Source organism: Moschus berezovskii, chromosome 11, assembly GCF_049115385.1.
Source record: "Moschus berezovskii isolate FMDL1 chromosome 11, NW_MosBer_1.0, whole genome shotgun sequence".
NCBI classification, from domain to species: Eukaryota; Metazoa; Chordata; class Mammalia; order Artiodactyla; family Moschidae; genus Moschus; species Moschus berezovskii.
In genome coordinates, this window is record NC_142470.1 from 4,065 (window position 1) to 248,502 (window position 244,438).

Sequence of the window (244,438 nt, forward strand, 5' to 3'; positions counted from 1 at the left end):
TACAAAGCTCCCTGCCCTCACGGTGCGTCTCATATCCCACCCAACATGGTCTTTCTGAAGCCTGAACAGGACCATGCCCGGCTCCTCCCTGTGATTCCCCTCACCTGATGAAGCCAGGCCTTGATCCGTTCCAGGTGACTCCAGCATCCTCATTCTCTCCAGACTCCACGTGTGTGGCTGCTGTCTGTGCCCATCTATATGGGCCTGTGGTGATATCCTAAAATAAGTGTTATTTTATACACAGATAATGGGGTGAATGGTGGCCCCAAGAGATGGTCCCCGCAGTACACGGGAACAGGGCTGTATCTGGGAAAAGGGTCTTTGTAGATGGTAGTTAAGGATATCAAGCTAAGGTCATCTAGGGTTAGGCTGACCTTCAATCCAACTGACAGAGTCCTTATAAGAGATGAAAGCGTATACAGACGAGAAGCCTCGTGAAGATGGAGGCAGAGATGGGAGGGAGGGGGCCACAGGCCCGGGACCCCTGGAGCCCCAAAGCTGGAGAAGGCAGGAAGGACCCTATCCTGGAGCCTCTAGAGAGACCTCAGCCCTGCGCCATCTTGATCTCAGGTGTCTGGTCTCCACGACTGGGGGAGGATGAACTCCTGTTGCTTTAAATCACCCAACATGTGGTCGTTTGTTAGAGAAGCCACAGAGAACTCACACAGGCCCTGCTCTGTAGGATCCTAGAAGTGTGGGTCTCACTAAAGAAAGATGAAGGCTGGATTACAGAACACTTAGAGTCAGCACTGGGCCCTCAGAAATGCTAAAGCAGTGGCTGGAACCCAAACTGTTGAGGGGTCAACTCTGAACCCTGTCCCGAGGGGTACTGGCTGCACATGCCTCCCCAGGTTCTTTGTGGCATAGTAAGTATCTAGTCCTGACTGAGGACATTCAATGTCACTGTTCACATTGCTCATTAAGAACCCACCAGTTACACAGGTGAAAACCCAATTAGGATGCTTGCTACACCAATGAACAATTCTGAAGATGGTGGGGGTGGGGACTTACGTGCAGACAGCAGCCCTTCCATACCCTGACACTGACCCTGACCCTGACACTGACCCTGACCCCTGACCCCTGACCCTAACCGCTAACCCCAACCCTAATGCTAACCCTAAGCCCTAACCCTAAAACCTAACCCTAACCCCTAACCCTAACCCATCTAACCCTAACCCTAACCCCTCACCCTTACCCTAACCCTACTGTAATCAGTCAACTTTGTATGTTTTCTTTTCAACTAACTTTCATATTTGTCCTACTCTAACCTCTTCTGTGTTCACTTTATGCTATACTTATTGCTAACAGTATAATTACCATAGGAGCTCTAATTAATTTTTTTTTTTACTTACAACACTAGTGATAGGACCAAAGGCCGATATCTACATCAAACAGGAGAAACGTAATGGAAACTAAACAATTTTATGTAATAACATTGCCGTGCTCCTATACAGTTAAATGGACATTGAAAAAGACATGATTTTTCTGAATGTTTATTTCAGAAAGTTAGAATTGGATGGCTGCAAACAATAAAACTAATAATATATTAATACATAATGTTAATAATATACAGTTGGTCATTCTTTTTCCTATTCTACCACATCTAACTGACTGGAAGTCAGTTTTAGTAACTACTACTAACATAAGACCCTCACCAATAAGTGAAGATATATAGGAAAATCCATAAGACATCTAAAAACCATCAAAGATAAAATGATGATAAAAAAAAATGCAGTGACAGTTGGTATAAGAAATAGGATGATTATGAAAGCAAAGCCCACGATCATGTACAGGCCATGGAAGCCTGTGGCTGTCATGACTGTTGACTTTTATCCTTCATCTGAGGTCGTAAAAAGTGCTTTGTAAAATCCTGAGGTTTGCAGCAGTTGTAACCTCCTGAAGAGACTGCAATAAAAAGGGTTTCCAGAATATCCTGACGATTTCCATCTACTAGGCTGTGGTGAGCTCAAGCAATACATATTCCAGAGGACAGAAGACAGACAGGTTGGGAAGACTTCTACTGCACTTAGGAAGACAGGGCATGTTGCTACACAGCTTAGTACAAGTGGAGAAGCAACACCTCAGTGATTAAGCCTTTAAAGACTCGATAAATATGAGAACAACTGGTATGGATAAACCTTCAGTAGTGCCTTCTCAGACCTCCCGTCATAAGCACAAGCATAATAAAAACATTGAGTTTTCATGGTCTCACACAAACTTAGACTCACTTATGACTTTGCTTTGAGAGGAGTGAACTACTCATTGTTAAAGAGAAATGATCCTTTCTTCTCTGAAGATTTGTTAATCATTCAGTTGGGTGAGGTGAATAAAATACTTAAGGATCTAATACATAAAAATGCAATAGGCAAAGCACATAGATATTTTGCTCCCTTTCTCAAAGGATGGAATATTTTGTAATTGCACTGATTTCATATCTTGACTTCATGTACAATTATATATTGATATTTTTAGTTGAAATACAATAGGACTAAAAATATTGATATAATACTAATAAATCATGTTGGTATGTGTGGTTGTCACATAGGATTCACAGAAGATTTAAATTCACAGTCGTCAACGTAAAGGATTAATGCTATTTAGCTTCTTCATGAATCGATACCATGAATGAAGAGCTTTTCTCAACATATTTCACTGAGGGAACTACAAGGATGATAGGTATAGTTCAGTTCAGTTGGGTTCAGTTCATTTCAGTTGCTCAGTCGTGTCGGACTCTTTGCGACCCCATGAATCACAGCACACCAGGCCTCCCTGTCCATCACCAACTCCCGGAGTTCACTCAGACTCATGTCCATCGAGTCGGTGATGCCATCCAGCCATCTCATTCTCTGTCGTCCCCTTCTCCTCCTGCCTCCAATCCCTCCCAGTATCAGAGTCTTTTCCAGTGAGTCAACTCTTCGCATGAGGTGGCCAAAGTATTGGAGTTTCAGCTTTAGCATCAGTCCTTCCAATGCGGATAGGCATAGTACTATGTTTCAACTCATGGATTTCTAAGCATTGCTCACAATACAGATTTCATTTTCATCATTAGGGTTCTTTCAGTGTCCTTGACCAGCATTTGTTTTTCTGTATACAGAAGAAAAAAACTCATGAGTATCAAACTTGTTCACATAAAACGAGTGTATGAATTGTTATCTTCATGACCCAGGGATCAAATCCACATCACTTCCATCTCCTGCACTGGTAGGCAGATTATTTACCGACTGTGCCACCTAGGAATCAATATACATTTCAAGAACCACTGCCATCAGCTTCTACTGTTCATGACCAAAGTAGGAGAAAGAACACTGGAAGAAGTACTCATAAGTGTACTCATAAGAAGTACTCATAAGTCAAGGAACTGTTATACTGGGTACTTCAGTTATTACTGGGACAAGTCAGTTCCTCCAATGATGATGGGTATAACTGAAAAATTATTACAAATGCATGGGATGCGATGTCTACATGATAAATGTGTTCCTCTTATGCTACTGCTTCAGGTATGCTTACTTCAGCATGAAGGACTGCACTTCAAGGGATGCCTGCTATTCCAGCTCAAGCAACAGATAGTGAAGTGCAGATCATTGTCCTTTGTTGAAAATGATCAGCAGTTTGTCAACATATGTAACATGCCAGAGCAACCCTTGGAATGGAACTCTAAAAACAGATTAGGCCCTCTTTTTGCCAAGCCCTGCGATAAAATACAAATCAAAAAAAGAAAAATAGCATCGATTCTGTCAGGACTTCCTCACCTTTTCTTTCTGCATGGCAGGAAGCAGACACTGAGACCAGATGACTGCAGGATTTAATTGTGAGCTAACATTGGGTGGGGTGGAAGCTCATCACTCTAGTAAGAATGTGGCTCAGTTAAACTGTTTGACTTTCATTCACTTCATGTACATAAAGTTCTATAATCCTTCGTTAAGGATTTAAATAAGTTATATTTCTTTACACACTCATAATCTCTTGGCTTACACTAATGTAAATTCCTGGTCCAGCACTTACACAATGAGTGTTACAGGTAGTAATAGTGCATGAATGATGATGAGCAATGATAGGAAGTTTATTTATTCTTGTTCGAATTCTCGATATTTTACAATTTTTTTATAATATACTTACAGATGTGAATATTTTAGTGGCATGTATAAATACATGTTGAGTAGTTTCACACATTGGAGAAGGAAATGGCAACCCACTCCAGTGTTCTTGCCTGGAGAATCCCAGGGACAGGGGAGCCTGGTGGGCTTCCATCTATGGGGTCACACAGAGTCGGACACGACTGAAGTGACTTAGCAGCAGCAGCAGTGCTATGATAACTCACAGTGTTGGCACAATAATTATCATGGCCATTACCTTTTTCATATATTCCTTTTGAGATTCTGTTCCATTATACATTATCATAAGATATTCAATACAGATTCCTAAAATGTATAGTAGGTCCTTGTGGTTTCTTTCATATATCATACTATGTATTTGTTAATAATTCAAACAAAATCTGGTACACAAATATTCATAGCGACATTATTCACAATAGTCCAAAGATAGAACCCATTCAAGTGTCCATCGGTGGGTGAAAGAACATGCAACACGGTATATTCTACAGCTTGAACAGTATTCTACCATACAAAAAAAAAAAAAATTAAAATGGTGCTGCCACTGTGCAAGACATTACAGAAATTACTCCAAAACTAACACATGGAATAAATATATATTTCAATTCTAATTCATGCCATGTACCCAAAAGGTTTGGGAAAAGGGGCTGAAAAAATGCATATTTTTGCAGTCATACTCACAACAGCATGATTCACACTGCCCAACAAACAGCACTCTAAGTGTCCATGGCAGCCAATTCTATAAACAAACTGTGGTATACACACAATGGAATATGATTCGGCCCTTCAAACTCCGTAATTCTGACAATGCTACAATGTGGACAAACCTTATGGTCATTATATTAAGTGAAATAAACCAGACCAAAAAAGGACAAAAGTTCTGTGATTCCACTAATATGAGATATCCAAACAAGTCAAATTCAAAGCCAGAAAAAGCAGAAAGTGATTCCCAGGGATCGAAGAGTTCATGTTTCATGGACCCCAGTTTCCCTTGGGGAAACTAACTTCCCATATCTCCAAAACCAATGATACAAATAATTGGAAGCCATATCCAAACAAATGAATGTAGACATAATTTTACAATTTACACCAACCTCACGCAAACTTCTCAACAGACAAAAGGCAAAACTGTATCTATGTTACCACAGCTTTGCTTAAAACTGTATCTACAGTGCCTCTGTTTTGCTTATGAAATTTAACAACAACAACAAAAAAGAAACACTAAAGTATATCCAAAAAAGGATATAAAACATATATAACATGAACTTTAAAAAATTAGAAACTTAAACTGTGAAAAACCCTATCCGCAAAACTTAAACACAAGCCACAGAAAAATATATTTACAAAATACATATCTGATAAAGGATTGTACTCCAACTATACCCAAAAATGTGGAACAAACAACCTCATTAAAAATGTATAAATCTGAACACCTGGCCAAAGAAAATATACAGATAATAAATAAGCATATTAAAAACAATCAAAATCATATATAATTAGGAAATTACAAACGAAAACAACAGTGAGGTAGCACTGCACACCTATTAGATCCAGTAAACTCAAAAAAGTGGGGGGACAGGGCTTCTCTGGTGGCTCATTGTAAAGAATCTGCCTTACATTGCAAGGCACCCAAGTTCAATCACTTACCCAGGAAGATCCCACATTCCAGAGAAACTTAGCTGGATTTTTCCACAGCTAAACAAGGCTAACCTGTGACCTGAACACTACACGTCTAGCACTTAGTAATCAGCTTTGAAAAAGTGTCCAGACAAAAACTATCACAATTATACACAGCAGCTCTACTTGGAACAGCTAAGAACTTTCAAATAGCAGGATGTCTTCAGTAGATGACTGTATAAACACATTGGGATACATCCAAAGTGAAGGGGAGCAAATGCTACCCCAAAATATACCTCTTCAGCATGATAATTAGTTGGACCTAATTAACTTTTTTATTTTAAGAGGACACATGATCATCTCTGAAACCCAAGTTCAAGACGGTTCTTCTGTGAGTCACATTTACCAGAGAAATCTCATTTCAAAGGAATCCTCTGTATATACCAGATAGAAGGATGACAGTCTTGTGAAACTCTTTCTTTTTATCAATAGGGAAAGCTAAGACGTAAATCTGTACAACAACCATACCCTTCCTTTGGTTTAAATTTTTTTAATATTTATTTGTTTTTTTGTTTTTTTTATTTGGCTGCGCCAGGTCTACCTTCATTGAGGCAAGTCAGATATTTAGCTACAGCATGCAAACTCTTCGTTGTGGCATGGGAGATCTAGTTCTCTGATCAGGGATTAAACCTGGGTCTCCTTCTTTGGCAGTGTCCAGTCTTAGCCACTGGAGAAGGAAATGGCAACCCACTCCAGTGTTCTTGCCTGGAGAATCCCAGGGATGGTGGAGCCTGATGGGCTGCTGTCTATGGGGTCGCACAGAGTCGGACACGACTGAAGCGACTTAGCAGCAGCAGCAGTCTTAGCCACTGGACCACTAGGAAGCCCCTGTTTTGTTTTCAGATGAAGATGGTATCTAAGGTGATGTCCTGGGCCATTTCAGTCACTGACGCAGTTTCCTGAGTTTCTCCAAAGCACGCACGAGGTGCACATTATTGAACTGGTTTGCAAAACAAGTAAAGGTTGTTTGCTACAACACTGTATGCTTACATATATCTAAATGGTAAATGGCATGCTATTTATTTTTAATTACTATGGGGAAAAAAGAATGCAGGATTCGTACATGTTACAACATGAATAAACATTAAAACCATCTTTAGGGGAAAATATCCATATAGAAAAGGCCACCCAGATCCCATAGTCACCATGTCTGCTTTAAATCCATCAAGTTTGCCCAAATAACTGAAAATCTCAGTAACACCCTAAAAAAAGAAAAAAGGATGAGGAAAAGGATGGGAAGAAAAGATATATTCATACAATTGAACAATTGCTGAAAGTGGAAGTGGGACTGTGGATTACATTATAAAGTAGAAACCATATGATTTCCTGATTTTGGAGGTTATGTGCTGGTTCTGCAGGAGAAACCACCCATTTGGATAAAACACATAGAGTATTTTAGATGATGTGGCAAATGTGAGTACTTTTGCCCATTGCTAGGAGTTTTCTGTACATTTTAAATTACTGGAAAGTAAATTATGTTTCAAAACAACCATGTCAATACCACAAAAGAAATTCAGATTAGACAGGCATGAAACTTTCTTATACAGGCCAAGACTTACCCAGACGAAGTTCAAGGGAAGCTGTGATGCTCACTGCCGTTGTAGGAGTCCACATGGAATGAAGAAGTACTGTGGGAAGTCTATTAGGAACCACCAGGCCTTGGGTCCTCTGGATGACCTATTGCAGGAGAAACAGATTTTACAAATAAAATTTTCCACATAACTTCACAAAAAGTTGTTAGACTACATTCAGTAAAGCTGAATCATTTCGGATCAATTTGCAATCATATAAAATATTACAATTTACAATCCCAATCCGTATACAAAAATCACTTGTGTTTCTATACACTAATAACAATCAGAAAAAAAATTAAGAAAATCTCACTTACAATTGCATCAAAAAGAATAAAACATCTAGCAACAAACTTAATCAAGGACATAAAAGACCAGTAGTCAGAAAACTAGAAAGCACTGATAAAGAAACCAAAGAAAACACAAATGAACGGAAAACTATTCCACGCTCATGCACTGGAACAATCACGAAATAAAATGCCCATTCCAACCAAAGCCATCAACAAACACACTGACTGCAGTTACAAAATAATATTCAATGGCATTATTCACAGAAATATTCCTAATATTAGGCTGCTAATATTGGACAGGACCTTAAACAGCCAAAAGGACTCTGAGAAAGAAGAACACAGCTGGAGGCGTCTTCCTCTCCGACTTCAAAGGATATCGCGGAGCTGGAGTAACCCCAGCAGTGAGGAATGGCACGAACACAGACACACGGACTCGAGGAAAGAACAGAGACCCCAGGAACGAACCCACAGGAACGTGGTCAGTTCATGAAAGTCAAACCAGGAATGAGCGAAGAGGAAAGGACAGGTCTCTCAGGAAACAGTGGCAGGAAAACTGGCCACCTACACTGAAGAACATCACTCAAGGTCAGCCTCTAGATCATCCAACGGAAATCGAACTGAAAACCCGCCACTTTGCACAGGAAGCTCTCCCCCACCCCCCCAGTCCTCCAAGATGGACCTCAGGGCAGCGCTTGGCTGGACACAGGAAACTCCGACTTCGTCCTCATTTCTCCCTCTTGCAGCGCCTCCCTGCTGGCGGGCACTGAGGCAAGCCCGCTCCTCTCAGCCTGGACGCAGCCCCGTTTTCCAGAAGCCCGAGCCCTGACGCCCTGAGGAGACAAAGCTCCCCCAGCGGGTCCCGGAGCCCAGTGTGAAGCAAAGCATCCTGCGCCCGCGGGTCAGAGCGGGGTGTGGCGCCCCCTGCCGGCCGCCAGAGAAGAGCGGGCAGCTCCGCGCTCAGAGCCCAGAGGGCTCACCCAGAAGCAGCTCTGCTGGGAGCACTCAGACTGCGAGCCCACACTGAAATGGAGCAGAATAGCTCCACGACCCTCCTCAAAACATGGCTAAGGAACAATCAGCCTGTATGGAATGCAGCCATAAAAAGGAACACATTTGAGTCAGTTCTAATGAAGTGGATGACCCTAGAGCGTATTAAACAGGGAAGTCAGTCAGAAAGAGAAAAACGTGGAATCTGGGAGGATGGTACTGACGAATCTGTTCACACAGCAGCGATGGAGATGCAGACGTAGAGAAGAGACTCACGGACAAGGTGGGGAACAAGAGGCAGCGGGGGAGATGACTGCAGAGGGCAGCCTGGACGCATGCGCACCAACATCTGTAAAGAGACAACCAGAGGGAACCTGCTGTGTGACTCAGGGACTCAAACCAGGGCTCTGTAACAACCTAGAGAGGTGGGATGGGTGGGACGTGGGAGGGAGATTCGAGAGCGAGGGGACACACGTACACCCATGGCTAATTCATGTTGATGTATGACAAATCAAACCAATATTGTAAAGCGATGATCAAAAATAAAATAAATGTTAAAAATAACATATGGAATGAAGTGAACATAAACACAAACTTTGCAACACCTTAATTCCATTTAAAAAACTATAAAAATTTTAGAAAACAACAAAAGATCTACATGACCTTGGTCTGGTGATTAGTTCTAACACACAACCAAAAAGCCAACTTACTGAATTATTAATATAAATTATTTAAAACACTGACTTTTATAATTTTATACATTTACTCTGTGGAGGACCTTACTCGAGAGAACCAAAAGCAAACTGTTAAATGAACCACTGACCACCCACCCTTGCCAGGCAACAGAGAAGAGAAAACCCTTGCAGAAGTTATCTTACAACAGGAGGTCCTGGTAAGGAACAAGGAACTCACAAGCTACCACCAACCAGGATTCTGGAGAGGTCAAAAGGAGATGGGAGACTCCAGTCCAGAGGTCCTACCAACCTCCCAGGATCCTCCTCGCTGGACTCCATCTCGCCTGAGTGATGCGTGTGCCCCCAGGAAGGATCCCAACTCAGAATGACTGGCAAGAGACAAACCAGAAACTAACCCAATGACCATAAAACCTGAGACTGTGAGCCACGTGGCAGAGCAGTTCTCTCCGTTTCCCTCACCTTCCTGCCCTCCGCCCCGGCAGCCCTTCCCAAAAAAGCCTCTTGCTTGGACAGCACTCCTCTCCTCGGACAACTCATTTCCAAGTGTCAGACAAGAACCCACTCTCAAGCCCTGGAAGGGATCCCCCTTCCTCCATCAAAACCAATATCCAGGAGAAAATATCTTCAAAATGCTATCTTGTAGAGAAGGAAATCGGAGAAGGCAATGGCAACCCACTCCAGTACTATTGCCTGGAGAATCCCATGGACAGAGGAGCCTGGTAGGCTGCAGTCCCTGGGGTCGCTAAGAGTCGGACACAACTTCACTGAACGACTTCACTTTCGTGCATTGGAGAAGGACATGGCAACCCGCTTCAGTGTTCTTGCCTGGAGAATCCCAGGGACAGAGGAGCCTGGTAGGCCGCCGCCTATGGGGTCGCACAGAGTCAGACACAACTGAAGTGACTTAGCGGCAGCAGCAGAGAAGGAAATGGCACCTCCTCCAGTATTCTGGCCTCAGAAATCCCAGGGACAGAGGAGCTTGGTGGGCTACAATCCAACAGCAGGGCATTTCTGAGGGGAGGAAACAGTTCCCAGGAAAGTTGAGGCGCTCGCCAAAAGCCCCAGAGCTTTTGATAGCACAGCGAGAACTGTGTCTGAGGATTCCCAGCTGTCAGGCCTCTTGATCCTGGCCTTTTTCACCAGATACATGTGTGGAAAACTAGAATCAAAAATATGTCCTGGTGGCTCCGTGGTAAAGAATCCACCTGCCAGTGCTGGAGATGCAGGTGTGATCCCCAGTATGGGAAGATCCCACATGCTGTGGAGCAACTAAACCCGTGTGCCACAGCTGAGCCTGGAAGCCACAATGCCAAGCTCACATACTGCGACTATGGAAGCCTGTGAGCCTGTGCCCCACAACAAGAGGAGCCACTGCAATGAGAAGACTGCACACCACTAGTTATGGCCCATGCTCACCAGAACTAGAGAAAAGCCCACACACGAAGACCCACACAGTCAAAAATAAATAGTTTTTCTTAAAAATGCATATCTGACAAAGAATCTGTACTCAAATTGTCCAAGAACGCTAGAGCAAACAAGCCCACTCATAATTGGTAATGACTGAAATAGACACCTGGCCACTGAGGGTATACAGATAGTAAACTATCATACAGAAACATCCTCAAGATGCTGGTAGAATGCATGCAGAGCCCCCTTCGGAAGACAGTCTGACAGTTTTTTCAGTAACCACATGGGACAAGCACTGAATTCTATACATGATTAGTGGTGGTAGCCAGGTATCTTACTGAACAGGAAGTTACAGATAAACAAAAGGAAAGGTTATAATATCCATGTCATGGTGGATCAGGTTGGAGACATCATCACAAATTACCTTTAACTGAATATGTTCAAAGTTAAGCTGGAATACATGTATATATTTCCATGTATTGTCAGCTGAGCATATTTAGCTCCTACATGTATGTTTTAAATATCATTCTCTAATAAAAGGGAACAGGAAACGTCCCTGATGGCCCGGTGGTAAAGAATCTGCCTACCAACGCAGGGAACAGGGGTTCAATCCTTGGTCCTAGAAGATTCCATATGCCCAGGGACAACTAAGCCCCCGAACAACTATTGAAGCTTGCATGCTCCAGAGCCCAAGTTCTGCAACCAGAGAAAGCGCTGCAATGAGAAGCCATGGCACAGTAACTAGAGGGTAGCCTCTGCTCACTAAAACCGGACATCTAGCAACAAAGACCCAGCATAGTCAAAAATAATTTAATGTTTAAAAAAAAAGGACAGGGGTTCTTTGAAGAAATGACTGAGACTAGGGGTGAGACTACGCATAGGAGCCGGGGTGACCTTAGAGTGTGAGAGAGTAGAGACGACTGTCAATATATGAGCCGGGGTGACCTTAGAGTATGAGAGAGTAGAGACGACTGTCAAGCTGTCCAAGCTGATAGAAATGATGCTTACACAGTTTTATCTGTATACACTAGCAAATAACAATCTGAAAAGGAATTTAAAAAAACAATTCCCTTTCAATAATGTCAGCATTAATAAAATACTTTGCCATGGATGTAATGAGGGTGACAAGACTGGCATACTGGAAATTACACACGATTGCTGAAAAATATCCTGACTACATGTACAGATACTCCATAGTGATGGAAAGACTTCAGATGGGAATACCACGGAACGCATCCTCAATCTGAAACGAAGATTCAATATGAATTACAAAAGGCTGAAAGGTTGTTGCTAAACCACAAAAGATGCCAGGATTCTTAGCCTCCAGAGGAGAAGAATTCAATCCAGGGCCAGTGACGAAGCTTGATCACTCAGTGGTTTTGTGTCATAAAGTTTTATTAAAGTACAAATGTGATAGAGAAAGCTGCTGACATAGACATCAGAAGGGGGCAGAAAGAGTACGCCCTGCTAATCTTTAGCCAGATGTTATACAGCCACTGCTGCTGCTGCTGCTGCGAAGTCGCTTCAGTCGTGTCTGACTCTGTGCGACCCCATAGACGGCAGCCCACCAGGCTCCTCCATCCCTGGGATTCTCCAGGCAAGAACACTGGAGTGGGTTGCCATTTCCTTCTCCAATGCGTGAAAGTGAAAAGTGAAAGTGAGGTCGCTCAGTCGTGTCCGACTTAATGACCCCACGGACTGCAGCCCACCAGGCTCCTCCATCCATGGGATTTTCTAGGCAAGAGTACTGGAGTGGCTTGCCATTGCCTTCTCCGTATACAGCCACTAGCAGTCTGCTAATGAAAGAAAGGCAACGTCTCAGAGAATGGCACCAGGCCCCTCACCCACAACATGCATTGAGATAACATTGGCAGCAGCTGAGTCAGCCCGGGTCATAAAGTGATTGACATGAATCCTGAAGAAAGGCAGATTTCCAAGCAAATGTATAGTTTCATTAACATAGATTAGGAGAACAAGGTATGAGGAAAACATACTGGTTTGTCTAGTCGGTTCTGAGCCTTAAGGGGGAACCGACCTGAAGACAGAGTCTGGGGTAAATACATAGTACATTAACATAGCTTGAGACAAATATTTCCATAAGAAAAATGCATTGCTTAGCTCAAGGTTTAAGAAAAGTTAAATTCAAGTGGAGCCAGGAGTCGTCATGGCAACACAGAATTTTAAGAGAAGCTTCCTTTTAAATTTGTATCGAGAATGGGAGAAAATGTAACACTAGTTTGTTTCCTCCTGCCTCTTAAGAGAGAGAGATTAAAAAAAAAAAGTCCGACACTTGCAGCCTATTTTCTCTGTCCAGAAACCCCTGGCCCTCCTGCCTGTTACCCTCTCCAGGCCTTTAGGAAGCAATACACAAGCTGACCCTAACATACACGTGGAATGACAATGGACTCCAAGGAGCCAAAACAATCCCGTGAGTCTGCACTTCAAAGGTCCTCTGGTATGCTGTGCTAAGTCGCCTCAGTCACGTCTGACTGTCAGGGCCCGCCAGGCTCCTCTGTTCATGGAAATTTTCCAGGCAAGAATACTGGAGTGGGTTGCCCTGCCCTCCTCCAGGGGATCTTCCCAATCCAGGGATCGAATTCCTGCATTGGCAGGTAGGTTCTCTTGTGGCTCAGCTGGTAAAGAATCTGCCTGCAATGTGGGAGACCTGGGTTCGATCCCTGGGTTGGAAAGATCCCCTGGAGAAGGGAAAGGCTACCCACTCCAGTATTCTAGCCTGGAGAATTCCATGGACTGTACAGTCCATGGGGTTGCAAAGAGTCAGACACAACTGAGCAACCTTCACTTTCACTCACTCTTTACCACTAGCACCACCTGGGGCAAAAGTGCCTCAGTGGAGATCAGGGAAACCCAGTTAAGAGGAGGGACTCAGAGACAAGGACGTTAGGGAAGGAGACTCTTAGCCACACTCAGAGAAGCCCGGCAGGTAGTTCTGCAAGTGGAAGAAGAGGAAGCAGGCTGGAGCTGTGCAGAAGATGAAAGAGGGAACTAAAGCAGGGGCCCCCAACCTCTAGGATCGAATGCCTGATGATCTGAGGTGCAGCTGATGAGATAAGAATAGAAATAAGTGTTCGGTCACTCAGCCATGTCGAACCCTTTGTGACCCTATGGACTGTAGGCCACAAGACTCCTCAGTCCATTGAATTCTTCAGGCAAGAATACTGGAGTAGGCTCTCATTTCCTTCTCCAGGAGATCTTCCCAACCCCAGGATTGAACCCGGGTCTTCCGCATTGCAGGCAGACTCTTTACCAACGGAGCCTCCAGGGAACAGAAATAGAAAGAGTGCACAATAAACGGACTGCACTTGAAACATCCCAAAACCTTCCCCCACCCCTGTCTGTCAAAAAATTTTCTTCCAAAAAAACTCCCGAGGTCAAGGAAGGAACTTCAAGTGTACCCAGCTGTCCCAGGTTGCTGGGTTAGGGAAATGCTGAAGCAGGGGTGTCCCTCCCTTGTGTGGGGTCCTTAACAGACCTCAAATAGCCTTCGTGATGATCAGAGAGATTTGTTTCTCTTTTTTTTTTTAGTATCCTTGTGGGATAAATTTAAAACTTAGCAATTCTGTTATAGTCTTCCTAAGAAAAAGTTTTCTTTCTTTAATGATGCGTGAAGTACCAACTGTGATGATCACTGTTCTAACATACCTCATAGTGTTGCTGACACTATGGATATAATTGTGTGAAATTGAACTTATTCAATCAAAATGATGAAGCATCTGCCTTGTGCCCAGCACTTTCCAAGGGTTGGAGAGTACAATGAAAATACTCCATAAGATGCACAGCTGGTAGGCACATTCTTTAAAAAAGCCTTTTACACTTCCACCAATAGTTTATTCTCAATGTCAACACTTGCCAATGAATGACCATGCTGGGTAGGAAGCTCACTAAAAACCCAGGAGCCAGAGTTCCTGGAACGATATCCCATTCTCCCTTGGACAGTCCTTCACCCTCTCTGGTTCTCTGTTTCCTCATCTGTAAAATCATGGACAACTGACTACAATTCATCCCTGGAACCCAAGCCTATTGAGGGGTAGGGGAAATATTACTCCAAGGCCTGGATGAGAGACCAAATTGAAAGAAAAATATGTCATTGCTGCTTTTCAAACAGACAAATACAACGAAGGAAGGAGCCCCTGGCCCTGCAGGATTTGCCTAGGGGTCTAGTCTGGGAAGTTCTTACACATCAGGAGATGGTGCCGAGCTGGATTTCCACAAACAAGAACATCCATGCAAAGGACAAGCCTGAAGAGCTCTGTGCCCATCAGCCACAGAAAGAGACTGCCTCCCAGAGCCAGCAGCATTTACAAGTGACCTTCGCCAAGTCACTGGGGCACCTCTGGGTTTTCTGTTTCCCTCACTTTTCTGACTCTTTTATTTAAAAAATGCATATTTTTTTCATAGAATGCCACAGTGGAAGGAAAATAGACCTCAATTTGCAAAAAAAAATTGGAGCTTTTTTTTTTTAAATTAAAGCACCACATAATTTAAAAATTTTACATGTTCTAATTATTCAGTTCCAAAACACCACACTTACTGCACAGGGTCCCCATGGAAAGCCCCTGTCTCAGCAGGACAGCCACAGATTCCACCATGAAAGGGCAGCAAGGCGTCCTCCTCCCTTCTTTTCTGCCTGGGTGGCCACCAGGTTTTTAAATTCATGCACCCTACTAAGTTTCTAGGGAGCAATTCGTGGACAGAGTAAGGGTTGTGGAGTCGCATCAGGTGAAATCACCAGGCAGGATAAATCCCCTGGACTTCCGGCAGGCACTAGGCTGCTTGGGAAAACCGCGCGAGAGCTTTATGCGAAGGGGTAAAGTGGTAAAGGCCTTGATCCCAAAGGCAAGGCCTTTCGGCGACCGCCAGGTTAGGGGGCTCCGAGACTGTGCCAACAGAGAGGGCGGGATACGCGTGGTCCCCTGCTCCACCCTGCACCACAGAGCCCCAGTTCCCTTACCTGTGGTCCGCACCCCTCTGCTCCGCTCACTGGATGCCAATCGGTGGGGACACAGGAACCCACGAAATGAGCGTTCCCAGCAGCAATGGAGACCCCTGAGGCCTGGGACCCACTGCCTAGGAGCTCAGAGGAGGCGCGCTCCGCCCCCGATGCGGGCCAGGTGTGCTCCGCCCATACGCCCTCTTCCAGGAGAGGCCCGCAGGCCTCGCTACTGCCGCCAGGTGAAATCCATCCAGGAGCAAATCTACCCCACGGAGACAACCCAAGCTTTTTATCAGCTGTGAAGTGAAGTTGCTCAGTGGTGTCCGACTTTTTGTGACCCTATGGACTGTAGCCTACCAAGCTCCTCCGTCCATGGAATTTTCCAGGCAAGAGTCCTGGAGTGGGTTACCATTTCCTTCTCCAGGGGAATCTTCCCAACCCAGGGATCGAACCCAGGTCTCCCTCACTTCAGGCAGACGCTTTACCATCTGAGCCACCAGGGAAGCCCCATGCGCCGCCACCGCCACCGCCGCCGCTGCTGCTAAGTCGCTTCAGTCGTGTCCGACTCTGTGCGACCCCATAGACGGCAGTCCACCAGGCTCCCCCATCCCTGGGACTCTCCAGGCAAGAACACTGGAGTGGGTTGCCATATCCTTCTCCAACGCGTGAAAGTGAAAAGTGAAGTCACTCAGTCGTGTCTGACTCTTAGCGACCCCATGGACTGCAGCCTACCAGGCTAGTCCATCCATGGGATTTTCCAGACAAGAGTACTGGAGTGGGTTGGCATTGCCTCCTCCGAAAAGACGCTTACGACTTGGAAAGAAAGTGATGACCAAACTAGACAGCATATTAAAAAGCAGAGACGTTACTTTGCCAACAAAGATCCATCTAGTCAAGGCTATGGTTTATCCATGTGTCGTGTATGGATGTGAAAGTTGGACTATATAGAAAGTTGACAGCCGAAGATTTGATGCTTTTGAACTGTGGTGTTGGAGAACATGCTCAAAGGTCACTTAGACTACAAGGAGATCCAACCACTCCATCCTGAAGGAAATCAGGCCTGAATATACATTGGAAGGACTAATGTGAACCTGAAACTCCAATAGTTTGGCCACTTGATCTAAAGAGCTGACTCATTTGGAGGTCACTTTGATTTGCCTGTGAGTGTGGGAGCCCGACCTAGGCACAGGGCCTCAGTGGCAATTGCCACTGAATAATGATATTAAAGCAAGCACATTCCAGCCCTGTGTGACTCTCAGCACGCAACAGACTGGGAAAGCTATCTTGGAGGAAGGAAAGGCAGGAGAGAGAATGTGTTTTTAGGGCTCTCCTCACAGCAGGGATTTGGCTCCTCAGAGGTCAGACCTCCAAGCCTGCTCCGATGGCATCAATTCCCAAGTCAGGGCCGTGTGTCACCCTGCACTTTCCGAGCCTTGCAAACACATTTCTAGGTCAACGCAGTACTGCCCATGGGGAAGGAGGCTGCGGGAGTATGTCTGAGGGGGCCAGGTACCATGCTGGGGTCACCTAGTCAATGGCACCTGGCACCTCCCATGGGCCCCCGGTGAAGAGTGGCAGGCCGGCCCCTGGCTTGCAAAAAAACAGAGTGGGGAGCACAGCGAGCTCTGGCAGAAGGAAGCAAACAGCCACGGGAGGCCTTTGCAAGCAGTTGCTGGGTCACCCCGCGTTAGGGCTCCCTGGGTGAAAAATGACAGTTGGGGCCCCAGGCACGGGCTCCAGGTGGGTGCCAAGGGTGTTCTGGCTGCAGGAGCCGAGCACAATGCAGACAGGCCTAGGCTCACGAGCTCTCTCCTGCAGAGCAAACGTGATGGAACAGCCATGTGGAGGTTGCCTCGATGTGCCCTGGGAGTGTGGGAGCCCTTCCTGGGCTTGGGGCCCCAGGGGCCATTGCTTCTGCAAAATGACCTCGCAGCCAGCGCTTCCCAGGCGGAGGTGGCTCTCAGCTCGCAGGCAGCTGGGGACACTGTCATCCTTGGAGGCAGGAAAGGCAGCCCCAGAGAGTGGGTTTTCAGGCCGCTATGCGCAACCAATGTGTGGCTCCTCAGACGCCAGACCTCCGGGCCTGCTCTCAGGGCCTCAACTCCCGAGTCAGGGCTGGGTGTCAGCCTGCACTCTGCGAGCCCTGCAAACACATTCCTAGGTCAGTGCGGTCCTGACCATGGGTGAGGAGGCTGCGGGAGTGCATCTGAGGGGGCAGGGTGCCATGCCGGGGTCACCTGGCCAAGGGCACCTTGCACCTCCCATGGGACCCCAGTGAGGGGTGGTGGGCCGGACCCTGGCATGCCCGATGCCGGGGCGGGGAGCAAAGCTAGCTCTGGCAGAAGGAAACAAACAGTCAGGGGAAGCCTTTGCAAGCAGTTGCTGGGCTGCCCCGCGTTGGGGCTCCCTGGGTGAAAAATGCGAGTTGGGTCCCCTAGACCCAGGCTCCAGGTGGGCACTCAGAGTGTTCTGCCCACAGGAGCCAAGCATGGGGCAGACAGACCTAGGCTCGCGAGCTCTCTCTTCCACAGCCGTGTGGAAGTTGCCTGGATGTTCCCTGATAGTGTGGGAGCCCTGCATGGGCACAGGGCCCTGGGGGCCATTGCCACTGCCAAATAACCTAGCAGCCAGCGCTCTCAGCCTGGGGTGACACTCGTCCTAGTGTGAGGCTCCTCAGCCACCATACCGCAGAGGCCTGTTCCAAGGACCTCATTTCCCGAGACAGAGCTGGGTGTCAGACTGCACTCCATGAGCCTTGAAACACATTTCTAGGTCAATGCAGTGCTGCGCAAGGGTGAGGAGGCTGCGGGAGTGCGTCTGAGGGGGCCGGGTGCCATCTCGGAAACCCTGACCCTAACCCTAACCCATCTCGGAAACCCTGACCCTAACCCTAACCCTAACCCCTAAATCATAACCCTAAACCTAACCTCTCACCCTAACCTAACCCTAACCAGAAACCCTGACCCTAACCCCCTAACCCTAACTGTTTCCACCCAAACCGGTGTACAGAGTGAATGCAATGTGTTCCTGCCTCTCATGGTATTTTTCACAGAAACAGACCGAACCCTCCTAACACTTGCATGGAGACACAAAGGACCCCAAATTAACAAGCTGACCCTGAGAAAGAATAGGCTGGAGGTATCTCCCTCCCTGAGTTTGCACCGCCTTTGGTGACACTACAATTTCCAAAACAGTCTGTAATTGGCACAGAAACAGGTTCAGGAACCACAGGAACCGGACAGAAAGCCCAGAATCCAATCCACGCGGATGCGGTCCGTCAGTACACGAAAGGGTGCCAAGGGGAGCGCAGCCCCAAAGAAACAGTGCCGGGAAAACGACACCACACGCCAAAGACGGGCCCTGACCATCTACCCCGCACACGACTCACTGAAACAGCTTTCCACACCAAGCCCTTCTGCGTCGCCTGAAGAGGGAGCCCCACCCCCAGCTGTGGGTTGCACACAGGAAGCTTCCACTCACTTCTCCGCTTTTCCTCCCCTTCTCCTTTCATCAGGAAACCCAGTCCCCACTAGTGTGGACGCTACCCCGCGTTACCCTGAGGCCAAAACCCCAGCGAGTCTTAAGAAGCCCGAGCTCCTGTCAGCGGAGACGTTGACCCGGCGTTCCAACGGAGGAGACCCAGCTCCCCGCAGCTGCGCGCCCACTACGGCCACAGGGAACACGCATGCGCCGTGGGTCAGCGATGCGGGCTCAGCGCCACCCCGTGATCAGGATGAGAAGTGCAGGCCCTGCCTACCTCCCAGTTCACGGGACACAGCGCTTTCCTGCTGGCAGAATTGCTGAATCCATGGTGCTTAGTCCCTCAGTCGTGCCCGACTCTTTGCGACCCCATGGACTGTAGCCCGCCAGGCTCCTCTGTCCATGGGGATTCTCCAGGCAAGAATACTGGAGTGGGTTGCCATGTCCTCCCCCAGGGGATCTTCCTGACCCAGGGACTGAACCCAAGTCTCCCACATTGCAGGAGGATTCTTTACAGCCTGAGCCACCAGGGAAGGCCAAGAATACTGGAGTGGGTAGCCATTTCCCTTCTCCAGGGGATCTTCCCGACATGGGGATGGAACCGGGGTTTCCTGCATTGCAGGCAGATTCTTTACCAGCTGAGCTACCAGGGAAGCTGGCAGAATTGCTGAATCCATTAACCTGTGGAAACTCAAATATCCCATAACTTTTCCAAACTAACTAAAGAGTCTTGCTTGGAGTCGCCATTACCAGGTGAAATATCAATAACCTCAGATATGCAAATGATACCACCCTAATAGCAGACAGCGTAGAAGAACTGAAGAGCCTCTTGATGAAGGTGAAAGGGGAGAGTGAAAAAGCTGACTTAAAGCTCAACATTCCAAAAACTAAGATCATGGCATCTGGTCCCATCACTTCATGGCATATAGATGGGGAAAAAAATGGGAACAGTGACAGACTTTTTTTATTGAGCTCCAAAATCACTGCAGATGGTGACTGAGCCATGAAATTAAAAGACACTTGCTCCTTGAAGAAAAGCTATGACAAACAGACAGTATATTTTTTAAAAAGAGACAACACTTGGTCAACAAAAGTCCATATAGTCAAAGCTATGGTTTTTCCAGTAGTCATGTATGTGAGTTTCCAGATGTGCGTTAGACCATAAAGAATGCTGAAGAGAAAGGTGCAACAGAGGATGAGATGGTTGGATGGCAACATTGACTCAACGGACATGAGTCTGAGCAAATTCCGTGAGACTCTGAAAGACAGGGCAGCCTGGCATGCTGCAGTCCATGGAGTCGCAAAGAGTTGGCCATGAATGAGCAACTGAACAACAACAACACTTAGTTGGAAAGTGTATAGAATGAAGTGAATGTAGATGCAAACTTTAAAACTTAATCAACCTACTCAGAAATTTTATAGACAAATTTTAAATGCAAAACTATTCAAAATTATAGATTTTGTCATACAGATCATGAGCTTTGAGTTTTAACACAACACAAAAAGACAATCCACAAAAAAAGAGCAAGGAATTTCATGGACTTTATAAAATTTAAGATTTCTACTCTGTGAAAAGCCGTATTCAGAAAATCAAAATACAAGCCACAAACTGGAAGAAAAATTTTTGCAAACACACATCTAATAAAGACTCTGCCTCAAATATGCAAAGAACTCTAACACAAACAACCCCATTAAAAATAGGCAGAGATATGAACAAACACCTGGCCAAAGAAGACACACAGGTAGTATACAAAGATATACTCAACACATACACCATTGCTGCTGCTAAGTCGCTTCAGTCGTGTCCGACTCTGTGCTACCCCATAGACGGCAGCTGACCAGGCTCCCCCGTCCCTGGGATTCTCCAGGCAAGACTGGATACACCATTAGGGAACTACAAATTAATACAACAAGAAGATAGCCCTGTATACCTATTAGGACTCTTGAGTTTTGTCCCTCTTGAAACCTTGTGGCTGGGCCAATAATAAAGTTGACACAAGACAGATCAAAAGAGGAAAAAGAAACGTAATTCCTGCACACAGAGGTCTCATAGAAATGAAACCTAATTAGTCAAAACAGGCAGGAAAAAACACTCACCTATGGAATGATGTCAAAGGAAACAGAAGCCAAAGGAAAAGAAATATCAACAGCCAAAACAGAGTAAACTGAGCAACCAAATACTATAGTGCTGGATTATAACTAAAAGCTTAACCTAACTATCCAAATATCCACACTAGTAAAATTAATGGTTGCACAGGTATTTTATCAATGGGATTGGATAGAAATCTTCTATGCAGGAAAATTCCATAGAGTTGATGGGGTTAACTTGAAATCTCAGGAGATGAGACAAGAGGCCAAGTCAGGGATCTGATTAAATGCCTGAGCTGTCCTGCAGGATTATCAGGTATCCCAGCGTTTGCTGGCAGACATGAGAGCAATGCCCATTATTTTCATGTGGTCATTGCTGACCCCCAGGAATCCCCCTGAGGAAGGGGGTTTTAAAGTTGAATTCTTCCTTACAGAAAAATACCCAATGGCAGCCCCTAAAGTACATTCCATGACCAAAATTATCATCCTAATGTAAAGTTGGGAAGAATATGTTTAGATATTTTGAAAGATAAGTGGCCGCCAACACTGCAGATCCACACAGTTCTGCTATCACTCCAGGCTTTGTTAAGAAATCCAAATCCAGATGATCCATTAGTAAATGATGTAGCAGAGCAATGGAAGACCAATGAAGCCCAAGCCATAAAGACAGCTAGAGCATAGACCAGACTACATGCCATGAATAACATTTAAATTGACCCCATCATCAAGTGCATCCCTTCTCCTGTTATACCAAGATTTCTTCCCCCCCCCCCTTTTTTTTTTGGCATTTAATGAACACAGAAACATTACAGACTAAAAACCCAGACATCTTCAGTCCTTTGGTGATTAAATGTACATTAGCAAATCTATGTCTTGTCCTGATTCACTGTTGTAAAGCATGAACAGAGCCTAGAAGTATCATCTGGATTGTTGCAAAACATTTAAAAGCAGTGGCCCCTCTCTGCTTTTATTCTTTCCCCCGTCATAGTCTCAGAATACAACACTGGAAATGAATCAGGCTTCCCAGCTGGTGCTGGTGGTAAAGAACCCACCTGCCAATGCAGGAGGCTGAAGAGACTGGGGTTTGATTCCTGGGTTTGGAAGACCCCTGGAGGAGGGCATGGCAACCCACTCCAATTTTCTTGCCTGGAGAATCCCATAGACAGCGGAACTTGGTGGGCTATAGTGCATAGGGTTGCAAAGAGTTGGACACAACTGAAGCGACTTCACACGCACGCACTGCAAAAGAAGGTAGTTGTCAGGGTTAGCTGCAGCAGTGTGGGTATTTTCCTTTACTTTATTATTATTTTTTTTTTTTTGTCAAGTGGAAGGTCATTTTAATTTTATGGGCTCCTTTCCTCATCTTTATGGTGCTCTAATTGCATTTGTTAAAAGCAGCTAACCAGTTCTTTAGAATACGCTCTCTAGCTTCATTTAGATGCCGTAGGCAGACAAGTTTGATTGTTTGAACCAAATGGGAACAGTAAACATCACAGCCCTCACTAACAACATTGTGACCCTGCTGTCAAGTGTAGAATTGTCCCTTCAAGAAAAAGCTCGTGACCATTTTGTATGGCCTATTTGGAAACTTCTGTAAAACTTATGTTTTAGTAAAATATTTTTGGTTATTCTATTCCTAAAATAAATAAATAGAAATCTCTTATGCAGGAGAATTTTAAATAAATGATAGACACATTCAGCCATCCATCAAGGGGGTGGAGCTACAATCCCTCTCCGGAAGTGTGGGCTCCACACAGTGACTTTCTCCTGTCAAGGTCACTGAAAAAAGAAAAGTCTAAGAAACGAGGACAAGGAAAGTTTAAGAGTCCCGACGACTACATATGTGGTACCACGGATGGAAGCCTGGAACAGGAAAAGTTTGAACGAAAGTGGTAGTCACAGTCGTGTTCAACTCTTTGCAACCCCCAGCAGGCTCCTCTGTCCATGGAATTGTCCAGGCAAGAATACTGGAGTGGGTTGCCATTCCCTTCTCCACATCTTCCCTACCCAAGGATCAAACCCACATCTGCACAGCAGGTGGATTCTTTACCGTCTGAGCCACTAGGGATGCCCACAGTAAGGTATCAGTATTTGTTCATTAGTTGTAAGAATTACATAGAAAAACTAAACAGAGGAGAAAATAAAAATCAGATAGGAGACACCCTATTGCGTCACACTGGCAACCAAGAGGAAATGAGTGGCTGACCAGTAAAAACACACACTAAAAAGATGGGCTCTAAAGTACAGAAGAAACAAGCCAGCCACCTCTTTCCCCACGGGCCCTCTCACTGTTCTGGGGTTTTCTGTTCCTGGGACAGGGAAGGAACAGCACAGCTCCAAACAGGAGACGCTTGGCAGGCCCCCTAAGGCCTCAGCCCGCCCAGTGTGTCCCCCTCCCCCAGATGTGCCCTGCCCAATTTGGACACCATGCAGAGGGAGACTCAGAGAGTATTGATTATTGTGAGTCAGCAAGGACTTTTCTGATCCCTAGGGACTGGACATACTTCTGAAGTAAAATCATTAAGTATATTTTAAATGGTGTAAATAAAGTTGTGTTTTTAAGTGGCATGTTTAAGAGCGGGCTCAGACCTGGCAGGTCAGGGCACTCACACTCAGTGTGACCTGGCCCCTCGCCCCCCCTCTGTCCTGCTATATGACTTTGGGGGCCCCATTCACGGGCACGGCTTCACTCACTGTCTCTGGGGCCTACAGCAACTCCAGGCTGACACCACTCACCGCCCATGCTACTAGAAAAGGTTTCTCCTTCCCTTGTGTTCCATGGAAAGCCATGGCTTTAAATGCCACTCATCTAAGTTAGGTCATATTATCATCCTTGAACCCATCAGAGCACCCAGAGGACAGAACATAGGATGTCTAAATGTGGATTATATGCCCATCTTCAAGGTGGGTGGAACATGGGGTCAGCTCTCTGAAAACATTCATATTAGAAGCAGTTAAGAAGTTCCCTCAGAGAAGGCGATGGCACCCCACTCCAGTACTCTTGCCGGGAAAATCCCATGAACGGAGGAGCCTGGTGGGCTGCAGTCCATGGGGTCGCTAAGAGTCAGACACGATTGAGCGACTTCACTTTTCACTTTCACGCATTGGAGAAGGAAATGGCAACCCACTCCAATGTTCTTGCCTGGAGAATCCCAGGGACAGCGGAGCCTGGTGGGCTGCCATCTATGGGGTCACACAGAGTCGGACACGACTGAAGCAACTTAGCAGCAGCAGCAAGAAGTTCCCTAAGGAAAGCTGAGGTTCCAGGCTTTGACTCAAGAACATGCTGGCTCGAGGAAAGCAGAAGACTCCAAATCACTGACAGCACATGGAACATCTGTGGGACATGAAGGCCAAGGAAGGATTGACTGAGGGTCAGGAGCTGCAGTCACCCGTCCAGTGCCCTTGTGGTTAGTCCTCCCATAACAGCAAGAAGCCCTTCCACTTGCAAAAGGCACAGACTTCACTCATGTCCCTTTTGGTGGGAGCCCAGGAGTCACACCTGCCCCCAGCCGCATTACCTACCCAGCCCCCATGAGCAATACTGCTCATTTATCCAGTCTCCTCCCTCTCTTAAAAAGAGCAGAGACTACTTGCTCAGTGAAGCAGTTGGAGGCTCAAGGGTTGCTCCATATCAGGGAATCCAGGACTGGCAGCTCTCAGAGCCCACATGGGTGCACGTGGCTCCCAAGACCAGGCAGCCTCAGCGAGAACCTCCCCTGAGGAGGCACAGCTGCCCCATATCTTTGAGTCATGATGAGTATGACACCTGGCAGGCTAAGGATTGCAGGGCCGTGGTCTGCTGGACAGTTGTTGTGAACGAGGACACACAAATGTTTAGAGTGCTGTTGCCTCTCTTGGCAGCTGCAAGGTCATGAGAGGGAGACCCTTTTCTCAGTCACATGGATGTTGGTAACTGAAACATCCCAAGGGGGTTTCTACACTGCCCAGGTAGCTGTTCAAAGGCCCAGAAGCACGGTCAGCTTGGTAACTGGCTACAGGGGCTTGACAGGAACCAGGGTCGCCTGAGCTGGTGGAACACAGATGACTGCCTGAACGGCCAGGGGTCAAGGGCTGTCCTGAAACTTGATGTCTATTGATGCCCACTCTAATGGGAAAGGGGATGCCTGTGGTCCCAGAAGGGCCCCACAAGCACTCAGGCAGTCGCTGCACCAAGTTCTGGATAAATTCACACATGACCATTGAGTGCCCTCAGTCAGGCCTGTGCTGGGCCTGCTGCTGTCCAGCCAGGGTGGGGCAGGCACTGCCCTCCCCAGGTCACAAGGTGGGAGGAAGCCCTGTGGACAACAGCGACCTGCTGAGGCCCTACCAACCGCTGACCGAGGTGGAGTTGGGTTTGACACCGTCGTTGACCAGAACAGATATTTCATTCTTCTGCCCCAGATTTCAGGACTCAGAAGTAGACGACCAGCACTCCAGGTCAACCCCACCCCCACAAGCAACGCAGGGAAAGTCCTGTTCATCCCAGAGGCCTCAGAGTTACAGAGAAGAGGGAAGGAGGCATGGACCAGTGATGCTTGACCCCAACACTGTTACACTAACTCAAACATCCAAATCTCCACCATCAACTCTAACCCTCTAAACCTACCCTCCTACCTCTAAATCTAAACCCTAATACTCCTTAATCCTTTTTAACCCCTAAACTCCCAACCCTGACCCTGACTCAGACCCTCTAACCTAACCCGACCCTCTAACCTGCCTCCTTTGACTCTGGTTCCTCAAAACCTCATCCTCTTACTGTTCCCTCAAATTCTGTCCCTGACCTTCCAACCCTGACCCTGACCCTACCTTCTAACCTTGAGCACTGAGCCCGAATTTCTATCCTTAATCCTGATCCTCTAACTCTGAACCTTACACTACTCCCTAACCCTAACCTCTGACCTGAGCACCGTCCTACACCACCCTTGACTCTAAACATAGGCCCATATCAGAACAGGCTAAAAATCTGAACCCTACTCCAATCCCTTTTTCCAGTATAATCAGAACCATAATGTTTACTTTTGTGTGAACCTAACACTGCTCACTTATGTCTTTTTCTCAGTGAACTCTAAACGGAACAAAATCTTAATTTTTACACCCACATAACCCTATATTGTTAGTGGTTATATGGACAAACCCTTTGCCTATACCTAATCCTAAGCCCTAATTCTTAACCCTTACTCTAACTTACACTGACCTCAACCCCAAACCTAACTCAAATCTAACACTGTCACTCTGACCTCCAACCACTAATGTAGCTAATAGTCACCCCAAACCTCAGCCAATGCCTGCTCATCCCCAACCTTAACCTACCCACTACTATATTCCTAACCTTAAAAGAAAACCACATCCCCTATAAGGACTTATCCTGACTCTTCCAGCCCACAGGTCTACCTTGATCCTCACCCCGAAGCTGAGGTAATCCTTGCATCTTAACCAGGCCCAGAGCAAGTTGAAGAGGTTTTCAGCCTCTTCTGAGCTCTGCTCGCTGGGCACTCGGCCACATGCCCACAGAGACAGCTCATGCGCTGCCTCCACACCCCGTATACATCACCCAGCAGCATGGTGGGGTTTCGTTTTTGATTTTTTGCTAAGTTTTATTTTAATCCAAGGACTTTGCTTCATACAAAATGTCATTGTAGAAACAACAGCAGAATCCAAAGTCTGGCTGATAAATGTGACTCAGGCAGCAAACTAGTCGATCACAGAAGGTTTAAAAGTGAGTCCCAGTTATGTTGCATGGGTGGGACTGCTCTTTTAACACTGTTCTTAAATATAAAGTTTTGCAACAAACCTTTGATTTATATCAAATATAATTAAAAATTAACAAATGAATACATTGTATCAAAAAGTACGAAGATATACATTTCATGCACATACTTGAATATGTGTATATATGTATATATGTTACATGCACACATAACTTGTTCAAACTACAGCCACTGCTTGACTGGTTCCAGATGCAGACAACTGGTTGATGCATTTCAAATTTGGCAACTCACTATGAGATTTTGAGGGAAATGTGATAGTTGAGAAGAGACAGCACAGAAACAAAACACAGAGTTAGGAAAACAAGACACAGTCTCTCGCTCACTCTCTGTAATTTTTCACCAATTCCAGTGTCTGGAAGGGTCCAGACAAACCAGCGAGGCTCTGTGGGTCTAGCAAAGTGGATTCTCTAACCAGTATGGCCTGGGGAAGCAGCTATGGTTCAGCACAGAATGAATACATTCAAAATAACATGGGCTGGGGGGACCAGAGACAAAACATCGGTACCAAGGTACACATCCTTCTGCTTCGCAACCGGAGCCAGTGATCACATGCACAGTCGGAGGTTCTGATTTTCGTTGTATCCTATTCGAGTAAAATACTCTGTTATCTTAAAGTTTCAGAGTGTTGTGCCTTCGAGTAAGGAAATTCTATAAAATGGTTTGGTCACAATCATGCTGAAACCCTAGAACAGGTGGCGGTCTTGTGTGTTTTATTTCTGTTTAACGTGTGTCTTTAGTTGCATAGCCCTATGGGTTAATGGCATCCACTCACTGGGACACACAGACACGCACACACACATCACACACCAAGTTTCTTAAGGAGAATCATGGGGTAAAAGCCAATGGGAACACTCAAATGATCCAGCAAAGAGATCATCTTACACTTCAAACTATGGAGCACACACCAGAATCGGCTCATCTCATTGTTCCTCTCATTCACAAAACAAAGGGTCTCCCAGTGTTTTATGTACCACGTCCTAACTGTGGTCTGTTTTGAACGTGGCCCTGAAGCTGGACTTCCTTTTGCTGCCTGCTTTCCCACGTCTTATGCCAGAGCCAGTGTGGGCTCAGAAGCCCAGCACAGCAGCCACAGGAGAGCTGCTCCTGCATCCAATTTCCAGCCTCGGTTCAGTGTCGTTCCCAACTGCCCTTATCTGCTCAGACCTGGGCACTTCTGCCCCCACCATGCCATCTCCCCCTCTGCACCAGCCTCTCCCCAATGAGCCTTCTGTGGAAAGAAACTTGCACGACTACAGAGATTGCACCCTGCATCCCTGAGAATCGAGTGGAGAACAGACTGGTCGCCCCCGCGGGCCTCTCTCCACACGCCCTGCAGCCTCTCTACTGGTTTGAGAAAAGGGGCAACAGCTGCTTCGTCCCAGCTACAACCAATCTACTGGGTGTTTTCTGCACGTTCTCCAGTACATCTGCCTTCTACTCAGTTGCTGTTTGGAATAGTCTCCACAAAGCCCGCTTGCGGTGATGGGCCCCTGGGAGCCTGTGTGAGGGGCTCGGAGGTCAGGCACTTGGTCGAGAGCAGCGGGAGCTGGGTGGTCCTGTTGGCCGCTTGTACTGGACACAAAGCATCTCCTCGAGCAAGCCAGGAACACACATCCTGAAAGGCTGAGATCCTCCTACAGGTTGGATGTTTTACTGTTATGTTACTGTTCCCTTCCCCAGCGTTCTGGTTGTTTATTTCTTGATTGAGTACATCGAGTCGACAAAAGAGTGAAGGGTGTTGTGACTAAAAACCGAAACCAACATTAAGAATGTGGTCCAGGTTTGGTCCCTGTAAGGGCTGGCTGTCGGGAGAGGACCGTGTCTGCGTGGGTTTCTAGTGTTTGCCATTTCAGGTACGAAGGGCGCCCGGACTGTTGTGAGGGTGCCGACGAGACCTGCTCCGTTTACCACTGACTCTGTCCTGAGGTCTCACCTGCTCCTTTGTACCATACATTTGGATAAAAGATGATCCCTACAAGATTCTGACTTCCTACGGAACGTTCCCAGCACACACCCTGGATGCTGGGTCCCCCTCAGCACACACAGCCGCATCCTGTGTGGGGTCTGTGCCGAGACCCAGGGAGGAGGCGTGGGAGGGGTGCAGAGGGAGCAACCTCCCTCTGCAAACCGCTCGTCCTGCTGAAGGAGAGACGGGGCAGGCCCTCCTCCCAGGGCTGCTGCCCACCTCGGTGCCCCGAGCGCCCCCGGGGCCCAGCGCGGATGATAAAACTCGTCACCTGGACGCGCCCGCCGGGCGGTGCGGCTAGCACCAGTGGTCTTGGTCAGGGCGGTGGTAGCTGTGCCGCCCCCGGCCGCCCCCGCCCGAGCTGAGCCCCAGAGTGCAGTGGTAGCCGTTGGGCACCCGGCGGAGGGGGTGGGACTGGGAGGTCAGGGAGGACACGTAGGAAGTCCGGGAGGAGCGGCCCGAGTTGGTGGCCACGGCCTCCTCGAAGGTGAGCGTGTCCTCAGGCTGGGAGCGGGCCACAGCCTCGCTGTCCAGACGCTGCCCCAGGTAAGGGTCGGAGCCAATCCGAGAGCTGGGGGCCAGGGGCTGGCTGAGGGGGTCTCTCTGGAGCAGGGCGTTGTGTTCTGAAAGGCCACGGCTAAGCCGGCCGGGGGAGAAGGCAGGGGGGCCGGTCTGCGCCCCAGCAAAGTGGACAGGCGAGGAGCTGGCCGTTTTATAGGCGACGCTGGGTCGGGGGGTCAGCGGGGTCTGGGGGAGCTGCCGCCGCCCGCCGCGGCCAGGGGTGCTAGCACCAGATGTTGACAGCAGGGGGCTCCCATTCACGGAGCCACTGCCCTGCAAGAAAACAGAACAGAGCAAACCCCAATCAAAGGACAGGGTGCACAGAGGGAAGCCAGGGAGCGCAGGTAGGTGAGATGGACGCGGGCGGCCCCAGGAGGGTGGGAGGGCAGTGCCAGAAGGGACTGGACACAGGGCCAGGGAAGAGGAGAGCACAGTCCAGCCCATCTCAGGCGGGAAGGAGAGAAAGAAGGCACTGGGGAGCAGGAGGGCCAAGGCCCCAGCAGGCAGGATGGACAGGCCAGGAAGCCTGGAGCAGGCTTTGGCCTGGGAACCAGGACAGGAGAGGGCTCCCTCCCGGGGTCCAAGGGAATGGGGTGCGGGTAGGAGCACGGGGGGTTCCCGGGGCCCACGTACCTGTCTCGGGGGTCCTGGCTCCTGCCCAGCTGTGGGCGACGTGGGATGGCTGCTGAGAGAGGGCTTGGGCTGTGGGGGCTCACGGCCCCCAAAGCGGTCGCAGGAGTAGAAGCGCTGCTTCTCAGAGGAGGAAGAGGAGGGCTGCCTTCGCTCCTGGGACCGGCCCCGCTCCTGCCTGCGCTCCCGCCGGCAGCCTGCTGCCCCATCTTCTGGGGGCGGCGGGGGGCCTGGCCCCGCGGTGCTGTAGGGTGCTGGTCAGGGGAGAATGGAAGTCAGCCGGGTGGCTGCAGTGGGGGGGACACAGACCTCACCCAGGCCTGGTCCCTCAGGGCCAGCAGGGACCCCAGGGAAAGATGGGAGGCAGCCCTGTCTCCACACTCAGGGTTGCCCAGGGGGTCATGAGTTACAGAAGGGAAGAAGGTCTCACAGGGATTCTTGGACCCCAACTGGAGCCACCACCCCTCGAGAGCCCCCTTGCACGCACCACCATCTGTGTCTGCAGACAGGCTGGGTCCCTTCTCCAGGGACTTCTGCTTCCGGTCCCTGCGGCGATGGCAGCGGTGGTGGTGGTGGGGGGCAGCCTGGCTGGCTGGAGCACGGTCCAGGGCCGCATTGCAGAGATGAGCCACGTGAGGCCTTTGGGGTGCCAGTGTGGAGATGGAGCGCTTCATGGGGCTGGCATCTGGGGGTGGCTGTGGGCGGGGATACGGGTGGGCTCACAGCCTGAGAGTGGGGTCCAGCCTCCAGGCAACAGCCATGCCGTGAGGGCTGGCAGACCACAGGACACATCCCATTGGGAGGAATGGGCCTGGGGCTCCATCCCCAAAGCTGGGGTATCTCCCCAGACAGGGTAGGCTGAGCCCCCAGGAGGGTGGGGACAGAGGGAAGGATGGTGCCTAGGAGGGCCTGGCCTGGGGAGGACCACTGGGGGGCTGGGGTTCAGGGACCATGAGGCCTTTCCCTCTTCCTGGAATACTCTTCTCCACCTGAGATCCACCCTTTCTTCAAAAGCACCTTTTGCACAAGTTGCCATTTATGTGTCTGTCTCTCCCAGGCCAGGTGAGGCCCAGGTGGCCTCTGGGCCTCAAAGTCCCTACAGGACAGGGAAGGTGCTGGGAAGAGGGGCTGTTGGCCTGGCTGGAAGAGTCCCAAATGGGACCCAGAGCTGCCTTGGCAGCCGTGGTCGACCAGTCTGCCAGCCCTCTGTCCATCCAGGACTATGAAGCTACTGCTCCTCCAGGGCTGAAATCAAGATCTGTGGAAACGCACTCACCTGCAGCCACCGTCAAGGTCAAGCACCATGGAGGGAGAAGAGGTGCCTGCATGGCACCAAGGGGAGGTGGCCGGGCCAGGAGGGCACTGAGTACAGTGGGCAGAGGCGGGGCAGGGAGGGACTGGAAAAGGAGTGCTCTGCCTAGGGACTCGGCCCAGAAACACACAGTGCACAGCCCCAACCCAGGGCTTCCCGCCAGGCTGTCAAGTGTCCCAGAGAAAGAACAGGGTGACCCCCGACCCTGGCCTCTGAGAGGACATGAAAGGGGACAGGGTGGCTGGAGGGGCATTGAGCTCTGGGGGAGAGGCAGGGCTCGGGTGGAGAGGCGTGTCCTGGAGAGAGGGAAGGGCTCGGTCGGGGCCACAGGGCCACCTGTGGGCTGCAGGCCTTGGTGCCCAGACAGGAGCTGAGCACAGTGGGCAGTGAGGACTCTCGACGGCCTGACAACACCTCCAGAGGGTTTCCAACGGGGCTGAGGGTGCCCTGGACACAGTACATTTGGGAAGCTTCACCCCAGCAACGCCCACCCATGGGATGCAAGCTCCTCCATACTAGGTCTCCTCACCTCCAACCCCCTCCCATGACCCAACCCTCCCAGACCACCCACCTGAGTCTCTGCTGCCAGACGGGGCATGGAGGCTGCTCGGCCCTGGCTCTCCAGCCCGGGTTGAGGCTCCCCGTCAGGGCCTCTCAGGGCCATACTCTGCATCTGGACGTCCAGAGCCTGGGGGTACAGCAGCCCCCAGTCACAGCCACCCCACCCCACCCTCTCTCTCCCCACATCCCCCCCAGGCTGCTCTCACCCTCCCCCACCCACCCTCACCCGACCCCCAACTCGGCCCCCAGCCCTAGGAGCCCTCACCGGTTTTCCTGTCTGCACCACCGGGATCTCTGTGGAGTGGCCACGCTCCAGGGGTGTCCTCACCTCGCAGGGTACCTCCTGGGTCCTCTGAGTGCCCCAGGAGACAGACTCCTTGATGCCGCCCTCTTGGGTTTGTCTATGGAGGACAGAGGATCATCCTGTTGGCCTGGAGGCCCACAGGCCATAGAACCTGGTTCCCACCCAGAACCAGGCTCCACCCTGCCAGGAACCTCCACCTTGACCCTGTTCTGGGCTAGAAGGAGCCCAGGGGGATGAGACCCCTTGAGTGTGGCCACTCCCAAGTGGAGGTACAGTAATAGCCTCACCAGGAGGTACAGGTACAGTGGACCCCCTGCCATGGCTCAGAGTGGACAGGCAGAGAGGAGACCCTAAGGTGGGGGCGGCTGGCCTACACAGTTGCTCACATGTGTTGCGGACGCAGAGATCGTCCACACGTACACACGCAGAGGCACCCAGCCTGTGCTGCAGCTCATCAGCCCTGACAACCAGGGCTCGTCCCTACTCCCCTGACCTGAGCCTTTCTGCCCTGAGGCCACCTTTGGAGAGACCACTTTTGGAGGCCCTCCCAGCACACGCAACCCACCTGCCTGCCCTCACCCTCTCGGAGTGTTTTAGTATGTCTCCCATGTGGCCCACCATTTGCCTGGGTTTCTGCTTGCTCTCGCATTCAACGAAGCATCACATACATTCTCCATCACCCAGGCTGAGTGGTTAACAATCACATTCTGAGCTTGGAGGTGAAGCCTGGTGACCCCAGCCGGCCACGCGAATGACCTGACCCACCATCGCTGGGGTCTCTGAGAAGAACACCCTGTCCTGCGTCTGGAGCTGCTGCAGCCTCAGGAGAGGCTGACCCTGAGGGGAAGCAGAGCCAGGACAGACACTGGCCCCCAGGCCTGGTCACCCCCGAGGTCACCCCATGCTGAGGCCAGGCAGGCACTGATACCACCCGTCAGAGGGCTCAATAAACGCCCCCACTGCCTGGCCCCAGTAGACTGGGCCCTCTCTCACATGCAACAAAAAGTGGTGGTAACTGATTTGTGCAGACATTATAACCATGGGAAAAAGTGACACTCATTCTCCTGAACCAAAAGCTCAGCTCAGATCAATCCACAAGGACGCTTCCCTACCCCATCCCCTCCAACACACACATGTACACTCAGAATCCACTGTTAAAGTGCGCAAACAGAATCTTAACCAATATGGAGAAAGGCCACTGTCCCCGGGGCCCACAGGCACTCTTCCGGAGCATGCTTTTCCTGCGGGAGTGTTCCCGCTTGTGCTCAGGTTCTCCTGGTGTCCTGTGGCATCTCCACCTCTGGACTTGGGTCTTGCAGTGCCACCTCCCGGCCCCAACCCCACCAGCTTGGGCCTGGGAAGTGACTTGTTTTGGCCAACAGGGCACAGGGAGAGGCCTGAACCCCCGCAGCCTGCACTTCCCCTCGGGTTGCTCTCTGGCCTCACAATACAGATGCACCCAGGACCCGAGCCGTCCTGACCCGGGACCAGGTCTGGAGCACTGCCAGGTGAGCTCCCTAAATACGGCAGTTTGTTGCTCAGCAAAAGCTGCGTGGCTAGCAGCCCGTGAACCCAGACTCGGCTTTCAAACATGTGTCCAAAGCACACACAGGACAGGGTGACAGTGGGAGCCCCAGCCGTGCCTGCAGCTGACCGTGCCCGCCAGGACAGCAGACGGGCATGAGGCCCACCCTCGGCCCCTGCCAGTGAGGCGAGTGCATGCTATTTGGGCTCAACAAATGAGCTGCTTTGGCCAACGGGACATTAGCAGATGTAGGACCCCTTGCCTGGAAGGCAGCTGAGAGAGTCCTGTCCTCTAGTGCAGTTCAGCCTGGCACCACTTCTGCCCCTCAGCCACAGTCCCATGGTGATTGCTATTCTACATCACTTGGTTTTGGGGTCATTACCAAGAATTACTGAGGGTCAGTACCACGAGTTACAAGGTATGGCAGGATCTTACCAATCTGGCTACAAAATGCAGACATCAAGTGGAGGGACTCCCCTGGTGGTCCAGTGGCTGAGACTCTGAGGTCCCAATGCAGAGGGCCCAAGTTCAATCCCTGGGTGGGGAGCTAGATCCCCCATGACACAACGAAGAGTCCGTGCTGCGACTGAGACCCAGCGCGAGTGCATGCTCCGCTGCTCAGCTGTGTTTGACTCTTCGCAGCCCTATGGGCCTGGGGATCTTCCCAACCCAGGGATGGAACCCGTGCACTAGCAGGACTCCTCACCACAACTCAACATGGGATGCCCAAGACCTCACACAACCAACTAAATATATACACATATATATAGCCAAAATGGAGGTCTGAAGGGGAAAGTCTCTTAAAGGAAGATGAAAACACTAAATGGCCATTACCAAACAGTGCTGAGAAGCTGAGGTGGCAACAAAAGCTTCTTAATGGTCTGCAGGCAACAAAGGCCAATGAGGAAGCAGAGGGGAGCCTTCACCTGACAGAGAAACAGGAGCACACGGTGGGAGGCAAGGCTGGAATAACAGGCTGGCTAACTCAGGTGCCCCCAGTGCTATCAGAGCACCTGTCTACCAAGATCAACCACAGAACCAGCTCTGCTGGCCGCCTGGGCCAGCTGGACCCACAGTCAAGCCCCCTGGTGGCAGTGGGTTCAGGTGGGTGGCGATGAGACCCCCAGGGCTCCCCGTCCTGGAGCGCTGCCGGAAGGAGCCCCGGGCGCCCCCGGGTGAACACCGAAGCCGCAGGGGTGAGAGCAGGTGGAGCCCGGGGAGCCCAGCCCTCCGCCCATCCCTGCCCCGTGCCCGCCGGTGGTACTCACACTGCCCCACCGTTGCTGAGGGAGGCCGAGCTCTTCTGCCGAAGGAAAACGCGGGCTCCTCGGAGCACAGCCGGCTGAGTCTGCTCCAGCGTGGCCTTCAGGGGGTGGAACAGGGACACGGGGCCCATCTGCAGAAGGATGCGGGAAGGGGTCTCTGAGGACTGGGAGGCACCGTGGACAAGGGTGCCGCCGTGTTAGGCCACCTGCCCGGACCCCCCAGCATGGGAAGGGGATCCCTGGGCCTGCCCTGTGCCCATCAGGAGCCCCGTCCCAACTGGTCCTGTAAGTGACTTCAGGAGAGTCCTTTCATTCCTTGGAGCCTCAGCTTCCCTTCTTGCACAATTTGGGGACTGGACCTCATCATCAACTGGGACTGCCTGGCAGACACCACTAGAGTTGAAGGTTGAGAAGAATTCGGAGATTTCAGGGCTGGGGTGTGGGCACCAGACACTTCACATGCCAGGGGTGAGTGTCCTGTAAGCTCTGGACACCAGACAGCTTTAGAGATGAGAGTCTACACACACTCGCTCAAGGTCTGGGCTGCGATGAAGTTGTCATCTTTGGAGGATAACCTCTGGAAGACAAGCCCCAAACCACCCCACTCAGAGGCATGAGTGGGACCCTCCTGACACTGCCCTGCCTGTGTGCCCCTCCCAGATGACCTCAAGCACTCTTCAAAGCAGCAGCAGTGCCTGAGGCCTCCGTTCTCAGCCCCCATCTCTGCCCTGGACACGACCAGCTCTCCACACGAAGGGCTCCCTAACAATCACAGGCAGGCAGGCAACGGGAGCACAGACTGAGTGGGCTTTCTGACTCTGGGGGCTGGCGCGGCAGCCACAAGAACCTCCCATCTTCCTTCTCCTCCTGCATTTTCTACAGGAAGGGGCTGGGTCCCCTCTGCTGCCAAACAAGAGAAGGTGCCAGAGTCTCCTGGAACTGGTACCTGGGCCAGGCCTCCAGGAGCTTGGTGAATCTGGTCTCTGGTTGTTTTGTTCTGTTTGTAGAAGTCGAATATCATCAGAGCTGCATACACCTTCCCCACCGTCATCTCGTCAGCTGGAGAGCACAGCAGGCCAGGGAGGGAACAGTGAAAGGGGACAGGCGGGGAGGCTGCGTAAAGACCCCTGGACCCAAGGACGGGAGCCACACTGACCCTCCCCAGGCCCCGCCGCACTCCACCCTGCAAAGCGCAGCTCAGTTTAACCCCAGACGTCATCCTGGCTGCTCCAACTGTAGGGGTCTCCTTACCATTTCCCTGGAGTTTCTGCAGGGAAGTCCCCACACGAAGAGTGGGGTAACTCTGCTCAGTGGAATACGGCCTCGGTGTCTCCTCCCACAGCCCCTGCGCACCCACCGTGGAGACCAGAGTTTTGGGCTATCACGGAGGCTGAGCCCTCCTCTCCAAGGTGACTCAACAGCTGCCCTTGCCTAGGGCTCTTGGCTCTGCCCCTGAGTGGGACATGAAAGGGGGCAGGCAGGGTGAGCTTCTCACCCTACTTACGTTTATGGGGTGGCACCAGTAAGTCCAGGGTCTTCTGGGGCAGATTGGCCCACACGGAGGAAATCTCCTTCCTCAGCTCTGCGTCGCACTGGTGCTGCTTCGTGCCAGCTGGGGCAGGACAAGGGTGGGGAGGGCGGAGGGCTGTTAGGAGCCATCCCTTGGCCCCGCAGGGGAACAGGCAGAGCTGGGTGGGGAGAGACCTGATCCTGGGGGAAGTTGCTGAGTAAAAAGCACCGTGAGGGCTGGTCAGAGAGCTCCCAGTCACAATGAGTCTAAAGAGGTGTGGTGCTGAGCAAGGCGGGGCGGGCACGCAGGAGTGCCGGGCAGAGCAGGGAAGGGAAGGGATGCCTTAGCGTTCCAGCCATTTGTTCGTCATTCCATTAAATTTCCTGAGCACCGACCAAGTGACAGGTGCTGTTCTGGGTGATGGAACAATATCAAAAGAAATTGCCCCGAGGAATCACGTGATTTTAATCTACAATCCAGTAGCAATAAGTTAAAAATCCAGTAAGTTGGATATAGGGAAAATCAGGAGGGAGGGATGGGGACTGTCAGGAGGGCTGCAGAGTGGACAGACAGTTGGGAACGTGTTCACAGGACCCTGGAGACACAGGAGGCCAGGGAGTCAGTAGGGCAAGGCCGCAGCAGCAGGAGCAGAAGTGCAGGTGGGGGCTGCTGAAAGGGAGCTTCAGAGGGATGATGTGCTCTGATCAAACTCTCTTCAATATCATGGTTATTAAGACATGATCATCTAGAGGAATGATCATCATGATCATTCTCCTCGTTAGCTCCTCCACTGTGTGAAGTGCATCCAACTGTGGATTCACCACAATTCAGGCAGGAGCGTGGCACCGCTGCCCAACTCCCTCTGCACCTTTTGTGTTCCACCCCTTCAACCCCTTCCAGGGCCCTGGCATCACCAATGTGTTTTCTGTCTCTACAATTTCAGCTTCTCAGAACGTCACACAGATGGCATCACGTAATAGGCTGGCTGTCGAGTCTGACCTCCCACCCAGCACGACGTGTCTGAGGCCCGCCCATGCCAGCACATCAGTGGCCTCTTTCTCAGTTGCTGAGCGAGAACTGTCTCATCACAAAGACACAACAGTGTGCTTATCTATCACCACCTGGTTGACACCTGAGTCGTTTACAGTTTGGGGGGATTATGAATAAAGCTGCAAACATCAGCGTAGAGGTTTCTGTGTGTGTATTTTCATGTCATCCCCCTTAGGCGTGGGATGGCTGGGCCCCATGATAAAGAATTGCCAAACTTTTCCAAAGCGGCTACACCACTCTGTCCACACTAGGAACACAAGAATCTGAGTTTTCTGCATTCTCCTCAGTACTGAATATTGTCATTCTTTTTTTTAAAACTGTTTTTGTCATTCAAGTTTGTTTGCTTTCTACATATATTTTAGGGTCAGTTTATAAATCTCATCTCAAAAAGCCTGCTGGGATTTTGATTGGGATGATATTGACTCTACACAGTCATTGGGATGACTGATCAACAGAAGAACTGACAATACTGAGTCTGCCAAGGCATGAATATGGCTTATTTATTAAAGAAGACTCTTTTGGTCAATATTCTGAAATGTGCAGCATGCATGCTGGCATATATATTTTTAGAGTTAGCCAGCAATATAGAAATATCCCATGATTTTGGTGGAACATTTTTCAATTTCAATAGCTAATCTATAGAAATATACTTTTTATATACTGACCTTGCTATACTCACGTTTCAGTTTTAGTAATCTCTTTTTACAGCTTTAAACAACAGAAATATAGTCTCCGTTCTGGAGGCCAGAGAATCAGGGTTAGCGAGGCCGTGATCACCCTCAAGGCTCTAACGAAGCGCCTTGTCTCTTTCTAGATTTCAGTGGTTCTAGCAATGCTTCATGCTCCCAGGCATGTAGACACTTCGGTTTTGTTAACTTTTTATTCTATTCTTAAGAGATTTTCTACATAGATAATCATGTCAATCATGAACAGAGGCAGTTTTCGTTCATCCTTTCCAATTAGTACACTTCTTGTCTCTTTTTCTTGACTTGTCACAATGGCTAGAACCTCAAGTATGATATTTCACAAAAATGGTGACAGCAGACACCCTTGCCTTGTTACTCATCTTAGGGGAAAAGGAGCCAGGCTTCTTTGTTAAGCATGTCATTAGCTGTAGGTTTGTCATAGATACCCTTGATCAGACTGTAGAAGTTTGCTTTAATTTCTAGTTTACAATAGAATTTGTGTATCATAAGTGGACGCTGAATTTTGTCAAAGCTTTTTCTGCATCTACTTAGATAATCATATAGTTTTTCTTCTTTGATATATTAAGTTGTATTGATTGAGCTCAAATTTGCATTTTTCATTCATGGGATAAATCCTACTTTAGTCATCATATTCAGTTTGCTAACACTCACTGAAAATTTTATTGTCTTCATGAGGAATGTCTATCATTTTTTCTTGTAATGTCTTTGTCTAATTTTGGTATCAGAGTAATGCTGGCCTCATAAAATAAATTGGGAACTATATTCTCTTTTTCTACTGTCTAGAGGAGTTTGTATAGAATTCAGTTCAGTTCAGTCGCTCAGTAGTGTCTGACTCTCCACAACCACATGAATCACAGTACGCCAGGCCTCCCTGTCCATCACCAACTCCTGGAGTTCACTCAAACTCATGTCCACAGAGTCGGTGATGCCATCCAGCCACCTCATTCTCTGTCGTCCCCTTCTCCTCCCGCCCCCAACCCTTCCCAGCATCAGAGTCTTTTCCAGTGAGTCAACTCGTCGCATGAGGTGGCCAAAGTATTGCAGTTTCAGCTTTAGCATCAGTCCTTCCAATGAACACCCAGGATTTATCTCCTTTAGAATGGACTGGTTGGATCTCCTTGCAGTACAAGGGACTCTCAAGAGTCTTCTCCAACACCACAGTTCAAAAGCATCAATTCTTCGGCGATCAGCTTTCTTCACAGTCCAACTCTCACATCCATACATGACCACGGGAAAAACCATAGCCTTGACTAGACGGACCTTGGTTGGCAAAGTAATGTCTCTGCTTTTCAATATACTATTTAGGTTGGTCATAACTTTCCTTCCAAGGAGTAAGCGACTTTTAATTTCATGGCTGCAATCAGCATCTGCAGTGATTTTGGAGCCCAAAAAAATAAAGTCTGACACTGTTTCCACTGTTTTTCCATCTATTTCCCATGAAGTGATGGGACCAGATGCCATGATCTTTGTTTTCTGAATGTTGAGCTTCAAGCCAACTTTTTCACTCTCTTCCTTCACTTTCTTCAAGAGGCTCTTTAGTTCTTCTTCACTTTCTGCCATAAGGGTGGTGTCATCTGCATATCTGAGGTTATTGAGATTTCTCCCGGCAATTTTGATTCCTGCTTGTGCTTCTTCCAGCCCAGCGTTCCTCATGATGTACTCTGCATATAAGTTAAATAAGCAAGGTGACAATATACAGCCTTGACGTACTCCTTTTCCTATTTGGAACCAGTCTGTTGTTTCATGTCCAGTTCTGACTGTTGCTTCCTGACCTGCATACAGGTTTCTCAAGAGGCAGGTCAGGTGGTCTGGTATTCCCATCTCTTTCAGAATGTTCCACAGTTTATTGTGATCCACACAGTCAAAGGCTTTGGCATAGTCAATGAAGCAGAAATAGATGTTTTTCTGGAACTCTCTTGCTTTTCCTTAAATGTTTGGTTGACTTCATCAATGGAACCAACTGGACCCATGATTTTCTTTCTTAGAAGATCTTTAACTATGAATTTAACTTATTTAATATATACAGTATTACTCAGGTTATCTATTTCCTTTTTTCAGATTACCTATTTTTGAAAGAGCCTCATAAGTTTGTGTCAAGGAATTTTTGCATTTAAGTTACTGAAGTTATACACATAGGGCTGTTCATAAAATTTCCTTGTTATCCATTTAATGTTAGCAGGATATATAGCAATGCTCCTTCTTTCGTTCCTTATATTCACTATTTTTATCTTCTATTTTTTGTGATCAGGCTAGCTGGAGGTTTGTTGATGCTACTGGTCTGATTTTTAGCAACCGTCTGGCTGCTGCGTTGGAGGGGGACTGAAACAGGCAAGGGCAGAAGCAGACCAGTGAGAGGCCACTGAGACGGTCCCGGCCGCGGCCTGACAGAGCGCGACGGGCCCGGAGGTGGCAGGGGAGAGGGCAGACACTGCAACAGTCCTGGCCGCGGCCTGACAGAGGGCGACGGGCCCGGAGGTGGCAGGGGAGAGGGCAGACACTGCGAAGGTCCCGGCCATGGCCTGACAGAGCGCGACGGGCCCGGAGGTGGCAGGGGAGAGGAAGGCCACTGTGACGGTCCCGGCTGCGGCCTGACAGAGCACGACGGGCCCGGAGGTGGCAGGGGAGAGGGCAGACACTGCGACAGTCCCGGCCGCGGCCTGACAGAGCGCGATGGGCCCGGAGGTGGCAGGGGAGAGGGCAGACACTGCGACAGTCCCGGCCGTGGCCTGACAGAGCGCGACGGGCCCAGAGGTGGTAGGGGAGAGGGCAGACACTGCGACAGTCCCGGCCGCGGCCTGACAGAGCGCGACGGGCCCGGAGGTGGCACGGGGAGAGGGCAGACACTGGTCATATTCTGGGTGCGTTCTGAAGGTGGAGTCAGAAGATGTTGCAAGGGTTCAGAAATATGGATCAGAAATAGGATAAGAAAAAAGTAGGAGAGAAAAATGATGCCCAAAGTGCTGGCCTGAGTAACCCTAAGAGTGTTTCCACTGATGGAGACAGTGAGGAATCTGGGGAGCATCTGGAGCTCGAGGGTCAGCACGTGGATTCTAGATGCTTATTGGGCCTCCAAGCAGGTGAATGACGTGTGGGCTATATAAGCCTGGGGTTTAGGAGCAGGCCTGAACTAAAAATACAAAACTGGAATTCACAACATGTAAAGCCATGGGAAAAGGTGAGAATGTGTGTCTGAAGCACACAATGACCTTCAGAGGTTGGGAAAAAAACAGAAGAAAAAGGCACAACGGGTTCTACACGAAAGGGAGGGGCTGCTATGCACAGGCTGTGAACAGGCCCACAAGGCAAGGGGAGGCTCCTGCAGAACTTGACAAGAGCGGCGCCAGCGAGGCTTTGTGTCGTGAAAGAAGGACTGCAGACTAGGAAAGGAGAAATCAGAGACAATGCAGACCCATCTCTCCTGTTGCTAGGAAGGAAAGAAGAAAAACAGAGAAGCTGATGCGGGGGTAGGGGAAGAGAAGCACTTTTTAAAAATAAGAAAAATAACAGCACGTTTATACACTGATAGAAATAACCCCGAATAGAAGTAGGGCAAGAAACAGAATACAGGATTTTGGGCATGCCCTCCTAGGGTGGATGATGACAGTAGTACAGAATCTGCAAAGAGGGGAGACCGGCCCCAGCTCACCCGCTCACACCAGAGAGGGCCAAGCTCAAGGGCACGGGCGCAGGGGGGAAGCGATGGAGGGGAGGGCCCTTCATCTTCTCTGCGAAGGGGAAGCAGCCACCACGTGAGGGGGCCAGGACAGGAGGACAAGCAGGAGGTCCATTTCCTCCCTGATCTGCTGGGGTCTTCGCGGTCCTGTCAGGAACCCAGGAGAGGTCCTGAGGGGGGACTAGGCTCACAGTGGGGAAGGGGCACTCTTCACCTTGTAAGGGGCACTGGCTCATGTGGTGCAGGCTCCAGCACTGCATGACTATGGGTAACCTGGGGTCATTCAATTTCACTCCACCTCAGCTTCCTTACATGAAAATGGGGTCACTGTAGCGCTGACGTGCAGGATGGTTTCAGGAGGCTAGGTCATTGTCTGACAAGGGGCTGTCCAGACAGGCCCCTTTCCCCGCCCTGCACAGCTGCCTGGGGTGGCTCTCGGTGGGGGCGGGCCGCGGTCACATGGCCCTGCTTTGTGCCCTCCCCTCCAGGCTGCCTCTCTCACCTGGAGCCAGCTTGATCTCCAGTGCAGTCCGGATGAGGGCCATCAGCGTCGATGTGAAGTGGACAGTCATGTCGTCATTGGAGATGGGCATGTTCATACGAACCAGGCGCTGGGGATAAGGGGGCAAATCAGGCCGGGCCTCCCAGGGTTCCAGGACCAGGAGACGTTGGGTGGATGGGAGTTTTGCCAGCATTCACACTATCCCTGGACCCCTACCCTCATCTGAGCTGAGGATTTCCTTGGCTACAGAAAGACAACAGTCCAGGCAAATACTGTCCAATGGGGCCAGGTCAGAAGCCTGGATTCCTCTGAGAGAACAGGCATGTCTCAGCCAGAGGGACCCCAGCCCACTGCCCATGATAGAACAAGTGTGTGGCCTAGGCTGAAGAGGGGCCTGGGCAGCAGGACCCCTGGGCTAGCCCACAGACAGGAGCATCAGGCAGGTGATGGGGCAGCCAGGACCGCAAGCTCGGAGGTCAGTTCCCAGTGCGGACACACAAGCCCCGGGACGGCCTCGTGCCTCACCACCTAGCTAGGGGCTAGGGAAGGACGCTCAGTGGCGCCAGCCCAAGGCAACAAGCAAAGTCTTAGAGACCAGCTCCTTACAGGGGAAGGACCCGACAGACGTGACTGCAAGGGCCTCAGGCTCAGCCAGCTGCACAGGGGCCCAGGGCCATCCCACAGGGACACAAGCGCTCAACCAGACTGGAGGCCGTGCACGCTTTCTCCCTATTTCACCATTAGGTGAACAGCCCCTTCCCTCTCTTCCATTTTCTAGGACAGAAGAGCTGGAAATGGGAGTGTGTCTGGACCAAAATCCTCTGGTAATAACCAGCAGCTGCCCAGAGCCTGAGGCTTTAAGAACTTAGGTGATCTCCAGGAGGAAAATGGTCTCAGATGTGTCTGGAATGTTCTGATCATGGGGTGGCCACCTTGCTGGCCAAGTGGAGCCCTTGGGGGCACTGTGGCCCCCTGTCCTCTCCCAGCAGCCTCTCTATTCCTTACCAGGATGGGAGCTAGAGGTGGGGGTACAGGGCCCCTCCATGGGATGTGCTGTCCTCTGCCAAGCCAAAACCCTGTGATAGGGCAGCCTCCCGGTCCCTTCTCTGGTAGGGCCACTCTACCCCCAGCATTCTGGAGCCAATCCAGGCTTCAGCCTGAAGGAGGGCAGGTGGCTGGAGACGACGCCCACACTCCGCCCCTAATGCTGGCAAAGCCCCACTTGGCACCTCAAGTCGCGGTCCTCGGACCTGGGGACACACGCGGCTCCCAGAGCACAGTGTCCCACAGACCAGTGCCGACAGCAGTGGGAAAGGCAGAGGGGTCCCTCTCGAGGGGAGTCAGGGAGTCAGGGGCCAGCATGAAGGAGGGACAAGCAGGCATCTTCCCAGAAAGGAGAGCTCCGTCCAGGGCACCTTTACCAGAGCCCCTCCAGAGCCCCATCTGCCTGCCCAGGCCCCAGAGGGCCAGGAGTTTGGGAGCAGCAGAGGAGCGGGACCAGGGCAAACAGACAGGCATCTCTGCCTGGGGCTAGACCCTCTGGCCCTGGCACTCTGTGCATCTCCTGGGCCCTCCTCAACTCACAAAGTCCATCTACTCTCACTAAACTCGAGGCCTCCCCCGGTCTCTTCACGCCCAGAACCTTGGAGTTGGCCAGCACACCCAGGAAGGAACTCCAAAGGCGATCCCATCATGGCCTTCCCTGCCTACCCTGGCCCCAGGTGTCGGTGTGGACGGAGCTCTCCTTCTTGAGGACAGTGTTACAGCCTTGCATGCAGGGCCTCTAGGGAGACTCGACATGCATGCCGGGCAGGGGAGGACCAAGGAGGACACCAGAGGCACCACGTACGGCCCAGAGGAGCCGCTTAGCTCCCAGAGGTTATGCTGAGCCAGGAGACAGATGCAAGCCCGAAATCAGAGCACAGAAAGAGACAATGTGGACGGAACCAGAGACGAAGCTCTGTGGGAAGCCTGCTCAGAGGCACAGAGATGGCAGCTCGGCTCCAGATTGGTGCGGCTGAGCCATGTAACCACTCGGGCTGCCGGAGGGCTCTCAGGCTAGGAGTGCTAGGGGGACGGAAAGTGCTTACTCACCAAGGGGGTGACCGGGGACGCAGGGGCAGGTAGGAGCAGACTGGGGAATGGGGCCACGTGCCTTGCTCAGGTACCCGGGGGAGGCCTGGTGTCCTCAGTTACCCCCTCATTGCAGCTCAGCCCACTGGGCCCTCGGCAACAGAGGGGAGGGACACGGGACCACCCAGGCCTCAGAGTTTGTTCTCACCCCCCACAGGACCCTCTGGAGGCCCAGGAATGAGGACAGGCTGCCTCTCTCCAGCACCCTTCCTTCTTAAGGCTCCACGGACTTATGAAGCTCTAGACAATACTCCCTCCACAGCCTGGAAGTTCAGCACATGCAGAGCTGGGCGTGGGTTCCACAGGTGCACCCTGCAGAGGCCTTGCAGGGCCAGACACTGAGGGCTGGACAACTCTGCCCACATCAGAGGCTTGGGGGACAGAGGAGCCGAGTGTGGTCCTGAGCTCAGAACAAAAACGGCCTCCGTCAAAAAAGCTAGTTTGTCCCCTCCTTCCTGAGAAAGCAAAGGGAAGGAAAAAAGGCAGATGTTGGGCTCTGGCTCCATCTTCCTGAGCCTCTTGGGGGGCTCTCAGAGGGGGCAGCCCTATGGGACAAGGGGCCAGTGCAGAGACACTTCACAGTGTCTGTTTCCCTCTGGGAGGGAAGCAGAGAAGGTTGGGACAGAGAAAAGAAAGAAACAGAGAGATGGTAGAGCAGCAGACAGACAGACAGACAAGCCCCGGAAGAGAGGGGAGCCCAGCACAGACAGCCTGTGGGATGCAGGGGTGGGGTCTACCTTGTACGCAACGCGAGCAGGGCATTTCTTCCCCAGCCCCAGGGGCGGGGACATGTGTTTCAGCATCTCAAACATGTCATTGTAACTGATGCGCCCACTGGAGACCCGGCCCATAGGATAGAGGCAGAGTGGGGTCCACAGGAGGGGTCCACGGGAGGGGCACGGCAGGAGGGTAGGGGAGGAAGCAGACAAGAAAACAGAGCCAGTTAACCAGTGTTGGATTAAATGCCAGAAGTCAAAACAAGCAAAATGAAGGCTTTCTGTGGGGGGCTCAACCCCCTCCTAGCCCCCAGCCTTACCTCCACACTCTGGCCCCACGCAGGGAGTGACAGGGAGCACCTGAGCTAATGACCAAGCAGAGATGGCAGAGGCTGCATCAGGGAGGCTTCTGGTCGTCAGCTCTGAGTCTATACTTTCAGAAGCCATGGGTAACGCCAAACTGGAAAGGAGCTGTTTTACCAGCTGGGGGACAGCTGACCGGGGACCGAAGAAGCTGGCTGGAGAGCCGCGGCAGAAACGTCAGCGTTCCTTCAGGCCTGACTTGCTTCCAAGTGAGCCAAGAGGCTTATAAATTAGAGAACACTCTAAAGCAGGCCAGAAAACTAGTGTGGGAGCCACGCTGTTCTGCAGGGGGCCCCAAGGCTCTAGAGGCAAAGCCCTGCTACAAGCCCAGAGACACCCAAGCCCTGTCCGGAGCAGGGCTGCTGCTGGATCAGTGCTGGGCAGGCAACGGCGGGGCTGGGGTCGCTGGGGTGGGATGCGGCTGAAGCCACTCTTGCAGCCTCCTGACAGCACACCAGGACGGGCCGGGACCGACACATGGAATAAGGCTCTAGACAAGGCAGCTGTTCAGGGTTGATGACTGCCACCTCCTCAGGCAGACTGGCCACCTCCACCCCTGGGACAGCTGCCTATGGGACCTGCTTGGGTGGTCAGGTTCAGGCCACCCAGGAGAGAGGAGCGACAGCCTTCTCCAGGCGGGTGGATCCACCCAGGGGTTCTGGGTCCGGTCCTCCTCCCAAGACTCCTGGGCTCAGCCGAGCAGACCAGTCCAGAGGTGGAGCAGGAGGACGGGCTCTGGGCCCCACCGCCGCTGCCCTCTCCTCTGCAGGAACCTGAAACCCTGGGTTGCTGGGGCCACTGTTCCTGGCCTACCTGTGCCCAGACCCCCTTCTCTGGGGCCCTTGGCCTCTGTGACCATCAGTCCACGCTCAGGAGTCCAGAGGCAACTCTGGGTGAGACGGCTGCTTCCTTGGCACGGGTGGGACCTGGCCCCCGACTCCCACCAGTGGCTGGTCCTTGCCTTCAGGGCCCAGAGAAAGCTCTGTGTGCAGTTTCACAGGGCTGCCTGTCCCCTGCCAGCTGAAGGGGTCAGGACTTAGACGGGAAACCAAACCGTCCAGGGGGCTGGAGTGTGGGCAGGACAGGCCAGGAGGAGCAAGAGGTGTGGTCACTCCTACACCAGGCAGGGAGAGTGTGCTGGGTCTGCATTTGGGGCAGGGAGCGTGTGCTGGGTCTGCATTTGGGGCAGGGAGCGTGTGCTGGGTCTGCATTTGGGGCAGGGAGCGTGTGCTGGGTCTGCATTTGGGGCAGGCAAGAGTGTGCTGGATGGAGGCTCTGAAGCAGCAGACCTTGTAGGCCAGAGTACGAGGAGTGTTCTTCCCTAAGCCAACGGGTGGCGCAATACAATGCAACAAACTGCACATATCCTTATAATGAATCCGGCATCGGGAAAGGAAATGTCAGAGGTTATGGCAACGGAGGCATGAGGAGCCCATCCCACCCGCCCAGCCTTGCGCTGCCTGGAGGTGGAGCCAGGGGAGGCTGCACAGGCAGCGCCCAGCTGGGGGCCGAGGGGTGGACAGACGGAGTACCCAGGAGACATGGCAACCCAACAATCTCCAGAGCCCCCAGCAGGCAGGAGACACTCCATGCAGACGGTGTCGGGCCAGAGCGTCTGCTTCACACACAGCACTGCTGCTGGTCTGCCTACACCTGGGTCTCCTTCGTCAGCTCTGACAGCCCCTTCCCTCGCCCCCTCGGCACCTGAGACCCCGGGGCCTCCTTGGCGAAGCTTCTCTCCACACCTGGCTCTCCAGACTATCCCCACCTCCCTGAACACCCCATGTCCTCCCCTGGAAACTAGAGGTCCAGCTAAGGACCCCTTTGTCCCAGGGTGGGCACCCCAGCCAATGCCGTTGCTTCCCTTTCCTGCACCATGGCCCCGTCAGTCCAGCTAACTCCAAACTGTGTTGCATTTACTTCTGGAAAAGAGGGAATACAGGGGAAGCCCCACTCTGGCCTCACCCAAGTGCTTGCTAACCTCATGGACCCAAAGGATGCCCACAAAGAGGCTGGAAGCCTGGCAAAGCCCTAGTTCCTCCCAGGACCCCATTCCTCTCCTTTCTTCTGCTGTCAAACCCCTCAGATGCCACCAAAGGAAAAGTGCAGGCCTGATACTGTCACTCTGATTCAAAACTGTTCCTGCTGTCCATGAAACAAAGCCAAAGGCCACCGTTTGACCCCAGCGCCAAGGCCTTTCTCAGCCCCTTGCAGCCATCCTTCTAGCACCGTTACAGTGTGTGCTCCCCTCCAGCCAGGCAGCGAGCTCCCCCTTCCCTCTGCCCCCACCCCTCCTCCACAGCTCCATCCATCCTGCCCCTGCAGTTCAGCTCAGCTGCCACCTCCTCTAACTCACCAGCCTCTCCCGGCTCAGAGAGGCCCTGGCCTCACACTGCAGCTCCTCTGCCCATGGCTGGCTGGGCTGAGCAGAGCTGAGGGTGAAGGCCCCATCGCATGGCCCAGGCTCAGGATGCTTACTGGGCAGATGGATGAGTGTGAGGAGAGCACACTCACCACTCAGGGGGGTGGTCCTGACTCTCCGTCAGAGTCTCCGCACTTCACCACGAAGGGAGGGTGGGGGAGGGGCTCCAGAAGGCAATAACTCCATGCGGTCCTCACCTTCCCATAGCGTGTGTGCACACGCACGCACGTACACGTCCATGTACACACTATGGAAGAGTAGGGAACATGGGCACGTACGTGCCCATGCCCTGCATTCACACACACATGTGCACACACACACGTATGAAGCTGCACTGCACTCACGTGCACGCAGAAACATGTACACACAGGTATGCGCCTGCCTGCACATAAACACGCTCACACACACTCGGGGGTACACAGATCTGTGCACAGAGAACACACATGCACACGCTTGTGCGCACACACATAGTATACACACATACACACAAAAGCTTGAGAAATTCTCATTAAGTTCGCTTTTGTTTCCGGCTCCCCAAGAATAAGGAGACAGCAGGTGGTCCCTGGGAAATAAAGATGGTCAGGGCCCTGCATCGGTCAGAGAGGCTAATGGAAGCCTCACAGTATGCTCCGGCCGGCCCAGAGGAGGGGTCCGAGACTGGTCTGCCCAGCCATCTCCACCCAGCCTGCGGCTGCCCGAGCCGCTCACCAGAGCAGCAGGTGTGAGTGTCAGCTGCAGGCCATGTTTGTGCTTCTTCCGGACCACCGACTGTGTGTTATCTTGCATGGTGCTGTACTCTGTGGTGAGGTTTACATGTTGTTCCCTACTCCTCCATAAGCTCTTCACCATGTTCCTGAATGCCCATGTCTTCCCAAGGCCCCAGGTCTAGAACTCTGGGTTTGGGAAACAGTCAGCATCTCTGTGCATAATCACAAGGCTGCAGCCTGGCCCAGGTCCACTTCTTGTATGTCTTGGATCAGTTTTGGGCTGTTGGGGAGGTGCTGGGTCTACAGTCCACAGAGATCTGGGGGACGTCACTCCCCTCTGGCAGACCTGCACTGATCTTCCTTTGCCTGTTAGTCCAAGTTACATTCTACACAATCTCTCCGCTTTCTACAACACAAACCTCCTAGAGAAAACATGCCCAGAAACAGCAGCGTCTCTTTAGACCACAGTCAGGAGGATCCTCCTGGAATGAGCCTCAGTCCTGCCTTAGCTGGACTCTCTCCTGCCCTCTGCCTGACGAGGACCAGGTCTCAGGTGTGACCAGTCTCCCCTCCAATCTGACTGGGCCTTCCTGACCAGACAGCCCAGGAATACGCCTGAGCCTGTGAACTCCAGCACGTGCTATGGGCAACTGTGCTAAAAACGACAGGACTCTCTAAGACCATGAAAAGTCATTTACAGCATGAGACATAAACAACAGGCAGGCTTGTTCTGCACCGTGTGAAAGCCGTAAATGCTTCATTGCAGGGACAAACGCTCAGAGATGCTCTAGGCCTAGAAGAGCCCCAGGGCCCTGGTGCTGCCCAGGTTGGAAAGGGCCTCACAAAGCACTTTCTGTGATGGGGTGGGAAGTCTAAGAAGACTGGATCAGAAGCAGGTACAGGAGCCCAGCCAAGGTCCCAGCCCTTTGCGGGTCTGGGGGATCAGAAAGCTCTCCCCTTGTTGAGCTTGGATTCGGAGTCCCAGGGTCCTCCCAGGAGGACACTGGCCATCTCCTCCAGGCCTACCACACAAGGGGTGACCGAACGCAGAGTCATGTAACAAGGATGCAGGCAGGCCGGGGCGCCTGTGAGGAAGAAGGGGGAAGCACCCCAGTTCCACGCTCTTCTTGTCTCCCTGGAGCCCCCGCTTCCTGGTACATATTCAATCCTGGGCTCACTGTGAGCAAGGCACTGAGCAGGCCTGGGTCTCACCCAGCAGCCATGTCTCTCAGGCCTCCCTCCACATCCCGTGTTTTGCTGCAGAGGGCTCTGGAGGGCGCCTGAATGAATGAGCAAGGGAATGAGCACTCGACAAAGGACAGAAAACGGGCAAGGGGATGAACTCAACAAAGGGACAGACAAATGGGCAGACAGAGGACCCACGCTACTGTGCTGGGCCCGAGGACAAAACGTCACAGGTGTGCAGCCTCCCACTGTCTTCTGACCCAGTCACTCTCTTCAGGAGACCCTCGCTTCATCTAGAAGCACCTGGCCCTCACTTATGAAACAGCAACACATTAACAGTTGTGCGCCATGACCGAAGGGCCTCAAACACACTAGACCTTTTCTGGAAGTTCATCTGATTTCAATAAAAGTTTACCGAAAACCCTCTATTCACAGCCTGGGCTGCTGACAGAGAGGCGCACTGGCTCTTGTCCTCCAGAAGGCAGCAGGCAGATGGGCCCTGAGCCCATGGAGGGAAAGAACTAAGGCCTCACGTTGTTTCTGGCCACAGAGGCCTCGGAGCTGTGAGAGGGTGACGCCCTGTGACCTCTCACAACCCAGATGTGACATGCCTCATGAGAAGCCAGTGAGCTCCTGCCCAATAGGAACCTGAGTGTCACGACCCCCTGAAGACCTTCCATGACCCCAGGCAACCTCCTAAGGGCTGGACTGCAGGCCTGAGAAGAGGATTTCTCAGCCCAGGGAGTGGTACACAAGGGCACAGGGAGCTAGCGTGAGGGTACCTCCCAGGAGGAAGCTCAGCAGCACCCCATGTGGATCAGGATGGAACCCCGACGCCCAACCAAACATGCCTGTAGCCACCCGGCCCTGTGCTGAGACCTGCGGGTGGTGTGTATCGACCCTGAGGACACGCAGCACAGGGGCTCACTCACCACGCAGCCGGGTCGTACTCAGCCCAGACCCGGATGAATTCGTCCAGGTGGTGAGGCCCTAGGATGGAAGAGTCCCGCGTAAGGTACTCAAAATTGTCCATGATCACAGCCACAAAGAGGTTCAACATCTGCAGGACAGGAAGGAAAAGAGCTGGCATCCATAAGCCTCAGCCTGCCCCCTGCCCGCCCCGCCCCGCGGCAGAAGTCTCTGTGTGAGGCAGCCAGGGCAACAGAGGCCACCGACTCGGGCAGCGCCCGCCCCACCAGCTCCCCCCATGACCTCTCAGAGGGCTCCCCAGGCCCCCTGCACATCGCCACCACCGACAGCAGCCTCCTTCCCTGGTTCCGGGTCCCACAGGCCAGCCCTAGCCCAGGGTCTGGAGGCTTCGGTCCCTATATCGCCTGCACCATCCTCACTCAGGCCCATCAACTGCCCACCATCTGTTCTGCCATCTGAGTTAATCTTCCCCACTGTGAGGTCCCCAGCTTTCCCCTTCTCACCGAAGCCTTCAAGGAAAGTGGCAACTTTGGACTTAGTAACTTGAGCTCTAGAGACCTAAAACTCAGGCGTTTTGTTTTGTTTTTTTAAACTGAGTTGAAATTCACTTAACATACAAGTAAGTCTACAGTTCAGTGGCATTTAGTGTATGCACAATACTGTGAACCACCACTTCCCTAGTTTCAAATTTCTTTCATACTCCTGAAGAATACATGATACTAAGTAATCATTCCTAAACCTCTGTCCTCCCATTCCCTGGAAACCACCAATTTCCTTTCTGTATTTAGAAAGTTATCAATTTTGGGCATTTCAAACAAAAGGAGCCATACAACGTATGACCTTTGTGTCAGGTTTTTTTTCACTTAGTGTGATGTTTTTGAAGTTCATCCATATTGCAGCATTTGTCAGAACTTCATTCTTGTCTATGACTGAATAATACTCCTGTGCAGGTCTGTACCACAACTTGTTTATATGACAAATGTGGCAGATGATACCACTCTTATGGCAGAAAGTGAAGAACTAAAGAGCCTCTTCATGAAATGAAAGAGGAGACTGAAAAAGCTGGCTTAAAACTCAGCATTCACAAAACGAAGATCACGGCATCTGGTCCCATCGCTTCATGGCAAATAGATGGCGAAACAGTGGAAACAATGAGAGACTTTATTTTTCTGGGCTCCAAAGCCACTGCAGATGGTGACTGCAGCCATGAAATTAAGACACATGTTCCTTAGAAGAAAAGCTATGACCAGCCTAGACAGCTTATTAAAAAGCAGAGACATTATTTTGCCAACAAAGTTCCATCTAGTCAAAGCTATGGTTTTTCCAGTAGTCATGCCTGGATGTGAGAGTTGGACCATAAAGAAAGCTGAGCGCCAAAGAATTGATGCTTTTGAACTACAATGTTGGAGAAGAGGCTGGAGAGTCCTTCGGACTGCAAGGAGATTCAACCAGTCAGTGGTAAAGGAGATCAACCCTGAATATTCATTAGAAGGACTGATGCTGAAGCTGAAACTCCAATACTTTGGCCCCCTGATGCGAAGAACTGACTCACTAGAAAAGTCCCTGATGCTGGGAAAGATTGAAGGCAGGAGGAGAAGGGGACGACAGAGGATGAGATAGTCAGATGGCATCACCGACTCAATGGACATGAGTTTGAACAAGCTCCAGGAGTTGGTGATGGACAGGAAGGCCTGGCATGCTGTAGTCCATGGGGTCACAAAGAGTCGGACGTGACTGAGCAACTCAACTGAACCACAATTTGTTTATTCATTCATCTACTGATGGACATTTGGGCTGTGCCCAGAAGTAGAACTGTTGAATCATACTATAATTCTACATTTACTATTTTAAGGAATCACCATACTGTTTTCCATGGTGGCTATACCATTTTACATTTCCATGTGCAGTGCAAAAGGGTGTCAATTTCTCCATATCCTCACAAAACTTGTTATTTTGTTTTTTCAAATAGCAATACTAAAGGTATGAAGTGGTATCTCATGGGTTCTGATTTGCTTTTCCCTAATGATTACTGATGTTGAGAATATTTCTATGTTCTTCTTGGCACTTTGTACATTTCTTTTTTTAGAGAAGTGTCTCTTTAAGTACTTTGTCCATTTTTATATGGTTATCTTTTGTTGTTGAGATGCAGGAGCTCTTTATATATTTTAGACATTAACCCATTATCATATACACGATTTGCAAAACTTTTCTCCCATTCCTTGGGTTGCCTTTTCACTTTATATAACAGTGTCCTCTGATGCACAAGAGTTTCAAATTTTGAATAGTCCATTTTTTCCTTTTCTTACTCAGGATTATGGTGTCAAATCTAAGAATCCTTTGCCAAATCTGAGGTTATGAATCTGAGACTACAATGTTTTCTTCTAAGAGTTTTATAGTTCAAGCTCTTGTATTCAGGTCTTTATCAATTTTGAGGTAATTTCTTTCCTTTTCTTTTTTCTTTTTTTGGCCATGCCCCATAGCATATGGAACCTATTTCCCCAACTGGGGATCAAACGCGTGCCCCCTGCAGTGCAAGTGCGGAGTCTTAAACACTGGACCACCAGGGAAGTTCCAAGCTAGTTTTTACATACGGTGTAAAGTCAACTTCATTTTTCTTTGCATGTGGGTATCAGCACCATTTGTTGAAAAGTTTATCTTTCCTAACTAAATGGTTTCAACAGCCTTCTTAGAAATCTTTTGACCATGCATATGAGGATTTATTTCTAGCCTCAACTCTATTCCTTCGGTGTATATGTTTGGATTTATGCCAGTATAATACTGTTTTGATTACTGAAGTTTTGGTGTCAATTTTTAAATCACAAAGCATGAGGCCTCCTATCTTGTCATTGGGGTTTTTTTGTATTTAATTTTAAAAAGTTTTTCTTAAAGTATAGTTGATTTACACTAAGTGTACAGCAAAGTATATGTATGGGAGGGAGTAGAGGCACCTGGGAGATCGTTAGAACTCAGACTCTTGGGTCCCTCTCCCAAAGATTCCAGTACGGTAAGTCTTAGAAGGGACCCGGGAATCTGAATTTCTAACAAGTGCTCAGGTGATGCCTAAGTCTCGGGTCTCTGGACCACACAGGGACCTAGAGGGTATCATCCAGCCTGATTGATACACCAAACACTAATGACAACGAATTTACATCTCCAGGCAGAGGCCCCCACATGCCTCTACTCCCTCCCTCCCTCCCTTTCCCCACAGCTGCAGCTCCCCAACCTTTCCACTGGGGGAAATTTCATTCACTGCATCACCCCAGCAAACCCCAGAACACAGCTTTCTTTCCCCTCTTTCTCCCATGCCCATGTTCAATCACCAATCATGTAAGCTCTGCCTGGACAGGGCGGCCCCCGGCCACACAGCTTCCTTCACACCCTCCCTCTTCCAACCGTCACTTCCAACCAGCTCCTGGCCGCAGAAGCCAGAGTGAGGTGTTAAGAAGTCAAGCAGATGATGTCACTGTGCACAGTCTCCCAGAGGCTTCTGCTGACTTGTAATAAAATCTACTCACTGCGACGTGGCCCGCTGACACCTCCAGCCTAACCCCATGAGCTTCCTGAACCTCATCATACACAGGCAGGTGGGCTGGAGAGCTGGTGCTTGTATCTTGTCACCACGGTGCAAGTCCTCCTAGCTGAGAACTGCGGGGTAGTGCCCCACAGAAATGTACAGCCCTTTCCATGGAAGTCAAGGCAGGCCCACAGGAGCTCATTACTCAGTGGGCCCTTTCAGGATTAACGTGATCCTCATCTCCAGGGAGACAAGAACCATCAACATGGAATCAGCCTTCATGCATCATGGGTCAAAACCGGATGCCAGCAAGAGAGCAGGGGGCACTCAAGTTGGTCTGAGACAGGCAGATGTGGCAATGGAGTGGGCACAGGGCCCAGCACTCACCAGGAAGGAGCAAAGGAAGATGAAGGAGACAAAGTAGAAGTAGGCGAAGTCACTCCCACACTCCGTGGCGTTGGCGAGCTCGTCGCAGGCCCGGCCGCTGAGGCAGGACAGCATGATCTCATGCCAGGCCTCCCCGGTGGCACTCCTGAGAGCAGGGCAGAGCGTGAGGCCAGGAGGGAGGCCCTGCGTTCCCTCCCATAGGGATCCTGCACAGGGGTCAGGTCTGGGTAACAGATGCTGATTCTTAAAAAGAAACCTCTGGCATTAGATTTTCGAGCTGATCCTAAGTGGGAAAGCACGTGTTACAGGAGAGAAATCACAGCACCGAGGTCAGCAACATGGCGAGCTCCCTCCGTGGCCTCTGATCTCCTCCCCAGTGTGGCCACCGAGTCCCCCTGGACTCAGGACACGGTGACCCCACCCTTCCCAGTGCTCAGGTCAGACACGGGGTCACCCTTGCCTCCTCTCTCCATATCTTGATCTGCCTTCAAAAACAGCCAGGCTCTTCCTACACCTACCTCCCTGGGCTGAGCAACAACCACTTCTGAGCTGCAGCAGCAGCTCCTTAACCGGATGCTCCCCTGCCAGTAGCCCAGCAGATCAGATCAAAGACCTCCCCAGTGACCCCTACATGACTGCCCAGAGCTCTGTGGATCTGCAGCTGCCCTCTCCCTGACCTCATCCCCCACCACGGTCCCCACTCACTCCCCTGCAGCCACCCCAGCCTCTACTGATTCTACATCAAGAACCCTCGACCCTGAGCAGCTACTACAGAAGCCCACCGGTGTGGCCTTTCCCTCCTGTGCTTGAAGCCAGCACAGGGGCCAGATGCGCATCAGACTTGTGGGTGGCCCAGCGTGCCGCTGTGTGGTCCTGGGCAGTAGCTGGGTCCACTCCCCACTGACAACGGCCGGTTCAGCCTGTGCCAGGCCTGAATGATGAGGGTGCCCATGTGATGAGGGAGGAACAGAGATCTTTGAGATCAAAGGTTTAAAAATCACGGCTGGCTTCATATCTTTTGTGACACAAAGCAGGATATTAATAAACAAAGAAATAAACTGGATATAAGAGCTGAAGTCCAGAGAACTGACACTACCTGGGGAAGCCTGAGGATGCTGTTTATCTGATGCAAAAGTGAGTCAAAAACTCTCTCCAGGAAGCTCAGTGCAGCAGGCCTGGGCTGAGCTCACCCTCCAAAAATGAGCTCCCACATCCCCCAAATGCATCTGCACAGGGTCAGCTGAGCTGGGTGTCCCCAAAAGTGGACACAGCAGGGAAACCTCGGGAAGGGGCCCAAGGTGGGGTCTGCTGTTTATTTATTAATTAAATATTAATTTATTACGAGGCCCCTCATCATAAATTACTAGAGAGAGCACATTTCCCCCCCGCCCCCCCCGAGGATCACAGTGAATGAGTGCCTTCTGACATCAGGGTGGTGGACAGCCCCAGTCCACATGTGTCCATGCCTGAGAGCAATGGCTGGGGAGCCATCCCCCATGCACCTTTGCAGGGAGGCCTCTGAGCTGACACAAGTCTGTGCTCCTCAAGGCCCTGCCCTGGTACTCCCCTTGACTGCACCCCAGAGCCGTGGGGACTGCAGCTCCTGTGAGCAACAGCGGCAGATGGAGCTGCCCTCGGACCCACATGTCTGGCCAGTTTGGTTCCTTGGGTCACTGAGCGGGTACACCCTGTTGATAGCAGCTCCCCACTGCCCGCTTTTCCTGATCCCAGAGATGCCCGAAATCACTAAGGCAAGCTAATGGGAAGCTTGGGGCTGGCACACCAAGAAAGGCTCTTTCGACACCTCTCCTTCAAGACCTCGCTGGGCAGCAGAGACAAGGCAGGCGAGCCAGCCCGGCCCAGGGGTCTCAGGCGCTTCCCTTCAGGCCCAGGAGCCACTAAGGAAGAACAAGCAGAAAGGAGAAGCTGGAAAGGTCCACCACAGAGAAGCCAGTACGGCGAGGAGTGGAGGGCTGGGTCCATCTTGAATGAAGGGGTCCCTGAGCCTGGACCCACCTCCGCCTCCCACAACACACCTGAAGAGCAGCATCAAGGCCTGGAGAAATGTCCGAAAGTTATTGTGACGGTTGATGCTGGTGTCGTCATCTAGAGCAATGTTTCCAAACACCTGAAACGGAGCAGAAGGCAGACAGCACTGCAGACCAGTGCCGCTGGGCCTGCAGGAGCCGTGGCCAGGCGGGAGGCTGTGGGTGTGCATGTGGGGACCACACAGGCCAGGACCGCCCTCGCCCGGAGACCCCGACCAGTGCTGCCACTGCTGCTGCTGGGCTGGCGGGTCAGGGTGTCTGGCTCCAGTGGCATCTGTGCATTTATTTCCAGGGAAGAGAAAACCTCTGGAAAGCCTAACATGTCACTGTCCCACAGCCCAGTTTGCGCAGGCTCTGGCTCCGAACCTGTCCAGGATCAGATAGCATAACCAGTAAAAAGTGGGGCCCAGAGCTAAGTTTAGGTGGGCTCTGCTAGACAAAAGGAGGGAATCATTTAAAAATTCACTCTCTCATCAATGACCCCAAAACAGTAATTATACTGATATTCTGATAGATCACTTGAATGTTTTTTTAAATATTTTTGTGCAAACGTCACAATGGGCTCTCTACCCACTTTAATTTCTTTCTTTCAGGGTTAGAAATGCAAATAAATCCCTCACTCTAAGTAGCTTAAAATCTAGAATCCAGCTGAAAATTTATGAATTATCATATATCCATCAAAACCAAAGATCACTGGGCTATGTTTTTGTATGTCCATAGACCAAAGCAAGAAAAACATGTATTTGTTTTAAATAACATCAGATCTCAGTAAATTTCAAGCAAGAGAAATTTCAATCCCTGAAAATAGAGTTTAAAAATCAGTTTTCAGCTAAGCTTTAAGACACTGTCTCCTCACACCAGAAATTAACATTTGAGACCACCTCCCATCCCTACATCCTTCAGACGTGCTCCTAGGCTAAAGGCACGACCAGCGGCTGCGGCGCAGGCCACCTGGGCCATGCGGATGTGCTCAAACACTCCACACTGTGCGGGCCCAGCACCCAAGCAATCGTGCCCACCGGTGCCCTGACACAGACCAGCAGGATTCCACACAAGAGCAGGGCCGCGCACCTGCCCACAAAGGCTGGCAATGCCTGGCCTCAGCTACAGAACAGTCTTTCTACGAAGTACGTTCGTGAAGTGCTTAGACTGGCACCTGGCTCACAGAACTGCCAAGTGCCAACCAGTCCCCGTTGTCATGCGATGGCCCTGCACCCACCTGCATGCCGATGATGGCGTAGATGAAGAACAGCATGGCGATGAGCAGGCACACGTAGGGCAGGGCCTGCAGAGGCACAGGGAGGGCGGCTCAGCGCCACAGGAGCCACCCGCCCCCTTGCCTGCACCACGTCTGCACAGCAGACGCCGGCTGGCTCTCTGGGCCGCACCAGCCGTGGCTGACTACAGACCCAGCCCCACTGACCACCAAGCCCCTTCACCAAGTGCCCATCATCTTCATTTACAAACCAAGTCATAAAAGCCACCTCAGCCCTTTGTGAGCATAAACAAGATACTCTCTGTAAAACTGAAAGTGTCCTTACAAGCTATCACAGGAACAACAGGGGCCATGGGAGGGGTGTGCCCACCCTGATCTTCCCAAGGAGAGCGCTTGGGCGGTGGGGCAGAAGCTCCCCTGCTGGTACAGGCCCCACCTGGCCACGCCCAGCCTCACCTTGAAGGACTGGACGAAGGTCCAGAGCAGGATGCGGATCGTGTAGCCTTGGCGGAGCAGCTTGATGAGTCGGGCAGCACGGAAGAGGCGGAGGAAGCTGAGGTTGATAAAGTTGTTCTGCAGGGAAAAGAGGTTGTGCTCTGACCTTCAGAAACCAGCCTCCCACAGGCACAGGGAGGCTGCTCCCCACCCACCTCCCCGAGTCACTGTGTCCTGAAGAAAAGCAGGTGAAGAGAGAGACTGGAACAAAAAGTCACTGCTTCACAGTCTAAGCAGCGATCAGCCACCAGAAAATCTCCCAAAAGTAAAGCCTGTCATTGCAAACAGCTTCTCATGCAGCAAGTCAGAAACACTCCCTCCACAGGGAAGGACAGAGAAGCCTTGTGAAGCAGCTCCCTGCTGCCGGGCGGAACGGGAGGCCACCCGCGGCCAGGCCTCCAACACTGACCGCCTCTCGCAGGACATGGCTGAGCAGCCCAGGGACTGGGCGGGGCTGCCTCTCCTCAGACTCGGTGGCCATGCCCTCGTCTCCCACACGCCAGCAAGGCCCTGCCACCGGGGCCCAGCAGAGGGGCAGACACCTCCTCTAGGGCCAGGCAGCGGCCTCCTGGCAGGAGCTGTAGGTGGTGGCAGCCCTGCTGCTGCCACCCGAGAAGCTCCCTCCATAGCCCCCAGACTGGTCTCTGCTCCAGAGAACCCAAGATGTCTCACAGCATGCCCTCATCCAGAGGGTCTGAAGTCAAGCCCAGAGCAAACTGATAATCTCTAGACTCCACAGATGACCCAGGAGTAATGCTTCCACCCTGGCCCCAGGGCACCTGAATCCCTGGCACATCCCTTTCAGGGGACCCGGCTCTGGGCAGTGTCCCTGAGTAGAAAGGGGTGCTCACGGGCACAGGGGGCTTCCTGCCCTGCCTGCTTAGAGACCAGGTGCCCTCTTCTGCCCACCCACAAGCAGCCTGAGAGCAGCTTCCTCACACTTTGCTGTTTTAAAATATGCAAGCAGCTCAGGCTAGACACATTGTGTTGCCAGATTCAGTGGTCAGACACAGAGAAGAGAGAGCAGGTGTTGAAGGAGGCGGCAGCGGCGGCGAGCGCGTGCGGGAGGTGGCAGGGCCTGGGAGGAGCAGGGTCCCCACTCCAGGGCTGCCCGTCTGATCTTGGCTGGGACGAGGCGTCCGTCGGGGGACAGGCCTCACTCCACCCCTTGCTTGCCTCATTTCAGGGGCTGGCTTCTTTACTTCCCACCCGGGACTCTGGACTGTCTGCTGGTGAGGGACATAAGCTACCCTGGGGTGGGGGGGGGCGTTGCTAAGTTTTAGACAATGCCACAGGGGGACAGGGCAGTTCGCAGGCACAGAAGGGCTGACTGTGGTCCAGATCAGCAAGAAGGCAGAGTGGACCTCGGGACGTGATCCTGGAGGGTGTTCTCATTTGCCTGCAGCTCCCTCACTAGCTCGTGCTGGGGAAAGAGACCCTCAGGGAAGACAGGGTAGATAAGATACATCCACACTCTCTGAGTCCCCCAGGCCCCAGGGGGACTGTTTATGGCGTCAGGGAGCCCTTTGCACAAGACAATGAAGCACAGCAAGCGCAAGGGGCTGCCTCCTCGGGCTTCTTCACTTTGAAACCACCTGTGCATGTGGATCTGCAGGGGCCAGGACAAAAGCAATTTGCTCAGGCAGCTGGCACAGACGATTTCCTGAGGATACAGGAGGAAATAGTCTTCTGGGCAATAAAGAAGGGGTGGGTACAAGAGCAGACGGAGGAAGGTGCTGTCCGTTCAAGTCCCTGGACACAGAGCTCAGCCACGTAACACTTCCCATTGACACCCAGGCCCCACCCATCCTCCCAGACTTCCTCCTCGGGGCTCCAGTGGGCATCGAGGAGAGGGTGGGGGTGCCAACAGACAGACAGCCCTAGAGAGTCATGAAGGACGATGGTGAGGCAGCTACAGATGCCACAAGCAGTGTGATGACCTGAGCGCATCATGGCTGCACCCAGGGCATGAGCCGCCAGACACCACCATGCGGGCTGCATGCTGGACAGTGGGGGCAGCAAGCACGTGGCGGCCTCCCCGCGGCTGAGCACGGGGACCCCTGGCCTCAGACAATCCCCTGGAGGTGGACACAGCCTCCCATCCCCCAGAGTCCACGGTTTCTGCTGTACAGACACACCTGCTTTCAAGTCAGGTTCCCTCGTCACCCCTGCCTCTGAGTCGGAAAGGTCAACGCTGCACCCTCCACGCGGCAGCTGCTTCATGCTGAGGGGACACCGGTCCCCAGCTGCACTGAGTGCCCTTCCTCATCCCCGTGACGGCGGTGCTAACGCCATGCCTGGGGTGTGGAATCACCGAGGAGCGGGGCCTACAGCGCGCCCAGCACTGCGATGGGGGCCACAAAGGCGAGTGGACCCCAGGCCAAGGCCCTCCTCTCCTGTGTCCAAGCCCATCACTGCGTCTGGGCAGACTCGCGGCAGAACGAGGGGCTCCCTCTCAGACTGTGCGCACGTGCCAGGGGCCCCACACGTGCCGGGGAGGAGGTGCAGCCACACGGGGAACAAGCTGCTCTCCTACTAAGCTTCATTCTCAAGGGGACAGATGGTGGGGGAGACAGGAGAGACAGCCCGAGGGGCCTGTTCGGGGGCGGCAGGAAGGGCTGAGCGGAGGCCCGACGACACCAGCGGGGCCTGTGCTAAAGATGCAGTCTGGTACTTCTGTGGCTTGAACGTCTTTTTCTCAAAACTGAAGCTTTTCTGCTCTGATTGTGAAACACTTTACCACATTCACTTTCTGTTCAGGAATCTGACATATTTGCTCTTTGCATGAACTTCCAGCCGAGGCCTCGGCTCAGTCTGCTCCAGCATCCCCACTCTCCCTCAGATTTTCCTGAGACCCGGAGGGAGGCCCTGTCCACACCACTTGCATGGCTCCACACAAGCTCCTGACCAGGTCACATGGGAATCCACAGTGCTGGATGGAGGCCCAGCTCTCTGCTGCCTCCTGGGGCAAAGGCCCTCTTCCTACCCAGTCAGGACAATCCCCCAAGGCTCGTGCCCCCCAGCCAGGCCTCCACGGAAAGTCTGTCCAGGAAGGACCCGACAGGAGACTTCGTCAAAGGTGGACCCAAGCCCACTTGGTCTGCTGGCCAACAGAGGCAGAGCAGAAGGGAGATGACTATGCAGCAGAAACCGTGGACTTTATGGGGAGCAGGTCCAACCTCACATCCAGCAACCCCCCCAGTTCTGACCCAGTCTCGACACTTACCTGCCTCTCACTCAGAAGCCCCCATCTCCTCTCTTGGCCCAAGGCCAGTTCCTGTGATCAAGTGGTCCCTGAGGGCCCTCAGAAGGCCCTGCTGGACCCAGGAGCCAGGGAGAGCGCACTAGAGGCCAGAGGGGACAGGTGCAGCCGGGCTCTGAGCACAGCAGGGCGGCGGGGAGGGTGACGGGCAGCAGAGGCCAAGGGGAGCGGAGCAAGCAACACAAAGAGCCTCAAGAACCGGATAAGTCGTGAAACCAACCGTCTCCTGTATGTGATGTTTTCATGGATGGACATTTGCGTGTTATTTACAAATTGGGATGTTTGAGCAGCAGGCGCGCAACATACAGACGGAGATATGGTTTTCGCATTGCATGTTGGTTGGGTGGCGTGAGTCAGCAGGCAGGTTAAGGCAAATCAAGAACAAAGACAGAAAACAAAAGAGAAAATGAGTCATCAACACAAGCAAAACTCAAACTCTGAGTACTTCCCTGGAGATTTTTAGGACTTTGGTAAACTGCATGTTTTGCTTAAAATGAATCAAAACGCATTTTTGAAATCTGTAGGTTACGCAGACAGAGGCGTTATTTGCATTTCTGTTTGTAATGCAAATCCAAAGATGACTCACAGACACTTATTTTTTTATTCCAGGCAAAGAAATCAATGTCAGTTTCATGCTTGTTTGGAGCACTTTCTCCATGTGACCCTGGTTATTAAGACTGTTGCTGTATGTGACTTTTAAGTTGGGAGTGGGAACTGACACTCATATGTTTGCCTCAGGAAAAAAAAAGTGCGTCCACAAAGTAACAAATGAAGTGACTACAAATGGAGAAAGAAAAGCAACATGGAAACCCACAGGGTGACTTGCTTTCATCTTTCCTCCTCCAGGCAGGACAGCAAGAAGACTGCCCTTGGAGATCATTAGCAGCTGGGCAGCTAAGTTTGAGACCAAGCGGATTCTGAAGCCTCCCACCAGACCTGCTGGGTGTGCACGATTGAGGGAGGCAGCCGTGGAGGGTCTCAAACATCTGCAAGCTGCCTCTCAAGTGTCCAGCAGCTGAGGGGCATCTCTCTGGAGAGGCATCCCTGGGAGACAGCACGTCTGTGACATAAGCCACCTGAGTCACCACCCACTGCTGACGAGGCACACACGTGCCCAAACCCCGGGACTGTGAGCTTGCAGTTGGAAGCCCAGTGTGTGGATCCTTTTTTCCAGGGGAATAAAAATTCCTGTGTCCAGGGAAGCAGAGCACCTGTCAAAAACCACACAGGGGAACCATTTCTGAGTGGGAAGGCCACAGTGAATGGGTAGCACCCAGAACGTACTGCAAGGCCAACGGCTGGTGCAGCAAACAACCTTGTTTTTTTTTTGTTAAAATGGCAGCTTTCCACTTTCAGCCTGGATTATTCAGACCATTAACTTCTCAAAACCATGAAACATCTCATGTAAACAAAAGAATATGTGTAATTATATACACACACATATATTTTAAATAAAGGTAATAAATCACCCGTATATTCATCATCCAGCTTAAAAAACAGAATGTCACCATTACTCTGAAAGCCCTTCCTGTCTGTCTTCCCCAGATGTAGTTGTGCTTGGTCGCTCAATCATGTCTGACTCTTCGCGACCCCCATGGATGGTAACCCACCAGGCTCCTCTGTCCCTGGGGATTCTCCAGGCAGGAACAGTGGAGTAGGTTGCCATGCCCTCCTCCACCAGATGTAGTAACTACACTTAATTATTGTTAATAATTGCTTTCCTTCACTGTTTTAGCTCAAACTCTTAAAAGGTGCTATACTTGTCTTTTCTTAACTCTGTGATGGGATCAGGCTGTATGGAGCCCTCTTGGGCTCAGGCAAACTTGTGCTCTGACTCTGAGCAAACACTGATTTGAGAGGCATCCTCTTGATGAGGATGTCATTCACTGTGTCAACAAACCACTTCTGCTGCTACTGCTGCTGCAGACACTGCCATGAACATCAGAGTAAAAAAAGTCTCCAGGCTCATCTGCTCAGGCACCCTGCACACCTGTACCTCAGAGGCTGTAGCTACAGACACGCCCGACCTTCCCAGACACCCAGCAGCAGTGTCCACATCCTCACCCACTGGTGGCAACATCAGGATTTCTGTTTGACAAACCAGCAGGTGTGATATGGCATCTCGGTGCCATTTCACTCTGTATTTCTTTGATTACAAATAAGGTTGAGCATCTTTCCGTGGCCATTTATGTCTTCTATTCTGTAAGATGCCCAACCATGCCTTTGGCTCACAGAAGAGCCTTGCACACTCTGGACACTAACCTCCACTGGAGTCTGGAAGGCCTCTGCCCTCCAGCCCTGGTCACTACGTGTTGGCCTCACACTTTTTGCTCCCGTGGATCTCATACCATCTCATCTTACAGGCTCACAATTCTCAGCCTTACATTATTGGCCTGAGTCTCCTCTGGCTGCCCATGGATGACTCCAGGGAGGGCAGCTGGACTGAAATCTAACGTAGATAAAGTGCAGCCAGACCGTCCTCAGAAAACCTGTTCCTCACAATTTTCTCCCTTTTCAATGAAAGACCAACCACTTCTCCAAGCGCTCAAATAAAAATCCTGATGCCATCCTTGCTTCATCTCTCACACTCCCATCTGATTCACCGACAGCTCTACCTTGAAATTACACCCAGACCTTGACCATGTCTCACTGCACCCCAGCTCCCCAGCTCCAATCCTGGCTCACGGCAGTAATGCTGGGCCACGTGTGCATCTTCTGTGGCCCAGTATCCAGTTGTCAGAGCTTGTATCTTTGCTCCTGAAAGCTTTCCCAGGCCAGGACACAAGGCCTACAGCCTAACGTCCATGAACGGTGAGTTGTTATTCAATCACTAAGTCATATCCAACTCTTTGCCACCCCATGGACAGCACCCTGCCAGGCTCCTCTGTCCATGGGACTTTCCAGGCAAGAATACTAGAGTTGGTTGCCATTTTCTTCTCCAGAGAATCTTCCTGGGATTGAACCCGGGTCTCCTTCATTGGCAGGTAGATTCTTTACCACTGAGCCACCAGGGAAGCCCAATAAAGGGTGATTCTTTGGCCCTCTCTACCTGTGGCAGACAACACCTGGTGGGGATGCCCAGGGATATAACTGCAGCTGACCTGCCAGCACCTTCCACAAGCTGCCCACCTTCCTTCCCACTCGCTTCCAGATAACAACTTGAACCACCATCCTTGTCTCAGGTCTGTTTCTAGGACAAACCAGCTAAAACAGCCTCTGCTTGCACCTGCACACGCTTCTCGACAGAGCCACCAGGGCTGTGGTCTGAAAAGCCAGATCGTGTCACTCCTCCTCACAAAACCCTCCAAGTCCTCCCATCTCACTCAAAAGAAAAACCAAGCTCTACTGACTGCAAAGCTTCCCTGTGCAGCCACCATGCCCACCCCCTCAGCCCTGAGGGGGCCTCTGCTGCCCCCAGCTCTGAGCGGCTCCGCTTCCTCATGAGCCCAGCTCCCTACCTGGAGCCACGCCTCAGTGACACACAAAGCACTCAGCCCTCACGCCCTCTGCTTTGTTCCCCGGTCACTAACCCTGTGTGTCCCGCCCACTAGGATGGAACAGGATTTTCATCTTCTGTGGCAGCATTTAGGACAGTGCTGAGCACATAACAGGCACTGCACAAATATCTTGACACACGTGAAGGAGTGTGATGCAACCACCCTTTCCCTGGTCACGGACTGGCATTCCTCCTTTCGATAAACAGACACTTTATTTTATACAATTTTTTCCAGTTATGGCTGGTACTCTACATATATTTTGCTTAACAAATCATCCCTATCTCAAGGTCCTAAAGATAATCTCTTGTGTTTTCTTCTAAGAGTTTTAAAGTTTTGTCTCTTACACTTAAGTTTTTTCATCCATTCGCCGTATTTCTGTGAATGGTATGAACCAAGATCCAATTTCTCTTTTCCCTGTGTTGTTCATCAGTTAACGCCCACAGCGAGTCACACACTAAGTTTCCAAATACAAGTGAGTCTGTGTCCAGGCTCTTGAGCTACTCCTGTGCCAACACCACACTGTTTTAATTGCTACAACTTTCCAGGGTGTCTCCTCACTGTAAGGAGCAGCCTCCCCACCACAGCCCACCAGGAGCACCTTCCTCTCAAGTATCTTGGCCATTTGTGAGCCTTTCTCTTTCTTATAAATGTTAAAAAAAAAAACTTTCTAAATTGCATAAAAAGAGACAAACAAAAAGAAAAGCAAAATAACTGGCATTTTTATTGAAATTGCATTGAATCTATAGATCAACTGGGGAAATTTTTCATCTCTATGACATTGACACTACTTATTAACATGACGTATAACTCCATCTATTCAAGTCTTCTTTAATATCTGTCAATAAAGTTTAATAATTTTGCACAAAGAGATCTTGCACACATACCTTGTTAGGTTTACAGTCAGGAGTGCTGATGTTGTAATGAAATACAATATACTCTCTTGAGTAATCTCACATTTAATTAGTTTTATATTATCCTAGATTTCATCCACAGATGACATGTCATCTTTGACTAATGGCAGTTTACTTAGTCCTCTTCTGAAACTTAAATATTTATTTTTCTGTCTTATTCATTCGGCAAGTATTTATGAATACCTGCAAACTGTCAGGCACTATTTCAAGCACTGGAGCCAGCAATGAGCAAAACAGACAAAAATCTGTTCTTATGAAGCTGACACACAACTTACTGAACTGTTGACACATTGTTCAATGTTGGAAACAAGTAGTGGTTACAGACATCATTGTCCTTTTCTGATTTTAAAGGGAATTCTGTCCAAATTTCACCACTGTAGATATTTGCATAGGACTTTTTGTTAACTTCATCAAGTTAACACATGCTAGTAATTTTCATTATGAATAAAATCTGAATTTTACTGAGCATCTTTTCTGCATCCATGACAGGCTTATTAAGTGTCCTTCGACCTGTTCATGTAAATTACGGTGACAGACTTTCTGTTGTGGAATCCGGTGTTCCTGGGACAAACCCGATTTCACTTTTTCCTGGACACTGTGGGATCTGGCTTGCTGTTTTGAATTCTGCATCTGTGTTAATGAGTGAGTGTGGATTATGATCTTCCTTACACTCTTTTTAAAATTTTTGATGTCGAGCTTCAAGGCTTTACACCGAGTTAGCGTTCCTATCAGAGGGATGACAGCACCACAGCCGCACTGAATCCTCATGAAGGAGGCACACGAATGACTGGATTACAAGAGTTACAGGAATGAGAGCTGCTCACTTCCCAGAAACTACAGCTCATAGAAAGCCAACAAAGGCACGAGACACAGGCCATTCACTTACGAACGTGTGAACCTCAGAAAGTCCACGTTATTCCTGCAGCACGCTGAAAGTGCCTCAGAATTCACACAATACTAATCTTCTTTTGGTTCTGGTTAAATTATATATACCAGTTTATAACAAACGGTAAACGCTAACTCAGTGTAAAGCCCCAAAGGTCTGTTACTTATTTTTATTTTAGATTGTACTATATTTCATTTAGTGTTGTGTTTGTTTCAGGTGTATAGCAAAGTGATACAGTCATATATATATATATATATATATATATATATGTATATATGTATATATGAATTAACAAAAGCAGTTCCCATCTTTTGATGGGGTGCTCATGGTTTATGACATAAATGGCATTATTTTGAGAGAGGGATAACTTAGGTATGGCATTGGGTTTTTCTTCTTTTTGCAGCTTCAGGCAGTTGTAAAATAACTTAATGTAGCTTTTTACAACTATGTATTCTACAGTATTTTTTCATGTGGTGAAATTTTAACTGTTAATGTTTTTGGCATTGTGCTTTGTACCATTTATTAAATAAAAATTAAAAAAAAAAGATTCAAGGCTACATTGTATGATGTAGCCTCATACAACTAGTTAGGAAATGTTCCCTCTTCTATTCTCTAGAACATATTTAGGATTGAAATGGTCTTTCCCCATGCTTTAGGTGGAAATCTAGTGTACAAGACTGTTATCATCCAGTGGTGTGAGCTATGCCCAAATGTGGACCTCGAGGTTGGACCTCACGCCTCCTACTCTTCTTGGAAGACTTCTGGGGGTTCTGGAGACAGCATGCACAACTAAGGAAAGACTGCTGCGTCCCATTTATCGGGTGACTCAAGACTCCCAGGTTTCAGAGCAAGAGAAGGCTCTCCAGCAGGTCCACACTGCAGTGTCAGGAGCCTGCCACTCGGGCCACAAGCCCCAACAGGCCCCATGGTGCTAGGAATATCTGTGGTAGATAAACACCTGTGTGGGGCCCTTGAAGCCCCCACACGAAAGTCAATATAGTCACCTAGGCCCCTGGAGCAAAGATTCACGTCATCTGCAGGGATGTCATGCCGGCCTACAAGGTCCTACAGAGACTGTCTGACCGTGAGACGCCGTATCTGTGGCACCAAAGCCGCCCTCATGAGTCACGTGCTGCAGGCCCAGCAACAGCCCAGGCACAAAGGACACACCACAGCTGGGGCCGCACGGGGGCAAGTCTAGAGGCCACGGCCACGCGACGGGAAGGCCCAGCCCAGCCTCCCGCCTCTGTCACCCCAGTCTCTCCTCAGGCCACCCTTTCCCAGCACATCGTGGGATGGTCACTAAAACTGGGCAGTAAAACTCAAAATCTAGTTATGGAGGGACTGGCTTGATAAACTAGTACAGCTGCCATCAGGGCCCCAGGCAGGGCCACCCAAGAGACAGTGTGAGGCAGAGTTCTGAGCGGTGTGCCCAATCTACCATGGCACGTGTACATGTGTGTGCATGCGTGTGTGCACGCATGTGTGTATGTATGTAGGAAGAAGTTGTCTGTGATAAGGCAAGGACTCCGGCTTGCTCAGGCCTCTGGAGGGAACAAGGTTTGGGGCAGAGGCACAGGCTGGACCTGGGAATGGACACTATGTGTCACATGTCAACATCCACCCCGGCACCCACAGCTACAGAGGCGCTAAAACCCCATGCACCTTGGACGCGCTGGCCGACAGATGACAGCAGGCCTCCGTCACCAGCCCCCACTCACATGGCAGACCCACAAAGGCAGGGGCTGAGACAGCTGGGGGAAGGCTGTGCCTGGGCCCAACAGCCAGGCTCCTCCTTAGCAAAGCCAATACAGCCACGGCCACTACTGAACACCTGCCCGTTACAAGCAGAGGCCACCTCCAGGCCTCTAAGGGGAGCCACACCTGGTGCTGCCAGCGCCACTTTGTGAGAAACTTTCACCTGGAAACAGCAGTGACGGGTCTCAGCAGGGACCACTGACATATCAGGTCAGGCCCACCTTGGCTGACGCAGTAGCGTCAGATGCACCAGAACGAGATTCCACACGACACCCGCTTAGAGGAGAAAGGAGGGGCAACAGGGCGAGAGGCCCAGGACCTGCTGGCAAGTCAGCCTCCACAGCACTCAGGCGTCGGCCAGGTGAAATGCTGGGACAGCCTCTTGCAGGCACAGAAAGGACACTGGGGTGGTGGGGCTGTCCTTCAAGATGAACTGATGGCCAACAGATATACTGGGTGCCCAACCCGAAAAAATGCATGGCTTTAGGAAACAAGGAGCCTAAGTAGAGGTGGCCCCTGTCACCCACAGGAGCCCAGTGGGACTTTGCGCCACCATCCCACAAACTCAAATGAGGCACATCTAGGAGTCCGGACTCAAACAGGTGGAGACAGCTTCCTCTGTGGGACCCAGAAGGCCATCGTGGCTCCTGTGACTCAGTGCTCTTCACAGCCAAGGTGCGAAGGGCAGGGAGAAGTCTGTCTGGAAATCAGAGGGCTCCTGGGGGCCTTTCTAGAAGTTTCTGGGACCAGTCTGAACTGTGCCTGCACCATCATGGCAGCCAGAGCCACCACAGGGCACAGCAAGCAAGGTCGTGGTGGTGCAGTATGAAGGCTGGCTCACTCGGTATGACCAGCGACCGAAGCAGCAGAGGGCTGGCCACAGCAAAGATCCCAAGATGACATGGATCCCGATGGCAACCGTAGGCGCCCTGTTCCTCCTCCCATCAACTCCCTTCTCCCTGAGGACACGACCAGCACCACCTGAAGCCAGAGATAGGACCCGACATGAAGTGTGGGCAGAGCCGGGTGGGGCCAGGGCTGCAAGCAGATGCCCCCGCCCTGCATGTGGCCCTTAGGCCCAGCAGCACAGGCCGCGGGAGCCTGCTTTACCTGCCTCAGGGCAATCGGGTACCTGGGAATCCACACCCCAGGCAAGCCTTTAGCCAAGGCCTGGTGCGCACACAACTCTACGGCTCTGAGCTGTGACCCACCCTGTCTCCAGAGCCGCTGGGGGACGATCCAGCTCCCCTGACATGGAGCTGGAGCCTCGGCCCCTCTGGTTCTTCTCTCCCCACCCACCTCCCCAAAGCTCTCCCCACAGTTCAGCCTTGGAACACGTCCTAAAAAATAACTCTTACAAGAACTCTCACCTCTGTGTCTGTCCTAGGGAATTCAACTTAAGAACCATAGATACAGATGTTTTTGCCTTTGATTCTATCCATCTGTTGTGCTTAAAGAGCACCGCTTTATGACTCAGATTCTCTCATGCTCTGGCCCTCAGTTTTCAGATATAATCCATGTATCTTAGTAAGAACGAGAATCTTCAGCACGCGTGCGCATGCACACACACACATATGTAAAACAAACCTGATATTTTAAAATACTCCAAATCCTTATTGGCTTCAGTTGCATCCTTTTGGAGCCGGCTGTCAGGTGCATCCGTATTAGACACATAGGAAATTACAAGACCCTCATCTTCCTGGTCACTGACACTCCCAGGTGACTCTCAGGCCATCAGCCTGGAAGACCTTCTGGGAACCAATTTCTTACCCAAGATAAAGCATTTGCCTACAGGACACCCAGCCCACAAACTCGCCTCTGGGGAGGAGCTTCATGGGGAAGCATCCTCTGAGGAGGAGCTAACCCCCAGGCCTGGAGGCACAGTGGGGAGACCACTCAGGGCCTGCAGGGGCAGGAGAGCTACTCACCGCAATCTCTGTTACTAAAATATCAGTAATACTTCCCAACACAGTGACAAAGTCAAAGACATTCCAGGCGTCTCTGAAATAGTTCTGGAGAGAAAGAAGGGCAGTTAGTGCGGGGCTGGTGGGGGTGGGGAGGCTCTGCAGACAAGCTGCAGGAGGTGGCCTCTGGTCAAGAAGGTAGCAGAGGATATATGGGCTCCCTCGTGGGCAGGTGGGCAGAGCACAAGGCCACACATCCCCTCCCCTCCAGGAGCAAGGTGGGGGCAGAGGAGGGGCAGAACCCACAGTCGCTTCCCTGGGGCCCCTTCAGGGTCATATGTGCCCTGGGGGTTCAGGGAATCCCAGCTCCAAACAATGAGCACCCAAAGGTCCCCCACAGAGGGGTGGCCAGAACACAGACACCAAAAGGCCAGGAGGGGCTAAGGCATATACCAGCACTCCAAAGGCGATGATCTTGAGCACACACTCCATGGAGAACATGGACGTGAACACAATGTTCAGACACTTCAACATCAGCTCATACTCGTAGGGCGCGTCGTAGAACTGCCCAAGAAAGAGGTGCTGTTGGCCATGGACTCAGCTGCCCCGACATATCCCACGGGGCTCATGAAGACCTCCTGTCAGAGCACAGCGGGCAGACATACCTGCCGCGCTGGGACACCCCTCCCTGCTCCCCCTGCATCTTCCAGAACCTTCTTACGATCTCAGCCCACGGACAACCAGGGAATCAGGGTTGCATAGGCAACCCAAGCTGACCAGCACTCAGCGTGGTATCACTGATGCTCATGCCCCAGGAGAAGTGGGCTCTCCACCCGGCTGGAGTCGAGTCCCCAGGTCTATGGGCAGCCGAAGTCCACCGTGCAGGCCTCACGCACCTTCATCATCAGTACCACTGTGTTGAGGGCTATCATGGCCATGATGAAATACTCAAAGGGTGGTGAGACCACGAATGTCCACGTCTTGTACTGGAACGACTGCTTGTTCTGGGGCATGTACCGCGTCAGGGGTTTGGCGCTAATGGCGAAGTCGATACAAGCCCTCTGTGAGGGAGAAAGGAGAAGTGAGAACTTGGACCCCTTGGAGCCCTTACACACCCCCTCCCCCAGCCACACACAGAGCCCCGACGACAGAAGGCCTTCTCCAGGCAGCCCTCCCCACCCCATGCTGGCCAGTGGTCCCCACGCAGAAGGGAGGCCCAAGGCCCCTGACCACAGTGCCCACCGGGAGTTGCCTGGAGATGGAGAGGTACCTCGTTCTTCTCCAAGCTGCACTCGGACATGACCTTGTCCCCCTGCTCCTGGAAGGTGATGATAATCAAGGCCACAAAGATGTTCACAAAGAAGAAGGGGAAGACCACGAAGTAGACCACGTAGAAAATGGACAGCTCCATGCGGTACCCGGGGCTGGGGCCCTGCTCCTCGTAGGTGGCATCCACGGAGTGTTTCAGCACCCTGGACCAAGAGCCAGCAGCAAACGTCAGGGGAGCCCAGGAGAGCACGGGCCCAGGAGAGGCGAGGCCCGCGCCACAGGAGGGCTTCTGGGGCCGGGCCAGGGGTGGCGCCATGCACAGCCAGGCCTGCTCCCCAGGAGAGCCGCGTCTCCCGGCAGCTGGCTGCCCCTCCCAAAAGCCTTGTACTCAGGGCTGCTGGGGAGCTCCAGGAGGAGGCCTTGGCTGCCTGAGGTCCTACCCCTACAAGGAGAAGCGGGAGAGGCCCAGCAGGCCTGTGCTGCCCGACTCTCTCCCATTTCACACCAGGTCACCCAGCCATACCCTGCTTCACCTGTTGTCAGGAAGCCCTGGGCTCAGCAGAGTCTCTACCTTCTGAGGGATGGTCCTCTCAGCCCTAAAGGAAGCCCCTGCCGTCCAGTGTGGCACTGAACACACGCATCCCTCAGGCTCCCCTTAACGAGGCCGGCGGCCCGCTCAGGGTGATGCCGCAGGGCTCCTCTTCCCTCCGGCGCCCTCCCACTGAGCGAGGGCTTTTAGGAGCTCATGATACTGTGCTCTGGGCTTACTCTCCTCCTCCGGGCTGCCCACTCCCAGAGAGGGGCCTCCCCTCACCAGTAAGCACAGAGCCCAGGGCGCCCCTGCCTGACAGGTGCAGAGTCTGAGCTCCCCACCCCAGCTGCCCTCCTCTCTCGCGTCAGCAGCTGTGAGCAGCCGGCAGCACTCACATGGGCCACCCTTCGCCCGTGGACACGGTGAACAGAGTCAGCAGGGCCCAGAGCACGTTGTCGTAGTGGAAGTCGTATTTCTTCCACTGCCGCGGCTGAGCTTCCACCTCCTCCTTCTCGTAGTCCAGATACTGGCCCCTGGGGGCAGGAGCAGAGACACAGGGTCTAAACAAAGCCCCGACTTTGGAAAAGGGCCGTCCATTCAGGGGACAAACACTGGCCTCTTCATCAGACGGTGCCGAGGCCACTGGGCATCTACAGGCGAGAGTACGAATCTCACCCCACGGGCACAAATTAACTCAAAATGGATCAAAGGCCTAAACGTAAGCAGTAACTCTATACGACTCTTAGAAGAAAATATAGGGGGCCACAGAAAAGCAGATAAACTGGACTTCGTCAAAATGGAAAATCATCAACACTCAAAATGGGACTAAAGACGGAAAACCATCCATCTGATAAGGGGCTTTCTATCGGCACTATACTAACAACTATTACAATCAGTTATAAAATGGATGAACATTTCAATTTAAAAAATGGGTAAAAGACCTGAATAGATATTTTTGCAAAGAAGACATACAAATTATCAATATGCACATGAAAAGAGGCTCTACATCATGAATCATCAAGGAAATGCAAATCAAACCACAATGAGATACCACTTTATCCCCCGTAAGATGGCTATAATTACACTTTTTAAAAGGAAAATAACAGTGCTGGCAAGCCCGTGAAGAAATCAGAACTCTCAGACACTGTTGGTGGGAAACAGTTTGGCAGCTCCTGAAACTGACAAAAAGAATCATCACGCAGCCCAACAACCCCACCTCCAGGCTTATCCTCGAGAGAAATGAGAGCACCTGCGCACAGAAAAAGTTGCACACATATTCAAAGCAACAGTAACCACAGCAGCCCAACGTGGGGACAACCCAAACATCCACCAACAGGTAAGCAGATCCATTCGGTGAGGTTTGACGATAGAAGGAATGACATCCAACTGTCGGGGAGGGAGACCACTTGGGCCACAGCAGCAGAGACCTTGACAGCAGCAGCCGCGGGAATCGGACACAGCGGACGACTCAGAACACACAATTCCCTTTCTGTGCAAAGTCCAGGACACCAGCCTCCCCGCCCCTCCCCGAGGGCACTTCTCCTGTCTGTTCAGCTGGGGCCCGAGGCCTCAGGGATGAGGAAGTGGCTTCAGCCCTGGGGCGGCCCCCTGACCTTAGGGCCCAGCCTGGATCTTGCGGGTTGACACAGCGTCCCGCAGAGGCCGCATTGAGCTCCCTGAGGTGTGCAGGCAGGAAGGGCCCAGGCATGGCGCTGGGGGCAACGGAGGGGCCCGGTTTACCTGCAGTCCCGCTCCAGCTCCTTGGACTCATCGGTGCAGTAGAAAAACTTCCCCTTGAAGAGCTGTACCGCGATGACAGCAAATATGAACATGAAGAGCATGTAGACGATCAGGATGTTGAGGACGTTCTTCAGGGAGTTCACCACACAGTCAAACACAGCCTGGGGAGGGGCAGGGCTGTGAGGCGCGGCACCAGCCCGGGGCCTGGAAGGGTCTGGACCAGGGTCCGGGGGGGTCCTCCTGGACCGGATGGGTGGGCAGGAGGTGCTAGATGAGGTGGTGTGGGCAGGGGGCCAACACCACGGAGAACCTGGGGCTGGGGCCAGCGTTAGGCCACTCAGCCAGGCCTCGGGCCAGCATGGAGGGAAGGCACAGGGCTAAGCTGAGGACAGTACTCAGCCTCTGCCCATCAGAGGCATTCGGGATGGGGTAGACAACCAGCAACGCTGAGGCCAGCTCGGGGCAGGACTTGGGGCACGTGTGTGAACCAGAGGGGACGCCCAGCTGTCCCCACTGCCCAGGCCGCCTGTTCTCCAGCGAACCTCTCCCTGCTGCCCTGGTCTGGCTGTTGCTGGCTGTGCACAGAGGGCCATCTGCAACCGGCTCTCAAGGCCCCACGGGGCGCACTCCACACACGGGCAGCTGCCTGGCAGCCCTGCCCCTGGTGCCTGTCACCCCTGAGCCGCCCCTTCAACATGGGCTCTAAGCAAACCATCCCCCAGAACCTCACATCACTTAGTGTCTCCACGGCCTGCAGGTCAAAGGTTCTCCTAACAGGTTACTGCACAGTCTTGGAGGATTAAGTGAATTTAAGTACAAGCTCAGCAACGATTAGACTGCAGCACAATTCTAAAGCCATATCCCCCAAGCCCTGCTCTCCCGGCACCTCCCTGAGACCCTGACCCCTGCGCTACAGCTGCTGCTGAGACACCTGGCCCCACGGGTGTCCCTGAGTGGAAGAAGAAGAGCCCCCAGGACGTGCAGGGAAGGAGCCCCTCGGAGACGGCCACAGAGCTGAGAGCCCTCCCAGGCACACAGCGCAGGGCCTCCCTCGTGGGGGCCTCCCCTCAACTCTGCTCGTCCCCACCCACACGGGAAGCGGCAGGGGGCCAGGCAAGATACATATGTGCACCCCGCAATGCACGCCTACATGTACGTGTGTGCACAGACATGCACACACACGTGAAGTCTACCTACACAGGTGTACACACATGTGTACACATGCATACACACAGCCCCCACCCCCTCCAGGCCCCACCCCAGACTCTCACTTTGAGCTTGGGCAGCCGCTTGATGGTCTTGAGTGGCCTCAGCACACGCAGGACCCTCAGGGACTTGATGGTGCTGATGTCTTTCCCTTTGGAGCCTCTAGAAGGGAGAAGCCACCCATGTAGACAGGGAGGGTGCACACCTGTGCCCAGAGGACTGGGGACAGGGTAGCCTTGGTCCTGCAGACACCTCAGGCCAGTGTATCTCCCCCAGCAGGCTGCCTGAGGGGACAAGGGCTGGGGCCAGGTCAGCGGCACCTGGTGTCCAGGGAGAGCTGAGCTTCTGGGTGGGAAGAGCTCATCCCCCCAGGTCCCACCATTCAGCACTCCCAAACCACCCCACACCAGAGTCCTCCAGACACCATGCCAAGACCCCAGTGGGAGTAAAGCTAGGTGGGCACCAGGACGGAGCCCCAGCCCAGGCAGCGCGTGCAAGTCTGTGAGCAGTGCAGACCCAGCCCATCACCACGGAGTCTTCCGGAAGGGCTAGCCTGCCTGACGCAGGGAGGGCGGGTTCACCACCAGGACTGAGGCTGATGTCAGGGAAGCGCCCAGTTGACTGTCATGCAAAGGCAACAGCAGCAGGACCTATCAAGGCTGTGGTACAAGTGGGTGAAGTCCCTTCTTCTTCTGTCAAAAATGACCCTTCACTGCCTGCCGTCTGCCCTTGTAACATGGCAGCATCTGCTCCTGCCTCAGAAACACTAAAACAGACTAACAGTGGCTGTAAATTAAACAGCTGGCTGCCTGGTTCTTCCTGGCTCCACGGCAAACCCCACTGGTCTTTTACCCACCACAGAGCATTTAACATGACTCATGTTATATAGAGACATTGGAGGGGAAACTTCTACAAAACTGCAAAAATGGTATGTAGGATGACTATAATTGTTATGATTATGTGTCTAAAATATTGCGGGTTCATTAATGTCCTTCCAGATTTAAAGAAATCTTGTCCCTTAAGCTATCAACAATTTGGTAAGATATACCTTTGTGAACAAAGATGACACATTTACTTTTTCTCCCTGATTCCTTCAGAATTCAGAATATTTCAATGAGTATTCTTACTTCCATGACAATATATTTATTTGCATGAGTTCAATAAGAACCTATTCTCCTTCTACAGGACACAATTGGAAATACTGGCTATATGACCAAGGCTTTGACTGACAAGGGGTTGCAGGTAAAATCTGGTGGCCATGTCCTTGGCTTAGCTTCCTGGCTTTGAAGGTTTTTGAGAGTTCAATCGGAAACTCCTTATGAAAATTAGCAGCAACAAAGCAACCTTAAAAAGAACTTAAATAATAACTCACTCTTCTTGCAACACTTATATAAATAATCAGACCAAGTTTAATACAAACAAATTACTTTTACTGTGATTATCTTTGGTTTTTTAAAAAAGGGAGTATTGCAGAGAGAAATATGTTTGCCCCTCCATAGATATTAGATTCTAGTCCTAATAATTGTTTTTTAGGTTTTCCTATATACCTAAAAACTTGTCTGGATCCTGAATTCTTCATTTCCTCAAATATCTGGCTCTGACTCACCAAACTCATGTTTCCAGTTTTCTTCCACCCCTCTAATTTGAAATCAATCAGAACAAAGACTGCCCCGAAATCTCCTTGGAAGAAACTGTACCAGGTCCCCTCGCTACCCAGATGGCAGTGAAACTCAGGGACTTGAACCTTGAATAAATATTTCAGACCCGAAGAAGCCCCAGCATCCCCTTCTCTGGTCTGATCCCCTACACTGGTTTCTCAATTCATGGAGCAGAGAGGGGCAGCAGGCCTCAGAGGGCCCCTGCGACAGTGTCCAGCAGGCCAGGCCCCTGCTGGTTTTAGTAGGCTCGTGCTGGACCAATCCCAGATCCCCAGTACCAAGGCTGGGGCTGCCTCACTCCTGTTGCTCTGCCCAGGGCTGATTCTGATCTATCCCAACTGGGTAGATCTGATTTATCTCTACTCACTAGGAAACCCCACAGCAGTACCTGTCTTTGCAAGACATTTAGGGAGACTCCTTATTTCATGAGAGGAGATTCTCTTTCCAAATACATTAAAAACCTAAGTGACCCCTGGCTTAAATGGGTAAACACAGCAAACCCTGTGAATAAGTCCATCACTTGGTTAGGAGCAAACATGCACAAGATGTGATCAGAACCTTTCCTTAACTCTTAAAGACGCTGCAGAGTCTCCTGCTAAGACATCACCTTCCCGGGAGACACCCTTAGACTCTAGCCAAGGCTGGTCCTAATAACAGAATAGCCTTCGGTTATCTTTAGCAGAGCAATAAGTTGTCTATGCTTTGGCCAACACCACCTACAGTACCTGGATTGACACTTCAGGGGAAGTTGAAATTCAGTTACATTAGATCACGGAGCCAGCTACTTGGCTCAAAACTGTGACTTCTTCATGGGATCTTTCTTTGATTGGTTTGGGTTCTGGGGGCCATGACTCCAAAACACACTTCAAACATTAGGAATTATCCTGTTTATAATGCCCCTGATATGTCTGTCATATTCTCTCAAAAACTTTAAATACATATTTGTAGCTGATAGCCACTAAGTAAGTGATCTCCATTCTGACTGGAATGTCAGAAAAGAAGCAAAGAAAATGACCAACATAAGGATTATAAGGGCTTCCCTGGTGGCTCAGAGGTTAAAGCATCTGCCTCCAATGCGGGAGACCCGGGTTCGATCCCTGGGTCGGGAAGATCCCCTGGAGAAGGAAACGGTAACCCACTCCAGTATTCTTGCCTGGAGAATCCCATGGACGGAGAAGCCTGGTAGGCTACAGTCCACGGGGTCGCAAGGAGTCGGACACGACTGAGCGACGGGACGGGACGGAAGGATTATAAACCTAAAACTGTGATCTGTGGGAATGTCATAGGGATTAAGCAAATACATCATGACCTGTGGATACCATGTCTGAGATCAAAGCTGCAAAAACTACACAACGGGAGCTGAGCATGGTGCTAACACCTGTGAATAAAAAGTACCGCCTGCCATATCAGTAAGCAAAGGGTGCTGCAGCCATTAAGCCATCACATTACGGCTGACAGTGAGCCCTGGGGAATTTGGGATGGAGGCAGGATGTCCCCCATCTAGCAGTGAGCCAGCCCCCCTCAATGGGACACCCCGAGGAGACTTGGGAGGAGAAGGGCAGGATACTGGCCCCAGATAGCTGAGGTGCACATCAAAGAAATGACTTCAATGAGCCCAGACTCTTGTATTTCCCATATACAGGCAAGCACTGGATTCCTTAAGATGCCTGGTTCTCTTCAATTAACCTTTTGACATTCTGACTACCAGGTATCTGCTGCAAAAACCCCTACATATCATGGCTCATGGCTCCCCGCTCGCCTTTTTGGTCCAGTCCCTCAGAATTATCTGGGGTGTTGTGTCCCACGCGTAAGTCCTCAGTTTTGTCAGCCAAATACAAGGTAACTCTCAACTTACAGGTTGTAAATTTTTTTTCGGATGTCAACTACAAATTGGCACTTGTCATCTACCTCTGCAAGGATTAAATTATGAGCTGCTGCAGCTGCTGACTTTCAACATCCGCCTGAAAGGAATTCCAGGTGGAGAGCACAAATGAGGCCCTCGGTGCTCTAGGAAAAACTGGCAGAACAGCTCTTCAGACAGTTAGATATTTCCAGGAGCCGATTTTATGAGCCCAACTTTTGCATCTCCTCATATCCAGAAAAGCACTAAAATCCGTCATGGCGATGGCTGCTCATCACTAGCAGAAACCTTCTGCAAAATATATGTGCTTGATTGCATGTATTCCCCTTTGCCAAAATCACATATTTACTGACCTTTCCCCCTGCTTCTTTGGAGCTGTTTCTCAGAGCTATCTGAAATGTTATCTCCAAACATATAGTCCTCATTTTGCCCCAAATAAAACCTAACTTGCAACTCTCACAGTGTGCTTTTTCTTCATGTCGGCACAGTTGACACACCTAAAATTTTTATCACATCTCTCAGTTGGGTTGACAGTTTGATCAGAAGGGGAGAACTGTTTGAAAAAAAAAAAAGAGGAGGGGAAGACAGAGAGAAAGGAGGAGGAGGAAAATGAAGGAGAAGAAGGAAAAATAAAAAGAAACAGGGCCAAAGTGGAGCCACTTGCCCCCAGGAGAGCAGATCAGGACTTAATTGCAGTTTTAACCTTTCCCAGGAAAGAAATTTCTGGAATCACCTGGTGAGCACCATTCAGGTAACACTGCCTGAAGCAATCCTTTCTTTCCTCTTGTTAAAACCTCGTCTGGCTCCTTGTCTATAAAGGCCTTCCATTTTACACAGCTTCCATCATGTACAGCCTTTCTAACTACTAGATGGGATGCTTCCTGTTTCACGAATCACTGAATAAACCCAACCAGACCTTCAGATTCACTCAGTTGAATTTTGTTTTATAACAATGAAGGTCAGAGATACTGGGCATTTCAGGGAAGTGTGAAAAGGAAAGAGCAAAGAAAGCCCTGTTTCCAGAGGAGACAAGTGGGAAAGTGTCTCAGGATGTCCAACATCCTGGCAGCTGGGGTCACACAGCTCCCACCCAGAGTGGGCACTGACCTCCAGACCCAGGTGCCCAGCCTCCAGCACTCAGTCAGGATGCCCTGCTCACCAAGGGGGGGGCCATGCCCAGCCCCAGCCCCCAACCCAGCCCCCAGAGGTGAGGTGGGGACATGTGGCCGGGGGACATGGCTCCTGGCAGCATGCAGCCCAGATGGTGGAGGAGATGAGCAGAGGTGAGGCACGGTGATGAAACGGCCCACATGGGGTCGCAGCGTGCTGTGATGTGGGGCAGTGTGAGGGGACAGAGGGAAGGCATTACCCCATGAAGCTCCTACCGAGAGTCCAGCAACAGGAGACAAAGAGAAGAGAGTCAGTGAGGAGGCCTCCCTGTGGGCTCAGAGATGACCCCAACCCTCAGGATTGCTGTCCATAGAGGAGCTTACTTACGCCTTTGTCTGGGCAAGCAACCACCTCCCCAGAATCTGCCCCGCTCCACCCAAACCCCCACCCACCACTGTGCAGGGTCTGAGGGAGTCAATCTAGGCCCAGCCACAGCAAGGCTGAGTGTTGCTCGCTAGGGAGCCACAGAAAACAGAGGAGCCCCCCAGTAGGGGAGACACCCAGCTGCACCCACTTGAACTGTCTGACCAAGTAGTACAGCCTCCTCAGGGCACCAAGAGTTTTCTGTAGGATGCAACAGGCAGACACCTTAAGCCAGAGCCTGCCTATCCAATTTCAGAACCATGGGGTCTGTCAGGGACGACGAGCCTCGAGGTCCTCCCAGCCCCACAGTCGGCCCCAAGCAGATAGGGACTGACGAGAGACAGCGTGGTGGCCGTGGGGCCCCTCCCTCCACCACCCCCCACACTCATCACAGCTCTGGGGGTGCAGTCCAGCAAGTCAGAGCAGACCCAGGTACTTACGAGAAGGCAAACGCCACCAGGGCCCCACTGACCACAATGAAGTCCAGAATGTTCCACAGATCCCGGAAGTAGGCACCAGGGTGCAGCAGCAGTCCCAAATCGATCATCTTTAGGGGAACAACACACTTTAAGGAACAGAATATTTCAGAAAAGAAAGGCAGAGTCAGAGCCCAGAGACCTGCGGTGAGAGGGAGGGAGCCGTTTCATGTCCCGTCCCCCCGGGGAGAGGATCCAGTCCCGATCGCGTCCTGTCAGGGGAGCGGCGCGGCTCAGTTTAACGGCCTCTTAGAGCCTCAACAAGCATTTGGGTCTCCACGCCCTCGACCCCCGTGACTGTGCACGGCCGAGACTGGCTGAAGTCCTGCCGGGCCTCCAGCTCCTCTGGAGCCTGAGCGAGCGTCCTCCTCGCTGGGCTGCAGCACACCTGCCCGGAGCTCACCACCTGCAGACCCTTGGAGGGTCGGCCCCGCTGGGCAGGAGAAGGTGCCGTGGAGCTGCCCCTCTGCAGCGGTGACTTCTGCAGGCGTCTTACTGTTTCTGGGCCTCAGTGTCCTTGTTTGTAAAATGCAGTAACACCTCCCCCAGGAACTCACAAGAGAAGTGAAGTGAGCGTGCACAGAAGCCAGCCTGAGCCACCGTGTGAGCACCCCTCGCTCCTCAAGCTGCCCTGTGGGGACGCGCACAGGCCCTCGGCATCACCGAGGGAGGGACCAGGGCCATGCAGCCTCGTCTGCGGTCCAGTACCAGCGAGACCTCTCCATCCACCTGCTGCAATCTTTGAGCCTTGAGGCCACCACTCTCCTTCCTTGAGCTGAGGTCCCGGCCTCCCTCGCTGCTGAGACAACCCCGCATGACCTGGGCTCGTACCACACAGGAGGGGAAGCCTGTCCGCCTCAGAGAGAAGGGTCTCTGTCAGCAGGTAGTGGAGACCAGGCCCAGCGCTCACGAGCTCTCCTGAGGCTGATAGAACACTGTGGGGAATCCTTAGCAAACGTGACCTCATGTCTCCACAAAACGCAACCTCTGCAGGTGGGCCCATCACCCACACCCGTGTGCGCGCCCAGGGCGCACTTGCCACACGCCTTCATCTCAGTCACGAGGGGGGATGAGCAAACCCCGCAGTCACCAAGGCAACCACACGTCTCACCTTTATCACCATCTCAAAGGTGAAGACACCTGTGAAGATGTAGTCCATGTACTTCAGCACCTGGAACCAAAAGGAGGCTGTTTTGAAGGGCAAGGCAGGAAGCTTGAGCCGGGGCCAGTTCAGCAACTCCATGTCTTCTTCCAGGAGCCTGAACAGGTAACCCAACGGCCTGGGGCCTGTGGGCAAGGGCCATGGGGAAGTGAGGGGAGGCTTGGCCAGCGTTCCATGGGAGGGGCCCCTGCAGCAACGGTCTTCATTGCATCCTGGACACGTTCTCCAGACCTTCAGCCCCACACTCTGATGGGCAGACAGGGCCCTGACAGCACCAGCCCCTCCACAGCCCAATAGCAGCACTCACATTGTTCCTGGGCGAGTCTGTCTGCACAGGATCCTCAGCGGCCAGGGCAATGCTACTCAGGGCAATGACCACGAGAATGACCATCTCGAAGTACCGCATGGTCACAATGTAGTGGCAGAAGCGGCGGAGCCTGGAAGGCGAAGCATGGGTCAACAAAGGCTTACAGAGGGCTTGCCCGGCCCCTCCCCACAGAAAGAGCTGAGTTCTGCTCAAAGTCCCTCGTTCAGGTGACAGCAGCCAGGTGACTGATGGGGACTAAATTCCTGGGAGTGAACGGGAGTGGTGGAAGGCTGCAGAAACCCCAGGGAGGGCCAGCCACCATGGCTCACAGGCCAAGTTGGTCTGGCCCGTTTGCTATGTTAAGTTCCACTGGGGCCCAGCCAGGGCTGCCTGTCTATGTGCTGTGGGACTACCATGCCCTGGACAGGCTTCCAGCTCTGCTGTGGGTGGGTAGAAGCCGAGCACCACCAGTCCCCGAGCAGCCCTTCTCGAACCCCAGTGCTGGGCACAGCACCCTTGTGTGAGCTCCCAGAGATGCGTGCGCACACCTTCCCTTCAGTCACCTGTCTGCCTCCACTCGCTAGTCAGCACCGCTGACGACTATTCTGGTCTGTTCAGGTACACCCTGGACTGGGACACAGTGGCGACAGACACCAGTAAACAGTGTGGACAGAAATCGACAGGAGACGCTCAGATGTTGACAAAGGCTGCGACACAGCGGGAGACAGTGACCAGGAGGCCAGCAAGGCCTCTCAGGGGGACAGGGAAGCCAGGCCTGGGCGACAAGCACACCAAACAGACGCCACCTCTGCCCCCTCGAGAGACGTGCTCTCAGAGCCCCTGCTGCCTCCACGGGCTCGCCCTCTGCCCGCCAGCCCCTGCCACCTCTCCTCCCACCAACACCGTGTTCCCAGGGACACCACCTCTCTGTCCCTTCCTGTCTGCTCCTCGTCCCGACCACCGCTGCCCAGCTCCAGCGCCCGCACTCCCCAAGCTGCTCTTTCAAGCCCCAGAGTGTCCTGCTGGCACATCTCCCTCCAAACAGACGCTTTCCTTCCACCCCCATGACGCTCCATCACAGGCTCTCTTCCATCCCAGCCCCTCTTTCCTTCAAAGCAACACTAGCAGTCCATCTTGTGGCTGAGTTTCCACCACTCCTCAGACCCTCAAGTTCCGCTGGCCACGTGCCACCCGCCAGTTTTCCCCGGGCTCCAGGGCTCAGGCAGGCCTCTAGCCATCAAGCAGAAACCCTGGCTGTCATCCTTCACAACTCCACCCCCCCACCTCTATTTTGCCATCAAATCCTGCAGACTCTGCCTCTAAAATTTCTCTGCAAGTGCTTCACTCCCAAACCTCTCCATGCTGACCACCCTCATCCAGTCGCCACGACCACCTTCCTTCTGTCTCATCTCCACTCTCCCCACCTAAGGACTCCAGTGCGGTCTGACCGAGGCTCACCCCCACTGCTCACAGCCTCTCCAGCTTCTCTGGGTTCTCACGTCATCCCGCGGCTCCACAGAACACACATCAGCCCTGTGTGCCTCTGTGCTTTTCCACCCAACTGCCTTCAGCTGTTCAGAGCCCGAGGTCTTTCACGTCGAGACCATCGCAAGCTCTCTCCGCCCGCTAAGAACACCGTCTCCTCCCTCTTCACCTCAACTCTCACCCTTCAGGTTTCAGCCGAGATCTCTCCCTCCCTCCAGGAAGGCTCCCAGACACCAGACCTCCCTGCCCTACCTACCCACGCTGTACTCACGTGATGGACACACCAGTCAGTGCTGGAGGCAGGGGCCATACCTGTCTCTACCACCATCTCACTCCCAACCCCGAAAGAGCGAGCTCCCCACACTGGCGTGCTGAGCAGAGGAAGGCGGGGAGGATGAGCGGCAGGAGCTGGGGGACAGAGCACTAGGCGACCCAGGGCAGAGGGCCCGGCTGGGCACACGGGAAAGGGGCGAGGCGGCGGTCCCGTGGACACCGCTGCTCCGCCCCCGTGGTGAGAGCTCCGCGTGTGCCCTGCCTGCACCCCTGCCTGGCGGGCTCCCCTTTCCTTCCTCGGGCTCCAATCCCACCTCCCCCCCGCAGCCCCCTGGGCACAGTCCAGTCCCTGCTCTGTGCTTCCTCCGAGCCCTTCCCACCATGTCCCCACCTCAGTGCCCTGTCTGCCGCCTGCCTCTCCACTTGCCCGTAGCTTAGAGGACAGGTTCTCATCAGAGCTGCTCATCACTGTGGTTCCCAGCACCTAGAACACTGTCTGAACACTGCTCGAGCTAATGAAGCAGCTGGAGAGGTATGTGGATGAGTGACATGTGGGGGCTGCATGATGTAAATGGAGCAGAGGACACTGGACAGACATGTGAGGGCCTGCAACGCACGTCCGTGGGCTCCAGCACGACACTGGTGCGTGCGTGCAGAGGTGACCGACGGCTGCAGCGGGAGGGGTGCCTGTCTGGGTGCAAACCCCAGCTCTGCCGCTGAGACGGATGGGCTGTGTGTCTGGGTATCAGCCCCCGTGCGGCCCCATGTCCCCGTCGGCAAAGCAAGGCAACAGCAGAGTGTGTTCCGCGGGAAGCTGCGATGACCTTTCAAGATGTTAACACACACAACGGGCTGGGCCACGTCTAGCACACCTGCTGTCACATGCACATGGGTCACAGGCCGTGTACTAGGAGACCGCACAGGACACGGGCTGGCGGCAAGACTCACAGGTTGGTGGGGCTCAAGCAGAACATGGAGCTGTACGGGACAATGGGTCGGGGGCCGCTCCTCATCGTGTCATCAGCTTCCACCTCCTTCTTGCCTTCTGCTTGGCTTTCCAGGTCCACATTACCACCTACAAGCACAAAGGCCGCCAACTTAGGGCTGCAACTCATAAACCCACACCATGCAGGTCACCCTGGGCAATACCCGCCAAGCTCCAGCCCCACAGGTTCATGGACCCGTCCAGGGAAGGGCATGAGGCCAAGAACACAGCTTCACACGAGGCCCCGTCTGATCACAGCCAGATCACCGCTGAGGTGGGTGATGCCAGACTGAGCCAGCTCTGCGGGTCTGGCTGTCTGCTGCAAAGACCCAGAGACCCTTCCTCACCTCTCCCTCCACCAGGATCTCTGGGGAGCAGCACCAAGCCTGGTGGGCATCCCTGGCTGTGGACACCTTTGCCTCCCTGTGTGTGTGAGTGCTCAGTTGTGTCCAACTCTTTGCAACCCCAAAGAGTGGACTGTAAACCTGCCATGCCCCTCTGTCCATGGGATTTCCTAGGCAAGAATACAGGAGTGGGTTGCCATTTCCTATTTGAGGGGATCTTCCCAATCCAGGGATTAAACTCGAGTCTCTTGTGTCTCCTGCGTTAGCAGGCGGATCCTTCACCACTGTGCCACCTGGGAAGCCCTCTGCCTCCCTGCTGCTGCTGCTAAGTCACTTCAGTCATGTCCGACTCTGTGTGACCCCACAGACGGAAGCCCACCAGGCTCCCCCATCCCTGGGATTCTCCAGGCAAGAACACTGGAGTGGGTTGCCATTTCCTTCTCTAATGTGTGAAAGTGAAAAGTGAAAGTGAAGTCGCTCAGTCGTGTCCAACCCTTAGCAACCCCAAGGACTGCAGCCCACCAGGCTCCTCCATCCATGGGATTTTCTAGGCAAGAGCTCTGCCTCCCTAGAGGCCATTAATCTAGATGCTCTAAGGGTATCAAAGGCACCTTCAGCCCCAGAGACCAGGACCAGTAGGCTCTCCCATCCCAGTTCATGGCTCACGCCTCAAGAAAAGGTATCGTGGGCTGCCCAGTGAAAGCTGCCTCTGCCCTGCAGGCAGCTCAGGCAGGGCCAGCAGGTAGCAAGGAGAGGGCCTGTCTGGCCTGCAGCCACCCTCCAGAACCTGCTGGTCAGGCCTGACCGCACAGGTCGCTGACCCAGGAAGGACGCGGCACTGCCCTCGTCTGCACCCTTGGAGGCGCCTCACCCCTGGCTCCCCCATCCCTAAAGGGCATCCTCTGCACTCAGCACCCCTCCCCCACTTGGCAGCCATAAATCAAACTTCCCAGGGTTAAAATGGCTATGACCACTGTGCTTTCTAAGTAGACTGTGCTCTTCAAGCACAGTATGTTTCTCACAGCAGTGCTTCATTTTTAACTATACTAAGGTATGTTTCAATTTTTCAACTAATGATTCCTGAGACCCCAGGGGTACCAGGGAGACAGTGCAGTGACTCAGAGCCAATGCCCACCATCCACCTCACTTTTACTTCTTGGGAGAAGCATATAAGCAGAAATGAAGATTCCCTCCAGTCTTCTTCCCCGACTGCTGGCCACTCTGAAGTCCTACAGAGAACGAATGGACAAGCCAGAGAAAACAGCCTTGGGCTGAATGTGAGACCTGCTGGGGCTGCAGCAGCTACAGTGCTTTGTGGACTGTCAGCTGCCAATTCCTGTCACCATCCGATTCCTGGCTAAAGGCACAAATTATATAGTATCATCTTCTAAGAAAGCAACTGGGCAATACTTATTTAAAGCCCTAAAATAATTCTGTTTATTGATTTCATTTGTACAAAATTATCTCCTAAGGAAATCAAGCACACAAACATCTGTATTCACAAAGGTGTCTGTTATGAGTTCTTTTACAATAATTAACTATGAAACATATAACCACAGGAGATCAGCTAAGTGTGCAACATTTACAGGAGGCATCATATATGAATATTAAAAGCCCAAACAAATAGTTTAAATGACAAAAGCTTATGATAAGGTTAGAAAGACAGGCTAACACTTGTATATACCAGACAGGCTCGACTACGAAAAATAACAAATACAGGGAGAGCAACGACACCAAGACAGCAGGAGCTGGCATGGCCTCTGAAAGGCTCTCCAGTAACCGTCTTAATTCTTTCCACTGTACTTTTAACATTAAAATATTTTTTTCTGTGACGAGCATGTATAACTTTAAGAAAACATTTATAAATTTAAAATCACAGCTTTTCAGACTCTTCCAGAATAACAAGTAAGCAAACTGAAGGACAAGTAAACCGGAGAAAAGGAACCAATATACACTTAACAAAGTGTTTTTTTTTTCTGCTTAAAAGAAATGGAACAAAGATGCCAGAGCCTGGATGGAAATACTTCTCCTGAAATAAATTTACCCTAACAACAACAGAACTCATCAATAAATCAACAGACCAGGAAAACAAGGAGAGGATCAAAACAAGAGCTACAACCAACTAAGGAGATTCACTGTTGGAAACAATTTTAAAAAGAGACCTGACAGTACCCGGGTGCCCCGGCCCCCACGACAGCACTTACTGGTGTGTGTCGGCGCCGCCAGTCCCCAGATGCAGAGACTGAGGCCAGACTGCAGAACCTGTGGGCACAAGACTGACCAAAGCTGGGCCGGGCAGGGCAAGCGAGGCAGCGGAATAAACCGCCCCCCAGGAGGCTGGAAGGCGTCCAGACGGCAGCGCCCGGGCTTCTGGGAGAGCACAGGTAAGTCATCTCCGGCAAGAACAACCCCCATCTGCCCGCAGATTCCCCACTGACCAAGGCAGCTGTTGCCAACTTAAAGAGAACGTAACCCTAATGTCCCAAGGCATCCACCGTGTAGAAAGAGCTACTCTCCTAGACTATGTGCCATCCTCGAGAGAACTGAAAAAGCAGCCAGACAATTATTTTTCTGTATTATCTTTTCTATATTATTTTCTATATATATATTTTTTTCTATATCTTTTTCTATATTATTCTTTTTCTCAATTATCTCATAAAGCCCGACTCAGAAAAGGTGCATTATGGTCAATTATATATGAGCTCATATCAACAAACACAAAAAGAAGTGAGGTCGGTGAAAGAAGCAGAGACCAGTGACAGATGCATAATCCCAGGGGCTTCAGACGTAAGTGTCTTTAGATGAGGCCTGTAAAAGAACTAAATACAAACATGCAAACAAATAAAAAAATGAGCCTTTGAAAATGAACAAGCAACAGAAGCCTATAAAATTGGCCCAGCATTTCCATGGCCTATGACAGACAGGCTTATTACTAAGGACTCAGCCTCCTACTACAGACAATTACAAAAGCAGAACAAAAATGTGTAACTGCTTAAAGAACCCGAGAAGCTATAATACTTGGGAGACACCTGTGCCTGGGGGCCACCTTCCCCTTTGCAGAAGCAGAAAGCAGCACCCCTCCTTGGGGGTGGAGTGGAGGACTGGAGGTGAGGGTGACGGGACATCTGGGAAGAAGGGGCAAAATCCCAGAGGGGAGAGAAGGACAGAAAAGCAAGTCCCCAGTCAGTCCCTACAACTCCTCTCCGGCCTCTGCTGAACTGGCGTAAGGCAAGGCTGGTCTCTACTGGGAGCAAAGGGTCTCAAGGCAGAGGCAGGGGCTGAAGGCTTGATACTGGGAACAAATGCAAACAGATTCAATTTTGCTATCATTCTGCATTCAGATTATTCTTGTTTTTATTAGTGTTCTGGTTAAAGAGATGCCATACCTTGAATAATTTAATAAGGCCTATTATTTTCAATGCATGGCAGGCTACCGTCCATAGGGTCATGAAGAGTTGGACACGACTGGAGCATGCATGCACGCAAGAGGAATATAGGGGATTCCCTGGTGGCTCAGGTGGTAAAGCAACTGCCTGCAATGCAGGAGGTGTGGAGATGCAGGTTCAGCCCTTGGGCAGGGCAGTAACTCTTTCCTGGGAAAAATCCCCAATCTAAATTCTTCTAGGTGGTTAAGGTAGGAACAGTTGTTTCTCTGTAACCCACAGGGTCTTGGTTGCCTTTAGCTCAAAAATAATTTTCATGCAAAAATGACACATTTGGGGGAGGCTTGTCCAGAACCCCTACAAAGTCCAAAGAATAATAAAATCTATTTTGTGGGCAAAAGAAGAACTAAAATGATGGGTGCTAACGAGGAAGTTGGGAAAAATGTGATTGCAGTTGTTATTCTAAGGTCTTAGAACTTAATTAAAAAATAACTATAGATTTTGTTATGCAAGCATGATAGAATTAAAGGATAACTGCTAAAAACAGAAAAAGAATTCATAGTTTATAAACTATTAGAGGGGGAAATGTGACACAAAAGCAATTATTCAATACAAAAAAAGGAAGGAGAAGGAGGAAAACCAGGAAAAACTGGAACACACATCGCAAGTCCAAGTAAATTAATAATCACAATATATACAAGCAGATGGAACCTGGCTACTGACTGACAGAGATTATCCAGGTGACATGTTTAAAAATAGTTATATGTAGTTTCCAAGAGACAGGCCCAAATTATGAGGCCACATAAAGGCTAGAAGTCAAAAGATGAGAATAGATACACTTAGCAAACGTTCATTAAAAAAAAACCTCAGGTATATTCACATCAGAAAAATACAATATAAGAAAAAAATCATTAGAGGGTCACCACAAGATGACAAAAAGGTCAGCTCCAGTGTTGTGGTTCAGTCACTCAGTCATGGCTGACTCTGCAACCCCAGGGACTGTAGCCCACCAGGCTCCTCTGTCCATGGGATTCTCCAGGCAAGAATACTGGAGTGGGTTGCCATGCCCTCCTCCAGGGGATCCTCCTGACCCAGGGATTGAACCAACGTCTCCTGCGGCTCCTGCATTGTAGGCAGATTCTTTACCACTGAGCCACCAGGGAAGCCCCATATTCTTCTTAAGCATACATAAAACATTTACAAAAGTTGACCACACGCTTGAGTCATCTCTTGTGTCATCTCTTTGAGTCATCTCTTGTCTCAAAGATGACCCTACTTGAAGGTCATCATCTCCAATCACAGTACAATTAGGTTTCAATTTAAGGTAATGGTCAGAAACCAAAAGACAGAGTAAGAGTTAAATTTTACAATTGGAAGGTGAAAAGTATATTTTAGTTAAGTCAAAAATTATATATCATAGGCAGTATAAATGTGTCTACATAGAAAACAGCAGAAAAATTATTTAGAATAAGAGAGTGTTTGGCAACTCTGGGTGGACATAAACTCAATGGACAAAAACTGCTTGCATTTCTATAAGGTAGCAGCAAAAAATACAATTTTTTAAACAATACTATTTAAAAAAACCAAATAAGTTTGTTTTAAAAAAACTATTTAAAAAAACCAAATAAGACAAAAAGAAGGAATTTAGGGGCAGTGAAACTACTGTGTTTGATACCTTACTGACACAGTTATACATCTGTCCAACATCACTGGAATATATGCCACCAGGAGCGAGACCTGCTGTAAACCATGGATTCGGGTGAAATGATGTGCTGCTAGGGGCTCACTGACGTAACAAATGTACCACCAGGGGGGGAATACTGACCATGGGGGAGGCTGTGTGTAGGGGTCGGGAGTACACAGCAAATCTCTATACTTTCTACTGAATTTTTACCTTGAAACTAAAACTGTTCAAAAAAAAATACAAATTTTTCAGGGTAACACAAAAGAGATACAAATATAAAATCTAAGTAGGTAGGTAAAAATCCTATGATCTTACATTTGAATCACAAATGCCAAAAGACTACATGGTATATTCTTCTCTCTCAAAAAGAAAAAAAAAGTCCCCAAAAGCATGAAAGCAGTAAAAATTCAGTAGCAAAGATCATATGGGTAAATAATATGATTTCTCATCAAAGGAACCACAGCATCTCAGATCAGCATCTACAGGAGCAGACCATGAAGTGAGGGCCCTTGTGCAGGTGACCGAGGACAGGCTCCCAAGAAGGACTAGAGCAAGAAAGAGCCGGGCAGTGAGGAGCAAGGGAGGGCACGGTTTCAGATAAAGTCCTGTCACAGCACCGGCTGCTTCCTCGGGGACCCTGGGGTCCGAACTAAGCTTCAGAGTTGTCAGACCTGACGTCAGAGGTCTGGGATTCCCACACCCCTCACCTGGCATCAGAGGGCTGGGATTCCCACACCCATTCCCTGGCGAGGGCCACCTGGGGGCATCAACACTCAGAGAAGTACTCCCTCCAGTCCCCTAGGCATTGGGACCACCTCTAGTGGTCCAGGGCAGCCCTCCAAAGAGGAGCTGAAGGTGAGGCCACTGGAGGCAGAATTACCCTGAAGGCAGGGAAGGGAGGTCTGGAGAAACAGCAGGTGTCCAGTACACAGCCCTCCTTGGAGAAACAGCCAATTCCATGTTTGGGCAAGAAAGAAACACAGTGATGCTGGAATGAGCCGTCACAGGTGAAAACAGAAAGCTGTCAAAGACGGCAACAGGCTGTGAGAAGGTAAGAAAGCCAACTTTAAAAAACAAAAGTAAAATAATTTTTAAATACATAAATAAAAATTAAAAAGCCAACTTTAAGGGGCATGCCCTGTCCAGAGATGGGACAATTTGAGCATCAGAACAGTGAGTCCAAAGGACCTAAACACACCAAACATGTTAAAATCTAATGACGCATAAGGACAATTTTGTTAAAGCTCTCAATGACCGTATTTGGAGTTTCTAGGAACCAACTTGCTACTTTGAAAATTTATACGTAAAGGGGAAGAATGAAGCATGTATCTTGCTGTATACAAATATAAGCTGTATTTCAGGGTAACCAAAAAGTTGATGAAGAAAGTTCTTTCCTACAGAAAAAGTTGGAACAGTTGGAATAATTCAGAAAGCATGATGGAATTATAATTCACAAATCTGGGTGACAATCATTAATGCCTACCAGCTCACCACGGGAAAAGCTGGTGGAAAAACTTACCCTGGATGGATCGGGCAGTATCCACTGATCAACCTTAATGCTGCCCAAAGGGAACAGGAGATGCTATGAGGCCCCTGATGGAGCGTGAGAGGGAGCACAGCCACCCACGAAGCTTCCCTAGGGCTTCACTCTGATCAGAAGCAAGACCTGTGGTTCACAGACAAGGGTGGCTTCACCTCCTAAGGAAGACCCGGCAATGTCTAGAGGCTGCTTTTTTGTTTCTGTTTTTTGGTTGTCTTAACTACAGTATGCTACGGGCATCTAGAAGGGAGAGGTCAGGGGCGTCGCTGAATATCTTAAAATGCACAAGACAGCCACCAATAAAATTTCAATAGTGCCAAGGTTCAGAAGGCCTGTTTTAGATCTAATGACCAGATAACAGGAATGCTAAGGATAGAGAAATGTGCTACAGGGCACCATGAGGCAATCAACCAAATCCAGAATGTTTAACAGCGTAAATTCTACAGTATTTCAACAGATAAATGGCATGCATAAAATAATCACAGAGTAAAACAGACATAGATTAAGCTAGGTCAAATGAGCAAATCTTGTTTGGATCCTGATTCAAACATAACCAGCTGTAAAAAGCAATTTTTCAGATAACTGGTAAAATTTGAACTCAAGAAATTTGTATGCAGGTCAAAGAAACATCAGTTAGAACAGGACGTGGAACAACAGACTAGTTCCAAATTGATAAAGGAGTAGGTCAAGGCTGTATATTGTCACCCTGCTTATTTAACTTATATGCAGAGTACATCATGTGAAATGCCAGGATGGATGAAGCACAAGCTGGGATCAAGATTGCCAGGAGAAATACCAATAACCTCAGATATGCAGATGACACCACCCTTATGGCAGAAAGCAAAGAGGAACTGAAGAGCCTCTTGATGAAAGGGAAAGAGGAGAGTGGCTTGAAACTCAACATTCGAAAAACTAAGATCATGACATCTGGTCCCATCACTTCATGGCAAACAGATGGGGAAAAATGGGAACAGTGATAGACTATTTTCTTGGGCTCCAAAATCACTGCAGATGGTGACTACAGCCATGAAATTGAAAGATGCTTGCTCCTTGGAAGAAAAGCTATGACCAGCCTAGACAGTATATTAAAAATCAGAGACATTACTTTGTTGAAAAAGGTCAAAGCTAGTCAAAGCTACGGTTTTTCCAGTAGTCATGTATGGATGTAAGAGTTGGATCATAAAGAAAGCTGAGCACTGAAGAACTGATGCTTTTGAACTGTGGCATTGGAGAAGACTCTTGAGAGTCCCTTGGACTGCAAGGAGATCCAACCAGTCCATCCTAAAGGTAATCAGTCCTGAATATTCATTGGAAGGACTGATGCTGAAGCTGAAGCTCCAATACTTTGGCCAGCTGATGCAAAGAACTAACTCAATGGAAAAGACCCTGATGCTGGGAAACATTGAAGGCAGAAGGAGAAGGAGACGACAGAGGATGAGATGGTTGGATGGCATCACTGACTCAATGGACGTGAGTTTGAGCAAGCTCTGGGAGTTGGTGATGGACAGGGAAACCTGGCGTGCTGCAGTCTATGGGGTCTCAAGGAGTCAGACACGACTGAACTGAAAAAATTATTATCAACCTTGTAGGTGTAATAATGCTATTGTGACTGTTAAATCCTTAATCATTAGAGATGCTTACAGACACAGTTAAATCTAAAGAGATTAGAAGAAAAAAAATTAAGGAGACACACAAGTGAAACACAATTGGCAAAAACATGGATGATTATTTGAGGGTGAGTGACAGCAAATGGGCCTTCATTGTACTTGTGTCTCTACTTTCAGTGTTTTAATTGTCCATAATAAGAGGGTTTTATGTAAGCAGCCAAAGAGAGAAGACAGAGGCATACAAAGGAACAACTTGGACTAATGATTAACTTCTCAACAGAAAACAGCAGGAAGCAGGAGAGAGTGGAACAGTCTCAAAAGGCCGAGAGGAAATAACTAATCACCTAGAATATCATACAAATTGAAACTACTTTCACAAACTATTCAAAAAGATGTTTCAGGTAAACTGAGAGAAAAACTGGGAAAGGAGCATGACAAGGCTATATATTCAGTTCAGTTCAGTCGCTCAGTTGTGTCCGACTCTCCGCGACCCCATGAATCACAGCACGCCAGGCCTCCCTGTCCATCACCAACTCCCGGAGTACACTCAAACTCATGTCCACAGAGTCGGTGATGCCATCCAGCCATCTCATTCTCCGTCGTCCCCTTCTCCTCCCGCCCCCAACCTTTCCCAGCATTACCACCCTGTTTATTTAGCTTATATGTAGAGTTCGTTGGAGAAGGAAATGGCAACCCACTCCAGTGTTTTTGCCTGGAGAATCCCAGGGATGGGGGAGCCTGGTGGGCTGCCGTCTATGGGGTCGCACAGAGTCGGACACGACTGAAGTGACTCAACAATAGAGTTCGTTATTGTTTAGTTGCTCAGTCATGTCTGGCCCTTTGAGACCCCATGGACTGCAGCACACCAGACTTCCTTGTCCTTCACTATCTCCCAGAGTTTGCTCAAACTCATGTCTATTGAGTCAATGATGCCATCTAACCATCTCATCCTCTGTCGCCCCCTTCTCCTCCTGCCCTCAATCTTTCCAAGCATCAGGGTCTTCTCCAATGAGTGGCCACATCACGCTTTTCACATCAGGTGGCCAAAGTATTGGAGCTTCAGCTTCAGCATCAATCCTTCCAATGAATCTTCAGGGTGGATTTCCTTTAAGATTGACTGGTTTGAATACATCATGCAAAATGCTGGGCTGGATAAACCACAAGCTGGAATCAAGACTGCCCAGAGAAGTTATCAATAATCTCAGATATGCAGATGGTACCACTCTAAAGGCAGAAACCAAAGAGGAACTAAAGAGCCTCTTGATGAGGATAAAAGAGGAGAGTGAAAAATCTGGCTTAAAATTCAACATTCAAAAAACTAAGATCACGGCATCTGGTCTCTTCACTTCATAGCAAATAGAAGGGGGGAAGTGGAAGCAGTAACAAATTTTATTTTCTTAGGCTCCAAAATCACTATGGACAGTGACTGCAGTCATGAAATTAAAACACATTTACTCCTTGGAAGGAAAGCTATGACAAATCTAGACAGTGTATTAAAAAGCAAAGGTATCACTTTGCCGACAAAGGTCCATACAGTCAAAGCTATGAGTTTTCTAGTAGTCAGGTATGGATGTGAAAGAAGGCTGAGCGCCAAAGAACTGATACTTTCAAATTGTGGTGCTGGAGAAGACTCTTAAGAGTCTCTTGGACTGCAAGGAGATCAAACCAGTCAACCCTAAAGGAAATCAGCCCTGAATATTCATTGGAAGGACTGATGCTGAGGCTGAAGCTAAAATACTCTGGCCACCTGATGTGAACAGCCGACTCACTGGAAAAGACCTGATGCTGGGAAGACTCACTGGAAAAGACCTGATGCTGGGAAAGACCGAGGGCAGGAAGAAAAGGGAGCGACAGAGGATGAGACGGTTGGATGGCATCACGGACTCAATGGACACGAGTTTGAGCAACTCCAGGAGACAGTGAAGGACAAGGAAGCCTGGGGGCTGCAGTCCATGGGGTCACAAAATGTCGGACACGACTGAGCAACTGAACAGCAGCAACCACCACCATCCAACGGCTCAGTTGCTCAGCTGCGTCCGACTTCTTGCAGCCCCATGGAGTCTGACCTGCTAGGCTCCTTTGCCCACGGGATTTTCCAGGCAAAAATACTGGAGAGAATTGCTATTTCCTACTCCAGGGGATCTTCCTGACCCAGGGACTGAACCTGCATTTCTTACAGTGGCAGGCGGATTCTTTACCACGAGTGGCACCGGGGAAGCCCTTCACTGCCATGCTGCTGCTGCTAAGTCGCTTCAGTCATGTCCGACTCTGTGCAACCCCATAGACAGCAGCCCACCAGGCTCCCCATCCCTGGGATTCTCCTGGCAAGAACACTGGAGTGGGTTGCCATTTCATTCTCTAATGCATGAAAGGAAAAGTGAAAGTGAAGTTGCTCAGTCGTGTCCGACTCTTAGCGACCCCATGGACTGCACCCTACCAGGTTCCTCCATCCGTGGGATTTTCCAAGTGACAGTACTGGAGTGGGTTGCCATTGCCTTCATTGCCATGAGACCTTAGTAAAAGATATTAGAAAAAAATGTTCTTCATGCAGAAGGGAAAAAAAAAAAGCTAAATGGATGACCTGAAATACAAAGAGTGATAAAATACAAGAAAAAAATAATGAAATCAACAGAAAAATTTTAAAGAAACCTCTGCTATTTATAAATTCAAAACTATACTTATAAATAACTAATGAATCAAATCATAATGAAACTTGGAAAAGATTTAGAAGTAAAAAATATGATGCTTCATAACTTGTAAAATAAAACTAAAGTAATTCTTAGAGTGATAGTTAAAGCCTTAAACACCCTAGCAAAGTAGAAAAGCTTGTGTCACAGCTGAGTATTCAACTAATAAGCGGGGAAAGAGATTACAATAAAGACAAAGAAAGCAGAAGAAAAGAAATAATAACTAAGAACATAAATTAATGACACAGAAAAGATACAATAAAAAGGTTAAGAACACCAAAGTTGAGACTTTGGTAGCCTATTATAATTGACAACCTCTAGGGGGAAAAAGGGGCTTCCCTGGTGGCTAAGAGGTTAAAGCGTCTGCCTCCAATGCGGGAGACCCGGGTTCGATCCCTGGGTCGGGAAGATCCCCTGGAGAAGGAAACGGTAACCCACTCCAGTATTCTTGCCTGGAGAATCCCTTGGACGGAGAAGCCTGGTAGGCTATAGTCCACGGGGTCGCAAAGAGTCGGATACGACTGAGCGACGGAACGGAACGGAGGGGGAAAAAAAAAGAGTTTATCAAGAGAAGGAGAGAAAGGGTGAAGAAAGAAGGGAGGAAGGGAATGAAGGACAGAAGGGAGAAGCTGAAGAAAGAACAGCAGAATGTAACGTGGCCGTAACTACAAATCCAGCAGAAACTGAAAAGGGTCTGGTTTCTGTTGGCACTGGCAGACAGTCACACTCGAATTTAAATTTCTCTCTCATGCTCCATAACCCATATGGTTGATAAGGAAAGGTGATAAAATCATCCCATAGGGCGTGCCTCCAGCATACGGGACGTAAGGAAACTACAAACCTGAATTGACATGTCAGTGGGAAAGCAAACTCTGACCTGGAGAATCAGGCAGGGACTGTGTGGGGAAGGGAGGGTGAGGTGGGTCCTAGTGATGCCGAGCACAGAAACACCAACTTGTTCACCCAGAGGAAAAAAGCCACACACCACCCCTCCCCTGCCCAGGCAGGGAAACACTGAGAACAGGTTTGAGACCTGCTAGGTCAGGGTGTTGCTTCTGGGGACTTGAAAGGAAGGGCCTGGAAGTACACAGCACTGTAGGTGGCAACCTTGAGAAGACAATGAGAGATGCGAATTCAGTGGCTCAGTGATGGAAAGAAAGGGGAAACAAGTGTCCAAGATCCAGGGCCCACCAGAGAAGACTTAGAATTAGAATAGATAAACACCCGCCACTAGATACCACTGAAAAAGAAAATGGGTTTCATTGTACTAACATAAGAAGGTGTTCTTGAACTAGAAACCAACTAAGCTTCCTAAACCTCTCCCCTACTCTTCCCAAAATCACATGTAATTTTTGTTCCAAGAAATTGTAACATACTTCCTCATTATCAGAAAAATGAACCCAACATCCACACAAAGCTTCTACATCAGAACACAGAAACTGAGGATGAAAACCTTTCAGGTAATGAAAATACTCCACAAAAAACAACTGCAAAGCAGACAAAAATTTTCCAACATGAACTAAATATAACTAAACAAACAGTTGTTGATAAGAAAAAAATACCACAAATCAAATTCAAAAGCTCAAAATAGAAATGTGTGCACAATTAGGTGATATGAGATGAGATCTAAGCAAACATAGGAGAGAAACTGAAACAGACAAAATCACCTAAGAAAGCCACAGAGAAAACACAAAACCATCCCAGAAAGAAAGCCACAGAGAAAACACAAAACCATCCCAGAAAGAAAGCCACAGAGAAAACACAAAACCATCCCAGAAAGAAAGCCACAGAGAAAACACAAAACCATCCCAGAAAGAAAGCCACAGAGAAAACACAAAACCATCCCAGAAAGAAAGTTACAGAGAAAAAACAAAACCATCCCAGAAAGAAAGTTACAGAGAAAAAACAAAACCATCTCAGAAAGTATGAAGAGATAACAGATAAGTCCAAGGGAAAATACATGTGACTGAAATTATAGCAAGGGAAAAGGAATTTCAGAGTGAAATGAGCCAACAGAAAAAATATGAAATAAGGAGTAAGTTTTCAGATGGGTAAAAGAGAAATTCATACAGAAGACAGATAAAGGAGAGTCAACATTTAAATAACCGGAATGTCTGAAAAACAAAAATAAAACAATGTAGTATAACTAACATCTAAAACTGTAATCCCAGAAATTTTCCTGAAATGAAACAACATCTGTCAACTGAATTTTGACCAAAGTACCACAGTAATTCTATTGAAAAGGACTGCCTTTTCAACAAATGGTAGGGGAACATACGGACATCAGTGGTGGTGCAGGGGTGGGTAATAAGAACCTCAGCCCTCTCTTACCTCATGCCATATGCAAAAATTAACTCAAAGACTTCAGCTTTCAGAAAGATGGAATAGAAGTACCTTCTTTCCTTCATCCTCTGAGCACAACTAAAAACCCTGGACATCATACATAAGGCAAACCTAGAAGCTTCTGAAAGGTGGAAAGAAGACGGCAGACTTGCTGGGATCTTGGAACCTGAAGAACAACCCAACAACAGGTTTTCTTTTCTGGGTTCTCTTTTAAGCCTCTTATACCCTTGGTTCCAGAGAAGCCAACAACCCAGAAATGCCAATAGGAAAGACTTTTAAAGCTCTCCCTAGTAACAGGACCTGGAAAGGTACAGCCTAACCAGGTGGGAAACTTATAGCCAAAACCACTCTACTAACATCACAGAACAAAACACTGCAGCCCTACCTCCACTAGTATTAATGAGCAGCGGCCAGTGGGGAGCCTAGACCTCCACCCTCACCAGTCTATAAGGAGGTACCCCAAAGCCATGTTTGCTGAGGTGGCATCAGAGAGAGCCAAGTGGGTCTCAAGAGAGCCAAGTGAGCCCAGTGTGAAAGCAGGAACTTTCATCCCCACCCTGCGGTAACAATAAAATTTCCAGATCATGCAAAGTCAGAAAACATTACTCAAGTTGCCTGGACTCCAATTCCAGAGGTAAAAAGGATCCCCTCCCCTTTATTGGCTAGAGTGAATCTTTGTGAAAAATCGATGCTTTCAGCAACACTCAGAGGTAATGAGATCAACCCTTACTGTGTCAGTAGAGGCCATATTGGGAGCCATAACAAGGCCTCCCCCCTCTTTCAGACAAGATGGTACCAGTGGAGGCCCAGGGGTAACTAGAATTCCCAGTGCAGCCCAACTGGGACAAGGAGCCCACTCCCACTAGGTGTCAATGAAGGTTGAATGAGGAACTTGAATGTCACCCCTATTTGTCAATAATGGGGCAGTTCCCCAACCCTCTCCCTGCTGGAGGGGTGTCACAGCAGGCCAATAAAAACAGAAGACTTAAGTAACACTCAGAGGCTCGTATACTACCAAAATGTCTCAGTTTCAATCAAAAAATCACTTGTCATACCAAGAACCAGGAAAATCTCAATTTGAATGAGAAAAGACAATCAATAAACACCAAGATAACACAGATGTTAAAGCATCCATCATAAAAGTGCTTCAACAGATGTAAAAACACACACGAAACAAATGAGAAAAAAACCTCAGGAAAGAAACAGAAGATATGCAGAACCAAATGTACATTTTAGAAGTAAAAAATATAGTGACTGAAAGTAAAAACTTAATAGATGGGCTCAAAAGCAGAACGGAGGGCACAAATGAAAGAGCCAGTGAACTGGAAGACAGAACAATAAAAATCAGTCTGAACAACAGCAAGAAAATAGACTGAAAAGAGCAAACGGGGTCTCAGGGACCTCTGGGACTCATGTCAACAGAGTCCTGGAAAGAAGAGAGGAAGAGGCAGAGCTGAAGACATATTCAAAGACACACGGATGAAAAATTTCCAAAACTGGCAAAAAGGCAAAAACCTACAAACTTAAGAAGCTGAGTGAATCCCAAACAGGATAAACCTAAGGAAATTCATGCCAAAATACATCATAATCAAACTTCTGAAATATAAAGAAAAAAAATCTTGAAAGCAGCGAGAGAGAAACAACATCTTACCTATAGGAAGAAAACAATTCGAATGACAGTGGATTTCTCATCAGAAACCATGGAGGTCAGAAGGATGAGGCACACGTTTTTTCAAGTGCTGAAAAAAAAAGAACTGTCAACCCAGAATTCTATACCCAGTGAAAATATCCTTCAGGAATGAAAGGAAAATCAAGACATTCTCAGATGAAGGAAAACTAAGAGAATTTTCACCTGTAGAACTACCCTAAAAGAATGGCTAAGGAAGGGCCTCCAAACAGAAAGTAAGCTATAAAGAAGAAATATTGGAATATCAGGAAGGAAGAAATAAAGAACAACAGAAAAAGTAAAAATACAGCACACTTGCCTTTTCCTCTTGAGTTTTCTACATTACATTTGACAGTGAAGCAAAAATTATAACACACACTGATGTACTTAAATATATGTTCAATTATACATGGGGAGGAAAGAGAGAGGTAAAATTTCTATACGTCATTGCAGCTGATAAAAGGACAACCCTAGTGGAGTGAGACGAGTTATATATATGTAATACTTAGAGGGACCATCAAAGACCAATACAAAGAGACACACTCAAAAATACCATAGATAAATCAAAATGGAATTCTAAAATACATACAAGCAACTCACATGAGTGCAGGAAAAAGAAACCAGAGAAATAAAAAGTAGAAAGAATAAACAATATGCACCAGTATATGTAAACTATCCGTTCCGTTCCGTTCCGTCGCTCAGTCGTGCCCGACTCTTTGCGACCCCTGGACTGCAGCCTACCAGGCTTCTCCCTCCATGGGATTCTCCAGGCAAGAATACTGGAGTGAGTTACCATTTCCTTCTCCAGGGGATCTTCCTGACCCACGGATCGAACCCGGGTCTCCCGCATTGGAGGCAGACGCTTTAACCTCTGAGCCACCAGGGAAGCCCATATGTAAACTATGATATATATAATTACATTAAACATAAACTGTCTAAATATGCCTCCCCAAACAAAGAACTGACAGAGTGGATGAAAAATATGACCCAACAATATGCTGTCTACAAGAAACTAACTTAAAATATAACTATATAGCTAGTTTAAAAGTAAAAAGATGAAAAAGATATATATCTTATGTGGAAATATTAAATTAAAAAAGAAGAGTGGGTATATTTACATCAGGTAAAGTAGATATCAAAGCAAAGAAATTTATCAGGTACAGAGAGACATATTACACAATGATAAACGGGTCAAGTTTTTCAAGAAGACAAAATTCTAAATGTGTATGTACTCAACAACAGAGCCGGAGAATACGTGAAGCAAAAACTGATGAAACTAAACAGAGAAATAGTTATTTGATCTGGAAATTTTTAGAACCAAACTGAATGAAGATGAAAATGACAAAATCTGTGAGACACAGCTAAGGCAATACTAAGACAAAAGTTTACGACACTAAATGTTTACATTAGAAAAGAAAAATCCTTAAATCAATCTAATTCCCACCTCAGGACTCTAATAAAGAGCAAAATAAACCCAAAGCACACGGAATGAATAAAATAACAGGGAGGAGAAATTGAATGCAACTGGAAAAGAAAAGCAGTAGAGAAAAATAAATGAAATAAGAGTCCATTTCTGGGACTTCCCTGGTGGTCTAGTGGCTAAGATTCCAAGCTCCAAACGCAGGGTCCCAAGTCCAATCCCTGGGCAGGGAGCTAGATGCCAAGTGCCACAGCTAAGATCCAGTGCACCCAAATAAAAAAGCATATTTTAAAAAAAGGATTCCATTTCTTTGAAAAGATCAATAAACAAAAAAAAATTTAGTAAGACCAACGAAAAAGAGATAAGACACAAAGCACCAATGTCAAGAATGAGACGAGAGCTGTCACGACAGATCGTGATGACATCAAAGATAAGGGAACACTGCACACAGCTCTTAGAGAAGGAACTGGCGCCCCCAGTCCCGTATTCTTGCCTGGAAAACCCCATGGACAGAGGAGCCTGTGGGGCTACAGTCCACGGGGTCGCAAAGAGTCAGACATGACTGAGTGACCAGCACTTGACTAACACAAACAACTATACACACGTAAAATTCACAACTTAAACAAAATGGGCCAATTCCTTCAAAAGCACAAGCTAATGCCACTCACCCAGTATGATTAGATAACAGCCCTACTAAGGGTAATTTTAAAATTCTAATAGAGAAATGTTTCATCAGCAAATTTCACCCAACATTTAAAGAATTAACACCAATTCTACACAATCTCCTCCAAAAAAATAATAAAAAATATTGTCCAATTCATTTTAAGAATTCAGCATTATTCTGATACCAAACTCAGAAAGAGTACAAAAAAGAAAACTATAGAACAATATCTCTCATAAATACAAAGGCCAAACTCTCTAACAAAATACTATCAAACAAAAATCAGCAATATATAAAGTAATTATACACAAGTTTTTCCCAGGGATGCAAGGCAGGTCAATACTTGAAAATCAATCAATGCAAACTACCGTATTACAGAAGAAAAACCACACGATCACATCAACTGAGGCAGAAACTTTGATAAAAATCAACACTTTAATATAAAAACTTAGGGAAAAAAAAGAGATAGAGGGGAATTTCCTCAACTTGAAAGAACACCTTAAAAACAAGAGACCTACAATGAACGTTACACTTAGTGGTGAAAGCGTGAGCTCCCTCCTCCACAAGATGGGACAAGCACTGGAGGGGACTTCCAGCGGCATGAGGGAAGAGGGAGACAAAAGGATATCCATCACAAGGTAAAACACAGAGCTGCTCATTTGCAGGGTACTTGATTCCTTATACAGTAAATATTCAGTCCATCCTAAAGGAGACCAGTCCCGAATATTCACCGGAAGGACTGATGCTGAAGCTGAAGCTCCAATACTTTGGCCACCGGATGCGAAGAACTGACTCACTAGAAAAGACCCTGATGCTGGGAAGGATTGAGGGCAGCGGGAGAAGGGACGACAGAGGATGAGACGGTTGGATGGCATCACCGACTCAGTGGACATGAGCAAACTCTGGGAGTTTGTGATGGACAGGGAGGCCTGGTGTGCTGCAATGGGGTTGCAAAGAGCCGGACACGACTGAGGGGCTGAACTGAACTGAACTGAGGGAAACACTAACGGGAAATAGAAACTAAAATTGCACAATTCTTTTAAAATCTGGTGAAAAGGAAAACACCAAACATCAGAATCTATAGGACACAATTAAGTCAGCAATCAGAGGAAAATTCACAACCCTAAATAGCCATATAATAAAAACTAAAGACTAAAATAAACTAAGCCTCCAACTGAAGAAGGTAGAAAAGAATGACAAAGTAAAACAAAATGGCAGTAGGAGGGAAATGAGATAAAATTAGAAAAAAAAATGATTAAAAACATAATAGGACTAATAAAGATGTTGGTTCTGTTTATAAAAATCCACAAAATTTATAAACCACTAACTATTTTAATCAAAAAAAAGGAGAAAATACAAAATATACAGGATAAAAAAATGAGAAGGGGGAAAAAAAAACACTGAACCAGAGGAAACTGTTTTAAAAACTTAAGCCACTTCTTTGTATCCATGTAAATACATTGGAAAACCTAACATAAAACGATCATTTCTAAGGAAATTATAATTTACCAAACTGATCTTAGGAGATTTTAAAAAAAGTTTAAATAGACCAATATCTATTCAGAGGCAGATAAATTGTCAAAGGACTGTCCAACAACAAAAACCAAACCCAGATGACTTCACAAAGGAATTATACCAGATCTTTAAAGACCAAGTAACCCTAATGCTACTTAAACTATCCCAGAAAAGAAACAGAGTCAAACATTCTAATTGTTTTTACGGATCAATAATAGGTATATCCACAGAACATCTCCAGTAAAATTTCCCAACAGATCACCTCTTATTTTACTACTGTTGTCATTTAGTCACTAAGTTATGTCCAACTCTTTTGTGACTCAATGAACTGCAGGCTGCCAGGCACTTCTGTCCATTATTGGGTTGGCCACAAAGTAAAATCAATGGAAAACTCAAATAAACTTTCTGGCCAACCCAATATAATGCTCACACTACAGGAGAAGGTATGTATCTCTCATTACAATGTTTTTGAGGTTTTCTTGACTGATGTTTATGTAGGAAAAATGTATAAATCCCCAGAATGCAAAACATTTTCTTTTAATGTGGGGGAAAACCTTCAGGCATGATTCCAAAATCAGTTGGTTAGCTATCAGAATCATGTGTGGATGTGTGGGAAAAGTGCAAGTTTCACTGAAGGAGGTATCCAGAGCTACTGCTTGTTAACAGCTATTTCAACTGTCATCATCAGGAAACAATGTATTAAGTGTTTGATGTACTAAAGATGCTTACTCCTTGGAAGGAAAGTTATGACCAACCTAGATAGTTTATTAAAAAGCAGAGACATCACTTTGCCAACAAAGGTCCATCTAGTCAAGGCTATGGTTTTTCCAGTGGTCATGTATGGATGCGAGAGTTGGACTGTGAAGAAAGCTGAACGCCGAAAAATTGATGCTTTTGAACTGTGGTGCTGGAGAAGACTCTTGAGAGTCCCTTGGACTGCAAGGAGATCCAACCAGTCCATTCTAAAGGAGATCAATCCTGGGTGTTCATTGGAAGGACTGATGCTAAAGCTGAAACTCCGATACTTTGGCCACCTCATGCGAAGAGTTGACTCACTGGAAAAGACTCTGATGCTGGGAGGGATTGGGGGCGGGAGGAGACGGGGACGACAGAGAATGAGATGGCTGGATGGCATCACCGACTCTGTGGACATGAGTTTGAGTGAACTCCGGGAGTTGGTGATGGACAGGGAGGCCTGGCGTGCTGTGATTCATGGGGTCGCAAAGAGTCGGACACGACTGAGCGACTAAACTGAACTGAACTGAGCTGATGATAGTTTTTACTTTTCAGTGATTAACTGTGCTTGAGTTATATTTTAAGAAGTTGGTTGGGGATTTTGAGTACAACCAATTATAATACATTACAGCTTTTATAGTACACTAAATTTTTCCCACTTAAGATAATGGGAAATTGGACTCCCAGTACAACACTTGATTTTTAGGAATGGATTAGTCAGGTTAAGCAAGAAATAACTATATAGAATCAATACCAAAACCTTATGACACTTGAAAATAATGTAGGAAAGTTACAGAACACATCTCAATACCAATCCAAAAATCCTCCATAAAGTATAATCAAACAAAATCCAACATCACATAAAAAATAATTATGATAACCTAATGTAGTTTTTTGTAAGACTGCAAAGACAGTTCAAGATCTGAAAGCTTTTTACTGTAAATCCCCATGTGTAAGTGGAAAATATATAATCTCTATGGATGCTGAAAAGGCTTTCAACAAAATTCAACATCTATTTCAGATAAAAGAATACTGAAATAGAAATTAATGAATACTATAACATGACTTTACACACACACACCTCTCAAGCCCAAAACTATAATCTTACTTAGGTGGTCAGAAACAAAGTAAGGGGACCAACTAACTCCAATGTTAGTGTATTAGCTGGTGCCATCAGGCAGCAAAAAAGAAAGAAAAAGGAAGGAAGGAAAACCTAAGATTTAGAAAGGAAGAGTTAGAGCTGTATTGCAAAGTTTTATATAATAGACTTGGGGGAAAGAAAGACAATGCTAAAACTAATGAACAATTTGAGGATTCAGGAAAGTAGTAGGACACAAAATCAACATATAAAAGTCAACCGCCTAAAATTCTGCTTCTAGCAGAAGTAATAATAGGGAGCAAATTAACCCTCCCATGAGCAACAAGCAAAAACACCAACATTAAGAAAACGAAAAGACAAGCCACAGACCAGGAAAAATATTTGCAAATTACATATCTGATAAAAGCCTTGTATTAAAATTATACAAAGAACCCTAAAAAGTCAACAATCAGAAAACAACCTAATTAAAAAGTGGGCAAAAAGTCTGTTTTCAGACCACAATGAAGGAAACTAGAAACTGATAACAGAAAGATAATTCTCAAAGTACACAAAAATTAAATAGCATACTTCTAGATAACACATGAGTCAAAGAAGAAATTCCAAGAGAAACTGTAAGATATTTATAACTAAATGAAAATGAAACCACAATTTTAACGAAGTTTGCTGGATAGAAGGAAAGTTATAGCACTGAATGCATACATTAGAAAATAAAGATCCAAAATCAATAATTTAGCTTCCACCTTAGGAAACTAGAAAAAGAAGAGAAACCTTAATCCAAAGGAAGCAGAAGAAAAGAAAAAATGAGAATTAGAGCAGAAATCAATGAAATTGAAAGCAGCAGAGAATATTAATGAAACCAAAAGCTGGTTCCTTGAAAGGATTAGAACGCTGATAAGCCTCCAGCCAGGCTAAGATAAAAGAGGGAAAACAAAAATTTCTAATATCAGAAATAAAAGAGAAGACATCAGTACTGATCCCATGGACATTAAAAGGATAATAAATTAACATTGTGAACAACTCTATGCCCACAAGTTTGATAAACTATGCGAAATGAGCCAATTCCTTGGAAGGATACACTCTGCCAAAACCCATATGAGAAAAAATAGTTAATTTAAATATGTTTATAGCTATTAAAGTGAAAGATCAAATCAATAACTACCTTCTAAAACAGAAAGCACCAGGCCCAGATGGGTTCACTGGTGAATTCTACAAAACACCTAAGAAAGAAATCATATCCATTCTCTACAATCTCTTTCAGAAGATAGAAGCAAATGTGAACCAATTCTAGGAGGCCAGCATTTTACCCTAATACTAAAACCAGTCAAGACATCACAAGGAAACTATACACCACTATCTCCCATGAATATAGATTAAAAATTCTCGAACAAAACATTAGCAAATCAAATCCAAAAAAATATAAAAAGGATTATATACCACAACCAAGTGGGATTAATCCCAGGTTCGAGAGACTGGTCCAAGAATCAAAAATCAATTAATATAATCCATCACATCAACAAACTAAAAATGAAAAATAATATGCTCATATCAACAGGTACAAAGAAAGAAAAGGCATTTGACAAATCCAAATCTATTCATCATAAAAACTCTCACTGATTTGGAATAGGGGGAATTTCCTCAACTTTATAAAGAATATGTACCAAAAACCCTATAGCTAGCATCATACTTAATGGTGAGAAACTCAAAGCTGTCTTAAAAAGATCACATACGAGGAAAAGATGTCCCCTCTCACCAATCCTTTTCAACACCACACTGGAAGTCCTGACTAATGCAATAGGCAAAAAAAAAAAAGGAAATAAAAAGTTTACAGATTGGTAAGTAAGACTAAAAAAAAAAAAAAAAAAAAAACCTGTATTTGTTAGCAGATGACTTGATCATCTATTTAGAAAATCTGAAAGAATCAAAACAATTCCTTCAAGATTTCAGGATACAAGGTTAACTAACATACAAAAGTCAATTGTTTTCCTATATACCAACAATGAACAAGTGAAATTTAAAATTAAAAACACAACACTATGCACATTAGTATCCCCTCAAATGAAATACTTAAGTATAAATCTAACAAAATATGTACAAGTTTTCTCCTATGAGGAAAACTATAAACTCCAATGAATTAAATAAAAGAGCTAAATAAATGGAGAAGCATTCCTTGTTCATGGATGGAAGGATTCAACATTGTCAAGTTGTTGGTTCTTTCCAACTTGATCTATAGATTCAAGGCAATCTCAATAAAAATCCCAACAAGTTGTTTCATGGATATCAGCAAAGTGATTCTAGAGTTTTATAAGGTGATATAAAAGACTCAGAATAGCCAATAGTTTAATATCAAAGAAGACCAAAGTTAGAGGATCAGCATTATCCAACTTCAACACTTACTACACAGCTATGGTAATCCAAACAGTGTGGTCCTCATGAAAGAATGAGCAAACAGATCAACAGAATAGAAAAGACAGTCCAGAAATAGACTCCCACAAATTACAGTCAATACAATGGAACAAAGTCTCTTCAATAAATGGTGCTGGAACAACTGGACATCCACACACAAGATTACAAAAAGAGAATCTAGAGAGATTTTTCCACGCTTCACAAAAATTAACCCAAAATGGCTCATAGGCCTAAACACGAAATGCTAAATTATAACACTCCTGTTGCTGTCCAGTCGTTAAATCCTGTCTGACTCTGCACCCCATGAAATGCAGCATGCCAGACTTCCCTGTGCCTAGTGGCTCAGTCATGTCCAACTCTTTGCAATCCATGGACTATAGCCCACCTGGCTTCTCTGTCCATGGGGATTCTCCAGGCAAGATTACTGAAAGTGTTGCCATTCTCTTTTCCAGGGGATCTTCCCAAGCCAGGGATCAAACCCAGGTCTCCCACATTGCAGGCAGATTCTTTACCATCTGAGCCACCAGGGAAGCCCAAGAATACTTGAGTGGGTAGCTCATCCCTTCTCCAGGGGATCTTCCTGACCCAAGAATCGAACTGGGGTCTCCTACGTTGCAGGAAGATTCTTTACCAGTTGAACTACCAGGGAAAGACTGAGGGCAAGAGGAGAAGGGGGCGAGAGAGGATGAGATGACTGGGTGGCGTCACTGACTCAGCAGACATGAGTTTCAGCAAACTCCAGGGGATAGTGAAGGACAGGCTTCCCGTGGACTGCAGACTGCACTGTCCCCTGGAGTCAGTGATGCCATCGATCATCTCATCCCCCGGTGCCCCCTTGTCCTCTGGACTCAGTCTCTCCTAGCACCAGGGTATCTCCCAGTAACGTTCCTAGGAGACAACTAACAACTTCTGCTCCATGGAAGACCCAACAGACTGCGAAGACAAGCCACAGATGGAGAGGGAACGTTTGCAAAAGACGCATCAGAGAAAGACTTACTCAGAATAGACAAAGAACCCCTAAAGCTCAACAGCAAGAACAACTGCTTGAATAAAATATGGGCAAAAGACCTTAACAGACATCTCACAAAGAAGACACACAGAGGGCAGATGAGCATGTGAAGATGTTCCACAGCAAGTGATATCCAAGGAAATGAAAGTTAACACCATCGGACACCACTGCACACCAGCTAGAACGGCCAAACTCTGGAACACCAGCAACACCAAATGCCGTCAAAATGGGGAGCAACAGAAACTCATTCACTGCCGGTGGGAATGCAAAGTGGTACAGCCAGTTTCGCGATTTCTTCAAAACTAAATGTATTCTTGCCATATGAACAAACCATCGTTCTCTTTGATACTTACCCGAAGGAGCTGAAAATTTATGTCCACACAAAAATGTGCACACAGATGTTTACAGCAGCTTTAATTCATATTGCCAAAATTTGGAGGCAGCCAAGATGTTCTTGAGGAGTTGAATGGGTAAACTAAGGTGCATCAGATAATGGAATGTTGAAATGAAGTGAAAGTCGCTCAGTCATGTCCGACTCTTTGCAACCCCATGGGCTATACAGTCCATGGGATTCTCCAGGCCAGAATACTGGAGTGGGAAGCCGTTCCCTTCTCCAGGGGATCTTCCCAACCCAGGGTTGAACCCAGCTCTCCCGCACTGCAGGCGGATTCTTCACAAGCTAAGCCACCAGGGAAGCCCTGGATAATAACATAATGGAATGTTCTTCAGCACTTAAAAAAAAAAAATAAGCTATCAAGCCATGAATAGACACAGAGAAACTTAAATTGCATGTTGGTAAGTGAAAAAAAGTCAATCTGAAGAGGCCACATACTGTATGACTCCAACTATATGGCGTTCTGGAAAAGGCAAAACAAGGACGATGGAAAGGTCAGTGGTGGGATCATGGGCGGACGAGCGGCAGAGCACAGAGAATTCTTAGGGTCAGTGTTGGGATCACGGGCGGACGAGCGGCAGAGCACAGAAAATTCTAGGGCACTGAAAACATTCCGTATGTGTGGCCATACAACGATGGATACATGTCATTATACATTTGTCCAAACCCACAGAATGTACAATACCAAGAGTGAACTCTATGTAACCTATAGGTTTTGAGTGATTATGATGTGTCAATGCAGGTTCATCTTTGGTGAAGAAAAAAAAAGCACCACTCTGATGAGTAATAGGGAGGCTACTACATGTGTGGGGGCAGACAGTATATGGAAGTCTTGGTACCTTCCTCCCAATTTTGTTCTGAAATTTAAACTGTTCTTTAAAAACTCGTCTCTACAATTTTTTTCAAATAAAATACTTAAAAGTGGGCAAAAGATATAAATAGGCACCTAACCAAAGAAGATATACAGATATCAAATCAGCATATTAAAAGTAGCTCAACATCATACGTTATTAAGGAATTATAAGCTAATAAATGAGATATCATTACACACTTATCAGAATGGAGAAAATTCAAAACATGGGCAGTACCAACTGTTGGAGAGGAATGTGAGGCAATGCGAATCCTCCTTTATTGCTGGTGGGAATGTAAAGTGATACAGCCCATTTGTTAGATCAGGTTCTTAAATACGATAAATGTAGTTTTACCATATAGTCCAAAAATCACACTCTCAGATATTTACCCAAATGAACTGGAAATGTATGCCCACACAAAAACCTGAACATGAATGCTTATTCATGAACATGAATGCTTTATTCATAATTGCCAAAATTTTCCAAACAACCAAGGTGTCCTTCAACAGATGGATGGATAAATAAACTGTGGTTCACCTCAACAATCAAATATTATTCAGCACAAAAAAGAAATGAGCTATCAAGTCATGAAATGACACGGAGGAACCTTAAATGACCATGGGTAAGTGAAAGAAGCCAATTTGAAGAGACTACATACTATGCAATTCCAACTAAATGACATTCTGGAAAAGGCAAATGACAGACACAGTAAAAAAGATCAGTGGTTGCGGGGGTTAGGGAAGAGGGGCCACATCTAGGTTTCTGTGGACAAAAGCCAGCTGGGACCCTCAAGCTAATCCAGAGAGAATCATACCCAGGGGCTCACTGTGGGAGTCTGGGAGAACAGACACACTGCCACCTTGGAAGGTGAAAGAACCAGGGAAAGCCTTCTTCCAAGGAGGCGATGAGCGGGGGAAGGCTCAGCAGCCAGAGTGCCCAACTGCACTGTCATACCCGGCACAGGGCACGGGTCCACCGGCCCCAGGGGAGAGCACGTGTGTGCTTGCATCTGTGGACAGGTCTGCACACACGCAGGCGGGTGGCAGTGTCTGGGTCTGCCTGAGACTGAATCTTTGTCTGAGTTCCACGTCAGCTCTGCCCCGGGAACGTTTTCTCTAGCCTGGGTGCTCACGAAACACTGGTGCACTTGCACGCAGTTCGATTTGAGGGGCTAGTCTTTGAAACCGGGAGGTTGACATTTTTATTATCCTGTGCCCTCACATGTGCCTGCACATGGTCAGTTGCAGAACCACCGTTCCTTCAGGACATCAAGTAAAGGCCTGGGAGGAACCGCAGGGCAGGGACCATGCAGCATGGAAGAGCAGCACCCTGAGAGCCTCCTCCTGTCCCCGACTAACTCCCAGCCTCAGTCTGGTCTGTGGCCACAGTCCCTGGCAGCACTGGTGCGACTGTGAAGAGCGGTCCTGACGAGACTCTGGGCCCCACGAGGACAGCCAGCCACGCTCCCTGCGGTGCCTCTGCACTCTGACGGCACGCCTGGCACTTACCTGGGAACTTGCAAATATGTCTGGACGGGAGGAGGCTAAGGCTTAAGTGGCGTGTAACAGTGACAGTGCTCCTCTGGGGCCTGGAAAGCAAGGGGACATGGAGGCACACATGCCGACAACAAAGACTCTCCAGCTGAGAACAATTCAGAGGCAAGCTCTGTCCCCAGGTGGCCGCTGTGGAGCAGGAGGGAAGAAGGAGCAAAACTGGGCCCACACAAGGGGGGCCCTGCCGAGCTGCTGTGGGGAGATACTCACTGGGAACAACCGTGGTCTCCCCGGGAGGCCCGGTCAGCATCACTGGAATATGCACAGTGGTGCTCAGATCTGAGGGCTGACTGCCCATGCGAGTAACATTCCGCTGATTGTCTGCATCCTCTGGCTGTTCTTCCACCTTCTCTAGACAAGTGCTGGGCAGGGCATGCACAGGGCCCACACCAATTACCACACTGGCCTCCAGATCACAGTGCGACTCCCTGCAACCAAGAATGCACATCAGTGATATAGCCCCAAACTCCTATTCCGTCTGCAAACCCCAGCTTCTTAAACCCCTATCCAGATCAAATAAATCCCTGACCACCTCCTCTGTTCTGATTTTTATCATCCTATACATTCTGTGTTTTGGGGTCTGAAAGGTAGGGTTGAAGCTGACTTACCTGTTTTTCCCTGGCAAAAGGCCAGACATGGCTGACATCACATTATGTGTATGTAACAGAACTGCTGACAGAATGAAGCAGCCTGAAAGAGGATGTTACCCTAAGCCACCCTACCTGGGGCCCCACCAGGGCCAAGCACAGAGCTCTGCAAACAGACAGTGCCTAGGTGGGGCCGATCCTGAACTGCAGCCTCTAATTATGAGAGTTCTGGGTGGTCTGTGACCTGTTGGCAACTGTGCAGATTGCTGGTGTCAGCCTAGCAGCCCCTGTTACCCCCAGGCTCTCACAGTCACCCTGGGAATCCTGTCCCAGAGGCGGGGGCGGGGGGTGGGGTGGGTGCAGGCTGGCTGGCCTGGGGAGGGAATAGGGTGGGGTCCTTTCTGTCTTAGGCACATAGCCCAGCCCCCTTCCATTACACCATTTAGCTTGCAGGCCTCCTCAGGTTTCCCTCCTGCTTTTCTCTTCTCTCTGGGTCACCTTGTTCTTTCCAAGTCTTCCTGTTCCAAACCAGTCCCAACGATTTTGCCCTAAGCCTCCCTTCCCCCTGGGCACCTTGCTGCTGCTGCTGCTGCTAAGTCGCTTCAGTTGTGTCCGACTCTGTGCAACCCCATAGACGGCAGCCCACCAGGCTCCACCGTCCCTGGGATTCTCCAGGCAAGAACACTGGAGTGGGTTGCCATTTCCTCCTCCAATGCATGAAAGTGAAAAGTGAAAGTGAAGTCGCTCAGTCATTTCTGACTCGTTGCCATCCCATGGACTGCAGCCTACCAGGCTCCTCCGTCCATGGGATTTTCCAGCGAAGAGTACTGGAGCGGGGTGCCATCGCCTTCTCCGCTGGGCACCTTAGACTAGGCTAAATTTCCCTGAGCCAAGCTCCCCAGCGCGCGCGTGAAAGCACTTCTCACGCAGCCCCAACAAGGCGGGCCGCCCCGCGCTGACTTACCGGGGCTGGTGGTTTCGGGGCTCCTTGTCCCGGGCCCTGTCCTCCGCCTCGGCCTCCTTCTCCGCCTCCTCGCGCGCGGGCGGCGCCTTGGGTCGCGCTCGGTGCCGCCGGGCGGGCTCCTCGCCGCTCTCGGCCTCCCGGGGCCCTGCCCGGGCGCCGCCGCGGTGCCGCGCTCGCCGCTCGCCCTTGCTCCCGGGCGCGGCCTCCCTGCTCGGCTCCGGCGCGTGCCGGTGCGCACGGTGGCGCCGGGGCTCGCGCTCCGCGGCCTCCTCCGGGGAGCCCCGCCGGTGGTGGCGCCGGCCGCCGTCGGGGCCCAGCCCGCGGCCGCGCTCGCTCCTGGCCTCGCGGGGGCCCGCGGCCTCCTTGCTGCGGCTGCGGCGCGGTCGCGCCCGCTCCTCCCGGGCGCCCGGGTCCCCGCGCTCCGCCTTCGGGGCGTCCGGCCCGCCCGGCTCCCCCGCCGCGGCCGCCGCCTTGTCCCTGTCGCGGGGCCGGTGGTGCCTGCGCGGCGGGTCGGCGCCCTCGCCGGCCTCCCCGCCCTCGGGCCGGGCCTTGCCCCCCGCGGGCCCCCGCGCGCCGTCCCGGCCTGGCTCCACCACAAGCGGCCGGTCCAGGTGCGTCTTCATGTCGGGCCGCAGGTGGCGGGAAGTGGCGAAGCGCAGCCGCTCCTCGGGGTCCATCTCGCTATACAGCGCTTCACAGCTGGCCCGCAGGTTCTGCAGCCGCAGCTGGCTGGCCCGCTGCTCCCACACCGACCGCGACTTGGCCGAGTTCTGCTGCCTGCTGTGGGGAGACCGCCCCTGTGAGCCCCCTGCGCTGCCGCCCACCTCTCTGCTTCGCAGGCGAAGCCACTGATGGACACAGAGCGATGGACCGATGGCAGAGGACGCGGGGACGCGGGGCGAGAGTGGGGAAGAAGGCCGCAGGAGTCCTGGCCAGCCCAGCGGAGCGGGTGGCCTGAGTCAGTGGCAGATACCCGGGGTGACAGGCCTCGTCCCTGTGCCCCTTGAGGGGCAGCCCACAGACGTTGAGAGCCTCACCTGAGGTGGGGGCCCCAGGCCAGAGGGCACACGGGGTGCGGGACGGTGGGAATGGCAGGCACTAGCATGAGGAGGCAGACAGGCTTCTCGGGCAGGTGGGCCACCTGCCAGCAAGGCCACAGGGGGCAAGGCAGGGGGCGGCATCGAACGGAGTGGGGCTGGGGTGGGGGCTGCCTCAGGAGGGGCTTCTCCACCTCTCCCTCCAGGAGGAAGTCACTGGCCAGAAGGACACAGAGGGTGTTTGAGAGGGAGCTCAAGAAGAGGCGGGTCATCAGGAGCACAGGGAGACTGGCCCAGGGAGTGAGGGGCCTGGGACAGCTGGCCCTCAGGAGTCGGGCAGGCACTCTCCCTGAGCTGGTCAGACCCATTTGGGCAGCTACCACTCAGCTCAATGACCATTTCCTGAATGCCCAGCAACCCAGCGTCAGGTCCGGGGCTGGACACCCCCTCTTGTGGTCACCAGTACCCCCTCTCTCCTGGCTCCACAGGGGCTGAGAGCTCTCCGGCACGAGGAATGGCCTGTGGCCCGGCTCAGCCCTCACAACACAGGCTCCTGAAGGCCCTGACAGCTGCCCAAACTCACCCACATGGTCACGAGGGTGTCCACAGCCCAGGGTGCATGGAAGCCCTTTACATTCTGCAATTTTCACTAAACAAGACCCCAGAGTTGGTGACTCCAACACCACCTTGGCCAAGTGGAAACTGCCTCAGAGGCCAGTCTTGTCCTTCCCCTCTGGAGGTTCCTGGAACCCCCTGGGGCAGCAGGGGCAGCACACGACAAGGATGGCCGTGGCATCTGGATCAGGTGGCATCTGGCCACCTCCGCCAGCCCTCACACCCACCTCTTGTCCCCACAGCACACTGAGCACAGAGCTGTGACCCACAGGGTCCACAGCAAGTCACTGACGGAGCCAGGACCGGACGCATGCAAGGACGAGAGGAAAAGAGTGTCCAAAGGAGACGTGAGGCCTTGGCCAGAGTCCAGCTGCGCTGACAGCACAGCCAAGAGCCAAAACCCAGGGGCCCCGAGGGCCGGGCTGGACAGGCCCCACCCCCGGCTCTGGGCTGCGGCTACTGAGCACCACACGAGTCCTGCCCTTTGTAGGGTTAATCCAGGCTCAGGGTGGGGAGCTATTTCCAGGGGAGCACTTCAGAAGTATGAGAGCAGCAGAGCCTGATGTCTGTCCCTGGGGGCCCAGCAGGAAGGCAGGCAGGAGACACATGCGCGACAACTGCTGCCTCTCCGGCCGTCTGCCGACCCACAGCTTTAGCCACACCACCCCCAGCCCTGACCTGCTGCCCGTCCCCGCAGTCACCTCGCAACAGACCCACCTTATCTTTCTTTGGCTCCAACCCAGAGCCCCAGGGGACCTCCCCATCCCCGTTCCGTTCTGTTCCGTCACTCAGCCGTGTCCGACTCTATGCGATCCCATGGACTGTAGCCTACCAGGCTTCTCCGTCCATGGGATTCTCCAGGCAAGAATACTGGAGTGGGTTACCGTTTCCCTCATCCCCAGCTGGCATCAAAACAAAGGGTCCGACTCTGAACAAGACTGAACCTTGTACAGTGGACACCAGCCACCAGGGAGATTTCCCCAGGCCCAGGAGGCCACGAGAGCTGACAGCCAGCCACTGATCAGGCCTCCTCATCAGCCCAGCAGCCGGAGATGGACCTGGACTCTGAGCCATATGGGCAGCAGGTAGTGGCCTGCTCAGACGCAGCCATGAGCCCTGGGACCTGTGCCGTCTGCCAGAACACAAACAGGCAGGCAGTGAAGACAATGGGGACACATGGTGGCTCAGGAGGAACAGCTCTGCCCTCACCCTTACCCTCAGACATGGCTCTGTCCCACCCAGGAACCAGCTCAAGTCCACGAAGAGGCGGGCTGCCTGCTGGACTAGAGAATGTATCCAGGCTCCCTGCATAACTTCCCAGCCCCCCTCCCGCTGGACTGCTGCCACTCTGGGCCTCCACCCCCGGGGACTATCTGTGCCCGGCCAGCATGTAGCACGGCTGTCTCTCTGGACGCGTCTCTGGGTCTGAGCCCTGCTGAGGTGCACCCGCCGGTAGGCCTCTCTGTGCCTGCTCTGCCCGGCTCATGGCACACTGTGACCAGTGCTGTCTCCCCACGCCATGCCTCTCCACCAAGTTCCCAAGCAGCTCAGGACGTGCAAGAGACCCCCCGTGCAGAGTGGCAGGCAGCTGAGACCCAGGCAAATGCCTCCCTGAAGGACGCCCAGGGAGGAGTCGCCCCACCACGTTCCAGCCCGGCTTGCCCGCAGAGCTGGGTTCAGCCACGTGCTGACAGGACTCAGAAGGAGCCTCTGTGGCATGGCCCTGCTCTGAGGTCTCTGCGCTGAGAAAGCCGTCACCCCTCAGTCACCCCTAGCTGTGACAAGCAGAAGGAGCCCAGGTACAACACTGTTGGTACCTACGATGCTTCTCATTTTCTGCCAGCCTGGAGTCAATCATTTGGGGCCCAGCCTCACCCTATGGACATCGGGGGCCCAACAACCAGCAGTTCTGTGTTCTTGTGGCCGCACCAAGCCCAGCTCTGTGCCGCCCAGCGACAGAGGGATGGGGCTCAGGGACTGCAGGAGCGCCAGTCAGCACCAGGACGTGGCGAGGGCACCCGGCCGTCCCCAGGGACTTCCCACCTGCAGGAAGAAGCCGCTGGGGACAGTCAGACCGGTGTCACCCCCCAGCAGGGCCACCCGGTGCTCCTGTGGCCCCACCTCAGGCTCTGCCTGTCTCTGCAGCCTTGCAAACAGGCAGCAGCTGTGCTCTTGCTAGAACTTCCTAAGGATCACAGAGACGTCCTCTCCCAGGTAAGGCAGGCTGGAGCAGGAGGGCACCACAAATGCCCTGAGCCCCTGAGGACCCTCTACTTCACAGGAGCTGCTAGGAGACTGCCCAGCAGCTCCCCGTGGGGGTCACCTCAGGGAAAGCAGACCTGCTCAAGATGCCAGAGTGACAGCACAGGGATAGACAGAGGACAGACCAGGAGGGGAGGAGGGCCTGAGCTCAGACAGCCTGCCCCCGCGCGCAGGCTGAGCAGGGTGTGAGGGCGCCTGGAAGTGTGCTCCCCAGCAGGCAGCGGGAGGCGGCCCTGGAGCTGCCCCCTGAAGCGAATGACTTGAAGTGGGAAAGCAGAGTTAGGGGCAAAGGTGCTGGCGTGTAGTTATCATGAAGCCACAGATGGAAATTGTAGCAGAGAGACTCACGGTGAGTTTACGCTGGAGACAGATGAGCTGCGAGATACAGTACCTCGAGTTTGCTTTACAAAACTGCACATGCAAAAAACAAAACAGAACAGAAGTGAGAACACCAGAGAGCTCTAAGAGATGCCAGAGCACGCGTGAGCCACATCGGGTCAGGACAGAGGCTCAGCGCGCATCCAGGCAGAAGGCCAGAGACGTTTCTGTCAGAACGACACCAGCCGAGACCTCGGGCTTAAGGAGAAGTTGAGAGAGCGCACGTCCAGCAGAGCAGCAACCACCAATGGCTGGAGGTCAGGAAGGTTGCCTTGAGCCAACCAACACAGCTCTGTGCCCACTGCCCCTGGAAGGGCAGCAGGGCTGGAAAGAGCTGGCACCTCTCGCCCCGCAATTCTCAACGGCCCTCCTCTGTCGGACCTGGTGCCTCCATCCCCCAACGCTGGGGACCACTGACCCCTTCAAGACGGAGCAGAGATGGCTGACACAGGGGCCTTACCTGCTTGCGGCCTTGCCTGGACCTTGCTTCCTGACCACCATGCTCGGCCCTCAGCCAAGGCTGCCCAGGCTCTAAGTCACTGCCTCCCACTCACCACCACCCTTCCCAGAGACAAACAGATTCCATCACCAGCCCATCTTCCCTTGAGTGTCTTTCTAGAAGCTTTTCCAAAATCAATAGAGAGAAACCAGAGATCTCTTTACCGTCATTTCCCTTCAAGGCAGCTTCCCAGCTCTGCCTTCTCAAGGCTGAGTCGACAAACACGTGAGAAGCTCCAAACTACTCAGGGGCCTGCTGACCCTGCACACACAGGACGTGTGTCCAGGAGAGTGAGCGAAGCAGTGTGCAAACGTGTGAGTGTGTGTGCGTGTGACTGAGGCTGTGAACATCAAGAGCGGGTGTGCGTGTGACCACGTGTGCAGGAGGGGCCACGGGCGCCAGCGTTCCTAAGGATGATGCAGCCGAGAACTTGGACGACCACACTGGCCTGAGTGTCCCCCCTCCAAGCAGCCTGAGAGAACGGTCCCCAGCAGCCACACACACTGGGGTCCCCACGGAGGCTCGAGAGACTCAGGCACCCCCTCAGGAGGGGCCGGCGCAGTCTCGGGCAAGGTCCACGGAGACCCTCAAACATCAGAGACACTAAAACTGCCCTGAGCACATCTCGGCAGGCCCCGTCTCGCAAGCCACACAGCACAGCTCGGGGAGCAGGTTTGGGCAGGGACACCCTGTCCCCCCACCTCAGCAGCTCAGACAGAGAAGTGACTGTGAGAGGCTGGTGCTGCCAGCGGAGCAGGGAACCGGGCAGATGGACAGACGGATGCGGGAGCAGCCATCTCAGGGAGGCCCTACCCTCAGATGCCTCAGCTGACGGAGGAAAGTGAACAGCCACGCACAGCGGCCTCACCCCCACCCCCATGCCTGGGGCCAGACCTCCTCCAGGAAATGGGACCTCGGGGGGTCACATCAAATCCCCTGTACATGCATCAGAGGTGGGCTGAGGACCCAAAGCTGCATAGCTGCATCCTGGGCAGGCCTGCAGGACCCACAGGAGGACCCAGGGGCCAGCACCTGGACACAGCCCAGGTTGGCCACGGCATAGACAGGTCAGCACCAAGCTCAGGGCCTGCTGTGAGGGGAGCACCAAGTGTCCCCCGGGCCCTGGGGACAGAGGCCCATAGCGTGGTTCCTGCACAGCAGCGTCCGGAACGGAGCAGGGGCGGAGAAACAGGAGAGCACCCAGCCCCCCTTTCTGGTGTCCGGACAAGCTGCCTGTGGCGGTGCCGGGGCCCCTCTCTCTGGGGTCTCTGCCCAGATGGGGTGGACATCCTGCCGCACACTCCCAAGAAGCGGGCAGCCCTGGCCAGCAGCAGGGGACACAGGACATCGCACTCCCCTCCAGAACAGCAGGAAGGCAAAGGGTACACAGAAACCACACAAGGCCCACATGAATAAACTGGTCAGCCACCACCACATCCTCCACGCAGACTGCCAGCAGCTCACACAGTTTGGGAGAAGGGGCTGTGACAGAAGTCACCAGGGTCACTGTAAGCCCAGGAGGAAGCAGACAGAGCAGGCACACTGGCCAGACAACAAGACTCCAGGACAACTGGGCACCAAGGCAGCAGCTGCCTGGCTCCCTGCAGGCCCCTGCCCCCCTGCCTTCACTCCCAGGGCCTGGGACCTCCCTTTGCTTCTTCTCCTACACAGGCCACCACTTTCTGGTCACCTTAGAGACAGGACCTCTGCAAATGCCCCCCTAGAAAACAGGCCATGGCCCTGTGACTTCCAGGCGAGACCGAGCTGCTGAGATGACCCTCACCCATGCATGTACACACTTCCACAGACTCATCCCCACCAGAGCGCTCAGCACCGATGCCTACATCACCAGGGAAGGGCCTGAGGCTGCTCCTGGCACTCTGACCTCAGTCAGCACAGCAGAGGGGCACGGCTGCGGAGCGAGGGCCCGTGTGTCAGCACCGGGAGCCGGAGGGGCCGTGGGGGTGGTGAGCATGGGGCTGAAGGCAAGACTGGCGGCTCCAGGTGGACTCAGGCTGGCCCCAAGCCCTTCTGTGCTCTCTTGCGGTCACCCAGTGACCAGACACTGGGCCAGACTTTCCCACCTCCTTCCCGGGGGCCAACCTCCCCCAGCCACTGCAGCTTTTGGCCCTGGGCTGGGTGCTCTGCCCCAACTCTGAAGTCCACAGCACAGCAGCGATGCTCTTGCAACGTGCCTGGAGGCTCCACAGAAGTCTCAGCCCCACCTGACCTCCTCTCATCAGAGAGGCCACCTCTTGACCTCTGTCCCAACACCAAAAACTCAAAGATACTTTTGGAAACTGCGTCAAGTCTTGGGCTGCTGAAGTACCATGTTGAATCTTTCACCTCACAAAACACATTTCTGAAAAACTGAGCCTAAGTCAGACATACTAATTCCTTGGAGCCACCCAAGACTGGGGACCGCTTTCAGCAGGCCACTCCCACCCACAGCACTGCCACACCTCGCTCTCATCCCAGCAGGGAGAAGCCAGAGGCTCTACCTGGTGGTCTCTGCTCAAAGGCCCCAGCCGGGGAGGACCACTCCCCCACCTCACTTCCTTGGGAGGGCTTTGTCCTGAGAGGCTCCAGTCAAGGCAAGGGCCCCTCTCTAGAAGCCCCAGGAGGAACTGGGCTCTGCAGCAGCCCTGCCACCACCCCAGAGCCCACTCCTAGAGCCTTACGCAGCAATGGAGATGTTCGCGGCAGACATGGGGCTGACTTCAGCCACTTCTTTGGCCTTTTGCAGAGCAAGCTTCTGATTGGCTGCTTCTTCCATCTCCTCTTCGTCCTGTTTGGACAGACAGAAGAGGTAGCTAACCTGAGAGCGCTGTGTCCACTCTGAGGCTCCACAGAAGCCTCGGCCCCACCTGACCTCCTCTCGTGCCACCAGCTCTGCATCCTAGAGCCTCTGAGTCGTTCCCGCCCCCTGAGCTGCTGGCCAGGCAGCTGGCTCCCGCCTCAGCACGACCCACGCAGGCTCTAGACCCCCCTGCTATGCTCATCTCTGCAGGCGACAGTCCCCAGTCAGCACCCTTCCCAGCGTGCTCACTGCTGACAGCACCCTCTGGAGCGCCAGCCCAGGAGCACATTCCCGCATGTCAGTCTCATTCCGCTGAAACGCAAACCCAGCTCTCTGTTCCCACCCGCTCCCCCTCTGGCCTCCCCCCAGCAGTTGTCTCACTGGAACAAAGTCCGTTTTTGCCCCAGAGCAGTGAGCCAGCGCAAGGGGCAGCTGGCCGCCCCAAGTCCGGGCGCCCCGCAGCACCTCCCACGGGAGCCCTCCCCAGGAGTGTCTAGCAGGGCCACCTCACAACCTCAGAGCTGCTCCGCCCGGACCTACTGGGTCTCATCCGACCACCCGTCCCCAGCGGTGACTGTGCCTGACCGTGGGCTCCATTCCTCACTGAGCTCCAGGAACAGAGCCCCGAGGCGCTCTGCCTCCGGGCCGGCGGTGATGCCTGGGCAGACGCCTTGCCTCACCTCTGCCCACGACACGCAGAGGAGGATGGGCCCTCCAGCCCCGAGCCCACGTCACCAGGCAAAACCAAAATGCTCTGCTCCTCAGACCTCTAGGCTGAGAGCTCTAGGCTGAGTCTACAGGCCCACCAGTCTCCGTATGGTCCAGCTACATCAGTGGGACCACCCTTGTTTCCCTCATGACCCCAATCCCAGGCCCACCTGGCTCCTCTGGAAGCTGGCATTCCCAACACATCCCAAACATACTTGAATTTGCTTTTAGGGGCACAGTAATGGCAACTAAGCCCCTGTAAGCTGTCTATGCATCTCCCACCGTAGAGAAGAGCGCTTCAGGTTCAGGCCCCAGAGGGCGGCAGAACTAGACCCACATGAAGCCCCCAAGGGATGCCCCTCCTGCAGCTCCAGGCTCCGTTCTGGTTTATGGCCCTCAGGTCAGTCCAGTGGGTGTTCTACAAACTTGACGCGAGTTTACTTCCACTTCAAAAAACAAGTGACCCTCCCGTGTATTAGTGGGAGCACAAAGGAGGGAGCACCAACCCCACTCTTCGGGACCCTTGGCCAGCCCAGGAGTGCCTAGAGCCTGACTCAAACAGGCCTCCACTTCCGCCTCCGAAAGGGAGGGGACCCCTGAGATAGGGCAGTCTGTCCAAAGGGGCCACCACCCCGGGCGTCCAGGCGTGGAGACAGGGCCCCAGGACACGGCCTGTCAGTGTGTCTTCCCACTGACAGCCTTGAAGGGGCAGTGAGGGTTTTGACCGCAAGCTCAGGGCAGCTGGTGCCAGATCACCAAGGCTACTGAGCACCCCTGATTCAGGGGCTCCAGAAATCCTGACACCAGAAGTGCTCTGTGGCTGCACCGGTCCCCCCAGCCAAGGGCTTGGGCCACTCTCCAGCCGCTCCTGGATTGTGAGATTCAGTAACAGGCGGGCCAGGGGGATTCCCGACCCTCAGAGGAAGGGAGGAGTCCAGACCCGCGAGCACAGCCCAGCCCAGTTGAGTGGAGGCAGAGGCAGGCACACCCGTGAGCCCCTGGGGGAACACTCTTCCCGGGGCAGGTGGGCAGGCAGGGCCCCTGCACAGCACGCGCTGCCGGGAGCACATGGGCACCAGCGTCCCTGCGGCCTGCAGAGGCGCCCAGAGCCCAGCTTCCCCGGGGAGACCCAGGCAGGCCCCAGAGCAGGGACAGTGTGGAGAGTCCTGGGACGTGCTGGAGTGAGCGGGAGGCTGTCAGGACAGCGGGGGTGAGCGCACACACAGACACACAGGTGTGGGCCCAGGCACACACACACAGCAGGCGTGCGCCCAGGCACACACACACACACACACAGACACACAGGTGTGCGCCCAGGCACACACACACACAGGTGCGCGCCCAGGCACACACACACACACACAGGTGCGCGCCCAGGCACACACACACACACACAGGTGCGCGCCCAGGCACACACACACACACACAGGTGCGCGCCCAGGCACACACACACACAGGTGTGCGCCCAGGCACACACACACACACAGGTGCGTGCCCAGGCACACACACACAGACACACAGGTGTGCGCCCAGGCACACACACACACAGGCGTGGACCCAGGGATACACAGGCACACACACACACAGGTGTGAGCCCAGGCATACACAGACACACAGGCGTGTGCCCAGGCACACATACACACAGGTGTGTGCCCAGGCACACACACATACAGGTGTGGGCCCAGGCATACACAGACAGCAGGTACGTGCCCAGGCACACACACACACACAGGTGTGGGCCCAGGCATACACAGACACACAGGTGTACACCCAGGCACACACACACACAGGTGTGCGCCCAGGCATACACAGACACACAGGCATGTGCCCAGGCACACACACACACAGGTGTGCGCCCAGGCACACACACACAGACAGCAGGTGTGCGCCCAGGCACACACATACAGACACACAGGTGCGCGCCCAGGCACACACATACAGACACACAGGTGCGCGCCCAGGCACACACACACACACACAGGTGCGTGCCCAGGCACACACATACAGACACACAGGTGCGCACCCAGGCACACACATACAGACACACAGGTGCGCGCCCAGGCACACACACACACACACAGGTGCGCGCCCAGGCACACACACACAGACACACAGGTGCGCGCCCAGGCACACACACACACACACAGGTGCGCGCCCAGGCACACACATACAGACACACAGGTGTGCGCCCAGGCACACACACAGGTGCACGCCCAGGCACACACATACAGACACACAGGTGCGCGCCCAGGCACACACACACACAGGTGTGGGCTCAGGCACACACATACAGACACACAGGTGTGCACCCAGGCACACATACAGACACACAGGTGCGTGCCCAGGCACACACACACACAGGTATGGGCTCAGGCACACACATACAGACACACAGGTGTACGCCCAGGCACACACACACACATAGGTGTGGGCCCAGGCACACACAGACAGCAGGTGTGCGCCCGTGAGGGTCAGAGCCCTCAGACCTCCGGACCACAGCCGCTCTACACCAGCAGCCAGGCTTGTCAAAGCGCCAGCCCGAGGCTGAAACAGCGGGCGGCCCCCACCGTTCAGGACAGGCAGCATGAGAGCAACCAGGCAGGGCGCTGCGTCACCTGGAGGGACGCCACGGGGAGGCGTGTGTGGTCACACCTCCCACAGGCTCAGCGATGCAAGATGGCTATGCTCAGCGATGCAAGATGGCTATTAGCTGGCTCCCGCGGGGCACAGCCTGGAGAGAAAGCCATCCTGCTGGGCGCGGATGTGCTGGGAACAGACACTAGCTGCTCCTCCAGCCACCAGCCTGGCCCAGAATCCGAGGGCAGCACCACACAAGGGCCACTCGAGTTAAGCCATCCACCCAGGAGACTGAACACAGGGTCACCTCCCCTCCCAGAGAGGGTCACAGGGTCCCCTCACCATTTGGGGATGAATATAAGGGACCCTCCACTCCCGGGGATGACAACAGGGTCCCCTCACTGCCCTTTAGGGTGTTCAGACCGGATGCCCCCTAGGGTCGACCTCACAATGGCTCTCACTGCGAGAGGACACAGCCCCCACTTCACACACTGAAGCCACTGTGCCCTTCAATCCTAGGACCAGGGCAGCCGTACCCCCATCATCCGGGGCCGCCTCTGGGTTGCGTCTCCTGTGGGCCACCTCCTGCTCCCACACCGCCTCCTGTTTTTCTGGTCATCCCTCCCAGGTCTTGACTTCCCAGAAGTGGCCCTCACGGTCACCCCACTTCCTGGCACGGTGCCCCCTGCCTTTTCACTGCCCCCATATCCCTGCATGTCCAGGACTTGAGGAGAGCCCCTGGACAGCAGCCACACGTTCCTAAAGCAGGACCTGGCCCCCCTCTTGATGCTGCAGCCTCTCCAGAGTGACAATGGATTGACCCCCATCCATCCATCCCTGGGCTGCAGGTGCGTACCCATCCACATACCTTGGTCAGCTCCTGAGCATTGGCGAGGTTGTCCACGGCAATGGCCAGGAAAACATTCAGCAGGGTGTCTGGTGGCTCCAGCTAAGGAAAGACGTCTATGCCCCAGCCTCCCCAGGGTCAGGCCACGGCATCCTCCATGCAACACAGGGGCCCCTCTCCCCAGATCCTGGCCAGCCTGGCCTCCTTCCTGGGTGTCCCCCGATCCCCCAACCCTCCAGCCATGTCAGTCCCCGTCAGACACAGCCCAGCCTATTTGCTGGGCGGCGGCCCCCTAGCCTCCTTGACACAATCTCTGGGTAGATGATCTTGTAGCTCAGGCCCCCCTGTCTGGCAAGGAGGTATTAACACCCTGGGACTCAGGGGGAACCGCACCCCAGGGTTCCGCCTCATGGACGAACCTATGCAGGGCTGCAGCAGGCCCATGAGACAGCCTACTGAGGTCAGCTGCTGCCTCCTGGCATTGACCACAGCCGCAGGCGACCCAGAGGCCTCGCCACGCCCAGAGAACAGGATGATGTCATGCCCCAAGGTCATGCCCCTTGGGGTCCAGCCATAGGGAAACACTCCAGTCAGGCAGGATGGGGGCACCTGCTGCAGAGCCTCCCCAGCTGGGCTTGCCCTGACCCTGCAGAGCCCCCACCCAACTCCAGACACAAGCCTGAGGAGCGTCCTCCACACAAGACCTTCCCTTGTGCTTCCCTGCAGATTCATTTCTACAAGGGGGAGGTTTTTTAAAAGCTTGGTGCCAAAACCTAATTATTAATTTAAAGTGAAAACAAAACAAACAGCTGCCCTCAGGCTCAAAGCCCGCGTCTGTCCCCGCCTCCTCCCTTCCCACCCCACCGTGGTGGCGGAGGAGGCGAGAGACCCAGGAGGCACCTCCCCCGCGCCCAGACCACGGAGGATACAGTTCCCAAACAGCGTCAGGACGATGAAGTACACGGACGAGAACATGCCTTTGCTGACTCCACCTTGTGATTCGATCCCATGGTACATCACCGCATTCCAGTCCTCCCCAGTCAGGATCTGCGGGGGGAGGGAGGGAGAGCACCCAGGCGCGTCCCACAGCCACCGGCGCCCACACACATGCCCAGGGAGAGACGGCTGAGCCCAGGGCACGCGTGTGTGCACACAAAGGTTCTTGGATGACACGCAAGGCAGCCCAGGGGCCTCCAAAGAGAAGGGCCATGGCTGCTGGGCTGAGTATCTGCCAAGAATGGATGGGAGCTCTCGGGAGAGCAGGCGAGCACAGGCAAGAAGACCAGCATTGGGCTGCGTGGGGTCCACCCGGTGGGCTCCCCGCATCCCCAGCTGCCAGGTCACTGCCACGCAGGTGAGGAACCCAGGGCTCAGGGGCAGCGTGAGCTCTCCAGGCCAGACAGCAGCTGCGGCCTCTGACCCTCCAGGTCACTACCTCCTCAGCCCAGTGGGTCCAGGCTATGAGGGTGGCTACACACAATCCTCGCCCCATCAGGAAACGGGCCTCGTTTTCATTTGTATTTTGGAAAAGTGCAAGGGGATAAGATAACAGACGTTCATGCGTCTGCCACTCAAGATGGAGACTGCTGACACTTTGTCATATTTGCATCAGGTCCCCCCGCCCGTGATCACCCTTGACACACAACCGCATCATGAATCTGGGGTGCATTCCCATCTACACCACACACAGGTGCACACACAAAATACACCGTGTGTGCTGTAAACATGCAGGGAAAGTGTCAGACTACATACACCATCTTGCTCATTCGCTGCTGCACCCCGAAGCCGACCCACGTGGACACGTAGGCCCACTGTTCCTGGAAAGCGCTGCACAGGGCCCTTCCACAAGTTCGCCCACCTTCCTGACCGGCACTTTGAGGTTTGGCCAGCGTTGCCCTCTGTGCACATGAAGTTAATCTAGAACTGGGCCTGCTGGATCATAGATTCTGCACACTCTGGACTTAACTAGATGTTTCCAAAGCGCTTATCCCAAATCACTGCCCCACCAGCACCTCAGGCGGTGTTTTCCTCACACCCTCCTCCCAAACTGAGCACCGCCACACCCTCTGACAGCCCCCAGCCTCAGGGTGGAGAGGCAGCCGGTCAGATGGGACATCTGCTCAGACCTCCTTTCTGTGGCCCTTTCAACTCTTTGGCTTATATTTCTCATGACTCATCTTTTCTTACCGACTTCCACATGCATATTCATTTCTTTTCCAATTAAAATAAATTAATTAATTTAAACATAAATAGAGTGAGCCTTGTATATACTAGTCCTCCGTCTCCAATGTCTGTTGGAGAAATCTGCTTGTGTCCTTTTGCTTTTAACTAATTTGATGAATCATTAAAAAGTTTAATGAAGTCAAATATATCACTCTTTATCTCATGGTTTCTGCTTTTTGCCTCCCTCTCCATCCCAAGGTTACGACACATTTTCCTACATTTTCTTTGAATCATTTTAAAATTTGGTTTTTAGATCTCTAATCCAACTGGCGTTTGTGGTTATGTTCTGTCTACCATGGGATGAAGATCGACTTTTCTCCCACACAGAAGGCTCCTGTTTTGACCATTCCACCCCTACCCCCACCCCACTCATCCCCCATTGGTTTAAACGCCATCTTTTTCATATGACCAACTTCCTACAAAAGCCTGGCACGTTTCTGGGCTTCCTAGTCTGTACTTTGTCTTTAGATGTCAAAATCTTCATTATGGTAGCTTTGTAGTAAGTCTTGATATACAGTGGGGCAAATCACTCCACCTTGAATTGTCTTTGCTATTCTTGGATATTTACTGTCCCATAGAATCAACATGCTGAATTCCAAGAGAAGTTCTGTTGGGATTTGAATCACTGATTAAATTAGGGAGAACTGATCCCTTTACAACAGTAAGGCTTCCCATTTAAAAACATTTGTTTTCACTTCTTCAGGTCTTTTTATAACAAGTTATAATTTCGCATGTAAAAGTCTTGCATATTTCTTGAGGATTTATTTCTGGGTAACTCATAGCTTTTCTAACTACTGTAAATGAAATCTTTCATTTTAATTGAATATGCTAATTTAGCAATACAGGCATATAGAAAAGCTCTATCTTTCTAATGCTTCTCTTGTGTTCAGCAGCACCGGTGAGTTCTCTGATTATTTCTGACTGACTCTCTGGGTTTCTGTGGAATCACATCATTTGTCTATTCCTTTCCAGTCCTCCTACCTCTTCCTTTTTCTTGTTACACTGACTTCAACTGTCTGAATACTAGCTACCCTCAGTTGTTCTTTAGTCATAATGCTTTCAACCTGTATTAGTCTGAGTTCTCCAGAGAAACAAAAGCAACAGGAGATGTCTGGGTGTATCTTATCTTGTGATTATGGAGAGTAAGTCATAAGACCCACAGCTGACTGGGAGAGATGACAGTGTAAGTTTCAGCCCAAATCTGAGTCCAAGGGCAAGAGGAACCGAATGCCCCAGCTCAAACATATCTGGGCAGCAAGAGTGGACTCTCCCTTACTCAGCCCTTTGCTCTACTCAAGCCTTCAGTGGACTAGATGAGGCTCCCACATCTGCTTTCTCAGTCCTCCAAGTCAAATGTTCATGTCATCCAGAAACACCATCATAGACACACCCAGAAACAGTGTTCAATCTAGGCACCCCATGGTCCAGTCAAGTTGCACATGAAATTCACCATGAACAATCTTTTATCTGCTATGCTTGCTATGGTCGTTCTAAAATAACAGTTTTATTTAGATATAGTTTATTCAGTCACTCAGTTGTGTCCAACTCTTTGCGACCCCTTGGACTATAGCATGCCTGTCCATCGCCAGCTCCTGGAGCTTGCTCAAACTCATGTCCATCGAGTTGGTGATGCCATCCAACCATCTCATCCATGGTATCCCCTTCCCCTCCTGCCTTCAATCTTTCCCAGCACCAGGGTCTTCTCCAACGAGTCACTTCTTCACATCAGATGGCCAAAGGATTGGAGCTTCAGCTTCAGTCCTTCCAATGAATATTCAGGACCGATTTCCTTTAGGATGGACTGGTTGGATATCCTTGAAGTCCAAGGGACTCTCAAGAGTCTTCTCCAACACCACAATTCAAAAGCATCAATTCTTCAGCACTCAGCCTTCTTTATGGTCCAACTCTCATATCCATTCAGGACTACTGGAAAAACCATAGCTTTGACTAGATGGACCTTTGTCGGCAAGGTACTATCTCTGCTTTTTAATATGCTGTCTAGGTTGGTCATAGCTTTTCTTCCAAGGAGCGAGTGTCTTTTAATTTCATGGCTTCAGTCACCGTCTGCAGTGATTTTGGAGCCAAGAAAATAAAGTCTGTCACTGTTTCCATTGTTTCCCCATCTATTTGCCATGAAATGATGGGACCGGATGCCATGACCTTTGTTTTTTGAATGTTGAGTTTTAAGCCAACTTTTTCACTCTCCTCTTCCACTTTTGACTTCCCTGGTGGCTCAGATGACAAAGCGTCTGTCTACAATGTGGGAGACCTGGGTTTGATCCCTGGGTCGGGAAGATTCCCTGGAGAAGGAAATGGCAACCCACTCCAGTACTCTTGTCTAGAAAATCCCACAGACAGAGGAGCCTGGTGTCCATGGGGTCACAAAGAGTTGGACACGACTGAGCAAATTCACTTTCACTTTTCACTTTCATCAAGAGGCTCTTTAGTGCCTCTTTGCTTTCTGCCATAAGGGTGGTGTCATCTGCATATCTGAGGTTATTGATATTTTTCCCAGCAAACTTGAATCCAGCTGGTGCTTCATCCAGCCCAGCATTTCCCATGATGTGCTCTGCATATAAGTTAAATAAGCAGGGTGACAACATACAGCCTTGATGTACTTCTTTCCCAATTTGGAACCAGTCCATTGTTTCATTTCCATTTCTAACTGTTGCTCCTTGACCTGCATACAGATTTCTCAGGAGGCAGGTAAGCCGGTCTGGTATTTCCATCTCTTGAAGAATGTTCCACAGTTTCTTGTGGTTTTGGTATAGTCAAGAAAGCAGAAGTAGATGTTTTTCTGGAATTCTGCTTTTTCAATGATCCAACAGATGTTGGCAATTTGAACTCTGGTTCCTCTGCCTTTTCTAAATCCAGCCTGAACATCTGGAAGTTCAAAGTTCACATACTATTGAAGCCTCGCTTGGAGAATTTTGAGCATTACTTTGCTAATGTGTGAGATGAGTGCAATTGTGTGGTAGTTAGAACATTCTTTGGCATTGCCTTTCCTTGGGATTGGAATGAAAACTGACCTTTTTCAGTCCTGTGGACACTGCTGAGTTTTCCAAATTTGCTGAGTGCAGAACTTTAACAGCATCATCTTTTAGGACCTGGAATAGCTCAGCTGGAATCCTATCACTTCCACTAACTTTGTTCGTATTGATGCTTCCTAAGGCCCGCTTGACTTTGGACTCCAGGGTGTCTGGCTCTGGGTGAGGGATCACACCATCGTGGTTATCTGGGTCGGGAAGATACCTTTTTGTACAGTTCTTCTGTGTATTCCTGCCACCTCTTCTTAATATCTTCTGCTCCCGTTAGGTCCATACCATTTCTGTCCTTTATTGTGCCCATCTTTGCATGAAATGTTCCCTTGGAATCTCTAATTTTCTTGAAGAGATCTCTAGTCTTTCCCATTCTATTGTTTTCCTCTGTTTCTTTGCATTGATCACTGAGGAAGGCTTTCTTATTTCTCCTTGCTGTTCTTTGGAACTCTGAATTCCAGTGGGAATATCTTTCCTCTTCTCCTTTGCCTTTCACTTCTCTTCTTTTCTCAGTTATTTGTAAGGCCTCCTCAGACAACCATTTTGCCTTTTTGCATTTCTTTTCCTTGGGGATGGTCTTGATCATGGACGGCCTCCTGTACAATGTCATGAACCTCTGTGCAAGGTTCTTCAGGTACTCTGTCTATCAGATCTAATCCCTTGAATCTATTTGTCACTTCCACTTTGATTTAGGTCATACATGAATGGTCTAGTGGTTTTCCCTACTTTCTTCAATTCAAATCTGCATTTGGCAATAAGGAGTTCATGATCTGAGCCACAGTCAGCTCCCAGTCTTGTTTTTGCTGACTGTATAGAGCGTTTCCATCTTTGGCTGTGAAGAATATAATCAATCTGATATCGGTGTTGACCATCTGGTGATGTCCACATGTAGAGTCATCTCTTGTGTTGTTGGAAGGTGTTTGCTGTGACCAGTGTGTTCTCTTGGCAAACTCTATTAGCCTTTGCCCTGCTTCACTTTGTACTCCAAGGCCAAACTTGCCTGTTACTCCAGGTATCTCTTGACTTCCTACTTTTGCATTCCAGTCCCCTATGATGAAAAGGACATCTTTTATTGGTGTTAATTCTAGAAGGTCTTATAGGTCATCATAGAAATGTTCAACTTCAGTTTCTTCAGCATTAGGGATTGGGCATAGACTTGGATTACTGTGATATTGAATGGTTTGCCTTGGAAACGAACAGAGATCATTCTGGCATTTTTGAGCCAGCACCCAAGTACTGCATTTTGGACTCTTTTATTGACTATGAGGACTACTTCATTTCTTCTAAGGGCTTCTTAGAAAAAATTAAGAGATATAGTTAGCATACAACATAAATCAGTCATTTAAAGTGTACAGTTCAATGGTTTTTAGTACATTCACACATATATGCAACCACTACCACACTCAATTTTAGAACATTTCTGTCCCTTCAAAAAGAAAGCTCATCCATATTAGCTATCCCACCTAGCTGTGGGTTTGTTTTGGGTTGCTTTTTTGTTTTTGAGTCCTTAGTACTTTAAGTTCTTTGTATAACATGGTTTTCATCATAATGTCAACGTTTTATGTTTCTACATCTGTTGATATGCTTATTTTTCTCTTTAAAATGTAGAGATCAGAAATTAATATTACTATATTATAATATTAACATCACTATATATATTATATAGAGAATATATATATAGAGAGAGGACTTTTTTATTTCTCTTGTAATTGTGTCAGTCTTTGCTTTTGGAAGCTGTGTTCTTACTCTGAATCTTCCCTTTACTCTTATGCAAATGTAGTTTCTTCTTTTTTACTAAAACTTTTTTCACCTTCTCTTTCGGCTGATGTTACTATTACACCAGCTTTCTCTTGGTTAACGTTAACTTAGTTTATCTTTTCGGAGAAGGCGATGGCACCCCACTCCAGTACTCTTGCCTGGAAAATCCCATGGATGGAGGAGCCTGGTGAGCTGCAGTCCATGGGGTCGGGAAGAGTCAGACACGAATGAGCAACTTTACTTTCACTTTTCACTTTCATGCATCGGAGAAGGAAATGGCAACCCACTCCAGGGTTTTTCCCTGAAGAATCCTAGGGACAGGGGAGCCTGGTGGGGGCTGCCGTCTATGGGATCACACAGAGTCGGACATGACTGAAGCAACTTAGCAGCAGCAGCAGTTTATCTTTTTGTATTCATTTAATTTTAAAGTATGTATTATTTCACACATTCAGAAAGGTACAATGAATAATATTTAAAGCTCTGTGTACCTACTCCCAGCTTAAGAAATAAAACATTAAAATGTAGCTGAAGGGGAAGGGGATTCAAGAGGGAGGGGACATATGTACACCAATGGCTAATTCATGCTGAGGTATGGCAGAAAACAAACCAATATTGTAAAGCAGATAGCCTTCAATTAAAACTAAATGAATTTTTAAAAATACAAAAAGAGTTTAAAAAAAAAATAAAAGCATTCAATATTTGCTTTGCGTTACCTCATGGCTAACAGCAGTGTATAAGGTAATGTGGAAAAAAATTAAGTAAGCTAATATAAAAAAAATGTACCTGAAGGTCCTTGAGTAGAAATCCCCAGTCTCACTCCCCCTCTCCCTACACCCACCAAGCCCTGACTCTGGCGTTAATCACTCCCATGAGGCTTTTATACTTCTACTTGTATGTATACCATAAACAACACTGTTACACAGTATGTTTGAAAACAAGACATTTTCATCCTTATTTAAATAGTATCATATACTAAACCATAATGGAAAAGAATGGAAAAAAGAATATATATAGGTAGGCATAACTGCGGAGAAGGCAATGGCAAGCCACTCCAGTACTATTGCCTAGAAAATCCCATGGATGGAGGAGCCTGCTAGGCTGCAGTCGTGGGGTCGCTAAAGGTCGGACACGACTGAGTAACTTCACTTTCACTTTTCACTTTCACACATTGGAGAAGGAAATGGCAACCCACTCCAGTGTTCTTGCCTGGAGAATCCCAGGGACGGGGGAAGCCTGGTGGGCTTCCGTCTATGGGGTCACACAGAGTCAGACACGACTGAAGTGACTCAGCAGCAGCAGCAGGCATAACTGAGTCACTTTGCTATACAGCAGAAATTAACACTGTAAATCAACCTGACTTCAATTTTTAAAGCAAATTAAATAGCATCATATGATTTGCATTATTCTGAACCTGGCTTTCTTAGATTAACACTGCTTCTGACCCATGTTAACACAGTTAACTCCAGGCCATCCATTCACAGTCCTGCTGCCCAGACAGAGTACACTCTCCTTATCACCCTCCCGAGGATGAACAAAGAAGAGGTTTCCAGGGTTTCGCTGCCACATGTGACGCTGCCTCTGTGGCCTCCCAGGTCTCTGCATTTGGCCAGGGACATTCCAGGGCATGTACCCACAACAGGGACTACTTTCGTGTGTGTGCCAGTGGGTTAAATACCTGACATTAGTTTCCAAAGCAGTTCAGTCAACCCACCAACACCACAAGGGAATCCTCATTTCTCCACATCCTCTCTAAAACCTGGGGCTTCCCTGGTGGCTCAGCTGGTAAAGAATCCGCCTGCAATGTGGGAGACCTGGGTTTGATCCCTGGGTTGGGAAGATCCCCTGGAGAAGGAAAAGGCTACCCACAGCAGTATTTTGGCCTGGAGAATTCTATGGACTGTATAGTCCATGGGGGTCACAAAGAGTTGGACACGACTGAGTGACCTTCACTTTCACTTTCTCTAAAACTTGAGACTGTTAGGTTTCTTAATTTCAGCTAAACTGAGAGGTGGGTTTAATTTACATTTCTCTGACTACAAGTAATAGATGATGGTTTTCACAGGTCTGCTCTTCAGCCCACTTTCTTATCCTGATTCCTTCTTGCATATTTGGCCCTTTCCTGCTGCTGTTTTCCCTTTTTGATTTGTGGGAGTTTTTATTTATTTTGGTTGATCTGCTGAGTTGCTCAGTCATGTCTGATGTTTTTAGCCCTGTGGACTGTAGCTGCCACACTCTTCTGCCCATGGAATTTTCCAGCAAGAACACTGAAGCGGGTTGTCGTTTTACTCCAGGAGATCTTTCCAACCCGCAGATGGAATCTGTCTCTTGAGCCTCCTGCATTGGCAGGTGGATTTTTTACCCCTAGCGCCACCTGGGATGCCCTCGTTCTGGTTGCTGGTTATTTATTCTGGTCGCTGTTTATTGGCTGATGCTGTGGAAATGTCTGCTCCAGCCTATGACTTATTTGACATTCTATGGTGATTTCTGGATGCAGAAATTTGTATTTCAATAGTCAAATTTTCCGAAGGTTTCATTTATAATATATGCATTTTTATCTGTTCCTCAAGAAGGCCTTCAGTTAGTAACAGTAATCTTCTGTATGTTCTAAAATTTGAAATTTGCTTTTCACATTTATGTCTTAATTCATCTGAGCTGATTTTCAAATCTGCTACGAGGTGGAAATCCAACTTCCTTTTTTTCTCTATGGATAACCAAACTGTCCCACACCATCTGCAGTGACAACACAAGTGTTCTGAGTACATAAATATTTCCTCTGTGAATAATGACAATTTTCTTTCTTCCTTGGCAATCCTGAAACATTTTATTTCATTTTTTTGTTATTCTACTGCACCCAGACCACTGATACTGGCATAGTCTGCTAAGAGCTTCTGTCTGGAAGAGTGCTGGGTTTGAATACACACACACACAGAGCACAGGGTGTGATGCACCCCACACACTCATCACCCAGCGTCCACACTTAACACAGTTTGCTCATCTCATTCCGTCTGCTTCTTACTCTGGTGCTTGGTTGTGCTTTTGCTGGAGCTCAGATGCTCTTTATGATGGTACACTCTGGAGCTCAGATGCGCTTTCTGATGGAACATTCTGGAGCTCAGATGCGCTTTCTGAGCGTACATTCTGGAGCTCAGACGCTCTTTCTGATGGTACATTCTGGAGCTCAGATGCGCTTTCTGATGGAACATTCTGGAGCTCAGATGCTCTTTCTGATGGAACATTCTGGAGCTCAGATGCGCTTTCTGATGGTACATTCTGGAGCTCAGACGCTCTTTCTGATGGTACATTCTGGAGCTCAGATGCGCTTTCTGATGGAACATTCTGGAGCTCAGATGCGCTTTCTGAGCGTACATTCTGGAGCTCAGACGCTCTTTCTGATGGTACATTCTGGAGCTCAGACGCGCTTTCTGATGGAACATTCTGGAGCTCAGATGCGCTTTCTGATGGTACATTCTGGAGCTCAGATGCGCTTTCTGATGGTACATTCTGGAGCTCAGATGCTCTTTCTGATGGAACATTCTGGAGCTCAGACGCTCTTTCTGATGGTACATTCTGGAGCTCAGACGCGCTTTCTGATGGAATATTCTGGAGCTCAGATGCTCTTTCTGATGGAACATTCTGGAGCTCAGATGCGTTTTCTGATCGTACATTTTGGAGCTCAGATGGGCTTTCTGATGGAACATTCTGGAGCTCAGATGCGCTTTCTGATGGAACATTCTGCAGCTCAGATGTGCTTTCTGATCTACATTCTGGAGCTCAGACGCTCTTTCTGATGGAACATTCTGGAGCTCAGATGGGCTTTCTGATGGAACATTCTGCAGCTCAGGTGCACTTTCTGATGGAACATTCTGCAGCTCAGATGCGCTTTCTGATCGTACATTCTGGAGCTCAGATGCTCTTTCTGATGGAACATTCTGGAGCTCAGACGCGCTTTCTGATGGTACATTCTGGAGCTCAGACGCTCTTTCTGATGGTACATTCTGGAACTCAGATGCGCTTTCTGATGGAACATTCTGGAGCTCAGATGCGTTTTCTGATCGTACATTCTGGAGCTCAGAAGCGCTTTCTGATGGTACATTCTGGAGCTCAGATGCGCTTTCTGATGGAACATTCTGGAGCTCAGACGCGCTTTCTGATGGTACATTCTGGAGCTCAGACGCTCTTTCTGATGGTACATTCTGGAGTTCAGATGCGCTTTCTGATGGAACATTCTGGAGCTCAGATGGGCTTTCTGATGGAACATTCTGCAGCTCAGATGCGCTTTCTGATGGAACATTCTGGAGCTCAGACGCTCTTTCTGATGGTACATTCTGGAGCTCAGATGCGCTTTCTGATGGAACATTCTGCAGCTCAGATGCGTTTTCTGATCGTACATTCTGGAGCTCAGATGCGCTTTCCGATGGTACATTCTGGAGCTCAGACGCGCTTTCCGATGGAACATTCTGGAGCTCAGACGCTCTTTCCGATGGTACATTCTGGAGCTCAGACGCGCTTTCCGATGGTACATTCTGGAGCTCAGACGCGCTTTCTGATGGTACATTCTGGAGCTCAGATGCGCTTTCTGATGGAACATTCTGCAGCTCACATGCGCTTTCTGATGGTACATTCTGGAGCTCAGATGCGCTTTCTGATGGAACATTCTGGAGCTCAGATGCGCTTTCTGATGGAACATTCTGGAGCTCAGACGCTCTTTCTGATGGAACATTCTGGAGCTCAGACGCTCTTTCTGATGGTACATTCTGGAGCTCAGATACGCTTTCTGATGGAACATTCTGCAGCTCAGATGCGCCTTCTGATGGTACATTCTGGAGCTCAGATGCGCTTTCTGATGGATCATTCTAGAGTTCAGATGCGCTTTCTGAGCGTACATTCTGGAGCTCAGATGCTCTTTCTGATAGCACATTCTGGAGCTCAGATGGGCTTTCTGATGGAACATTCTGGAGCTCAGATGCGCTTTCTGATGGTACACTATTTTCCTTCTTCAGTCTGTTAAGATGATGAGTCACAGTAATAGACTTTCTAATGTCAAGTCGACTTGTATTTCTAGGGTAAATTTTGCATTTCTAGGGTAAATTCAAGTTGATCATAAAGGTGATCTTTAAGTACACCCAGGTTGGATTGGCTCTTATTTTCCTCAGGATGTCTTGTCTCTCTCACTCTGTGATGATAATATATATTTTTCTTCTCTCATGTTGTCTTTGTCTGGCATTTTCATATCAAGATTAATCCAGTTTCATAAAGGTGGGTATTTTTTTTTTATCTTCTCTGGATTCATCTGTATAAAACTGGAGTAACCATCCTTAAACCATTGGCAGAATTCACTTATTAAACTGTCAGCGTGGTGGCCAGGATAGGTAGATTTTTCAATTACTATCCATAAATTATTCCATTTCTGAAACCTTCTGGGTTTTCTGCTTCTTCCCGGGTTACCGCATGTCCCCTGCCTTCGCTGCCCTAGGCGCAGCTGCGTGACGCCTGCAGTGCTTTCAGCAGGAGCTGCGACTCCCAGCGTCTGTGTCTGGATGTGTCTCCTCCACCTCAGAGCGTGCTCTCTTCCAGAACATCAGGGGCTGTCCTCCAGTATTTAGTTACTTTTCCCCACCCTCCTGCCATCAGACTGGCATTCTGCACAGGAAATCCTTCTTTCTACAACTGATTTTAAGATTTTCTCTTTACTGGGCAGTGTCCAGGTCTCAGCTCTTTCTGGAAGGTCACAGCACCTTCTCTGCACCTCTGAGCCACAGTGGGCTCAGGTCCTCCACGCCTGCCAGCTCCCTCATTCTCACGAGGACCACATCAGTGTACGGTTCGCCCTCTACTTGTTTGTTTACATAGCTGTATTTTTACTTCCAGGATCGTCAGTTATTTGTCATACTGACCCGATATTCTTGGTTCTGAGGTGCTCTTCTCCTTTAACCTTTAGCCATCTGAGGGCTGAAGGCACCTTCATTCACCTGCTGTTTCCGTGTCTTAGGAACGGCTCCCCTCCACCTGTGGGCACGGTCTGTGCTCTTCCACGGGGGCAGCCTCACTGGGAGCGGAGTTCAAGTTGGCCTCCCGCTCCACCCCACCCCATCACCTGCCTCCCTGTGCCCTCTCCAACCCCATTTAGAAGCAGGGGCTCCGCCCTGGGCTCTCAGGCCATCAGCCTAGTGTCATCCTGAGGGCGTTATACGACTGTCCCTAGCAATCGACTTGGCCTCCTCCAGCCTTAACTACTCTCTCAGCCTCCTTAAAAGGCCAGACACTGCTCTGAATCATCTGTGGATGCCTTGACAAAGACGGTAAGAAGGGCAGTGCACTCATGGGCACCCCAACCCCTCAAGCTCAGAGGAGGAGAAGCCACAGGACTTGAGGTGGGGTCAGATGGGAAGCAGACAGTGGCTGTGCATGGTCTGGAGTCCTGTCAGGCCGGGAGAGGACGACCCTCTGGAAGGAGAGGGCTCTACCCCTTGTCCCTGGGGGCAGAGGAACTGCAGGGCTCACTCAAGCCAGGAGGGCTAAGGGGGTGAAATCACCAGACTGAGTCACTCTGTCAGCAAGCGGTTCAAACGGTCGGCTGGAAATTCCCCTTCCTTCGAGAGAGGGGCTGCGAGGTACCCACTCCTCACACTCGTCATGCTGTGACTCCAGTGTGGCTGAGGGCAGGCAGGGCCCTGGCCAGAGTGCCTGTGGTATGGGGGCTTCTCTAAGCTCCACCATGGGCGCCCACTCCCGCCCTGGTCCTGCTTGGTCCCAGACGTGGCCAAGGTCACTGTGTGGGACAGAGGTGTTTGCCTTGTCCTGTGGGGGAGGCCTGTCATGGAGGCGCAGGGAGCCACAGCTCTGTGACGGGGAGAGCGCTCAACCAAGAGAGTTCTCAGGAGGAAACACAGACGCAACCAAGCATGGGGCCCCGACCTACATGACCCCAGGGGCTGCGGGGAGTGTGTGTCCAGATACAAGGAGAGCCAAGAGGCTGCTGGGCCAAGCCCCTGGAGGGAGAAGCCTGGGGACAGCTTTCTGCTGTGTTTGCAAAGGACAAAGACAGTTGTAATCAGTCCCAGGTCTCCAGCAGAGAGCTGAGCTACGACTGAAGCCAGGGCCTCCCGGGGCATCCACCTGCCCCTGGCAGGCTCGTTCCCAAGCCGGGTCCCAACCAGGGCCTGACACCAGAGGCCCGCTGTGCCTGTGTCCTCGCGGGCACTGAGGGGCTGACAGCAGGCTGCCTCCCCCGCGGCCACGACTTAGTCCAGAGCCGGGAGCCTTACCTGGAAGACAGTGAGGATGGCTGCAGGGAAGGTGTCAAAGTTGGTTGTCGGAGTCTCATCCCGGAAGTTGAACCTGAGAAGAACAAGGGTCTTGGACAGACAGAGGAAGGTCCACTGGGCCCCGGAGGGCTGGGTCTGGGCCAGCAGAGGCTGGGTCTGGGCCAGCAGCCCTTCTTGGGGCCTTTGTCGGGGAAGCAGAGTGGGAGCCCAGCAGCACTGACCCTGAGCCCTGCCCCTAGGGGCCTGGCCTCACTTACTGTCCCCCAAAGAGCTGCATGCCCAGCAGGGCGAAGACCACGATGAACAGGAAGAGCAGGAAGAGCAGGCTGATGATGGACTTCATGGAGTTGAGCAGGGACACCACCAGGTTCCGCAGGGAGCTCCAGTACCTGTGCGGGAGGCCTGGTCTGAGTGCGCCAGGGCACCGGGACCCCAAGGGCCATGCCTGCGGCTTCCAGCACCTCCCGCCCTGAGGGCCCCACACACACTTTCTCCAGGGGCTCACACCCCATCTGCACTGCAGCCCACCCCCCAGCCCAGGGTGACGGCAAAGACTGCACACTGAGAGCTGGGCTCACACGCACCTCCCACACCGGCTCTCCAGTCTCCCTCCTCGGTGGTTACACCTGCCTGCACCCTCAGCTCCCCTAGGCCAGCACGTGGGAGGTGAGGGCCACAGCTGTGTGTCCCAGCCGTGCAGGAGAAGGGGCCACACTGGAGCATCCATCAGCACCACCACCCTCAGCGAGCAGGTTCACACACAGAGTCTCAGCGAAGCAGGCTGGGCTTGGGTGCCCCCCAGGGCCCAAGCCACATAGCACGGAGCAGCCCTCCAGGCTCAACACCCCTTCAGCCCACCCCTCAAACACTCCTGGGGGCCAGAGACCATGGCCCTCTCATTCAGCTGAACCCCTGTGCCTCACAGGCCTGCTGCAGTCTGCGGATAAGTCTTGCTGCAGGCTTGCTAGGTAATGGGTCCCTCCAGCTGCAACCCCAGAAGAGCCCAAGCCCCAGGGAGACACGCCACGTGCCTCTCTGCCTTAGCACTTGCTGTCCTCCTCCCTGGCCTGGGGAGAGGCCTGGGACATCCCTGAGCCCTCATCCCCAGGGCTGTGTCACAGAGACCCACTACTGTCTTAGTGGGTGCATGAGAGTTAGTAAGAGATGGGATAGAAGACTCCAGAAAGCCTTCTCCTGATGGGCAGGGTCTAGGTCAGGACAAGAGCCACCCACTTTCCAGGAGGAAATGGAGCTGCTAAGATGCCAGGCCCACAGCCAAGGTGCAGGCAGCACCACACCACCTCCTGGAGGAAGCAGCAGAGGATGCAAGGCAGGCGGCGGGAGCACCCAGCAACGCCTGTGGGCCAAGCCAGACAGGAGTCCCATCCAAAACTCCTCCGCGTTACACCACCCTGACTTTGAACGGCCTCAGGCGTGGATATAAAACAGACTAGAAAAGATCTAGTCCACCCTCCCCAGGAAGCTGAGGAAGTCACTACAGGTGCTTGAAAGCAGGCCACCTGCATAGGCTCAATCTTGACCATCCCGCAGCCGTCATGAGCTGGGCATGTGTGGCTCCAGGCAGCCCGGGCTGGGAGCCCCAGAGCCTCAGGGTGGCTCGGGACCCACGGTGGAGTTGCTATGCCCACAGCCAGCAGGGTGAAGGCAGCTCTGCTGCTGCCATGACAGCTGTGGACGGGAGCAGCCCCCTCCCACCGCTGCTCCGTCAGAGAGGGGGAGGTTCAGCCCCCTCAGGGGCAGAAGGGAGCAACCTTCCTCCAGGGCTGTGGAGCCAAGTGGGATGAACCTGAACACATGGTCAGGGCCGCGTCCTATCACGGAGGATGGCCAGCAGGGTTAGCCCTGAGTGGAAAAGGCAGGCCTGGGAGTTCAGGTCAGAAGGTCAGAATCCCACTGGGGCCAGGACAGGGTCAGAAAGGCAGGTAAGCAAACTTGGGGGCAGCAAGATAGGAAACCTCTATCTGATAACCTCTGTTCTCTCCATTAACTAGGGAACAGTCACCCTTTGAGGTTGAAAGATGGGCTCGTGGGTTTCAAGACAGGAGCCAGTGTGAAATTGTGGGGAACAAGCTAATGAGAAAACCAGAAATGCTGGGGTTGAAAACAGCCCGCGGACAGACGGGCCACCAGGGCCGGACGATCACGCTGGGCTGCCAGCCTTACACTCAGCTGCTTTGTGGCTGTTGGCTGTTTGCCCAGTTAAAAGCCACAGGAAGAGATTCTGGATGGCTGAGCCCAAGACCCCTGCCGCACGTCCGTGTGCTCCAGGAGTGGGGTGGGAGTTCCTCATCCATGTGCTCCGGGGACAGCGGGGAGGTCCTGTCTGTGTGCTCCAGGGCCGGGGGCACAGGCAGCATGGGAGCCGGGCCAACACAGGTGCTGCTCCTGGGGGCGAGCTCTACCACCCCCAGGGGCTGAGGAGGAGGAGCTCCCCCCACCGATCCCCCCAGGAACTCCCCCTCCAGCCCTTGAGCATGTGGATAAGGAAGTCCCCCCCCACCCAGCCCTGGAGGAACTCCTCCCCACCCTGAAGCGCAGGGAATCCCCTCCCCCCACCCCGGAGCGCAGGGCGGGAACCACCGCCCCCACCAGCACGCCGACGACATACTTGGTGACTTTGAAGATTCTCAGCAGCCGCAGCGCCCGCAGCACGCTGATACCGAAGGAGGTTCCTGGCTTGATGGCCGCCCAGACCACTTCAAAAATGCTCCCCACAATGACCTGCAACAGAGACGGCGTCAGCCCAGGGCAGGGCTGTGGCCACGCCTCTCAGGAAGCATCGGCCCTGGCTCCCCTGTCTGGAGCTCAAACCAGATAAGTCAACGTGAGGCAGGGGCTGCACACGGAGCTCCTGCAGCCTCTGGGAGCCACAGACGCTGCCTGTCCTTCCCCAGACACACCAGGAGGACACAGGAGACAGCGCGTCTGGCCTGCAGGTTTCCGGGCAAATCTTAAAGACTCCTTGTGCAGCGCCTCGCCTGTGGTTTATCAGAGCCAGGTGACCCCTCGGGCCAGCAAACCTCCTCAGACAACCTTGACTGTTAGGCTGTGTCCACACAGACCAGCAGACTCAGCTTCCGTGTAACATCCCCTGTTTGGTCTTGTCCTGTCCAAGATGTTCCAGTTCATAACTGTATATATTGTCTTCCCCCGAGTACTAGGAGCCAGCAAGTGCCACCAAGGACAGACGGGGACTAACCTGTCCTCTTGTTCCACCAACGGTCATCCCGATCACTGACCACACTGGTGGACTGGGACTTGCGGGCAAGAGGCCTGCCCCTGCTTCCAGTCACTCCCAGCATCAGTACGTCTGGTGGGAGGGCCTCAGAAAGGACAGAGCAGTGGGGCTGGAGCACAGCGGATCACTTGCCAGCGGTGCCCAAATGGAGCTCCCTCCTGGCACTGCCCCTTGCTGGGCACACCGCAGTCTGTGAGTGCTGTGTGCGCTTCATGTGTGTGGTTAGTCCCTACTCCTGCTAACCCAGCTTCTGCAGCTGGTGTGGAGAGCTCCCCTGCGAACACCAGTCTCCTAAATTCCTCTTCGCTGTGGGACTCACTCATCTCCCAAGGTTTCAGTCACTTCCACCCATTTCATACCAACTGCAAACACGATCGGCTTGACATCAACATCCTCACCAAGCCTGACAAACAGTGACTGATCAGGGGCAGTGGCCTCTGCGGGCTAATGCTGGTCCACGCCCTGCATGCCTGCTATGCTGGCTGCACTAGCTCCAAGTCACCCAAACGCACAGCCTTCTGCTGCTTGCCTCCCCAGCCTGGATACAGCACACCACTCGGAAGGCTTCAGACTTGCAGACAGCTGCTGCATGCACTCTGACCCCACAGAGTAGCAAATGGGATGAGCTTGTCATGTCTGCCCTTGGCACCCCAACCATCACCACCAATTTTTCTCAGCATCACACATCCCCAGGGTTGAACAGTGTCATTTTCTAAATCTACTTTCTTCCCATTGTCAGTCTCCCAACATATCTCCTATTTTCCATTAATCCTCAAAATTTGCTCACTTTGGTTTATAATGTAGGTGGCCTTTCAGATAGTCCCCAACGATCCCACTGCCTGGGGTCCACCCCGTCCCCTGGAAGGTAGATTGGACCTAGCAAGCCGCTTTTAGCAAACAGAACCCAACAAACATGATGGGATGGCACCTCCGAGAGGAGTTACAGGAAGACCGGGGCTTTGCCTCAGTGCCCTCAGCCCTCTGAGGACAGGGGGGCAGCCTGAGCAGAGGCCCACGTGACCAGCAGCCACCAGAGTGGGCCTAGAGAATGTCCTCCTGAGGTCTGTCAGCAGCCACAAGCACAAGCTTGGAAGGGGCTCTCACTGAACCTCATGAGGGACACAATGAGCCACAGCCTGACTGCCAACCCGCCAGAATGAGAGGACAGATGCTGGCTGCTTTAAGCCACTAAACCCTGGCGGAAACTGACACCCAGAAAGGGAAGTCAACATCAGCTCTGGAAGCAGGCGCACAGAAACCCCGCCGCGGGAGCGGCTCTGCAGTCAGGGAGCGGCACGTGAGCGAACGCCTCACCCACCCTGGACACATTCCTTCAAGGATTCTGGACTCTGAAGCCTCCGCAGGTAAGGTCTGCAGCAGGGTGAGGGGAGTCATGGGAGACTACAGAGGGGAGCAGGCAGAGAGCCCCACGGGGCCCACGGCCACACGGACAGCAGGAAACGTGCCTCCCGAGCTGGAGCTCTGGCCGGGATATGTCCACGCAGCGCAGGCTGCTGCTGCTGGTCCATCCAGCCAAGAGCAGGGGGGAACTGAGGGAAGTGCTGTTAAGTAAAGAGAGGCCACAAGTGGCTAGTTTGGAAAATGCTCAGCCTCTCCAGAACAAATGAGGCCACGTTTAGAGATGGCATGCCATTTGAGTCAGTGCTAATGAGGTGGGTGAGTCGAGAGCCTATTATACGGAATGAAGTAAGTCAGAGAGAAAAAGAAAAATATCGCATATGAGTACAAGCATATACAGAATCCAGAAAGATGGCACTGATGAACCTATCTGCAGGGCAGCAGTGGAGACACAGACAGAGAACAGACTGAGGGGCACTGTGTCACCTGCGTGTCTGAGGCTACTGATCTTTCTCCCGGTAATCTTCATTCCAGCTTGTGATTCATCCAACCCAGCATTTTGCATGATGTACTCTACACATATGGAGAAGGAAATGGCAACCCACTCCAGTATTCTTGCCTGGGAAATCCCATGGACAGAGGAGCCTGGTGGGCTACAGTCCATGGGGTTGCAAGAGTCAGACAAGACTTAGTAACTAAACCACCACCACCACCCCTCTGCATATAAGTTAAATAAGCAGAGTAACAATATACAGCCTTGATGTATTCCTTTCCAAATTTTGAAACAGTCTATTTTTCCAGGTCTGATTCTAACTGTTGCTTCTTGATCTGCATACAGGTTTCTCAGGAGGAAGGTAAAGTGATCTGATATTCCCATCTTTTTAAGAATTTTCCACACTTTTTTATGATCCACACAGTCAAAGGCTTTACCATAGTCAATGACCAACCTAGACAGCATATTATAAAGCAGAACCATTACTTTGCCAACAAAGGTCTGTCTAGTCAAAGCTATGATTTTTCCCAGTAGTCATATATGGATGTGAGAGTTGGACCATAAGGAAAGCTGAGCGCCGAAGAATTGATGCTTTTGAACTGTGGTGTTGGAGAACACTCTTGAGAGTCCCTTGGACTGCAAGGAGATCCAACCAGTCCATCCTAAAGGAAATCAGTCCTGAATATTCATTGTAAGGACTGATGCTGAAGCTAAAACTCCAATACTTTGGTCACCTGATGTGAAGAGCTGACTCATTGGAAAAGGCCCTGATGTTGGGAAAGATTGAAGGTAGGAGGAGAAGGGGATGACAGAGGATGAGATGGTTGGATGGCATCACCGACTCTATGGACATGAGTTTGAGTAAGCTCCGGGAACTGGTGAAGGACAGGGAAGCCTGGGGTGCTACAGTCCATGGGGTCGAAAAGAGCCGGACATGACTGAGCAACTGAACTGAACTGAACTGATCGTCAATGAAGCAGATATTTTTCTGATCCAGTGGATGTTGCCAATTTGATCTCTGGCTCCTCTGCCTGTTCTAAATTCAGCCTGTACATTTAGAAGTCCTTGGTTCACATACTGCTGAAGCCTAGCTTGAAGGACTTTGAGCATTATCTTGCTAGCATGTGAAATGAGCACAAATGACAGAAAGAAGGAGGAACTAAAGAGCCTCTTGATGAAAGCGAAAGAGGGGAGTGAAAAGGTGGCTTTAAACTCAAAATTCAGAAATCTAAGATTATGGCATCCAGTCCCATCACTTCCTGGCAAGTAGATGGGGGGAAAATGCAAACAGTGACAGACTTTTTTTCTTGGGCTCCAAAATCATTCATTGCAGATGGTGCAAGTCAAAGTCACTCAGTCATTCCTGACTCTTTGCAACCCCATGGACTATACAGTCCATGGAATTCTCCAAGCCAGAATATGGAAAGAATATGGAAAGGGCAACCTTTCCCTTCTTCAGGGGATCTTCCAAACCCAGGGCTCGAACCCAGGTTTCCCACGTTGCAGGCAGATTCTTTACCAGCTGAGTCACAAGGGAAGCCCAAGAAAGCTGGAGTGAGTAGCCTATCCCTTCTCCAGCAGATCTTCTCAACCCAGGAATCGAACCAGGGTCTCCTGCATTGCAGATGGGTTCTTTACTAACTGCTATCAGGGAAGTCCTATAGATAGTGATTGCAGCCATTAAACTAAAATACACTTGCTCCCTGGAAGAAAAGCTATCAAAAACCTAGACAGCATATTAAAAAGCAGAGGCATCACTTGACAACAAACCCAAAGCTATGTTTTTTCCGGTAGTCATGTATGGATATGAGAGTTGAACCATAAAGAAGGCTGAGCTCTGAGCATCAATTGATGCTTTTTAACTGTGGTGCTGGAGAACACTCTTGAGAGCCCCTTGGACAGCAAGGAGATCAAACCAGTCAATCCTAAAGGAAATCAACCCTGAATATTCATTAGAAGGACTGAAGTTGAAGCTGAAGCTTCAATACTTTGGCCACCTGATGTGAAGAGCTGAATTGTTGGAAAAGATCCTGATTCTGGGAAAGATCAAGGGCAGAAGTGGGAAACAGGATGAGATGGTTGGATGGTATCATCAACTCAATGGACATGAGTTTGAGAAAACTCTGGGAGATAGTGAAGGACAGGGAAGCCTGGTGTGCTGCGGTCCACGCAGTCACAGAGAGTCGGACACGGCTGAGTGACTGAACAACAACGGGGACATGGGGCAGGGAGGCGGGGAGGAGAGGACGTCACGACGTATACCTTCAGCTCAGTTCAGGTGCTCAGTCATGTCCGACGCTCCGCGACCCCATGAACCACAGCACGCCAGGCCTCCCTGTCCATCGCCAACTCCCGGAGTTCACTCAAACTCATGTCCATCGAGTCGGTGATGCCATCCAGCCATCTCATCCTCTGTCGTCCCTGTCTCCTCCCACCCCCAATCCTTTCCAGCATCAGAGTCTTTTCCAGTGAGTCAACTCGTCACATGAGGTGGCCAAAGTATCGGAGTTTCAGCTTTAGCATCAGTCCTTCCAATGAACACCCAGGATTGATCTCCTTTAGAATGGACTGGTTGGCTCTCCTTGCAGTCCAAGGGACGCTCAAGAGTCTTCTCCAACACCACAGTTCAAAAGCATCAATTCTTCGGTGATCAGCTTTCTTCACAGTCCAACTCTCACATCCATACATGACCACGGGAAAAACCATAGCCTTGACTAGACAGACCTTTGTTGGCACAGTAATGTCTCTGCTTTTAATTATGTTATCTAGGTGGGTCATAACTTTCCTTCCAAGGAGTAAGCATCTAAATAGATAGCCAGTGGGAATTTGATGTGTGACTCAGGGAACTCACAGTGGGGCTCTGTGACAACCAGAGGGGCAGGACAGGGTAGGAGGTGGGAGGGAGCCGCAAGAGGAAGGGTATACTTTTGTCTGATTCATGCTGATGTGTGGAAGAAACAAACACAACATTGTAAAACAATCATCCTTCAATTAAAAATAAATAAACTTTTTAAAAAGAGAGAGATGACATGGTCTAAAACTGAAGCCAAGGGCACAACAGTGTCAGGTGAGCGAGATCCCTAAAGATGAAAGGTGGGTCTCAGAGCGCACCCTGTGACTTTCTGGCCTTTAAAGGGGTGTGAGGTGAGCCTCCAAATGGGCCCCAAAGTCCCTTCCTCTCCAGGACGTGGAAGGGTGTTGGCCTCGGCTGTCTCAGCAGCAGCTCAGGTCAAGCAGGCTGATCTCTAAGAGCGCTGTGGGCATGGCTTCCGTCCAACAGAGGGAGACACAGGAAGACACACCACATTACACTCCAAAGGGTTATACATGCAAAAACATCATCAGCTTGGGTCAAAATGCAGAAAACAGAATGAGGCTTTTGGATTCCCCAAGTTCCACTAAATATGAAATAGGTCGAGAAAACCTCAGCTAGAATGTTTACCACTTTTAAGGAAAGAAGACCAGGGGACTCCCACATCTAGAACTAGGAAAGGAGACCAGGGGGCTCCCAGATCTAGAACTAGGAAAGGAGACCAGGGGGCTCCCAGATCTAGAACTAGGAAAGGAGACCAGGAGGCACCCAGATCTAGAACTAGGAAAGGAGACCAGGGGGCTCCCAGATCTAGAGCTAGGAAAGGAGATTGGGGGCTCCCAGATCTAGACCAGGGGGCTCCCAGATCTAGAACTAGGAAAGGAGACCAGGAGGCACCCAGATCTAGAACTAGGAAAGGAGACCAGGGGGCTCCCAGATCTAGAGCTAGGAAAGGAGATTGGGGGCTCCCAGATCTAGAACTAGGAAAGGAGATCAGGGGCGCCTAGAACTAGAACTAAGAAAGGGGACCAGGGGGCTCCCAGATCTAGAACTAGGAAAGGAGACCAGGGGGCTCCCAGATCTAGAACTAGGAAAGGAGACCAGGGGGCACCCAGATCTAGAACTAGGAATGGGGACCAGGGGGCTCCCAGATCTAGAACTAGGAAAGGAGATCGGGGGCTCCCAGATCTAGAACTAGGAAAGGAGACCAGGGGGCACCCAGATCTAGAACTAGGAATGGGGACCAGGGGGCTCCCAGATCTAGAACTAGGAAAGGAGATCGGGGGCTCCCAGATCTAGAACTAGGAAAGGAGACCAGGGGGCACCCACATCTAGAACTAGGAATGGGGACCAGGGGGCTCCCAGATCTAGAACTAGGAATGGGGACCAGGGGGCTCCCAGATCTAGAACTAGGAAAGGAGACCGGGGGCTCCCAGATCTAGAACTAGGAATGGGGACCAGGGGGCTCCCAGATCTAGAACTAGGAAAGGAGACCGGGGGCTCCCAGATCTAGAACTAGGAATGGGGACCAGGGGGCTCCCATTTACTGGGGATCCCAGTAACAGGAGGGAAAGGGACAGGGCACAACTTCTGAAAGAATGACATAGCTCATGGACACAACATAAACCAATTAGAATCAAATGGGACCAAGAAGGCAGACAAGACTAAGCCTTGATCTTCAATCAGCAAGTGAAACGACACACCCAGAGGAGCCACGGTAGCTCCCAGGCACTGACAAAAGACCGAGGAGTGGGCGGTGGCCCAAACCCTGGAAACCTCCACCCCTTCCCGAAAGTAGTTGGAATAATCCTCCCACCCATTAGCATATGAAATTACCCAGCCTATAAAAACTAACCATGCCACATTTCGTGGGTACACTCACCCTCTGCAATGGCCCACACTGTCTGTAGAGTGTGCTTCTCTCTGAATCAGAACAAATCCACTTCTTACCTATCACTTTGTCTCTCACTGAATTTTTTCTGTGATGAGACATCAAGAACCTGAGCTTCATTAGGTCCTGAAACCAGGTACAGTGGGTTTTGGTTGGGTTTGAGTCCCAGGCTCTTGGTTTCAAGTCCCAATCTGAGGTAAATGGTTTCAATCCCAGACCTAGAACTCAGAAAGGAGATCCCAGACCTAGAACTAGAAAAGGGGACTGGAGGATCCCAGACCAAGAACTAGGAAAGGGGACTCAGGGGTCTCCTGGACCTAGGACTAAGAAAGGGGACTCAGGGGACGCCCAGACCAGGAAGCAGGAAAGGGGCCCCAGGGGGCACCTGGACCTAGAACTCGGAAAAGGGGCCCAGGAAGCTCCCAGACCGGAGAACTAATCAGGGATTTTCCCAATGTTTGTTGGATTCCAACCAGCCCTTCCATATGTCCAGTGTCCCCATTTTGAACAGGAAGGTGTAGAACACCTACCCTGCCCACCCTCCACTGTATGCAGTGCAAGGGGCTGGATAGCTTGTCTCTCTCGTTTTATGACTCTAAGATCTAGAGAAACTGTGGAGCCTCAACCAGACCTTGGTCCAATTTGGATGATTAGACTCTGCCTCTGAGCTGATGCTGCAGTAGGGTGAGTAGGGAAGCGGGGAGCGTGGGTGAGTGTGTCTTACACGGGAAGAAGCTGGATCAGCAGACCATGGCAGGCAGCCCCAACGACGGCCTGCACAGACCCCTGGATCCTGGTAACATTCTCCCCCATGATAGGTGGGCTGGCCCACTGACGCCCTCCTGACAGATACAGTAGCACAGCTGACAGCTCTTCCCCTGAGACTGCTCTCTGCAGCCTCTGTCTGGTACTCACATCGTGAGTTACAGCGTGGCAAGGACACTCAAGCAGCGCATGGAGAGGCCGCGGCACTGGGGGGCACGGCCAGTCACCCATCACAAGCTAGTCTTTTCAACAGTCTCTAGTGGGCCTGAACGTAACCCTCCAGTCCTAATCAAGCTTCAGGCTGGCTGCACCCCTGGCTTCAACTGGACTGTGACCTCGTGAGGGACCCCGGGCCACAGGTACCCTGTCAAGCCACACCTGGACACCTGACCCTTAGGAACTGTGAGATAATAGACATTTGTTTTAAGCTGATAAGTTCTGCAGTAACTGTTAGCTTATATGCAAATTATTCCCTGTCATGGGACCTAGCCAGTTCCCAGATGACCGTCACTCTGAAGGCTCCTCCCCGACTGGGTCCCCTCCATCTACATACGCCAAGCTTCCTCCTCTCCTTTGTAACCAAGAAGGCAAAGGAGCAGAAGCGTCGGCTTGCTCTCAACCATCCACCAAAGCCACAGGTGCCCACGTGTCCCAGAGAGCACTGAGGTGATCGCTGCCTTCCCTGCCAAGGCGCAGGCAGTGCGGCAGGTGTACAGCCGCCGCCCTGGGCTCCAGTGCAGACCGAGCTGGGCTCCAGCATACGAGCTGGGCAGCCCTGGGCCCATCACACAATGTCCCCAGCCACTCATGTGTGAAGTCGTTGTGAGGACCTGACCAAGTCACAGACCGCGTCCGTCGGCTGCGCTGCATCGCGGAGAAGAAAAGGTAAACTCCATTTCAGGTCAAAGCTTCCCTTTGACCAAGGTCCAGCCTCCCTGCCTGGCTACTGAGAAGGCTGCAGAAGTGCAAGGCCGCCCTGGGCTGAGGCATGGCCGCTTCTCACTCGGGCCCTCCACCAGGTCAGAACTCCACCGTGCACAGGTGTCAACAGTACCCATCCTCGGGCTCTGGGGTCAGCACAGGGCAGCACCCTGAACAACTTCAGGGCCCAGGGAAGGGGCTTCCGCGCTGCCCATGGCCTGTGCTCGTCCACGGTGAGCCTCAGAAGCACCTGCCTTCCAGGCCTCCCTCACTGCAGAGGCTGCTGAAGGGACCTGGGCCCACTGCTCCCCTCCGGCCTCCCAGGAAAATCTGGTACATGTGTCCAGGCCTGCCCAGGCCAGACCTGCAGGATGGGGTCAGGACCACATCCTCCTTGAGCCTCCGTGGGATAGCAGCAGCACATTTAAAAGATCATCTACCAAGCGTGGAGGAGGCCACAGAGGCTTGAGCTGATCTTGAGACTACAGACAGGTCAGGACAGGGATGAGGGTGCCCCGTGGCCGACACCCGCACCAGTAAGGACCTGACCAGGACGGGCCTCCCCTGTTGGCAGGCTGCCTTTCCGACCCAGGGGGACCAGTCCCCCAACCCATGGACTCCACTCCAGACCCCAGCTCACACTGGGAATGGCATCGTGGGACTGGGCTGCGTGTGCTCTCAGGCCAGGACACGGCGGGCCCACCTGGACCCACAGCAGGCATCCCTGATGAGGCGGCTTACTCACCCCAAAATCGAAGCAGTTGAAGGAGGACCGGAAGTAGCTCCTGGGCCCCAGGCCATACATCTTCAGGGACATCTCTGTGAGGAAGAGACCCAGGAAAACAAACTCTGCAAAGTCTAGGAGAAGCCGGAGAAGAGGGGGATTAGCTCGCGGCCTCCTCCTGCCTGGCTCAGTCCAGACCGGAGGACACCAGACCTCTGGGCCGATCGAGGGCGCAGCTTCCAGGCCTGGTCTGCGGCTCTGAGCTCCAGCCTCAGCCCAGGACAAAGCAGCGAGAAGAGAGGACGTGACGCAGAGAGGTGCTCCTTGTGGCTTGCGAGGTGTGCGCTCAGCGCCCGGGACACGGAGGCAGGCTCCGGGGCCAGGGTCGGGAGTGAGTTCTGGGTCAAGGGCCCGAGTCTCAGAGGACTTAGGTGGTCAGGCAGGAGGCACCCGACCCCCCGAGATGCTGGGAGGCCTTGGACCCTGCCGCCTCCTTTCAGCCTCTGCCTGCCACACACCGACTGCAACTGGAGTCCCTCTGCGAGGACCCCGGGCCAGGACCCCGCTTCTCTGCAAGGGCCTCCCGGAGCCTCCTGGACTCACAGCACCACGTTTGGTTTTAACTCTGTTCACAGGCTCACCCCACGAAAGGCAAGCATCCTTACCACCTAACACCCCCAGACCCCCACAGTACAAGCCTCCCAGGAGGCACCCACACTTGCTAGGGGCCCTGGGGAGTCACATAGAGACCCCTGTGGATGTGGTGCCTTCAGCTTCCTGCAGGCTGGGCCTGGCAGGCGGCAGTGGTGAGCGGGGCCCGCTTCAGCTCAGGGATCCTGCCACTGGCAGTGCTGACCCGGCTGCAGGACTGAAGGGAGGCCACACTGGACCTGAGGGTCATCCTGGGAATTCAAGGCACAGAGACACTACCCCAACCCACCCTGAGCAGAAGGCAGTGTCAGAACAAGAACAGTCCAGAAGCTGTACAAGACCGCAGATGACAGGAGACACAGCCAAGCTTAGCCCCTGACTGGCTGGCCAAACCAGGAATTCCCGGCATCAGAACAAGGTCACTGTTTTTGATCCTCTGCCCAAAGCTGGAATCCATGCATCATTTCAGACAGTGAGCCAAAGACACTGTGGCCTCTGACCCGAGAGCATGGGGCCAGGGCAGCAGTGGAGCATGAAGGGCAGAGCCCCCACAGAGAGCCAGGGACACAGGGATCCAGTCACCAGTGGCCCCAGGGCCTCTGGCATCCAGACTGGTTGGGAGACTAGCCCTCAAGCAGCTTCTGCTCAGATAGATGGTGGAAGAGAGGGCCGCACACTTCCTGCCCCCATGAAACTGCTCTCCCCCATGGGCTGCACAGACACACAGGCCTCCCCAGGCAGCTCTGCAGCAGCTGAGATCCCAGAGAAGCAAAGACAGCAGCTCCACTGCCCACTGCGCAGCCTGCCTCACAGACGTGTGATGGTTCGTATGGCTCACGAAGGTCTCGGGTAAGCGACCCAGGTACATGGACAATCACCGCCTGTCTGGCCTCTGAAGCCAGTCCAAACGCCAGCAGGGTACCCGAGCCAGGCCCGGGACGAGTCAGGCGACAGCACAGCAGCCCTCCTGCAGAAGCCATGCGAAGGCTGTGCCCTGAGTCCAGCTTGGAACATGAGCCCCTCGGCCCCTGCCCTCCAGGGCCCCACAAGGGGAGCTCAGGTCTTGGGAGAAGAGGCCGCAGAGGCAGGGCCCCTAGCTGCCCCACCCAGACCTTACAGCTGAAGCTACCTAGTGGCCCGTCCTGCTCCCAGGAGATCAAAGTGGGAGCCCTTTATTGGAACCAGCCCAGGAACTGCTGAAAGGGAAGCTCTTCAAGAAAGGGGGCACCCGGAACACAGCCTCCACAACATGCCAACTCCTTCCCTCTCCCAAGGAAGAGACCCTCAACTTCGTATGCTCAGCCTCCCCTCAGAGGCCAAGAAAGGGCATCTACATGCTCCTTTCTAAAGTATTCATTCAGCTTGCAGGTCCTTGCGCTGCCCTGAGCTGACCCCAGAGGCAGCTGACCCCTCCCTCCAGGAGATCATGGGCTAGGGGAGCAGAGCAACTACATTATAGTGTCTGAGCTATAACAGGAAGACAGCGGCTGTGGGGCAAAGGGACAGAGGAGAGGGTGGTCAGGTCCATCCAGCCAGGCCCAGGGGTTCACGGCATGACAGCAGCCATTCCCAGGCCCCCTTCATCATCTGAGCGTAAGTCTCGGGGTCCTTAGTACCTTGGGGTGGTGCATTTGACAGGCAGACAGCGAGGTGCATGGCCAGCCTCAGGCCAGGGCCCCGTGGTGAGCTCTGATGAAGCTGGTCCTGAAGGGAGCCCCCACTTCTGCCTCTGCCTCCTGCAAGGCCTGCCCTCCCAGGCTGGGTCAGCCCGCCTAAGCTCCAGCCCAGCTGAGCTGTCAAAGGCAGAGCCCCGGGCACTGAGCAGAGGCCGGGCACTGAGCAGAGGCCAGGCCCAGCAGAGGCCACGCCTCCCTCCAGCCATTTTCCCTGGGGATGCTGATGAACGCAGGAGTTTCCAGGAAACCACAGAGAAGATGAGGCAGTTGAGGGGGCAGATTCTCAGCCAGGGATGCCTGCGGCCCGGCCAGCACCTAGGCACTTCCAGTCTTGTGCCCCTCACATCAGACACGAGACCAGGCCGTGCAGGTCCCCTCCAGCCCACTCACTGCGCAAGTCTCCAGGAAACAGGAGCAACCACAAGACAGGCTGGGTACCACCAGCTTCTTGTAGGAAGAAAAGACCCAGCTAGGAAGCCCCCGGGAGCAGCCACACCACTGCCTGAGTGAGGCGGAAGCCCTGTCTCCCCAGCCCCTGCCCAGCCCCCAAGGGTGTGATACCGTGGCCTGAGGACTCAAGGAGACAATGAATTCAGTCTCAAGCCAGGTCCCACACCAAACCACGGGCCCAGGACACGTGAATCAGGGGCAGGGTGCCCGGCTCAGTGCACTTTGGTTCCTTAGCCCGCCTCCCCACCCGGGAGCCAGCCGGGGCCCGTGCTGCGTCTCCTCTCTCTGCCCTTTCCCATCATGCCAGCAACGGATTGCAATCGAAGTCTGGGAAACAGCCCGGAGCCAGCACCCAACACAGCCCTCCCCACCCACATTTTCAAGTGACCCGGGGAGCCATCCGTCCAGAGCCCAAAAGAACCCAGCAGCAGCAGCCCAGGCTCCTGGTCAGAGCTGCCTAGGCTCCGTGTGGCTGGCCCGCTGGGGGCCAGAACTGGGAGCCAGGAGGGTTCTCTGAAGAAAGGCTTTCTTGGGTATCTAGGTGGCTGCACGCACGCAGGGAGAGGGCGACGGAAAGGAAGAGAGGAAGCCCAGAGCAGGCTGTTTCCAGATCAGCCACTGACACGAGCAGGCTGAAGGCGGCCGACCCCAGGGAAGGGGCAGGAGGGGCCCCGACGGCAGGACAGAGATCGTTCATGCAGCGTCTCTGGAGCTCTCACGAGGCAAAACGGACAAGCAAGACCTTTTGTTGCACATGCCCTGCAGGGCCCTTCGGTGTGAAGGAACCTGGTCCTTGGGAAGGGGCCTCAGCTCTTCGCCTCCTTGGAACTGTAACCAGAGCCAGACAGGTCGCGATCCAGAGCCCCGGCCGCGTCCTGAGGCTCATGGACACGTCTGCAAGTAATCCCTGGTCATGGACTCGTCCAGATTCAACCAACCAAGAGGAAAAACAGAAACAACTAGAAGAGCCCTGGGAGACCCCTGGGAGCCAAGACTCCTCCTCAGGAATCCACGGCAGACGGATCCCTCGGTCCCTGGGTCTAAATCCCTTAGGGCAGGAGATATCATCCCGGTTCCCCAGAATCCTCACTCATTTCCCACTACACTGATGTACGGGGTCTAACCAGACCAGCCTGGCCTCCTGGAACCTGGGCCCAGGCCTCCGGCAGAGACCCCCAGGGCACTTTGGTCAGCACAGGGCACCCCAGCGCCACAGGCTGTGGACTGGAAGTGTCTCAGAAGAGGCGGGCCCCGGGAGGGCTGGGCCCAGCTACTTACACAGCGCCGTGGTGAGCCGCTGGGGCTGCTGGTAGTGCACCATGGCCACGCACAGTGTGTTCAGGGCCACCACGCACAGCACCACCCAGTAGAAGCTCTGGGCCTTCACCAGGCGCCGGATGAAGAACCGGAACATCTTCTCCTTCCTGCGGAAGTACGACGAGCTCTCCGTCTTCCCACTCTTGAGGCTGGCTCGGGCGAAGGGGGACCCTGCAGGAACAGGGGGCTCGCTGAGGGTGTGGGGGCCAGCGGGCCCCAGGACACACTCTCCCTCCGCCAATGTGAGCCCTGCAGATGCACCCTCCAGGACATGTGTCCCTCACCCCTCAAGGACACTTGCCCTGGCCTGGCTCAAGGCACCAGTTTCCATCACAGGCGCCGTGTGTGTCAGATCCACTACCAACATTGTGCTAAAGGCCCCTGCGCACCCTGGAGTGGGTCCTGGCCACAACCCTGCTTCACAAATGAGGGAACCAAGAGCCTGGGTAGTCTCCATAGCTGCTGGGCTCTGGCTGGGAGCCTGCACTGAAATAGGCCTCTGGTCCCCAGCGCCCCAGCCACCTTACAGGAGGGTAGTCCCCATGCCCCCAGGCCACTCTGATTCCTGGCATCACCTGGGGAGGCCTGCTGCTTCTGGCCCTTCCTCCCTCCGTAGCTCCAGGGCCAAGAGCCACTGACCACCTGCTTTTCTAGGAGTTGTCCTGGAATACAGCCAAGCTCCTTCATTTGTGTCTGGCCTGGCTGCAGACTGTGGCCCACAGAACCCAGAAAGTCTGCCCAGGAAGCCGCTCCTCTGCCCCGACTCACCCGCCAGACCCAACTACCCTCTTCCGCTCCCATGCCCCTGCACTGCCCCCCAAGGGGAGTGCCTTCCCCCCAGCTCCTTCTCAGCTCTGAGGTCACCCTTCTCTAGGCTCCAGTAACAGGCTTCAGCACCCCAACAATCACACCCTTGGACCAACTGCACTGTGTAGGCTTATCAGTCTGTTCTTTGCCTGAGCCCCAGATCAGACTGAGCTCTGGGCGACGGCTTCCCTCTGCACCCCCAACCCCTTGTGCCATGTGGCAATTGTGCGAGCGGACTTCATGGGTGCCTGGAGGCTCTGAGTGCCCCGAGTGCTCAAACTCAGGCAGCTCTGAACACCTGGCCTGGCCGCAGTGCCTGGGGAAGAAGCATGTGAGCATGTTGCACAATGGCGGGCGTGTCTGCAGCACAGGGGTGTGTGCGTGTGCAGACTCAAGAGAATTTTCAGGCTGGTGTCGTCTTGGATTCACTAAAGGAAGACGGGCTGAGGCCTCTGGAGCAGCTGCATCCCACAGTGACGCCGTGCACCGGACCAGGCTGGTCCTGAGGAGCACCTGTCAGCCTGCCCTGGGCGCGAGCAGGGCCCTGTCGGGGAATTCCCAGCACTCTCGACGCCACACCCACGCCCCAGCCACACCTGCAGAAGACTGCTCCATCCCAGCCTCTGGCTGAGCCAGGACACAGCACCCAGTCCGTGACCTGACACCAGCCAATGCCAAGTCCTCGTGACTGGCTCATTCAACAAAACCTCTTGGCCAGCCTTGCCAAGGGTTGCAAAATGCCAAGGCCACAGCCAGACACACCCACTCCCTCCTCCAAGACAGCCACGGGGCAAAGAGGGAAGACAGGCACCCAGTACAGACAAGGAGAGGCCTGCACACAGGCAGCGTCCACACAGACCCACTGGGGGACCCACACACTCAAAATCCCCGGACATTGCCATTTAGAAACAGAGTCACATACACAAGTTGCACAGCACACCCCAATGCTGACCACACCCCCAAAGACACACTCAGATTCACACAGGCACACACCTGTGGTCACACACAGGCCCACTCTGGGAAGGTAGGTCAAGAGAACATGCGACTCAGGAAAGGCACTTTGTGCACACACGTGGCCAGTGGGACAAGCAACACATTCTCCAGGGAGACTCCCTGCTGGACAAGCCCTGTGAGGCCAGCTGGCCCCGCCCAAAGAGGGCCTCAGGGCTGCTGTCCTCTCATACCCCCGGGACCATGGGGCCTCAGGGTGTCCTGGGCTGGGTCCCTGAGGACAGGCGGCATTTCCCACAAGCAGCGCCTGTATGCTCACAGCAGCTCTTTGGTGAAAGGAAGGATTTGCAGTAGAAGTGAAAATGTGTCACAGTCAGAATCCCTGCTTTCGGTGGAAACATGTGACATCGGGACTTCTAGGCTTTGTGCATTTTCCAGTTTCCACTTAAATCAGCACATATTCGTCACGATAAAAAGGCGTATTTCACAAAAAATACGCATCTTCAAGCTAGGGTGCCATTGAGAATGAATGAAATGTGAGTGCCGACAGAAGGAAGCCCCAGTTAGAACGACACGGGTGTCTGAGCACACGTGGGGTCTTTGCACTGAGCCCAGGCAGCGTCTCACGAGTCAACACAATGTCTACATCAGCCCCGCTTGGCACCAGCCCTTCGGCGACTGCCCTGAGTGGGGCACAGAAACACAGGGTAGCTATGACCTGCCCCTGCCCCCACCATCCTACCAGGGCATAGGTCACAGATCACAGGTGACAGGCAGGAAGTGCAAGACGCCTTCCTGCTTAGCGGCTGCATTCCTTGGTATGGGAGGAAGAAGTGATGTGGACTGGACAAAAGGCATGTGGACATGAACCCTGTCCACCCAATAGGCACATGGCTGGTACACGCTCACAGTTGAAGAGTCCTCACTGGAAACAGATATGGGGTCTCATAGGGTTCTGGGGGTTAAGGCTGACCCATGCAGGCTGACCCATCAGGCCTCAACCAGCAGCCAGCATGGAGCTGGGGGGAACCCAGGAGGTGCCAGGCCCTATATCCAGACCCGAGGGAAGCAGACCACCTGCAGAGCCTGAGGCCCCGAGTGCAAGGAGACCCTTGGGCTCTGCTGAGGACTTGGAGCAAAGTCTACAGGGTCCCAGATATGGCACAGAGCCAAAACAACCAAAATAAAACCAAGAGAGAAAATAAAACTCCTCCCAAATCATTCAGCAGATGAAAGGAAAGAAGTTCACTCTTAAAAACCCAAACTAGGAGCCTGAAGATGCAGCAAAGCAATGTCTTAGATAAATATATACAGGAAATATAAGGAGGAAGCAATCAAAGGAAAAGGCTGAGAGACACAAAGGAGCAAAGGAAGAGGTAACACAAAGTAACAGGAATTCCAGGAGCAAAAAGAAAAAGGAAAGGAGGTTAAATAACTGAACAAATGGAAAAAAAACATTCCTCGAGTAGGAAGACCTGAGCTGCAGGCCGAGAGGCCCCCTGGGCTTCAGACCCCAGGCAGAGGGCATTCCAGGCAGGGCCGTATCTGCATCCAGGACACTAGGAACAGGACAGTGACCCCCGCAGAACAGGAGAGAACAACCGCAGCAGCAAAAGCTCTCTTGTCATGAGAACAACAGCAGACGCCTGAGCATGTGCAGAAGCCAGTCACTCACCTACACGCCGTCCAAGCGGAGCACTAAGCTTGTGGAACACAGTGACTGCAGACAAGGGAGCACCCACGTGACCGCTCAACGAAAGGCCGAGGCAGGCCTGCGCCTGCCCGGGGTGACCACAGGGGCCAGCGACACCGAGAACTAAACCCCAAGATATCTCCCACCAGGAGCGGGCGACAAGGAGGGAAACACTGCAAGTACTTACTGGGTTGAGGGTGGGGCAGAGAAATGGGAAACACAGCAATTCAGCTATGGAGGTGCTACATCTATGGTACTATGGTAAAGAAGGCGAAAACATGAAAACAGTCAAGGAAACGTCCCTAATTCTGGGAGCAGGGATGGAAGGTCAGGAACAGAAGCAGGAAGAATCAGATATCAGCAGAGGGGAGAGCATGATGAACAGCAACCAGTCAAAGAGCAAGGCAGGAAAGATAGAGACCACAGTACCAAACATCGACACCAAGTATCAAAGAAGGAGGGGGAAGAAGTCACGGATGCCAGCCCTCACGCTGAGCAGAGACAGGCTGGACTCCCCCATTAGGGACAGAGGCCATAAGACTGGGTTAAAAAAGCAAAACCAAGTTACATGTTGTGTGTAAGAACAACGTTTAAAACACTTAACATCATAAAGAGTTGAAAATGAAAGGAAAAGCAAAGATGCCAAACAATGCGAACTAAAACCCAAAAATAATGGTAGTAGTTAAAAGTAAGACACTTGCTGTCAGACAAGGAATTGCCCAGTGGAGGAAGTAAACAGATGAAGAAGGTTCTGTGAGATGATGAAACACATTCACAGAGAAGATGAAACAGCCATAACGATACACAGCGGCCAAACACAAAAACAAAAGCCGTGAGAAATACACAAGGAAGCATCGAGAAAACGTAACTCAAAACCACAAGACTTATCACCTCACACTTGTCAGGATGGCTACTTCCAAAAAGACAGAAGACAATGCTGGTGAGAACACGGAAAAATGGGCCCTTCGTGCTCCGTTGGTGGGAACGTAAATGCAGAACAGCGCTGTGGCTCCTCAGAAGTGACAAATAAAACCACCTGACGGCCGAGCAGCCCAGCTGCCGGGGAGACTGTCTCAGTCTCTCTGTCTTGGGCTTCCCAGGTGGCAGGGGTGGTAAAGAAACCACCTGCCAACACAGCGGACATGAGAGACGCGGATTCAGTCCCTGGGTCGGGAAGATCCCCTGGAGGAGGGCAGACAACCCACTCCAGTATTCTTGCCTGGAAAATCCCATGGACAGAGGAGCCTTGCGAGCTACAGTCCACATGGTCGAAAGAGCCGGACACGACTGAGTGAGCCCAGCATGTATCTGTACCTATATCTGCGTATATAGAGAGAGGTCTCCAAAATAACTGAAACCAGAATCTGGAAGAGGTCTGAGCTCTGCCACGCCAGCTGCAGCACAATTCACAACAGATAAGGCGTGGAAACAACCTAACTGCCCACTGACAGCTGAGAGGATAGAGAAAGGGTGGTCTATACATACCACAGAGTACTATTCAGCCCTAATAAAGAAGGAAATGCGCAACATGTACCCACATGAACAGGCCTTGAGGATGTCACGCCCAGTGAAATGAGCTACGTTCAGAAAGACATATACTTCATGAATGATTGCACGCAGATGAGGGATCTAAAATAGTGAAATTCATTAAACCAGAGACAGGGCAGTGGTGAGCAGGGGCTGCTGGGTGGGGCTGGAGAGCTGTGCACAGGAACAGAGCCCCAGGGAAGCAGGGTGGACAAGCTCTGCAGACCCGCTGCCCAGCGCAGCACCTGAGGCCAACAGTAACCCCCCGTACACTTGAAATGTAACAGGATGGATCTCAAGATGTGTTCCGATCACAGACGCAGACACAATTTTAAGAAAAAAATACGAACGAAACTTATTAATAAAAAATGAAGTGGGAATGTTCCAAACGTCTCTTTCAGAACTAAACAGATTTAGCAGATAAAACAGAAAGACCTAAAGAACTGGAAAACACAACCAACAAACTTGACTTTGAGACACACGTATAACCTGATAGCTCTCAAAAGCAGAGCACACACAGAGCGTGCTTCTGTCAATGAAACTGTCTAAAGGCAATCATGAAGCTGGAATTTGAAAACTTTTAAATGTAGAGATTTACTGGCCACATTTCCCAATCATTATCTGATAAAATCAGACATAATAAAAAGATGGCAGAATATTGCTGCTTATAACTCAGAAGCACATTCCCAGATAACCTTTGCCTCAAGAGGAAAGTAAAAAAATTGTCATCTGGAAACCAGTACAGAGGGGACATCATAACAAAGCTCCGTGCAGAGGAAAACATGCAGCCTTAACTGCTGTCGCTGCTAAAGAAGAAAGAAAAAAGGACAAGTTATACATTTTAAGCAATTAGAAAAATAATAAAAAAATAAATCAAAATAAAGTAGAAAGATAAACCTAATAATGACTAAAAATAACAATAAAACTGAAAACAAAAAATATAAGGAAATCTACAATCTGTTTATTTTAAATGATCATTAATATATACTAAGCTTGCTGCTGCCAAGTCGCTTCAGTCGTGTCCGACTCTGTGTGACCCCATAGACGGCAGCCCACCAGGCTCCCCCATCCCTGGGATTCTCCAGGCAAGAACACTGGAGTGGGTTGCCATGTCCTTCTCCAATGCGTGAAAGTGAAAAGTGAAAGTGAGGTCGCTCAGTCGTGTCCGACTGAGTGACCCCATGGACTGCAGCCCACCAGGCTCCTCCATCCATGGGATTTTCTACGCAAGAGTACTGGAGTGGCTTGCCATTGCCTTCTCCGTATACTAAGCTTGCTGCTGCTGCTGCTAAGTCACTTCAGTCGTGTCCGACTCTGTGTGACCCAACAGACGGAAGCCCACCAGGCTCCCCCGTCCCTGGGATTCTCCAGGCAAGAACACTGGAGTGGCTTGCCATTGCCTTCTCCGTATACTAAGCTTACATGATCCTAATTAAGAAATTATAAATCAAAGATAAATATACTGACAACCAGAAAAAAGCAAAGCCAAACTCGACACAATCTAGTCGGTCTCAGAGCTTTAAATGCCTTCTGCAGTCTGAATGCCAGCCCCTAACACGTAGAGTGCCCAGCTGACACCCCACTGCCTCTCCAACGTGCATCCCAAACTCAGCACAAACTCGGAACCAAATTCTAGTTATTGTCCTTCAAAACGCGTGAGTTTGTGGCCCCACCCTCTTGAGCAGGGCTCCTCTGTGGACACTCCCTGCAGAGCTGCCCTTGACGCCTCTCTCTGTCTCATCTCCACGTCCGTCTGGTCAGAAATCCTATGGGCTTGTCCTCACAATAGATCTAGAATCCAACTACTTAGTACCCCCACCCAGCACTGGGGTCCTCACAGCAGCCCCTGACCTGGTCCTGCCCTGCCCTCTCTGCATGGCGGGCAGTCTTCAGTGCCCCCCTGCAGCCAGATGCCACCCTCCTCTGCAAACCGCCGTGGCTGGCAGAGTCCGTGCTGGGCTCCAGCCTCCCTGGAGCTCTGTTCCTCTCGCTGCCCCAGCCCTCCACTCTGCTCCAGCCACACTGGCCTCCAGGACTCTCCTGCCCCAGGGTCCTCTCACCTGCCTTGGGGATGCTCTGTGCCCTGGTAAGTTCACCTGCTCATTTCTTCAGCTTTTGACTTGAAGGCAACCTTCCCAGGGCCTGTCGTAGCCATGCTGTTAGCATCCCGACGCACTCAGACCCCTCAAGCCCCCGCTTTCCCTACGTGTTTCCTTTTCACACCTAGCACTGGACTGGAAACTCCAGAGATGAAGGCTTCTGCATCTTGCTCAGTGCTGTAACCCAATGCCCCGGGCACGTCCCAACACATCTGGGCACTTAGTAGCTGCTGAGTGACGGACCAGCAAAGGACTGAACAAAGGAGAGATGAGAAGAATACATGAGAGCCCTACATGCAGGTCTAGAGACGGGCCCTACATGAGAGCCTACATACAGGTCTATACAGACGGGCCCTACATGAGAGCCCTACACGCAGGTCTATAGAGACGGGCCCTACATGAGACCCTACATGCAGGTCTATAGAGACGGGCCCTACATGAAAGCCTACATGCAGGTCTATAGAGACGGGCCCTACATGTAGGTCTATAGAGACGGGCCCTACATGAGACCCTACATGCAGGTCTATAGAGACGGGCCCTACATGCAGGTCTATACAGACGGGCCCTACATGCAGGTCTATACAGACGGGCCCTACATGCAGGTCTATAGAGACGGGCCCTACATGCAGGTCTATACAGACGGGCCCTACATGCAGGTCTATAGAGACGGGCCCTACATGAGACCCTACATGCAGGTCTATAGAGACGGGCCCTACATGCAGGTCTATACAGACGGGCCCTACATGCAGGTCTATACAGACGGGCCCTACATGAGACCCTACATGCAGGTCTATAGAGACGGGCCCTACATGCAGGTCTATAGAGACGGGCCCTACATGAGAGCTCTACTCTGTCCTGCAGAGACGGGCCCGAAAGGCAGCAAAATGGAGTATCTCCTAACAAAATGTAACCCCAGTCCACACTCTTTTCCCCAGTGGCTCACACGGTAAAGAATCGGCCTGCAATGTGGAAGACCGAGGTTCAGTCCCTGGGTTGGGAAGATCCCCTTGAGAAGGGAATGGTTACCCACTCTAGTATTTTGCCTGGAGAAGTCCATGGACAAAGGAGCCTGGCGGGCTACAGCCCATGGGGTCACAAAGAATCGGACCCGACTGAATGACTAACACATTCTTTTCACTTCTTAACTAGATGGGTTCACATTTTTATTTTACCTTTATAGAACAGATAATTTAGGTATTATTTAAACTACTCCAAGCTACAGGGAAAGATTTTTTTACCTCCCTAATTCATTTTACAAAATCACAATAAAAACTTTTTTAAAAAACTTTAGGTAAAATAAGAATAGAGGGACCATTTAAATATTAACACTCACGATAAATTTGAAAAAAATTAAAATTCAGATCCACAACATATATTGGTCTCCTATTAACAAACACCAACAACCCAGCAGAAAAGCACACAGAGTACACGAGAAGTCAGCAACACCCAAATTCAAATGGGAAACAAACACTGAAAAACAGGCTCAAAATCACGAGTAGTGAGTGAGATGAGAATTAAAATTGCCACGAATACCCCTTTATAATCATCAAATTCCCCTCACACTGGGAAAAGTCGAGAGTAGCTGCAACCTCAGGCAGGATGAGAACAGAGGTGTCCCTGCACCAGGGTGAATGTGTGGTCACAGACAGTCTGGACAGCAGCGCAGCGGCTGCCCTGGAAGGTGCCAGCACACCCTCACTGCAGCAGCCCTGCTCCTGGGACCCAGCCCACAGGGGCAAACGCTCTGCTGAGGAAGGGCAGATGTTTAAGCAGCTGATTACAGGACAGCAGACACCACAGCACGGACACTATGAACACCAACAGAAGCAAACTGTAATTAGACCAGCTGATCAGGGCAGGGGTGTTCCAAGAGGCACTGATGAGAAAATTTTGTATGAAACTATATCTGTAATATGAAAAGACCCCAAAAGTCTACAGTATGTATGTGTCCATGTGTGTATGCATATGTGTGGGGGGGTGGTTCAGTTCAGTTCAGTTGCTCAGTCGTGTCCGACTCTTTGCGACCCCATGAACCATGGCACGCCAGCTTCCCTGTCCATCACCAACTCCCGGAGTCCACCCAAACCCATGTCCATCGAGTCGGTGATGCCATCCAACCATCTCATTCTCTGTCGTCCCCTTCTCCTCCTGCCTCCAATCTTTCCTAGCATCAGGGTCTTTTCCAATGAGTCAGCTCTTCACATCAGGTGGCCAAAGTATTGGAGTTTCAGCTTCAGCATCAGTCCTTCCAATGAACACCCAGGACTGATCTCCTTTAGGATGGACTGATTGGATCTCCTTGCAGTTCAAGGGACTCTCAAGAGTCTTCTCCAGCACCACAGTTCAAAAGCATCAATTCTTCGGCGCGCAGCTTTCTTCACAGTCCAACTCTCACATCCATACATGACCACTGAGAAAACCAAAGCCTTGACAAGATGGACCTTTGTTGGCAAAGCAATGGTTCTGCTTTTTAATATGCTGTCTAGGTTGGTCATAACTTTCCTTCCAAGGAGTAAGTGTCTTTTAATTTCAAGGCTGCAGTCACCATCTGCAGTGATTTTGGTGGTGCGGGGGGATGTGGTATGAGTGTTATCTGAGATGAGCATCTAGAAATGGGAAGGATAAACCCCAAACTATTGACATGGGCTTACTGAGGACAGAGAATGGGAAGTATAAATAGATAAACAAATACACAAATGACTTGTTAGAGAGCTCAGTCTTACAAATGGAACAATATAACAGGAAGCAGCTCGTTCAACTCTAGTCCACTGGGGACCGCTGGAGAGCAAGGAGGTGCAGCCTGGACCTGACTTGGTGCCTGTAATGCAAAGCGGTCACTGCCAAGCACACCCCCTCCCCGTGCTCCCCTGGGTGGAGGCCCCGGGCTGAGTCCTCCTTTGCCCCAGAACGCACAGCCTCAGGGCATTCAGTGGGAAAGGCCCAAGCACTTCAGGTGCTAGGCTTCTGGTACCAGGCTAAGAGGAAGGGAACTAAAAAGATGAAAGAACCAGGTTTCCCTTTCACTCTCTGAGAAGCAGGGGATGATGCCAAGGCCTCAGAGGCAGCAGACCCAAGGAATATGGAAGATACACAGAGCTTCAGTTCAGTTCAGTTGCTCAGTCATGTCCGATTCTTTGCGACCCCATGAATCACAGCATGCCAGACCTCCCTGTCCATCACCAACTCCCGGAGTTCATTCAAACTCATTATAAGAGAGATAAAAGAAACTTTCAGTCCCTACAGCAGTGACACACGCAGTCCACAGCCTCGGGATGTGCCAGAGGTCTCCAGTCCACACAGGACAGCAGAGCCAAGAACAGCTAGAAGCCAGCAGTGTGCTGAACTGAAGGAGCAAGAGGCAAAGAAGAACTCCAGGAGCTGTGCGTGCAGCCCACCTCAAGGCCTGGCCCCAGGAAGACATCTCTGCACCAGGTGCTGTCCCTCCTGCTGTCTGGCAGACACACCAACCTGGGGCTGACTGACTGACTCGGGGGTGGGGGAGGTGGGGAGGAAGGGAAGGAGGAGAGCCAGGGCGGCAGGGAGGGAGCGGGTGCGCACTCGGCACAGCACACTCCCACAGACTCACCCACAGCACAGAGGTCTGCAAAGCGGTCCTCTCCCTCCTCCGCGTGAATCAGGTCGTTTCGGCTCTTCTTGGTAGCTGCTCTCTTCAACACTGCTTTAAACGAAGGGTGGGCAGGCGGCATGAGTGCAGCCCAGCTGGCCGATCTGCCTCAGGGCTGGGCTGTCTCTCAGTTACCCACTCCCTAATCTCCAGGAACCAGCAGCCTCTCCAGATCCCCTCTCCTGAAGCCAAGGCTGGTGGCAGGAAGGACGATGCCTGGCCCCTATGGCCCCTCTCGGTCCTCAGAGCAAAAGGGACAAGGGATTTTGAGGTCCTGCTTGTCCTTCTCTCCATGATAATGTCCATGGGGAAGGCCTAGCTACCGCGGAGACCAGGAAACTTCCAAGTAGGACAAGGCCAGGGCTGTAGCCGGCTGCCCCAGCAACCCGCACTCCAAGGCGAGGTGAGACAAGAGCGATGAGCTCAAGGCCGCAGAGGAGCCAGCGAGACCTGCTTAGGCCCCAGGTGTGGGCCCCACAAGACCATGGCAGGTGTGGCACCCTGTCTGGTCCTGTCCTAAGCAGCGGGCATGAAGATGCCAGCCTTCCTTCCTGTCACTGGGGCTGTGCTCGCCCCTGTCCCTGCTCTGGGGCCCCACATGGCACTAGGGGTCTTCCACGGCAAGCTGGGGTCAGCACCATCCTGAGCCCTGGGGTCAGACATGGCTTAATTTAAACCCGCAGCCTTCTAGAAGCGGTGCGGTCCCACAGAACTTTCTAGGATGATTTGAAATAAGCTGAGGAAGACTAAGGGACTGGATTTTCACTTGTGTTTCACTGTAACAGGGGCACCTGCGAACTCACACAGTCACGAGTCCGCCACCATGCTGGACAACATGGGTTGCAGGCTGTGCTGTGAGCACAGGCTCCTGAGACCCAGGGCTGAGCCCACTGCTGGCTACACCCACTCTGGTCATGGCCCACAGCTCCTCAGGAGCATCCGGCTGACCGGCACGTGCTGCTGACCCACAGAGCCTGCCTGCAACACGCAGGCACCCGGCAGAGCAGAAGGCATCACATATCACATGCAAGCGCGCATACATACTGTGGCCCAGTGGCCCCCAAAGCCCTGAGACCGGGCAAGGAGTGCGACAGCAGCCGCCTACCGTCCAGAGGGGACTTCTCCTCCGCATTCTTGTCCTCCTCGGCCAGCATGACCTCCTCTGCAAGTGAGACGCAGCCTCAGGCCGGAGCCCGCCCGTGCCCACCCCAACCAGGGCTCGTCCCCCAGAGACACAGCAGAATGGAGGCAGGGCCCTGCCTGCTTGGCCTTCCCACTTCCAGAAGTCACTGTGGCCACGGCTGAGCTCATCCCACTGAGTCAGAGCCTTTGGTGTGTCCACAGGCAGAGCGCCGTGAAGAGGGCCTGGCTTGCTCTCCCCTCATGTGACCCTCCTACAAGCAGCCCCCACCCCAGCAGAGCTCGCACCAGGAGGGCCCTGGAGCAGGGGCAGGGAGCCAACAGAGCCCAGGCCAGGAGCGCCACACAGCCCTGTCCTCACCGGCCTTGAAGATCCACTCCAGGTACCCGTTGAGCTCCCGCTCGATCTGCTGCTGCCGGCGGAGCTTCAGAAACGCCCGGCGGTTCTCCACCCGCTCACGCTCCTTGGCAAACTCTCTGTGATGGGCAAAGCCAGCGCAGGAGGCAGATCAGGTGGGTATAAGCTCACCTACAGGCCCACCTATACAGCAGAGGCACCAGGAACCAGGAAGAGGCCGGGACAGGGGCAGCGGGCCACAGGCCACCCCTCCAGGTGGCCCCACCACCCTGGCCTCTGCCCACCTGAGCACTCACAAGGCCTAGGCAAAGGCTCCCCGCTCGGGCCCCTGCAGCACACAGGGACAGCTCCCCAGTGCCCCGAGAGGGGCTCCATTGCCCCCTGGCCTACAGCAGCTTTGGGCGCACACCCTCTGAGTGCGGGGCCCTGTCCTCTGGACAGAGACATGCAAAGAGCTCGTGGACAAGAACCCTCCAGAGGACTGTCACCTTTGTTTTTCGGCTGGTTCAGATGTTCAGCCACGCTAGAAGGAGGGGCAGGGAGGAACCAGATCAGCTCAGGGCGGCCAGAGACAAGGAGACAGTCTAGCGTCACGAGGTCCCTCTGCTGCCCGGGGCCCTCAGCACCTGCCCCACCTCAGCTGAGCTTCTAGGCTCAAAGGATCAGAAGGAAGCCCTGCATACACACACCACACACAAACCACATGCGCACACACATTAGCTCAGGTGCCCAAAGTGCAGGCAGGCATGTGCCCAGGGCAAAAGAGCATCCTGTTCTCCCTCAGGAGTAGCAGCTTCTGGGCTCGACAGAGGGGCGGGCCCGGCAAGCCGGACTTCTCTCACAGCTCTCTCCCTGGCAAGGGAGAGAGCTTGGCTCTGACCAGGATGGACCCCGAGCTTGAGACCACCGTCTAGCAGAGCCTGAGCCACCTTAGCCCTGGCCGTGAGAGGGGATGGCTCCCTCCTGGATGTCTCACCCCGCCCGAGTCCTGACTAAAGAGATGCAGGGCCCCTCACGGTCTCCCCACCAGGCCAGCCCCCTTGGCCACACCTGAGTGCAGAGGCCTGAGGGCAGGATGGGGCGAGACCACACTGCCTGGGTGGCCTGACAGTCACCAGCAGAAACTCCCTGCAGTGACTGACCCAGCCTCCAGGCACCCACTGCTTGGGGGCAGCTGTGAGCCTCCCCTCCCCAGGCTTCTGCCCCTCGGGGAGGAAGGACTCTGAGAAGAGTGGCCCATTCTGCTCCTCTGGGCGCTGGGAGGGTGAAAGATCGAGGCGTGGCCAGGAGCGAGGCTGAACCGCCTCCAAGTTGGCCCGTCCAGCAGCCCTTGTCCAGCCGTGGCAGAGTCACACCTGTGGTGATCACCAGGCTAAGCGGCCGTGCGGTCTCCCACCTTTCTGGGGCTGGAGCAGAACCCTGGGCCCAGCTGAGACCGGTTAGAAAAACCGGCACACGCAGGTGGGGAAGGGCGGAGAAACACCAAGTTCGCGGGCCTCCCTCAGGCTCCACTGGCAACCCCGTTCCTCCTCCCGTCCTCCAGAGCAACCCTGAGCAGGGCCCACTCGTGTCCTGCCAGCCTCCCACCTCCTCACAAGCCTGGCGGCTCCAGCCCTGAGCTCCCTGCACCGCAGGCCCCACACACTGCGCCTCCACTCCAGCAGTTCTCTGCCTGCACGACCTTCTCCCTCCTTGCCAAGCTGGTCCCCCTGCGTCTCAGTGGAGCTGCCCCTTCCCCAGATCCTCCTCTGAGCCCAGGCCTCCCTTGGCTTCCCCATCCCAGCTCAGACTGCAGCCTCCACCTGACGGGGCGCTCCCACCATCCTCGGTGCTGCCCCAGGCGGAGAGGCTCAGAAAGGCACGCTAGTGACAATCAGAGCCTCACAGGAGGGAGCAAGGCAGGAGCACACGTCAGAGCCGAGCAGAGCGCCGGCCCAGACGCTGCCCTCTCGGTGGCGGCACCTTCTCAGACGAGAGGACAGCTGCCCACTGGGTCCCCCAGGCTCTCCCCAGCCTACCTCAGGCCAGGGGAGTGGCAACATTCCCCCCCAGCTTTACAGGGATCTGACGCCCAGGTGGGGCAGGGTGGCAGGCCGAGCCAGACGCCCTCTATCTCTGTCCACAGCCTCCTCGGCCCTGGAGAAGAGTGGAAGCCCCAGACACCAGCCCCGGTGGCTTCCTGAAGCCACGGGCGCTTCTCTGGCCTCAGCCGCATGTAGGCCAGGAGGGCGCGATGGGCCCCAGGTTGCTGCACCTCTCTCCCCGGGAGGGTCGGAGCCCCTTTCTCCAGGAGGGACCCTCGCCCTGAGGCCTTGCTTGTCCTCTCCTTGAGGCCAGCAGGGACAGGTACCCAGAGACGAGGGTTAGCCAGGGGTCGGGGCTGGGGTGCAGACCAGGGCTGCGCCATTCCTTCTCCAGTGTCGCAGCCGAGGGCTCTCTGGCCCCCACGGCTCCTCCTGCAGAAACCCCACCACGGATCCAGGAAAGAGGCAGCAGCAGCCCCTCCCGACTGAGAGGCCAGGGTGAAGGCCAAGAGCTAGAGGTAAGGAGGCCAGGGGAGAGGTCAGATGGCAGCCCAAGGGCAGGCTGGCTAGAGCTCAGGGCTCTAGGAGGGGCCACCCCAGGGCCAGGCCAGGCCCCACCTCCCCCATACCACACAGGCCACGTCCAGTCCCATCACCCAGCCCTGGCCTGCCAACACAGAGGCTCACGCAGCCGCAAGGCCTCTTACCCTGAGAGCACGCCCAGCACCAGGTTGAGCATGAAGAAGGAGCCGATGATAATCAGGGGCAGGAAGTAGAGCCAGTTCCAGGTGTTGCCGGCTGCGTCATTGGTCTGGAAGCAAGAGCAGATGAGCAGGACGGTGGGCCTTCTCACACACCAGAAGAGTCAGGTACGGGTGGGGCCAGACAGGAAATCCAGACCACACCTGCCTGCCCTTGCTCCCTCTAGGACTGGGGCCCCCAAAGGACCAAGAAGCTTTGCACTCCTGACCTGCCCAGCAGCGCCAAGAAGCAAAGGGCTTCCCCCGCCCCAGGTGCCCTACCTGGACACCTCCCTTCCGCTTCCCAGGCAGCTTCAGAGATAGTCCTCCTTCGTGAAGCCCAGGGACCCCCAAGGTCCAAGTCCAATCTGTCTCCTGCCACGCCCACAGCACAGCGCAGGGAGCCTGGGCCACACCCCATCAACAAGCAGACAACTCGCTGCTGTTGCCCCCAGGGAGGAGCTGAGCCTGACAGAACCCCACTCTCGGGCCGGGTCTAAATAACCTGATGCAGGGGGGCTCCCCCCAAGCCTTCTGACTTTTAGAGCACAGCCCACAAAGGGATAAGGACCTCTCCATCCAATTCTTTTCCACTGTTGTTTTGTTTTCAGGGGCCCCTATAGGCCCCTGACTCGGGGAGACCTCTTTCTCCACACGAATCTCCTGCTAGAAGTGAACCAAGAGGGGTGGGCATTGCGGGCAGGCAACCACTGGGCCCCTCTGCTCCTCCACTCAAGAGGCGGCTGACAAGCCAAGGGCGAGGCCTGAGCAGGACAGAGGCAGAAGGACGTCCTGACCCTGCCCTGAGACTGGGCTGACATCCAGGCGCTGCTGCTGGGACTGCTGTCCTCCAGTGTCCGCCAGCCCAGGCAGAACTGCAGACTCTACCCCTGCAAGTCCTGAGCCCCCCTGCCTGCCTGCCGCTTGTGGCTTCTGATTCCTGGACATTGATTCCAGGCTGGCCACAGAGAACCCCAGGCCTTAACCAGAAGAGACACTCAGACATCTGACTTTGCTTGCTGCCCCTATTCCCTGACCAACCCCTGCCAGCTTCAAACAGAACTCCAATCTATGGGCTACAATGACCGTCAAAGCCACCAGCCTCCCCGAAGGGCACCCTCAGAACCAGCCCCCTTCTGGGAAGAAGGAGAGATGTGCTGCTGCCTCGGCCCCTCCCACCCACTGGTCAGGGGGTTGGCTCCACGATGTCCCACTAATGGACCATTTCCACCGGTAGCCAAAGTACCCTATTCTCATCTTAAGAAACAAGCAAGGACTTGCACTTCCGGGAAAATGAAGCAGACATTCTCTTCCCTGTTTCTCCCACTGAGTATAATTAATAACCTGAACATTATATCCAGAGCAAATATACATTTCACAGAAAACTCTAAAAAGTGGAGAAAAGAAAGCAGATCAGCTGGGACCTCTGGACACACAATGAGTTCCCTGTGTTTCTCTTTCATTTTTCCCTCATATATCCCATACCTGGGGCTCTTAAAACCTACAAGCTGGAAATGCCAAGAGACACAGACAAAAAATACAGCAGCAAAAGCCAGCATGTGCTCTCTCTCTCTCTCTCTCTAACCAAAGGGCCAGGAAGGGGGCCACCTAGTAAGACAGACAGTGACGGCACTATTCCAGCCAAACAGGGCAGAAAAAACATGGTGCCACCTCCACCCTGAGCATCAAAGACCAAGGGGGAGCTAGACAACACCCCCCCCCAGACTGTAGCGAGGTAACCAACCTCCCAACACCCCTAAACCATGGCCATGTCAGAGAAAGACAAGCAGGGAGCTGGACATCCTCCCAAGGCCCCCATCCCACCCTACCTCTGTGGTATCAGTGGGGACCACACAAAGGGCCTGGACTTCCACCCCAAGGCGGCAGTAATGAGACATACTACCCGCTCCCTACTGAGGTGCTGCTGCCAGAGGGGCCCCAGGGGAAAGTCAGACTTTCACCATCACCCAGTAATGAGGCCAACACACCCCACCCATATAACGTGCACGGACCGTGTGGAGAGCAGAAAAGAGGCACACTTAACCCTCCCAACCAGGGAAGCATCCTAGAGGTTCAGTGGGAGCCAGGCAGAATGAAAAACACCCCCACAATGTGTTGGTGGAGGCCCGGTGGGGAAACCAGCCTTCTACACCCACCTTGCAGTAGCAAGGCAGCGACCCCTGCTTCTCTTGGCAGAAGTCAGAGGAAGTCAGCTAAAACAGAGGGTTTAAATAAGATCCAGGGTCTTAGAATACAATGCCAAAAATGTTCAGCTTTCAGTTGACACTCATTTGCCAAAACAACACACACAATAAGAACAGATACTACACTTGGTCTTAGCCAGAAGGCCGAGAAGCGTAGTGTGGCGGCTCAGGAAGCGCGGCAGCTGTGACAGGCCGCACAGGAAGCGTGGCGGCTGCGATGGGGCCTGTGCAGGGAGCTACCCCACGTCCAAGGTCAAGATGGCGGCCGAGAGGAGCAACCCCACGTCCAAGGAGCAGCGGTTGCGCGGGCGCAGGAGGGCCGAGAGGAGTTACTCCACGTTCAAGGTCAGGAGGGGCGACTCCTCCAAGGTAAGCAGAAGTGGCTGCGCTCTGCTGGAACAGCCGTGAAGAGACACACGTCCAAGGTAAGAGAAGCCCAAGTAAGATGGTAGGTGTTGCGAGAGGGCATCAGAGGGCAGACACACTGAAACCATAATCACAGAAAAGTAGCCAATCTGATCACACGGACCACAGCCTTGTCTAACTCAATGAAACTAAGCCATGCCCTGTGGGGCCACCCAAGAGGGGCGGGTCATGGTGGAGAGGTCTGACAGAATGTGGTCCACTGGAGAAGGGAATGGCAAACCATTTCAGTATTCTTGCCTTGAGAACCCCATGAACAGTATGAAAAGGCAAACTGATAGGACAACGAAAGAGGAACTCCCCAGGTCAGTAAGAGTCCAATATGCTACTGGAGATCAGTGGAGAAATAACTCCAGAAAGAATGAAGGGATGGAGCCAAAGCAAAAACAATACCCAGTTGTGGACATGACTGGTGATAGAATCAAGGTCCAATGTTGTAAAGAGCAATATTGCATAGGAACCTGAAATGTTAAGTCCATGAATCAAGGCAAATTGGAAGTGGTCAAACAGGAGATAGCAAGAGTGAACGTCAACATTCTAGGAATCAGCGAACTAAAATGGACTGGAATGGGTGAATTTAACTCAGATGACCATTATATCTACTACTGTTGGCAGGAATCCCTTAGAAGAAATGGAGTAGCCATCATGGTCAACAAAAGAGTCCGAAATGCAGTACTTGGATGCAATCTCAAAAACGACAGAATGATCTCTGTTTCCAAGGCAAACCATTCAATATCACGGCAATCCAAGCCTATGCCCCAACCAGTAACACTGAAGAAGCTGAAGTTGAACGGTTCTATGAAGACCTACCAGACCTTTTAGAACTAATACCCAAAAAAGATGTCCTTTTCATTATAGGGGCCTGGAATGCAAAAGTAGGAAGTCAAGAAACACCTGGAGTAACAGGCAAATTTGGCCTTGGAGCACGGAATGAAGCAGAGCAAAGGCTAATAGAGTTTTTCCAAGAGAACGCACTGGTCATAGCAAACACCCTCTTCCAACAACACAAGAGAAGACTCTACACATGGACATCACCAGATGGTCAACACCGAAATTAGATTGATTATATTCTTTGCAGCCAAAGATGGAGAAGCTCTATACAGTCAGCAAACACTAGACCAGGAGTTGACTGTGGCTCAGATCATGAAATCCTTATTGCCAAATTCAGACTGAAATTGAAGAAAGTAGGGAAAACCACTAGACCATTCAGATATGACCTAAATCAAATCCCTTATGATTATACAATGGAAGTGAGAAATAGATTCAAGGGACTAGATCTGATAGATAGAGTGCCTGATGAACTCTGGACGGAGGTTCATGACATTGTACAGGAGACAAGGACCAAGACCATCCCCATGGAAAAGAAATGCAAAAAAGCAAAATGGCTGTCTGAGGAGGCCTTACAAATAGCTGTGAAAAGAAGAGAAGCAAAAAGCAAAGGAAAAAAGGAAAGATAAAAGCATCTGAATGCAGAGTTCCAAAGAATAGCAAGGAGAGATAAGAAAGCCTTCCTCAGTGATCAATGCAAAGAAATAGAGGAAAACAACAGAATGGGAAAGACTAGAGATCTCTTCAAGAAAATTAGAGATTCCAAGGGAACATTTCATGCAAAGATGGGCTCGATAAAGGACAGAAATGGTATGGACCTAACAGAAGCAGAAGATATAAGAAGAGGTGGCAAGAATACACAGAAGAACTGTACAAAAAAGATCTTCACGACCAAGATAATCACCATGGTGTGATCACTGACCTAGAGCCAGACATCTTGGAATGTGAAGTCAAGTGGGCCTTAGAAAGCATCACTACGAACAAAGCTAGTGGAGGTGATGGAATTCCAGTTGAGCTACTTCAAAATTTGAAAGATGATGCTGTGAAAGTGCTGCACTCAATATGCCAGCAAATTTGGAAAACTCAGCAGAGGCCACAGGACTGGAAAAGGTCAGTTTTCATTCCAAGCCCAAAGAAGGGCAATGCCAAAGAATGTTCAAATTACCATACAATTGCACTCTTTTCAGATGCTAGATTATGCTGAAAATTCTCCAAGCTAGGTTTCAGCCAACAAAGGTGTTTTGGGTTTTTTTTGCCAACATAAGGCCCATCTAGTCAAAGCGATGGCTTTTCCAGTGGTCATGTATGATTGTGAGAGTTGGACCATAAAGAAAGTTGAGCACTGAAAAATTGATGCTTTTGAACTGTGGTGTTGGAGAAGACTCTTGAGAGTCCCTTGAAATGCAAGGAGATCCAACCAGGCCATCCTAAAGGAGATCAGTCCTGGGTGTTCATTGGAAGGACTGATGTTGAAGCTGAAACTCCAATACTTTGGCCACCTGATGTGAAGAGCTGACTCGTTGGAAAAGACCCTGATGCTGGGAAAGACTGAAGGCGGGAGGAGAAGGGGACAACAGAGGATGAGATGGTTGGATGGCATCACCGACTCTGTGGACATGAGTTTGAGTGAGCTCCAGGAGTTGGTGATGGACAGGGAAGCCTGACAACTGCAGTCCATGGGGATCGCAAAGAGCTGGACACGACTGAACAACTGAACTGAACTGAGCTGAGGTTTCAGCAGTTCGTGAACCGAGAACTTCCAGATGTACAAGCTGGATGTAGAAAAGGCATAAGAACCAGAAATCAAATTGCCAACATCCACTGGATCATAGAAAAATCATGGAAAATCCAAGAAAAAGACTCAACTTCTGCTTCATTGACTACACTAAAGCCTTTGACTGTGTGAATGACAACAAACTGTGGAACATTCTTAAAGAGACGGGAACACCAGCCCACCTGACCTGCCTCCTGAGAAACCTGCATGCAGGACAAAAAGCAACAGCTAGAACTGGACTTGGAACAATGGACTGGTTCCAAACTGGGAAGAGTACGTCAAGGCTGTATATTGTCACCCTGCTTATTTAACTTATATGCAGAGTACATCATGCAAAATGCCTGGCTGGATGACTCACAAGCCAGAATTACAATTGCCCGGAGACGCATCATCAACCTCAGATATGCAAATGGCCCCACCCTCATGGCAGAAAGTGAAGAGGAACTAAAGAACCTCTTGATGAAAGTGAAAGAGGAGAGTGAAAAAGCTGGCTTAAAACTCAACACTCAAAAAAAATCGTGGCATCCAGTTCCATCATGTCATGGCAAATAGATGGGGAAAAAGTGGAAATACTGTCAGATCATTTTCTTTTTACTTTTATTTGCATTTATTTTTTGCAGCATTTATCCTCGGGCCATAAGTTTTTGTTTCTTCAGTTTCTTCTGGGATATCTTTTTCTTCTGTGCAACCTCCTCTTCTGGTTTAGGAATGATCTGTTCTTTTTCAGTAAGGATCATCTCAGTGTGGCAGGGAGAGCTCACGTAGGGGTTGATCCGACCGTGAGCTCTGTAAGTCCTGTGCCGCATCTTGGGGGCTTTGTTCACTTGGATGTGCTCAATGACCAGAGAATCCACATCTAAGCCCTAAGCTCAGCATTGCTCTCTGCATTTCTGAGCATGTGTGGTAAACTCAGCACTCTTTCTGGGCCACCGACCCTGCGTCCAGCCCCCCTGTTTGGCCTTTGCACACCTACCAGCTCCACTGCTGTAACAACGGAATGGCACACACTGCTTCTTTAAAGTGACCTCCTTCAGATACTTGGTAGCTTTTCAGATATACATACCCTTTATGGCCTGGGCAGTTTCACGAGTGTTCTTAAAGTGAACACGAAGATTTGAACCTCTTGATTTGCATGATTTTGTGGGGTTTTCTGGGTCAAGTGAATACCATTTTAGGGTTCACCTCAGGCCACTTACCGGAAAAGCCAGATCATTTTCTTAGGCTTCAAAATCACTGCGGACAGTGACTGCAGCACAAAATTAAAAGACACTCTTTAGAAGAAAAGTTATGAGAAACCTAGACAGTACATTAAAAAGTCAGAAACATTACATGCGAACAAAAGTCCATATAGTCAAAGCTATAGTTTTTCTAGCAGTCATGTATGGATGTGAGAGTTGAACCATAAAGAAGGTTGCTGCTGCTGCTGCTGCTGCTGCTGCTAAGTCGCTTCAGTCGTGTCTGACTCTGTGCGATCCCATAGACGGCAGCCCAGCCGGCTCCCCCATCCCTGGGATTCTCCAGGCAAGAACACTGGAGTGGGTTGCCATTTCCTAAAGAAGGTTGAGCACCAAAGAATTGATGCTTTTGAAATATGGTGCTGGAGAACACTCTTGAGAGTCCCTTCGACAGCAAGGAGATCAAACCAGTCAATCCTAAAGGAAATCAACCCTGAATATTCATCGGAAGGACTGCTGCTGAAGCTCCAATACTTTGGTCATCTGATGCAAAGAACCAACTCATTAGAAAAAGACCCTGATGCCAGGAAAGATTGAGGGCAAGAGGAGAAAGGGGCGACAGAGGATAAGATGGTTGGATGGCATCACTGACTAGATGGACATAAGTTTGAGCAAACTCAGGGAGGTAGTGGAGGACAGGGAAGCCTGGCGTGCTTCAGTTCATGGGATCGCAAAGAGTGAGACATAGCCTAGCAACTGAGCAACAACAAAACAAAACAGACTCGCGGACAGAGAGACTCAAGGCTGTCAGCAGGAGGGGGAGGGGAGGGGGATGCCGGGAAGTGGGCGTTGGTAGGTGAGAGCTGTAAGATTTAGAACGATTAACAATGAGGTCCTAAGGCATAGTACAGGGAGCTATATTCAATATACTGTGATAAATAGTAATGGAAAAGAATATAAAAAAGAATGTATATACGTATAACTGAGTCACTTTGCTGTATCAGAGATTGGCACAACATTGTAAATCAACTATATATATATATGCAGGCTTCCTTGATAAAATATTAGCAAATAGAATTAAGCAGTATATAAAATAATTGTATACCATGACCATATGGGTTTATTCCAGGAATGCAATGTTGGTTCAATATTCAAAAGTCAATCAGTGTAACCCACCATTAACAGGCTAAAGCAAAAAAAATCACATAATCATACCAATCCAGAAAAAGTATTTTACAAAACTCAACACCCATTCATGACAAAAACTCTCAGAAAAAATAGGAATCCAAGGACTGATTCAGCTTGATAAAGAGCATCTGCCAAAAAAACTGACAGCTAACATTACACCTTAGCAGTGAAAACCGAATGCTTTCCCCTGAGATTGGAAGCACGGAAAGCATGTCTGCTCTCACCACTCTAAGTTAATCACTGTGATGGTGGACATTTTAACCACTGAAATCAAACAAGGACCAGAAAATAAAAGGCATACAGGGGAACCTTCCTGGTGGTCCAGTGGTTAAGACTTCGTCTTCCAATGCAGGGTGTACAGGTTTTATCTCTGCTTAGGGAACTAGACCCTACATGTCTCATGGCCAAAAAAACAAACATGAAATGGAAGCAATATTGTAACAAATTCAATAAAGACTTTAAAAAAATAAAACATAAAAGGCATACAGGCCAGAAAAAAAGAAATCATTCCTATTTACAAATGACACCTCTATCTATATAGGAAATCCCAAGGAATCTCCAAAGAATCTCCTAGAACTAATAAGTGAGTTCCAAAAGGTCAGGAATATAAGACCAACCTACAAAAATCAGCTGCATTTCCTTGTATGTTTGGGTGCTCAGCCGTTCAGCTGTGTCTGACTCTGCGACACTACGGACTGTAGCCCACCAGGCTCATCTGTCCATGGAAATTTCCAGGCAAGAACACTGAGTGGGTTGCCATTTCCTACTCTAGGGGATATTCCCGACCCAGAGATGAAACCCTTCACTCTTGAGTCTCCTGCTTTGGCAGGCGGATTCTTTACCCCGTGCCACCTAGGAAACCCGTATTTCTGTATACTAGCGATGAAAATATATATATGGACACCAAGATTTACATACAATACCATTTACAATCTAACAAACCAAATACAGGACCTGTATGCTGAAAACTATAAAATTCTGATTGAAGAAATCAAAGACAATCTAAATAAAGGGAGAGATACACCATGTCATGGATTGAAAGGCCCAACACAGTAAAGATGTCAATTCTCCCAAACTGAATAAAATGGGAGAAATCTATCTGGTCTAACAGATTTATTGTGTAGCTACAATACTGAGGACTACGTGACACTGGCAGGGACAGACATGGAGACCACTGGAGCAGAAGTGGACCCCGCAAGTACGCCCAGTGTGTTGTTTGCAAAGGTGCGAAAGCAATTCAATGGAGGAAATACAGAATTTCAACAAGTGTTGCTGGGGCGACTGCATGTCCAAAAGCCAGAGAAAGGAAGGAAGAAGGGAGGGAAAGAGAAAGAAAGAAAAAGAAAAAGGGAAGGAGGGAGGGAAGGGGCATGGGGGAGCACAACTCAACCTAAACTTCACACTTTATACAAAAAGTAACACAAAATGGATTACAGACTCACAAGTAAAATAATAAAAATGTTAGAAAAAATATAGGAGAAAATATTTGATTTAGGAATAAGCAAAGAGTTATTAGATTTTATGCCAAAAGTGCAGTCCACAAAAGAAAAAACTGCTAAGCAGGACTTTATCCAAATTAAACATGGATGTTCTTTCACAGGTCAGGTGAGGAGTACGAAAAGACACACGACTGACTCAGAGAACATATTTGCAAACCATACGTCTGACAAAGTTCATGTCTAGAACATACATATAAACTCTACAGCAAGAGAACAACCCAGACCATGAGCTGAAGATAGGAAGGGGTATCTCACTGAAGAAGATGCACAAACAGCAAATAAGTATGAGAAGATACTTAGCATCATCAGCCTTTAGGGACTCCATGATGATACACGTCTGCACAGTCAGAATGGCTGAAGTTAAAAACACCAAATATCAGTAAGGAGATAAAAAACTAGATTATTCATACACTGTTGGTGGCTTCAAAAGAATACAGGTCTTTGAAAGGTTTGAGTTTCATAAAAAATTAATATACAACCCAGAAATTGCACTCTTGAGCATTTAACCCAGAGAAATGAAAACTTCCATGTGCACAAAAACCTGCCCACAGAACTTCCTTGGTGGCTCAGTGGTAAAGAATCTGCCTGCCAGTGCAGGAGACACGAGTTTGATCTCTGATCCAGGAAGATTCCAAGTAACTATTGAGCCTGTACTCTAGAACCCAGGAGCTGCAACTACCGAGCCCTCTCACCACAGCTACCGAGCCCACTCGCCACAGCTACTGAGCCAACTCGCCACAGCTACCGAGCAAACTCGCCACAGCTACCGAGCCCACTCGCCACAGCTACCGAGCCCTCTCGCCACAGCTACCGAGCAAACTCGCCACAGCTACCGAGCCCACTCGCCACAGCTACCGAGCAAACTCGCCACAGCTACCGAGCCCACTCGCCACAGCTACCGAGCCAACTCGCCACAGCTACCGAGCAAACTCGCCACAGCTACCGAGCCCACTCGCCACAGCTACCGAGCCCTCTCGCCACAGCTACCGAGCAAACTCGCCACAGCTACCGAGCCCTCTCGCCACAGCTACCGAGCCCACTCGCCACAGCTACCGAGCAAACTCGCCACAGCTACCGAGCCCACTCGCCACAGCTACCGAGCCCTCTCGCCACAGCTACCGAGCAAACTCGCCACAGCTACCGAGCCCTCTCGCCACAGCTACCGAGCCCACTCGCCACAGCTACCGAGCAAACTCGCCACAGCTACCGAGCCCACTCGCCACAGCTACCGAGCCCTCTCGCCACAGCTACCGAGCCCACTCGCCACAGCTACCGAGCCCACTCGCCACAGCTACCGAGCCCACTCGCCACAGCTACCGAGCCCACTCGCCACAGCTACCGAGCCCTCTCGCCACAGCTACCGAGCCCACTCGCCACAGCTACCGAGCCCTCTCGCCACAGCTACCGAGCCCACTCGCCACAGCTACCGAGCCCACTCGCCACAGCTACCGAGCCAACTCGCCACAGCTACCGAGCCCACTCGCCACAGCTACCGAGCCCTCTCGCCACAGCTACCGAGCCCACTCGCCACAGCTACCGAGCCCACTCGCCACAGCTACCGAGCAAACTCGCCACAGCTACCGAGCAAACTCGCCACAGCTACCGAGCCCTCTCGCCACAGCTACCGAGCCCTCTCGCCACAGCTACCGAGCCCACTCGCCACAGCTACCGAGACCTCTCGCCACAGCTACCGAGCAAACTCGCCACAGCTACCGAGCAAACTCGCCACAGCTACCGAGCCCTCTCGCCACAGCTACCGAGCCCACTCGCCACAGCTACCGAGACCTCTCGCCACAGCTACCGAGCCCACTCGCCACAGCTACCGAGCAAACTCGCCACAGCTACCGAGCCCACTCGCCACAGCTACCGAGCCCTCTCGCCACAGCTACCGAGCAAACTCGCCACAGCTACCGAGCCCTCTCGCCACAGCTACCGAGCCCACTCGCCACAGCTACCGAGCAAACTCGCCACAGCTACCGAGCCCACTCGCCACAGCTACCGAGCCCTCTCGCCACAGCTACCGAGCCCACTCGCCACAGCTACCGAGCCCACTCGCCACAGCTACCGAGCCCACTCGCCACAGCTACCGAGCCCTCTCGCCACAGCTACCGAGCCCACTCGCCACAGCTACCGAGCCCTCTCGCCACAGCTACCGAGCCCACTCGCCACAGCTACCGAGCCCACTCGCCACAGCTACCGAGCCAACTCGCCACAGCTACCGAGCCCACTCGCCACAGCTACCGAGCCCTCTCGCCACAGCTACCGAGCCCACTCGCCACAGCTACCGAGCCCACTCGCCACAGCTACCGAGCCCACTCGCCACAGCTACCGAGCAAACTCGCCACAGCTACCGAGCAAACTCGCCACAGCTACCGAGCCCTCTCGCCACAGCTACCGAGCCCTCTCGCCACAGCTACCGAGCCCACTCGCCACAGCTACCGAGACCTCTCGCCACAGCTACCGAGCAAACTCGCCACAGCTACCGAGCAAACTCGCCACAGCTACCGAGCCCTCTCGCCACAGCTACCGAGCCCACTCGCCACAGCTACCGAGACCTCTCGCCACAGCTACCGAGCCCACTCGCCACAGCTACCGAGCCCACTCGCCACAGCTACCGAGCCAACTCGCCACAGCTACCGAGCAAACTCGCCACAGCTACCGAGCCCACTTGCCACAGCTACCGAGCCCTCTCGCCACAGCTACCGAGCAAACTCGCCACAGCTACCGAGCCCACTCGCCACAGCTACCGAGCCCACTCACCACAGCTACTGAGGCCAGCACACCCTATAACCCGGGCTCCACAACAAGACAAGCGACAGCAACGAGAAGCCTGTGCACCGCAACTAGAGAGTAGACCCCAACAAAGGCCTAGCACAGGCAAAAATAAATATTTTAAAAAATCTGCCCACAAACACACAGAGCAAGTTTACCTCACCTTCCCCAACTAGAGAAGGTCCACACAGCAACAAAGACACAGCCCAGCCAAAAATAAATAAATAATTTTTTAAAAATCTGCCCACAAACGTGCCCAGCAACTTTATCCACAATAACCCCAAGCAGAGACTACACAAATGTTTCGACAGGTGAGTATTAAACACTGGTGTCCACTCACACTTGGGACACCACTCAGAAAAAAAGAAGAAAAATGAAGAAGCTGCTGACGTGCGATAACCCAGATGTGTCTCCAGAGAACCATGCTGAGGGAAAAATAGCCAATACCCAAAAGTCAGACAGAGTCTGGTTTCATCTACAAAACATTCTTGAAAAGGCAGAATTATCAATGTGGCAAAAGGTACGTGGTGACCAGGGACGAGGGAGAGAGAGAGGCGGGCGTGGCCATCAGAGCGGACACCCTGCCGACGGGACGGTCTGTCTCCGCCGCAGCAGGGCCACCATCCTGGTTCTGGGAGTCGCCTGTTTTGCTGTTTTGCTGTTTTGCTGTTGCAGGAAAAGCATACACGGGCTCTCTCCGTATTAATTCTTACAACTGCGTGTGAGCCTACCTGACCGCAAATAAAAAGTTTCATTTAAAAAAAGAGCCAGTTCCCACGTGTCCCTGCAGGTGCCTCAGTGCCCCGCCGTCCTCACCTTCAATCCTGCCCCCTTTAACCTGTGTGTTCCGAGGCTCTGTTCACGCCAAGTGCCCGTCTCCTGGAAGTCACTCTGGAAGCGCTGTGCTCGGCTTCCAGGACATGGCACGCTGTGGGGGCTCTGGCTCCCCGCAGGCCTGCCTCGCGCTCTTCTCTGGCTCCTCCTCTCCTACTAGGCTTCTGAATGTTGGAAGTCTCCTGACAGCCAAAGGCTCGCACAAGCTCCATTTTTAGCCGCCTTGCCTCTAGCGCCACACGTCCACACTGGGTGACCTCATCTTGTCTTGATATTTGAAACACCACCCATGACGTCACACATGCACCCTCAGCCCCGCTGTCCCCCCGAACCTCCCCCGAACCCCCTTCTCATACTCGGCACTTCCACTTGGATGAAACCGTGTGTTCAGCTTCCTAGGGACAAAGGAGAGTTCTCAGTGTCCACCACAACATTCTGCTAGAACAAAATTCCGCAATCACCTTTCTCCGCTTCTCAGTAGAAGGCACCACCTTTCCTAACGGCTCAGGTCACAGCATCCTTGATCCCTCCTTCTTTCACATTAAACATCACGTTGAACCAATGAACAAGTTCTGTCTGCACTAACTTCAAACTGGAGCTTTCCACCTACATATCTGAAGGCCCCTTCCTCAGGTCTTCACAAAACTAGTGCAATGAACAGATGTAAAACCACACGTATGTAACCATAAACCCATATTATTTACCTCCTATGGTCCCTCTGAACTTAGTCACAGCCCAGGATGAAAATGTGGATAGGTCCTGTGATGGTCCTGATAACTGGGTAATAGATTCTACAATCAACACAAGTAGAAAGCACAGGCTGAACTCAGTAATTAAGCGCCCCGTCCCAGCTGCCGTGCATCTCACTGAGACCATCGTCCCTCCGCCGCGGGCCTGCACAGCTGGCTGCTTTCAGAGGGAAAGGACAGCGCAGCCCTCTCTGGCCACCGTGCCTCACACGGCCCCTCCTTCCAGGGCCTCTGACCCCAGCACGACGGATGCAGTGGAGGGAGGCGGGACAGTCCTCCTCACGCGGGGCCCACTGGCCCGAGATAACCCGCCTCTCTGGCCTGGCAGGAACTCGCAGCTGACTCATCCCTCACAAGACACTTGTGTGGGCTCTTTCAGGACCCATCTGAGCACACTCCTCAGAACCCAGGCGGCCATTTCTCCTCAAGACGGGGACCCACCTGCCACCACCGCCAGGGCCTCAGCAGCCAGTCTCCGTGAGGCCCCCATGCCTCCCAGGCCGGGCGGCCTGCTCTCCCCAGGCGGCACAGGTGCTTACCGCCCCCCAGGCCCCCACCCCTAGCCCCCCAGCCCAATGCGCAGGCATGAGGCGCCGCCCCTTGAAGGCGCCATCAAGAAGTATTTGTCTGAGGCAACCACGAACGCCCCGTCCCTGGGCTATAGGGAGAGGCAGCCTCTCCCGCCAGAGAACGCTCTTCAAATGTCCTGTCTGGGGACGTTCCTGGTGGTGCAGTGGTTAGGACTCTGCGCTTCCACTGCCAAGGACCTGGGTTCAACCCCTGGTGCGGACAGAAGAGAACAAAGCCTGTCTGATCTCCAGCAACCGGCCCTGTAACCCCTCCATGTGGAGCGGACTCGGCGTTCTCAGCCACTGGCTCCAGGCACCAGGCTCCTGGCCGACACCCTGCACGGCAAGCCGGTGCCCTGCAGACGCCCCGGCTCTGTCCTGCAGGCTCCCAGACCCCACAGATCTTGCTTTCCGAGCCCCGACCTGCCACCCCGCCCACATCCTCCTGCCGCCTCCTTCACAGAACTTTACTGACGCATTCTTTACCGAAAGCCTCCTGCCACCCCTGTGCCTGCAGTGTCTGCACACACCATGTCCCCTGGGAATGTGTGTCAGAGGAGCCTCTGTGGCACTTCCCGACCAGCACCTCCCACCCACCCCTCCCCTGGGGGCACAGGCCCACCAGGCTGAGTCACCTGGGCCGTGGCCAAGTCCCATGGCTCACGCAGTGCCCCGCTGGGTGGGACTGGCAGGGATGTGGCCACCTCCAGCCATTTTTAGGGTCTGTCTTTGTGGAAATCGTTCCTGGATTGGCTGCAGGGAGAGACCAGCCGAGCTCCTCATCACCGCCCTTGTCTGTGTTTCTCCCTTAATCAAACCAAGCCTGCCGTCAGACACGACTCCGTCTCCAAGGAGGGCTCTGGCTCAGTGGACCTCGGGCCAGCTTTCCATAACTCACCCTCTGCCACCTTCCTGCCCAGCCGGCACTTACCAAGCACTGCCAGATGTCCAGCCCTGAGACCCACCAAGTCTCCATGAACTCTTAAGACGAGTCACAGAGCAGAGGGTTCCAGCCTGTCCCTCCCATCCTTGTTCATGCCAGAAGCACGTGGCTACTCCAGAGGCTGGCAGCCCAAGCCCCATCCCCAGTGCACAAGTGACAGGTTCAAAGTGAAGTACCTCACAATCCACAAAGTCCCCTCCACAGCTCCCAGGCATAACACACCCTCTAGCTACCAAAACACAGCAATCCACCAGCCAGACCTTCCAAAATTCCTGTTTCAAATGCACTGTCTTTCTCCACTTCTTCTAACTTAACTGTTCTCATGCCTACAATCACAGGGCTCTAGAGGGTAGCTCTGTGGGGGTGGGGGTTGTCACATAGAAAAGACACAGAGAGGTCCCCAGGGGTCCCCAGGAAGAGCCTCAGGAGGAGAGGCAGGCGTGAGACGGGCGATCAGGAAGCCCCAGAGGGCCTCATACCCAGCTTCTGTCCACAAGCACCAACCCCCAGACCACCCTCCACTGCTGGGCTGGACTAGAGCCCTAACGACAGGGGAGACAGGCAGGGTGGGCAGGAGAGCAGGAGGGAGACTCAGAGGGAAGCAAACAAAGGTATACAATGCAGTTCCCACCCCCAGGACCCTCCAGACCCCGCTTCCCACCCCCAGGACCCTGGTACAATCAGTGCATCCTCCCTGCACCTCAGCCCTGCCCCCCCCCCGTTCATGAGGTAGCAGCCTGCTGCCTCAAGCCCAGAACAAGTAAACTAGATTCTCCAAGCCTCACTCCCACGTCTGCATGCAGGGCTTTCATCACCAGCAGTGGCAGGTCCACCTCCTCTGGAATTTTTTTTCTAACCTTCACCACAAAGCCCTCACCTTCACTTTGAAAACAGAAGTTGCCTGGAGACTCCAGAACCCAGGTCAGTGGCCCTGCAGGGGAGCTGCCCGAAGGAGCCTGTGTTCCACCCTTGGGAGAGAAGGGAGCCAGAGGCTGGACAGAAGCCTCGCCCCAAGGGGGCCCGGGAGCTCCTGGACCAAGACGCGACTCACGTTGTAGAGGATGTCGGTCCAGCCCTCCATGGTGATGCACTGGAACACTGTCAGGATGGCGAACAGGATGTTGTCGAAGTTGGTGATGCCAAAGTTGGGTCCCGCCCAGTACTCCCGGCACTCGGTGCCGCCCTCACACAGCCGGGCAGGGGCCTCCCTGCCGCACGGGAAGTCACCCACCGGATCTGCGTCTGCGAGGAGAAGGAGTCGGCAGGGCTGAGCTGAGAAACACCAAGCTCTCCACCCTTGCTGGGACTGTGGGCCCCAGAGACCTCATCATGGGAGAAAGGGATCAGGCACCAGGGGAAACTGCCTCCTGCCACCCCTGCACCTGCCCTGCTTCCATCCTTGGCCGACAGTTTGCCCCACCCACCCTCGGAGCCACCCTCTCAGGAACAGCTGGTCAACCTCTCCTTCCCCACAGAAACCGCCCATCACTGTTGAGATCTTAAACATGCTGAGAACTCATTCACCTTAAAATCAAAAACAACCAACTCCTAACCTCCCACTCTTCCTATCGCCACCACCCTAACTGTCCCACAGCCGCACCGCCACCCAGACTTCCCCAGCACGTAGGTCTGCCTGTCACTCTGGAGCCAGAGCCAAGCTGGACAGAGCACTGCAGCCCCGGTACTCTTCAGGCAGGCTGACCAACACAGGCCCAGAGCATGGCTGGGCCTCAGGGCCCAGTTCTCCTGGCACTGGCCCCAGCAAAGGGGACACACTCTTGCTGGCAGCCAGGAGCCACACAAAGAGATGTTAAAGAAATCGCAGAAAACCAGGGCTAACTCTGGAATAAGGGGGCAAGCAGCTCATGCTAATCCTGCCCTCCCAAAACCTAAAGAAAAAACTATCCTTAAAAAGTACATAACAACACATGGAAAAGCTCTCCTATCAGGATAGGGGAAATTTTTAGGAATAGCTAGGATGGGAAGCAAATATTCCCAGATTTAGAAGGCAAAACTGATCACACAGGTTTATTCCTTTCCTTCCAATTATCTTAATAAATACTCATAAAGAAAACCAAGAAGTCACTGTCTATTTGTGGACAGTTGTATTCTCTGTGAATAATGATGGTTCTATTTCCTCCTTTCATATTCTTCTTAGAGTTTTGTTCTTTTTCTTGCCTCACATCACTGCCCACAACCACCAAGGCTACATGGACCAGAAGTGACCATGTGTGCCTTTATCTCATTTTTGACTTTAAAGGAAAAGCTTTCAAGACTGATGACAAAGTATGATGTCTGAAGGGAATTTTAGGAAGTTTAAGAAAATTCCCCTTATTTCCACTTTGATTAAGAGGGTGTTTAAAATTATGAATGATTTAAACTTTAATAAAAACTTTTCCTGCGTCTATTCAGATGATCATACAGGTTTTCTCCTTTAATGTGTTTGTAGCTCAAGACACAAACCTTTGCATCACCCTTAACTCTTCACTTTCTCTTACTCCACATACAATTGCCCAGAAAACCCAGATGGCCCAGCAGGCCACACTGCAAAACATACCCAGAACATGACAGATTCTAAGAGCCAAACAGGTTTCCCAGGTGCTCAGTGCGGGAGACTTGGGTTCAATCCCTGGTCTGGGAAGATCCCCTAAAGAAGGAAATGGCAACCCACTCCAGTATTCTTGCCTGGGAAATCCCATGGACAGAGCAGCCTGGCGGGTTACAGTTCTTGGGGTCACAAAGAGTCATACACGACTAGTGACTAATACAATACCAACTGCCACACAGCCTGGCCCCAGCCTCCATCCATCTCTCCTGGACTGCGATTTGACTCTCTGACTCTGCCCTGTTTGATCTGCCTCCCCAGAGCAGCTAGAACAATCAGAAGGTACCAGCGCTCACTCAAGGCCCCACTGTCCTCCCACTTCTCTAGGAATAAGACGCAGAGTCCTACCATGACCTGAACCCACATGCCGCCCCTGCAGTCACTGCTTCTCACTCTGGCCTTTCACACTTACTAGTCCTGTAACCAGAGCTTCTTACAGGTTGCTGAATGGGCTCCCTCTCACCACACTCAGGTCTCTGTCCAACTGTCACCCTGACAGAGAGGCCTCCCCAGGCTACTCTCTGTGAAACAGGCCCCCAAATCATTCTATTTCAGATACCTTTCTTGTTTCCCTCCTAGAAGTTACTACGGTAACTTCTGTAATTACTTCACGTGCTTGTGTTTATCAGATTCTTGCCTGTGTCCACTTCCTTTGTCTAGCACCTAGAAGGCACCCTCAGGGCCCAAACAGTGCATCTCCCCGGGACGAAATGCTCCTGTGGTCCTCCTCTGGGTCCGACGGCTTCTTCAAGGCCTCTCACCTGTGCTGTTGGGGAAACAAGCCTTGTGGAATTTGCCCATGTAGAACTCGAGGCCAATGATGGCGAACATGAGGATGGCGAAAAAGAGAAGCAGCCCGATCTGCAGGAGCGGAACCATGGCCTTCATGATGGACTTGAGCACCACCTGCAAACCTGGGCAGAGCAGGGGAAGCAGGCAGGTCAGGAGCAGGGAGTGGACTGGGGCGTGGGCGGAGCAGCAAGAGCCCGGGTGGGCAGGGCTGAGAGCCCTGGGCCCAGTGTGGAGCAGTGAGTGTCCCTGAGGCCAAAGGACAGAGCTGGGCCCTCAAGGCGGGGTCAGAGAGGGAGTGCTGGGGAAGCAGGACAGAACAGCGAGCGCCCCCACGGGGCAGAGCTGAGCATCCCTGAGGTGGGGGACGAAGCACAGGGTCTCCTGGGGGAGTGGACTGAGCAGAGGCCCAGTTAGAGGGAGGGACAGTGTGTGGGAGTATCAGTAGGAACTACTGATGAGAACTCTGAGTCTGTGGAGGGCTCAGGGTGGAGCAAAAGTGGAGAGTCCTGAGAGGAAAGAGGGGGAACCCCTGGGAGCTGAAAGCAGGGGATCCTGGGAACTAAGAGCAGGGGATGCTGGGAGTGAAGAACAAGGGATGCTGGAAGGGGAGAGCAGGGGATCCTGGGAACTAAGAGCAGAGGATGCTGGGAATGAAAAATAAGGGTTCCTGACAGGCCCACTCCTGAGGGAAAGGAAAGCAGGGGGCCTACTCCTAAGGAGGGTTTTACCACTGACTGTATGGCATGAGTATGTCCAGGCCAGGGGAACAATCCCCACTTCCAGCCTTGAACTCGCTCCCGGGTACAGGCCTGAACCTCTTCCTGGCAGGGTCTTGGGGCAGTACAGGGAGCCGACCAGCAGTCTTCCCTGCTGTGGGCTCAGGTGACACAGCTCCGGGCCTGCCACCCAGGCCCTGAAAGAAATCCAAACTTCCACTGGCCTGGAGGAACATGGGCCCGGGCAGTCATCACTCTCAAGGCAACCTGGACACCCTCTGCCTTCACACGGCCTCTTAAGCCGCCCAATCCTGGAGCACGTCTTAACCAGGTCACAGGTCTTGACAGCCCTGCCTAGCCTGAGCCAGGACAGACGGCCCTCTGCAGCCTCTGAATATGTTCCCTGCCCCGCCACCTTGGTTCATCTCTCATCTGCCCTCTAACCCCAGGAAAAGAATCAGAGAGCTGGAAATACAGCAAAGGGTGTGAGAGGAGCAAAGCTCCCATGGAGGAGGCGGGTTACCCTCTAGTCTTTCAAGGAGATGGGAGAGAGTGGAGAAGGGCCGTTTCTGCCTTCTTCAAGCTTGGTTCCCTGGGGCTAAGGGTGGCAAGCTCAGAGTCACCAGAGGGTCCGGAGGTCAGGGCCTCACTGCGGCTGTGGAGGGGGTAGGGGACAAGGTCAGTGTCCAGGTAGGCTGGGCCTGATTGCTTTTGCCAGACTCACTTGGAATCCCAGACACCAGCTTCAGGGGCCTCAGCACACGCACAGCCCGCAGCGTTCGCAGGTCAAAGTCAGTGCCAGCTGTGGCGAGGATCCTGGCAGGAACAAAGACAAGTGGGAAGTAAGGGCTTCTGCATGGTGTTGAGAAGAGGGCACGCCCCTCCCACCACCCATGTCCTGACCTCCAAGAGCGGTGACATCTTCATGCCTGTGTCCCCCACTGTCCAAGCACCACAGTACCAGGCAGGGGAGACCAGGAATTGAATTCAGACATCCTCGCCAGTAATGTTAGTGATGGCTTTACCAGCATGACCATCCTTCCGGGCATCACCCCTGAGAGAACATTTGGTCTCTGGTCCCTGGCCTGGCCTTGAATCTGTCCTTGAACTGAGTCCTAGCCTGAACCGTGTCCCCAAGCAACCCCAGACGCGCTCCAAGTTGCCTCGTGAGCAGTGGTGATATGGAGAGCAGCAGAACGAGCCTGAGGCGCTTCTGAACAGATGCCACAGGGCCCTCTCCCCACTTTGCCACAGGAGAGCCCGGGAATGGAGAGCGGAGAGGTGAACAGAGGGCTCAGAAAACCCACTGGCGTAAAAGCACACCCCAGTGGCTCCATCTTAACACACGGAAAGCGCCAGATCTGCCTCCTGCCCCAGCCAGCTTCTCTTCTCCCTTCACTCCCAAACTCATTCGAAGTGTCAGTCCTTGGTCTCCCACTGCTAACTCTTCAGCCTCTCTTCAGCTTTCTCCAACTACATTCTCACTCCCACCATTCCACTAAAATGTTCTGTCAAGCCTTCTTGCCAATATCAACAGTTAAGTCTCCTATAAACGGCTTCATCTCTTGCCCATTGGTCAGCTCTCTCATTTTCTTCTTGACACCCTGGGAGGCCCTTCGTCAGCTTTGCCCCTCTACCAGACTGAAGACTTAAATGTGTCAGGGCTCAAACCATACAGAATCCACCCAATACCTTTGACTACCACTGAAAGCTTATTAGTCCCTAATTTATATCTTTAACTCAAATCTGGAACTCTGGGTTCATATGTCCATCCATTTGCCTTTTTCAACATTTCCACTTGGATAGCAAAAAAGCATATCAAACATTAATGAAACTAAAGAATACTTTTTAAAACTTCAATGTAAATATTAAAGCATGTATTATTTTTAAGTTCAGAGTTGTTACCTGATGGCAACTAGAGAACTTTTTATTCTTTCTCCCAACCTTGCTCCTCCCACAGTGTTCTCCCCGCTCTGTGAAGAGCACTAGTCAACTGTTACGTAAGCCAGAACCAAGGCTTCCTGCCTGACTCCTCTCTCTCTTACCTTCCACATCCAATTCACTAACAATCCTGTTGACTCTACCTTTAAAAAGTCTTGGACTCTCAGTGAAAAAGCACTGTTGCCTGCCCCCTGCCTCCAACTCTAGAGACACAGCAGTAAGGAATAACATTTGAGATGCAGCTGGGGTAAAATAAGATGAAATGGTAGGGGAAAAGAAAAGAAGGGCAACAAGAAAACCTATTCAAACCAAAATTCCATAGCACATGAGAAAATCCAACACTAAGAGGGATATTCAACTACTGGAAGATAGTAGCTAGAACTTCTGGAAAAAACATTTATTTAAATAATATGAATAATAAACTCTAAGCTGCAGACACAGTTGGAGAGTATTAATGGTTTAGGAAACAGTACTAAGGAATCACTCAAAAACGACAGAAAGACAAAGGAAAAAATGGAAGAAATGAAATGATACAGAGGTTAGACTATATACCTAACACACATCACATGTGGGTTCCAGAAAAAGAGGATAGAGGGAACATGGTGGAGAAGCAACATTTGAAAAGATAACAGATGAGAAATTTCCAGAATTAAAGACTTGATTTCTCAAATTTAAAGTGTATTTGGGGTACAATCAGATAAATAAAGTACTTCCAACTAGAAATGGTGTGAGTAACTACAGAATATCAAGCATAAAAATAAAGTATTAAAGGCTACCAAAAAGAAAGATGAAACACCTAGGGGAGAAAAATGATAGTTAAAAGGAAAGAAAATGTCACCTCAGGAAAAAAAAAAGAGAGAGAGAGAAAATATGCCAGAAGACCATTAAGTAACACTTTCAAAAAGCAGCAGGAAAATAATTGACACCTTAGAAACTTCTGTGTTGGTAACTGTGAGTGAAGAGTGACGGCAAAAAAACATATTTTCACAGACGCAGTGTCATCACTCCGGATCCTCAGTAAACAACACAGGACTGAACCCAAAGGGAAAGCACGGTGCCCAAGAACAACGGTAGACACAGAACACAATGTTTAAGTGATTAATTACTCACTGATGTTTCAATTACGATGCCCAATGTCTCACTATTTTCTACACAAAAAAGTAACAACCTAGGCAATAACAAAAATATTTACAGAAGGGGTTGTTCCACGTACAGTTGCATCAGATTGTTATAGAGGTTAAATCACTCTTCACTGCATTAGGCCAGAGGACGGCAAACATTTTCTGAAAAGGGCCAGTAGTAAATATTTAGACTTTGTGAGTCATAAGATCTCAACTCTGCCATGTAGCATAAGAGGTAACATGTAAATGAATGGACAAGGCTGTGTTCTAATAAAATTTTATTTATAAGCACAGGGTGCCAGGCAGTTGGGCTATAACTGTCTGTCCTCCATGTTAAACAAATGTGTGTGTGCATGCTCAGTCACTCAATCACGTCTGACTCTGCAACACTGCAAACTGCAGCCCACCAGGTTCCTCTGTCCATGGGATTTTCCAGGCAAGAATACTGGAGTGGTTCACCATTTCCTCCTCCAGGGGATCTTCCCAGCTTGGGGACTGAACCCATGTTTCCTTCTTGCCAGGCACTCTACCACTGGGCCCCCTGGGAGGCGCAGACTAATGTATGCTATGAATCTACCTTTAAAATGTTAAGGGAATTTCCTGGCAGGCCAGTAGTTAAGACTTCAACTTCCAATGCAGAGGGTGCAGGTTTGATCCCTGGTCAGGGAGTTAAGTTCTTTGTGGCCAAAAACCCAAAACATAAAGCAGAAGCCATATTGTAACAAATTCAATAAAAACTAAAAAATGGTCCACATCAAAAAAAAATTGTTATAATAAATTTAAAAAAATAAAATGTTAAGGATATCTAGTAAATGGATAGAAATATAGTTTATTTCGGAACCAGCGGTGGGGTGTAGGGGGAAGGTGTGTAGGGAACAGATAATACGGAACATTTAGTCAAATTACAGAAATCAGACAAAGACTCCTCAAAAAAGGCTAAGAAGGAATATACAAAGAAAACATAAAATAAGACATTAGAATTAAGTCCAAATATATCATAAGATATATAAATGAATTTTAATTTCTTATTAAATCATAGATTATTAGATTGGGGCTTGTGAAAGTCCAAACATATGGTACTCACAAAAGACATACCTGAAAACAATACAGAAACCTTGAAAATAAGCAGATTTTAGAAATAATATACTAAGTAAATGGTACAGGAAATGAAGCTGATATATAATACTAAAGAAAAAATATAATTTAAAGCAAAAACAATATTGACAATATTAAGACTAAAGAGAGATATAATACATAATAATGAAAGCAAAATTATACCAAGGAATGTGATCATCATTAATTTTTATGCATCTAACATCATAAAATCAAAACAAAAAAATTAAAACTCCTCCAACTCGGTGGAAGATTCTTGCAAAGCTCTCAACAGAATCTGAAGGACTAAACACCAAAATGCAGTAATGCTGTGCACGATTACAACAGAATTAGCTTCTTGATCATTTTCTTGTTCTGTCTTCTGTATCTTCCATATACTTCTCTATCTATCTACCTATCTATCAACTACAATCTATCTAGTTTTCTATGAAAATGAGTTCCAAAAAAATAGAAAATATATATTTTTAGAGTACACAGGAATAGCTTTGAAAATATTCTACATCACAGAAGAAGCCTCAGCAAATTTAAAAAAATTAGTGACTTTTATTATTGCACCTCTGCAATTAAACTAATGCAATTAATAATACAACAAATACAAAGTGAACAATACAAAGACATAGAGGAAAACACTAGAGTGGAAAAGACTAGCCGTCTCTTCAAGAGAATTAGAGACACCATGGGGACATTTCATGCAAAGATGGGCACGATAAAGGACAGAAGCGGCATGGGCCTAACAGAAGCAGAACAGATTAAGAAGAGGTGGCAAGAATACACAGAACTATACAAAAAAAAAAGATCTTAATGACCCAGATAACCACGATGGTGTCATCACTCATCTAGAGCCAGACATGCTGGAATGTGAAGTCAAGTGGGCCTCAGGAAGCATCACTATGAACAAAGCTAGTGGAGGTGAGGGAATTCCAGCTGAGCTATTTTAAATCCTAAAAGAGGATGCTGTGAAAGTGCTGCACTCAATATGCCAGCAAATTTGGAAAACTCAGCAGTGGTCACAGGACTGGGAAAGGTCAATTTTCATTTCAATTCCAAAGAAAGACATTGCCTAAGAATGTTCAAACTACCACACAATTGCACTCATTTCACATGCTAGCAAAGTAATGCTCAACATTCTCCAAGGTAGGCTTCAACAGTATACAAACCAAGAACTCCCAGATGTCCAAGCTGGATTTAGAAAAGGCAGAGGAACCAGAGATCAAATTTGCCAACATCCGATGGATCACATAGAAAACAAGAGAATTCCAGAAAAACCTCTACTTCTGCTTCACTGACAACACTAAAGCCTTGTGGATCACAACAAACTGAAATATTCTTAAAGAGACGGGAATACCAGACCCCCTACCTGCCTCCTAAGAAACCTGTATGCAGGTCAAGAAGCAACAGTTAGAACAGGACACGGAACAACAGAATGGTTCAAAACTGGGAAAGGAGTATGTCAAGGCTGTATATTGTCACCCTGCTTATTTAACTTATATGCAGAGCACATCATGAGAAATGCCGGGCTGGATGAAGCACAAGCTGGACTCAAGACTGCCGGGAGAAATATCAATAACCTCGGATATGCAGATGACACCCCCCTTATGGCAGAAAGCACAGAGGAACTAAAGAGCCTCTTGATGAAGGTGAAAGAGGCGAGTGAAAAAGCTGGCTTAAAACTCAACATTCAGAAAACTAAGATCATGGCATCCGGTCCCATCCCTTCAAGGCAAACACACGGGGAACAATGGCAGCAGTGACAGACTTTATTTTCTTGGGCTCCAAAATCACTGCAGACAATGACTTCAGCCATGAAATTAAAAGACACTTGCTCCTTAGAAAAGCTGTGACAAACCTAGCCAGCACATTAAAAAGCAGAGACATTACTTTGCCAACATCTTGTCAAAGCTATGGTTCTCCAGTAGTCACGTATGGATATGAGGAGTTGGACCATAAAGAAGGCTGAGCAATGAAGAACTGATGCCTTTGAACTGTGCTGTGGAGAAGACTCTTGAGATCTCCTTGGACTGCAAGGAGATCCAACTAGTCAATCCTAAAGGAGGTGAACCCTGAATATTCGAATACCGGAAGGACTGATGTTGAAGCTGAAGCTCCAATACTTTGGCCACATGATACGAAGAGCTGACTCATTAGAAAAGACCCTGATGCTGGGAAAGATTGAAGGCAGGAGGGGAAGGGGATGACAGAGGATGAGGTGGTTGGATGGAAAGACTGACTCAATGGACATGAGTTTGAGCAAGCTCCAGGAGATGGTGAAGGACAGGGAAGGCTGGCGTGCTGCAGTCCATGGGGTCCCAAAGAGTCAGACACAACTGAGTGACTGAATAGTAACAAAGAATTCTACTATAAAAACACATTTGAAAAGAAAACTTGCATTACAGAAAGCTTCAAAATGCACAACTAAATAACTCATTAATGAAAGAAGTAACAGTAGACATTACCAAATATTTAGACTCATCAACAACAAAAGCACTACATATTAAAGTAGGGTTCAAGCAAAGTGATGCCTTAGGGAAAATTGATAAACTTAATTGATTTTATTTTTCAAAGATTAAAAATTAATAAACCAAGTATTGCTATGTCTGAAGAGTCTTAGAAAGGAATAGCAGAGTAAATTTAGAAAAAGTATAAAAATGGAAATAATAGACATGGTGAAAATAAAAAAAAGAGAAATAATAGAAAGCCGAGTCCTTGAAAGTTTGATAAAATGAACAGGCTTCTGGCAAGAAAAATCAAGAAAAAGAGAGTGTGCACATGTATACATGCACAGACACACACAAACAAATACACAGTGTATGTACACGCACACATGTGCTCACGCGTGTGCACACACGTGCATATGAAGGTGTATACGCACAGGGGACGCAACCACAGACAGGAGGGGTCTTTGGAATCACAAGAGAACATTACTAATTATTTTATGCCCATAGATGCTACAACTCGGATGAAATGGATATATCTCCCTGAAAAGCAAATTACCAAAAGTAATTGGAGCAGATAAATCTCATAAACCATGAACAATTATATTAGTTTTCTATTCTGTAAAAACTTATCCCAAATCTAGTGACTTGGAACAGCACCCCTTTATCAGCTCACAGAACTAGAAGTCAGGCACATGTGACTAAATTCTCTGCCATGGGCCTCCCGAGGCTGAGGTCAAGGGCCCGGCCAGCTGCATCCTCACTGGGAGGCTCAACTAAGGAAAGGGGCACTTTCCAGCCCCTTCAGCACATCGGAAGAGTTTTCTTCCTTGCAGCAGGAGCAGAGGCCCTTGCCTTGGTGTCTCCCAGGCACATCTCTTAGCCCCTGGAGACCACGCTCAGGTCCTTGCAGCTGCCTCCTCACACTTCTAAACACTCTGACTCTAGGAGGAAACGTCTCTTTGAAGGAATCATCTGATAAGGCCAGTCCCACCCAAATAATCTCCCTTTGGGTTAACTCAGAGGCAAACCTAATCATAACCGAATCACAGGAGTGATATCTCATCATACCCACAGGATCTACCCGCATTCAGGGGGCAGGCAGGGACCAGAGTTGGAGTTATCTTAGAATTTGTGCCTTCCAAAACCATTTAGAAGAATTACTTTGGATTCAGGTTTCCTCATCAGAATATCAGATCCAGACAATTTGACAAGTGTGTCCCTACAATCATTCAGAGAACAGATAATTCTACATTATACAAACTGTTGCAAGAACAAAAATAAAAGAGAAGCTCCCAACTCATTTTATGATGAAGGTATAATCTTGATTCAAGACTGCAGCTATAATTCAAAAGATACCTGCTCCCCCCATGTTCACAGCGGCATTATTCACAATAGCCAAAGCGTGGAGGAAACCTGAATATCCATCGACAGAGGAATGAATAAAGAAGGTGTTGTATATTTACACCATATACTATTACTCAGCTATAAAAAGAATGAAATAATTCCATTCATAGCAACATGGATGGACCTAGAGATTATCATACTAAGTGAAGCAAACTAAACAGAGAAATACAAATGTCACATGATGTCACTTAGAGGTGGAATCTTAAAAAATGATACAAATGAACTTTTATGCAAAACAGAAATAGACTCACAGACATAGAAAACAAACTTATGGTTACCAAAGGAGAAAGAGGGGAGAGGGTAAAATTAGGAGTTTGGGATTAACATATATACACGATTAGATATAAAATAGATAGCCAACAAAGACCTACTGTTTGGCACAGCACACTGTACTTAGTACTTTTTAATAACCTATAAGGGAAAAGATTCTGAAAAAAACAGACATACCTGTATGTGTAACTGAGTCACTTTGCCTCACACCTGGAACTAACACAACATTGCAAATCAACTAAACTTCAATTTAAAGAAAATAAACATTGTTTACAGACTGGAAAAGGACAAGAAAAATTTATACACATCTCAGCTATGAGCAAATTCTAAATATCAGAGTAAATAAAACTCAAAGGTACATATTTTAAGAGCGTAAGCATATAATGACCAAATGAGTGGTCATAAGAATAAGTCAATAGTAGAATACCTATTCGGAGAAGGCAGTGGCAGCCACTCCAGTACAGCTGTCTAGAAAACCCCATGGACGGAGGAGCCTGGTGGGCTGCAGTCCGCGGGGTCGCTAAGGGTCGGACCCGACTGAGCGACTTCACTTTCACTTTTCACTTTCACACATTGGAGAAGGAAACGGCAACCCACTCCAGTGTTCTTGCCTGGAGAATCCCAGGGACGGGGGAGCCTGGTGGGCTTCCGTCTATGGGGTCACACAGAGTCGGACACGACTGAAGTGACTTAGCTGCAGCAGCAGCAGAATACCTATTAATGCAATCCACCACACTAAATAAAAATCATATAATCACATCAAAATTTACAGAAAAATTACTGGATAAAATTTCAGTACCATAACAGAGGGAGTTCAGCCTGGTGCTCTGTGACAACGCAGAGGGGAGGGCTGGGAGTGGATGGGAGGGAGACTAAAGAGGGAGGGATATATGTGTACTTATGACTGATTCACGATGGTGTACGGCAGAAATCAACACAATGTTGTTAAGCAATTATCCTCCAATTAAAAATTTTTTAAATACTGAAAAATTTTCAGTATCAATCATAATCAAAGTAATTACAATCAGAAAATTCCTTACAATGACAATGAGTGCTGTGCTTAGTTGCTCAGTCCTGTCCCACTTTTTGCAACCACATGGATTGCAGCCCGCCAGGCTCCTCTGTCCGTTTTGGATCCTCCAATCAAGAATACAGGAGTGGGCTGCCATGCCCTCCAACAGGAGATCTTCCTGACCCAGGGGTTGAACCCAGGTCTCCCACATTGCAGGTGGATTCTTTATCCACTGAGCCATCAGCAAAGCCCAAAATGACAATAGGCATCTAATAAAAACCATGAGGAGGATTTCTGCTTACATTCAGGGATAACACAAAAATGCCATTTATATTATACGGAGGCCCTAGCCAAGGTAAAATGACACAAAACAGAAATAAAATATATAACTTTAGAAAGGAGGAGACAAACTGTCTTATTCACAGATACTGTGACTTCTACATAGAAAATCTAAAAGCATATACAGCACAGAAAAACTATTAGAACCTAATATTTAGGAGGATTATGAAATACCAAATACATATACAAAAATAAATTATTTTCATTTACAATTAGAGAATAGAGATTTTAAAAGCTCTTGTTCTCTTGGATACGGGACTCCTTTCTGGGCAACAAAAATGCTCTAAAATCAGTGGTGATGGTCGTGCACGTCTGTGACTATACTGAGAATCACGGCATCGCACATGCTAAAAGCATGGATTTTATGGCATGTGAAGGACATCTCGAAAAAGCTGCCACAGAAGTACTGTTTAAAATAGCAACAAAATCTATAAAGTGTCTAGGAATAAGTTCAATAAAATAAACGTAATATCTTGATAATAAAAGTCCTAAAACATTCTTGAAGAATGAAGGGATAATAGAGATGAACCATATTAACAGATGAGACAATCTGACATCTTCAGATGCCCCTTTCCCAGAATTAATCTACAAATTCAATGAAATCCCAAAAAAAATCTCAAGAGATTTTATGTGTAGAAAATCATAATTTGTAGAAAATCCACCAAAAATTACCAGAACTAATGAACTCAGCAAAGTTTTAAGTTATGAAGTCAACACAAAAAATAGGCTGTATGCTGTACACTTAAAATGAACAACTTAAAAAGGAAATTTTTTTCTTTTTTTTTTTTTATTGGAGGCTGATTACTTTACATTATTGTATGGTTTTGCCATACATTGACATGAACCTGCCCCAGGTGTATATGTGTTCCCTTTCTTGGACCCCCCTCCCACCTCCCTCCTCCCCTTATCCTCCCTCTGGGTCATCCCCGTGCACCAGCCCTGAGCATCCTGTATCATGCGTTGAACCTGGACTGGTGGTTCGTTTCACATATGATAATATACATGTTTCAGTGCCAGTCTCCCAAAACATCCCACCCTCGCCCTCTCCCACAGAGTCCAAAAGACTGTTCTATACACCTGTGTCTCTTTTGCTATCTCACAAACAGGGTTATCGTTACCATCTTTCTGAATTCCATATATATGTGTTCAGTTCAGTCGCTCAGTCGTGTCCGACTCTCCGCGACCCCACGAATCACAGCACGCCAGGCCTCCCTGTCCATCACCAACTCCCGGAGTTCACTCAAACCCATGTCCATCGAGTCGGTGATGCCATCCAGCCATCTCATTCTCTGTCGTCCCCTTCTCCTCCCGCCCCCAAACCTTCCCAGCATCAGACTCTTTTCCAGTGAGTCAACTCGTCGCATGAGGTGGCCAAAGTATTGGAGTTTCAGCTTTAGCATCAGTCCTTCCAAGTATACTGTATTGGTGTTTTTCTTTCTGGCTCACTTCACTCTGTATAATAGGCTCCAGTTTCATCCACCTCATTAGAACTGATTCAAATGCATTCTTTTTAATGGCTGAGTAACACTCCATTGTGTAAACGTACCACAGATTTCTTATCCATTCATCTGCAGATGGACATCTAGATTGCTTCCATGTCCTGACTATAATAAACAGTGCTGCAATGAACATTGGAGTACATGTGTCTCTTTCAATTCTGGTTAAAAAGGAAATTTTTTTTTAAATCCATTTACAACAGCACCAAAAAGAATAAAATACTCAGCAATAAAATTAATTAAGGAGGTAAAAGACTCGTATACACTAAGAACTACAAAACAATGGTGAAGAAAATTCAGTTCAGTTCAGTCGCTCAGTCGTGTCCGACTCTCCGCGACCCCATGAATCACAGCACGCCAGGCCTCCCTGTCCATCACCAAACAAAGAAATCCCACACTCACCAAGACTTCCCTGGCGGTCACCTTCCAATGCAGGGGACTCGCGCTCAATCCCTGGTCGGGGAACTAAGACCCCACATACTGTGCGCTACAGTCACTGAGCCCACGCACTCTGGAGCCTACACACCATAACTAGAGGAGCCTGCGCTTAACGGAGGGCCTGCGAGCAGAAGCAAAAGTACCTGCAGGCCTCAGCGGACACCCTGCGTGCCTCACCTAAGACCCAACGCTGCCAAGGAAACAAACATATTTTTTTAAAAGACACCCCCTATTCATAAATCGGAAAACAATACTGTTAAGATGTCAATACCCAAAGCAACCTATAGCAAACCCTATCAAAGTTCCAACGACATTCTTTGCAGAAACAAAAAACTCATCCTAGAATATATATGGACTCTCAAGGGACTCTGGGTAGCCCAAACAGTAGAATAATAACCCAGAAACAAATCCTCATATATACAGTCAAAGGATTTTCAAAAAGAATGCCAGGACCATTCAGTCTGGAAAAGACAAGTCTCTTCACCAAAATGTGCTGGACAACCTCCTGCAAAAAATTAAGCTGGACCTGTATCTTATGCAATATATAAAAAGCAACTCAAAATGGATCAAAGATCTAAATGTAATACCTTAATCTATAACATTCGGAAGAAAATATAGGAGAAAATCTTTATGACATTGAATTTGGCAATGACTTCTTGAAAATGACACTAAAAGCAGAGCAATTAAAAAAATACAAAAATTGGACTTTATAAAATTTAAAACTTTTGTACATCAAAGGAGTGAAAAGAAAAGCTGCAGAATGGGGTGGAATATTCACAAGTCATTTATCTAATCAGAGACTGATATCCAGAATATATTAAGAACTCCTACAACTCAACAAGAAAAAAAATACCCAATTTAAAAATAGGCAAAGGACTTGATGGCTATTTCTTAAAAAAAAAATATATATATATATATATGCAAATGTCCATTAGGCACATGAAAAGGTGCTTAACATCACTAGTTATTCAGTTCAATTCAGTCTCTCAGTCATGTCCGACTCTTTGCGACCCCATGAATCACAGCATGCCAGGCCTCCCTGAGTTCACTCAAACCAACTCCCGGAGTTCACTCAAACTCATGTCCATCGAGTTGGTGATGCCATCCAGCCATCTCATTCTCTGTCGTCCCCGTCTCCTCCCACCCCCAATCCTTCCTAGCATCAGAGTCTTTTCCAGTGAGTCAACTCTTCGCACGGAGAAGGCAATGGCAAGCCACTCCAGTACTCTGGCCTAGAAAATCCCATGGATGGAGGAGCCTGGTGGGCTTCAGTCCATGGGGTCGCTAAGGGTCGGACACGACTGAGCGACTTCACTTTCACTTTTCACTTTCACATGTTGGAGAAGGAAATGGCAACCCACTCCAGTGTTCTTGCCTGGAGAATCCCAGGGAGGGGGGAGCCTGGTGGGCTTCCGTCTGTGGGGTCACACAGAGTCGGACACGACTGAAGTGACTCAGCAGCAGCAGCAGCAGCAGCAACTCTTCGCATGAGGTGGCCAAAGTATTGGAGTTTCAGCTTTAGCATCAGTCCTTCCAGTGAACACCCAGGACTGATCTCCTTTAGAATGGACTGGTTGGATCTCTTGCAGTCCAAGGGACTCTCAACAGTCTTCTCCAGCACCACAGTTCAAAAGCATCAATTCTTCGGCGCTCAGCTTTCTTCACAGTCCAACTCTCACATCCATACATGACCACGGGAAAAACCATAGCCTTGACTAGATGGACCTTTGTTGGCAAAGTAATGTCTCTGCTTTTTAATATGCTATCGGAGAAGGCAATGGCAAGCCACTCCAGTACTCTTGCCTAGAAAATCCCATGGATGGAGGAGCCTGGTAGGCTGCAGTCCGTGGGGTCGCTAAGGGTCAGACATGACTGAGCGACTTCACTTTCACTTTTCACTTTCACACATTGGAGAAGGAAATGGCAACTCACTCCAGTGTTCTTGCCTGGAGAATCCCAGGGATGGGGGACCCTGGTGGGCTTCTGTCTATGGGGTCACACAGAGTCGGACACGACTGAAGTGACACAGCAGCAGCAGCAGCAGGTTGGTCATAACTTTCCTTCGAAGGAGTAAGCGTCTTTTAATTTCATGGCTGCAATCAGCATCTGCAGTGATTTTGGAGCCCAAAAAAATAAAGTCTGACACTGTTTCCCCATCTATTTCCCATGAAGTGATGGGACCAGATGCCATGATCTTCGTTTTCTGAATGTTGAGCTTCAAGCCAAACTTTTCACTCTCCTCTTTCACTTTCATCAAGAGGCTTTTGAGTTCCTCTTCACTTTCTGCCATAAGGGTGGTGTCATCTGCATATCTGAGGTTATTGAAATTTCTCCTGGCAATCTTGATTCCAGCTTGTGCTTCTTCCAGCCCAGCGTTCCTCATGATGTACTCTGCATATAAGTTAAATAAGCAGGGTGACAATATACAACCTTGACGTACTCCTTTTCCTATTTGGAACCAGTCTGTTGTTCCGTGTTGTTCACTAGTTATTAGGGAAATGCAAATCGAAACTATAATAAGATTCCAATTACACCCATTAGGGTGACTACTACTTAGAAAGATAAAAAGACAGTAGTGTTGGGTGGGCTGTGCAGAAACCGGAGCCCTTGTGAATTATTGATGGAAAACGGTGCAGCCACTGTGGGGAACACTGTGGTGATGCCTCAAGAGGCTAGAGACAGAATTACCGTATGATCCAGCAGTTCCACACCTAGGTATAACCCAAAAGAACTGAAACAGGATCTTAAAGAGATTTCTCTGTTACACCCAGAATTCACAAGAGCTGAAACATGGAAGGAACTCATGTCCCCATTGGATGAGTGGAGAAGCAAATATGTTACATACACACGATGGAATATTACTCAGCCTCAAAAATAGGAAGGAAATTCTAATACATAATGCAACTCAGGTGAACCTTGAAGACATGATGCTAAGTCACAAAAAGACAAATACTGCAGGACTCCACTTTAATGAGATAGAGTAGTGAAAATCATAGAGACAGGAAGTAGAATCGTGGCTGTCGAGGTCTGCAGGGAGGGAGAGATGGGGCTTGTCTAATCAGTACAGAGCTTCACATTCCCAAGATGAAAAGAGCTCTGGAGATGGAGGGAGGTTATGGCTGCTCGATAATATGAATAAGTTTAATACCACTGAACTACACACTTAAAAATGAATAATATGGTCAATTTTATCTTATGTGTTTGTCATGATTTCTTAAATTGTCAAATAAAAGTAGGCCTAAGTGGAAAAAGCAAACTTTGAAACCTTGGAAAAGCAAAACAAAACCTTGTGGTAACATTTCCACAACTATGAGGTAGGGAAGGATTCCTAAAGAACACACACCAATGGCAAACCATACAGCAGTTCACTGATTAATCTGACTACAGTGAAATTCATACGGTAAAAGATACCGAGAAAGTGAAAGCAAAACATTTGCAATGAAAAAACTGACAGAGAACTGGTTTCCGAAATATATAAAGAATTCCTATAAATTCATATGAAAAACACAAATCACCTATGAGAAAAATAAGCAAATTACAAAAGAGAAAAGATGTTCAAAACCACTGCCAGTCAGGGGAATTCAAATTAAACCAACAGAGATATGATTTCACATCCTCCACTTAGCAAACAGTGTTCAGCTGGTGATGCCAAGCAACAGCTCAGCTGGCAGAAGAGAAAACTGTAGAATCATTAGTGAGGGCATGTGGCCACCTCTAGATAATTTTTAAATGAACACACAGACTAGACTTGCCACACAAATGTCTGCAGAAATGTATACAGGCATGTTCGTTTACAGCACTTGTCTGTAATAATGAAAAACGAGAATCACCTACTGCTTATCACACGAAGACAGAAGACACTGGTGACAGACCATGACTCTTAGTAGTGAAATGCGATGAGCACATAAAATCAAGTAAACTACACGCATTAACACAAAAATGCCTAAAGCAATGTGAAGGGGTAAAGAGGCCAGCTGTGAAACAATTATATACCTATGCATAAACACAAATATACACTCACACAATTAAAACCACACAAACAAGACTGAATGTTGTTTATGGATATGGACATACTTAGTAAAAGCTGGAATTCCCTCTGCAATCCACACACACACACACGCATGCAATGAACACAGATCAGTCGCTTCCATCAGAAGGTAAAAGGAAGGGCAGATAAGCTGAAGAGCGTTTGGTTGAGGGACTGTAATCAGAAGACTTCAGTTGTATCTGTACTGCTTTATTCTCTAAGAGAAACCTCTGAAGCTAGGTGCCAATTACAGGGAGATGCGAGGGAGGGGAAAGCACACTTTAAAACGACACATGGGCAAGCTACCCTCAAAGACACAGTCTGCCAGAGGAGGGTAGCGGAGCAGCTCCGTGGCCACTCCCAGGAGGAGATAAGCCACACAGAAGGAAAGCCAGCTCTCCTTGGCCTGCGGCTTCCTGCCTCCCAGGCATTAGGACACACGGGGTCATCACAACCCAGACATGTCTGAAAAATGGCCTGAGAAGTCACACTGCGGGACACGCGTGGCACAGAAGCTCTGCCGGTGAGGCCGCAGCCTGTGAGGCAGGAGAGCAACTCTCGGTTTTTTAAGAGCTCTAAGATGTTCAGACCCAGGCAAGGATGTCCATGATGTGAAGAAACACAAGAACACAAAATCTACCCAAATGATACAAGCAGCCCCGTAGAGTAAATCACAACCCAACTGCAGCCTGAGAGCCTGTGTGAGAGGCCCTGCCTTGGGCTTCGGTGCTGACGGAGGGTCCGTACTCAATCGCCAGGAAAGTTCTCTGCAAAGGCAACATGGCCACAGGGGATGGAAATTCAGCCTTGTTCATCCTGAGATGATAGCTTCCTCAGTGGATCAGCAATGCGGAACTCCCAGGGAGAATCAGAATCAAACACAGAAATGTTTATGAAAATCAAACTTTCTGCATTATTATTACAGTATTAGGATTAAAAGAACTTATCAGAACACATCAACATGCTAAACAGGGTTGAGTTTAGCATCACATTAGTCCTGTGATTCTAATTTTTTAAGTGTAATGGGAAAATTGATTTAGATGTATGATTTCCAGTTGAAAACTTCATAAGTTTCTAAAAAGTATTGAAACATTTAAGCAAATGTATGATTCACCATATTTACAGTCTAATATGCTGGATATACAATACTTAGGAAAATCAAGTTAGAATAAATTTATAAATGAAATAGTAAATGCTTTACATTAACTAAGCATATGAAATGGAATTAAAAAGCCCACTTAGAGTCTCCTTGAAACTGATTGTTAAAAACTACAAAATATGTCATTTGTGTTTCCTTATTAATTTTCTGTTTTGATGATCTGTCCATCGGTGTAAGTGTGTTAAAAAAGTCTCCTACTATTATTGTATACGGTCAACTTCTCCTTTTATGTCTATTCAGTTCAGTTCAGTTCAGTCACTCAGTCATGTCTGACTCTTTGCGACCCCATGAACCACAGCACGCCAGGCCTCCCTGTCCAACAACAACTCCCGGAGTTCACTCAAACTCACGTCCATCGAGTCAGTGACGCCATCCAGCCATCTCATTCTCTGTCGTCCCCTTCTCCTCCCGCCCCCAATCCCTCCCAGCATCAGAGTCTTTTCCAGTGAGTCAACTCTTCGCATGAAGTGGCCAAAGTATTGGAGTTTCAGCTTTAGCATCAGTCTTTCCAATGAACACCCAGGACTGATCTCCTTTAGAATGGACTGGTTGGATCTCCTTGCAGTCCAAGGGACTCTCAACAGTCTTCTCCAGCACCACAGTTCAAAAGCATCAATTCTTCGGCGCTCAGCTTTCTTCACAGTCCAACTCTCACATCCATACATGACCACGGGAAAAACCATAGCCTTGACTAGATGGACCTTTGTTGGCAAAGTAATGTCTCTGCTTTTTAATATGCTATCTAGGTTGGTCATAACTTTCCTTCCAAGGAGCAAGCGTCTTTTAATTTCATGGCTGCAATCAGCATCCGCAATGATTTTGGAGCCCAAAAAAATAAAGTCAGCCACGGTTTCCCCATCTATTTCCCATGAAGTGATGGGACCAGATGCCATGATCTTCGTTTTCTGAATGTTGAGCTTCAAGCCAACCTTTTCACTCTCCTCTTTCACTTTCATCAAGAGGCCTTTGAGTTCCTCTTCACTTTCTGCCAAGTGTTTGTCTTATGTACTAAAGTGTTCCTATGTGAAGTGCATAGATATTTACAATTGCTATGCCTTCCTCTTAGACTGACCCCTGATCATTATGTAGTGTCCCTCTGTCTCTTCCCATATTTTTTAAGATCTGTTTTGTCTGATATGACGATTGCTACTCCAGCTTTCTCCAGCTGCTCCGATTACGTGGAATGCCTTCTCCCATCCTCTTACTTTCAGCCTCTGTGTGTCTTTAGGTCTAGAGTCAGTTTCTTGTAGACAGCATATATATGGGTCCTGTTTTTTTATCCATTCAGCCAATCTGTGTCTTTTGGTTGGAGCATTTAATTCATTTACATTTAAAGTAATTATTGCTAAATATGCTCTTATTGCCATTTCCTTGCCCTCAGTCAACAAAAGAGTCTGAAATGCAGTACTTGGATGCAATCTCAAAAATGACAGAATGATCTCTGTTCATTTCCAAAGCAAACCATTCAGTATCACAGTAATCCAAGTCTACGCCCCAAACATTAATGCCAAAGAAGTTGAAGTTGAATGGTTCTATGAAGACCTACAAGACCTAGAATTAATACCAAAGAAAGATGTCCTTTTCATCACATGAGACTGGAATGCAAAAGTAGGAAGTCAAGAGATACCTGGAGTAACAGGCAAGTTTGGCCTTGGAGTACACAATGAGGCAAGGCAAAGGCTAACAGAGTTTTGCCAACAGAACACACTGGTCATAGCAAACACCCTCTTCCAACCACACAAGAGAAGACTCTACACATGGACATCACCAGATGGTCAATATCGGAAATACACTGATTATATTCTTTGCAGCCGAAGATAGAAAAGCTCTACACAGTCAGCAAAAACAAGGCTGAGAGTTGGCTCAGATCATGAACTCCTTATTGCCAAATGCAGAATTAAATTGAAGAAAGTAGGGAAAACCACTAGACTATTCAGGTATGACCTAAATAAAATCCCTTACGATTATACAGTGGAAGTGACAAGAGATTCAAGGGATTAGATCTGATAGACAGAGTGCCTGAAGAACTATGGATGGAGGTTCGTGACATTGTACAGGAGGCCATGATCAAACCCATTCACAAGAAAAAGAAATGCCAAAAGGCAAAATAGCTGTCTGAGGAGGCCTTACAAATAGCTGTGAAAAGAAGAGAATAAAAGTAAAAGGAGAAAAGGAAAGATACACCCATCTGAATGAAGAGTTGCAAAGAACAGCAAGGAGAGATAAGACAGCCTTCCTCAGTGATCAATGCAAAGAAATAGAGGAAAACAATAGAATGGGAAAGACTAGAGATCTCTTCAAGAAAAATCAGAGATACCAAGGGAACATTTCATGCAAAGATGGTCACAATAAAAGACAGAAATGGTATGGACCTAACAGAAGCAAAAGATATTAAGAAAAGATGGCAAGAATACACAGAAGAACTGTACAAAAAAGATCTTCATGACCCAGATAACCATGATGGTATGATCACTCACCTAGAGCCAGATATCCTGGAGTGCGAAGTCAAGTGGGCCTTAGGAAGAATCACTAATAACGAAGCTAGTGGAGGTGATGGAACTCCAGCTGATCTATTTCAAATCCTAAAAGAGGATGCTGTGAAAGTGCTGCACTCAATATGCCAGCAAATCTGAAAAACTCAGCAATGGCCATAGGACTAAAAAAGGTCTGCTTTCATTCCAATCCCAAAGAAAGGCAATGCCAAAGAAAGTTAAAACTACTGCACAATTGCACTCATCTCACACGCTAGTAAAGTAATGCTCAAAATTCTCCAAGCCAGGCTTCAACAGTACATGAACCATGAACTTCCAGATGTTCAAGCTGGATTTCGAAAAGGCAGAGGAACCAGAGATCAAATTGCCAACATCTGTTGGATCATCAGAAAAGCAAGAGAGTTCCAGAAAAACATCTACTTCTGCTTCATTGACTACGCTAAACTCTTGACTGTGTGGATCAAAACAAACTGTGGAACATTCTGAAAGAGATGGGAATACCAGACCACCTGACCTGCCTCCTGAGAAATCTGTATGCAGGTCAAGAAGCAACAGTTAGAACCAGACATGGAACAACAGACTGGTTCAAAATGGAGAAAGGAGTACGTCAAGGTTGTATATTGTCACCCTGCTTATTTAACTTATATGCAGAGTACATCATGAGGAACGCCGGGCTGAAAGAAGCACAAGCTGGAATCAAGATTGCCGGGAGAAATATCAATAACCTCAGATATGCAGGTGACACCACCCTTATGGCAGAAAGCGAAGAGGAACTAAAAAGCCTCTTGATGAAAGTGAAAGAGGAGAGTGAAAAAGCTGGCTTAAAACTCAACATTCAAAAAACTAAGATCATGGCATCCGGTCCCATCACTTCATGGCAAATAGATGGGGAAACAATGCAAACAGTGGCAGACTTTATTTCAGGGGGCTCCAAAATCACTGCAGACGGTGACTGAAGCCATAAAATTAGAAGACGCTCGCTCCTTGGAAGAAAAGCTATGAGCAATCTACACAGTGTATCAAAGAGCAAAGACGTTACTTTGCCAACAAAGGTCCATCTAGTCAAAGCTATGGTTTTTCCAGTAGTCATGTATGGATGTGAGAGTTGGACTATAAAGAAAGCTGGGCACTGAAGAATTGATGCTTTTGAACTGTGGTGTTGGAGAAGACTGTTGAGAGTCCCTTGGACTGCAAGGAGATCCAACCAGTCCATCCTAAAGAAAATCAGTCCTGAATATTCATTGGAAGGACTGATGCTGAAACTGAAGCTCCAATACTTTGGCCACCTGATGTGAAAAATTGACTCACTGGAAAAGACCCTGATGCTGGGAAAGATTGAAAGCAGGAGAAGGGGACAACAGAGGATTAGGTGGTTGGGTGGCATCACGATTCAATGGGCATGAGTTTGAGCAAGCTCTGGTAACTGGTGAAGGACAGGGAAGAGTGGTGTGCTGCAGTCCACGGGGTCACAAAGAGGCAGACACGACCGAGTGACTGAGCTGAACTGAAAGTGAACTGCCCCTCTCTTAAGTGTTTGTTTGTGTATATTTTTTTCTTCTCTTGTGTTTCCTACTATATTCGTCCCTTTAAAATTTGTTTTAAAGCTGGTTTGGTGGCACCAAATTCTCTTTACTTTTGCTTGTCTGTAAAGCTTTTGATATCTCCAACTATTCTGAATGATACCCTTGCCAGGTAGAGTAATCTTGGTTGTAGATTCTTCCCTTTCACTACTTTAAATATATCCTGCCATTCCCTTCTGGCCTGTAGTTTCTGCTGAAAGATCAGCTGTTAAACATATGGGGTTTCCCTTGTATGTTACTTGTTGCTTTTCCCTTGCTGCTTTTAATATCTTCAGACATTCCATCCAAATACAGTATACACTTTCTTCTCAAGTACACATGGAACTTTCTCCAGGATAGACCACATCTTGGGTTATAAATCAAACCTCAGTAAATTTAAGAAAACTGAAACCATATCAAGCATCTTTTCCAACAACAATGCTATGAGACTAGATATCAATTATAAGAAAATAACTGTAAAAAACACAAACACATGGAAATTAAACAATACATTTCTAAATAAACAACAGGTTACTGAAGAAATCAAAAGAGAAATAAAAAAATTCCGAGAAACAAATGACAATGAAACATGACAACTCAAAATCTACGGGACACAGCAAAAGCTGTTCTAAGAGGGAAGTTTATAGCAATACAATCCTACCTCAAGAAAGAAGAAAAAGATCGAATAGACAACCTAACTTTACACCTAAAATGACTGGAGAAAGAAGAACAAAAGAACCCCAAAGTTAACAGAACAAAAGAAATTTAAAGATTAGAGCAGAAATAATTGAAAAAGAAATGAAAGAAACATGGTAAAGATTAATAGAAATGCAAAATGGCTATCTGAGGAGGCCTTACAAACAGCTGTGAAAAGAAGAGAAGCGAAAAGCAAAGGAGAAGAGGAAAGATATAAGCATCTGAATACAGAGTTCCAAAGAATAGCAAGGAGAGATAAGAAAGTCTCCCTCATTGACCAATGCAAAGAAATAGAGGAAAACAATAGAATGGGAAAGACTAGAGGTCTCTTCAAGAAAATTAGAGATTCCAAGGGAACATTTCATGCAAAGATGGGCTCGATAAAGGACAGAAATGGTATGGACCTAACGGAAGCAGAAGATCTTAAGAAGAGGTGGCAAGAATACACAAAAGAACTGTACAGAAAAGATCCTCACGACCCAAATAATCACGATGGCGTGATCACTCACCCAGAGCCAGACATCCTGGAATGTGAAGTCAAGTGGGCCTTAGGAAGCATCACTACGAACAAAGCTAGTGGAGGTGATGAAATTCCAGTTGAGTTATTTCAAATCCTGAAAGATGATGCTGTGAAAGTGCTGCACTCAATACGCCAGCAAACATGGAAAACTCAGCAGTGGCCACAGGACTGGGAAAGGTCAGTTTTCATTCCAATCCCAAAGAAAGGCAATGCCAAAGAATGCACAAACTACCGCACAATTGCACTCATCTCACAGACTAGTAAAGGAATGCTCAAAATTCTCCAAGCCAGGCTTCAGCAATATGTGAACTGTGAACTTCCAGATGTTCAAGCTGATTTTAGAAAAGGCAGAGGAACCAATTGCCAACATCTGCTGGATCACTGAAAAAGCAAGAGAGTTCCAGGAAAACATCTATTTCTGCTTTATTGACTATGCCAAAGCCTTTGACTGTGAGGATCACAATAAACTGTGGAAAATTCTGAAAGAGATGGGAATATCAGACCACCTGACCTGCCGCTTGAGAAACGCGTATACAAGTCAGGAAGCAACAGTTAGAACTGGACATGGAACAACAGACTGGTTCCAAATAAGAAAAGGAGTAAGTCAAGGCTGTATATTTTCCTCCTGCTTATTTCACTTGTATGCAGAGTACATCATGAGGAACGCTGGGCTGGAAGAAGCACAAGCAGGAATCAAAATTGCCGGGAGAAATCTCAATAACCTCAGATATGCAGATAACACCACCCTTATGGCAGAAAGTGAAGAAGAACTAAAGAGCCTCTTGAAGAAAGTGAAGGAAGAGAGTGAAAAAGTTGGCTTAAAATTCAACATTCAGAAAACTAAGATCATGGAATCCGTCCCATCATTTCATGGCAAATAGATGGGAAAACAGTGGAAACAGTGTCAGACTTTATTTTTCTGGGCTCCAAAATCACTGCGGATGGTGATTGTAGCCATGAAATTAAGAGATGCTTGCTCTTTGGAATTAAAGCTATGACCAACCTAGACAGCATATTAAAAAGCAGAGACATTACTTTGCCAACAAAGGTCCATCTAGTCAAGGCTACGGTTTTTTCAGTAGTCGTGTATGGATGTGAGAGTTAGACTATAAAGAAAGCTGAGCACAGAAGAATTGATGCTTTTGAACTGCGAGAAGACTGTTGAGAGTCCCTTGGACTGCAAGGAGATCCAACCCGTCCATCCTAAAGGAGATCAGGGTGTTCATTGGAGGGTCTGATGCTAAAGCTGAAACTCCAATACTTTGGCCACCTGATGCGGACAGCTGGCTCATTTGAAAAGACCCTAATGCTGGGAAAGATTGAGGGCAGGACAGGGTGAGATGATTGGATGGCATCACCAACTTGATCGACATGGGTTTCGGTGGACTCCGGGAGTTGGTGATGGACAGAGAGGCCTGGCGTGCTGCAGTTCATGGGGTCACAAAGAGTCGGACATGACTGAGTGACTGAACTGAACTGAACTGAAAGATTAATAAAACTAAAAGCTGATTGTTTGAGAAGATAAAGAAAATTGACAAACCTTTAGCCAGATTCATCAAGAAAAAAGAGGAAAGGATCAAATCAACAAAATCAGAAACGAAAAAAGAGAGGTTACAGCAGACAATGCACAAATATAAAGGATTATAGGAGACTATTAACTGTATGGCAATAAAATGGACAACCTGAAAGAAATGGACAGAGTCTTAGAAAAGTTCAATCTTCCAAGACTGAGCCAGGAAGAAACAGAAATTATAAACAACCCATTACAAGCACTGAAATCAAAACTGTGATCAAAAATCTGCCAAAAAACAAAAGCCCAGGCCAGGTGGCTTCACGGGTGAACTCTGTCAAACATTTAGAGACACACCAATGCCTATCCTTCTAAAACACTTTCAAAAAATTGCAGATGAAGGAACATTTCCAAACTCATTCTTCGAGGCCACCATTACTCTGATACAAAACCAGGCAAAGACAACACAAAAAATGAAAATTACAAGCCAATATCACTGATGAACATAGATGCAAAAATCCTCAGCAAAATTATAGCAAACATATTTCAATTTGAAATGGAGACAAATTCCTTCATTTGTCTAGATCTAGTCCATTCTTATAAATTATTTATTATTTACTTTTCTGAAAATTTGAACATTTAAAGAGATAATGGCTCAACTCTGTACCAAGGCTTTCTGAGAAACTGAGAAAATGAATTTCATTTTAGAATAGCTCAGAAGCTCATACACCATGATCAAGTCAGGTTTATTCCACAGATGCAAGGATTCTTCAGTATACGCAAATCAATCAATGTTATACACCATATTAACAAATTGAAAGGTAAAAACCATATGATAATCTCAATAGATGCACAAAAAGCCTTTGACAAAATTCAGCACCCATATATGATAAAAAGACTCTTCAAAAAATGGGCATAGAAGGAACCTACCTCAACATAATAAAATCCATATGTGATAAGCCCACAGCAAACATTATTCTCAGTAGTGAAAAGCTGAAAGCACTCCCTCTAAGATCAGGAACAACACAAGGGTGTCCACTCTCACCACTATTATTCAACATAGTTTTGGAAGTCCTAGCTATGGCAATCAGAGAAGAAAAAGAAAGAAATGGAATACAGATCAGAAAAGAAGTTAAACTCTCACTGTTTGCAGATGACATGATACTATACATAGAAAACCCTAAAAAGGCTATCAGAAAATTACTAAAGCTAATCAACAAATTAGCAGGATACAAAAAGTTGTATCAAAGTTGCAGGATACAAAATTAATACACAGAAATCACTTGCATTCCTATATACTAACAATGAAAAATCAAAAAGAGAAATTAAGGAATCAATCCCATTCACCATTGCAAAAAAAAGAATAAAATATCTAAGGAGACAGAACTGTACACAGAAAATTGTAAGACTGATGAAAGAAATCAAAGATGACACAAACAGATGGGAAAATGTTCCTGGGTTGAAAGAATAAATATTGTGAAAATGATTACACTACCAAATGTAATCTATAGATTCAATGTGATCCCTATCAAATTACCAATGGCATTTTTCACAGAACTAGAATTTTAAAAATTCACAATTCATATGGAAACACAAAAGACCCCGAACAGCCAAAGCAGTCTTGAGAAAGAAGAATGGAGCTGGAGGAATCAACTTTCCTGATTTCAGACTATACTGCAAAGCTACAGTCATCAAGACATTATGGCACTGGCAAAAAAACAGAAATATAGACCAGTGGATCAAGATAGAAAGTCCAGAGATGAACCCATGCACCTATGGGTAACTTATTTTTGACAAAGCAGACAAGAATATACAGTTGGGCAAAGACAGCCTCTTCAATAAGTGGTACTGGGAAAACTGTACAGCTACATGTAAAAAAATGAAATTAGCACACTTCCTAACACCATACACAAAGATAAACTCAAAATGGATTAAAGACCTAAATGTAGGACCAGAAACTATAAAACTCATAGAAGAAAATATAGGCAGAACACTCAATGACATAAATCAAAGCAAGATCCTCTAGGACCCACCTCCTAGAGTAACAGAAATAAAAACAAAAGTAAACAAGTAGGACCTGATTAAACTTAAAACTTCTGCACAGCAAAGGAAACTATAAACAAGGTGAAAAGACAACCCTCAGAACGGGAGAAAATAATAGCACATGAAACAACTGACAAAAGATTAATTTCCAAAATATACAAGCAGATCATACAACTCAATACCAGAAAAACAAACAATCCAATCGAAAAGAGGAAAAAAGACCTAAACAGACATTTCTCCAAAGAGGACACACAGATGGCTGACAAACACGAGAAAAGATGCTCAACATCGCTCATTATTAGAGAAAGGCAAATCAAACCCACGATGCGATATCACCTCACCCCAGTCAGAATGGCCATCACCAAAAAGTCTACAGACAATAAATGCTGGAGAGGGTGTGGAGAAAAGGGAGCCCTCTTGTACTGTTGGTGGGAATGTAAATTGATGGAAGACAGTATGGTGATTCCCTAAAATACTAGGAATAAAACCACTATAAGACCCAGCAACCCCACTACTAGGCATATACACCTTGAGGAAATAAAAACTGAAAAACACACGTGTACGCCAGTGTTCACTGCAACACTATTTACAATAGCTAGAACATGGAAGCAACCTGGATGTCCACTGACAGACGAGTGGATAAAGAAGCTGTGGTACGTATATGCACTGGAATATTCCTCAGCCACAAAAAGGAACACATTTGAGTCAGTTCTAATGAGGTAAACAAACCTAGAGCCTATTATACAGAGTGAAGTCAGTGAGAAAGAAAATGATAAATATCATACACTAATACATATATATGGGATCTAGAAAGATGGTACTGATGAGTTTATTTGCAGAGCAGCAATGCAGAAACAGACTCAGAGAACAGACTTACGGACACAGCAGGGGCGGGGGAGGAAGGAGAGGGTGAGATGTATGGAGAGAGCAACAAGGAAGGCTACATTACCACAGTAGAACAGAGAGTCCATGGAAATTTCCCGAATGGCTCAGGGAACTCAAACAGGGCTGTGTGACAGCCTAGAGGGGTGGGGTGGGGAGGGAGACGGGAGGCGGGTTCAGAAGAAAGGGACATATATGCACTTGTATCTGATTCATGCTGATATTTGGGAGCAAACAACAAAATTCTGTAAAGCAATTATCCTTCAATTAAATAAAAATTTTTAGAACTGCAAAATGTATACATATAAATTTTCATGAGCTGAATCTTAAAAATGTTAATATTTTTGCAGTTTTATTGAAAAACAGATCCCCTGGAGAAGGAAATGGCAACCCACTCCAGTACTCTTGCCTGGAAAATCCCATGGCGGGAGGAGCCTAGTAGGCCACAGTTCACGGGGTCGCAAAGAGTCGGACACGAATGAGTGACTTCACAACGATGACAACTATAAAGTTTAAGGCACACAGAGGAGTGGTTTGATTTCATATATTGTAAAATTATTACCTCGGTGAGCTGAGCTAATACCCATCGTCTCATGTAGGTACAATGAGAAAGAGAAAAAAACTCTCTCTCAGGATCAGTTGTCTCAAGAGCCTTCTTCAGTTCAGTTCAGTTCAGTTGCTCAGTCATGTCTGGCTCTTTGAGACCCCATGGACTGCAGCACACCAGGCCTCCCTGTCCATCACCAACTCCGGGAGTTCACCCAAACTCATGTCCATCGAGTCGGTGATGCCATCCAACCATCTCATCCTCTGTCGTCCCCTTCTCCTCCTGCCTTCAATCTTTCCCAGCATCAGGGTCTTTTCCAACGAGTCAGCTCTTCACATCAGGTGACAAAAGTATTGGAGCTTCAGCTTCACCATCAGTCCTTCCAATGAATATTCAGGACTGAGCTCCTTTAGGATTGACTGGTGGGATCTCCTTGCAGTTCAAGGGACTCTCAAGAGTCTTCTCCAACACCACAGTTCGAAAGCATCAATTCTCCAGCACTCAGCTTTCTTAATGGTCCAATTATCACATCCATATATGACTACTGAAAACACTATAGCTTTGACTAGGCAGATCTTTGTCAGCAAAGTAACATCTCTTCTTTTTAATACACTGTCTAGGTTGGTCATAGCTTTTCTTCCAAGGAGTAAGCATCTTTTAATTTCATGGCTGCAGTCACCATCTGCAGTGATTTTGGAGCCCAGAAAAATAAATTCTGTCACTGTTGCCATTGTTTCCCCATCTATTTGCCATGATCTTAGTTTCTTGAATGTTGAGTTTTAAGCCAGTTTTTTCACTCTCCTCTTTCACTTTCATCAAGAGGCTCTTTAGTTCTTCACTTTCTGCCATAAGGGTAGTATCACCTGCATATCTGAGGTTATTGATATTTCTCCCAGCAATCTTTATTCCAGCTGGTGCTTCATCCAGCCGTGCATTTCACATGATGTACTCTGCATACAAGTTAAATAAGCAGGGTGACAATATACAGCCTTGATATGCTTCTTTCCCAATTTTGAACCAGTCCGTTGTTCCATGCCTGGTTCTAACTGTTGCTTCCTGACATGCATACAGGTTTCTCAGGAGGCAGGTCAGGTGGTCTGGTATTCCCATCTCTTTCAGAATGTTCCACAGTTTGTTGTGATCCACACAGTCAAAGGCTTTGGCATAGTCAATAAAGCAGAAATAGCTGCTTTTCTGGAATTCTCTTGCTTTTTCAATGATCCAGTGCTTGTTGGCAATTTGATCTGTGGTGCCTCTGCCTTTTCTAAAACCAGCTTTAACATCTGGAAGTTCACGGTTCACATATTGCTGAAGCCTGACTTGGAGAATTTTGAGCATTCCTTTGCTACCGTGTGAGATGACGACAATTGTGTGGTACTCTGAGCATTCTTTGACATTGCCCTTCTTTGGGATTGGAATGAAAAGTGACCTTTCCCAGTCCTGTACCCACTGCTGAGTTTTCCAAGTTTGCTGGCATATTGAGTGCAGCACTTTCACAGCATCGTCTTTTAGGATTTGAAATAGCTCAGCTGGAATTCCATCACCTCCACTAGCTTTGTTCGTAGTGATGTTTCCTGAGGCCCACTTGACTTCACATTCCAGGATGTCTGGCTCTAGGTGAATGATCACAGCTTTCTTATAGATCATATACTCATGTGAACCGAGGTCACCACTCTGTACACCAACTCCCCAGGCCTTACTTATCTCACGCCTGTAACTGTACTTTACAACAATAACAACTCCAATTCCCCTGCCACCCCCCTCATTCTTGGAACCACCAATATGACCTCTTTTTCTATAAGTTTGGGGTGTGTTTGTTTTTAGATTCCACATACAAGTACAGTATTTGTCCTTCTCTGTCTGATTCATTTCACTTAACATAATGCTTTCAAGATGCATCCATTTTGTCACAAATTGAACCTAAAATTTCTTTAAAAGAATTGCAATTTTGGATTTGTCACTTTAACAAATAGAATCCTGAATTTAGCAATTAAAATTTTTCTATGCATAAAATCCACTCTCAAGAGTACCAAAAAACCCTCATGTATCATGAAGGAGTTCCTTTTAAATCAGATCATAAAATAAGAATCATTGCCATAAATCTCATTGAATCTTATTTCAAGAGTTCTCGCTAACATAACAGAATGTGAATAAGACATACGGAAAAGAATAGATAAAGTGATTATTTCTGGGAGACACGGACAAAACTCCCAGAAAGTCGGTTGAGAGCAGTTTCTCAAAGGTGACCTAAATGAGAAGGAAAAACAGGGAAGAAGGGATCAACGCATACGTGTGGCTGATACAGCAGCAACTAACACAACACTGCAAAGCCACTCTACTCCAATTTAAAATATGAATGTAAGATAAATTTTATATATAGAGAGAGAGAGAAAGCCAGGTCCCAGGAGCGCAGGATCAGCAGCCCTGGGAAATAGCGTTGGGGGTGAGCTCTGGGCCACTGGACCTCAGGTGGTGGACCCGGCACTGAGACCGCAGGAAACCCTGCGGGTGATTCTGACACACACTCGTGCTGTGCGGATGCTGGTCAGGAGCATCTCCTTGAACCCCTTCCTGCAGGTTTGCAAATCCCACTCCGCACCCCCAACTTCCAGAGGACACAGAGTAACACAAAGCCTTGAAAGAAAAATGCAGCACAGAGCAATTATAGGAAGAAAAACAAACAGGCACAGGAAAGCAGTCTTCAGACACTGTCATCACAGTGCTGAGAAATCCAGGCCGAAAACAATCCAAACCTGGCTGCAAGCCCACCATCCACCAGCTCAGCTGCCCTCAGCGACCCGCAGGGACCAAGCCCAGGACGAGGACAAGAGCACGAATCCCCAAAGCTGATGTGACCCCAACGTGACTGGTCCAAAACCTGATGAAACAAAACTCCTCAACCACAGGGCCTCACACACAAACCACTGAGGAATAACTCCAAAATGTGAACAGCCTACACCAGTAAAACTGCAGGATACTAAGATACACACTACTCCTGATAAACAGACAAAATGTGGGTTTTTAAAACCTGATTCTCCACAAATCAACACAGAGATTCTCGATAATTGAAACAACCTCCCAAAAGGAATTCTTTGGACTTTAGTAACATGATTTCAAAATTATCTAGAAAATTAAATAGGCAAAATATTAAATAAATATTCAGAAAAGAAAAGAGAGAAAGTCCTGTTTCATGAGACACTGAGCTATTACTTTGAGCTCAACTCCTAGACCACAGGCCAGATGGGTTCGAACCCAAAGAGAAGCAACATGGGAAACACGCATGTCAGTACGTGACGAAGGACGCACAGCCAGATGACAGGAGAGGTGTCCACAGAGGAAATAAGCTGTCACCCATCCTCCAGGCATTTGTCTCAAGGAAACAGTCAGAGGGATGGCACAGATGGATGTATGCATTTTGGTCTTTTCTATAAAAGCAAACCTTGAAATAACTTAAACGGTCAACAAGAGGGAGATGACTGGTCGGCCCCGTGTCCTCCGCGCAGTCTCAGCTCTGGGGGAGCGCAGACGGCCCCTGGGGATCTCGTGCAGCCCCGCACAAGCCAGCCTGCCTGTGACGCCCCCAGGGTAGGACACCAGCTCTGTATTTCAAAAGCCTACACACAGAAAAGGCTCAGAATGAAAAAGCTCAAAATATTAACAGTGGTTATCTCAGGGTGGTGGGACTGTGGGTCATTTTTATTCTTTCCAATAGGAGCACTTTCAAGCAAGAAAATCAATATTTTTATTTATATGGCAAAGAAGAATGTGTACCCTACATTGTTTAAAATAATAAAATAACTTTGAGGCACTTTAATTAAAAACGACATATTAGCGACAGTAACAGAAGGCTGATTGCAGCGCACCCTTGCACCAACATGCATCTTCCGGGTGCCCGTGACTCCCAAAGCCTTAGGCTCTGGGAGATGCTGGAGAGCAAGACAGGAGGCCAGCCTGGGACAGGGGAGCAGGACTGGCTTGGAGCTGGAGGCCTTCCTCTGGGTTCACACCCAGCATGGCTCCTGGTAGGAAACACATGCTCAGTGTTAGTGAAGAAGCCCTGAAGTTTCCAAAACGAAACAGCAAAGAATCCACACACATAACTCATAAAAGAACGCATAATGCAGTAACATGCAAACACGTCCAAACCATCAGTCATGGAGACAAAAGAAAAAAGAGCAACAAGGCGAGGCCTTACACCCAAAACGTCATCAGGAGGGTTAGAAACATAACGCCCAGCAGTGGCAACGTAGATGTGAAACTCAAATAGAATTAGTAGGAATGATGGAGAAGGGCATGGCAACCCACCCCAGGATTCCTGCCTGGAGAACTCCATGGACAGAGGAGCCTGGCAGGCTCCAGTCCACGGGGCACAAAGTCACACACAACTGGTCAACGAACACACACATATAGTAGGAATGTAAACGAATGCATCACACTTGTAAAACAACTTGCAAAATAAAATGCTATAAAATGCTTAAAACAACTTGTAAAATAAAATGTCATAAAATGCTTAAACACTTTCAATTAGTCAACTCTGGGAATCTGCCCCATTGAAATAATGGAAAAAAAAAAAAAGAAACCAAAGTTGAAAGATCAACATCACACTACTGAGACTAAAGAGTTGGACCATAAAGAAAGCTGAGTGCCAAAGAACTGATGCTTTGGAATTGTGCTGGAGAAGACTCTTGAGAGTCTCCTGGACAGCAAGGATATCAAGCCAGTCAATCCTAAAGGAAATCAACCTGGAATATTCATTGGAAGGACTGATGCTGAGGCTGAAGCTCCAATATTTTGGCCACCTGATGCAAACAGCCAACTCACTGGAAAAGACCCTGATGCTGGGAAAGATTGAGGGCAGGAGGAGAAGGGGACGACAGAGGATGAGACGGTTGGGTGGCATCACCGACTCCATGGACGTGAGTTGAGCAAACTCCTCGAGACAGTGATGGGCAAGGAAGACTAGCAAGCTGCAGTCCGTGGGGCCACAAAGAGCCAGACATGACCTGGTGACTGAGCAGTAACCATCTTTGTGTTCAACGACAGTGGAAGCCTGGGTGTTCATCACAAATAACACATCAGACTTAACGTGTTTGTGAAATAACGTTGAAGGAAACAGATGAACCGATCTCTGGGTGAACCTTAGAAACACTGCACTGAGTGAAAGGAGCTAGATACAAAGGGCCACACAGTGACGGCAGTGAGACTCGGGCCCCTGAGCAAACACTCGCCAGCTTGTGACCACTGAGCCCAATCCCCAGGCCCATCGCCTCGCACACGGAACGGCAGGGCATGGAGACATGGCGTGGACTTGGGGACACACAGGCGTGAGGCACATGCTCAGACACACAGCCCCACAGGTACACAAGCAGCCAGTGTGGACAGCAGGAGCCACGGACACACTGGACCGTGAGCGTCCATGGAGCCTGGACCGTGGATTATCAGCAGGGACCAAAAACACATGGTGGGGACACATCAGCCAGTCCCTGCCTGGGGTCCCACTCACAGGCACCAGAGGCAGGGGGCTCCCAGCCATGGAGAAACATGGGACCACTCATTGAAGTGTTGGCCTGGGGCCCCGACCCTGGCCCAAGCACCCCCCAATCCAGATTCTGAGGTCCCCAGCTGGGTCTTTGTAGCTGCATATTCAACATATTGCCTATGCTGGGTCACCCTGACTTTCCATATCTGTTGTATGATTGGGGGTCACCTCTGCCCCTCCACAGGCCAAGCTGGGAGCCCTCCCTGAGGCCCCCAGTCCATCAAGTCTGACAAAGAGAGCAGAGACACCCGGGACAGCCTCAGTCTGGGCTGCCAACCCCACACAATTGCTATGGACATCTCTCTGACTCTCAAAACATAGCAGTTTGGACAACAACTCAGCAAGAAGGGTCTGGCATGCGGCCTCCTTGGAATTGTTACTGCTGTCATGGGGGGGGGGGGGGGGTGGGGGGGCTCCAGGGAAAAGCCAGGAGCACTTTGTCTGGGAGAGGCTTGCACCTGCTTGCCTCAGCCCTGGCTCACCCTGGGCAGGTACACGGTCTCCAGGTCAGGCCCACGCCCAGGGAGACACAGAGCTGTGGGCAGACATGTGACAAGGGCAGCACCATCTCCAGGAACTTCTTTGTCACTGACTTTCCAGATGCTGATTCTTGCCCAGGAGGCTGAGGCAGTTGCCATGGATACAGCCTCCGGGTCTCAGCCAAAGATGCCTCAGCCTCCGCCATGCTCCCCACTCCAGCCCCATCCTGGGCTGTACCTAAAGCATAGCTCCCTGCACTAGAGGCCCTGAGCCTCCTCCAAACCCTAGAGACTCCAGGCAAGGTTGAAGAAGGGCCAGCCCTGGCAGGTGCAAGCTCCCAAGCCAGAGAACATGACATTCACAACTCACTCAAATAAAAGGAGGTCAGCATGACCCAGGAAGCTCACCCACTGCCGCCATGGAAACCTTGGGAGTGGATGCCTTCACGTCACTGTCATTAGACCCTTCATTTCAGGGTAAATAGTACTCCTCCTGCACTCCTAAGGGTCGGGGTGGCTGGTGGTTACGAGCCTGGACTTCGGCTCAGTCTAGCTGGAATCTGCACTGGTTCCTGCAAACTGTCTGAGCTTCTCTCAGTTTCCAGTCTGTAAAGTAAGAGTGTCACCGCCTCCCTGTAAAGATGAGGGGCCCTGCCAACAACGGTTGAGCAGGGAACCTGAGCTTCTACTCCACGTAGAAGTGACAAAGCAGAAAACCCTGTCTCCTTGCTGAGAAGGACCAGGGACCCAGCTGAAACAGGGCTAGTAAGAACCATAGTCTCAGAAAAGCATGTGGAGATGTCCAGGCTTCGATCACACCTCATTCATCAAAAGGCCAGGGAGATGTCAACCTGAGTGCAGACAGGCACAGACTCTGGCACCAGAGGTAGCAGAGCTGCTAAACCTTCTGACAGAGGCTTTTACGGCAAAGTCTCTCCACGAACAAACAAACAGAAGAAAGTGTCCTGAACAAGATGAAGAAGAATTAAATGGAAAATTCATAACTGAAAACTTCAATAGCCGATGTGAAAAGCTAAGAGGATGGGTCAGCTGTAGAAGAGAGAGAACGTGGGGACGAGCCGAGGGGCAGAAGAGCGGGAAGGGCGAGACCTCAGGCCCCAGGATGGAGCGGGGAGGGGGCTGTAAAAGCCGATCCGGATCGGGGGCGAGAGGAAAGAAGAGGGGCCTTCGACAAGCCATAATCTTTTAGGAGGGTCTGAAATATCCCCAAAATGAAAGAGACATGGTACAGAGGCACAAAGAGAGCCAACGCTCGGGAAAAAACGGTGCTAACAGACCTGCTCAAAGCAGGGCTACCACAAGCCTTCAATCTTTAAAAAATGCACTGTCTGCAATAAAGTGAAGCTCAATAAATGATGTGTGCCTGTATGTACTCAACAACGGAGCCACAAAATATGTGAAGTGCAAACCAATAGAAATGTAAGGAAAAACAGACAAACGCACCACTGTAAATGGAGACCTCAGCACCTACCTTGACAACTGACAGAACAGTCAGACACAAAACCAGCAAGGATGCAGAAGACTTATCAACACCTTCAACAGAATCCAATCCACACTCATGGATCACGCCACTCAAAACAGCCACATACTTATTACTGCCAAGGGCCCATGAAACATAAACAAAGATAGACCATATCTTCAGCTTAAAATAAACCTTACCAAATTTAAAATAATTAAAAGCATACAGAGTGTGTTCCCTGACCACACGGAATCATGCTAGAAATCAGTAAGAGAAAGATACTGGAATATTTCCAAACATTTAGAAAATAAATAACACATTTCTAAACAATCTATAGATCGAGGAAAAGTCTAGAGAAAATTTAAGAACACATGAAAGTGAATTAAACTGAAAATACAACATACTGAAATGTGTGAGACACAGCTCAGGCGTGCTGAGAGGCAACGTTGCTGCACCATGCACACACACTAGCAAAGAAAAAATGTCTCAAGTCACTGATCTGAGCCCTCACCACAAGAACTGAGAAAAAGAAGAGTAAAACAGACGCAACGCAGAATGCAGAAAATAATGAAAATAAGGGCAGAAAATAGTAAAATTGAAAAAACATTTAAAAATTATTAAAAGTAAGAGCTATTTCCTTGAAAAGATCAATAAAACGGACAAACTTCTAGCAAGACTAACCCAAACCTCCCAAAAGAGAGAGGTTGAGAGAGAAGACATAAATTACCAAATAAGAAGTGAAACGAGGGCTGTGGCTGCAGCTGCTGCAGACATCGTAAGAATGATAAGGGACTACTGTGCACAACTCTACACACACAGTTTTGACAATTTAGGCTTAATGGACTATGTCCTCAAAAAAATACAAACTACCTCAACTTGCCCAATAGGAAATAGATAATTCAAATATCCCTTTAACTATTAAGGAAACTGAATCCATAAGATTAAAACTCCCTAAAGAGAAATCTCTAGGCCAACTGGATTCACTATAGAATTCTACCAAATATTTAAAGAAGAATTCACAGCACTTTTAATGGCTTCCAGAAAATACAATGGGGAAGGAACATTTCCAAATCCATTTTTGGAAGCCTGTGTTATCCTGATATCAAAGACATACAAAGACAGTACCAAAAAAAAAAAAAAAAGAACAAAACAAAGCAAAAACAAAAAACTGACAGATCAATAGCCTTCATGAATACAGATGCAAACATCCTTAAAAAATATTAGCAAATGCAATTCAGCAGTATATAAAAGGAATTACATACCATGACCATGCTCATTCCAGGAAATAAGTCTGGTTCAAAACTCAAAATCAATCACTGTAATTCACCACATTAATAGGCAGAGGAAGAAAAGGTCACGTGAGCATATCAATGTAGAAAGAATATTTGATAAAATCTGACATTGACAAGTGGAGGACGAAATGGCAGCCCACTCCAGTATTCCTGCCTGGAGAATCCCAGGGACGGGGGAGCCTGGTGGGCTGCCGTCTATGGGGTCGTACAGAGTCGGACACGACTGACGTGACTTAGCAGCAGCAGAGACATCGACAAGAGGAAAACTGATTCGTGACAAAAACTCTCAGAAAAAAAGGAAGAGAGAAGAGCTGCCTCAGCTTGATAAACAGCATCTACAAAAGCCTACAGCAGAGTGAGAGCGAAAGTCGCTCGGCTGTGTCCAACTCTTTGCAACCCCACAGACTATACAGTCCATGGAGTTCTCCAGGCCAGAATTCTGGACTGGATAGTCTGTCCCTTCTCTAGCAGGACTTCTCGACCCAGGAACCGAACTGAGGTCTCCTGCACTGCAGGCAAATTCTTTACCAGCTGGGCGAGGGGAACAGAAGCCCACAGCAGACACTGTACTTCCCGGGAGGGGTTTGAATGTTTTCCTCCTGAGAAATGTTTCCTCCCTGGAAACAAGGCAAAGGTGTCCACTCTCTCATTCAACGTGGCACTGGAAGTCCTAGTTGATGTAATAAGAGAAAAAAAGGAATGAGAAGTCGGAAAGAAACAGAACTGTTCCATTTGCAAATGACCTACTTGTCTACACAGACAACTCCAAAGAATCTTAAAAAATAAAATCTCCCAAAACTAATAAGTGTGTTCAGCAAAGTCACAGAAATAAAGACAAATTGAGTATAAACAATGTATTATTTTCTACGCAGCAATAGCGATGGACATGTGAACACTGGAACTTTAAATATTACGCCATTTGTACACATAAAAATAAAAGAAAAACTTTTAGATGTAAATTGAACAAAACATGGACAGCTCTTAAATCCCAAAAACTACAAAATACAGAGGAAAGAAATCAATAAGGTCTACTAAATGAAGAGACATATCACGTTCATAGATTGGAAGACTCAACATAGTAAAGATATTAATTCTCTGCAAATTAACAAACCGATTTTATACAACTCCAATGAAGATTTTGTATATATATTGACAAGATTATTCCAAAATTTATATGGAAACAAAGAAACTAGAATAGCTACAACAGTTTTTTAAAAAAGAATAAAGTGGGAGGAATGAGTCTGCCCAATTTTGAGACTTAAATAGTTCTAGTAATCAATACAGTGTAAAGCTGGTAAAGAGATGGACACAGACCAACGGAACAGCGGCAGACCCATATACACATGGCCAACTGACTTCTGACAGAGGAACAAAACACTTCAGTAATAGAAACACACTTCACAGCCTTTTCAACAAGTGGTACTGGAGGACCTGGATACCCACATGCAGGCAGAAAACTAACAAAAAAGAATCTCAACTGAAAGAAGCCTCACTCCTGAAACAAACACTAACTCAGAACAGACCCCAGACTTAGATGTAAAATACAGAATCATAAAACTTTCATGGAAAAAATGTAGGAGAAAATCTTCATGACGTAGGTCTGGCAAAGAGTTTTTAGACTCAAAACCACAAGCCCTATCTATAAAAGGGAAAACTGATTAACTGGACTTCATTATGATTTAAAGCTTTTGCTCTGCAAAAGTCCCCATCACAAGGATGAAAAAAAATTAACTACAGGTTGAGAGAAAATCAACTAGTATCTAACAATCCAATTAGAACCTGAACAGAATACATGAACTGACATTTCACCAAAATGGAGATACAGATGGCAGACAAGCCCATGAAAAGATGTCCAATACCAGTGGCCATTGCTGCTGCTAAGTCGCTTCAGTCGTGTCTGACTCTGTGCGACCCCATAGATGGCAGCCCAGCGACCCCATGGACTGCAGCCCACCAGCTCCCCCTTCCCTGGGATTCTCCAAGCAAGAACACTGGAGTGGGTTGCCATTTCCTTCTCCAATGTGTGAAAGTGAAAAGTGAAAGTAAGGTCACTCAGTCATGTCCGACCCTTAGCGACCCCACGGACTGCAGCCTACCCATTAGGGGAATGCAAATCAAAACCATCATGATATATCACTGCATACCCACCAGAATAGCTAAAATAAGAAACAGTGACAACAGCCAATGCTGGTAAGGAGATGGAGAGACTAGATCGCTCGTACATTGCTGATGGGAATGTAAAAAAATGTAAAGTGGTACAGACACTTCGGATTACAGTTTGGTAATATGTTAAACAACTAAACATGCCCTGCAGTGCGGCCCCGTAACTGCCCTCCTAGGCATTCAACCAGGAAACATGTTCACACAAAACCTGTGCACGGACGTGCAGAGCAGGCTTGTGGGTGACATTTCAAAAACTAGAAACAAATCACATGTCAGTCAACAGGTGAACAGTTAGAGAGACAGTGGGCAGTGAAGAGAAACAAAGTACAGACGTGTGCAACAGTGTGACTCAGGCAGCCTCAGAGAGCCATCCTGGTGAGCAGAGCCAGTCCCGGAGGCACGGTTCCATTAACCAATATTCAGTGCTCGTGAAGGGACAAAGTGACGGACGTGGGTGCTGGATTTGGTCATCAGGGATTAAGGGGCAGTGAGGCCAGAGGAAAGTGGAAGCGGGTACAGAAGGGCAACAGGGCGGGTCCTGGTGGGGATGGAGTTTCTGTGTCTTGACTGTGCCGGGGCCACACCCTGGTTGTGAAACCGTGTGTAGCATAGCCTCACAGGACAGCACCCTCAGCACCCTCTGTGCATACAGCAGATCTGTGATGAGCTCAAGATAAGATATTTAATTTTTTACGAGGGGATGTTAATAATAGCATCCAGCTCAGGAACGTCATGGAACAATCACATTAGAAGAGCAGCCAATACCTAGGAGACTTCGTGGAAGAGCCAGCTTCGAGCTTTCGTTCTCCCCTCCTGCTGTGCTCACCCTTCTAGCACCACCCGCTTGGCCTTTGACCAGAGGGCTCTGCACCCACGCTGCCCAGTTGCCAGGCCAGGGACCCAGAGAAGCACAGGAGTGAGCGCACCACCCCAAGGGGCCTCACCCCACGGAAGGAGCCACTGATGGAGACCAAACCCTGGCCACACGGGGGTCTCGCTCATGCCCTGCTGTGCCCCTGTGTCAGCGTGTTGCAGGGCTGGACAGTGGAAACACCAGGACCCAGGACTAATCAGGAGATGGGAAGAAGGATGCTCTCGCTTCCTGCCCATTCCCTGCCCCCACACTGCATTCACAGAACCAGGGTCCCCGACAGCAGGTGTGGGGAGGAGCCGCAGGCAGAGAGGGCAGGCGGTGCTGGAGGCCCCCTCGGGGATGCCCACCCTCGGACAGGAGGCTGCAAGACACCCTCTGGTCCCCCCTCGGCTCAGCAGTGCCCTCCCCAGGCCCCTGCCCCAGTCCAGGCTGCAGAGGGTCCAAGGGAGTGGGCAGCCCTGCCTTCAGCCACCTCAGTCCACAGTCCCTGCCGTCAGACCCCAGAGGCCGATGGCCGAGCACGAGGAATGAGAAAGGACCTGCAGACGACTAGCCTGGGCCCGCCACGCCACGGACCCAGACTGGCAGCCTCACGGCCACCCAGGACCACTCAGTGCCACCTGTGCCCATGGGGCGCAGGGGCTTCCCACTGCCCCACCGGATTTCAGCCCCACAGCACTCGCTGCCCACTGGGAACTGGGGCACCGAGGCTCATCAGAGGAGCCTGGAGTCTGGGCGCAGCCTGTTGCAGACTAACCCATGTCCCCCCAGATTCCTCTGTTGAAGCTCTGACTCCCAATGGGACTGTATCTGGAGATGGGATTCTTGGGAGATAAATGGTTAAGCAAGGTCCTACAGATGAGCTTTAATTTAAAGGATTAATTTAATAGAACAGGAAGAGACACCAGAGACCTGTGTCTGCACACACAGAGAAGCGGCCCGGGAAGACACAGTGGGGAGGCGGCCACCCACCGTCAGGGAGACATCTCAGCTAACGCACCCCCGCGGGCGCCCTGATCTTAGACAACCAGCCTCCAAAGTGAGACAGCGAACACCTGCTGTTCCGGCCCCTGACCCCCGTCTCAGGTATCTGTGTGGCGCCCGAGCTAAGGGGAAGATTCTGCAGGGGAAAGTCCATCTGTGGAGCTGGCCAGGAGGGAAGCCCCTAGGACAAGAGCAGGGCAGAGAGGCCGCCAGGCAGAGAAACACAGACCCACATCCCATCCCGCTGAAAGGGGTACACAGGCTCTTAAACTCTGGGAGCAGAGAGGGAGCCACCAGCCGGAGTGATGAGGGCTCCGACAGGGGCTCCCCGGAGAGGCTGAGGCCTGGAGAAAGTGGGGCACCGTGGGGCAGCCAGTCGGGTGAAGACAGGATACCCCAGGGCCTGTGCAGGCGGCCTGCGCAGGGTCCGCAGGTTCCAGGTCTGTGTGACTCAGACGGGCTGTGAGCAAGGGAGCAAGCGGCCCCTCCTGGCGGCCCCCCACCGCTCAGCCAAGGAGGACCTGCCCTCCCGCCTTTCTCCAGGAACTGGGACTGGCGTTGGCTCCAGGCCTAGCAACTCAAGAGGACATTAGCAACAATTCGCACCTCCGTGTGAATTTGCAGCTCTGGGCTCACCAGCATGAAATGGGGTGAGGGGAGGCACCTGGAGTTGAACAGGAAGGCAGAGTCCAATGCCCAGCTGCCCCACCCTCCTGAACAGCTGCAGGTATATCCACCAGCCACAGGCAAACACTCCCACTCCCACCAGGCGTGACCTCCTGTGGCCTCTGCAGGCACACCGGGAACAAGATACATGGAAAGTTGAGCAGTTTCTCCCTGCCCCTTCTGCAGAGGGCGGGCTTCCCTGGTGGCTCAGATGGCAAAGCGTCTGCCTGCAATGCAGGAGACCCAGGTTCAATCCCTGGGTCAGGAAGATCCCCTGGAGAAGGAAATGGCAACCCAGTCCAGTGTTCTTGCTTGGTGAATTTTAAGGCCGGAGGAGCCTGGTGGGCTACAGTCCATGGGATTGCAAAGGGTTGGACACGACTGAGCGACCACCACACCTCTGCAGAGGCACACCACACTCAGCGTGCTGCTGGCACCAGCTTCGACAGCCCCAGGAGCCCAGCACCCAGGACCCCACAGAGCAGCACAGCGGAGCCCGGGCCTGAGGCCGGCAGCCGGCACCCCCTGTCCTGCCAGGATCACCAGGCCCCTAGAGCTGGGCGGAGGGGGCTCTCCTTCAACACATGGGGTGGCATCTGCAGGCAGCAGCCAGGAAGGGCCTGGCTCTGGCTCCCCACAGCCCTCCAGGAGGCTGTGAGAAGCCCTAAATCATAGGAAGAAGCGGGAGGGGAACCAGGAGAGCAGAGACACTGAGAGCAGAGCAGTGGCGTGAGCCACCCTCAGCGGACACCCAGCCGGCGGGGGCGCAGACGGAGGGAGGCAGGGAACCCCCTACCCCTGCTTCTGGCGCCAGTACGGGGCTGGCAGCCCAGTGGGGCCACTGGCAGGAGGCAGGCACCTGGGAGCCAGGCAGACACAGCGGCCAAGCCTGTTCTGAATTATCAGTGATGCCTCGGGGATGCTGCCTGGGGCGAATTTAAAGATGGAGTCCCCAACTGCCTCCCTCTGCAGCTCCAGGAGCCACTGGTCAGAAGTCAGGCCCCTCCCCTGTCCCAGCGAATCCCAGCCTCAGGTAGGGATAGAAGAGAAGGTCAAGCAAACCCCCAACCTGAGCAGGCATCAGAGGCCCCGCCTGCAGGACCACATCACGGGACACAGGCGGCTCTGGCCCCAAACGTGAGCTCTAGAGCCCGAGGTCACGAGCCGAGGTCAGTCCACCTCCAGACGCAGTATCACTGGCCACCTGGGGCTAGGCACGGTGCCCTTGGCTCCCACACGTGGGCACAGGCTCATTGCTCACCTTGGCCCTTGCCTTCTGGACCCCTCCTTGCCCAGGTCAGTGTCCCCCAGGGCCCAGCCTCCCGGGACCACATTCCCACGCCCTCTGGCAGTGGCCGCAGCCAGGCCCCAGTGCTCAGGAGGCAGGGCAGGGCATGAACACAGACATCCCTCCCTAGGCAATGCGGGAGGTTCAGGCCAGCGACAGGAGACCCTGAGTTCTAATTACATGTCCTGGAAAGAAATCCCAGCTTAATTTGGAGTAAAATGAGGCGCTGTGGTTAGAACTGTCCACAGGGAGCTACCTGCCGGAGCTGGGACAGACCTCTCCTCCCCCCAAGGGAAGCTCCAGGCTGGGCCATAACTGGCGGGGGACTCTGGGCCCAAGTCCTCATGGTCTGAGAGGATCCTGCCCCAATTCCCAGCTGCAATCAACCCCTCGGGACCAAAGGCTGGTCTGGGGGCTCCCTTGGGGGTGGGGAGGGCAAAGGTGCAGGGGTGGGCACAGCAGCAGTTAGGACAGGCGGGCAACATGGGTGCCACACTTGGGGTGCCAACAAGTTTCCTGAGGACAACCAACCAGCAGTGCTTCCCACAGCCCAGCCCAGTCCAAGCCCACCACTTCCTCCTGGGCGTTGCTCCCCACCATCACCACCCCACCCAGGTCAGCCCCTGCACCCAGAGCCCCAAGCGGCCCCCACAGCCTCCCAGCATCTTTGCCCCCTGCCCCCTCCCAGGTTCAGGATGCCCAACCCCCTCCCCGCTGCTGCTCTGCTCAAGGTCCTTAAGAAGGACCTTCCCTGAACCCCATGAAGGGGAACTTCACCCCCGTCGCCCGGCTTCCTGCTCGCCACTGCACTTCACACCCATGTGGACAGGCTGCTTGTCACCTGTGTCCCCAGGAAATGCAGCCTCCATGTCCATTGCTGTGTCCCCAGCAACCAGGGCACTTGACAGATACCCTCCACATGAACAAGGGGATGGGCAGTCAGCCAGAGGGTCAACAGGGAGAGAAGGGGAGGTGACCAGCCAGGGGAGCCCAGGAGAAGGCAAGGGGCCGGGCTGCGGTGCCCCCACTCACTCTGCCCGCAAGCCCGTCCCTCCGTCACACACCACCTGCTTCCCACGCCAGCCTCAGCTGACGGCACGCAGAGCACTCTCGCCCCATCCCTGCTTTCTCATCTGACAACCCGGCACACGCACTCAGCTTGACCTCTGGAGTACTGAGGTCACAGAGAGGTGAGCGTGGACTCCGGGGTCCGGCTGCCCTCGTCCACCCAGACATCACTCCAGCGCTCCAGCCGCACCGCCGCGGTCCTGCCTCCAGGGCCAGGCTGTGGCCCCCGCCTGATAAAACCCTCTGCCCTTCCTCTGACTCCCACCACTGCCCAGTTCTCTGCCCGGCTTTGCTGAAAAACTCCCCCGAAGGCGGAAGAGCTGCCCTGGGTGCCCACCACAGGCCCTCTGGGCCTGCAGGAGCCTCCGTGCAGGCCATCTGCACGGACCCTTCACCTGCAGGCTGCCTGTCGCTGCGCTCAGCGGTCCATCCTCCCCGCACTCCTGCTGGAGAAGGACACGCTCTTCCTTCCTAAAACACGACCCCACCCACCTCACTGGCCAGTCCCAACCTACCAGCTCTGGAGTCCCCAGGCTCACCCATGGACAGCTTCTTCTCCAGACCCCACCCCTGGGGATCCTGTCTGATCTTGAGCTCTAAAGGCCATGGAGACACCTGTGTTCTGGTACTGACACCGTCAGCCACGGCTTCTCACCAAATATCTAGAGGGCTCAGCCCCTTGCTACTGAGCCTACCCCAAGCCGCAGCCGTCCAGACCACACCATGTTCTCCTAACCCCTTTCCTCCATGGGAACATGAAGCCTGTACTGTCAATGAAGAGTGGTCTCCATGGCACACCCGCCCCCAGGCCCCACGATGTGGCCATGAGCCTGTGCCCTCTGCCCTTGCTGAGGCTCTGGGCACCCAGAGAAAGCACAGCAGGGCCAAGGAGACCAGGTCCCCCGAGAACACAGCCCACAGGGCAGGGACCAGGGGGTCTTGTTCACTGCTGTGTCCTCAGCTCCAATTCTGAAATAGCAATCAAGGGATGACCAGTGGGCGGGGCAGCACCGGATGAGGGCCACTCAAGTGGCTCAAATGTGCAGACGGGGGCCTCAGACGGGACAGCCCCTCCCCCGCGCCGTGGGCAGGACTGGGTGCTGTATCGCTCTCCCTCTGCAATGCCCAGGCATAGTTTACAGGCCAGTGTATGAGATGAAGAGGCTTCCCCGACGCAGGGTAGGACCACAGTCCCATCCAGGGCACCTCCCAAGCCCACATGCCGGGCCCAGAAGCAGAAGCAAGCCCAGTTGGCCTTGGGGACAAGTCAAGTTTCACCAGGCAACATGGCCTTCCCTGTTCACCATGGGGCTTCCAGCCCTCTGAGTACCAATTAAGTAAACCCTAATTAAAAACAACAAAGTAATGAGAAACAGTGCCCCCATGGCTACCCATAGGCACCTCAGCTCAGGAGAATTAGGGCTCTTCTCTGGATTCCCCAGGCCCAGCACTCACCCCAAAAACAGACAAGGCCTCCTTCTATCATGCAACACACAGACACATCTGTACACAAATGGGCACACAAGGCTGTGCACATGCGCACATACACGTGGGTGCTCGGGTGCACGTGTGTTCACATATGTGCACATGTGCACACAGTCACACATATACACGTGAGCACACGCGTGCATGAACAAACGCACACGCACACATACAAGTGTGTACACATGTGTGTGCATGTAAATGCACACATGCATGAGCGAGTGCGTGCATGGACAGATGACCGTGTGTACATACACACGTGCGTGCAGGCACACACATGCGTGCAGGCATGTATGTCTGCACACATACACATGTACACACGTCGCCAGTCCCCAGGTGCGGCAAGAGAGAGCAGCAGAGCAAGTCCCCCACATGACTGTGGGCAGCATGTGAGCCCCCAGGGAACACAGACCACCTTCCCCAACTGGGGGCTTCCCTCCCAACCCAGAGCAATCCCTGCGGACAAGGTGCAGAGCGAGGGAGCCTGGGAACCATCGGTGCCGACTCGCAGCCCTCCTCTCACAGACAGTCTGCAGAGGCTTCACGACCCACTCGAGAGGCGCAGAACAAACAGAAAAGAAAGGCAAAGGAAGAATAAGAGAGAGAAAGCAAACGACTCAGAAGGAGAAACATCGGGAGGTAAAGAAATAGACGAGATGAAAAAGCAGAGACACAGAGAAGCTTAGAGACGCAGAGACAAAGCCAGGAGGTTGAGAGAGGCAGCGAGGGAGAGAGACACACAGCCGGGGCGGGGCGGGCGGAGGCTCACGTGACGGCAGCAGAGAGGAGAGGGAGAAACAGGTGGGCCTCTGAGGGCAGGATCCCCGAGGCCAGGCTGGGTGCAGAGTTACAGTCTTGGGACCCTTGGGATCCCCCTGCTGGGGCTCCAGGAAGGTGAGCCATCCTATTCTCTCCTGTGCCCAGGAGTGTGCTCAACAGGTAAGAGAAAGCAGCCGCCCTTGAAGGTCTCCCAGCCCTCACGGGGGGACCAGGCCCCCTGAACCTGGAATCAGGATATGTTTGTTGGAAGACTCAGGGGTCCTGCCAAGGGGTTGGTGCAGACCTCCCTGCTATGCTCCCAGCAGCCCAAACAGCACCATGGACAGCATCCCCAGAGGCCGGTCCCACCACCCTCACCAGCTCCCAGGTGGCTCAAGCACAGAGCACCTGAGCTTCAATAGCAGACACTCCCTGACCCTCTGGGGGCCAGCCCCGAGCTATGCTCTGGGGACACTCTAAAAAACAAGACATTCGTACCCTCAGGGACATGGGTCTAGAGGGAGAGAGACGCAAACAGCCAGTGACACTTCTCGACAGCCCACGCACTGCCCGAGGGACTACAAGGCGGACCCTGCCCTCCAAAGGCCCACGCTCGCCACCACGCCCCATCAGTGGGACCTCAGAGGGCTCTCTGTACAAGCCCCGCGGCCACCTGCCCTCAGGCAGCAGACGGGTGTGCACGGTGAGCAGCACACAGCAGGATGGCATGCCTCCCAGCAAAAGGCTCCCTGCTACCTTCCCTCCTTGGTCATTAGGGAAAATGGAACAGATTAGAAAGTTGCCCAGCCTATTATATCCAATTTCAGTGGTGCCCATCTGATCAGAGCTGGTGACAGGCTGGTGCCACAGGCGCTAAGACCAGGAGGGGAGCTGAGGCATGAGGCCCACCGGCCCCTCGGTCATCTCCAGGGAAAGTCAGGCACCTCGATTCTGGCCTATGCTGGGCATGCCACAGGCACCGCTGGAGCCACCAGCAGCAGCTTCAGCAGACAGAGAGCCGGTCTCCGAGGATGGAGCAGGGGACTGAGGGGGGCTTGCACTGAGGGTCTTATCTGGGAGCCCAGAGGCCATGGAGCCAAGTCTGTTTATCCGCATGTAGCACAGGAGCCCTGGCCACAGCCACCTGCCCCTTTGGAAGGAGAGTTTCTGGCCACAGTGGGGCTCCCAGCCTCCCTGGGACCACACGGCTCCAGGAGGAGTGGCTGCAGTCCCTGGGGTGGGGCCTCAGGGACCTGGGCTGTGCAAACAGGTTTCTGGAGCAAACCCCAGGCACTTACCCCCACCCCAGCCAGAGGTGGAGGGCAGCCCAGAGCCGGGGCAATGGCAGCTCAACCTCAGAACAGGGCACAGGCCCTGAATACCACCAGGCAGGTGGAGAGACCGAGGCCCTGAAGGCTGGGGGCCCGGTGATGACGAGACGGGCTTTCTGCCCACTCTCCTCCCCCTCCCTGGCCCAGCCTCAGGTGACTTTCTGGATCTCCTGGATTGCTTGGGAACCACACGCTGGTAATTATTACAGTCTATCTGAGAAGGAAAGTGGGGGATGGGCCACTGATTAGGCACCTTCCTGGAACCAGAAGCTGTGACTACAGAGGCACAACCTCACCAAAGCACAGCTCCAGGAGCACGTGTCCACGATTGCTTCAGGCAGGAGACTCGGATACGCACATGCGCCCCCCAGGTCATGGGGCAAAAGAGGCCAGGCTGCGGCCCAGGATTTACAAAATCAGGCCCAGTGCCCTTCCTGCCCTGCAGACCTGACCACAGCACCAGCAGCTCCACAAGCAAGCTCTGCCAAGGACAAATCTCCTCGACGGCCCCTCAGCCAGGATCACAGCCCAGGTTCTTCCCAGGGAAGAACAATGCCTGTCCACCAGCACCCACCCCTGAGGACCACCACAAAGCCGGGGCCCTAGAGTGGATGCTGCAGCCCATGCAGAGGGCACCCCAGGCCCAGCACCTACCCCGTGAGGACCACCACAAAGTCCATGACATTCCAACCGTTCCGCAGATAGGAGCCCTTGTGCAGGACAAAGCCCAGTGCGATGATCTTGATCCCAGCCTCGAAGCAGAAGATGCCGATGAAGTAGGGCTCCGTGTCGTCCTGAGGAGAAGCACAGAGCACGGTCACCACTGCCCGGACGCAGCCGGTGAGGACCCCCAGCCCTGCCCTGACACCCACTGACGGTCCTTTTGGCACGGGCCTCGGTGCTCTCTGCCAGGCTCCCCTAACACAGAGGGGGCCCTGTCCCCACAGCCAGTGACACCCAGTCACGTGAGGAGGGGCTCTCCCCCCAACACCCTGCCGCAGAGTGAGCAGTAACAACATGTGAGGGGCTTCCTGCAATCACCAGGGCAAGCCTCTTATACCATCCCAGGCACTGAGCACTGCTGCCGTCCCAGGCACGGAGCACTGCCGCCGTCCCAGGCACTGAGCACTGTCGCCGTCCCCATCCGAGGGGTAGCTGAAGCACAGAGAGGCCACAGAACAGGGCCCGAGACTCGCAGCTTGTCAGAGGCAGAGCCGGATTCCAAGCCAGAGGTGACCTGGGTCCGACCCTGGGCTCGAACCACAGCAGGGACCGTGCCCAGCTCCCTGGAGCACAGCCCAGGGCCAGCTCGCTCACTCAGTACACACCTGTTGGATATTCAAAACACGCACGTTCTGGGGCGAGCAAGCATGGTGGGCCTCAGGGAGCCTCTGGAGCCTGAGGCATCCAGCTGGGCGACCGGGATAGGAGTTCCGGGTGGAGATGACAGAGAGCAGAACTGGGTCAGGGGAGCACAGAACCCCAACGGCCCGGGCCTGCCTGGCGCCAAGCACATGGGGATAGGCTACGGGGACTCGGGGAGCACTGGGACGTCACACGCTGGGGGCGGGGGGCAGACAGGGCCTCTGTGCAGGTGACCCCAGGAGCTGGACCAAGTGGACCCTGGAGGAGGAGGGTCAGCAAGGGGAAACAGCCTGAGCGTAGACCACAGACGCAGAAGAGGACAGAAAGGAGGCAGGCAGGTCCTGCTCTCAGGACTGTGGGACCTGTCACCCAGAGGCTGCTCTGCCAGGAAGAGGCCTGGCCTCAGGGCCCAGGGAGGGGAGAGCCAGGCTGACTCCTGCGGAGCGGCCTGTGCCTTCCTCCCCCAAGGAGCCTGGCCTCCAGGGCTCTCCCATCTGACCTGGGAACCCTCAGCCTGGCCTCCTGGCCCGTGGCTGCCGGGAGCAGCGTGCAGCAGAGGCTGCTGCCCCGGGGACCAGGCAGTAGAGCATCCATCACAGCCCTGTTGACTCACGAGGATGCTCCCTCCCCAACGCTCTTGTCTGGTTTGGTCAGAGGGTCCCCTTTCCCCAAGAGAAGAGGCTGCCGACCACCTACCCTGAATAAACACAGGGCCCCAGCAAACATGTTCAGAGAAGCTCTGGGTTCGTGGGAGAAGAGCCGGCCAACACGAGGAGATGGGGTGGGGCCCCTTCCCAATGCCCTTGCTCCCAGCCCCACCCCTGACCACACTCAGCAAGGGCTGGCTCGGGGGAGGGGTGAGACTGCGCGCTGGGGGCTCCAGCTAAAGGCCACGTGGGAGGTTGACAGGTGTCTGGAAAGCAGAGCTGGGGAGGCCCCACCCCAGGGCAGGCGCCTCTGCACCACGAAGCCCCTCCCAGCCTCTGGCAGCAGCACCAGCCTCCAGACCTAACCTTGGACCACCACTGCGCCTGCTCCCCAGGCCCTCTGTGTTCAGCCTCCATCCATCTCAGGGCCACCAGGCCTAGGGGGGGTGAGCACATTCTGTTCAACCCTCAACCCTTACAAGTGTACAGACCCCCATCACCACAAAGCAAACTGTCCCTCACCTGTGAGGCCGGATGCACTCTGGCCCACTCAAGCCTGCTGCCCAGGAGGAAGGCCCGAGGCTGACTGCCGTTCACAGGCCTCCCTGCCCCTGCCCCCCCAGCCTGCTTCCCTCTGGGCCCACCCCTGCCGCACCCTGTGGCCTGGCATTCGAGGCTCCCTGCCAGAAGCCCCAGTTCCCTCTCACTGTCACCCTCTTCTCCAGCCTTCAGCATGGCCACCAAGCTCACAGCAGGCCAGGGGCACCCCACTGGCAGGAACCTGGGGCCCAAAGACGGTGGGTGAGCCTGTCCAGCTCCACGTCTGGGCAGGAGTCCCCCACGGGGACCACCCTTCACCCTGTCAGTATGTCCTTCACAACCCTCCCCCTCCAAACCCACAGCTGAAACCCCTCAGCCGTTCTCGCATCTGGAGAAACAACCAACCCACGAACCCCCATCTCTTGGCTGACCACCCTGGCTGTCACTTCTTTGCCTTCTCGAGGCGCCCACACAAAGTAGAGCACCACCAAGGCAGCCTACTTTGTCTCCTCTGCTTCACCCCTTGGCCTGAAGTTCAAGGCCCATGCCAAGCACAGAACAGGCTCTGCTTCATCAATGCTTATCTCTGCTGAAGTAAAGGAAAGAAGTTTGGAAGAACAGTCGCTCGCCAGGATGTGGAGAAAAGCGTTCAGCCTCTGGACGGCTGGTGCCCCCAGAAGTGTCTCCTTCTTCGGGGACCCCAGGACTGCAGCACTCTCCAGCCAGGCCCCAGGCTCCCTCTCCAGCCCCTGCGTGTGCTTTTCCTTCTCTCTGCTCTGAGGCTCAGTCTCTCAGGCCCCAGTGAGCCCACACCAAGCCCGGGCAGAGGGCCCAGGGCAGCTAGGACTCTGGGGGCTAGGAGACGTAGCCTCACCTTCAGACTGGGGCTTGCCCCCTCAAGCAGCACCCTGCCTCTGCCCCAGCCCCTCCAGATGCCCTGACCTAGCACCCTGGTTCCTGTGAGCTCTGTGCTTCAACAGGGGAAACATGGGGTCTGGGAGCTCCTGGTATGAGCGGGTGAGAACTATGTTTGGGGATGTTTGGGAAGAAAGTGTAGGAAGGAGTGCATCCCATGGGAAGCAAAAGCCCCACAGGGAAGGAGTCCCAAGCAGAGCCAGAGAGGGAGATAACCAGGGCTGCACCCGGGCCGAAGCCCACCACAGCCCTGGAGGGAAAGGGGCAGCCCGGCATTCCAGACTCTGGGCCTTCGTGAAGGCCCCTCTCAAGTGCCAGCATTAGCTCTTAGTTTCTTAGGGTTAGGGATGGCTAGTGTCACTGGGCAGAGCAGCTGCTGGCTAAAATGGCCTCCCTCAAGCCACCGGTCCCCAGCAGGGGCTGAGCGGGCTGTCCCACTCCTCCTGACACTACCCAGCCCGAGGGAGCTGCCCCATCACGGGTCCTGAAAAGTCGCGGAATCAGACAAGCTGCCGCCACCGCACGCCCCGCCCTCAGGCCCCGCCGCCACAGCACTTACCAGCCGCTCAGACATGGGCGTTTTGTCTCCGTCTGGGAGGTGCTGCTCCAGCGCCAGCACGATACAGTTGGCGATGATGGTGGCCAGAATCATGTACTCAAACGGAGTGCGTGGGTTAAGGACTGGCCAGGAGGCGCCAAAGAGGAGAGGCGAGGAGGCCAAGGCCGGCAGCGCGCAGTGCAGCAGCCGGGCCCGGCCGCCTCCAGAGGGGCTGAGAATGACCAGGTCCGGAGCCCACCCCACCCTTCCCGCCCCCATCCTCCCCCATCCTCGGGGCGCCGCGAGGGCCGCCTCCGCAGTCGCAGCCGCCAGCCCCTCAGCTCGTCCCCGCGGCCGTCAGCACCGCGGACAGCGCCCCCTCCGCGGCTCCGCCCGACTCCCAGCCCCTCAGCACGTCCCCGCGGCCGTCAGCACCGCGGACAGCGCCCCCCCGCGGCTCCGCCCGACTCCCAGCCCCTCAGCACGTCCCCGCGGCCGTCAGCACCGCGGACAGCGCTCCCTCCGCGGCTCCGCCCGACGCCCGCGACCCGAGGGAGGGAGCCGTGCGCCCCCCGCGCGCGGCGGGAGGAAGGACCCCGCGCAGGCGCACACTCCTACCGAAAGACACGCAGCCACATGTACCTACACAGGCACGTGAACACCCATGTACCGAGAGTCCCGAGCGCACGCACGCGCAGCACCGGGTTCACGCTCTGCCCTCACACACTCAGGCACCTGCAGTCAGGCGCGCGCACGGGCTCGCCTCCACCCGGCGCTCACACCTACACGGACACCGATTCGCCCTCGGGTGCCCTCCAGGCTGGCCACGCGCTCTGCGCCGGCATCGAAGGAGAGAAGGGACGAGCTCAGGGGCAGGGGGCTCCGCCCAGCGCCCACCCCGCTCCCGCGGCCGCCGCCACGACCGCACACACACACACAGAGAAACACAAACACGCACGCACACGCGGCGCGCCGAGAGGGCCCGGAATCCGCCCCGCCCCCTCCTCGCCGAGCGACCCGATGCGCCTCTCCCCAGGGCGCACCCTCCTCCAGCCCCGGGAAAGATGGCCACTGGGCGCAGCATGCGGCCGGCCCCCTCCCAGGCCCCCGGCCCAAGCCGCCCCTCCCAGAACCCGCAAGGCGCAGACGCCGGACGCCGCGCCCCGTCCCCGTCCCCGTTCCCGCGACCTCGGGCGGCCCCTGGCCCCGACCCGGCCCGGCACCCGGCAGGATATGGCCACTCGGTGATGCGCTTGGCGTATTTACGGACGACGTTGTCCTCGCTGAAGACGAAGAGCGAGCGGTTGACTGTGAAGCAGTTCTGCTTGACCGGGATGGGGTTGTACAGCGCCATGGTCCGCGCGCGCTGCGCGATCGACTGCTTGTAGAGGACCCGCTGGCCCGGCTGTAGACCCCCGGGGCCCGGGCCGCCCGCAACGCCGGCCCCGCCGCCCCGCGCCCGCTCCCCGCCGCCGGGGCCCCCATAGCGGCCGCCCAGCTCGTCCCCGAAGCGGACCATGGCTCCCGGGCGCTGAGCGCATCCCCCGGCCCGGCGGCCCCGCGGGGATCGGAAGGCGCGAGGCGCGCCCGGCGCTCTAGCGGAGCAGCCGCGGAGCCGCCGGACCCGCACCAGACCTCGCCCGGCCGGCAGCCGCCGCACCCGACTCCGCCGCCCGCGCCACGCCCTATATGGGGCCGGTCACGTGGCGGCGCCAAGCCAATCCGCGCCCGCCCCGCCCGTCCGGCTCGCGCCCGCCCCGCCCCCAGCGGGCCGCCCCCGCCCGCTCCCCCAGCCCGGTCCAGCCTCGGCCCACGGGTCCTCCGCGCTGCGCGAGAGCGGTGAGGGTGCGCCCTCCGCGCGTCCCGCCTCGCTCCCGGCCAGCAGCTGACCAGATGCTGAACTGGGCAGCTGAGACGAGGAGCTGGGAGGGGCTGAGAGTCCTCGACGGCGAGCTGAGCGGCGCAAACGACACCCCCTCACCCCGGAGGCATCGCCGGCTCCGAGATGCTGTCGCCCAAAGCGGGGAGGGGGGGCCCCTCGTTCCCCAGGTTTGCCACACCTCACTCCCCGCAGCGGCCGCATTGCCCACTGCCCCCCCCCCCCGCTGTGACCACCGGGCTCTTCCAAGACGGTGACTCCTAGGTTCTGTCCTGCCTTCGTTTCGAGGTCTTCGGCGTCAAAAGAGAGGATGCTATCAACTCCTGGTCTCGGGCTTTCGGAATGCACAGCCCTCTCCTGGGCCCCTCCTCCCTCAATCGTGTCCTAGTCCTTCCCGTCAACACACACTGAATCAGCTCCAAAACCTCAGTTCAGAGATTCCTGTGTTCCACCATTCCCTCAAAAAAAATTTTAAGGGAGCTTGTTGTATGCTATTCAGCCAACATCTCCACCAAGCACTGTTAGATGCCAGGTGCTAAGCTCCCAGCTCTGCCTTCAGGGAGCAGACGTTCTTATACAAGGGCAGTGTTCACACAGGGTTTATTTGTGCCCAGCGTTGTTCTCCTGGATTCACACACTATTCGCTCATCTGGACCTCACAATGTTCAAATAAGAAGCCCTTCCCGAATCAGCGACAGAGGAGGTAAGCCAAGCATCCCTTCCAGCAGTGCACAAACAGCCAGTCAGCACCACCACAGCATCAGCAGCAGGGCTGTGAAAACGGAAGAGGAGTCAGGGAAGACGACTTTCAGGAAATGGTCCTTGAGTGGACCCGAGTGTAGACAGGACACTGAGTGCCGAGACTTGGGGACGGCAGTCTCGGGGCCAGGCAGACTGAGGTCTGGCCTCTGGCTGCCATTTTCAGTGTGATTGATGGGAAGTCAGAGCAGAGTTTGGAACAGACAAGTCGTCATTTGACTCCTTCTCTAAAAGGATCCCTCTGGCTGCTCCGTGGGGAGCAGACTGCGGGGGTGCGGTGTGTGCATCACCGGGGATGTATTCAGAGGTTAGCAACCCAACTCCCAGGTGTCAGTGACTGTGCAATATAGTTTCAACCTCACTCAATCAAAACTCACAAAGCACGCCATTCCAGGAACACAGATTCCTCCCATCTCTCTTCCCTCCTAATGTCACCATGTACACTTTTTGTCCTCAAGCTTGTCCCCTCATGGCCCAAGGTGGGTGCCATAGCATGAGGCATCATGTCTTTACACCACCATATCAGATAGGAAGGAACAGGCATGTGTAAAAAGGACATTTTTTTTAAGTATAGTTGATTTATAAAGTTGTGTTAGTGTCTGGTGTACAGCAAAGTGATTCATTTATATCTGTATATAACAGTCCACATCTGCTAATCCCAAACTCCCAATTCATCCGTCTCCTCCGGTCCTCCCCACTGGAAACCACAGATCTATTGATCTATGCTCTATGTCTATGAGACTGTATCTCTTTCATAGAGAAGTTCATTTGTATCATATTTCAGATTCCACATATAAGTGATAGTATACGATGTTTCTCTTTCTCTGTCTGACTGACTTAGTATGATAATTTCTGGGTTCATCCATGTTGCTGCAAATGGCACTATGTCGTTTTTATGGCTGAGTAGTAGTCCACTGGCAAGCCACTCCAGTACTCTTGCCTAGAAAATCCCATGGATGGAGGAGCCTGGTGGGCTGCAGTCCATGGGGTCGCTAGGGGTCGGACACGACTGAGCAACTTCACTTTCACTTTTCACTTGCACACATTGGAGAAGGAAATGGCAACCCACTCCAGTGTCCTTGCCTGGAGAATCCCAGGGACAGGGGAGTCTGGTGGGCTTCCATCTATGGGGTCACACAGAGTCGGACACGACTGAAGTGACTTA

The 244,438-nt window shown here is 50.7% G+C and overlaps 1 protein-coding gene, 1 long non-coding RNA gene and 1 other non-coding gene across 6 annotated transcripts; all 3 read right to left on the reverse strand.

Annotated features, from left to right (window-relative positions):
- Positions 1–2,887: 2,887 nt before the first annotated feature.
- On the reverse strand, positions 2,888–7,537 carry LOC148776059 (uncharacterized). Its single transcript, XR_016038675.1, has 3 exons — positions 7,346–7,537; positions 6,932–6,988; positions 2,888–3,084 (listed from the first exon to the last, which is right to left on the reverse strand). It is a non-coding gene; the product is annotated as an uncharacterized LOC148776059 (long non-coding RNA).
- A 19,850-nt stretch (positions 7,538–27,387) lies between these two features.
- Positions 27,388–242,154, reverse strand: CACNA1B (calcium voltage-gated channel subunit alpha1 B). 4 transcript variants are annotated; one of them, XM_055400588.2, is made up of 47 exons: positions 241,871–242,154; positions 240,657–240,762; positions 237,285–237,424; positions 190,946–191,037; positions 189,475–189,627; positions 187,160–187,350; positions 171,118–171,221; positions 168,390–168,505; positions 167,994–168,050; positions 166,850–166,939; positions 156,148–156,357; positions 152,114–152,226; positions 142,498–142,610; positions 140,126–140,257; positions 139,869–139,941; positions 126,514–126,631; positions 125,606–125,673; positions 121,334–121,440; positions 113,862–114,641; positions 112,521–112,738; positions 85,380–85,506; positions 82,674–82,803; positions 82,316–82,375; positions 81,169–81,275; positions 75,742–75,838; positions 74,471–74,631; positions 73,126–73,263; positions 72,200–72,401; positions 71,826–71,990; positions 71,383–71,493; positions 70,954–71,037; positions 62,194–62,199; positions 58,673–58,789; positions 58,220–58,285; positions 56,989–57,080; positions 54,953–55,097; positions 51,054–51,181; positions 45,466–45,562; positions 42,596–42,704; positions 36,658–36,765; positions 36,100–36,212; positions 35,157–35,284; positions 32,325–32,460; positions 32,070–32,186; positions 30,674–30,881; positions 30,190–30,440; positions 27,388–29,829 (listed from the first exon to the last, which is right to left on the reverse strand). In XM_055400588.2, the coding sequence occupies exons 1-47, from the start codon at positions 242,152–242,154 to the stop codon at positions 29,293–29,295; spliced, it is 7,005 nt and encodes a 2,334-aa protein (XP_055256563.1). In that variant the 3' UTR covers positions 27,388–29,292. The 4 variants fall into 4 exon arrangements, with proteins under 4 accessions (XP_055256563.1, XP_088697084.1, XP_088697083.1 ...); XM_088840959.1 differs by having other exon boundaries at positions 29,299–29,655; positions 30,203–30,440; XM_088840958.1 differs by lacking the exon at positions 62,194–62,199 and having other exon boundaries at positions 166,850–166,942.
- LOC129540151 (U2 spliceosomal RNA) lies at positions 173,329–173,510 on the reverse strand. Its single transcript, XR_016038703.1, has one exon. It is a non-coding gene; the product is annotated as a U2 spliceosomal RNA (small nuclear RNA).
- Positions 242,155–244,438: the final 2,284 nt, after the last annotated feature.

What these genes read in the sequence shown, in the direction of transcription:
- CACNA1B (XM_088840957.1), bottom strand. Translation starts at nt 242,154, where the DNA reads ATGGTCCGCTTCGGGGACGAGCTGGGCGGCCGCTATGGGGGCCCCGGC. An exon ending in GTGCTGGGCGTGCTCTCAGG is followed by an intron (nt 168,506 to 171,117) that starts GTAAGAGGCCTT and finishes TGCCCATCACAG; the next exon opens with AGAGTTTGCCAAGGAGCGTG. An exon ending in ACTGGTGCCACCCCATAAAC is followed by an intron (nt 36,213 to 36,657) that starts GTAAGTAGGGTG and finishes TGTGCTCTCCAG; the next exon opens with CTGACGAGATGACGGTGGGG.